The 240502-nt window shown below is 43.3% G+C and overlaps 7 protein-coding genes across 24 annotated transcripts; 4 read left to right on the forward strand and 3 right to left on the reverse strand.

Moving 5' to 3' along the window:
• Positions 1–24500: 24500 nt before the first annotated feature.
• alx1 (ALX homeobox 1) lies at positions 24501–28859 on the reverse strand. The gene is made up of 4 exons (XM_010897850.3): positions 28491–28859; positions 27333–27637; positions 26687–26815; positions 24501–25039 (listed from the first exon to the last, which is right to left on the reverse strand). The coding sequence occupies exons 1-4, from the start codon at positions 28711–28713 to the stop codon at positions 24710–24712; spliced, it is 987 nt and encodes a 328-aa protein (XP_010896152.1). The 5' UTR covers positions 28714–28859; the 3' UTR covers positions 24501–24709.
• Positions 28860–35814: 6955 nt separating this feature from the next.
• Positions 35815–72575, reverse strand: lrriq1 (leucine-rich repeats and IQ motif containing 1). The gene is made up of 24 exons (XM_034288175.1): positions 72488–72575; positions 72101–72297; positions 71929–72006; positions 71296–71685; positions 69952–70536; positions 69591–69743; positions 68791–68941; positions 68065–68258; positions 66880–67007; positions 66049–66122; positions 65139–65232; positions 59432–59608; positions 56281–56781; positions 55684–55822; positions 54816–54944; positions 54207–54311; positions 52932–53065; positions 51943–52014; positions 51646–51734; positions 50554–50655; positions 43431–43905; positions 41839–41899; positions 41148–41268; positions 35815–36069 (listed from the first exon to the last, which is right to left on the reverse strand). The coding sequence occupies exons 1-24, from the start codon at positions 72573–72575 to the stop codon at positions 35936–35938; spliced, it is 4371 nt and encodes a 1456-aa protein (XP_034144066.1). The 3' UTR covers positions 35815–35935.
• A 15995-nt stretch (positions 72576–88570) lies between these two features.
• slc6a15 (solute carrier family 6 member 15) lies at positions 88571–111251 on the forward strand. Of its 3 annotated transcripts, none has more exons than XM_010897852.3 (12): positions 88571–88872; positions 95376–95873; positions 100146–100303; positions 100854–100980; positions 101301–101482; positions 103917–104027; positions 105329–105570; positions 106400–106592; positions 107540–107732; positions 108057–108216; positions 109643–109805; positions 110288–111251. In XM_010897852.3, the coding sequence occupies exons 2-12, from the start codon at positions 95561–95563 to the stop codon at positions 110660–110662; spliced, it is 2217 nt and encodes a 738-aa protein (XP_010896154.1). In that variant the 5' UTR covers positions 88571–88872; positions 95376–95560; the 3' UTR covers positions 110663–111251. The 3 variants fall into 3 exon arrangements, with proteins under 3 accessions (XP_010896154.1, XP_010896153.1, XP_010896155.1); XM_010897851.3 differs by lacking the exon at positions 88571–88872 and adding an exon at positions 93371–93521; XM_010897853.3 differs by lacking the exon at positions 88571–88872 and adding an exon at positions 93371–93521 and having other exon boundaries at positions 95438–95873.
• A 1172-nt stretch (positions 111252–112423) lies between these two features.
• Positions 112424–140775, reverse strand: lrrk2 (leucine-rich repeat kinase 2). Of its 6 annotated transcripts, none has more exons than XM_020040365.2 (50): positions 140320–140775; positions 139841–139923; positions 138762–138871; positions 138442–138530; positions 136322–136456; positions 135938–136072; positions 135498–135629; positions 135203–135322; positions 134644–134804; positions 134407–134489; positions 134110–134216; positions 133839–133968; positions 132345–132469; positions 131985–132118; positions 131645–131789; positions 131331–131470; positions 131104–131232; positions 130803–130973; positions 130338–130602; positions 129982–130170; positions 129516–129631; positions 128857–128920; positions 128559–128770; positions 125684–125934; positions 125326–125474; positions 124989–125082; positions 124647–124833; positions 124331–124512; positions 123499–123722; positions 123195–123322; positions 122819–123037; positions 122404–122605; positions 121810–121898; positions 121370–121557; positions 121109–121263; positions 120651–120797; positions 120017–120208; positions 119631–119777; positions 119325–119437; positions 118904–119094; positions 118555–118715; positions 118268–118438; positions 117729–117829; positions 116869–117072; positions 116442–116635; positions 116070–116333; positions 115644–115796; positions 115319–115542; positions 114848–114916; positions 112424–113442 (listed from the first exon to the last, which is right to left on the reverse strand). In XM_020040365.2, exons 1-50 carry the CDS (start codon positions 140456–140458, stop codon positions 113321–113323), a joined length of 7635 nt encoding a protein of 2544 aa, XP_019895924.2. In that variant the 5' UTR covers positions 140459–140775; the 3' UTR covers positions 112424–113320. The 6 variants fall into 6 exon arrangements, with proteins under 6 accessions (XP_019895924.2, XP_019895920.2, XP_012994291.2 ...); XM_020040361.2 differs by having other exon boundaries at positions 121100–121263; XM_013138837.3 differs by having other exon boundaries at positions 139841–139926.
• slc2a13b (solute carrier family 2 member 13b) lies at positions 140340–152007 on the forward strand. Of its 5 annotated transcripts, XM_034288213.1 has the most exons (14): positions 141504–141523; positions 141765–141788; positions 143193–143695; positions 143802–143961; positions 147011–147216; positions 147823–147931; positions 148138–148301; positions 148424–148544; positions 149157–149282; positions 149594–149703; positions 150456–150608; positions 150792–150964; positions 151388–151456; positions 151574–152007. In XM_034288213.1, exons 1-14 carry the CDS (start codon positions 141516–141518, stop codon positions 151580–151582), a joined length of 1935 nt encoding a protein of 644 aa, XP_034144104.1. In that variant the 5' UTR covers positions 141504–141515; the 3' UTR covers positions 151583–152007. The 5 variants fall into 5 exon arrangements, 4 of the variants coding, with proteins under 4 accessions (XP_010896160.1, XP_010896157.1, XP_034144104.1 ...); XM_010897858.4 differs by lacking the exons at positions 141504–141523; positions 141765–141788 and adding an exon at positions 140340–140371; XM_010897855.3 differs by lacking the exons at positions 141504–141523; positions 141765–141788 and adding an exon at positions 140833–140918.
• Positions 152008–157874: 5867 nt separating this feature from the next.
• kif21a (kinesin family member 21A) lies at positions 157875–197728 on the forward strand. 7 transcript variants are annotated; one of them, XM_010897860.5, is made up of 35 exons: positions 157875–158306; positions 171205–171427; positions 172457–172639; positions 175690–175839; positions 176027–176158; positions 176745–176918; positions 177189–177304; positions 177487–177682; positions 178455–178644; positions 178748–178811; positions 178938–179135; positions 179383–179448; positions 179877–179964; positions 180067–180172; positions 180675–180863; positions 182317–182516; positions 182621–182728; positions 182833–182901; positions 183552–183700; positions 183848–183992; positions 184144–184338; positions 184506–184607; positions 185000–185165; positions 185702–185722; positions 187570–187627; positions 187711–187771; positions 187962–188170; positions 189261–189383; positions 191710–191846; positions 192092–192266; positions 192594–192758; positions 193820–193937; positions 195406–195576; positions 195754–195953; positions 196032–197728. In XM_010897860.5, exons 1-35 carry the CDS (start codon positions 158263–158265, stop codon positions 196123–196125), a joined length of 4785 nt encoding a protein of 1594 aa, XP_010896162.4. In that variant the 5' UTR covers positions 157875–158262; the 3' UTR covers positions 196126–197728. The 7 variants fall into 7 exon arrangements, with proteins under 7 accessions (XP_010896162.4, XP_019896075.3, XP_019896074.3 ...); XM_020040516.3 differs by lacking the exon at positions 179383–179448 and adding an exon at positions 190166–190294; XM_020040515.3 differs by lacking the exon at positions 189261–189383.
• Positions 197729–200223: 2495 nt separating this feature from the next.
• On the forward strand, positions 200224–235344 carry LOC105026415 (copine-8). Its single transcript, XM_010897865.3, has 20 exons — positions 200224–200544; positions 206767–206807; positions 210133–210179; positions 210702–210805; positions 215120–215159; positions 218757–218833; positions 221114–221177; positions 224488–224591; positions 225277–225381; positions 226067–226108; positions 226541–226616; positions 226919–226975; positions 227262–227323; positions 227822–227868; positions 228068–228249; positions 229362–229489; positions 231008–231110; positions 232301–232358; positions 233703–233776; positions 234165–235344. Exons 1-20 carry the CDS (start codon positions 200450–200452, stop codon positions 234381–234383), a joined length of 1725 nt encoding a protein of 574 aa, XP_010896167.1. The 5' UTR covers positions 200224–200449; the 3' UTR covers positions 234384–235344.
• Positions 235345–240502: the final 5158 nt, after the last annotated feature.

A 240502-nucleotide genomic window follows, 5' to 3' on the forward strand; every position in this document is an offset into this window, starting at 1 on the left:
CTGGATTATCCCAAGAATAGCTTTTAGCTGTGGTATATTGGCCATACACCACAGGCCTATATGTCTCATTGCAATTAGAATATTTGTTTTTATGAACATAATTCTTATTATTATCGGGGTGGCAGGTCGCCAACTGGTTTGACTGGCTCACTAACACAAAGGTACTTGTTCAGTTCAGTTGCCATATTAGTAAAGAGTTCCTTGATCAGTGTATTTCAATTAAAAAAATACTCTTCATTTCTCTGCACTCAAACCAGTTAGCTCTATTGTTTGAAATAGAGTGGGCTATACAGTCTTATGATTATGAGTCCATGAATAATATGAATGAAATAAGGAGATGAATGTCTATATTTTCATTCGTTCATGTATTTGTCAGCTGCAAACAACACACAACTCTGCATTGCTAATGACCATTTAAGTATTGACGTTATTGGACAAGCTGCCAGGTTCAGGGATTATAGGGCTGTTAGCGAATCCTGATTAGTTGATTTCTGAAGTGATAGACCCAGATAAAAGGAGTTCCTCAGAGACTGGGCTCTCCACCTGCCACTCTGCAATATGGGCTGCATCCTAGTGCTCCAGTATTCCTCAAAGACAATAAGAACACAGGCTCAAACCGTGAGTAGGCAACTAGAACAGGCCTGCCCTCAGACAACATGCTCATAATGCCTCTTACAACACACTCATTCTAAAACGTCTTGCTTTCCTGGCTCTTAAGTGGGTGGATCTGTTACCTCTGTTTTATTCCTCCTTATCCTTAAGTCAAACCTCTGAACCAAATCACGTCTGGGAAAATAAGGTCATTTAATACGCTCTGACTGTCTCACTCTGGTACCTGCGACATGGTCAACTAACAAGGTGGAGCTAACATGGTTTTCCAGAGCACCAGTCTTAAGACATACATAGAGTAATCTCAGTCACCAATCTTAGGACATACAGACACACACACACACACACACACAAATGCACACACGCACACCGCCCCTTTCACAATATTTTATACAATATACAGTGGGGGGAACAAGTATTTGATACACTGCTGATTTTGCAGGTTTTCCTACTTACAAAGCATGTAGAGGTCTGTAATTTTTATCATAGGTACACTTCAACTGTGAGAGAATCTAAAAAAGATATCCAGAAAATCACATTGTATGATTTTTAAATAATTAATTTGCATTTTATTGCATGACATAAGTATTTGATCACCTACCAACCAGTAAGAATTCCTGCACTCACAGACCTGTTAGTTTTTCTTTAAGAAGCCCTCCTGCTCTCCACTCATTACCTGTATTTACTGCACCTGTTTGAACTCGTTACCTGTATAAAAGACACCTGTCCACACACTCAATCAAACAGACTCCAACTTCTCCACAATGGCCAAGACCAGCGAGCTGTGTAAGGACATCAGGAATAAAATTGTAGACCTGCACAAGGCTGGGATGGGCTACAGGACAATAGGCAAGCAGCTTGGTGAGAAGTCAACAACTGTGGGCGCAATTATTAGAAAATGGAAGAAGTTCAAGATGACGGTCAATCTCCCTCGGTCTGGGGCTCCATGCAAGATCTCACCTCGTGGGGCGTTAATGATCATGAGGAAGGTGAGGGATCAGCCCAGAACTACACGGCAGGACCTGGTCAATGACCTGAAGAGAGCTGGGACCATAGTCTCAAAGAAAACCAATAGTAACACACTACGCCGTCATGGATTAAAATCCTGCAGCGCATGCAAGGTCCCTCTGCTCAAGCCAGTGCATGTCCAGGCCCGTCTGATATTTGCCAATGATCATCTGGATGATCCAGAGGAGGAATGGGAGAAGAAAAAATAATAATAATGAAACAAACTCCACTCGCCGTGTTTGAAGGAAGAAGAAGGATGAGTACAACCCCAAGAACACCATCCCAACTGTGAAGAATGGAGGTGGAAACATCATTCTTTGGGGATGCTTTTCTGCAAAAGGGACAGGACGACTGCACCATATTGAGGGGAGGATGGATGGGGCCATGTATCGCAAGATCTTGGCCAACAACTTCCTTCCCTCAGTAAGAGCATTGAAGATGGGTCGTGGCTGGGTCTTCCAGCATGACAACGACCCGAAACACACAGCCAGGGCAACTAAGGAGTGGCTCCATAAGAAGCATCTCATGGTCCTGGAGTGGCCTAACCAGTCTCCAGACCTGAACCCAATAGAAAATTTTTGGAGAGAGCTGAAAATCCGTATTGCCCAGCGACAGCCCGGAAACACTGAAGGATCTGGAGAAGGTCTTTATGGAGGAGTGGGCCAAAATCCCTGCTGCAGTGTGTGCAAACCTGGTCAAGAACTACAGGAAACGTATGATCTCTGTAATTGCAAACAAAGGTTTCTGTACCAAATATTAAGTTCTGCTTTTCTGATGTATCAAATACTTATGTCATGCAATAAAATGCTAATTAATTACTTAAAAATCAAACAATGTGATTTTCGGGATTTTTGTTTTAGATTCCGTCAGTCACAGTTGAAGAGTACCTATGATAAAAATTACACACTTCTACATGCTTTGTAAGTGGGAAAACCTGCAAAATCGCCAGTGTATCAAATAATTGTCCTCAACCAATCGTGATGCACCCTAAGTGGGCAATCATGGAAAAAACTGTTCAAAAAGTGTTTTAGAAACCATGATTATATTACCTGAGAGGAGTAAGTTCAGGTTGTGCTTCAATAAAAAAAAAGACCACATGTCAAAGTGGGTAAACTTCCCATTTAGAAGCAATATGTCCTTTTGCTTTCCTTTCACTGGAATCGCAAATGTCTTCCTTCCCACCGGCAGGGTCTCTGTAGGGTTAGATGACAGGCCAAATGTCAGAGAGTGCCACCATGCACACCGAAGGGCTTTTGCTGAGCAATCAAATAGGAGGTAAAAACATTTCTAGAAAACATGTTTGCTGTTGTACTGAAATTGTCGAATGGCGCTGGAGAAATCTCAGCACAGACCTGTGACCTGTTACAACTCATGGACACAGTTACACCTTTCTGTTATATGTTATACTATCCCGTGGGAGGGTTTCAGAAAGAAGTGAACCACCCGTCTCACTTTCTGTATAAATTTTTTATGTTTTTTAGTCTACCTTTTAAATATTCAATCGAACACATGGGATAACACATTGGGTGTAGATGACAATACATTTGGATTTCTCTTCATATTACAATAATTATGATCAATGCATCACTTACATTCTTTAAATCTCAACATTGCCTTTTTTTTTACTGTTCCAATAAGATCATGTTTTGATAGTGTATTCACTGTTAAAAGCTTTTACTTCCTGTGCACTCAGTCGCACCCAAATTGTACGCCCAACGTGTTCATTTACGCTGAATATGCATTCCTCGGATGAACACTGCTCATCCAAGGAAGAAAATTATAACAGTGACTCATCGTCACTAGATTTAGTACATTTACAGTTAGCAATTATAGCTTCATAGTTTTAACCCAAGCAGAATTCCCACCCCTGCCCCAGCATCAATAACTCAGACAAACAAACAAGACAGCGAGCTATGATTCACTTCAAATTTGACTTATTGTGTGGAAACTCAAACCAATGCAAGATGATTCATCATCTGGACATAAGGTAAATATTATTTCCCAGATATTTGATTCCATTCCGTTCTCACCATTGCAGTACCATCATTCTGAGCCCATCATCCATGAGCCGTGTACTTTAAGTTCTTGAAGGTTAAGAGCTTTGATAGTGGTAAACGTATCGAAGTGCATGTTAAAGGATGGATTCACTACCACAACAACGGCTAAATGTGGAGTAATACGACTCAAGAAACCAATAGGGAATGGATAATGTAAGACATTGAAAAGCATTACCCCTTCACAGAGGAAATAGAAGGGTCTCATCCTTGAAGGCCACATGCCAGGTAACCACAGAAGCATGTGCACACACACACACACACACACACACCTTTCCCACAGGGATGTACAATTCTGCTGAGTACGTTTTTAAATGTATTTTGAAAGGTCTGCAAAAAAGAAAATCCCAAGTGTCTCAGCTTCAATTCTCACATCTCAATCAACATCCATCACCACAGGGAGCTGTCCTCTAGACATCTTATTAAAGATACCCTCAGTCTGCTCTGCTACAAAAACTTATTACGTTTTGTTATTGTGGCTGTTTACCAAAACATATTCAAGTTACAGTTAAATAAGCAATATGGGCTTAAAGTTCAGACTCTCAGATTTAATTTGAGGGCATTCACATCCAAATTGGAGGAAGTGCTTAGGAATTACAGCTCTTTAATATGTAGCCCCCTCTTTTTCAAGGGACCAAAAGTAATTGGACAATTGACTCAAAAGCTGTTTCATGGACAGTTGTGCTTTTCCTTTGTTATTTCTTCATCAATTAAGCAGGTAAACGTTCTGGATTTGATTCCAGGTGTGGCATTCGCATTTGCTTTTGCAGTGAACCCAAAACATTCGGTTAAAGGAGCTCTCAATGCAAGCGAAACAGGCCATCCTTAGGCTGCAAAGAAAATTCCATCAATAGTGATAGCAGGAACATTAGGTGTGGCAAAATAAACAATTTGGTTCATTCTGAGAAAAAAAGAACCCACTGGTGAGCTCTGCAACACAAAAAGGCCTGGACATCCACAGAAGACAACAGTGGTGGATCCTTTCCATGGTAAAGAAAAACCCCTTCACAACATCTAGCCGAGTGAAGAACACTCTCCAGGAGGTAGGCATATCATTATCCAAGACTTCCCGAGAGCAAATACAGAGGGTTCACCACAAGGTGCAAACCATTTATAAGCCTCAAGAATAGAAAGGCCAGATTAGACTTTGCCAAAACAACATGTAAAAAAGCCAGCCCAGTTCTGGAACAGCAATCTTTGGACAGATGAAACTAAGATCAACCTGTACCAGAATGATGGGAAGAAAAAGTATGGAGAAGGTTTGGAATGGCTCATGATCCGAAGCATACCACATCATTGGTAAAACAAGGTGGAGGCAGTGTGATGGCATGGGCCTGCATGGCTTCCAATGGCACTGGGTCACTAGTGTTTATTGATGATGTGACAGGAGACAGAAGCAACCAAATAAATTCTGAAGTGTATAGGGATATATTGTCTGCTCAGATTCAGCCAAATTTAGTGAAATTGATTGGACGACGCTTCACTCTAAACATGGACAATTACCCAAAACATACTGCGAAAGCAACCAAAGTTTTTTAAGGCAAAAAAGTGCAATATCCTGCAATGAGTCAATCGCCTGATCTCAACCCAATCGAGCATGTATTTTACTTGCACTACAAACAACAAAAAACCAACAATTGAAGACAGTTGCAGTAAAGAATCACAAAGGAGGAAACCCAATGCTTAGTGATGTCCATGCGTTCCAGACTTCAAGCAGTCATTGTCTGCAAAGGATTCTCGACAAAGTATTAAAAACGTTATTCATGATTATGTTAATTTGTCCAATTACATTTGCCCCTGAATCAAAGGGACTGTGTGTGTAAATGGTTGCAATTCCTAAACGTTTCATACAATATTTTCGTTCAACCCCTTGAATTAAAACTGAAAGTCTGCACTTCAATTACATCTCGGTTATTTCATTTGAAATCCATTGTGGTGGCATACAGAGCTAGAAATATGAAAAAATGTTCAGTGTCCAAATATTTCCAGACCTAACTTTATTACCACTGCTATCTACTACCACTGCTATCTACTAACACTACTACATCTACTACCACTATAAAGGCAGATAAAAAAAAAAATAATAATATTAAAACATTAAAAATGTCATATTGTCGAATCAAAGATAAAAAACAAGCAACATGAATAAGATAGTGCTTATTTATTTGATGTCTGCTGCTATTGAAATCCATTAAAACAGCAACAGTGTTCATTAAAACAGAAACAGTGTTCCAGTGAACGCAGGTTGTTCTTTTCATGTTTGTGTTTTTGAACCTGTCACCCAAAGACTCAGAACGCCACTTCTTTTGTTGAACACTTTTTTTAATTTGGGTCCTCATTAGTTGACACTAATGCACGCGGGCACACACGCACACACACTTCCCATGGGCATACATTGTTCAGTTGAGTACATTTTTAAATGTATTTTAAGGGTCCATGAAAAAGGAAAAATCCCAACTGTCTCAGCATCAATTCACACATTTCAATCAATTTCCATCTCCACAGGGAGCTGTCCTCTAGACATGTTATTAAAGATGCCCTCGGTCTGGTCTACTATCTAGAACCACCGTTATCCACTACCACTACTATCTACTACCACCGCTATTTACTACCACCACTATCTACTACCACTACTATCTACTACCACTACTATCTACTACCACTACTATCTACTACCACTACTATCTACTACCACTACTATCTAGAATCACCGCTATCCACTACCACTACTATCTAGAACCACCGCTATCCACTACCACTACTATCTAGAACCACCGCTATCCACTACCACTACTATCTACTACCACCGCTATCTACTACCACTACTATCTACTACCACTACTATCTACTACCACTACTATCTACTACCACTACTGTCTACTACCACCACTATCTACTACCACTACTATCTACTACCACTACTATCTACTACCACTACTATCTACTACCACTACTGTCTACTACCACCACTATCTACTACCACTACTATCTACTACCACTACTATCTACTACCACTACTATCTACTACCACCACTGTCTACTACCACCACTATCTACTACCACCACTATCTACTACCACTACTGTCTACTACCACAACTATCTACTACCACTACTATCTACTACCACCGCTATCTACTACCACCACTATCCACTACCACCACTACACACTACCACTACTGTCTACAATCACTGCTTTCTACTACCACAACTATCTACTACCACCACTATCTACTACCACAACTATCTACTACCACTACTATCTACTACCACTACTATCTACTACCACCACTATCTACTACCACCACTATCTACTATCTCTACTATCTACTACCTCTGCTATTTACAACCTCTACTAACTGCTGCTGTCTACCACTACTATCTACTACCACCGCTATCTGTTACCACCGCTATTTACTACCACCACTATATACCACCACCACCATCTACCACCACGCTATCTACTACAACTGGTTTCAACTACCACTGCTATCAACTACCTCAACTGTCTATTATCACTATTATATACCATTGCTATCTACAACCACTACATACTACCTCAACTATTAACTACCTCTACTATCTACTGCTCTTACTATCTACCACTGCTATCTGCTACCTCTACTATCAACTACCTCTACTGTCTACTACCTCTGCTACCTACCATTTCCATCTCCTCAGAGCTGTCATCTAGAGATCTTATTAAATGTGACAACTTGTCTTCCAGTGGTCTAACACCAATAACACCACAGGTAAAAACAATTTTTACAGACTAAACAAATGCAAAAATGTATTTAAACACAACATATGAGAAGTAACAAAATGTATGGGACTGCATTTAGTGTGTTTGAAGTGGTAGTTTTACATGGTGTTGTTTTATCATAATTTCGTATGGTGAACCTATCTTCTGTGGTGGGAGATGGTGATCATGTGTATCCTTGCCTCTGTTCTAGGCTACAGGACAGTCAAGAGACCCCTGGTGGCATGTGTAGTGTATGGATGTATTGGTGTCCGACCAGTCTATGTCTGTAGAACATTTAGAATTTTTGTTATAATTTGTTATAAAAGATATACACCTCCCAGTTTTAATCAGGGTGACATGACCATGATTACGTGTCAGTTTGGCTTCCTCAACCCGATAAATGCAATCATCCTTTATGCACAACTCTATTTGTGTTTCAGTTCTTAGATGCTTCAAATGAAAAACAATACCTTCACTTTTGAATTAAATCAAGACAATCTTTATTGTTAATCACTCATTCGGATACTGACTGAAGAATATCTGTGAGCTCTCTGGTTCTGGTTGATGACATTCAGCGTCTTGCTACTTTACATAAATACATGAATACTTCTGTCTGTCACAGACTGACAATTGAAAGAATGATGGATCACACTTCAGCAGAACAGTACCATTCTGTGCTTTTTCCATATCCAGGATTTTATTAAACATCAAGGTTAGTGTATATCCGGAGAGACAGATCGTATTGAGACTTCCTGAGGTAACTTATTATTCTCAGGTTTGAATAAGGTGCTTTGGTACTGAGCTTCACAGCAGTCTGCCTAATGACAGTGACCGGTGTTGCACGGCTACAAACTTCTCGCCTCATTTCGTCTTCTGCCCGTTAGCCTCTGGGTTGATAGAGCGAGTAGTCCTCACCCCAGCAGCCTTAGTCAGAGGTGACGCGGTGTGACATAGGCAGCCGTCCACCTGAGTCCAGTCACTGCCCTTGCACTGGAAAAGCTCTGGCTTTGTGAAGGAGAGAACAGGGAGCCGATCATGAAGTCCGGTAGAGAAGGCCTTGTCCTCATCTCAGATGGAGTATAGACAGAATGTTGTCCTTTGTAGCTGAGTGGGTGGAGCATAGTGTTTCAGAGGCCAGGGGTAGTGGGCTTGATTCCTTCATGGAGAACGGTTGGATAAAAGCTTGTGTTTGATGGCTTCTTGTAGGTAACTTGACAGGACTGACATATTCCTGTACAGCAGGGTGGCAATAGCCTTAATTCACAGTTTCAGAGTATTTGGGAAAGTTTTTCCACAATTATTTGTAAATTCTTTCACCAGCCCATGTCTATATGATCTGCAGTAATATTTTCATAATAAGTTTACGCTACTGCAGTGCAGTGAGATCTTGCCACTCTTTCTGTCACTTTAAAATTCTATCATGAGTTGGGTTTTTTTTGCACAGGGAATGTACAGTCATTGCAGTCAAAAATGTGTTTGTTTGTATTGTGGGTATAGTAATTCAAAGTATGTGTGTTTGTGTGTGTGTGGGTGTGTGTGTGTGTGTGTGTGTGTGTGCCATGCATCTAATAAAGTGAACATCCTGTAGCCTCCTGCCACTTAAACAGTTTGAATGAATGTATGAACTCTGAGCCGAAGGCATAGGGTGCCATCTGGTGGAGACAGTTTGAAATCACTAATTCAACTAACCCCAAAGGTGTTCCTATATTAAATGACCTGCCTCCTCCACTTAGATGTTCTACATGTCAGGATTCCAAAATAAATGTGTGAAAACAACTTCATTTATTCGCAAGACATCATTCTGTTGATAAAACCATACACGTGTATGATTTTCTATTAGACAAAACCAAAGCTGATTCAATGGAAGTGTGTGAAATGTATATACTCTGCAACAGTAAGACACACAAATGGTTGTTTGATGATGTAATGAACGCATAGTCAAAACTGCCCATAGAAATGTATTTAGTTTTTCTTCATTTTAGCCTTTATTTATACAGAGAATTACATTGAAACCTGGGTCTCTTTTACAGCTGAGCCGAACATTTACCAAAAAACTACTTACAATAAAAAAATAATTCATTGGACGTTTACATTGTCTTATACTGTCAGCACATTCTTAAGCGTTTTTACCTGACTTAGATTGCTTCGACTAGAGTTTAATAACTGCTGATATTCCGACATATTTTTCAGGTAAGATACAGTTATGCTCAATAGTTTGCATACCCTTGGAGAATTGGTAATATATGTGAGCAGTCAAAACACGTCTTTTATTTCTTATGGGATTCACATTCAACTGTATGTTATAACAAAATGGCACATTCATAAAACAAAACATAGCAACAAGAAAACCATTAATTAACCCCTGTTCAAAAGTCTGCATACCCTTAGTTCTTAATACTGTGTATTTCCCCCTTTAGTATCAATGACAGCGTGCAGTCTTTTGTAATAGTTGTCTATGAGGCCCTGAATTCTTGCAGGTGGTATAGCTGCCCATTCGTCTTGGCAAAATGCCTCCAGGTCATGCAAAGTCTTTGGTCGTCTTGCACGAACCGCACGTTTGAGATCTTCCCAGAGTGGCTAGATGATATTAAGGTCAGGAGACGGTGATCTCCTCTCCAGAACCTTCACCTTTTTCTGCTGTAACCACTTGGCCTTGTGCTTAGGGTCATTGTGGTGCTGGAATGTCCAAGAGCGTCCCATGCACAGCTTTCATGCAGAATAATGTAAATTGTCTTCCATTATTTTCTGATGACATGTTGCATCCATGTTGCCATACATTTTCACAAGATTCCCTGTGCCATGATTGTGACCATAAAGCTCTATTTTGGTCTCGTCACAATTACAGCTGTGAGGCGTGTCAAAGTGTTGTCAGGCATATTGTAACCAGGCTTTTTTGTGGGCAACTTCTTTCTGGCAACATTTTTGTTCAAGTATCGTCGTAATGTGCTCCTTGAAATAACCACACTGTCTTTTTCCAGAGCAGCCTGTAATTCTCCTGAGGTTACCTGTGGGTTATTCTTTGTATCCTAAACAATTCTTCTGACAGTTTTTTGCTGAAATCTTTCTTGGTCTACCTGACCTTGGGTTGGTATCCAGAGATCCCTGAATTTTTCTCTTCTTAATTGAACAGTACTGACTGGCATTTGTAAGGCTTTGGAGTTCTTTTTATATCCTATTCCTTCTCTATAAAGTTCCATTACCTTGTTAGACAGGTCTTTTGACAGTTGTTTTCTGCTCTCCCTGGCTCAGTATCTAGCCTGCTCAGTGCATCCATGTGAGAGCTACAGTAACAAACTCATTGAATATTCATACACAGACACTAATTGAAATTTAAAAAGCCACAGGTATGGGAGATTCATTTTAATTGCCATTTTCACCTGTGTGTGTCACCTTGTGTGTCTGTAACAAGGCAAAAAGGCATTCAAGGGTATAAAAACTTTTGGGTCATTTGGGTGATTTCTGTTGTCATTATGATTTAAAAAGGAGCCAAACAACTATGTGTAAATAAATGGCTTCATATGATCACAATCTTGAAATAAAAGATGATCATATTTTTTTGCTTGATCATATTTTCAAATGATGTGTGTGAAAATGTGCACCAGGGATGAAAAGCAATGCTGCCTGATACATGTTCTGTGACTTAGTGTAAGGCTTAATGTCGGCTTTGTAGTTACGTTTAGTTTTAGGGCATGTTGAAAATCTGATTTCAAGAAGAAAATGTTTTTAAACCTATAATGAAACCATATACCACCTCGTTTCCAAAACGTTGGACTCTGTGTAAAATAAAAAAAAGATGTGCCACTCATTTAAACCCTATATGCAATAGACAATTGTGCAAAGACAACATGTCAAATGTTGAAACTTTTATTTCTCAGTTTATACAATTTAATATTTGTTTATATATCTTCATCTCTTTTATGATTACATTTTTAAGCACTTTGAAAGGCACCCGGTATAAGAAATGAGCTGTGTAGAGTTTGATTTAGTCCCTTTTCCACACTGAACTAAGCCAAACTGTACCGATAGCTTGGCTGCCCATTAGTCAACAGTGGCTATAATGATGTAATTTATAGATTTACTATATTCTATATTAAAGAAAATAAACTCTGTAAGCACTTTATGAAGGTATATTTAAATCTTTCTTGCCTCTACAATGAGGTAAACTTTATCCTATTTTTCTACCATCCTCTGTCTCTACCTCTCTTGGGGGCTTTATGAAATACCTGGAGGTGTAAAACAAACAGAGCTGTGTCAGATATATGGTCTACAGAGAGGCTGTCTGGGAGCCCAGCTCCAGTTTGGCTTGGCTACTATACAGAAAGCCTCAGAGTGTAAACCATCCCCCCTGACTGCTTTCATGTGGTGGAGTCATGCACATACGCCTACACGTTCACACACAAGTACACATGCACGCAGTCAGTGACTGACTAGGACTTAAATAAAGACAGGGTTGTGGTTAAAGCTAGGTTTAGGTTTGAACCAGGTGTGAACATGAAGCTAGGTTTAGGTTTGAACCAGGTGTGAACATGAAGCTAGGTTTAGGTTTGAACCAGGTGTGAACATGAAGCTTGGGTTAGGTTTGAACCAGGTGTAAACATGAAACTAGGGTTTGGTTTGAACCAAGCGTGAACATGAAGCTAGTTTTGGGATTAATTAAAGCGTGAACATGAAGCTAGGTTTATGATTGAACCAGTTGTGAACACAAAGCATGGGTTAAGATACATGATATAAAAAATTTCATAAAAATTCCTCCACAATAACATTGGTATGACGCTGGTATTTAATGCAGTATGAATGGACATGGCCCGAAGACCAATTTGTCTGTACCAAAACAAGTGTCCCCGGCTAAAGCCAGGGTTAGTGTGATTGGCTATGCTAATAGCTAACTCTGGTAATTGCGGTCTTCTTCCCCAGGGACTCATTTAAGAAGGATCAGCAGACTAAATCTGCCTCCCACGCAGCACACCCCTCAGGGTTCCCCTCCATGAGGGGGAGATAAAGGCTGGGGAGGACAGTAAAAACATTGTCCCTTTGGCTCACTCATTATCAAACAAACTTAGGAATTGCAGGGGGGGGGGGGGGGCAACAAATCTGCGCATCCTCCCAGCACTAATAAGTGAGTTGTCGTGTCCATTATGCATTAAACTAATGTCTGTCACCCAAGAATTGAGGAGGGACACAGGGCCCTTTCAATCAACAGCTGATGATGATGATCGGCTCGCAGTTTCATACTTTGCACAGTTAACTGCTTTCAAGTGGAGCAGTGAGAAACTGACAGAGCCAAAGTTGTTGAAAAAACTGAAACGAGAAAGTATTCCTCAGTTCAGAAGAACTTTTCCAGTTTGACTAGGACGATAGCTCTGTGCCCTTTCGTCACGTTGCAGAAGTTTTGCTTGGTAGTATCTGGCCAGTGCAGCTGCCAAGCTGAGAGCCCAAATCACAAGAGAAGCTGTCCTGCTGTGAAGAGCCAGTGGGATACTGATTAAGAGCAGTGTGCAAATATTTGACATGCCAGGTGAAGGAACTTGTGTGTGTGTGTGTGTGTGTGTGATCCAGGTCTGTGAGTAACTAAAAAATCTGTCCCCACAAGGATTCTCTTAATGTCTCCACTAATATTTTTTTTAATTTCCAGCTTAGGGGTTAAGTTTTGGGAAGAATGTATTGTCAGTTGGGAATAGTGTTAGAATGAGTGTTTTACGTTAGTCTTTTATGTTTCGGTTTACCAGTTTGGTTTTAGGTCAGGGTTAAGCCTTATGGATAGGTTAAGTTTAGCCATAAAGGTTAGGTTATTTAGGCTAAGATTAGGGTTATGGTTAGGGTAAGATTCAGGGGTAGGTGATGGGGAACAGGGATTTATGGGTTTCTATTCCTAACAAGGAGGGAAAAGCAAAGGTGTGTGTGTGTGTGTGTGTGTGTGTCAGTATGTTGGTGTCTGAGTGAGAGAGAGTGATAGCCACATTTGGTTTTCCGAAAGTGACAGATATTGAATGGGTGAATGTTATTTCCCAGTTTGCTTCCGGAGTTTGCTGCCAATGCAAAGACGTCACAGTTGCGTGTGGTGAGTGATCTGTGCGTTTGTAAATAATTGGAGGTTGACTTCAGCATCTGCAAACATCGTTATCTCAGCAGGGGCCCGCATCATATGACTATTCATGAGTGACTTGCCTGTCGCGAATGCACGTCGATAAATAAATGACCCAAATTCTGTAGCTAAATGTAGCTTCTCAGGGCCTGGTCTCTCTGGTGTGACTGTGTCTGTTTCTATGGACCTAATCCTAAATGGGATGATCTTCACTGTTTACGTGGGTGTCTGCGAAGTACAAGGATGACAGCAATGCATGAAAATCCAACAATGGTTGTGACTGCCTTAGGTGACCCCAACTAAAATACTATCCAGCATATACACCGATCTGCCATAACATTAATCACCACTGACAGGTGAAGTGAATAACACTGATAATCTTGTTGTTATCAGGGCACCTGTCAGTGGGTGGGATATATTAGGCAGCAAGTGAACAGTGTCCTCAAAGTTGATGTGCTAGAAGCAGGAAAAATGAGCAAGCATAATTATCAGAGCGACTTTGACAAGGGCCATGCAATAAAATGCTAATTAATTATTAAAAAAAATAATATAATGTGATTTTCCGGATTTTTGATTTAGATTCCGTCTCTCACAGTTGAAGTGTACCTATGATAAAAATTATAGACCTCTACATGCTTTGTAAGTAGGAAAACCTGAAAAATCAGCAGTGTATCAAATACTTGTTCTTCCCACTGTATATACAGTGCATACCCTGGCAGAAATTGTGAAATTTTTGTATTGATTTTGAAAATATGACTGATCATGCAAAAAACTTTTATTGAAGGATAGTGAACATATGAAGCCATTTATTATGATATAGTTGTTTGGTTCATTTATAAATTATAATGAGAAATCACCCAAATGGCCCTGATCAGAAGTTTACATACCCTTGAATATTTGGCCTTGTAACAGACACACAAGGTGACACAATTAAAGGTGAATTTCCCACACCTGTGGCTTTTTAAATTGCAATTAATGTCTGTGTATAAATAGTCAATGGTTTGTTAGCTCTCATGTGGGTGCACTGAGCAGGTTAAATACTGAGCCATGGGGAGCAGAAAAGAACTGTCAAAAGACCTGTGTAACAAGGTAATGGAATTTGCCATACACAGTATTAAGAACTAAGGGTATGCAGAATTTCTTTGTTGCCATGTTTGTTTTATGATTGTGCCATTCTGTTATGACCTACATTTGAATGTGAATCCCATAAGATATAAAAGACATGTGTTTTGCCTTGTCACTCATGTTTTCTGTACATATATTACAATTCTTCAAGGGTATGCAAACTTTTGAGAACAACTGTACCAGCAGGCTCAGGAACAGTTTCTTCCCATCTATTGTAACCCTGTTTAACTCTGTGACCCATCACTAACCATAACCCACTGCCTCCCAGGGACCTTGTTGTACTACTCCTTTTGTATTACTCTTACAGGTATGTGTCTACCTCAGGAACCTCACTGCTGCTATCCCTGCATTTCAGTTGTACATGCACCTTACACATTCAGTTTGCCTATTTGCACATTTAGCACTGCCATCGTGCTTGCATTTTTAGAGTTGTTACATACACGTCTACCTCAGGGTCTTCATTGCTGCTATCTCTGTATCCCGGTTGCCCATGCATATTTACTCCTTCAATTTGCCTTGACTGCACATCTAGAATGCCATTTAGAATTGCCATTTGTACCCGCACAACTATTATCCCACTTATAATGTACACTATACTTAATACTCTTACTTTTTCGGCCCCCATCTATTTGCCTTAATTGCACATTTAGTATTGCCTTTTGTAATTGCACATTTAGTATTGCCACATCTATACATTCCACTCTGCCCTTTTCTATTTGCACTTCTGGTTAGATGCTAACTCCATTTCATTATACTGTACTTGTACTGTTCAATGAAAATAAAGTTGAATCTAATCTAAAATATATACAGCCATGTGAAGTTATTATATGTAGTTTTTTTAAATATATATTAGGACATATGAATGTGTAATCTTCACTTCAACACTACTTACAGATTCAGTTAACTGAATTTAACAAACTGAAGCTGAATAATTATACGTTTTTTGGAAAAATTGCAAGTACATCGGAAATGGAAGTACATCTCTAACTTCAATAGTTGGTATTGCCCTCTTGGCTGAAATAACTTAATCTGGCCATTTTTTGTAACTGTTTATCAGTCTCTTACCTTGAATGGGTGGAATGTCTGCCCACTGTTCTGTACAGTACTGATTAGACTGTGTAATGCTCAAGGGCTTAGACTTTATTGTAATCTGGGCCTAGACTTCTTAAAATGCCATTCCACAAACCCTCCATTTCTTCTTTTACTTCCATTATGTTTTAGCTTTGCTTGTGGGTTTTGGATCATTGTATTGTTGCAAGATTCATGTTCATTTTAGCTTCAGCTTTTTGACAGATGGCCATTCTCCTCAATAATTTTCTGGTACAATATAGATTTCCTAGTTGACATAATCATGGCAATTTGGCCAAGACCTGAGACAGCAAAGCAGCCCCAGACCATGATGCCATAACTTCTATGCTTCATGGTCATTACAATTTTCTTCTGTTCAAAGGTAGTATTTAGTTTTAAGCAACCATGATGTCTGGCATTGTGGCTAAACAACTCCACCTTTGACTCATCTGTCCAGAACAGATTGTTCCAGTAGTTCTGGTCTTTACCCAGGTGTTGTCTGGCAAAAATCAGTTATGTCTTGAAATTCTAATTTGAGAGAACCCATTTTTCTGACCTTCCGTGTCGGGTTAATTTGTGTAAGAGAGTCCTGTATATCCACTGATGTTAACCAGGGGTTCTGAGAGACTGTAAGCATATTTTGGTCAGCTTTTGGCCTGCTTTTGGGGGGACATTTGGTGGGACAATCTGTCCTATGTAGATTTGCCAGTGGTCTAAACTTTTTCCCCCTTTGTAGATGATCTGTCTGACAGTGGAATGATGTGCTTTGAATTGTCTTCTGAGGGCTTCAAATAGGTCTTTTAATTTGATGTGTTACCCCACATCCATATGGTTAAGGCAAAACCAGACCAAGTGTCTAATCTGTATGGAAGGCTGGACCCTCCCAAGTTACTCTCTAATGATTTTCTTATAATTTGCAACTTTCTCTGTGCACATGTGTCTGTTTTAACAATTTTATGTGATGCTGAAGGTAGGGGTGCACTTACTTTTTCCACATAAGGAAATTGCATTTGTGATTATTTTAGTCACATAAATGTCACGGTTTAGGAGGCAGGACACAGGCACAGAGTTTAAGGGAATCATCCTTTTAATGTTCTTTGTAAACTTGAACAGAAAACAACAAAAGGAGAGGCAGCCCATGAACTGAGGCACACAATGCAAACAATAATCCACAAATTAAGGAAACCAATGGCAACTTAAATAGGGTGTCTAATTAGAGGCAACACAGGGCAGCTGCCTCTAATTGGGGACAATTAAAACTGCAACGCAGAGATGCCTAGAGGCACTTCTGCGGTCATGCCCTGACTGTGGCCCCTAGGCACATAGAGATGCCTAGAGGCCCCCAGCCAGGACCTGACAATAAATTGTTTTTTTTTGTGTGATAAATGTAATATATGTAATAAATGTGTTGATTGCATCAGTTAATCCAAGATGTCCCTCACACACATTTCACTTGAGTGTTCAAGTGAGGTCATGAAAACCCTTTAATCCAGGCAGTAGTGAGTGATGCATTTCCATCTCCAGTGGGAATCCAACCCACAACAACGGCACTGCAGGTGTCATTTTCTACCAAATGGGCCTAATTCATCTTGTGAGCATTTTGATTACAGTGGCAGTATTTGTTACTGCAATACTAGAGTAAATGACCTGAAGACACCTGCAGGCAATGTTTGAAGTTAATATAACATTTCCAACTACCTGAGATATTTTCCATTGAAACTTTCTTGCCTGTCCACCTATCAGTTTAAATGTAATCTCCTCATTCTCGCTTTAAAAACTCACAGTACTACCCCAAATCCCCCACCCACAACATCCCGTTCATTTTCCATGTGGACTAGCTAATACTATTCTGATCTTGTTCCAGGAGGGAAGGGGAGGAGACAAGTTTTCTTTAAGGCAGGATCCTACATAGCGTCCCCTTATATTTAAAACTCGTTTTCTCACAATCCAAAAGACTCTCAGATGCCCTCAGATATTGTCTTTCTGACCCATTCACATTAATCAAAGAATTGTGGCTGGCTCTGTGCCTCAAATAGGCAATGGCTTGGGGATTTCTTTGTCAAGCTAAAAGAAAATATATTTCTAAATCAGACATAAAATAATTGAGTGTAAATCTGGCTTATGGTGTTGTGACTCGTGATAGAGGATTTTAAGATTAGACCACAAACTATAACTAAGATAACTGCAGGCTAAATCCCAGCACTAGGCATTCGTTTTTTTAGCCTATTCTAAACCATAACCCTTACCTTAATCAAAACAAAATGGCTCGTTGCAGTTCAGCCTAAAAAAAAAGTTAATCCAAACCTCAAATAGTATGTCCTTCTTCACTGGAGAGACTGTCTTTCTTCACTGGAAAGATATTTCTTTACTGGAGAGACAGACCTTCTTCACTGGAGAGTCAGTTCTAGGAAATGGACCACGAATCAAACAGCTGGGACACTGTAAACACACATACACATTAAAACAAATGATAACATACACACACACACACAAAGACTATGGCTTTCCTAGTGAACATCCATAACTGTCAGCAGCAAACGGGTGACTGCTGGCCTCTGACACCACAGGGGTTTGAAAAGCCCAGGGCCTCCAGGGCAGGCTGGAAGTTAACATGAGCGATGGGACCCGGCTGAAATGTCCATCAGTGAAACGTCAGACTGATAAAGAGAAAACAGAGAAAATGCAAGCTTGATGAGTGGGAGGGAGTGGGGTCTGTGTGTGCGCGTGTGCGTGTGTGTGTGCGCGTGCGTGTGTGTATATGATCTTGGTCTATTATGAGTACATGTAGGGACCAAAAGTCCCAGCAAAGATATTAACACCTGATGGATCGGTCCCCTCAAGGTTTTTTCACGGATCTTCACCAAGATAAATGCATTTTGCCGGCTTAGGGGTTAAAATGAGTTTTGTGGCATAGGCTGGACATTAGAGAGTTTGAAGAGAGCCGTGGATGAGCTAACTCACCGACCAATGTCCTTTCTCTTTAATAAGACAATGATCAGCAAGAGGAAATTAGATTTTCGCAAATCTAATGTGTCAATTTCCAAACAATATAAAATATATGCAATTCACCAAGGTTTCATTGCCAATTACCACAAAACCAATACTAAAAAGATGACCCATATTGAGCACTTTTATATCATGCTTTAAACTTTCAGCATGGCAATTAACTGAATATCTGTTAGTCTTGACAAACACGAAATACACCTAGGGCTTGTGACAACCTTTGTTTATCATGTCATGAATGCAATTTCAACTTTCCTAAACAAAGAAATTAGACATTCCAAATAGAAATACTGTCTTTGAAATACAGATATACAGATATATGCCAAATAGCCAGTCATGTTTGACAAATATTATTTTGGATAATTAACATCAATGTCTGAAGTCCTGGTGGTAAATGCTCAATGCACAGTCCATACATATCTGATGGTAGAAGAGACAAAACAGTGCCTGTTAAGTACCAGTAATCCGCTTCACAATTTGCCCACAGGTATTCAACATCAGTAACTACTTAACTATAAAAGCAACTGTTTGAAACCTGTTTGTTTCATCTCACTAAATGAGGAAGCTTATCTTGTTTTGAAATCTGCACATACAAATTAGAAATTTGGGAGCTACTTAAAAACACTTCCTTATGTGTCAATGAGCAGCATTGTTTTTCTATTGTTCTATTGATTTAATTGTTAATTCTGTTATTTCCAACACAGGAAAAATCCCAGTCATAGAGGAAACACATGGATGTTTTTCATGTGTTTTGAGGAGGGTGAATTACTAGTAGGACATTTATGTCATGAAAAAGCTTTTTTGTAGCCAGCATTTCTCAAAAGGCTCAAACCAGATACAGGACACTTGAATGGGTGCTTGGTGATGTCACTTCCTCCTCGTATACACCAGAGAGGTGATATGACTGGACGGCGGTACGAGTAAAACGTCCTCTGGTCACGGGGTATCGGACAAAATGTACCTGAGGAACCCAAAGCATAGCCCTGGTTACGTGCTTACACACACACACAAACTCAAACACACTCCCCCATCGTCCAACACGAAGCCCTGCCCTGCAGAAAACCTAACGCCCACCCATTTTCTCCAATGAGGAAAATGGCTGCTCCTACGACAGCCTGCCAGTATTCCCGCAATCCTTTCTTAATTCGATTTAACAGACATCCATACCCCTCGGCAGCGCGTTGATGTCAGCAGGCTTCGATCCACTTATGCTGGTCAACACTCCCCCCTGCACTGTGGACACGGGACCTGCTGAAAGCTTTTGGCCGTAGACACTGGCTAATTAGCTGACTCCTGAGCCATTAGAAAGGAAAGCATTAAGCTCGCTGAAGTCAGGGGACCTTGACATCGTTTACGTAAGAATGTCATATTGACAACGATCTGTTGTGTTATGACACACGATGACGGGAACACACAAATTTACAATTTGCATTGGCGTGTTTTGTCTCAGTTCAGACAGAGTTTCAGCAGAGGCTCAGTGTAGGAATTGGACATCTGGTTCGCAAGGAATGGCAATGTGGAATGTCTCACGACGTCAGCTAGGCATTAGGATATCACAGCTGGACGAGAATGAGGTAAAATCAGTAAAGATCAGTTTCTGGTTGTCTGTCATACACACACACACACACACAGACACACACACAGACACAAACATTAAGTTCTTAGAGTTCCCAGAGGAGTGAAGGAGATTAGGAGCCAGAGTTGTTTCTTCTCAGGTCACAGAGTCAGGGAAGTCTTAGGATCTATTAAATCTGTATAGCGGAAGTTCAGCATTACATGAGATTTAAATGTAAACGCAATTATTCCTTTTTCAACATCTGTCCATCCCTTTATGGGAAGTCTCATTTTACTATGCTGAAAACTAAGTGGGTCCAAGACAACACATCAACCAATGGATGGACAGGTTAGACATAGTGTTTTGGTAATTTCAGAGAGTGGGGTCACAGCCAATACATCAGACATTTTTGACATCGCCCCTGCAATTACGATTAGTTCCTCTACAGATGGCATTCGGTTATGGGCCCAACACACTAACAGCTAGGCTACCTGCCACCCCAAGTTCATAACACCTTGCATTCCCCGGCACCTCCCATCCAAGTATCCCACAAGATTTTGCGTGTACAGGTTGATATGGATGTATGCCTTTTCTTTGTTAATTAGTACCCCCTTACAGTAGTCTTTTTATTTAGTTAAGTTCTCGACAAGGAAAAAACATTTTTATTAAGGTGATAATGTGTTCTGTGGCAGAATGTTAAAATAAGTCAAATCAAACAATTTTCTTTCACATTATAACTAGCTTAAAAGGGCGCAAGATGGCATCACTAGAGGGAGCTGGAGAGAAAACTCTCTAACTGACCAGACATATATAAATCATGTCAGAATTACCATTGAGAAACAATTATGAGAATGAATAAGAATAAATAAAATGGCAATAGACATTTCTTTGGCGTTTTGCTGTTTTTGCACTGCATTCTATTCCTCGTACTTACACCCCAAAAAGAATTGCAGTTGTCAAAGAAACAAAAACACATCCTTATGGAAAATATGCAACCACCACATTCTCCACCATCTCTGTTTGTTGGAGCTGTGTCTTCCTGTCAAGTGAGCTTCACGACTCTCTCCCACCTTCCCCCGCAGTCCACTCCCTTCCTCCCCCGCATGGGAGATTGGGGGATAAAGGGACGCTCTTATTTATGGCTTAGGATAACCCGGCAGGGTCAAACTCATTGGGAGCTGGTGATGGATCTGGCCTCCAGGAGCAGGGAGCCGGCCATCGGATGAGCCGGGGACGACTCCTCTGCCCAACGCACACACAGACAGACGTATGCAGGGCGGCATCATCCATCTCCGGATTGCCGTGCCTCTGGAGCCTGTGGCTGTGATCGCCATGGAGAGAGCGATGGAGGAGGGATGAAGGCAGCCGGCAAAGGGTTTCCAAGAGAAGTAACTGATGGCCATTCAGATACAGCACACACACACACACAAACACATGGACACATACTCCTACACACATGCCTGCAAATGCACACACACAGTCAGACACGCAGACACACATCATCTGCATGGGGGAATTGATGGTGTTCCATTATTGACTGGCCCCTTCTTTGAAGGAAGCATCTTCACATGAGTTGTTGTTATGTGATATAAGGAGGGTCGAAAATAAAATGTAAACTACTTTAAAACATTTGCTGTCTGAAAGCCAAGGCCTCAAAGTATAAATTGATTGAAACATGCCTTTCATATGGACTGGTTTTCCAAGGAGACATGTTAACATTCAAAGACAAAACAGTGATCTCAGAGAGAGAGAACTAACCAATGATGTCACTGTTCTTCTGCTGAGGTCAAAGACAGAGAACATGCTTCTGTTTCCAAGCATGGGATTAAAGGGGCTGTTCACCCATTTATACGTGTGGATTTACTTTTACTCATTCTGTGATTGTGGTTGATCCAATCTAAACCTTTTGTGTGTATGCAGTACTAGTCAAAATGTTGGACACACCAACATTCTCATTCAAGGGTAACATATTTTCCACATTGTAGAATAATAAGTGAAGAACTAAAAACTAAGAAATAACACATATGAAATCATCTACCAAATGTCTTTTTTTCTTTTATTTCATATTGTACATTTTTCAAAGTATTGCATTGCACACTCTTCGAATTCTCTCATTCAGCTTCATGAGGTGGTCACCTGAAATGAATTAAGAAATACCCTTGAGGAAGTGGGTGTGTCCAAACTCTTGACTGGTGCTGTGTATATATGTAGATGAAAACACAGTGCATGAGCAAAATGAAATGTGTTGGAGCATATTATTAATATTAGACAAGAACACGAGAGGACGTGTGTTATAGGTTTCCCATGTGTGTCTGCCACAGCCATGATAAAAATATCATTACGCATGGACATGAGTGTATGATTGCTTTTATAGAACGGATGAGCAGCATTAAAGTAAACAAACATTGTTTTATCAGACATGACGTGTCTAACACTGGTTGTAATGTGTTGTTTCAGGTGTTCACTGGTCATTCGTTTTATTTAGACTGACTGCAGTCTAAACCAACAACAGCCGAGCGCCAGTTGATGATTCCAGAACTTTGGTTTCATGGGAGGGCGTCTGTCCATGGTTCTGAACAATGGCGAAGGCAAATCTAATGCCAGGTTGAAACATTTAATGCTTTTGCATTGACACTCTATCTATCGTTGAACATAACACTGATGTTGCATCTGTTTGCAAATATCAGAACGGTTTTTCTCGTCCTAACTTTTCTAGCAGGTGTTCGAAGTCTGAACAGATTAATTTGGGCTGGTACCAAAGAGATCCCTATGCAAAATTTAAATGTTACATTTTAGTTTTTTAGCAGTTGCATCTTGTGAAGAGCAACTTACTGTTTGTAAGTTAATATTAGGATGATTAAGTGGGACAACCATTCAATACAGTAACAGTGTGTACACCTTATTTAATCAAGATGCTATCAGCAACGTCTGTGTTAATCAGTAGTTTACAAAAGGCATTAGGGGGTTGCTTTCTATTAGATTGCCTCTAAAAACAAAGGGTTTCAGGTGTATTCACAAAATAAGCAGGGACTCTGCCATCCAATTTGGCTTTAAGGCAAAGCTGGTCCCACCTTTGGGGGACAGCGAATGAGAAATAATAATTAAATATGGGAGACACAGACAACAGGGTAAAAAACCACTTACTGCAAACCCAATGCAAGACAAGAAGCAAGAGGAAACTACGTCTCCATGCTTTGTTTTTCTAAAGTGGAGAGCAAGTTCATTAATAAGAAATAATAATATTATAATTTTTTTCTAGGTACTCAATGCGCTTCACAGAGTGAGCACTAAATGCCTTGCTAGTTAGTAGCATTAAAATAATTAGTGTTTTGGTACGTTGACATAAATAATGGAATTGTTTAAGAATGTGTACTTAATGTGTATTATTGTGTATGTTGTATATTATAAACTGGGCATTCATTTCCTGAAAGCTGATTTCATTGATTTATAAGTACAGATTTATAATCCATTGTAGTAATCTATTGCTGGGGTCTGGGAGATGTCAATCACAGAAAATATGTAAGAAAAAGTGAATTTAGCCTTTAAACACTAGTTGTATAGGAAGGAAACTATGATTGATATAGTTTCTAATGTTTATTATTTTTTCCATATAGATATACAACTTACTTGTAATTTAACTATCTGGCTGAACCCTCTTTCGTCTTCAATAAGTAAAACAACAAACATACTATAGTTTCAACAACAAAAAAAGGATGCCACAACATATTTTGATAATTTTAATGGAAATCATATATATTTTTTAAAACACTACGGCTTTCACTGTTTGTACCGAATAGCACACCACAGCTCATGGGGGGGGGGGGGGTACATAGCTTTGCTGCAAAGCACACTGCAGACATGTTAATATGTCACTCCATTTACTCCTGTTTCTCTGGACTGCCCTGGGCTTGGGCAATGACATTATGAAGCACAGAGAATGAGAATGCTCACACCGGACAATATGTACTATTGGTCCTAGGACCCTCCAGAGGGGGTGGGTGTAAAGGTCACAGAGGACTGCACTTTCAGCAACACATTTCACCACGTTATGGCGGAGGGGAGTGTTTTCAGTCTCCTGTCACAACGGGTTTCAACCTGAAAGTGCAATCTGCGTGGATTAAACCGACACGCACTCACGACAACACCTTGATGACGAGATCATTAATACGTTTTGAAGGAGTTCTTTACATCTGACGCTTGACCAACAAAGTGAAGATTTCTTGAACCCCACCCCCACCCCCACCCCCACCCAAGGGGCATCATGTTTCTTCAGTCCAGCTTATGACCAGTCAGTCATGAGCCCTAAATGTTTCCAACTTCCGAATGTCATCTTTGATCTGGCAATCAATCCGGCGCTACAGTGAGTTCACTGTTTAACAATTGGTGCAATCTTTTGAGCACAGTACTAATGCTAAAGTTATAGTGGCTGGGAATCTGGGGGTCGGGCGGGGAATCAAAGTCATAGTCACATGGCCCAGGATATATTGGCCGCATGTTCTTTTGCCTTCATCCGCAGCACGGCGATGCTGGAAGAGCGTCTCTCAAACTCTGGCTTGGTCTCAAATGGGTGTCCGTTGGTCGAGGGCGTGAGGAGGGAGTCGGCCGTGAAGAAGTTGTTGAGGGAGACGTGCCCGAACTGATTCTGCTGGTTGGGGAAACTCACATACCCGTGATCGGCTGCAGAGCGCGGGGAGTGGGAGTAGGAGGAGACGCAGGGGGGAGATCCACGGGGGAGCATGCAGGAGGAGACCACTGAGCCACTAGGAGCAGGGTTGGGCCACAGGTTGTTGGGGATCTGGGAACGTAAATGACAGATCATTATTTATCTGGTCTTTCATTTAAAATATCACGTCCTTCTACTGAGGCCCCTGTAAGTCCAAAGACAATGTTTTATTATTCTACTCTGTTCTTTTCTTTTAAGATTTTTTTTGACAATTTCTTTTTTTATATCATTATATGAATTTTAGATAAGGCCTTTGCTTCACATATAACATTTCATCCATATATAGATGACTGATAATTATAGATGATATAATTCTGGGATGTGACAGTAAAGAGGACAGTTACCAGTCTATAAAAATAAGTAGGCTACAGATGTTGGAAACGGTATTCCTTATTAACCAGGAAAAATGTCTTATTTGACATCTAAATCCGGGATCACCTGGCTGCAAATGTGAATGAAATGTGAAATGATGCAGACCTGTTATCTAAAATATATTCTAAAGTCTATTTAGAGATTCATTTAAATACTAGAAACATAAGAGTGTGGGGTGAAGTTTGATTTGGTGGTCATAATCAAGTATGTTTAGTGTTGCATGGGAATTTCAAATTCTCATTCAGATGTAAACCAAATTAATTCTATATACATATGACATATCAGAGAGCATATCAGTTATGATCTTAACTATTGGTAAAAAAAAAAAAAAAAAAATGGAAAAATATTGGCACGAATCATCATATTTTAAAACAAATCCAGATACTCCTCTTGAATGAATGTCCAACTAACAAAAATAAAGATGTATGTCCTAGGGCCAAGAGAAAAAAACGACTTTCAACTTAATTAAATTATAGCTGTATATCCAACAATAAGATATACATGAACAAGCTCCGTTTCCCCATTCAGCAGCAGTGCCCTCTATAGTGTAATCTGTATAAACGATATTAAAGGAGATGGGTTTATTCTAACGTTTATATGAGAAACATATGACATGGTTTAAAATATGCTGCACACAATTCAGACCTAGAGTTTGGGTCGGAGCATTGAGAGTCTGTAGCCGCACATGGATTTACTGTAGGCCTACATCTTTAAAGCTAATCAATCCCCTTCAGCAGTGAGGTATGTGAATGGCTCATCTACAGTACATGCACTCTTACCAAATGCATGCTGATGGAGTGACCACACTCGATCAAAGGATTTCGTCAGACAGACTAAAAAACGATTCGTAGTTTACGGCTTTTGGATTCATAGCTATTTTTTTGCGAGGACGGTTTCTGAAAGCGCCCTAAGGTTTGATGTTTACAACACTAGAATGCTCTAGGCCGATATTTAAGCCTACCTGCCTCGCAAAGTGTATAAATAATTTTCTGTTAAATTTGATATGCAGTTAGGCCTATATACAATCATACTGCTTTGCATAGATACTTTTTAATCAAATTCCAAAGATTAATCTAAAGACATAGTTCATAAAAAATCCGACCGCGGTCAAGAATAAATCAGGAGGTGGCTGCAGCACAGTCAATTACGAGAAACTTTGGTGGATATTTCAAAATTCTGTAAGCACGACGACCCACAACGCCTATGCTAAAGGTTTCAAAATACATAATTAAGTCTAAAACCAAAATCAATATGGTTAGTTATGAATAATATAATGTTAGAGTAGATGTGAAATAAACAAATGAATATTGGTAAATATAATATTCGCATTACAGTGCACAAACTTGCCTGCGAGTAACTGTCTGTCCTTGGCAACACTGAGATGTCGTAAGTTGCAGCGAAGTGGCTTTTTGCTTGTTGAATCTGTCCGTAGCGTTCTCTTTTCCTCCACTTCGCTCTTCTGTTTTGAAACCACACCTAAGAGAGATACAAGAAAATCAAACTTTGTCTTAAAATAACTTTGTCGGCATGAAGGCCAAACGTAATTTTGGTATTGCATTATCCAATATTATAGTCCATATAAAATCACACAATGTTGTAATTGGCCATAGCTATAAAATATGCTCATATAGGCATAAGCAGACGAAATAAAAAAGGCTTTAAAAAATATGTCTGTCTACATATTGTTTTACACTCCTAAAATGAGACTAAATGGATCTCAATTAATTGTCAATGTTCAATTTCTGTTCTTCAACAGTATTTAAAAAAACAACAACATCTGAATGAGAATATAGGTCTGCGTAGGGTTGTCTAAACTGACCAAAGAAATATAGGCCTAAACACCGCTTATTTCAAAAATGTGTCACCATAAAAACATTTTACGATTATCAGTAACCTTGACCTTAGCCTGACGTTTTCACCTATCTTTACATTAAGCATTTTTGGTTTGCAATGTTGAATGTTGCTTTGAAAGCTATTGTAAACCCTCCATTACCTGCACTCGTGCTTCTGTAAGTTCCGTCCTCATTGCCAGCTGTTCTCTCACATAAACATCTGGGTAATGAGTTTTCTGAAAAACCTTCTCCAGCTCCTCCAATTGTGCGCTCGTGAACGTCGTCCTGTGCCGCCTTTTCTTACTGCTCGAGACGTTACTGTCACACTTGTCACCCATTTCATCCAAATCCGTTTTCTCCTGACCTGGCGTCACCGGTGAAGCCCTGAGATTACAACAGTTCTCCATCGACCTACCAAGGTCTGCGTGCAAGGTCTCTTCTTCGGTTTTAGGGACACCATAATTTGCTATACGAAAGAAACAGAAATGTATTGTTAGTATTAAAAGAAAATACCCTAGATGTTCGCATACTGTTTTTATTATCAAGAAACACAAATAAATAGACATTATAAATAGACACAATATGCTACGCATATTCGTAAAGCAGTCTGTTTCATATTCATTAAATAGAAATAGAAAATTAGTCACAACAGTTTCTGACGAGTGCTATATTATCTACAGTATCCACAACAAGGTTATTTAATTTAAAAGATTTTGCATACATTTCATAGCCCTATATGTCCTAATACTTAGGCTGTATTGTATTTGCGGTGAATGCAACGGATTTTTGTACGGTAATATTAAATTCAGTTTTATATTAACATCATCGTTGAAGGAACGATAACATTATATTTTAAAATACACATTTCTGGGATAGTCATATCGCCAACATAATAACTATAAACACAGAGATGCCTTGAGAACTTTTAGATAGCATTACATCTGCCCATATATAGGCTACATATGCTTTTAACTTGGCAGTATAAAAAATAACTACACATTTCCTCAATCCAATATCTCTGTGGTGAATAAAAAGTTAGGAAGTTAGGAAATTAGGAGATTAAGACCAATATACGCATGAATATGCACAAGACCATCTCCATTTCAAAAGTGAAATACTGGAGGTTATGATAGCAAGTGTAAAATAACCATGGATTACATATTTAAATCAACGAGTTCAGCCTTCAAGTGTTAGCTTAATATAGTTATGCGCGTAACACCTCCTGAGACCTGTCAGTCAACAACACATCTAGCATGCACTCTTAAGCAGCATTTAAAACATATATTTTGTTTAGTTTTGCTCATCAGTCGTTAACTAACCGTTTTGATCTCCACACTGCGAGGATCGCTCCATTCGCGTGTGGTGCTCGCTGTTCTGTAGACCAAAGGCCTGTACACACTTGGGCGAGGTCTTGCTGAAATATTGTACACTGTCCAAACTCTCCATAACTTGGTCAAGCGCGCCACCCGAGTCTACGTAGTAGTCGCTGCCCTTAATCGCTTGATTTTTTAACGCGAATTTATCGTTCATGTATTCCATCATCTTCTTTCCCAGATTCCGTCTCTGACACAAACCTTGTCAACTGACCATAAAGACGTTCTAATGACGATGGACAAAATGGAGGAGTTATAAGGCTACTCCTGGAACAGGACAATTTGCCAAAGGCTGTTCATTTGTCCCGACGTGAAGGCGCTATGGTCTCTTTATAACGCGAAGGAGAGGGGGTCCTTAAAGAAGCCTCCCTACTTTTGAATATAGAGCAAGCTAGAACTCCTCCCACGCACACAATCCAAACCAAACACACGTTAAGTGATTCTAGACCCTATAAACGGTCTAAAAGGAAATAATCAAATTTACTTTAATTTACAACATGTTTAGAAACCCCAAATAAATAGGAGTAATGATTTATCTATCATACTGCAAGTTTAGAATGCAATTACAATTTTTTTGAGTGCATGGGGAATTCAAATGGACAATTTCTGGTCTCACTTGAAGGTGGTTGTAGTATTATGTATAATTATTAACCTATTACTTAATAACTTGACTTCATAAAACTATCAACGCAATATATCGGTGAATATTGAATTTCACAATATAATGTATTGGTATTAAAATAAATTATTTAATTACAAAGTGCTGAATTATTGGATTATAACAAATATCTGTTTTCTATATAAATAATAGCAATGAAAACAGAATTTAAGTGTGCTTTGAAATACAGTTCTCCACTCTTCTCTAGTCTGTGGTAATTTCTGTATTTAATTATTATTACATTTATAATTTAAAAAGTAAGAATATAATTCCATTATTTGGCTTTTTTAGTGTCACTTTTCCGTCAGTTCTTACTTTTACTCAGCAACAATATATTGTCAGAGCAAGTGTTGCTTTTCAACCATGACATTATATGAATTAATATGAAAATATATATTTTACACACGCTATTTCTAAATCTTTAAAACCTGAATCATTGTAGTTAAATAAAATGTATTTATCAAAACGGAACAGCCAGTTTGCCAAAAGCCTATTCAAAATTGGATCATAAAAACATGATAGGCTAATGCAGGACTCGTTATTGGATACGTATTTGTCAGTGCTCATGTTGGCTTAAACATCATAATATATTAGGACCAGATTAATGGGTAAATTGGTTTTTAAAATAGGGTAGGCTATCCATTTAAAAATGTGCGTGTAAGCCACAATAATGAGCAACAATAGTGCTTTCGGAAATGTCAGAACTATTGTCAGTAGTAAAGCAGACATTTTGTAAAAAAATAAAATAAACATAAAACATTTTTTATTTGGAAAACAGTTTTAACTTTAGCGAAACGAATAAAAAGGTTAATTCACCTATCATGTCAATTTACATGTCAAAGAATACTGGGTACTTTCTGAACTTTACGCAATTACTGCGTTGAGAATATATCGAACTTTACATTGGAGAAATTCACTGCAAATCTCAGAAACAATGTAGCCTGCATATTCTTGTACGGATATTCAATTATTGCAATACCTAGTCCACCTTTAGCAGAAGAAAACCTGAGACCACGAATGTATGGTCAGAGATTATATATTTGTCTCTTATGTTTTATATACTCATAAGACTACATTTGCAGTATTTTTTGATCAAATCAGTGAATTTAAAGGGCAGGAAAAACAATGTTGTGGCTTAAGATGTAGCCATCACATCACAACACTGTATAATTACCCCAAAGTGCGTAAAAGTGTGTGCGTGTTTCCTTTTTAGTAAACGATAGTTTTTTTCTACAAAGTCTGATCATTCGGGATAATATCGGATTAGTTCAAAATAAAGACAAATCATGAAGTTAACTTGTTTATGTCAAATTGAAGATATTCTACATCGAAGATAAAATATATTGAATAGGAATGCTGCAATAAACCAATTTGCAGTAAATACGACCACCATGGTTACATGATAACAGGAAGACAAGTAATGACTGAAATTATATTGCCACGAACCGAGCCCACAGCCTCCCCACTTCTCTTTCCAAACTGTGGGGCCTAGTTAAACCACCTGCCATGAAGACCATGCTTAGCTTTGGTTCGCTAACGGGTCAGTGATAATACCTGGGGTTGGATGGTGCCACTCGAGAAAAAATAAAAATAAATATGAGTGCTCTTAACTAGCAGGGGGGTGTCTTATTGGGCTTCTAAGGTGACCTCGCCATGCGGCCACCTGCTGAGGAGAAAATGCAAAAAGTTCGCCCAACGGTTAGTTCTGTTGGTAGGCCGTGGACTGGGAACTACTGCCAGGAGCGGCACGTTTTTGAAAGGGGACACGATGTTGTCCTTGCGGAAGGCTTGCAGTAAAGAAGGGATGGACATGGTGCCGATTAATGTATATTTATGATAAAATATATATGATAACCTACACATCACTTGGGATATTCAGGATACATGTAGGGTTGCTAGGTTGGCTATTGTTGCTCAGAAGAATATTTATTGCGAACAAAAAAAGAACAACCAAAGTTCATTATTATTCATTATTGTGCGTTGCTGGTTATGTGCAAGCACCGCACTCCGATTGGTTACAAAATGTCAGGTAAATAGGACACTTTGTGGTTCTTTATGTGAAGCGGGCTGACTTGGACCCGCTTATGCCTATGTTCTTAGTTTAGTTAAGACGTCCATGCATGATACAACCCTACCCTCACCATGCAGATGCCGGTATTTGGCTTCAATCTAGACACACGTTTAGAGAAAAACAACCACAGTTCACATCACAACGTAGGGACCCACATATCGCTCTTCTGTCCCTGTCGACCCCCCTAATGTCTGGCCAAAATGTTAATATGCAGCACGGCCAAAATGTTAATATGCAGCACAAATATTTCATCACAAACGTAAGCTCTGGCTGATGACTGATCATGTTTAAGGCAAAAACAACAGTTACAAGAGTTGTGCATTAACAGTGGACCGTTTTGGGAGTGAATTCCTCATTCAGATTTGAAAAGCCTGTCGAGAATAATAACGGGAGATGTGAAAATGTGTTCAGATTTTAAAATCCTGTCGAGAATAATAACGGGAGATGTGAAAATGTGTTCACTCATTGTAAGATGCGCTGGATAAGAGTACACAGTGGCGATTCTATGATTTTTGAAAGGGTGGGGCCGTATGGGGTTTTTAATTCGAGGGACTGGCATGAGCAAGATGGGGTCCAGTGGAAGATTTCTGGGGAAGGATATGGTGTTTCAAATATAGTCCTGAGTATCTGTCTAGCATAAAAGATATCAGTGAAAAAATATGGTCCTCTTAAAAACAAAAAAGATGTTGACACAAGAGTTTTGCTCAGACTATCAGATTATATTTCAAAGTAATACCCGGACACCATAGTTTTAAGAACTCTAATTGACTTTATTTTACATGCACATGGAGAAGCAACCAGTATGGAGTTACTCTTCTCTTTACATTAACAGAATGACAATAAGTGATGCCAATTCAATAGGCATAGAGACAGCAACACAAGGCCGAATGGCTGTCATTAACATGTTTCATCTTGGTATTTGGGGTAGGGTAATGACCACCATACAGATAAAAGATTCCCAGAAAAACACTTTTAGCTCTATTCAAATGAAAGTTATCACTTCTAGCATGCTCAAATGTAAACGTTTCTGAGATTTAAAACAGACCTGCATTGACCACTATTGTCTGTGGCTTCCTACAGGAAAACACAGGAGTGACTATAAGAATATGTTCAGAAACAATGTCCAGTAAAGTCCTATCCCAATTTTTACTCAGAAAAATGTGATTCCTGGCTTATGGGTTTAGGAAAAACATATAAGGCCTGGTTTTAGAATTGGGGCAAATTTAAGGGGTAGCCTAGGCATTAACGGTCAGGCATTAGGGCTTGTAACAAGAAATGTAGATTTTGATTATTGGGTAGTACTACAGTCAGTAAATGCCCTCCCCCTGTTCCCCTACAGTTTTCTTGGCAAGATCTTGAGATGAGGCTAGACCATCCCCTTCTGATTTGGAAATAGCTGAACCATGCCTTTCTGATTCTGACATGCAACAAGTATCTAAATCAGTCCTTGTTGACTGACACAACTCGTGTGCATGATGGATTCAAACACACCCACCCCAAAAATTGATCTATCCCTGACCTTCCCTGGCCTCAGTTATCTCAGTTGTAGAGTAATGATCAGAGCTCCTCTGGCCCTGAATGTTAATGAACATTACATCCGATAATTGGCGTTCATTAACCAGTGCCAAAAACATCTAAATATCCACAAGCTAGGGAAAAAGCAATAACATGACCCATCGTTTCACTGCAATCAAATGTTTCCTAGAATATGCACACAGAAGAAGCAAAATAGGAACTAGCTAGAAACAATGCAGCTAGCTACTTAAATAATTATCCTTCATCTCCAATACCATTTCCTCAATGAAGCTAAACTTAGCCATCTGCACTGAAGCATCAAGTCAACGTTAGCAATGTTATCTCCAATAATGAACATGGTCAATGTCTGGGTGTGATTTGGTGGTGGTGAAGTGGGTGATTTGTACAGGGTAAAATGTATCTTAATTTTCATTGAACAAGTACAGTACAACGAAATGCAGTTAGCATCTAACCAGAAGTGCAAATAGAAGAGGGCAGGAAATGTACACGTATTTACAAGTATCAAGTATATGTATATTACAAGTGGAATGTATAGATGTGCAATGAAGGCAAACAAGTACAAATGGCAATACAAAATGTGCAATTAAGGCAAGTAGATAACAGCAGAAAATGTACAAGTATAGTGTATGTTACAAGTTTGATTGGAGCCAATTTCCTCTGACAACAGGTAAATGACCCAAAGCACAACTCCAAACTATGCAACAACTATTTACAGAAGAAGCAGTCAGCTGGTATTCTGTCTATAATAGTGGCCAGCACAGTCACTGGATCTCAACCCTATTGAGCTGTAATGGGAGCAGCTTGATCGTATGGTAAGAAGTGCCCATCAAGCCAATCCAACTTGTGGGAGGTGCTACAGGAAGCATGAGGTGAAATCTCTTCAAATACCTGCATGGCTATAATTTCTGAAAATGGAGGATTGTTTGAGGAAAGCTAAGTTTGACACAATTCTTATTTTAATTAAAATCATTATAACCATGTCAATTACTATATCTAACCTTGGTAATGACTATATTTCCAATTCATGTTGCTGTATTTCCTATTCAAAGTCATTTCATGTATGTTTTGGAGGACATATGTTTTGGAGGACATTTGTAAGTGACCCCAAATGTTTGAATGGTAGTGTATATATCCAATGACACCAGAGGGACACTCAAGGGGCCAGTCAGATTTCAGGTGGGGCAAGTTGCCTGCCCCCCAGATCCACCAGTGAGTGCCTATAGCTAAATGATAATTGTTAATCAATTGGGACATATACATTGCACAGAAAGTCCTAGTTTACCCTCAATTGTGTGTAGCGTACTGCTACTTGTATCTACACATACATAACACATTTTCTGGACTCCTCCGGCATTCATTCACAGTAAGGTACTTGGACAACAACACAGATTAGTCAGTCACTGTCTACCCTAATTGGTTTTGGAAGATTGCATACATATATAGCTGGTAAAATATGAGGTAGAGGGTCCTTAACATGTTTAGACATGAAATCATTCAGGAATCGCCATTGAATACGTTACAGAAATTGATTAACCATGAAAAGAAAATAATGTCCATGTAAGAGCTCCAGGCTTCTCCCAAAGGGGACATGAGTTCAACGTCCCCCTAACAGAGAACAGTGTTCTTGGGTTTCTACCAAAACAGCATGAACGGGCTGGGCACCACCAGTACCACTGACACTCTATGGCACTGGACCTGTCTGTAGACCAAACCACTGATCAGATCCACCCAGTCAAAACAAGACCAGAGAACAGACAGAAATATGATAAAGAGAGGAGAAAAGAAATAAAAGGACCTGAATTTCCTGTTAGGGAGCCACTCTCATCATCCTCTGGTCTCCTATCATATCCTTTTCAGCTTCAGCTCATTTGTGTTCACATTCATTAACTTATAATTTTCACCCAACCGACAAGATCCAGTGTGAACCTTCAACCCCAGGCTTAGCTGCTCTATAAGGCAGTGTTTGTTGATTGACAGAATCTGTTATCCATATACAAAGAACAAAAACAATTGTAATCAGCGGCTGTAAATAAGGAAATCAATATTCAAATTCTAACACCAATGTTTGCTTTCGTTATTTCTGACACGCAGGCAATATCCTTTGCAATATAACTCTAGATTTAGGAGAAACCCTGTACGTGTGTGTGTGTGTCTCATAGTAAAATAAAGAAATTAACTTTACATTTTAAAGTATTTAATCTTTATTAATCTTTAAAATTAGCAGCATTAAATTGCCAATATGAACTAGGGTAAACAACAAATAGCAATAAAATAGAAACACTTTTGTTAGAAACAAAAAACATTAAGATAATGCTTCTCAACCATTTTTCTTAAACAAAAGTATACTATATTACAGCAGAGATTTGTCAGGATTACTTGTTAAAAAAATAAAGTAAATAGTAAGACATATTGTGATTTTATAATATATATATATATACACACACACACACACACACACACACACACACACACACACACACATACATATACATATATAATGTGAAATAATATATACACACAAACTCACCCACAACACCGTATGCTGACTCAAGCCCCGAACTAAACATTTATTTTTACAGGTTTAATTGCATTGGTAACTTATTGCTACACATGTGTATGATGTATGTATGTAGGTATGTATGTATGTATGTATGTATGTATGTATGTAAAAACAAAACAAACATCCCAACAGTTAGAACACAGGACTTCTGTTTTGTATTCCCGACTATCATCTGCATATTAACCGTGTCATTTGCTTAACGTTTTGGGACTATGGTCCCTGTGTTCCGGCGCTGGCTGTGGTCACATTTAGGCAGGGATATTCGAGCATAATGACCAGAATGAAAAGGCCTGGAGATATTTGGGCTCAGATTTTCCCATTGCTTTTAATTAATTTTCAGAAGACCGACAGAGGCCAAGTCTAATTTGAGACTGAAAAGGCAGCTGCAATATTAGTGTAGGAGACAAATAACTAATCAAAACTTGGGGGGGGGGGGGGGGGGGGGGGTAAAACAAAAATGTCACAATAAAATGCAAACACATGCATATACTGTCAGTGACACTTTGGGACAAATCAGTGCAGACGAACCGGTTTGTTGTCACGAGGAACCAATTCTGTAGTCGCTGTTACTTGTGAAGTTTGTCCCTTTTCTTTCCACCTCCCCAGCCACCACTCATCAGGACAGGGTTGTCCCGGAAAGACATGCGCTCCTTTTTAGACCCGGCAGGTCTCTGTGGAGAGGGTGGTTTGTCTTCTTTTTCTGAAGAAAGATCAAAACAATTATCAAAACAAAATGTCAAATTGTATTAGCATGTAGCATATCAACATCAAAATGAATTATGCATGCATTGATCGTCATTACCTGTAGATAAAGGTTTTGTAAGATACTATATTATACACAGTATAACTGCAATGCATGCACAGCTTCTCACCACTACAACGAACTAAACAATACTCATCATACAGTGGTCAAGGCAGTCCTCTCTGGAAGTAAACTGAACTTCTAATTCAGTACTAGAAATGACCATTTTCTAAACTGAAAAGGAGAAGTGTTTTACATCTACCAGTGTAACATTTTCTGATTTTATACTCAAATCAATTCCCGAATTGACTTGGCTGTCTGGGTGTTTTGTCGGCTGTCTCTCCTCTCCACAGGGTAACAGAGTCTGTTCCATGTCACCCGGGGATCAGCACCAGGCTCTCCAAACACCGGTACAAAGGGAGCGTGTCTGCGGGCATGATGTGTACCACATGTACCGGTCAGGCCACAGGGCCAGATCGAGAGCCAGGGAAGCCCCACACATGGAGATCAGCAGTGGGGAGGTGGTCACGAAACAGGTAGGACTACAGGGAGGAGGTCACCTAACAGGTAGGACTACAGGGAGGAGGTCACCTAACAGGTAGGACTACAGGGAGGAGGTCACCTAACAGGTAGGACTACAGGGAGGTACTCACATAGCAGGTAGGACTACAGGGAGGTACTCCCATAACAGGTAGGACTACAGGGAGGTGGTCACGTAACAGGTAGGACTACAGGGAGGTACTCCCATAACAGGTAGGACTACAGGGAGGTACTCCCATAACAGGTAGGACTACAGGGAGGTACTCCCATAACAGGTAGGACTACAGGGAGGTACTCCCATAACAGGTAGGACTACAGGGAGGTACTCCCATAACAGGTAGGACTACAGGGAGGTACTCCCATAACAGGTAGGACTACAGGGAGGTACTCCCATAACAGGTAGGACTACAGGGAGGTACTCACATAGCAGGTAGGACTACAGGGAGGTGGTCACATAACAGGTAGGTATACATGGAGGTACAGAGTTTCATGAATTAGGTTTAGGGAATCTGTGCAGTATGTCAATTTTATTCACTATTGACCAATTTGTGATTAACTGTAGAGAATATGTAGCTCTCTCACACTATTTAACCTCTGCTGATTTACTGTAAGAGTCAGCCTATTCATCATTAAACCATACGAAATATAGAGTACGTGAGGCAAATCTTATTTCTATGTCAATGGTTTGATCCATCGGAATGTCATTTAACGAACCATGGCAACACATCCAGAGGTCATTCCATGCATGTTTGGAGAAACTATTGAGAACTCATGTGTTGAAATTGTTGATAATAAAATATATATCTTTTTTTATGTATTTGTTTGTTCTGAAACAAAAACAGAGGCCAAAACAAATCTTTTTTTTTATTGATACACATGTTGGTAATTTAGCTGATATTTTGTTATGGTTATGCTATTAAAAAGTAGGGAAATAAATAAACAGACAGACATTCCCCCTTTTGCCGTGACCAAACAAATTGTTTTACTACCATTAGCTTTGAATAGGAACAAAATTGAAGCAGAAGATACGCAACTTAAGTGGTTTCCTCTGCACAAGTAATGAAAATATTTTGTGGGACGGAAAACGCACTTTATGGCACCTCCCCAGCAAGCGGTGGGTATCACGTTGCAACAGGTTATAGAGTATTTACATAGACCTCACTGCCGTGTCAAGCTAAGTGAACCCCTGGCTTTAAAACCTGACTTTGAAGTATCTACACTCCCTCAAAGGAAAGATTTCCATTTTGTTTTTTGATACATAAGAAATGTTTCTCCTTTAAAAAGACTCTCCCTGACACTCACACACACAGACTATCCCTGACACTCACACACACAGACTATCCCTGACACTCACACACACAGACTCTCCCTGACATTCACACACACAGACTATCCCTGACACTCACACACACAGACTCTCCCTGACACTCACACACACAGACTCTCCCTGACACTCACACACACAGACTATCCCTGACATTCACACACACAGACTATCCCTGACACTCACACACACAGACTATCCCTGACACTCACACACACAGACTCTCCCTGACATTCACACACACAGACTTTCCCTGACATTCACACACACAGACTATCCCTGACATTCACACACACAGACTATCCCTGACATTCACACACACACAGACTCTCCCAGACATTTTGAACACAGTTTTCCTTTCGAGGCGAGTCGCCGCAAATTGTTCACAAAATATATTCCTGCTTATGTGCAAAATAAATTCAGTCTTCCAGTTCATGAAATATCTAATTGGCTCTTGGCAAATTTGCCCACTTACAAATACATACATATATTTCAATTTAGCTTAGACAATTTGATAAGTGTCGTTTGATCACAGAGAAAGAGGTTCTTTCACCTCCCCAGCCCGATCCCAGTGCTACGGTGACGTTTCCTTGGCATTCAGACAGTCGAGGCCCTCGTGGATATCATTTAGAAATCTTCATCAGAATGTAATTCCACTTCATTAGGGCGGAACAGTATTAGCCTTATTTTTTTAGATTCCTGCAGCTTGTTTAAGTCGGTCATCCGCCTGAGTCCAGCGTGTCTCCTGTCAGTAGCATCATTGTCACTAAAACTCCTGAGTTGAAGCCTGCCTGACAGTAGGGCTAGTCATTCCCCCCTGAAAGGATTTTTTTTTGTGCCTGTTTCCTGTCAAGAAGCAATGCTCAGTGCTCTGTCCCCTTCTCGACCCTGACCCAGTTCTGAGCTCCTGATCGACCCAGGGCACTAAGCCGGACCGGTCTTCACGGCTTCATGCACACAAAAACACGCACACACACACACGCTCGGACGTACACCGAATTAACACACACACTCACTGACACAGATTCCTCCCTTATTATCATAACCTACTATTCATCAGATTTATTTTACAGTACCACTGGTTTGTTTGGGACCAGTGATGTGCAGGCCCGTTCAACTCATCCCAGATACAGGAACTGCACTAAGATAATGGAACAAGTGCAATCCTATTTTTATTAAGGCTTGAATCTGTGCAGATGAGTCCAATGATCATATGTGCCTATAGATGAGTCCAGTTAACATATGTGCCTATAGATGAGTCCACTGAACATATACACATCATTGGCAGGGCAGAACACATTGTAAAAAGGAATGTAAAATGGGACAGCTAACTAAAAAGCAAAAAATTGAATAAGCATTGGAAAGAAACATTTAAAACTTTCTTGTGAGGAGAAATATTTCTGTGAGGTAAGATAAAGTCCTACATCATAATATAAAAAATATAAAATGCACCTTTGAACATATGTATAGAAATGTATTTATGATTAAATTATTAAATGATCCTAATCAAAAACATTTATAAAGGGCCTCATTGCTGTATTAACTGCACCTGTTTGAACTCGTAACCTGTATAAAAGACACCTGTCCACACACTCAATCAAACAGACACCAACCTCTCCACAATGGCCAAGACCAGAGAGCTGTGTAAGGACATCAGGGATAAAATTGTAGACCTGCACAAGGCTGGGATGGGCTACAGGACAATAGGCAAGCAGCTTGGTGAGTAGGCAACAACTGTTGGCGCAATTATTCGAAAATGGAAGAAGTTCAAGATGACGGTCAATCTCCCTTGGTCTGGGGCTCCAGGCAAGATCTCACCTCCTGGGGCATCAATGATCATGAGGAAGGTGAGGGATCAGCCCAGAACTACACGGCAGGACCTGGTCAATGACCTGAAGTGAGCTGGGACCACAGTCTCAAAGAAAACCATTAGTAACACACTACGCCGTCATGGATTAAAATCCTGCAGCGCACGCAAGGTCCCCCTGCTCAAGCCAGCGCATGTCCAGGCCCGTCTGAAGTTTGCCAATGACCATCTGGATGATCCAGAGGAGGAATGGGAGAAGGTCATGTGGTCTGATGAGACAAAAATAGAGCTTTTTGGTCTAAACTCCACTCACCGTGTTTGGAGGAGGATGAGTACAACCCCAAGAACACCATACCAACCGTGAAGCATAGAGGTGGAAACATAATTCTTTGGGGATGCTTTTCTGCAAAGGGGACAGGACGACTTCACCGTATTGAGGGGAGGATGGATGGGGCCATGTATCGCGAGATCTTGGCCAACAACCACCTTCCCTCAGTAAAAGCATTGAAGATGGGTCGTGGCTGGGTCATCCAGCATGACAACGACCCGAAACACACAGCCAGGGCAACTAAGGAGTGGCTCCGTAAGAAGCATCTCAACGTCCTGGATTGGCCTAGCCAGTCTCCAGACCTGAACCCAATAGAAAATCTTTGAAGGGAGCTGAAAGTCTGTATTGCCCATCTGGAGAAGGTCTGTATGGAGGAGTGGGCCAAAATCCCTGCTGAAGTGTGGTTTAAACCTGGTCAAGAACTACAGGAAACGTATGATCTCTGTAATTGCAAACAAAGGTTTCTGTACCAAATATTAAGTTTTGCTTTTCTGATGTATCAAATACTTATGTCATGCAATAAAACGCTAATTAATTACTTAAAAATCATACAATGTGATTTTCTGGATATTTGTTTTAAATTCCGTCACTCACAGTTGAAGAGTACCTATGATAAAAATGACAGACATCTACATGCTTTGTAAGTGGGAAAACCTGCAAAATCGGCAGTGTATCAAATACTTGTTCTCCCCACTGTAGGCTACGTTTGTGACATAAGGAAAGTCTAGTAGTCAAGAGCATTGGTCCAGCAAACAGGAGGTCACTGGGTCTAATCCCTGAGATGACAAGTTAAACTACGTTGCTAGGATCCCGATCCGGGGCTATAGCCTAACAACGCCACTGTCGGTAACTGAGGAAGACAGTTAACACAAATAATCCCAGGTTGTTGCTGAAAATCACAATGGATTCTGTCATACGGACCTGGTAAAACAATTGCACATAAAAAAATAAATGCTAACAAATTAGGAATGTAATGATGGAAGCAGCCGCCCCCTGGCCAAACAGTAACATTGTGAAGCAAATACTTGAAAACGTACTTGGCAGCCCCATGGAGTGTCGCCAAGCTTGATTGTGTTCTTTGCGAGACGGGGAGGTTAAAGTGCTGCTGCCCTGTGACCTAGAGATCTGGTCTGGTCCTTCTCTGTATCCTGCTAAAGCCTGCGCAAAACACGTGCGCACGCGCACACACACACACACACACACACACACAATTTAAATAAGGTCAAACACGACTTTTCTCACGCAACTGGCCCCAACATATACAGAATATTCAACATGTGCTTAAGGAAGAAATGCCTTGTGAAGCTGAAGAAAAGGTGTCTGGGGAGAAGTTGTAATTTAAAGTGGCTCGTAATGGCACTGCGGGACCTGCTGTTCCCAAATTCAAAGAGCAGACAAGCATCAATATCATTCTGCGCTCGACACAAACCACACTGCACCGGCAGTGGAATCAAATGACAAAACTGCAGTGCGTCGATCAAATTGAAAGCCCTGTTACAATGGAAAAAATAAGACTTGGGATTCAGAATGGCCTTAAACTCCAAGGGAGAGTGGGACAAGAACCATAAAGTTAAACATCAATATGAATTCAAAATGGAAATAATACATACTTCCATGTACTTCCCACGCAACCGAGACCCAAAACGAGAAGAGTCAATTACTCAGTCAAATCTAATCAGTCGTAGGAGTCAAGTAAGAGTGAGTCAAAAATAAATGGGCTTAACTTACCACAAGCTGCACTCTGCCTCCGTTCAGAATGTCTGGGTCAATCTCTGGGAGGAAATGTTCACTGCAGACGAACAGAAGCATTTCAATGGTGTGCTATTAGTGGTCAGTCACCAGTAACAAGGTGGTTTTTTCCCCCTTCACTTCAACATGATTACCTTGGATCCATAATATCTTGAACATCAGATCAGTGGTGATGTTGGCTCGCGTGAAACTGTTAGTAATTGCCAACTTTTATTTAATATTTCATACACTGTGCCTCCACTGATTTTCTTAGGTTTCCTCTACCAGGATAAAAATGCTGGATATTTTACAATATACTGTAAAGTATGGGAAAACAACCCTGGTTCTGTATCACAGATGAATAACAGCTGTCTTAATTCTTGCTTTGGTATTAACATATATTTTTACTCAATGCTAAAAAATACTTTGACATTTTATTTACGTTTTGTGTAACATTAACTTCATAGAACTATTAAATTCTAGAATTTGTTTTTTATAACTGGCAGATCATTTTTATTTATTTTATTAACATGTAATATCAGTTAAATCTCCATCACTCCATCTACAAGAATATAATATTTCCTATTGTAGATAATTTTTCTACATGTTGAATATGCACTACCATTCAAATGTTTGGGGCCACTTAGAAATCTCCTTGTTGTCGACATTTTTGGTCCATTAAAATAGCATCAATTGATCAGTGTAGACATTGTTAATGTTGTAATTAACTATTGTAGCTGGAAATGACAGATTTTTTAAGGAATATCAGAGGCCCATTATCAGTAACCATCTGTCCTGTGTTCCAATGGCACGCTGTGTTTGCTAATCACAAGTTTGCCAAGATTAAAAGGCTATGTGATCATCAGAAAACCCTTTTGTAATTTTATTAGAACAGCTGAAAACTGTTGCGCTGATTAAAGAAGCACTAAAACTGGCCTTCTTTAGACTAATTGAGTATCTAATGCATCAGCAATTGTGGTGTTCAATTGCATGCTCAAAGTGGCCAGAAACAAAGGACTTTCTTCTGAAACTCATCAGTCTATTCTTGTTCTGACAAATGAAGGCTATTCCCATGTGAGAAATTGCCAAGAAACTGAAGATCTCGTACAGCGCTGTGTACTACTCCCTTCACAGAACAGCACAAACTGTCTCTAACCAGAATAGAATGAGAAGTGGGAGGCCCCGGTGCAGAACTAAGCAAGAGAATAAATATATTTGAGTTTAAGAAACAGACGCCTCACAGGTCCTCAACTGGCCGCTTCATTAAATAGTACCCGCAAAACACCAGTCTCAACTTGAACAGTGAAGAGGTGACTCCAGGATGCTGTTTTTTCCCCTATCTTCCTCTGTTCAGTGTCTGTGTTCTTTACCCCACCTTAATCTTTTCTTTTTATTGGGCTGACGGAGACATGGCTTTTTCTTTGCAACTTTGCCCAGAAGGCCAGCATCCCAGAGTCCCTTCTTTACTTAAATTGTGCTTTTCTTAAAAATACAAGGACATTTCTAAGTGACCCCAAACTTTTAAACTGTAGTGTATATATGTAAGTAATAGCCATACAACACAATGTACAGTTGGTATCAGAGAAGCCTACCTCTCCGGGCTTCTGCTGTTCACATGGACTGCCTGCGTGTGGAGCCACTGGTAAGTTCGTTCCTGGTTAAACCGTGTTTGGTCCCCTCTGGCTGGTTCTTCCTGGTTAAACCGTGTTTGGTCCTCTCTGGCTGGTTCTTCCTGGTTAAACTGTGTTTGGTCCCCTCTGGCTTGTGTTTCGTGGTTGAACCATGTTTGGTCCCCTCGGGCTGGAACTTCCTGGTTAAATCGTTTTTGGTCCCCTCTGGCTGGTGCTTCGTGGTTATTCCGTGTTTGGTTACCTCTGGCTGGTGCTTCGTGGTTGAACCATGTTTGGTCCCCTCTGGCTGGTGCTTCCTGGTTGAACAGTGTTTGGTCACCTCTGGCTGGAGCTTCCTGGTTAAATTGTTTTTGGTCCCCTCTGGCTGGTGCTTCCTGGCTGAACAGTGTTTTGTCCCCTCTGGCTGTTCCCTCCAGGCCAATTTCTGCCTGGCGAGCTGCAATTGACAGGAAATATCAAATAAATGTGAAGCAAGATTATTTTTGTTCTTTGAAACATCCCTGATGACAACAGTTAAATCCTGCTACAGCAAAGCCAATCCGTTTGTGGGGATCCAGACTTTTTGTATTGAGAGTGGGACCATGACAAGTAGGATACTGAGGCAGAAAACTTAGAAAACAGGAGAGAGCACCCCAGGCACTGTCCGTGTTGTCACAGAGACCATAACAACACAGTTACCAAGATGAGATGTCCAAAAAGACTATGGTGCCAACTGTTTAGATTCTGACCATTCTAGCACATGGCAGATTATATTTCATTAGGATAGATGTACTGTACATCCCAGCAAACATATACTGTAAATGAATAAAACTCATTTAGGGATGTGCTTTGAGGCACATTACTTCTACTGACTTTTAATGTGTGTATTTCGATAGAGACACAAATATCTCTTGATGTTATAGTAGGATACCCTACTGAAATAATAGTGTTAACAATGTCACTAATCATTAATATTTTGTACTTTTATTGAAGTTTAGGAATTAGGGTTAGGGACAGCTACATCTCAACAGATATGTAAATGGCTTTAGATTAAATGTAATTATTTATCATTTATCTAACTATTTCATGGTACACTTGAATTTGTCTTGAAGACATTTGGAGACCGGTTTTATTTTTTGGGGGGGCACAGCAATTTGCACCACTCCTGTAAAATCCGCTAGACAGGGAATAGTGCTCCATTTGGGACAGGCCTGTGTACAAATAAACAGAGGGCGGCTGGACTGTGACAATGTTTGACGAGGCGGCCACGAGGCCATGTACTCCTCCAGAGCTGTAAGAGAGACCGGCGCTTAGCTAAAGCTCAGAGCGTTTATGTTGGGGCTTAAGGTAGCCATTTGTTTGGAGGGCTCCCGGGGCATTACTATAATACGCTAAGTCGCTGAAGGACGGAGGAGATAGCTGAGGTTGGGCTTTCTTTGAAGGTTAGAGTGTTTTTGCGTGCGCGCGTGACTGTGTTCTTGTGGAAATAAATGAACTCGAACAATGTATGAACAGAGAAAGCAGACGGATTGGAAAGGCGGGTAGATGATTTATGAACAACACTGAAAATCCCATAATAAGAGGCATAATTGAAAGTAAATATTTACACCTCTTCTGCGGGCCACCGACCCAGCTGCCGACAGTGTTGCCTAAGACGGGTGTGAACTGATGATGGATTTAGACAGCCCGCTGCTTAAACTAATGATGCATTTATTTAACACATTTTCATGCTTTTGTCCAAGCAGTTAAAGGGCAAAAAGGGTTTATAATTTACAGTTGTCACAGTTTAATTGAGAACCCACTTAAAACGTCCAGTGATGGATGCTTCCCCCGAGGCCGGCAGGAAACAAGTTGTTCACACGTCCAAGAGGCAAATGTTTGCGTGGAATGCGAACGATGCAACACTACTGCAGACCATCACAGCCAGACATGAGGACCATGGTCACATGGAGACATGGAAGTTCACTGTTTAAACTTCAGTTCAGACCCATAGTCAGCTAGCCCTCCTTCCACCCCACATAGCCCCACATCCCTCCTTCCACCCCACATAGCCCCACACCCCTCCTTCCACCCCACATAGCCCCACAGCCCTCCTTCCACCCCACATAGCCCCACATCCCTCCTTCCACCCCACATAGCCCCACATCCCTCCTTCCACCCCACATAGCCCCACAGCCCTCCTTCCATACCAAATAGCCCCACATCCCTCCTTCCACCCCACATAGCCCCATAGCCCTCCTTCCACCCCACATAGCCCCACAGCCCTCCTTCCATACCAAATAGCCCCATAGCCCCCTTCCACCCCACATAGTCCCATAGTCCCATAGCCCACCTTCCACCCCACATAGTCCCATAGCCCCATAGCCCTCCTTCTCCACCACATAGCCCGCATAGTCCACCTTCCCCTCACCCCCCAGGCCCCTGTCCAGACATCCCTGCAGATTCTCTTCCACCCCCCCAGCCTGACGCCTGTGCAGTCCCCTGTCATTCCTACAGATGTAGCCCCACCCCCCTTTCCCCACTCCCTGTGCTGCTCCCCCTGCTCCTCCGGGACACCAGGAGGCCCGGGAGGAGTCACGCCTGTTAAGTGGGGCTCTTAAGCACATTATCCAACTCCAGGTCTTTCTGTATCGAAGTGGGGGGAGGGGGGCGAGGGGGGGGCAGGAGGGAAGCAGGGAGCCTTGGCTGTCACGATATCAGACAGAGAATCAACTCTTTCTGGGGTGGGGAGGGTGGGGGTCACTGCCTAAAGGAGAGGCACGTCGTAGGCACTCTAGAATAATTCAAAACACCCCCCACCCCATCCGCACCTCTTGCCACAAAAACATCAAGGTCATGTGCACGGTGTGTGTGCACGGTGTGTGTAGGGAATAACAACGTAGCTGGATGCCCGAGGAACGGCGCAAATAAGGAACTGTTTTGACGGGACGTTCTGTGCCGGGTACACATATACATCCCATGCAAAGCAACGGCTCCCAAGAACAAGAGCAGTCATGACTGGGAGCTGCTGTAAGACGAGAGCATCGGAAGTGTCCTGAGGAACCAATGGAAAATAAAACCAAATCTCAGGACATTCTTCAAGCACCTAAAGTCCCCTGTAGCTCACTTGGCAAGAGCATGGCCCAGGGTTCTGGGTTCAAAACCCAGATGGGTCCAGTACTAAAGTGTGTATGAAAATGTACGCACTCGCTACTGTAAGTCACCTTGGGTGAGAGCGTCTGCTCAATGACTTACTATATGTGCATGTAAATTGGACTCCAGGGTTGTGTATACATTTCACCAGAAGCTAATATGAGCTTCTCTTTCTCTCCCTGGCGTGGCCTCCCGCCCTGCCCAGTGGTAGGGATGACCCTGTGGGGATTGGCTGTTGTGAGTTCCCCCGCCAGACTTTTAAAGGAGGAGGAGGAGGAGGGGGAGGTCAGCTTTTATCATAGATGCCTGTCTTCTACTTTCCTTCGCCCAGGGGTCAAGCCTTCACCTCCAGAGAGCAAACCACACACGGTCACCCAGCGGTCAACAGGCAGGCGGTGCTGAACACACACACACACACACACACACAACAGACACACACACACTACAGATCCTCCAACAGCTACAGACACAAACCACTACACACACACACACACACACACACACACACAGCCACAGACACACCCTTCAACAGCCACAGACACACACACACACAAACCACTGACACACACACCACAGACACTCCAACAGCCCCAAACCACAGACACAAACACACTCACAACAGACACACCACAGACACAAACACACTCACACAGACACGCACACAGTCACAGACACACCAACAGACACAGACCCTATGATAACATCAGTTTTCTGAACCAACGGGAGGCTCCCGGCTGGCAGGTCTCTGACCGTACTCAATTCAGGCAAATTAAACGCTCTCTGACATGAGACATAGAAAAGTAATGGGATGATATAGTACTTTGTTTGATATGGACAGATTTAGTGCATGCTAATATTTATGCTATTAATTAAACAACACTAGATGTCAGTGGTTTACTGACTCACATTTAGATACATGGTTGCACTTCACAATTTTGAACTTTAAGCGTTTCATTACATTTAAAGTTTTCCCAAAATAACAAATTTCTATTTACCATTTTCAGTAAATAAACATTCCCACTTCCCATGAAACAAAAATCGGGATGTTATAAATCTGCACGTATGACAACAGCAGATCCCTCCTCATCCATACTGTTAGTAATGTAGTCAAGAATGTAGAAGCTGTTAGCTTAGCGTGTTTAAATGCTACTTGTATTTTGTGTAAAGATTCAGAGGAATGTGTTTGGTGAAAACACCTAATATTACTTAGGTCCCCATCATTCATCCATAAGCAACTAAATGAAATGTTGAGATGTGGATTTGAGAACTGAAATGGCTGCGGTAACAGTCAGATATAAGTTACGAACAGATATGACTGGAGGACACTTAAAACCCAACACACACTGAGCCAGCTGGCACTGAACGAACACCTTGAGTGAGCCCGTTCAAGCTCTGCCTTTTGCATTACAACCATGTTTCCACTATCTTTTCCAGTATCTTCACTCCTCCCTTTGTCCTCGTCGTTCAACACGCAGGGCCTTTTGTCTGTGACTGGAGTGTGTCTGAAGTGGCACCGCTCCGTATTCCCTATATACCGTAGTGCTGGTCAGGAGCAGGACACAATGTGGGACATAGGGCACCACGGGTCGTCTCCCCCCTCCTTATCCCTCTACCGTCCGTCCCCCCCTCATCGGGTTTCTGATCTGTTAAAAGCGTAACCCGAACCCACCGGTTCTGGACTGGAGCGCCCCACGCTGCCTTTTTACGGGGACCTGGGCATAGGTAGACGACGGGTGCAGCGTGCTCCTGGCCACGGTCTGGGGGGGGGGGGGGTTTGCTGGGTCTCTCTTCATCAGCAGGTTGGCCTGGGCCGGGCCTCCCCCGGTGCTGACCTGTGGAAGGCACCCCCTCAGATCCATCCCCAGCTAGCGCCCCGGGCCCAGTCGGCCAGCACAGCCAGCGCTCCCCGGCAGGGGCTAACGTTTCAGGCTTCGAGTCAAGCCCCTTCTGGAGGTGATTAGCCCCAAACCCATGACAGATTCTTTCCGAGATATCCGACGCGGTGTGTTTATTTTATCCGGGCTCTTTGTGTGGATGTGCTGGACATGAGTAACCTACTTGAAATGGGTATCGTCTTTCATACCCGGAGAGGGGGAGCTGGGCCCGAGACACAGCCTTTTCCTAAAAGGAGGAGAACATACTGCCCCTCTTCCTTTCTGGACCTATCTGTATTGTTGAAGTGTCTGCCTGGTCTCCCCCCTGACCAGCCACAAACACACACACACACACACACAACTACAAAACATACAAGGCAGACCACTACGACCTCTTATCTAACTCGCATTCTGCTGATATCAATGATTACGAAAAAGAGCCGACACTACGGAAATGTGAATTTAGGAACTAAATACATTCACCTATATGGCTTCCAGGACACTGACAGCTACACCAATCAAACCAGTGCTAGTAGTTTATAGGCTTTTCCCAGAACCATTCTCAACCTTCTCGACTACAGCTGGGACAATAAACCCAAAAGGTTTGACACCAGCCAGGCTTACCACTTGTTGCAGGCATTTTGCTGCTATCGTTTAATTACGATAAATAACCTAGTAAGAGTGAAACTGAGCTAACAAATATGGGCGATTATGGACACCTGGTAATGACAACAAAAGGTAAACGCTCAGTCATTTTTTTTTTTATGTCTAACTCTATAAAGCGTTATCACATTAATTTGACTTCCTTGCCAACCAAGTGACCCAAACTAAGAGACCAGGCCTGTCCCCCCACAACCCTAATCATGTCTAAGACAAGAGGCCTTCAGTTCATCTCTGTGGAACCCTTCAGCGGTGTACCTCCTCTGCACTTAACTCAATTTCACACTTCAAGTAATCTACAAAGCCCTGCTGAAACACAATCACCTTGTTTATCATCGGCCGTTCCAAACAACTTCATGGCCCCCTATTTACCACCGTTCATGTGCCTTCAATTTCTCAGCCAGCCCATCTCTCAGCCTTTCTATTTATTATGTGCAGCTCAGAGCAGAGGGACTTGATTCCTCCTGACAGTAAACGTTTCACGTTGAAAGCCCTACAACACATGCAAAAAGGAAATAATTGCTCTATCAGCTGCAGGCCACATTGGTGGGGGATTCGGATAGCTTAGATGGGTTGTTTCAAAACGTCAGTGCGATACAGGTTTCAGTTGGTCTCATGTATAATTAATCAGGTAACTGATTTAAAATAACTCTGTTTTTTTTAAATCTGCATGGTCATCTTAAGAACTTGGTTTGACTCAGCTGACAGTGATTAGGGCTGTCTTGTCTGTTCCTGTACCAGGGCTGTACAAAGACCGTTCCAGGGAAAAAATGGGTGGAGATTTCGGCTCACACGGACGGACTATGCGTTGCAGGGCATGACGCGCCTAACAAAGACAGAGGCCGCATGCCCGTTGGACTCGCAGAAAAGGACGGGGACGTGTCAACATGAAAGGGCCTATTCCTGTACTATAGGGCTATCTGGTCTATTCCTGTACTATAGGGCAATCTGGTCTATTCCTGTACTATGGGGCAATCTGGTCTACTCCTGTACTATAGGGCTATCTGGTCTACTCCTGTACTATAGGGCTATCTGGTCTACTCCTGTACTATAGGGCTATCTGGTCTACTCCTGTACTATAGGGCTATCTGGTCTACTCCTGTACTATAGGGCTATCTGGTCTACTCCTGTACTATGGGGCTATCTGGTCTACTCCTGTACTATAGGGCTATCTGGTCTACTCCTGTACTATAGGGCTATCTGTTCTACTCCTGTACTATAGGGCTATCTGTTCTATTACTGTACTATATGGCTATCTGGTCTACTCCTGTACTATAGTGCTGTCTGTTCTATTCCTGTACTATAGGGCTATCTTGAGTGTGTCTTGAGTACAGTGTGTCCTATTGTACAGTCTATTCCTGTACTATAGGTATTTCTGGTCTATTCCTGTACTAAAGGGCTCTCTGGTCCATTCCTGTACTGTCTGGTCTGAGTCATAACTTTGATGTATTCTCTCCTCTCTGCCAAGGGCTTCTTTACTGCTCCAACAGGGGCATGTTGGTTGCTATGGTTCCTGAACAGGGCCAGGCGTACTGATGGGTCTATGAGAGAAAGAGAGCGTGAAGAACTATAAGAGAGTGACAGAAAGATGGCATAAGAGGGAAAGGGAGGGATTGGGGGGGAGAAGTCGAAAACTGAACTCACGCCATCCAAAAGACCAAGAATCCATTTCTGAGTTGTGGTGAAACCCACAGCATAGAGACCACTGATCACATGCAGAGAGCCTGACCCTTTTCCATCATATACAGCTTCTTTAGAAAACTCTGGAACTACGCGTTGCCCTGCACTGTCTTGCCTTAGGCCATGTCGTCACTGCAAATGAGAACTGGTTCTCAATTGGCTCACCAGGTGAAATAAATGTTGACTAAATAAAACAAATGAATGTTGCATGGGGCCAGATGATGGTTAACACAGGCCCGGGTGGCAGGCAGGGGGGGGGTGGGTGGGTGCGCCTCGAGCTCGGGGACCGTACAGTCACGCTGTAACTATCCAGATCAAAGAGCAGCCTTGGCCCATCTAGTCTATAAGAGCATGGCACGACCAGCGACCAACCACTGTTCTGGACCGGGCCCCGGGGGTGGGGGGGGGGGGGGGTGAGGTCACACGTCGCTGCATTCGGGCCACCGTGTCCCACGCACGGTAATGAAAAGCGTACTCTGTGTAGAAGACAGCTGGGCGTGAGCGGCTGGTCGGCTGGACGGGAAGAGAGAGACGCCGGTTGGTTTAGTTAATGGCTGTTTCCTGTAAGCTCTCTGGGGCTGGGTATGATGATGGCTCGCAGGGCCAAGCTCTGCTACCTCTGCTGTCTGTTATGGCTGATTAACATACACTGGTAGGAAAGCCTTGATGCTGCTTGCGTGGCAGTGCACTTAAAATTTTTTTTTTTTAAATAAAAAGAGAGGGGAGATGGAAGGAAAGAGAGACAGAGAGGCAGCCACAGACCAAGTAGGTCCTGGAGCCTTTTCGGTTCAGCGTTAACTGTTAACCGTAACTGTGAGTACTCAAACCGATTTAAAGATAGGGCCGCTGACCCTGTCGTTTTCTCCGCTGCGGCTTCTTGGACGCCATCTTCCGCGCTCTCTTCAGCATCAGGAGGGCGGTGCTCCTGTCAGTGAACCCCCTGTGGGGAACAATCACACACTTGTCACACGCTTGTCAAAACCAACACAGCTACCCGGACTGCAACACTGGCAGAGACAAGTGATCTCTGACCCCTACAGAAGTGTACAGAAAGGGAAAGCAGGAATGAGCTGGGAGTTAAGTATTAATTAAGTTCATTCAGGAAATAACTTGAAATTCACAGATACAGTATCTAAACAGATATTTACCATTCCTCCAGAATCTTCTCCGATCTCTCAGAAAGACCACTGAGGACCGATGCAGAGCCAGGAGATTTAGTTCTGAAATCCATTTAAAGAACACTATCAGTCATAAATCTGGATTTATATTTTCCATTATTTGAAATCGATTGCGATCACATGAGGAAATAATAGACTTCTCTCTGCCTTCAAATAATCCTACTTGAGGGCGATGGAGGCAATCTAGCAGCAAGTATGATTTCTCACAGAAATTGCTTATGAATTTTACATTATACCTAGACTATAATAGCTTTTTTTATTTAGGTGTACATTTACCTCCACTCCCATTTATTGTTGTCCAATTCAAAATGTTGGTTTTCCTTGGATTTTAAGGACTGTATGAATGTAACGCATAATGTTTGTGCCACCATCTCAAATAAACTGCAATAATATTTTTTTTAAATTAAAAATACAAACGTTTTTGGCTAGCCATTAAAAACACTTTAGTAGCCAACAACGGAATCATTGAAAATAAGTATTTTGCAATGATCACACATTTTTGATTATTCGGGGAAAAATTTAAAACAACACTGAGAAGCCCAAACACATTGTTGTTACGTAGACATAATTACTATGAAGATGTGGGCTTAATGCAGATGTGACAGACTGCTCTTTCTGCTACAAGACCGAGGGACATCTGTGCCTGACATGAGTGGGTTATTTACTGAAAAAGGTTTATAAAACCACACTGACTGACTTAGTTAGAAATGAAGCAACTCCCTGAGACATCCTCGCTGGCTATCTTATGGCTCTTTTATTTTACTTACTGCAACAACCCGAGGGCGTGTTACGGGGAGAGGTGGAGCATTTACCGTTAACAGTCTTGCTCGGGGACAGAACGACATAGCTTTCGCCTTGCATTTGGGAGATTAGAAGCAGAGACCTTTCGGACAGTAGTCAGATGCCCTAACCACTAGGCCACATTGCCATCTGTGAAGTTGGGCTGCTCAGTTTCCTACTTGCTGCTGCTCTCAGGGGAAAGTGTTTTCTCAGAGGGCTCTGCTCTCTCCCCACCCATCCAGGCGGGCTTGGGCTTCCGCAGCATCAGATGTGGGCTGGTCTGCTGGGCCGTCTCTGGCAAGGTCAGAGGACACTGGAATAGAGACAGAAGGCTGTAATCATTGTAGCATAACAAATGAGAAATGTGTTCAGGTGTTCTTCGTGTTTCGTAATCAGAGAAACCCGGCAAGAAGGGTAATAAGACTATTGTAGTCCGTTGTACCTGGAGTACACTAGTTAGTTGAATGTGTAGGAAGGCACATTCAGAAAACTGAAAAGCAACACCATCCAGAACTACAGAACACAATAACTTACTGCACTTGGATATGAAACATGAAATCCTGAATATCCAGAAGACCTGTAAGTCACAGTGGAAGTCCCTTAAAGACAAAGTAACAGCCTCAACCTCACCCTGGTACAACAGTAACAGCCTCAACCTCACCCTGGTATAACAGTAACAACTTCAACCTCACCCAGGTACAACAGTAACAACCTCTACCTCACCCTGGTACAACAGTAACAACCTCTACCTCACCCAGGTACAACAGTAACAACCTCTACCTCACCCAGGTACAACAGTAACAACCTCTACCTCACCCAGGTACAACAGTAACAACCTCTACCTCACCCAGGTACAACAGTAACAACCTCTACCTCACCCAGGTACAACAGTAACAACCTCTACCTCGCCCGGGTACAACAGTAAAAACCTCTACCTCATCATGGTAGAACAGTAACAAATTCTACCTTGCCTTCATACAGCAGTACATTGTAATGAAAAAAAGGGTTATCATGAAATAAAAATACAATTACATTTATCTGTTAGGTAGTGTTAAAATATGACATTTTGCCTGGTCATGACGACAGCTGCAATGCATCAACGCTCAGAGTGGAACGGCTAGCTACCATGACGTTAAGCCCTGCCTGCTACGCTCGTCCAAAGTAAAGAGCGAGCCAGAGGTAATGACGGGAAAGACGAAGGCCCTGGCTGGGGTGAAAAATGACATCTGCTGATGCAAAGGAAGTCTGAGGCCTCCTAAAAGTAATTGTGTTTTTCAACGTGATACATTTGAGGATTAAACAGTGAGAGCTGTGGCGGGTACAGGAGGACTAGGGCTGCTTCCCAAACAGTAACCCAGCCCCTTCACCGACCCAGAGGTCCTGAACACAAAGTAGTGCCCTACACAGGGAACATGGGGCCATTTGGAAAGCAGCCCAGCGGTTCTGTGTGCTACCTTTGGACCCCGCTGCAGGCCCGGGAACGGAGGACAGTGAGGAAGGGTTTCGGGAGGCGAGTTGTCAGACAGAGGGATGGTCGTCCAGTCTGCCTCCAGGGTCGTCTGTTTCCAACCCAGAGGGGACGACATCAGGGTTCAGTGTGAAACACGTACAACACAGGCAGTGTTACTGGCCAGTCAGCGCTGGCGTACTGGGGGGAAACGCACTTTTAACACTTCATCCAGCTTTTTGGAAGAAAGGCATTGAAGGTACCGGCAGCCCAGCTAACCCACTATTTCTCATCCAACTATACCCCCCCGACAGACAGGAAATATCACATTTGTCCGTCTTGTTGGTGACTTGCCCTGTGAGCTAGAGAAAATGAAGACCACGTCAGGATGCCATTCGGGTTGTGTTTTGATACATGTATCACACACACTCGCTCACACACACAGTCTCAGTACAGTGGTCAGTGTAACCCACTCACACTTTCATATGGAGGCATTTACTGGGAGTCAGTCCCAGACAGAAAGGGAATGGGGCAGGTGTTCATTACTCCAGAGGGGAGAATCTGATTGACAGGGTCCAAGCAGTCCAAGACTCAGAAGGCTGTGCCCACTGCTTACCTCATCGAAGACAAATTCTTCCACATCCACCTCCTCAAAGGCCTCGTCTTGATCCCCATGTTGGAGGCACCGAGCCTGGGTTAGAGCAGCGGCCAGCCTCCTTCTCAGAGCAAATCCTCTCCAAACCGCCTAGAGGAACGACCGCACCGGCGGAAGAGCAGTGAATCATGGACAAAACAAAATATTGTGTGTTATCCCATTAGGCAGATAAAACATGTTAACCCCTGTTTAATTGCTGAGTGATCTGCTGTTTGAACTCTGCGTGACTTGGGCACTAAGAGACAAATGGAACGCCAGCGACAGTTCTAAATCCTCAGAATTCCCAAAGGAATGACTTCACAAAGTGAGCGGTACTGGAATCTGGAATCTTCAGCGCTCCCACTACTGCAAAGCTGGAACCTGATTAATCATTTCATCCCCCCACCTCCAAAGGCTCCTCAAGGGCCTGTCATGCTCATCAAGTACAAAGAGAGAAAGGCGAGCGAGAGATGGGAGAGGAGAGGAGGGGAGAAAGAGAGGACCGGGGAGCTTTGAGGAGAAGTGTCAGGTAGCATGTTAAATCTAATTAATTTACAGTTAGCTTCAATATTGCATAGGGCCTGGAGATGAACACAAGCATTAAATATGATTAGTGCAAGAAATACAAATAAATCTCAGAAAACAAGTTGCTGGACCTCAGACAAGCAAGAAAATACAGGGAAATCTAAATTCTATAAAACCAGACTAGATGAAAATACATATTTGTAAGCTTGATGAAAGCAAGGCAATTACTTTTGAAACACCTGTAAGCAACCCTACGTATCTAAAAGATCTCCAAACCAGTTCCGGGAAGTGACTCGCAACCAAGTTTCCTGTGACCCTGGTTTACCTGGATGATGGTCGCAGCATAACAGGGCTCCAAACAGCTCTGCCTTGACCCAGTATGGCTGGGCCCAGTGTCTATTCTTCCTCTCTCTTCCCCTCTTCCGCTGGTCTTCCCTGGAGGGGGACACACCACAGCAGTACCGCTGCACAGAGGAGTTACATAATGATGTCACAGCCTCAATCTCTCTGACAGCACGTGAGAATGACAATCTATCTCCTACATGGTGAGCTACCTTTGAGTGGACACCAATGTTTCCTGGTCAAAAGTAGTACGGTAAATAGGGAACATCATGCCACTCGGGACACATCCTGAAATGTACGGTCTCTGTCCAAACATCTGGCCCACAGAGATGCCAGAGGACTAACAAAGCATGTTCAAAACTAGCTCACGTCAGAGATAGGTAAAACACTGGCTGAGATATGCCCTGTTAATAATGATTGTGTGCTAGTGTGCTAATAATGACTAGTGTTCAACAACAACCAACTGGAGGAAACTCTAACGATGACAAATGCTCGTTGGCATAAACTTACGACGGTGAGAAAATGTGAACCCATTTGAGGTAGAACTATGAAGGTAGTCACAAGGGAATGAACACTTTACTTTTTAAGGTCCAGCTTTTTTTCAGGACAGGAAATGGCGCAGGTGATTTTTTCTTTTTCCTGATGGAAGGTAGAAGCGTTCAGACTGATAGTGACTGGTTTCTGATCTGCCTGACTGGACACAGTCCTCGTACGGGTCTTGTTGGACCCGGGAGATGAAAACTGAGCCTCACAATTCCTGTCCTCAGTGTTTTCATTGGCCGGGCCGCATCGGGCGAGAGGAACCACACACAGCCGCTCACTTGAGTCTCCACAGGACTTCCTGTCAGGTTGCACCCTGCCTGTGACACCCGCAACCTCATCACGCCTCTCCACAACCTCCACGTTAGCCTCCAGGACAGGGACAGCATTCGCCGTGTCCCTCGCGCAGCATTCGGCGTGTCGGTCGCAGACGCTGGTGTCTCCGTATTCGTGAGCGTATCTGTGCTCCACGGCCAGCTGTAGACTGTCATGCTGAAACTGGAGGGTGAGCCTCAGAGCATCCAGAGGAGAGACGGCATCGCTGAAAACACAAGCACACATTCACATATGAAGATCACGCAGGCACGCGTGCACGCAGAGCAGCCTTTATGATTATTGGGCCCTTAGGTAAAGATGAGCAAAAAATAGGCGACAAAAAATGTGCCCTTGCTGTTGGTCAGCTTGATTTTACAGTAGAGCAATATAAGAAATAGAACCTTTGATTCATGTAAAAGTGTTCAAAGAGGAAACTAATTATTAATTCATATTAATCAAATTCCAAACTATTGCTGACACCCCTGAATGTAGTACTTTGTGCACGGTTCCCTGTTTAAAAACAGTCTTCCTCTATAGTATCGAATTAGGTGGCAGAACACATAGCAAGGTGTTCTGTGACTCTGAGAGCATTCATCCATGAAGAATCTCAAATACTAGTGGAGGGCAGTGTAAACCACAACACTTGGTTAATGTCAGATCACCTCTAGTATCTCCAGTGGAAACACGCCGGGCATTCAGTCTGAAAGGAGCTAACAACCAGTGAAAACGCATTGGGCGTCCCGCTAACCTCCAGTGGAAACGCGCCAGGCGTTCATTCTGAAAGCAGCTAACCTCCAGTGAAAACGCATCGGGCGTTCAGTCTGAAAGCAGCTTACCTCCAGTGGAAACATGCCGGGCATTCCCCTAACCTCCAGTGGAAACGCGCCAGGCGTTCGTTCTGAAAGCAGCTAACCTCCAGTGAAAATGCATCGGGCGTTCGGTCTGAAAGCAGCTAACATCCAGTGGAAACGCTCCGGGCGTTCGGTCTGAAAGCAGCTAACCTCCAGTGGAAACACGCCGGGCGTTCAGTCTGAAAGCAGCTAACCTCCAGTGGAAACGCGCCGGGCATTTGTTCTGAAAGCAGCTAACCTCCAGTGGAAACGCGCTGGGCGTTCCGCTAACCTCCAGTGGAAATGCGCTGGGCGGTGCGCTAACCTCCAGTGGAAATGCGCTGGGCGTTGCGCTAACCTCCAGTGGAAACGCGCAGGGCGTTGCGCTAACCTCCAGTGGAAATGCGCTGGGCATTCGGTCTGAAAGCAGCTAACCTACAGTGGAAACGCGGCGGGCGTTTCGGCCTGAAAGCAGCTAACCTCCAGTGGAAACGCGCCGGGCGTTTCGGTCTGAAAGCAGCTAACCTCCAGTGGAAACGCGCCGGGTGTTTCGGTCTGAAAGCAGCTAACCTCCAGTGGAAACGCGCCGGGCATTCGGTCTGAAAGCAGCTAACCTCCATGGAGGTTGTGAGGAGGTCAGTCCTGTAATCCCATATAATGTCTCTTTCATACAGGGGATTAAGTTGGTACAAAGCCACCTAAATGGAAACTTAATGAGTCTATTAGCAACGCTCGGTTCCGCTTCCCCCTGCGACCTATCGGAGAGCCTGAGGGCTGTTCAGTATCAGCCTCTACACAGCCCATTCACCCACACCAGGCCTGAGGCACGGGTATTACAGGGCTGTGATCCAGCCCGCCATTCACAATGTCCCTGCTATTCAACCAGATAGAAGGGGAACCAGAAGTGGGGGACCACCGAAAGCTGGTGACCCCCTCAGTCTAACCCCCATCATACCTGCCAGGTCATGGCAGGGTCGAGGGGAGAGTGAGGCCTGTGAAGCAGGGAAAACGGCGGGCTTTTTGTCAGGGGGGGAAGACATGCAGGTTTAAAAAGTACCATTTAAGGCTGGAAAAATAGTGGGTTAACTCATTTAATTCTGTTATTAAACAATTAATTTCATATTGTCTTGGCAGAGTAGGACAGGACGTTTAGAGTACAGTTACATGAGGGATGACAGCTAGAGAGGTGCCAAGGTAAACACTTACTGCCCCGGGGCTACAACTACCTCAGTCCAGACACATGACCCAACCCAAACTAGACTTTTAAAGGAAAGCTGGAAACTAACTTCAGATTCATTCAAAAAGCCACTCCGACCCCATTTACTCTACATGAAGTGAGGACTGATATGTGACGTCGCCGAGACATCGGCAGTATTTATGTTTGGTAAACGTGTTGGTAGAAAACGTGCGGTGGCAGTGAGAACGTGTCAGCTGAAATACCTCTGGTTTCATACAGCAGGGTGAACCTGTGGTCGGTGCGACACCTTACCAACCCTCCCAGTAGAGGCAAGAGTCCCAGACAGACCTTTCACCCCCCCAGACCTGGTCCTGTCTGACCCGGGGTCGAGACGCCAGCCAGAGGTTAACTGGCTGCAGTAGTCCCTGCCCTGAAAGGCCCATTGTTCATGGCAAGGAGAACGGGTAAGAGTGGAGAGAGGGGAGAACTGTGACCCCGCCCCCTACCCCAACCCCGCCCCCCCTCCCCGAGCCATGGGAGTTCTTGGTTTGACCCATGCCAGTAGACACCACAGCGTTTCATCCTACATGTAACATCATTATGGTGAGGTCAGGGAGATAACGGTTGGGGGGGGGGGGGGGTGTGCTGGGGGGCAATTTCTACAAATCCATTGCTCTCGAATAACTTCAAAAATATGTGTGGAACACCCACCCTGTGTATCAGACAACAGCTCATCTTAACAATGTCCCCAGCCTGCCAGATCTGCCAGAGGTTTCAAAAAAGACAATGGCTAAAATCACGCTGTGGTGCCTGTCAGAACATCGGAACAGAATGGAAAGGTACCGACGTTGTACCCAGCAGCCACTGACCTGAGCTGCTTGGTGTGTCTGTGCTGCAGCGCCTGTAGCTGCAGGAGCTGGGCTTGACAGAAGGACAGGAAGCTGTCCTGAGGCAGATGAGACGGGGCCCTGACTGGACCAGGAGGGGGTGCTGGTGGCTGGCAGTCAATGTTCTGTAGACCTGGCACAGCCTCCCGTAGACTGGACCTGTAGGCATTTTGTTGGCCTTCATTCACACTGAGAAATCGACTTAGACCAAGGTCTCTGTTACAGCTGAGACCCAGACTACCATAATGAAGACACATACAAAACGCCAATGCATACATTAACTAACACACATTTCACAATAAAAATGCGATTCATGACACAGGTAAAATGTCCTCTAGGTACCAAACGTTTAAATTAAGTTCATATTAATGGCAAAACAGAGAGTAAGGCAAAACATTCAAAAGCAGTTTTGCCCAGTTCTGAATAGGACTTCAGTATCTCCAGCGTGAGCCAATCTTTACAGAGCATTTGGTAACTGCAATTCTTCAACTAATTTTTGTGGTTAGATAGTTAGGAGGTTTTTGCGTGACAGCCTTATACAAAAACATCAACCAGTGCCAAGCCCATCGAGGCCAGGGAGCCCCAGCCAACTCAAGTATATAAAAGACGATGACGTGAGCGAAGGTTTGCACCAGTGATTAAATGCAAGGCATTTGTGAACAACATACATGAATAATGGACTGCATCCACAGGATTCAGCACAGAAGCTGAGGCATGCATTTATAGCACATCACCATTATCTAGCAGGGTAATAAAGTTTTAGTTTCCAGCATTTCTTCTTGTGCTATCAAGGGCACCAACTCCATTTTAGGCTGTATGTGTTTTAGTGTTGTTATGCTGGGAGACCCACAATCTAACTTAAATAGACACCATTTTGGGACACTGGGTTAAACACAGCATTCGAAAACACCTTGATAATCTGCTGGTTTACTGATGTCTTGCGTTCTAGGACCCCAAAGCCAAAGACAGCAAAGTAACCCCATTGTATAACTGAACATCCGCTAACTCATTTTTGGCATGGTCTCATTTCTTTTGAAACGTTAATGGTAAACATAGGTAGAACCCATGGCTAGGACCCACCTTAAAAGTCAAAATGATGTCGGAAAAGTCCCTTGGAGCAAATAAATAAAATTAGAGCTCTTTGGCAATAACCATCAGTCCAGTGTTAATTGACAACTTATTTGTCAATTATTGGCATTCAATCAAACAAACACCATACCTACAGTCAAAGATGGGAGATATTTGAAGGATGTGGGTCTCCCCACAGGACAAAACAGACCCAGAACACATCAAAATCTACCCAGGAGCGGGTCTCCCTGCAGGACAACAGACCCAGAACACATTAAAATCTACCCAGGAGCGGGTCTCCCTGCAGGAAAACAGACCCAGAACACATTAAAATCTACCCAGGAGCGGGTCTCCCTGCAGGAAAACAGACCCAGAACACATTAAAATCTACCCAGGAGCGGGTCTCCCTGCAGGACAACCGACCCAGAACACATTAAAATCTACCCAGGAGCGGGTCTCCCTGCAGGACAACAGACCCAGAACACATTAAAATCTACCCAGGAGCGGGTCTCCCTGCAGGAAAACAGACCCAGAACACATTAAAATCTACCCAGGAGCGGGTCTCCCTTCAGGACAACAGACCCAGAACACATTTAAATCTACCCAGGAGCGGGTCTCCCTGCAGGACAACCGACCCAGAACACATTAAAATCTACCCAGGAGCGGGTCTCCCTGCAGGACAACAGACCCAGAACACATTAAAATCTACCCAGGAGCGGGTCTCCCTGCAGGACAACCGACCCAGAACACATTAAAATCTACCCAGGAGCGGGTCTCCCTGCAGGACAACCGACCCAGAACACATTAAAATCTACCCAGGAGCGGTTTTGAAAATATGAATAACAGTAGACAGTGTAGAGGGCAGATCTGAATCACATCTAATCTGATAAATATTATAAATGTACATTTACAAAATTTTGAATTGGTTCTCCAATGTTAAGTCTTTCTTAAATTGTTATTGTTCAAGAAATTTATTTTAATAGAAAAAAAGGAACTACTTAAGAAAAAGTGTTTGGACACTAACTATATTCAATTAAGGTCAATTCAAAAAGTTCATTATTTGATAGACTCCAACACAGCGTACCTCAGGCCACTAGATGCCAATCGTTTGTTGTTTTCTATATGCTTTAACTATAAGGATATATAAATCCTTAGTCTAACAAGAATAAAATCACAAAACATGTTTCACATTTCAGGCCCAGCAGAGTCAAAGCCATTTCCCTCCATGTGAAATGACAAGTTTGGTTAGAGAGAGTCTGATTTTCTCAGTGAACGCAGAAGAATGTGACGACATGTGGAGTTGAAGATCAAAGACCATGGGCCTCAGGGCCTGGCAACAGTTGCCCAGACAGCAGCCAAGCAGTATTTTTGTTTTTGTTATCATTTTGCTATTCCTTTTTTATCCTTTGGGTTTAACAATGAATGAGACCCAAAGCTTACTCCATGTATGCACGACATTTGTCAAGAGGCCTATGAGGTTAATGTCTCCTTAGAGGTGATAAAATGCCATTTGGATGGAAAGTCTTAAACTGAAGCTTCTGATGGTGGCCCGGCTGTGTTGGTAGAGGGACGGCTGGGAGGCCTGTGTTACTGTGTTGGTAGAGGGACGGCTGGGAGGCCTGTGTTACTGTGTTGGTAGAGGGACGGCTGGGAGGCCTGTGTTACTGTGTTGGTAGAGGGACGGCTGGGAGGCCTGTGTTACTGCATTGGTAGAGGGACGGCTGGGAGGCCTGTGTTACTGTGTTGGAAGAGGGACGGCTGGGAGGCCTGTGTTACTGTGTTGGTAGAGGGACGACTGGGAGGTCTATGTTACTGCATTGGTAGAGGGACGGCTGGGAGGCCTGTGTTACTGTGTTGGTAGAGGGATGACTGGGAGGCCTGTGTTACTGTGTTGGTAGAGGGATGACTGGGAGGCCTGTGTTACTGTGTTGGAAGAGGGATGACTGGGAGGCCTGTGTTACTGTGTTGGAAGAGGGATGGCTGGGAGGCCTGTGTTACTGTGTTGGAAGAGGGACGGCTGGGAGGCCTGTGTTACTGTGTTGGTAGAGGGACGACTGGGAGGTCTATGTTACTGCATTGGTAGAGGGACGGCTGGGAGGCCTGTGTTATTGTGTTGGTAGAGTGACCACTGGGAGGTCTGTGTTACTGTGTTGGTAGAGGGACGGCTGGGAGGCCTGTGTTACTGTGTTGGAAGAGGGACGACTGGGAGGTCTGTGTTACTGTGTTGGAAGAGGGATGGCTGGGAGGCCTGTGTTACTGTGTTGGTAGAGTGACCACTGGGAGGTCTGTGTTACTGCGTTGGTAGAGGGATGGCTGGGAGGCCTGTGTTACTGCGTTGGTAGAGGGATGGCTGGGAGGTCTGTGTTACTGCGTTGGTAGAGGGACGGCTGGGAGGCCTGTGTTATTGTGTTGGTAGAGGGACGGCTGGGAGGCCTGTTTTACTGTGGGTCCCTGTGTGAGAGAGGTAACAGAGGCCTGAGGCTAAGGATGTACAAGCCCAGGAATCCCAAAAATCTGCCAGCAGAGAAATTGCTCTAAAGGGGCCAAATATGGTCATATGCCAAGGAAAAAAGGAATCACTTCGAGAGTATAAAAGCAGAGAATAATGGTTTCCAAATGCAGTGGATTGATAAAGTGTGATTAGCCTGTGATTACCTAAACCATATTCTTTTTTTTCAAAATATAAGAAACTATAAGTTCATGTAAAATTGTGTTGCAAAATAACACACTCAAAAATCATTCTGGAGGTGAAAAGAGCCCTCTGAACCTGACCATGCAACAGCAACAATTCAGGCCCTAGTCGGTGGGCTGATCAGCGTATTGTCACAGTAATGGGGTTTTGATGAGCCCAACCTCACCCCGCTCACACAAACAAGGATTCCAGTCCAGACCTACAGGCTTGCTGTCAGGCCAAACGGACCCTCCTGTAACGAGGCAAAAACCATAATAAGCCTTTGATCTTCACAAGCTGATTGAGCTGGAAGGCATGATAATGAAAGACATAATGCCTTCCACAAATGACACTAGTTAAATGTTCTGGGGGGGAAAAAAACATGCTTTGTATTTAAGTGCCACTGGTTTATTTATCCATACCAGAGACATGAACAGTGTTCCTGCAGCTCCTTCAATGTTGCTGGGAAATGTTCTATCCTGGCCTCGGCAAGCTTCTCCAGCTGCGTCTGTCCCTCTCTCCAATCCATCTCTCTCCTCGCCAGGGAGTTCCCGCTTAAAACCTACCCCAACCAGCCTCTATATATTTTATTTAGTGAAGACTTCCTTAAAAATAGAGTCTTAAAGAGGTCTGATTAATAACCAGGGCGAGGGCTTTTTTCTTCTCCTAGATCAGTGCTGCTGAAAGGGTCATTCTAAAGAATCTCCTGATGGTGTTTTAGCTTAGCCAGTGTTATCGCTAGACTGGGATGAAAGGGCCAGGAGGAGATTGGGAAAATACAGAGGGATAATTCCACTCTTGGCATTGAAGGTTACATAAAGTTCATTGGGAATATTTAGACGCCACGGAGGCCCAGCAACGGGGATACCCAGATGAAAGCAACCCATGGGCCCATGGGAGTTGATTGCAAATTTGTACAGAGACATTATTTTGATGTCGTCCGCAGTACTAGTTGACTAGAGAAAAAGAAAAACTAGTTTGTAATGTAAGATTCAGGTGCCCAGAGGAGAGGACAGGCTGTGATAGTAATAGGTGTTTAAATCCTGGTTCGTACAAATGTATGCACACTGGCATGTTATATTACATGACAGTGGCAGGGAATGGGCAGCAGGCTACTGGTATTACATAAATAATGTGATTATTCTTCAGTCATCACCCCTATACTGACAATATGACTGGACAGACCTTTACTTTTTTTTTATTTTTATATATTTGCCATTTTGCACTAATGACTGCACATATTTAAGAAATTCAGCAAAGCTTCCTAATGCTTAATATGATGTGCTCAATCTATTGCACATTTTCAAATCAACTAATTTGGACTTAAACATAAGTGAATGAGCAAATTGACATTGAAAACGTAATTGAGTTTCACTTTGAATCAATATTTTTGAAATTACAGCCACTTAGCGCTACACAAGGCGCATGGCTGCACAGTGCGGATGTCAGTGGCAAGCTGAGTAATCCAATAGCATTCCCAGATTGCTAGGCTAATCCCGGGATGTGGACAGGAAGCTCTGGTGTTCCGATGGAATGCTTATTTTACCGTAGTCACCTCAGCCAACGTCCTCCTCCGCACTGGGCTCACGTTCTGCGACAGGAGAGAGGATTTGGAATGGCAGTGGCTTGGCTTTCACTTGGTATTTAGCTTCCCCATTAGCACAGGACGTCCTAAAGACGTCTTTCTGGTCATGGGACGTTGAAAAGGCGTCTTACAAATCACTTTCACACCGTTTTTGGAACTATTCACAACCCTTTTAAAAAAAACTAACCATTGCTGAGTTGATGACATGAGACGTATGTACAACAGCAGTTCAGCCTTTAAGATGATATCGGTTCAAATGTCTTTAGACTGGTGGACAGGTGCTTGGAAACACGCAGCCCAGGCCTTGGCGCTCAGAAGTATTCACATACCCCGTTTTTTAAACTAGTTTTTTGGGCTTGCCTTACCTCCAGCTGGGCTCTTGCTGAAGGGGATTCCCAGTGAGGTGGACCTCTCGAAGGAGTAGACATCCCGCTAGACCATCACACAGGTTCTGCAGCTCTACCAAAAAGAAAGACAGAGCAGCGACCCAGGCTTTAGGTTTCACTACACAGACAGAGCAGCGACCAGGGCTTTAGGTTTCACTACACAGACAGAGCAGCAACCCAGGCTTTAGGTTTCACTACACAGACAGAGCAGCGACCAGGGCTTTAGGTTTTACTACACAGACAGAGCAGCAACCCAGGCTTTAGGTTTCACTACACAGACAGAGCAGTGACCCAGGCTTTAGGTTTCACTACACAGACAGAGCAGCAACCAGGGCTTTAGGTTTCACTACACAGACAGAGCAGCAGCCCAGGCTTTAGGTTTCACTACACAGACAGAGCAGCGACCCAGGCTTTAGGTTTCACTACACAGACAGAGCAGCGACCCAGGCTTTAGGTTTCACTACACAGACAGAGCAGCAGCCTATGGTACTCACTTGGTTTTTACTGTCAAGATCTCACAGTGGCTCTTGTCTAACAGCGTTATAGCTACAGTAAACGCCTGGATACCCAGACATTTGCTGGATGGTGAATTTCTCAGATGTGTGTCATTATGTATTCCATAGACAGACACATTACCATAGATTCACATTTAAAAAGTTTCCCAGCCACTGACAGAGAAAGGCAAATAGCAGAATAACATAAATGAAATAAATGAATAATATACCATTATTATTATTATTCAACCCTTCCAGGCTGTGCGGTACACACATTTCCCATTTCTAAGTGAATATTTTCTTGTGCAAGCTGGAATAAAATTCTGGCTTAAACATGTGTGCCTACTGTTCTTTGGACACGTCTTCATTTTTCAACTTATAAAAAAGATCCTTACCTGAAAGGCAGTTGTGCCTGATATCGAGCCTCTCCAGTGACACAAAATCTGACAGCGGTGGCAGTTGGGTTATACTGTAAAACACACAGAGAAATTAGCAATAGTACCTGGGTTTTTACAGGACCGTCACTGAACCAATGGAAGTAGAAATCCCACCCAAAACCACACATTCCTACAATGTGCTGTGTATTATTACATTTAATGACAATACATGGTGTGATGTTTGTCTGCATTTCTTGGTTAGATTAAGTTACAAACAACATGTAACAATGAAGGAATCCATTGATACCACAAAACCCATTGCAATGTCCCCCAGAAAATGTATCTTCACGATAACAACAAAGTCAACATCATCCTGTGAAGTCATTTAGTTGCAAAATACAGCAATTCAAGCAATACAGCATTCAAAAAAAACAAACAACATATGTCCCATGCAGTGTCCCACTTTGTAAATATTGTGTTCGCTCAAATCTTTGTTCGTCAGAAAGCAGTGGAAACAGAAAAAATCTGCAAGTCGGGCCGGGTTGCCAGGTTCAGCTAAAACGTCCAGCTTAATAACCACTCAAAATCGACCCAAAAGGCCTGAAAAAGTAGCACTGAGGGAAATGCACAAAATGCTTTCCATTGACTCAGTCATGGTGAAATAGACAGAGGGATGTGTACTGGCTGATGAGTCTATCTGGATTTCAGGTAGTTAAAACAAAGGTTAGTGTGGTAGTGTGTTATCCCCATCTCCAGTTTTCAGAATAAATAACTATCACACATGACTGCACAATCTTCAAATTTCACAGAACATATACGTAAAACAAAGGACAAGCCATGTGATTTTACCTGTTTTGGGCCACACACAGGAGCTGCATTAGAGGAAGCCAGGAGTCAGTGAGGTCCTCAATAGAGGAAATGCTGTTGTCCTGCAGATGGAGCTCCTTCAGGAGGACCTGGTTTTTCAGACTGGGTGGCTGGGGGATAAAGAGAGAGATAAGAAAGGGAGAGAGGGGTAAGAGAGGGAGGTGAGAGAGGGAGGTGAGAGAGGGAGGTGAGAGAGGGAGGTGAGAGAGGGGTAAGAGAGGGAGGTGAGAGAGGGGTAAGAGAGGGAGGTGAGAGAGGGGTAAGAGAGGGAGGTGAGAGAGGGGTAAGAGAGGGAGGTGAGAGAGGGGTAAGAGAGGGAGGTGAGGGAGGGGTAAGAGAGGGAGGTGAGGGAGGGGTAAGAGAGGGGTAAGAGAGGGGGGTGAGAGAGGGGTAAGAGAGGGAGGTGAGAGAGGGGTAAGAGAGGGAGGTGAGAGAGGGGTAAGAGAGGGAGGTGAGAGAGGGGTAAGAGAGGGAGGTGAGAGAGGGAGAGAAATAGAGATAGAACATATTAGTGACAGATGATAAGTTTAACTAGTCATACTGGGTATTAGAACATGATGATGACAGATGATAAGTTTAACTAGTCATACTGGGTATTTGAACATGATGATGACAGATGATAAGTTTAACTAGTCATACTGGGTATATGAACATGATGATGACAGATGATAAGTTTAACTAGTCATACTGGGTATATGAACATGATGATGACAGATGATAAGTTTAACTAGTCATACTGGGTATTTGAACATGATGATGACAGATGATAAGTTTAACTAGTCATACTGGGTATTTGAACATGATGATGACAGATGATAAGTTTAACTAGTCATACTGGGTATTTGAACATGATGATGACAGATGATAAGTTTAACTAGACATACTGGGTATTTGAACATGATGACAGACACTGCTGGTGCTCAACAACTCAGGTGCCTCCAATTCATCAATGTCAGCTGTTTTAGTCCTGCTGTGCATTTCACCCTACCAGTGTGTGGGTGGCTCAGGAAGGACTGCCTGTTTGAAACAGTCCAACATGGCCATTCTCTACATGTCCAAAGACGCAGGAGTAATGTTAGTAAAACTTTGTCAAACACCCTGGTTAGTTAAATGTAGTAATTCACTATAATGTGGACCCACATTACCCTGATGATGACTCCATTTTACCTCAGTGAGATTGTTTCCTGTCAGGTCCAGAACACTGAGCAGAGCACAGTTCTCCAGGCCATCCACACTGGACAGGTGGTTGTGTGACAGATCCAGGTGGAGCAGAGTGTAAACCTCCGTCAGTCCTTTACTACTGATCAGCTGGTTGTGGTCCAGCAATAATGTCTGCAGCTTCGTCAACGGCTCCAGACCACCTTGGGAGTAGAAGACAGAGTAGAAGAGGGTGAAGAAGAAGTGCGTTTCATCTGCATACTCAAGCAGCAGAAGGACTAAAGGAGACGGTGTGGGGAAGGGGCTGGAGCCGGGCTATGATTCACACGAAGCGACGATCTAATTTCAGTGAGCCCAAACGCCAATAAAAAAACATGAATGGCCGTCTCAGGCAAGCAATATCTATTCATGACTTGAGGCCTGACTCCTGGTCTGTTTTTCACGCTAACTAAGTCACATTTCAATACATAGTGAGTAGCAGAGGTGAGGTCCGCGGGGGACTTCAAAAGAAGAGGTACACTGCTCTCTAGTGGACGACAGCGGTTACAACTACAGCCATGATGTACCCTGACACTGAGAAGAGGTGCCAGTCAAAGCACGCGCTTAGAAGGCCACAGTCCGTTGGTGGTCAGGACCTGAAAAGTTCAAACGAGTTTGCCATTCTCCCTGTTAGGCGGAACACTATCTCTGACGGCTGTTTTGACTCAGAGAAACACCCCTGGGTGCTCGGCTCACCAATTCGGGTGATGGAGTTATGGGATAACTCCAGAACGTCCAGGTTCACAGCACCAGCCAGGCCCCGGACGGACGTCAGACGGTTCCGGCCCAGACGAAGAACCCGGAGATTAACCAGATTCTCACAGTTCACAAACGTGATTGAGTTGTCCTAGGGACGACAAAAGAAAGCATGTTTGAGTCGGAAAAGTCTAAGGCTTTTATATTGTTGCATGTTTTATTTAAATATTATCTGTGAGGAAAAGGATGTACCCAATATAACAGTTTTATATAATAAAATATGTACTGTAACACCAAGTATTAAGTGTGATTGGTTGTACGTAGTGGTGAATTGGGATTGGAAGGTGAAGAGAACTCAAGCATGGCCCAGCTGTCCCCTATTATTTGATAAAAAATAATGCTTTATAACATCCTTCACAATATCGGTGGATAATCTCATTTGGTATTCATCATACATTCCTGTAGACGGAAATCCCAAAACCTAAGGTGCCAGGACACAGCCTTGTCTGGCTTGAGCTTCTCAACCCTGCTCCTGGACACACCTGACGTAGCTCATGAAGGACTTGATAATGAGCTGATCATTTGAGTCAAGTGTGACAGGGCAGGGAGAGATCTAAAACATGCAGGGTGGGGGGGGCGGGGGGCTTCCGGGAGCCCGGGTTGAGAAACACCGCCCCAAACCATTTTAACCCCTGGATACACAGCACAGTTTACTGCATGTATCAGGGTAGATGCACAACGGTTTTCAATGCCACGACGTGAAACTACACTTACCCAGCATGCCAGGGTGGTCTGTTTACCTGCACGTCGACGTAGCTGAGCTCTGTGCACTGACTGAGGCCGTCTAAAGCTACCAGACCGCAGCGTCCCATGGTGAGGGACTGTAGTCTGGGGCACTGCGACAAAGTGGAGAGGCTGCAGCCAGGGAGATCCTCCAAAACAAGTGTGGTAATCTGCATTGGAAGGCATAGCCAAGTCAGCTGAAACACGCTTTTGGTTCAGTTACGTTTCAGCTGGATATTTTAATGTGTCCGATTCTGTATAGTCTAGTAGGTCCTGTACACTAGATTGAGTCCAAAAAAAGGTGAACCCCACCCGCAGATTTTTTTTTACAGGAAGAACCATTATTAAATAAAGAAAATTGCATAACAAGCAGGTTACCTCCTGAAGGGAACGCCAGGCCCCAGACTGAAGCAGTGTGTCTGGGCACAGGGGGGGTGAAGCGCTGCCCTCATTGGCCCTCCTCAAGCCTCTCCTCCCTGTGGTCCTGCCCCCTTGTAGTTTCTGCTTCCTCTTGTTCAGCAGGGAGAGTTTGGACCAAGGGGTGCATTCCCTCATCCACGCCAGTCTCCTCAGCTCTGTCCGCTGTGTTAGAGAGACTCTCATTGGCCCAACGGCAGCCCCAGAGGCTGAGTCCGTGGGTTTAATGAAGACAAGGGAGGGAGATTCCTCTCTGGCTTTTTGCTCACTTAGCCTCTGGCACTCGGCATTCACTCTGCTGGTCTCCAGCAGCTTCTTTTGTTGCTTCTCATATGACTCCATCCCTGTCTTTTCCTGCCGGGTCCTTTCACTCTCCTCATCCTTCCTCTGTACTTTTTCCCTTATTTGCTGTTTGCACTTTCTCCTCTCCTGTTTCTGCAGCTCTTCCTCATCCTTTTTTTCCACCTCTTCATCCACCTTTCTCTTCTCCTCCTCCCTTTTTCTTCTCTCTTCCTCCTTTCTCTTATCCTCATCCTCTATCTTTCTCTTCTCCTCCCTTTTTCTTCTCTCTTCATCCTTTCTCCTTTCCTCATCCTCTATCTTTCTCTTCTCCTCTTGCCTTTTTCTTCCCTCTTCATCCTTTCTCTTTTCCTCATCCTCTATCTTTCTCTTCTCCTCCTCCCTTTTTCTTCTCTCTTCATCCTTTCTCCTTTCCTCATCCTCTATCTTTCTTTTCTCCTCTTCCCTTTTTCTTCTCTCTTCATCCTTTCTCTTTTCCTCATCCTCTATCTTTCTCTTCTCCTCCTCCCTTTTTCTTCTCTCTTCATCCTTTCTCTTTTCCTCATTCTCTATCCTTTTCTTCTCCTCCTCCCTTTTTCTTCTCTCTTCATCCTTTATCTTTTCCTCGTCCTCTATCTTTCTCTTCTCCTCCTCCCTTTTTCTTCTCTCTTCCTCATCCTCTATCTTTCTCTTCTCTTCCTCCCTTTTTCTTCTCTCTTCATCCTTTCTCTTTTCATCATCTTCTCTCTTTCTTTTCTCTTCCTCCCTTTTTCTTCTCTCTTCATCCTTTCTCCTTTCCTCATCCTCTCTTTTTTTCTCCTCCCTTTTTCTTCTCTCTTCATCCTTTCTCTTTTCATCATCTTCTCTCTTTCTTTTCTCTTCCTCCCTTTTTCTTCTCTCTTCATACTTTCTGTTTTCATCATCCTCTCTCTCCATTTTGTCCTCCTCGCTTTTTCTTCTTTCTTCATCCTTTTTCTTTTCCTCATCCTCTCGCTTTCTCTTCTCTTTCTTTCTCCTCTCGTCCACTTCCCGTTTCTTTTTCTCAACACGGACTCGCTCCTCCTCCTTGGTTCTCTCATACTCCGCCCTTCTACTCTCCAGCTCTTGCTTTTCCAACTCTCTCCTCCTCTCTTCTTCCTCCTGCATCAGCCGCTGCTGCTCCTTCTGTTCCCTCCGACACCTCTCCTCACTCTCCTTTTTCCTCCTTCTCTCCTCCTCACACCTCCTCCGTTCCTCTCCTCTGCGATGGAGCTCAGTCCTAGTCCACCGACGTACCAGGAGGCCTCTTAGGGCTGCCTGGATGGTGGTGGCTGCCTCGCAGTGAGCCCGGTGGGTCTTCAGGAGCTCCTTCTCCTGCTCCTTCTCCAAAGCCTTCCTCTCGTCCTCTATCTGTCTCTGGAGGCAGCTGATCACCTCCTGGTTAATAGGAGAAAATGGAGGCGTAAAGTTAAACCAATAAATAAGTAAAGATAAGCACAATTTTGTTCATCAGCTTGATGTTACACCAATACATCTAACCTTTTATTTAGTTAAATTGTTCCACACAAACAACATTACCATTTGTTATAAAACATGCATGAAATAATTGTTCATTGTTTATGTAGAAAGCCAACAATTCTGGAGGGCACTGTAGAGATAAAAGGACTAAATTATGCCCACCTGCTGTTTGAGAAACTCTTGTTTAAGCCTCTGTTCTGTCTCGGTTTCTCCTAACTTCTCTGCACCTGTAGGGTAATGCTACAGGCAAACAATGACATTCAGTTAGTCTAATTTCCTATTTTCACATAGATTCAAGAAATGGGAAAGGGGATGAAATGAACAATATTCTCACAATATTGAGGTCTTCTATACTTCTCAGCTCCTCTTCAAATGCCCTTTGCCTGCATTTCCTCTGAAGCACAATTTCTCTCTGCTCCTTTTCTTGCTCCACCACGTATTGCAGAATCTTCTTCTCTTCCTCTTGAAACTTACACTCCAAAGCTTTCAGTTCCAAACTAAGTTGTTTTTCAGACTCCAAATATAAATCACCTTTAATGTGCCAAAGAGAAAGACCTAGCTTCAGCTCCATTAGCTTGAAGAATGCACAGTCTTTAACTTCATAAGACTGGTTTTGAAAAGGCAAGGATGACATCTAGTGGGCATGCAAAAAACGAATTGAGATTTTACACTGAATATTGGACCAGGACAGATATAAGCACCCTGCATTGAATACACTTACCCCCATCGTTGTGAGGCATGCTGTCTGTAAAGTCACCAACAGATATTCTGCGGGGGCTGGTCTCCTTTGTTTGGACCTCCTCATTCATTATCTGAGACATTTCCTAAATCAATAAAAAGGATTAACACTACGTCCCAGCATAAATGACACATTCAACTATTAGGCCAGCCTATTTCAGCGCATAGGCCTTAGTAACTTAGTTTGATATTAGACTACACTCACTAGTTCTTTGAACTTCAACGGGTCTTTGTGTAGGCCTAAGGCAGAGGCCTGATCCAATAAATAGTCTTCTGAATTACTTGTATTTATGAAATACGCTTCAGCTGCTCCTGGTCCTGAAAAATAGATATTGTAGAAAGACACTGAACCAGATGCTACCCTGTCTCATTGATTTCATGTAGTGTAAATTACAAATAAATGAGTCATGCATTTTCTAGTATTTATGCAGACATCGCATTATCCACAGAGGTCCCTCCCACCATCATCTTCAATGTCCTCAAGGATGACCTTTTCAAAATGACTTGCTCTGTTTTTGAAGGCTTCAAAATATGTTATCATTGGTTCTGGGATTTTTTCCTGTGGGTATTGAAAAGATTAAGGTTTACATGCATTTTCAACAGGTATATTCATTGCTATTAATTATAAAAATCTGTTTTTGGTGAAATTACAATAAGTAACTCACTAAGACACTGGTTACCTAGCTACTAAACAGCACACAAACTACCAGTTGAGCTAATACAAAACTCTCACTTCGTCAGCATCAGCTTCATCAGTAGATGAGTAAATGTCATCAGAATGATCTAACTCAGTATCATAAAAGGCATTATTGATCCTTAGTTCGCTCTGGTCTTCTGGACTCAAATCCATGTTCTTGCTGTGTTGACAACAGCAGGCTATTCGTGTTTCAGTTCCAGAACCTACCCATAAACACGGTGAGGTGATAACGAAACAAGACCACGTTCAAGTTTTTCTATTTGCCTGGCACAATGTTAGTGCTTTGTCAAGCGGTTACCTGGCGCGTCAAATATTACCAACCATGTCAAATTCAATCGAAACTCGAACACTTTTGGAACTGCTGTTGTTATGGCAACCTAGAAAATCACTACGGAACAGCACTACGGACAAACGTAACCCTTTCTGTCTAACCCTCTAGTAGTTGTGTTACCATTATGGCAACGTACCATTTTACGGGACCTTCTTGGTACTGTTTCACTCACATTTTATATAATATAATGAGAATAATTATGGCAATTTGTCAAAAAAGGCTAACCTTTGTGTTTCTAAGAATTGTAACCTATTAATTATAATTAGGCAAATTGCATTACAATCATTGCTGTCCTCTTGTGGACATTAAAAGCACTGCAAGATAGGGCTAATATAGATACGTCTGGTTAGATGAGCCTTTACGGTGTATTCTTTTGCTCTGTGTTTCCCAATCCTGATCATGGGGACCCCAAGGGGTGCACGTTTTTGTTTTTTCAAATTGAAGACTTGATGATAGGCTAATTAGAACAATCATGTGTGTAAGTGGTAGGTATGGAGTTAGATATCTGCCAAAAGGTTAAGCATACGTATTGTTAGGATCGTAAGAAAATACTTTAGTAAATTGGTATGATCGTAAAAATCTTCAGACGTAAAACATGAAACGTAAGCGTGATATTAAATCTGTGAACGTACAAACACCCCTTTACGACATTTCACACATTAAATTCTACCTTTACGTCGCCATTTATTGGTTTACAAATCGTTTTTCTATGTACAAGCTTTTGTCAGTAATCTGGCATCCGCAAAGATAACACCCGCAGCTCTTCGAAACTGTAAAGCTAGATAGCAACAATAAATTGGACCGCTAGCCTAACGTTCAATCATAGCATTGCCATTCCAGACATCATGTTCAAAATAAAAGTCCATAGCAGGTTTTTAAGGCTGCTTAACAACATTACACAAGTAGGCTATCAAGCATTTAGGCGTTAGATAAAAATACTTGACAAGGAAATGACAAGGACACAGTGTACCCTTACGTAGAATATCCTTCTGAGCTGCAAAATATAATGAAGTGATAGGTCAAGATATTCTTTAAATATAAGTCTGGCATGTGCTATTAAATTGCTGTGTTCTGTCCATACTATTTATGATGGCTGTATGTGGCCTGGAACTTCTGTAGTAATTCAGTATTTTAACATATTCTCATTTTACAGCAACAACCCAGGGGGAAAAACGAAGATCCATAAAGCAACACTGTTTGAGTATTTGGGACCACAACAAGTGTGTAGGCCTACAAAATAATAACATTTCTATAAGCCAGCAATATGTTTAAAAAAAGACTGGAAAATGTGTCTAATGCTAAAAACAAACTGGTGGAATATCAAAACTAATTAGGTTAATTGGCAAAAGGTCAGTAAAAAGAGCAGGGTACAACAGAATAATGTTTCTCAACATAAAATTACTAAGAGTTTGGGGATCTCATCATCTACAATACCTAATATTAAAAAAAAAAGAATCAGAGAATACAGAGAAATCTCTGCACGCAATGGACAAGGCCTAAAACCAGTACTGGATGACAGTGATGCCATGCAAAGAAGAAACCAGATATAAACAAGATCCAGAAACTCAGCTGCCTTCTCTTGGCCTAAGCCCAAGATAGAATGAGGTGAATTGGAAAACTGTCCTGTGGTCTGACGAATCACAATTTGAAATCATGGACGCCGTGTCCTCCGGGCCAAAGAGGAGAGGGACCATCCAGCTTGTTATAGGCGCACAGTTCAAAAGCCAGCATCCGTGATGGTATGGGTGTGCATTAGTGCACATGTCATGAATGACTTGCACATCGGTGAAGGCACCATTAATGCAGATCAATATACACAGATTTTGGAGGAACATATGCTGCCATCCAGACATATTTTCAGGGAAGGCCTTGCTTATTAAGACAATGCCAAACCACATTCTGCATATATTACAAAAGCATGGCTCTGTAGTAAAAGAGCCTGGGTGCTAAACTGGCCTGCCACAGTTCAGACCTGTCCCCCATTGAAAACATTTGGCGCATTATGAAATGAAAAATAAAACAAAGATCCCAAACTTTTGAGCAGCTGAAATCCTATATCAAGCAAGAATGGGAAAACATATCACATTCAAAACTACAGTAATTTGTCTCCTCAGTTCTCAAATGCTTGCAGAGTATTGTTAGAAGAAGAGTCAATGTGATGTAACACATTGGTAAACATGCCCCTGTCCCAACTTTTTTGAAATGTTTTGCTGGCATCAAATTTAAAGTGGGCATGTATTATTAAAAAAACAATAACATTTCTCAGTTTCAACATTTGACATGTTGTCTTGGTACTATTTTCAGTTAAGTATAGGGATAAATGATTTGCACATCATTGCATTATGTTTTTATTTGCATTGTACACAGCATCCCAACATTTTTGGAAACGAGTTTATGGTTACAGTGCGGTTTATTCTGGAGAATTATTGGAAGCAGAGCTCTCCTTTAAAGATGCATTCCAGGATTTCTGGACACTGGCTAAAAGGGGTCTCCAGAATTTGTTTACAGTCATCTATGGGTCGATATTTATCAAAACCACCCACTTTCAAACATAATTTGTTTTGGCTAGCTTAGGCTCAATGGTAATTATACTTATACACACATATGAACAACGTTTTGTCAACACCCAGCCCAAAAGGTATTTACATTTTCAAGTTTGCTATTTGAAAACACGAAGAAATTGACAACATTAGCATGCATTGTGTGAAAAATAAGTTATACATATTTTCAAAGTTATGTGAAATGTTAAATTTTTAAGTTCTTTATAATATGGTTGTAGAATTGTGAAATAATCTACGTTCGAAAAAAAATAATCAGTTATTAACCTGTTCTTTATAATTTTGTTGTGGGACATTACGCACTATAAGGAATTTATCAACACACCTGGACTTTGTCCATGTGACTGCGTAACGACTACCTTACCGCACGGCAAAGTGAACATGATCGGTCGACATTCTCTTCATAAAATTTCAAGGAAAATAGGAAAAACTTGTACGAATTTACACATCAAGTGAAAAATACCAACGATGAATTAGCAATAATAAAAATTAACTAATCAACATTACCCTCAAACGTTTCAAAAGAATAAAGGCAATTCAGATTTTTATAATGAAAATGTCTGTATTGTCTGTATACAACCATTTTTGTCAGTAAAAGGTTTCTGATCACAAGGCCAAATGTGTAGGACAACCCACTCTCTCTCCCTCTCTTTATGTGACAGAGCGAATGTGGGTTGTAGGAGGTTCAAAATGAGCTACAATAAAGTGCTAACAGCACAGTACAGCAAACTGCTACACTTCTCAACAAAGTAACTCTTTCTTTATAAAAATTGGTTCAGAGGTTCTTCTCACATGCAGAAAGTGCAGCGTTTGTACTTCAGTTTCTGAAGAGATTCCAGCGGCCCACACGCATACACCCATTCCCAGGGCCTCCCAGGAACTTTAGGACCAAACCTCCGCCGGCTTGTTCAGTGTTTCAATGGAAAACATTGTGTCCGCACCTTTATGTGCTGGGATGTCATTGTGTCCTCCTCGTGACAGCCCAGAAAGCTAGAAAAAAAAAGACAAACAACACATTTTTGTAAAATCCCCTTAGAGAAACACAACACCATCCATACGTACACACAGAGTCCGAAAGGTCAACAGTGACATCGTCAAATGTGTCTGGATGTACACACGCTTCATGAAGGTCATTGCAGGTCACAGCCTTTTGGCGGGGAGGGTTTTCAGCGGAGTCGCTGTTGTTGAAGTCAAACCGACTGTCCCTCTGTTCCACCAGGTCCCCCCCTAAGAAGCATTGACCAAGTTCAATTGCTCAAAAAGGCCCCATCAGCAAGCCTTGTCCGCTCTGATTAGGCCCCGTCAGTGTGCGGCCCTTTGTCAGTGGGCAAGGTGTCCAGTGCTTTTGTCCGGGAGCACAGAACCCAGACAGCGAACAGACAGGCCCAAGCTGCAGATTTACACAGCAGATTACAGCAGTCAATGACAGCTCCGGCCCAGATGGAGCGCCGGTTCGGAGAGTTTGGTTAGCCACTGCGTGTTGACTCTGTCGAGGGTTTTCTGTCACCCGTCTGCAGCCGTTATCCGGGTCCCCGGGGTCGCAGGCTATCGTTTCCATCTCGTGTGATGGAGAGAGGGGGGGTTTACTGGGGAAAGTGAAAAAACATGACAACAGAGAATCCCCGTGTCTCGTGTCCTTGTCCTGCCGTAAATGAGATGTGTTGGCACATTCTGTATTGTCTTACAATGCCTGTTGAGAACTAATTATCTTTTTTTTGGGAAACCTGTCCAAAGGCATTCAAATCCAAGACAAGTCAGTACACAGAATAACACAAGTAATGTAAAAAACAACAACAATATGCATATTCAGAGAGTTTCCGTGTTTAAATCACCGACCAGGCAAAGGAATGGAAAAACCTCACTTGCAACTGGATGGCCTCTGGTGTTTGATCCTTTATCTGTGTGACTTCTAATGCAGGCAGACTGAGTAGGAGCAGAGGACGAGCGTAGTATCCTGAGAACCTTTATAATCTACAGTAGCTCTAGGGGGCACTGCTGCACACCCAAGCTGACGATAAGGACGATAAGAGGCTTTTAGGAGTTCACAAGGGTCTGAGTCATTTAAAGATATTCGACTCACGTGAGGGAATGTTTTAGAGATAATCCCAGACGAAAGCAAAATCACTTTTAGTTTCCCTCATTGATTCATGGTGAATACAATCAACTACTGGGTCACCTTCTTTCCGAGCTGTCAAATGAGACTGGCCAAATCGCCACAATCCACTTTCTGTATTGTATCATTAAAAGCTTGAGATCTGGGATGATCATTACTATCCATCCAAGTGATTCTAACAAAATAGTGAGACATTTCATAGAGAAAACAATATAACGCTCAGAACTGTGCATAGAAATACATACAGTAAGGAGAACAACCTCTGCCAATATGACAGTGCTATATGGCTATATGACACCTTTATGACATTGTGATGATGTAGTCAGCAGTTGAATTATTCGGTTCAGTTCATGTTCTTTATGGAAATGCATTGTTGCGTACAGTATAATTGAGTTTTTTGAAGACTGGGAACTGTAATGTACCTGTAGCTTTGATGCGTGAACGCGTCACCACTTGGAGAGGATCCTGCCCTCTCGTAGTCCCACATGTCTTTCGAGGGTAGTTAGATCATTATGGGGGCATCCAGGAGATGTGTTCCACAACATGCCACAGAAAAGCCTCAAAGATCCTAATGAATGGTCACCACCCAAACCGTAGGCTGTTCCCACCACTACCAGAGACGGTTCTGAGACAGAAATATTTAATCATCTAGCAAACTCTCTTATCCAAAGCCAAAGCTGAACCCACATAGTTACACACTTCTACCCCTGTTTTATCATCATACTCTACCTACAGAGTTAAACACTTCTACCCCTGTTTTATCATCATACTCTACCCACAGAGCAACACACTTCTACCCCTGTTTTATCATCATACTCTACCTACAGAGTTAAACACTTCTACCCCTGTTTTATCATCATACTCTACCCACAGAGCAACACACTTCTACACCTGTTTTATCATCATACTCTACCTACAGAGTTAAACACTTCTACCCCTGTTTTATCATCATACTCTACCCACAGAGCAACACACTTCTACCCCTGTTTTATCATCATACTCTACCCACAGAGCAACACACTTCTACCCCTGTTTTATCATCATACTCTACCTACAGAGTTAAACACTTCTACCCCTGTTTTATCATCATACTCTACCCACAGAGCAACACACTTCTACCCCTGTTTTATCATCATACTCTACCTACAGAGTTAAACACTTCTACCCCTGTTTTATCATCATACTCTACCCACAGAGCAACACACTTCTACACCTGTTTTATCATCATACTCTACCTACAGAGTTAAACACTTCTACCCCTGTTTTATCATCATACTCTACCCACAGAGCAACACACTTCTACCCCTGTTTTATCATCATACTCTACCCACAGAGCAACACACTTCTACCCCTGTTTTATCATCATACTCTACCTACAGAGTTAAACACTTCTACCCCTGTTTTATCATCATACTCTACCTACAGAGTTAAACACTTCTACCCCTGTTTTATCATCATACTCTACCCACAGAGCAACACACTTCTACCCCTGTTTTATCATCATACTCTACCCACAGAGCAACACACTTCTACACCTGTTTTATCATCATACTCTACCTACAGAGTTAAACACTTCTACCCCTGTTTTATCATCATACTCTACCCACAGAGCAACACACTTCTACCCCTGTTTTATCATCATACTCTACCCACAGAGCAACACACTTCTACCCGTTTTATCATCGTACTCTACCAACAGAGTTACACACTTCTACCCCTGTTTTATCATCATACTCTACCCACAGAGCAACACACTTCTTTGGAGGGACCAATTACATAAAATCTTCCCAAGAGTATTTTTTGAGGGACACACCAAAAATAATGCTGTAATACTGTTTTAGTTGCACAATCGGTTTGCTTGCTACTGTAGCTCTGCAAATTCAGCTATTGTGGGTGAACCCTAAAAACACAAAACAAATCTACTGGATTAGCCCACGTTAGCTATGTGCATCACATGCCTTTCAGATGGTAGACACGAATACTGTCACCTTGCCAGCTAAGGAACACTACATATACTGCACTGCAAGCTTCTCTCATTGACTCAAATTCAAACAGCTGCAAAAGCTGGTTGATGTTACTGTAGCTTGTTAGCAAACTTCAGCTAACCGCTAGCTAACATAACGAGTGACCTGTAATTCAGTACAGAGAAAATGATGGCTGGTGACAGTTAGAAATGTGTTTTGTTTTATTGTATTGAGTGGTAGAAGTAAAGAAATGTCTAAGATATCCTTTGTTTGAACTATTTACTGAAAGTCAGCCACCATTAGGGTTGTTACCTTCAATGTTGAAAAATAAGGGACACCTTGCCAGCGGCCCCAATTCCGAGGGACACAAATTAAGCGGGGGTCTGGGGGTCCCCCCCAATGAGAGTGTCAGATGCTTCATTTCCTGCATTCTGGTGAATTTTTATGCACCAATTTGTTCAATTATGCATCATTTTCAAAGTCCTCTGCTACTGTGAACATGAATGTAATAGAAATAGAGTAAATATAAGCTGTAAAGCACTTTTGACTGTAAAGCACTTTGGGTCAACTCCTGTTGTTTTTAAATGTGCTAAACAAATAACAGTGACTTGACTTTCCACCATATGGATTATTGGTGAAATTTGTCTCAAAAAAACACACACAGTTCGTGCGTGCGAATGGTCGTATCTTCTGCTTACAGAACTGTCAATTTATCTGGGGAAAACGCACTGCTGGTGTTAACATGCGTCTTAATCTCCGTAACCAGGGTGATGACGTTGAATGACAGACAACTCGCCTGTCATTCTGATTTAATACTTCTCCGCTATTTCATGAAACTCAGTGGCGTCGTTGGGCCTGGGCGTCCGGGATCTTTTATGAATAGCCCCGGATCTCAAATTGACCAAAAATAATAATAATAAAAATGATTCGGCCATGATCATCTATAATTCCGATCGCGCATAATGACAATGTACACGTAAATACCGCTAGCATGTATATCGAAATTCCGCGTATACATTCTAAACCCTGTACTTTCTGTCCCGGTCGGGGGCTAAGCCCCGAATGTACTGTGATCCTTTAGCCTCTGAAGAATCTTTTGTTTGTAAACTATTTTCAATGCGCATTTAAGTGTCATAATCAGCACAAGTGCTTTCATTGCGTCTTATTACTATTATTGAAATTACATAGAAAAGTTTACATTTATATATTGGGGGTACAAATCATAGTTTTCCCCAGGATGGGGGGGTGTATCCCACCTGCCGCAAGCTTCCTCAACGGTGTAAAATGGAATTAAAGTACAGCAAGTAGGCATCAGACAAAGACTAAATGTAGATACATAAAAATACCTTATTGACAAAAAAAATGATGTTGAAAATAAAACGAAGCATGTCCTACAGGTTCATCTAAAAACTGTGGCCCATCATCCATTCTTCCCCTCCCCTACTCCTTCGAAAGGTAGCTGATCTGTGCATCACTCTGTCTCCGGGAGCTGTCTTAATCCACCCATGGGTCCCAGGCTGTTCTGTACCCCAGATCCCACTCTCTAAAAAGAGAAGTTTATTGGAGGATCATTTAGGGGATCGTTGAAACTGTGGGGGAACCCCTATAAGTTCTTCCAATAATAATTTCAAAGAGTTCTACAAAGAACTGCATTGTAATAGTTCCTCAAAGAAGCTTTTGAAGAACCTTTGCGGGTAGCTTTTTGTGCGGATAGGTTGTTCATATGGTTCTTTGAGTAAGAAGTATGAATAGATCTTTACAATTCTAATATTTGACATTTTTCATTGAAGAGCTTAAAGGAGCACCTTGCTTAAAAGTGAAGGATAATCCATAAGGATACTCCGGGAACCTTTTCTTTCTACAGTGCATGACTTGGCTGGGCCCCATCAGGCAGGACAGTTGTCAGTTTAAGGAGGCTTTAAGTCCAATACGGTAATTAATCCTCTTTTCTTCATAGCAGAATTCTTCTAAAAGAACCTGAGAGGTGACGCACTAGTCCATTCTTAAATCCCCTACATTAGTCCCATTATCTTTTTCTAAATCATTTGATTAGGAAGAGTTGGAAAAACATCCAGTATGTGGCAGTCCTGTGGGCGAAAATGCCTTGTTGATGCTAGAGGTCAGAGGAGGATGGGCCGACTGATTCAAGCCGATAGAAGAGCAACTTTGATTGAAATAACCACTCGTTACAACCGAGGTATGCAGCAAAGCATTTGTGAAGCCACAACACGCACAACCTTGAGGCGGATGGGCTACAACAGCAGAAGACCCCACCGGGTACCACTCATCTCCACGACAAATAGGAAAAAGAGGCTACAATTTGCACGAGCTCACCAAAATTGGACAGTTGAAGACTGGAAGAATGTTGCCTGGTCTAATGAGTCTCGATTTCTGTTGAGACATTCAGATGGTAGAGTCAGAATTTGGCTTAAACAGAATGAGAACATGGATCCATCATGCCTTGTTACCACTGTGCAGGCTGGTGGTGGTGGTGTAATGGTGTGGGGGATGTTTTCTTGGCACACTTTAGGCCCCTTAGTGCCAATTGGGCATCGTTTAAATGCCACGGCCTACCTGAGCATTGTTTCTGACCAAGTCCATCCCTTTATGACCACCATGTACCCATCCTCTGATGGCTACTTCCAGCAGGATAATGCACCATGTCACAAAGCTGGAATCATTTCAAATTGGTGTCTTGAACATGACAATGAGTTCACTGTACTGAAATGGCCCCCACAGTCACCAGATCTCAACCCAATAGAGCATCTTTGGGATGTGGTGGAACGGGAGCTTCGTGCCCTGGATGTGCATCCCACAAATCTCCATCAACTGTAAGATGCTATCCTGTCAATATGGGTCAACATTTCTAAAGAACTATTTCAGCGCCTTGTTGAATCAATGCCACATAGAATTAATGCAGTTCTGAAGGCGAAAGGGGATCAAACACAGTATTAGTATGGTGTTCCTAATAATCCTTTAGGTGAGTGTATACAGTTGTGCTCCTAAGTTTGCATACCCTGGCAGAAATTTAGAAATTTTGGGATTGATTTTGAAAATATGACTGATCATGCAAAAAAACTTTTATTCAAGGATAGTGATCATATGACACTGTTTATTATCACATAGTTGTTTGGCTCCTTTTTAAATCAAGATGATAACAGAAATCACTCAAATGGCCCTGATTAAAAGTTTATATACCCTTGAATGTTTGGCCTTGTTACAGACACACAAGATGGCACACACAGGTAAAAATGGCAATTAAAGGTGAATTTCCCACACCTGTGGCTTTTTAAATTGCAATTAGTGTCTGTATATAAATTGTCAGTGAGTTTGTTAGCTCTCACTTGGATGCACTGAGCAGGCTAGATACTGAGCCATGGGGAACAGAAAACAACTGTCAAAAGACCTGTCTAACAAGGTAATGGAACTTTATAGAGAAGGAAAAGGATATAAAAAGATATCCAACACCTTGCAAATGCCAGTCAGTACTGTTCAATCACTTATTAAGAAGTGGTAAATTCGGGGATCTCTTGATACCAAGCCAAGGTCAGGTAGACCAAGAAAGATTTCAGACAAAATTGCCAGAAGAATTGTTCAAGATACAAAGAAAAACCCACAGGTAACCTCAGAAGAAATACCGGCTGTTCTGGAAAAAGACGGTGTGGTTGTTTCAAGGAGCACAATACGATGATATTTGAACAAAATGAGCTGCATGGTTGAGTTGCCAGGAAGAAGCCTTTACTGCGCCAATGCCACAAAAAAGTCCAGTTACAATATGCCCAACCAACACCTTGACACGCCTCACAGCTTCTGGCACACGGTAATTTGGAGTGACAAGACCAAAAGAGAGCTTTATGGTCACAACCATAAGCGCTGTTTGGAGAAGGGTCAACAAGGTCTATAGTGAACAGAATACCATCCCCACTGTGAAGCATGGTGGTGGCTCACTGATGATTTGGGGGTGTGTGAGCTCTAAAGGCACGGGGAACCTTATGAAAATTGATGGCAAGATGAATGCTTGTTATCAGAAAATACTGGCAGATAATTTGAATTCTTCTGTACGCAAATTATCTGCCAGCTGCGCATGGGACGCTCTTGGACTTTCCAGCACGACAATGACTCTAAGCACAAGGCCAAGTTGACCCTCCAATGGTTACAGCAGAAAAAGGTAAAGGTTATGGAATGGCCATCACAGTCTCATGACCTTAATATCATCAAGCTAATCTGGGGAGATTTCAAACGTACGTTTCATGCAATACAACCAAAGACTTTGCATGACCTGGAGGCATTTTGCCAAGATGAATGGGCAGCTATACCACCTGCAAGAATTCGGGGCCTCATAGACAACTATTACAAAAGACAGCATGCTGTCACTGATGCTAAGGGAGGCAAAACACAGTATTAAGTATTTATGATTGTAATATACAGGATAAAGGTAGAAGAAACGCCCACCTTTGTCGACGAGGTGCTGGCTAAAGGGTACGAAATGGAAATAAAATGAATGAAAAAGCTAAAGTTTCGACAGACACGCTGTCTTCATCAGGGTATCATCATTGTACCCTGACGTTGGTCTTATTAAAAAAATTGGTATATTCATTTGAGTTTAGGATGTGCAGCTTTTTCATTCATTTTGTTTTATGATTGTGCCATTCTGTTATGACCTACTGTTGAATGTGAATCCCATAAGAAATAAAAAACGTGTTTTGACTGCTCACTCATGTTTTCTTTACAAATGGTACATGTATTACCAATTCTCCAAGGGTATGCAAACTTTTGAGCTCAACTGTATACAGTTAGGTCCAGAAATATTTGGATTTTTTCTTTTCTTATTTTTGGCTCTGTATGCCACCACAATGAATTTGAAATGAAACAACGAAGATCCATTTGAAGTGCAGACTTTAAGCTTGAATTCAAGTGGTTGAACAAAAATATTGTTTGAAATGTTTAGGAATTGAAACCATTTTCATACACCTTATGTCAGAGGCTCAAATGTAATACAATCATAAATAACATTTTCATTTTTAATACTTTGTTGAGAATTCTTTGCCGGCAATGACTGCTTGAAATTTGGAATGCATGGAAATCAACAAACGCTGGGTTTCCTCCTTTGTGATGCTTTGTCAGGCTTTTACTGCTGTCTTCTGTTGTTGTTGGTTTGTGGTTCTTTCTGCCTTAAGTTTTGTCTTGAGAAAGGGAAATGCATGCTCGATCGGGTTGAGTTCAGGTGATTGATTCGGCCATTGCAGAATATTCCACTTCTGTCTTCTGTCACATCATCAATAAACACTAGTGACCCAGTGCCATTGGAAGTCATGCAGGCCCACGCCATCACACTGCCTCCTCTGTGTTATACAGATGATGTGGTATGCTTTGGATCATGAGCCGGTCCAAGCCTTCTCCATACTTTTTCTTCCCAGCATTCTGGTACAGGCTTGTTTTAGTTTCATCTGTCCAAAAAATGCTGTTTCAGAACTGGGCTTTTTTTTGTTTTTTGTCAAAGTCTATTCTGGCCTTTCTATTCATGAGGCTTATGAATGGTTTGCACCTTGTGGTGAATCCTCTGTATTTGCTCTCATGAAGTCTTCTCTTTATAGTTGGCATGGATAATGATATGCTTACCTCCTGGAGAGTGTTCTTCACTTGGCTGAATGTTGTGAAGAGGGGTTTCTTTCCCATTAAAAAGATCCTACGATCATATCATCAACTACTGTTGTCTTCCGTGGATGTCCAGGCCTTTTTGTGTTACAGAGCTCACCAGTCCATTCTTTTTTTCTCAGAAGGTACCAAACTATTGATTTGGCCACTCCTAATGTTCCTGCTATCTCTATGACAATTCTTGGTTTTTGCAGCCTAAGGATGGCCTGTTTCCCTTGCATTCAGAACTCCTTTGATCGCATGTTGTGGGTTCACAGCAAGAGTTTCAAAATGTGAATGAAATCAACTCCACACCTTTTACCTGCTTAATTGATGAAGAAATAACAAAGGAATAGCCCACAACTGTCCATGAAACAGCTTTTGAGTCAATTGTCTAATTACTTTTGGTCCCTTGAAAAAGAGGGGGCTACATATTAAAGAGCTGTAATTCCTAAGCACCTCCTCCAATTTGAATGAGAATACCCTCAAATTAAAACTGAGAGACTGTATTTCAAGCCCATATTCATTATTTAACTGTAATAGAATTTATTTTGGTAAACAGACAAAATAACAAAACTTGTGTCAGTGTCCAATTATTTCCGGACCTAACTATGTGTGTGTGTGTGTATATTAACTAATTGTTCGGTGTGCCAGTGGGTGTGTGGGATGCAGTCACAAGAGTAGGATGCACGTGGGAACATCATGCTTCACTGTAGAGATGGGGACTGATGATAGCTCTGTGGATATCAGATCAGGACCAGAGGGGACGTTACTACACAACCCGATAAAATCTCTAATATTAGGGACCTGTGGCTTAGCGGTATTGTTAATCCGTACAAGTTCCACACTGTCAGATCAAATCGACCAATCACTTTACTGAAACATAATGTACTTAACACGACCAGGTGGGTAGAGCCACAGGTGTTTCCCCATGGTCGCACCCATTGCCTACCATGGACAATATAAGAGCATCTGAGGGCAGAAGCACCCGATTTCTTGGTTGGGTGTCGTTATCTCCAGCAAAAACACTGTGACGGAGGAATAAGACACAACACGGTGATTGCAGACACACATAATCTACTGTTTCGGTCAACAATGACTCTTGAGCTCAACTATTTTTTTTGTCCTACACCCAAGGCTGGGCAGGCTAACATCATTCTATTTCACAGGTTTGAACTGCATGAGGCATATGGGGGCTTGGAGATGGGAATTTTGGATTATGTAGAGGCATGGCTGGGGTCATTTCCATTTAAATTCCAAACAATTAAAAAAGTGAACCAAGACGAAAAAGCATTGAATATAATAAAAAGTTTTGCGTACTTCCTAAACTGAGAAAGATCCAGTGTGTTAGGCCTTTTCAATGGAGTTTCTGATTAGATTGGTCACTGAACGCAAAGGATCATGGATGTTCTCACCGGTCATACACAGTCAGAGGAAACTGTGCAGAACAATAATAACTACATTTCAGAAGACCTCAGAGAACGCCTTAATCCCTTTTAGTTTTCCTAATGAGAATGTTACGCTAGTAAACAACAGAAGCATGTGGCTCACAACAATGACATGAAATGCAATACCTCTACTTTCCAACGGTCTTCTCCCCATTCACACCAGTGACGGCCTCCCAGTGTCAGGTTACTGTGTCAGAGAGGTTTATACCATGAACAATTCAAAAGGTAGGCTCAAGGCATTTGATGTGTGATGGAAACCACAGGGCTAGTCACAAGATCTCAACAGCATCATGAGGTCAACAAATCTGACTTGTCGTAAACCTTTATGACGTCTTCATAATTCATGAGTATCATCTATTTGAAAAAATAAAAATACTTCTTATCTGCAGATTTTTTAAACAAACAAAAGACGAAGTTGTACTGAAATAAAAGAACATGAAGAATTTTATATACAGTTTATGGATGGAATGAAAGAATCAAATTGGGGGGTGGGGGTGGCATAATAATTACAAAAAGCTTGTGGCAAGCACACCTAGTGTAAGTAATATTAAATATTAAATTCACTGAACACAAGGTGCAAGGTCCTAGTTTTCCATTACATTGTACCTCAGCTAGTACACTGTAGTCATTTTATTATTAGCAAGATGACATCAAAGGGTAGGGAGTCAGCATCCTGTTGAAAGAACAAAAGATCATTATTGCAGTCAATAGCCTAAAGCACACACACACACACACACAAACACACAGTTATACAATTGCATGGGAACACACACAAACAAACAAACACTAACATTCCCTACTTCTAAGAATGGCACGCACAACTCACGTCTTTCCATGTGGATGTGTGGGTATCAAATAGTATGTTATGAAAATATGACCCTCACAAAGGAATGTAAAAAAAAAAAAAACAAATAGACATCCAAGAGACATTCCACCCGAAAGACACACGGCAACCGCCTAAATTACCCCTGTTTTAAACTCACTAAATAGAGTGCAATTTATGGTCAAATATTGCTCAAAATAAGCAATACGCTTCCATTTGGCTGTTTGCAGACCTTAAACACTAATAGAGTAAAGCAGATGGAGTAACATGGATCGAGTTGGTGAATAAGGAGATTAATTTAAACGTAATGACCTGGCACATTTCCAAATTCATAAACTTCCTGAATATTATAAAATGTACCTTATCCATGACAACAACTCAGGGTCTTTGCAACAACTCATGACATTAAACAGGGACGTGACATTAAACAGGGTCAACCTCTACCCTGAGTTGGTCTCCTTTCAGAGCAAACTGCACATGGATACTGATGGGGTCTGAGAAAGGTCACAGGTCACCACAGGAGTGATGCTGGACCATATTAGGATGCACACATTTCATCTTTCATTGTAGGTGCACGTAAACAGCCAGGTATGTGAAACTCCTTGAATGTCCGACTGGAGGAGTGGCTTTCTGTCTGGAGTCAGCTGCATGGAGTGGTAATGGGGGAAACATGGTCCGAATCTAAGCAGATGTGGAAGCTCAATATCTCCTACGTCATTGTGAAGGATCAGCAATTAGATCAACTAAATGTTTCCAATGAATCTGTGACAAGACGGACAAGTCATTGTTACCCAGAAAAGGTAAGCAAAGTGCCTGAGGTAAAGGTATCACTCTAAAAAACGAAAAGGTTCTTGGAGGGTCCTTTAAAGTTGTTCATATTGAAAAACCCCTAATAGACTGCTCCTCAAAGATTCATTTGAGGAACCTTTTGGGGTAGATTTTTTATAGGGTATGGTTGTTTGAGCAAGTATAAAAAGTATAAAAAGCTCTTCAAAATAACCTTCAAAATGTTTCCTTTTAGAACATATACAGGTTCCACCAGAGTTTTAAAGTAGGGGTTACTCCAATAACCTTTTCTTTTAAAAGTGAAGATCCTAAAATGGGAAATCTAAAATCTTGCACTTGATCAGTGATTTTCTGGCCTTTTATATACATTAACAATATGAAGACTAATCATTGTAAGGCCAAATCTGATGTAAATTAGAGATAACATTTTATCTAAGACCTATAATTCCTTTTGAATACTGTTGATCTGTTGACTGTTGATCACTGGCTTGTTGTTGCTTCTGACCTGGATTAGGTTTTAAACACTCTGGACACATCCCAAATGCATTTACAAACTACTGCAACTTGTACTTTTAAAATGTAAAATGTACTCGGAAGCCTGGTTCCTCTCTTCCTATATTTTAGCCCCTCTTAGGATTTTTTTCCTAAACACTGTGCTTCAACATTGGTGTTGCTTGCTCCTTGGGGTTTCAGGCTGGGTATTTTGTAAATGCACTGTGACAACTGCTCATGTAAAAAGGGCTTCATAAATACATTTGATTGATTGATTTGATTGATTGCTTTAGTCAAGGTTATTCCTCAGGTTTCCATATTTGTGAATTTAAGTCCTCTTGACTATTACTACATCAATTGATGGAAACCGTCTCCAGATCCTCTCCATTCTGAGAGTTTCTGTCCCAACAGGAACATATAAATCAGTGAATGCTGTGAAAAGGTCTGATGCCCTACATACCCCACAAACTCTATTAGAAATAACAATCAATAACACTGTCTGCTTAGGCTCCAATCACTGGGCTCCAGTGGAGAGGTGGGGTGACCGTGAGTGTGCACGTTTGTGTGTGTGTGAGTGTGTGTGTGTGTGTGTGTGTGTGTATACTGCTTGTTCATTTCTTTAGACAGGCAAGTAATGCTGTAGCTTGAGGGAGCAGAGGCACAATGCTCTGTGAGGCTGAGTTGAACGCTGTCCCCCAAACTGAGGAATAGGAATGACTACTGTACAGTATATCTTTAGAGATGCACAATGTTGAAATGAAAACACATTCAAGAAATAAGCACAAACATATTCTCTAATACACTATACGTCCATTACAAATACAATGTTTACCTAGTTCAATATCTCGCCGCTCCGTAGCTTTCATTCCTCTCTCTTCCTCCTATCTCTTCCTCCTCTCTCTTTCTCCTATCTCTTCCTCCTATCTCTTCCTCCTCTCTCTTCCCTCTATCTCTTCCCTCTATCTCTTCCTCCTATCTCTTCATCCTCTCTCTTCCCTCTATCTCTTCCTCCTATCTCTTCCTCCTATCTCTTCCTCCTATCTCTTCCCCCTCTCTCTTCCTCCTATCTCTTCCTCCTCTCTCTTCCCTCTATCTCTTCCTCCTATCTCTGCCATTCTGAATCAATTTAATTTAAATGGCTTTATTGGCACAGGAAATATTTGTTTCCATTAGCAAAGCAAGAAAAAAATGTATCTAACAATAAATAACAACAGTAAAAAAAAAGACATCCTAAGTAAAAATTGCACCAAAGGCATTTTAGTTTTCTTTTTTGTGTAGTAAAAAGGTGCAAATAGTTATGTGTAAGACTGACAAGGGAAAAAAGATACATGGATGATACTGGTTTGGTTTACAATGTTGATGTTCTACAAGTTGTCCTTTTCTCATGGCATGAGGTCACAAATCTTGCTGCTGTGATTGCACATTGCAGTATTTTGTCTAACAGATACAGGAGTTTATTGACATTTGAGATTGTTTCAAATTCTTGGTGAACCTGTATGATTTGAGGGAAATGTCTCTAATGTTTTCATGCACTCTAAAAACAAAAGGTTCCAGGAGTATACTTCAGCGGTTTTCAGATTGAAACTGTGGGAGAGCCCCTGTAAGCTCTTATAAGAGCCCTTTAAACGGGTTCTTCAAGGAATTTATTTTAAAGGTTCTTCAAAGACCATTTGAATAACCTTTTTCAGGTAGATTATTCTTATCATTCTTTGGGTAACAATTATACAGCTCTTTACAACACTCTTTCACATTTGTCCTTAAAGAACTTATAGGTATTCCCCCCACAGTTTAAAAGTAAGGAACACTCCAAGAACCTTTTCTTTTTAGAGTGTAGATCCACAAATGATCCCTAGCTCGCCCCTTTCTCCCACAGAAGACATGCACAGTGTCCATGTCTGTTTGAGAGGTCACATGACAGCAACTGTGAGAGAGCCATTGCATGTCCTTGAGGCACCTGACAACATAGTCATCAGAGCAGGTGCTCAAACTGGGAGGGCAGGAAAGAAGGAAAGGAGGCACAGAGGCCGGAACACTAATGTCATTATGATTCCTGCATTTCTTACCAGGCTCCAGCACACAAATATATCACCATGGCTCAGTAATTTTGGAAAGTTTCCTTTAGCAAAAAAAAACAAACCCACAAAAATTAAAACAGAGGTTTCTGTAGGTAAGGGGAATGGAATAGAATTGCAGCAGATAATTCAGTCCATAAATATATTCAGCGTCAGACAATGTAACTGTCAGTACATTAGAATAGGTATCACAATACAATACAAATGTAATCAGACCGCGTAGGTTATAGATTATAGTTTTTCACAATTGCTAAGACACGTTTCTTGAAACCTTTACACATTTTCTCAAAACTTTAAACACAGATCCAAATCTTCAAACTACGTTCACCACTGACTCTTCTGTCAAAATCAAACACTTGCCTCAAAACCATTTAATTTGTGCTCAAAATCAAACAATGCTTTCAGATCATCCACACAGCCAGTCAATATAAAAACACTACAGAGCGTTCATTAGATACTAAATAAAAAACTGAACACAGCACCCAGGGCATGTAGTTATGAATTTATTTTAAATTGTAAATAGTAAACCCATTTTGCAATAACAAGTATAATAATCACAACTTCAGTGAATATATTGAATACTGTAAGTGCTGCAAGTAGTACAGTATTGAATGTCTGTATATTCCGCAGTGGCATAAAAATACTGTAGTCCACTGCAATTGCCCAACGATCAAAGAAAATTCTTAATGAAAGGTCAGTGAGAGATTCAATCTGCCTCAGCATCATGTCTTTGTGCTGAGTCCTACCAGAGGAGTGTGCTGAGTCCTCCTCCACCACCTCTGACACATACTCTTCCTCCTCGTCCACCAACTCTGACACATAATCTTCCTCCTCCACCACCTCTGACATGTACTCTTCTCCTCTACCTCAGACCTGTGTCACCTGTGTACTCTGAACTGAGGTATACTCTGAACAATTGGCTTGATCACATCATTAGAAACAAGCCTGAACTATTTTGAGTTATTGTGTGTAAACGATGACAACTGTGTTGTAGTTGTGTTTAACTTTTGCTGCCTGTGTTTATCATTTTGTAACAAAAGCGCATCACAGCGCGAGATGTGATTTAGTGAGTGAGAATGTGTTAGAGTTTTGCAAACAGAGTGAATGCTGTTTGCAAATGGTGTATACTACCTGAAGGTTTTGCCAAGAGTGACTGATTCGACAAATGGGGTTAGGTCACTGAGAATTTGGTTCAGAGAATGGGGTTTTGTGTTTTAGCAGTTCTGAAAAACTTTAATGACACGACTGTCATGGATCTTGTCACAACTGGAATTATTGAAACATTTTGCCAATTGCCTTCCAAAAATAATCACGTTCGTCAGAAGATTTACTGTATTTAGGCCTGATACATGGGCCTATTGCAATAGGCTGTAACACACAGGAATTAGGGAACTGATATAGAACACTACGGTTATTACATGGTTGCATGTTTTGCCAAGCACGAATGGACACGCTTGCCAAATTGTCCTTGATGGTGTGCCACTATGCCCTGCATGCATATTTGGCCACAATTACGACAAACAAAACACAACGTTAAAACGTGTACGTTAGGTTCAGAAGTTAGTCCTGTTAAAGAGACTAGATACAACCGTAGACAAGTGCAGATTTACCCACACATACCAACCAACCACCCACCCACCAACCACCGGTGTTTTAGTGAAGGCGCTTATAAGGGTCGTAGTAGAGCGTACCAAGTGCGAATAGGGGGCTGGGAAAATTGTAAAATAAATATATAATAATTTTTTTTCACATATTCATGGAGTTCTTAAACATAAGTATATACACAATATATGTATACCTAATACACAAAGAGATACATTGAGTGAATGAATAGAAATAGCGGTTTAGATCAAACATTGACGAAGAGAGAGACCAAGCACCCCTTATTAACGCGCTGATTGTAGCCTATTGCTAAAAACCAAGAGGCGACGCACTTGTGTCTGTTTCATAGAACACAACACAAACGAAAGAGGAGCAGGGACCCAATACAAGTGATGATGTCTGCCCCGTGCATGTGCTTCTGTCACAATTTCATTCCTTGAGACTAATTAACCAGAACAGGAACAAAATCCACACCAGAAGAAGAATTTATACTGAAGGTAATTCTAAATAAGGATTCATTTATATTTGGCTGAATACAACGGGGTGGCAGTGCGCAGGATGTAGGCATTGAGTGTATGATGAAATACCGCACATGGATGGAGATGGGCTGGGCGGCGAGGGAGGAATTAATGTAGCCTATGTTCATTTCTAGAAGAAATAACCGTGAACACAATAGCCGGCATAGCGCCAGCTATTCGTCTGACACGTTGCTTTATCAACATGTCTATATTTAATCCGGAATTATTCATTATTGGCTATTTGTGTGTACACACACTTGTGTAGCCATAGCCTCCACTGATAATTTATGTACCAAGTGTCCTTTACTCAAAAGGAAAATGGAACGATTTCCATATAAATGGAAATGCACGTCGATTAACCAAATGTCATTATCAATACAATATAAATAGATTTTCTATTTCTGTATAGGCTACAGCCTAGACAATTCCGCTGGCACCCTAAATATAAATATTTTTATGTCGGACTATACCATTTCCACGTCTTATATTTGCTGTTGTTAAGACGCCCATGCTTTACAAACGATGTTAATCTGAAAATCTATTAATCACTTAAGCCACCGGTCGGTGAAAGGCGATAGACTGCAACATTATGCACCATCGCCACATTCTAATATTTTTGTCTTACTTTTGTCTTACACGCGCAATGTGGATTTTTATCGGACGAAGCGTGACAACATAAAACCTATAATAATACATTTATGCCTGGGTTACATTTTCTATATTGGATTTAACATGTTTGGTGTTCTCGGCACTTACGCTGTGATGTAAGGACAAGGAGTGTTTGGATTCGTATGCAAATTGCCTCGTGCTCTGTGTCGCGGTTCAATTATTTAGGCGCGTGGATACCTGCGCGGTAAAAACCAAACTCTACACGTCCATGACCAGACGGTAAATGTTTAACAGAAATCATATTCTTAAATATGCAAAAAAGCGTTATCTTCGTTAACACATGCCATATAATGTCAGATTGTATATGATAGTACTTCTTTCTATACCGCTTCTAAGCATGAGAACAGGCCCATGTAAATATTATAATACAGATTTTTTTTTACCTTCCTTCATCCTGTTTTCAGTGCATTTACTTAACAAAAAAAAGTGTGAGGTGCTTCCTTTCGTAATCCAAACACGGTTAGTTGAAGGTGGATTTTACATTGATTTATTTATATATTTGTCGTGCACATTGACGGATTAACTTTAACTAAACAGTGATAAATCTCGGAATTTTTTTCTTAAAGTATCCGCTTGATCCATAGATTTTAGTCACATTTGTGATTTTCTTGTAATTAATACAGACTTTTACATGCAATAGATATTGTCCTGAACAATTTTATAAATTAAATGCTGGAACTCAAATAATACCACGAAATCATGCTTTTATCCTCATCCACAATTATTGCCCAAAGCAAGTTTTCTAGCACGAGGTTGAACACCATCTAGAGATGATTAGGTTTCTGAGTAATGAAGTCAATGAATGGTGATTCTGTTCAAATGAACTGTGATCACAGAGTATATGTAGCGAAGTATTATGAATAGATAAAATATTTTTCTTCTAAGACAGCACAAAAACTTCTGGGGACATTTAGACAGACCCAGACAACCACAAAAACCACAGTACAGCCTGTCTACATAAAAGGATGTGTGAATGCATGTGTGCCGGTTTCCGTCTGCGTCTCTGTCTGACGCAATTATCACTTATGCTTGCATTGTTGTTATGTCATCCGCCCAAAAAAATCTGCCTTGATGTTGATGTCGTTTTTTTTTTTAGTCCAGGACTAGTCTGTGTTTGTTTAACCAGGCCCTAAATAATTTTCATTTTGATGTCCTTCCTCTTAGGCATTCAGTGATAATGAAGAAATAAACAACTCTTTTGCAACCCTCCATCCCGCATCTCCAAGGCAGACTACACATCCAACCCGCAACGGTCCACCTCCAGGCCTTGTGCAGACACTGATCTCCCCATACCCATCCCGCCACCAGCCCAAAGACATTCCGCGCCACGCCCTGGTCTGCCTGATCAAATGCCCAAAAACAACAAGGCCGTCAAGAGAGAGCTTGACGATGATGTCACTGAGTCCGTCAGAGACCTGCTATCCAACGAGGACACGTGCGATGACTCCTTCAAGAAGAGCTCGCTGATGGTGGGAGGTGAAGGGGATGGGAAGGAGCTGAGCCAGGACACGGATGTGGAGGACGGGGGCTCAGACGCAGAGGACGACGCGTCAAGGCCAGCCTGGAACAGCAAGCTGCAGTACATCCTGGCCCAGGTGGGCTTTTCTGTAGGCCTGGGCAATGTCTGGAGGTTCCCCTACCTGTGTCAGAAGAATGGCGGGGGTGAGTGTCTGAAAACGGGGCACGTACAAACTTTGGGTTCATAGAAGTCGTCTGCCTTTGGGTGGAGGTCCGGGGTTAGGTTAGCTTCCTCGGGTGGGGGTCGCAGTTGTTGTTCTGGATTAATCACCTGTTGTGTTGTGGTGCTTGACCATAGACTGTATATATAATGGACGATGCCCTTTCGCTCTTTTCCATTGGTGAAAAATGAAGCCACCAGTGTCCTGATACGACGCTGACATCTTGGACTTGCGTCTGCGCAGATAGCGATCTTGGGACCAGTTCTGCGCAGTAGTTATGCGCAGTAGCGAGAAGGAAGTAAAGCCGTAAAGCCGCGAAATCAACGGCCCCACCCCTGTGCCCCGCCCTCAATCTCCCTCGCAGAATGCGCATACCGTAATCAATCGCAAGTCCAAGTACAGTACAACCTTTGCTTGTTAAACCTAGACGATATGTTATAGCCTAACTTACATCATGTTTAACCTTAATTTAGAATAGGCCTAATACAAAAATAATTGGTAACTTCTAGCTAACGATCACCTGCTAGCTATTAACATGGCTATTAACGAGGCTTGTTGTCTTTTAGCTAACGTTAGCTAGCCCATTACATTTATTTACTAATTAAATAGCTTATAAATTTAACTTACCGAAAAAAATTCAAAGATCGATTGGAAATGCCAGATCGGTTAGCACAATGTACTGCAGAACAACCCATTATGTCCGTGTGAAATTATATTAATTATAATTTTGAGATTAAATTTAAGTTCCAATCTCCTCAGTCCTCCGAAGATTCAGTGGCTCCTCGGCTCAGATAGCTGTCAATCACAGCTGTGAATCACGACGTCACACCACCGTTTTTAGAGCATTAAATAACTAACTAAAAACAAACTTATTTTAAAAACAAACTCTTGAATTTACATTAGCGTGATACAAACTACAGTAAATGACAGAAACCAGCTTCGGAAAAAATATATTTGAAGGGTAATTTAATTGTTTAGTTGGTCTCGCGTCCCATTGAATAACATGGGGAGGGCGGGGTTTATGACCTATACTGGGACCACTCACCAGGGGGCGATCGAGACGTTTTGGCTTCACTTTTCAGGGCTTGTGCGGCACGCTTGTGCTTGACTGCCAAAACCACACTTTGTTCCATGACCTTGGGGTTAAGTTTGGGTTAGGGATCGGAGCACTTAAGGTCAACAAGGCTGTGGACTATCAGAGCTCATCTCTGTCTTCAATAACTGATAATGGCTTACCTTGTGATGTTAATAATCACACTACAAAAAAACCAACAATAACACCGTAGAATAACAGTAGACCAAATCACAATTATTTTGAAATAACATCCAACTTAACATCCATTACTGAACAGATACATAAACAATACGGTATCAACCAACATTACATCCATTACTGAACAGATACATAAACAATACGTTATCAACCAACATTACATCCATTACTAAACAGATACATAAACAATACGTTATCAACCAACATTACATCCATTACTGAAAATATACATAAACAATACGTTATCAATCAACATTACATCCATTACTGAACAGATACATAAACAATACGGTATCAACCAACATTAAATCCATTACTGAAAAGATACATAAACAATACATTATCAACCAACATTACATCCATTACTGAACAGATACATAAACAATACGGTATCAACCAACATTACATCCATTACTGAACAGATACATAAACAATACGTTATCAACCAACATTACATCCATTACTGAACAGATACATAAACAATACGGTATCAACCAACATTACATCCATTACTGAACAGATACATAAACAGTACGGTATCAACCAACATTACATCCATTACTGAACAGATACATAAACAGTACGATATCAACCAACATTACATCCATAACTGAGGGTTGAGTGGGTTCAGTCGTCTCCAAATCCAAATACAAGACATGTTTTTTTGAGTAAGCCCTGTCTCACTAGCATTGCCTTAAATCCCACCAGATTCACTCACTTAACCCAACAACCACCACCCCTTAATTTGCATTATGTCACAGAGACACACCCTGGCACAGGCCAGCCGACAGGATGACTCAGGAGTTTTTTAAGGAGTGGGATGGATAAGAGCACCTAGGCCTCAGTACTGATTTATCTCTCAATAGGGCCATGAGTTTTTTTACATGGTCAGGTACAGTAGATGTGGTTTAATAACCACATCTACTGTATTAAATTATACTGTATTAATAATGAATGCACGGTTGACACCGTATTCTGTGCATGACTTGGTTTTTATTGAAAGTCTTTACAGTATTATAAATGTTATACAATTATTCAGTGGGGCTGGAAAACATGTTGAGTCTGGCCAGCAAACCATGGTTTAAAGAGGCTGAACAGAGAGTCATGATTATAACACAGTACTTCTGTTTTCCCTGAAAACAACCAGCTTTGCTTTAAAACTAAAGTTTTTTGCCAGGTAGGATATCCTTTTTTTTATTCACTCAAGGAATTTTGTAGTTGGCAGAATATTGTTTGGAAGCTGAATCGCTCAAGGCATGTATGTTTCATTCAAGTCTTGTGCTGGCTGTGTTATTAAATATGTATTAATTGCATTTTAATCCTTTTTTGTGAATCTAATTGTAAAGATGACATTCTGACCACCATTTCATATGAACAAAGGTTGTTGTATTCTCCTTATTACCATGTGTCTCCAGCCGCAGACGTATGTCTCCTGAGCCTGTTCTAAAGCCCAGGGAGTATCTTCACACACACACACACACACACACACACACATACACACGCACACAAACACAGAGCCTGTTTTACAGGGCTGTTCTATTATGGGATGTCATTCTCCCTAGAGCTGTCTCTAAAGAAAATAATGAATGTAATTTTTTGAGGACTAAAGGAACCACAGAGTGGCTTTCGGTATTTTAATCTGAGTATTTTGCTAGATTGAGATGTTGTTTGTTGTGTGGAACCACACACCACGACTAGAGAAAGGGAAGTGAGGTACGCAAAGATACATAGAAAGGAACTGGTGTGGTTTGCACTCACTGAAAGCTGTGTGTGTTTGTGTGTGTGCACAAATTTGTGTAGTGGTTTTTGTTTTACAATACTTGTGAGGACCATAAATCCCCCAAAAGGTAGTAAAACAAGGAGAATGAAACCTTTTGTAGACACTTAACCATTCCTCACAGGGAAACCGATTAGGTTTTAAGGGTTAAGAGTTACTGTTAGGAGGTAGGGTTAGGTTAAGGAAAATAGGAATTTGAAAGTTCCCAGAAGGATAGTAAAACTATTACTTGTGAAGCACAAGAATTCCTAAAATATCCTCAATAAATATTCTCCCAGTACAGTAAACCATCCTACTGTCCGGTCCTCACTTCTAGAAAGGACATTTATTGCTGATGACTTAGGTGCAGGTTTAGAGTTTGATTTGAGGTAAGAGCAAGTTAGGATGAAGTTTTGATTTAGGGGATCACTCCGGCCAACCACTGTTCCATAGGGCCAGTCAGGCAGCACAGGTCAATCATGATGCAGCAGCTGGGCCACCTTACCCTGTTCGTATCACATCAAGACACCTCCAGATTGTTAGCTTTAAACTAAATAGCTGTACTAACTGGATGTATTTACCAAAACCGTAAATCTGTAAATGTGTTTGTATAAGATATACGCACTGTTTATTAAATACCATTATCTTATGCTCACCTCATGTTATAAATAACTGTACATAAATGTAGTATACAGTAGATGGTATGTTCTGTCTGTATTGCGTTTACCACAAGCCGCACAACAATTCTGGGCATGTGGGAATGTGCTGAGTAAATAAAGGTGCTATATTTCTTTATTTTTTGGGATTTCACCTGGTAAGTTGACTGAGACCCATTCTCTCATGAAACAATAACCTGGGAACAACAGGTGTTTCACCTTGCCGGCTCTGTAATTCAATCTAGAAGACTCTGTTACGGTTGAGATGCTCTAACCCAGGGATGTTTTGCTCGAGGGCCACACTGGGATTTTGAAATCCAACGTTGAACATTGACGCCTTTGTTTTGTAATAGACAGTTTCTTCCTATAAAATCGACCTGCAGGCCAGAAAAGAGTTTACAAGTCCATGATAATAAGTGCTTTTTTCCCACTCTCAAGCCTAGCACATTGAACGGACCTGCAGGGTGGATTCGGCCCGGCAGGCCTTAGTTTGCCCACACTCCTGCTCAAACCGACCTGCTACCTTGAGTTTCTGACCCTGTGTGTGTGTGTTTGTGTGTGTCTGCTCAGGGGCATATCTAGTCCCCTACCTGATCCTGCTGATCGTGATCGGCATCCCGCTGTTCTTCCTGGAGCTGTCGGTGGGACAGAGGATCCGCAGGGGGAGCATCGGGGTTTGGAACTACATCAGCCCTCGCCTGGGGGGCATCGGCTTTGCCAGCTGTGTGGTGAGTGATGTCAGGCTTCAAACGTGCTTTGAGAAAAAGGGGATGGCGGGCATGAGAAGCGCGGTTGCTTAATGCGCGTGCAGGCTCGCACGCCAACACGTGAACGATTCCTCACCGACCTCGGTCCTAAACCGTGCTCTCCATGGTGTCAGAGCCCAGGGGACTTACATGTCATCTCAGCGAGTGTAAACTCATTTCGTGAGTCACTGTTTTCTGGTCTCTCCTTTTAATAGCAGTGATGCAGTGGAGAACATTGATTAGTGAAGGTAAAGGAGAGGGAATTCTGGGTACTGAATGGGTCATGGGTATGACAATACGTGTGGTATATTGATGGTTTAGATGTAGGTCAGTGACTAGCACTGCCCTGGACTGATCCTGTCAACCAGTATATCACTCCGGCTTGGCTCTTTTCGCATTGATGGAAAACACATTAAGACAAATGCACTTTATTGATACTGTAGGGTCACTCATCTCATGGGTGGTTGATGTCTGTGAGGTGGTGGTGATTTGGGCTGTGTGTTTTGAACGTGGAGTTGTCTCCGTCCCACAGGTGTGTTTCTTCGTGGCTCTCTACTACAACGTCATCATCGGTTGGAGTCTCTTCTACTTCTCCCAGTCTTTCCAGCAGCCTCTGCCTTGGCATGAGTGTCCCCTGGTCAAGAACCAAACCAATACATGTAAGACACACACACACACTCTCATCAAACACAGACACACACACACTCATTATACACACAATCATGACCTACAAGTGTCCCTTCCAGACTTATCTCCGTCACCCAGCACATGCTACACACATACACGAGGCAAAAGGCAAGAACTAACCGCTTGGCTGTTCGTCACCAGCATATGAGTTCATGCAAAGCACGTAATGAAGTCAGTGTGCTTGGGCGCTTGCAACCCCCTTGCATACCGTACACAGAACGGCAGGCTCACGCGCGCACGCGCACACGCTTCGTCAGCGTCACCGTCCTGTTTCCCACCCCCCCCCACGCAGATGTGGTGGATGAATGTGATAAGAGCTCGGCCACCACCTACTATTGGTACCGCCAGGCCTTGGACATCTCCGACTCCATCGCCGAGGGCGGAGGCCTCAACTGGAGGATGACGGTCTGCCTGCTGGCCGCCTGGTCCATGGTCTGCCTTGCCATGATCAAGGGCATCCAGTCCTCCGGGAAGGTAAGAGGGAGAGATCGGGAGGTGTAAAGTTGGGGCGTGGGATTGGTGGAGAGAAGGAGAGGTCATGAAACGGTTGGCGTAGTAAGTGTCAGACGCTAATGAATAGAGCGAGGTGAAGAACTTGAAATAAGGGAGGGTTTTGTGCGAGGGAGAGGTTGCTGGTTATTGTGGCTAGCATCTCCCAATTAATGTTTAATGGTTGACATAAATCTGAGCCCGATACTCTAATTTAAAAGGTCATGTTTTGATCCAGGTTTGCCTCAGTCATATGACTCAGTTGGCTCTCCATTCAAGCTGGAGCCAGGTCAAAAGAAACTGTCAGGCCTTTCTTAACTCACTGCAAATTGGAGAAACCCTGTTAGGTTCTTCTAACGCTGTGTGTTTCATAGCGCCTTTTTGAGTTTTGTTCCTAGAGCATTTTTGCAAAAACGTTTTCCACTCACTTAAAGACTTTTTAGTGAATCGTGTGTGTAGTATTTCATCCAGCCATTTTCCCTGATCCCAACGGCTGTCCGGTGTTTCAAACCTCTGTTGCCACTGTGCGGTCTACACCAGCCACACAGACAAAACAAGTTGGGTTCCCCGGCCTCCTTAACGGACAGAGGTGCTTCTGTGTCAGTCCTGCAGGGCATGCCACTTCCTGTTGCCTAGTGTGAGGTCTAACCGATTACTGTGATCATCACAATTATCTTGATGATTGTAATTATCTCACGATTACTACACAGTTCAATTATGTGGGAGAACTTCATCCAACACACTACCAAACTTGCTTCCTTGTGCTTCTGACAAGCTCCCACATCACACTGAAGCAATGGGGACAGGTCTCGCAACTCAGCTACGTAAATGCCCTCAAGATTTGGTCTGTAGTGTTATGGGTTGAAGCTACGTTCTACGTATAAAGGAACGTTTATAGTCGGTTGACTGTAGGATATTCTGATTAATGTAGAACTCGGCTGTGCACCAGCTCCTTATTAGTTAACACTGTATATGTTAGAGGGACCCCTTGAGCCTCACAGCAGCCTGGATGGGCTTTTCAGGAGAGAGAGTGGAAATGGCAAGGAGCTTTCCTTTTCCATCCCGGCTGAGGGACCATGGAGAGTGACTCTTTGAGGCTTAATCAGGGCTTTGACACACAAAAGAATATTAATGTCCCTTTTTCTCCCCACGTTGAAAAAGCCTGTTCCTAGGAATATCCTGACTGTGATCTACATTTTCTTTTTTTTTTCTTTTTTTCTGTATGTGGGTGTGAAGGCGCAAGAGTGACTGAAGGGATGGGGGGGCGGTTGCCATGGTTATACACAGTCCTTTATTTCACTGATTTTGTTAGGGGTGTACTCACAAAAAGGAGAAAAAACACATTAGGTGATTAGAGTATGTGGTGTGGAGGGAGTGGAGCTCAACTTTAATCCTGGGTATTAAATGGATTATTAAATTTCCTTTCAAAATGTATTTTTGCTGAGAACAGGGATCAACAGTAGGTCCGTGCTGTTTCAAAAGAACCCCTACAGTGTCTCATAATTAAGTAAAACATGTCATGACCTGATAAAGTGTCATTGTGAAAAGTTGCATAGCAACAACTTGATGATATGACCCTATTGATGGATGTCTTCCACTAGTGTCTCTGACTCAGATGTCCTGTCTTGTTCCCTGAAATGCTATCCAACTGAAGCTAAAGATAAAGAATATTGTATTTCCAAAAAGAGAGGGTTTTGGTACATTTAAGTGTGGCTACTAAATGGAGTTTTCGTTTGAGACAGTTTAGATAGTTAATAACAGGCTGTAGCTTAGGAGTCAATTACAGGCTGTAGCATGATGAAACCGTTTGGGAAGTGGAGCTTTCATCCACACACTAGCTGATGATGTCATTTAAACAGGTGGTGTGAGCATGGTCATTCGTAACTGAGTCAACAATGCACATTAGGCCGATGCCCTTTCAGAGGACCGCTTTGATTCCCTCTTTAGGCCGTTGTGGACCACCGGGCAGTCAGAGTCCCACTCCTGAATCATTCTTGGGGAAAAAAACACCCTCTCCTCTCCAAGGCTCCTACTGCCCGTCCCAAGATAACACAGTATATCACCGAGCCCAAACCAAGGAAGCCCCTCACTCTGTCAGCTTAGTGAAACAATGGGACAAAAGCTCTTGTGTGGGCCCCGGCCCAGATGGCGGCCGCCATGCCTGGCCTTTATATCACCTACTGTATGGCCGTTCTTTCTCAGCAGTTCCCCTGGGATGGGGCCTCCTTTTGCATCATTCACAATCAGTCACTGGATTCCTCCCCTGTATTTCTCCACTTACAGTGTGGAGTGGCTTTTCTCTGAGCATCACTGCCACCCACAGTTCAGACGGGAAACAACAGCCAGAGCCAAAGCTTGGCTGTGTCTTCTTGACACTCCTGAGGGCTGATTTTGTGTTATTGCTGTGGTGGTTTTACAGGTAATGTACTTCAGCTCGTTGTTCCCCTACGTGGTGCTGATCTGCTTCCTGGTCCGGGCTCTACTCCTGAAAGGCTCTTGGGACGGGATCCGACACATGTTCACACCCAAGGTACAGTACCTTAACTCTTAACCTGAACACTAATACAGTCCCTTCGGAATGAATTCAGACCGCTTACATTTGTGCACATATTGTTGTGTTATAGACTTCATTGATAATTCATTACATTATCGATCTACACACTATATCCCATAAATTGTACATGAATGCTAATAAGACCCCAACACAGTTTACATGAAATAAATGCATTTAAAATAGTTCCAAATAAGTACATTTTGAGTACATTTTATTAGGATGTTTTCACTAGGGAATACATTCGTTTGATCCAGTCGTGGATCAAGCTTATATTGTTCACTTTCCTAAAACAGGAAGGAAAATCTGTTGACTGAAAATGTGCCAGAAATTTAAAAATAGATGAATACTGTAGGTCAGCTATTCAACAGCGGCATATCATTGGTCCTGAGCATTGTTTATTTTATATAAATGTTCAGTGAAAATGTGCCAGAAATATAAAATAATATACACTAGTCTTCAACCAATGGCACCTCAGGCTAAATAAATACTGTAAATTAATTTGGGCTCTGCTCCGATGGCAGACATTTCTCCATGGCAACAGGAGTCGCTCAGCGCCCTCTGCTTCATGTAACATTCACAGTGATGTATACCGTTCATTTCACAACCGCGTCTGCCGCCTCTCAGACGCCGGACGTCTTCCTACTTTGCCGACTGTTCTGGATACAGGGATGGAGAAATCAAAAGCAGAGCTCATTGTGTGCTATGTACTGCTTTTTGTTTTGGTGGTGGGGAGGGTTTAGCAGCTGGGTTAAGCCCTTTCACCACATATATACTGTTGGTAGGCTATTTGAGGGCAGTGGTGTGATCTTAGTATGCTGTGTCCTTGTTTTATCAACAGTGTTGACAAATAGAGTTCACTTCACCACGACTCACATGACCACTGCTCCAGTAGTTGAAACAAACCACATGGCAGACTAGTTGAAACAACAAACAAAAACAAATCGGTGAAGACATTAAATCAACCAAGAAAATGGGTTGGATTTGCAAAAAGTCTTCATCATATGGGATAATAATGACCTGGTATCATTATTTGTTGATTACATGTCAAATTTAAGTCAACAGAAAACATTACCAAATGCAAATCTGTGACGTCTTTGCCCAGTGGAAATTATTTGTACATTACTAGGGAACCTAACAAAGACCTCTGTGCAATAAATTACTTACTGTATTCCTAAGATTCAAATCTTGATCAAATTACAAACACACAGCATGGATGGATGATGCTGCGACTCTGCTGCATCCTCCTGTATGTACGTTGCTTATACCTGTCTTTTCAGTTGGAGATCATGCTAGAAGCCAAGGTGTGGCGTGAGGCAGCCACTCAGGTCTTCTTCGCCCTGGGCCTGGGCTTTGGAGGGGTCATAGCCTTCTCCAGTTACAACAAGCGGGACAACAACTGCCACTTCGACGCGGTTCTGGTCTCTTTCATCAACTTCTTCACTTCTGTGCTGGCCACCCTGGTGGTGTTCGCCGTGCTTGGCTTCAAAGCCAACATCATGAACGCCAAGTGTATCATTAAGTAAGTGTGGATAACAAACCAATTCAAAATGTATTCCAAGTGTGTTTCACAGAACATGGGAACACACTTTAAAGGGCAACTGAACTCCTTGTGTTCTTCTCCAGCATGATATCATCATGTTCTGTTATAAATACCTATGTGTGTGTTTGTAGTAGAGACTTCCTGTTTACTTACCGAGTCCGTCTGGCTCCTCTAAATCTGCCAGTATAAGGCCTTCATGTATTACATTGTGTAGGGCTAGTGGAATGCTGTATTTGATCTGAGTGAAAGGTTGCATAAAATAATAATCAGAACGTCTGTTGTTCCCCGAACCTTTGAACTACACATGCATGTTCCATATTCCACAGAGTACAGAGTCTAGTAAACGCTGTCGTCTTTGTGGTTTTGGGCCAGAGTTACATAGACATTTGTCCAGGGTCGCCAACGTCTTTTGCTTCAAACGTTGGCACCTGCCAATTGGACTTACATACATTGGTTAGACTTGGTAGAGTTTCTGGAGCAGGTGAATGTATGAGTTTTTCTGTACCATGCACTTTATCTATCTAAAGGCAAGCTAAGTACCATCGCTGTGAAAAGGGCTAACCATGCATGTTGTTTAATGAAAATGGGAAGTAGGGAAAACATTGGGCCTGAAATGTCAACTGCCTTTGGTGCTTGTCGTAGGCCAGTGAGCTTATTTGAAGCTGACATTCAAGTTTGAGTCACACTGACCCATTGAGCCATTTAATAAGACCCATAAGAAATCAGCAATAAATCCTGTAAGATACAGTATCAACATGGTCTTCTAGGATGTACATTTAGATCTGATATTTTGTTATCTATTACTCAGGAACACAGGGAAGATAGTGCATTTGCTGGGGAACGGGGTTAGCCGCGACCTGATTCCCCACCACATTAACTTAAGCTCTACTGTGAGTGCCGAGGACTACCAAGAGATGACAGAGATCATCAGAAATGTGACAGCGCATGATTATCCACGGCTAGGCCTGGACTCCTGCAGCATTGAGGAAGAGCTTAACAAGGTGAGGGGCCATTTTGTTCTGTCAACTTAGTCATGACTGGACTTTCAGTCACTTTGCTAAATCTCACTGACCTAGAGATCTTAGAAATATGACACAAACCCAGGGTTTCCCAGGGTGAAGTGCCCCGTTTAATAATTTCCCCAACACAAACCCAGGGTTTCCCAGGGTGAAGTGCCCCGTTTAATAATTTCCCCAACACAAACCCAGGGTTTCCCAGGGTGAAGTGCCCCGTTTAATAATTTCCCCAACACAAACCCAGGGTTTCCCAGGGTGAAGTGCCCCGTTTAATAATTTCCCCAACACACTGTGGTAGATGTATCTCAGAATGTTTCCCAGGAACTTAAATTCGTCTTTCCAGGAAAACACTTGCCCTTACTTTCAATACAGTTTGTAGTTTTGTGTTGAATGAAATGTTGATAATGTGTTGTCTTACAGGGCTAATCCATCCCAGAAACAGAAAAATATGAAAAATAGAAACATTTCCACAAATATATTGTTAAAATATCGTTGCATGATTTAACAATGCATATCATAGAAATGTGTGGTTATGGGTGGATTACTCTTAACAGAAAAATACAGCAACAGACACAAGGTTGGGCTGGAAGTAGCACAGCCCAGCTGTTCCCAACCTTTTACATACACTCAGAGGACCACCAAGTAACTGTCAAAAACTCCAGAGATGAAGTAAATCACTGCCAAAAGCTGCCAAGAACTACTAAATCACTGTCAAAAGCCCTAGAAGAAAAAAAATAAGAAAAGCTTTCAAGAACCTCCATTTGCAGAGATCCAGAACGCTTTAACATTAAATATCTTGCAGCTCACAATAAGTAGATTTTATCATTGAATGTAAAAGATTATTCTGATTACTATTAATATAATCAGTAGGGCAGATTACTGACTTGTGTAAACATCACCATAATCTTCCCCCTCATCTTCGTCCTCCTCAGGCTGTGCAGGGTACTGGCCTGGCCTTCATCGCCTTCACCGAGGCCATGACCCACTTCCCGGCTTCACCGTTCTGGTCTGTGATGTTCTTCCTGATGCTGGTCAACCTGGGTCTTGGCAGCATGTTTGGGACTATCGAGGGGATCATCACACCCCTGGTGGACACCTTCAAAGTCCGCAAGGAGATCCTCACAGGTGAGTCAGAGACAAGGAGATCCTCACAGGTGAGTCAGAGACAAGGAGATCCTCACAGGTGAGTCAGAGACAGGAGACGCAGGAATTCGTGGCTCAATGTGTCTTCATTCACATTTCTGCATTTCCTCTCGTCCCATCTCGTCTCTCTACTCCGCTTTATGTCACAATAATGATTTCAGAAGAACAGATGTAATGCACTGCAGATGTGCGAAACAAAATAGAATATTTCATAATGTTGCCGGCACATGTTGATTCATTTTGTGAATTTGTTCCGTTTATGAGGATTGACCCTTTTTTGCTGATGTCTATGTGGTCTCCTTCCAGTGGCCGTGTGTCTGCTGGCCTTCTTCATTGGCCTACTGTTTGTCCAGCGCTCCGGGAACTACTGGGTGGCCATGTTTGACGACTACTCAGCAACACTGCCCCTGCTCATTGTGGTGATCCTGGAGAACGTGGCCGTTGCTTGGGTCTATGGGACGGACAAGTATGTTTTCTCCCCCCGTAATCTAAAACGTAAAGTTGTCCGTCCCAGTAGAAATGTTGCTTGTCGTGCAAGCGTAAAAAAAGATAATGAAATACACAGATCAGCCATAACATTATGACCACTGACAGGTGAAGTGAATAACACTGATAATCTCGTTATCATGGCACGTGTCTGTGGGTGGGATATATTAGGCAGCAAGTGAACATTCTGTTCTCAAAGTTGATGTGTTAGAAGCAGGAAAATTTGTCAAACGTAAAGATCTGAGTGACTTTGACAAGGGCCAAACTGGGATGGCTAGACTACTGGGTCAGAGTATCTCCAAAACTGCAGCCCTTGTGGGGTGTTCCTGGTCTGCAGTGGTCAGTACCTATCAAAAGTGGTCCAGGGAAGGAAAAGCGGTGAACCGGCGACAGGGTCATGGACGACCAAGGCTCACTGATGCACGTGGGGAGTGAAGGCTGGCCTGTGTGGTCGGTTCCAACAGATGAGCTACTGTAGCGCAAATTGCTGAAACAGTTAATGCTGGTACTGATAGAAAGGTTTCAGAACACACAGTGCATCCCAGTTTGTTGCGTATGGGGCTGCATAGCCGAAGACCTGTCAGTGTGCTGATCCGTCACCGCCAAAAGCGCCTACAATGGGAACGTGAGCATCAGAACTGGACCACAGAGCAGTGGAAGAATGTGGCCTGGTCTGATGAATCACATTTCCTTTTACATCACATGGATGGCCGGGTGCGCGTGCGTTGCTTACCTAGAGGACACATGGGACCAGGTTGCACCATGGGAAGGAGGCAAGCCGGTGGAGACTGTGTGATGATTTGGGCAATATTCTGCTGGGAAACCTTGGGTTCTGCCATTCATGTGGATGTTACTTTGAAATGTACCACCTACCTGAGCATTGTTGCAGACAATGTGCACCCTTCCATGGTAATGGTATTCCCTGATGGCATTGGCCTCTTTCAGCAGGATAATGCGCCCTGCCACAAAGCAAAAATGGTTCAGGTTCAAGGTGTTGACTTGGCCTCCAAATTCCCCAAATCTCAAGCCAATCGTGTATCTGTGGGATGTGCTGGACAAACAAGTCCGATCCATGGAGGCCCCACCTTGCAACTTACAGGACTTAAAGCATCTGCTGCTAACGTCTTGGTGCCAGATACCACAGCACACCTTCAGAGGTCTAGTGGAGTCCATGCATCGATGGGTCAGGGATGTTTTGGTGGCAAAAAGGGGGACCTACACAATATTAGGCAGGTGGTCATAATGTTATGGCTGATCAGTTGTAAGTGTAAGCTGTGTACTACTATCTGCTATCACCTTGTGCGATTCAGTGCAGTCACTGATATTTCGATGCTAACGGCCAAAGACAACAGTTTACACGGTGTATCGTTATGTACTGACCTCCTGCTGTGTGTTCCTCCGCCCAGGTTCTTTGAGGACCTGAAGGACATGCTGGGCTTCACTCCGTTCCGGTTCTACTACTACATGTGGAAGTACGTGACTCCCCTGCTGTTAATCCTGCTGCTGGGCTCCAGTGTGATCCAAATGGGAATGACCCCACCCAGCTACAGTGCCTGGATCCAGGAACTTGTGAGTCGCCTCTCGCCTGTCTGCACTCTCTCTGCAGTGCAACTGGAACAGTAGACAATACCGTGTTTCGGGTTTACGGGTATTGTCTTTCTTCTTCAGGGGTTTGTGCAGGATTTGATTTAACTCATGGTCGGTATCCTTTTGTTGCATAATTTCCTTTATCTTTTGCCAGTGCCAGTCTTAGACACAATCGGACAGCAGATGGAGGAATTCAATTAAAAACATAGGATTTGGCACCTCAAATCGCTTTATAACGCACCAAGTTAGAGTTATCACACGAGTCCCCCTGGCATGGTCGTAGATTGGGTATCAGTATGAATGTCAGCGGACGTGTTTACGTCATTTGTGAGGCAATACTCTTTGTGTGGTTCACTCAGTCGGCAGTCACCTGCACTGTCAGGTAAAATGTGTTTACCTCTCTGGTGTCCACGGTGACAGCTGCTGTGGTCCCCTTGACAACATCTGTTCCTCGGTCCCTCCAGGCGGTTGAGAGGTCCCTGAGGTACCCTGCTTGGGGCCTGGCCGTATGCATCTCCCTGGTGGTGGCAGCCGTCATGCCTGTGCCCGTGGTCTTCCTCCTGCGCTACTTCAACGTGATCGACGAGAACGCTGGCGTGGCGTCCACCATCTCCTACAAGAAGGGCCGCATCATCAAGGAGAGCGCCCTGCCCGAGGACGACGACGACTTAAGCCTCATACGCGCCAAGTCGCCGGGCAGCGAGGCGCCCTCACCCATGCCTGGTAACAGCATCTACCGTAAACAGAGCGGTGGGGTCCCTGATGTCGCGCCAAATGGCCGCTACGGCATTGGCTACCTGATGGCCGACATGCCGGACATGCCTGAGTCGGACTTATAGGGCAACTTTACAGGGAGTGGTCTTCGGCCCTCCCACGCTCCTGGCTGGCCAACCTCATCCCTGTTCTGCGTGCATTTAGTTGAGGGAATCATCTGCATATTTTGTTTGTACTGTATCTGTATTGTTCTTTTCTTAGATATGTCTTAGCTGTCGTTCTCGTCCCCTTTTGCTGTAAAACCAATAAAAGAGTGTGTGTACAATGTACACTTTACGTACTCACGATCTCGTTCCCCTTCCTTGGCGTAGTCCCAAACCAACATCTCTAGTTTCCTGTCCTGGACACCTGGTTGACCGTACCCTACCAGACAGGATGGTGGTGGTTTCAGCAATAAGGTCAAGACAAAGGTCTTCACAAAGCATAAAGAGGAAGGCAGGAGAATACCATCTCAATTCAGTCACTTGGAGAAGTAAACAGAAAGGAAAAGGCTCCTTAACCCTAGAAAGGCCATTTTTGTCAAGTTATGTTTTGTAAGAGTTCAAGAGTCCTCCCAGGTCCTGCTGTAGAATGCCTATGTACATTATGAACTCACTGCAGGCCAACAGAGCTGAGATTAGTAGCAGTGTAGCTGCATTGGATGGTGTATGTGTTGACAAGAAAATATTGGCAAAAGGATGGCATTGAAACGGAAACCACCCAAACCAAACCCCTCCAATGATTGTTAAAAGAAACATTGTGCCTAAATAACTTATGGTATTTGTTTATAGAATACATGGTGGACGTTGTATATTTAAGGTATTCTGTAAATATAATATATAAATATTATAAATATATTTATCTGAATAGTTTGGATATCAGAACACCATGTTTTTTGGTAAGTGCTTCAAATCCTTAACACTTGTCTCCTTGTTTCTTGTTTACTGATGTACCGTCGATCTATGTTAAGGGGCTCCACTCCTCTAACTTGTAAATACATTTTTCCATAAAATTGCTTAAAAACGCAATGTCGTTTTATCCCTGTTGAAATTAAAGATCAAAATTGGTCCATACTGGGCACAGATGTCTGTGTAGTTATTTGTGTTGTCCTCATCTCATAATTGTTCCATGAGGGGAAATGATAATTGTGACTTAGATCAAACAAAGAATACGGACATAACTTGTGTAATAAAACACAAGGCTATATCAATATGGCAGTAGAGTATTGCCTGTGAGACAGTGACTTATATACTGTTATGATGGTTTTTTTAGCGTACAGATGCCAATTTATGCCATCTGACACTTTTGAATCCAACAATTTAATCCTACCCAGTGGCCAAAAGATATTATTTTAACTCAGGCCCGAGAAAGTTATATGCAGGGATAGGACACGTGCAAAAGTATAAAAATTCTATAATTCATACAAATTTACTGAGATGCAACATCAGACATTACAAGTACAAAAGTCACCATTAATTACAATGCCACAACATTTGTATGTTGACAAAAGACATGGTGTCCATCCATTGTGCAGGAGTCAATGGGTATATTTGGTAAACAAACATACATATGTATACTGATTAACTGAATAAATAATCACACATGAGCCTTAAGAGGCAATCATTCTAATATTATGGCTTACTTTCCAGTCACCTTAAAGGATAATTTTTCTTGTTTGTTTTTATTTTTCTTTAGCTTGAATGTAGTCTGGGCAAGAACAACTTTAATCCTTGCTTTTTCCCCCTTTAAACAGACAATAAAAAAACTTCAGAAACTGCCAGTAAAACAAACTCAATGGAAGTAATCATTGTGTGAGCATGTTACATTTTTTATGACCAAATCACCAATATGTTTTAGATTTATTTTAATGGTCACATGCTTTGATGACTTCTACAGATGTTTTTATCTACTGGTTGTGGAGGTTTACAGTGACTGATAATAGAAAGTGTAATCCATGATTCAGTTTTGTCCTGGCCCATAGACAACTTCAGGAAGAGGAACCATCTGACATCAAGTAGAAAAAAGTGTAATTGTCCTTTTACTTTTGTGGTCATATAATGGTTATATTGCAGATAAATGACACAAAACAAACAACACGAAGCGTCTTTAAAAAAAATACAAAATTACTGAGTCCTCAGTCATATAAACAAAATAATTAGTCATATTTAGTCATATAAACAATTTCATAATTACATTCACAGGAGTGTTTTAATGAAACCCAAGTCAGTGCTTTCAACAGCTTGGGATGATGGTCAAAGTATGCACCTAAATACAGCATGCAGAACTATAACGTACAGCATTGTAGAGGAGACAACAGAAATGAATAACAGTGCAAATAAACAACCTGATCTTGTCAACTGTATTTGCAATGTCATGACTTCTGACCGGACCAGAAGTGTAATGGGAATGGGCTGTCAGACAACATCATTTATAGAGATGTTGTTTGTCTATGGGCACAGGAAATGAAAAAATCTAATTTTGTTCTGTTACTAGAGCCGTGAAAGAGACAAACATCACTCCACGAGTCTTCAAAGAAATCCCTTTTCTAATCGCATTCTGTGCACAAACAAAAAGTTAATAGAGCAGTAATTGGTAACTACAAATTCTCGTCACGGTTTTTTCTATGGGTATGGGTAGTGTTGTACAGGATTTATGGTTGGATTATTGACATGACCGGTAATGTCGGACGGGGGTGCAGTATAAAGAACAGACTCCCTACTCAGCTGAGGCCGTTTGTCGAACAGTCAGTCATTTTCCTGCTCTCTCATCTTGGCGGTGATCTCCCCTCTCATCTCACTGTGTTTCTTCAAGTCCTTGACCTCCAAAGGCAGAGAGCTGTTCCACACCATCAGCACAGACTCCTCGTCTAAGGGCAAACACACATGCACACACCCGCGCACATGCACACCCGCGCACATGCACACCCGCGCACACATTATTACACTTCAATAATCCTAACCCTACAGTAAGCTTAAACATAACATAAACTCATAAGCCTAAACCTGAATAAAACCCTAACAATAATCCTAACCCTACAGTATGCTTAAACATAACATAAACTCATAAGCCTAAACCTGAATAAAATCCTAACAATAATTCTAACCCTACAGTAAGCTCAAACATAACATAAACTCATAAGCCTAAACCTGAATAAAACCCTAACAATAATCCTAACCCTACAGTAAGCTCAAACATAACAAACTCATAAGCCTAAACCTGAATAAAACCCTAACAATAATCCTAACCCTACAGTAAGCTCAAACATAACATAAACTCATAAGCCTAAACCTGAATAAAACCCTAACAATAATCCTAACCCCTACAGTATGCTCAAACATAACATAAACTCATAAGCCTAAACCTGAATAAAACCCTAACAATAATCCTAACCCTACAGTAAGCTCAAACATAACATAAACTCATAAGCCTAAACCTGAATAAAACCCTAACAATAATCCTAACCCCTACAGTATGCTCAAACATAACATAAACTCATAAGCCTAAACCTGAATAAAACCCTAACAATAATCCTAACCCTACAGTATGCTCAAACATAACATAAACTCATAAGCCTAAACCTGAATAAAACCCTAACAATAATCCTAACCCCTACAGTATGCTCAAACATAACATAAACTCATAAGCCTAAACCTGAATATAACCCTAACAATAATCCTAACCCTACAGTATGCTCAAACATAACAAACTCATAAGCCTAAACCTAAATAAAACACTAACAATAATCCTAACCCTACAGTAAGCTCAAACATAACATAAACTCATAAGCCTAAACCTGAATAAAACCCTAACAATAATCCTAACCCCTACAGTATGCTCAAACATAACATAAACTCATAAGCCTAAACCTGAATAAAACCCTAACAATAATCCTAACCCTACAGTATGCTCAAACATAACATAAACTCATAAGCCTAAACCTGAATAAAACCCTAACAATAATCCTAACCCCTACAGTATGCTCAAACATAACATAAACTCATAAGCCTAAACCTGAATAAAACCCTAACAATAATCCTAACCCTACAGTATGCTCAAACATAACAAACTCATAAGCCTAAACCTAAATAAAACACTAACAATAATCAGAAACATTAACTTAGCTTTTCATAGGAAACATTTCCTAACTTGGACAGATGTCATGTCCTTATAATACCAGTAAAGTTATACATTTACAGTAAACACACATCTTATTTAGTTCACTTGCTATATAGGCCATGTGTAGGTATACAGTGTTTCACATTCTTTCTTACCACATTGATTTCTGTCTTGGGACAGTCTTCTTCCCAAAACCAGGACCACATCTTTACGATTTAGTGTTTCTACAATATTAAAATAACACATATGAGCTTGTCAACTTGTCATTACTATGCAAACATGGAGAAAGATGCATCTGTCATCAATTAAGATGACAGGTCACAGTGAGATACAGCTTCAGACAGACAACACAGATCAAAGAAAACATTAGACAAAAAATGTAAATTCATTATATATAGAAGTACATGCAAATAGACAGACAACCGACTGATAGACAGACAGGCCAACAGGCACACGGGCCGACAGACAGATGGACAGACAGACACACGGCTGAAAAACACACGGGATGACAGACAGAAGGTTTGATAGACAGACAGACAGGCAGACAGACAGGCAGACAGACAGGCAGACAGACAGACACAAGGTTGGTAGACAGAAGGTTTGATAGACAGACAGGCAGGTGTTACCTATAAATACAGAGACTATGCTCCGTACGGACTGGCAGCGTGGGCTGAAGACCTGCAGCAGCTGGCGGTTGGACAGCTCCACCAGGAGCAGGAGGCCTCCACGGGTGCCGATCCACAGCGTGCCGGTGGCAGGCTGCAGGTGGAGAGACTTGACGCTGGCCCGGGTCGGAGTCTCCACTCCAAAGTCCGACTCTGAGCCAGCCTTCCTGGGTCGCCGGCCCTGTCTGTGGACCAAGAACACGGAGTGGGCTTTCAAACACGTTTATGTAGGATTGCCCTCATGTCTGTGCGTTTGTGTGTGTGTGTGGTCGCACATTTAGCTGACCTGAGAAGGTGGACACAGTCAATGCAGTCGATCATCCTGTCATTCTTCTTGTCCCACACCTCCACGCTCTGCCCTCCAGCCTTGCTGAGGTACACATATTTTTCCACCACCATACGGGACACACATGCCTCGCTGCTCACTGCCCCCTGCTGTCTGGAGAGGACAACAGCAGCTCACTACACACACTCAGATAACAGATCAAAAGTACTGCAGGCAGACAAACTGTGGGAATAAACCAATGAAGTTGAACATCACTGGTAATGGTAGTGGTTTAAGGTTTAGGGTTTAGTGTGTAGTGTACACTCACTGTTAGAGGTGGTTGGGTTTAGGGTTTAGTGTACATTCAGTGTTAGAGGTGGTTTGGTTTAGGTTTCGTGTACACTCACTGTTAGAGGGGGTTGGGTTTAGGGTTTAGTGTACACTCACTGGCAGAGGTGCTGTGGATTAGTGTCAATGGTCTTCCAGACATCGTAGTTGGCAGTAAAGGAGAGGATTCTGGTCCCACAGCCTGCCCACACAGTGGTCCTGTCCAGGGAGTGACCTGATTGGCCCAGACACATCAATGGTGTGTTAACGTTCCCAATGGCCAGAGTCTTGACTGGCTGGCCGCCCTTCACCTGGAGAGCCGAGTCCTCGTATACCGTCAGAACACCATCCGCCGTCCCAACTAACAGGTAGTTCTTTCTTTGACTGAAAGTAAATCGCTACTGTAAATACACACTACAGCCTGTATTGTCATTTTACATAAAAAAATTATTCATATTCCAGAAATGACCGGTAATGCAAGTCAACGTTTACCTGCGTTTAGAGTGTGTGTGGAAGAACAGTGACGTCACGGCATCGGTGACATTCTGCAGGTGGTGCCAGGTGGACGGGTCCTCTGTACTGATGACTACCAGAGCCCCCGACTGGGTCCCAGCCACCAGCCAATCACACACCGCGTCCGGGAACTGGACAGTCACCAGGCATAAGACAGGACTCGTGTCAACCTGCTGGAGGGGGAATGAAGCGTTTAGCGATTTTTTTGGGATCTGTGTGGTTGGGTCCGTGTTTCACGAGGCCGTCGGCCAAGAAAATCTACGGTGTATTTGTCAGAAAATATAACGTCACCAGGACTTGTGCCTGTGTGAATACTTGACCCCCACGTATCTACATGAGTCACTGTAACGCAAACACTATTTGACATCAGGAATACCTGCACGGCAAGAACCGGTGCTCTGAATACCTGTGTTGTGACCATCTCCGTGTCCAAGTCGACTGACGCAACACAGCCCAGTCTCTGAGTGCTGCTGCCCCCTCCCACCCAGGCCCTGGGGGTGGAGCCGGGACCGCTGCAGCCAACCGTGAAGCACTGGGCATTGGGAGCCCGGCTGACCACCACCTCCTTAATCAGACACAGCATCTCCCCAGAGTTCAGCCTGTCAAACATCTACACACACACACACGTATGCACACGCACCAACACACACACACACACACACACACCCGGTCACAGTAAGGAAACAGCGTGAAGACTGAAAAACATCGGTACGACACCTGCAAACAGTTTGTTAATCACCTACACTTCACACAATACTCGGCTGTTTTAACAAAGAAACATCTTTGTTTCTATTGAAGTCAGACAGAATTATGACATTGTGTTGAGTTATATCCATTGGATTCAGGCATTACAGTACATTACAATGCAGAAGTGGGTGCACATATCCAGATCTGTGAAGTGAACAAACTTCAGTCATGAAGGTGAGAAAGATGTGTCTTCCCAAAATAATAACAGACTATACAGATTTATCCTTTTTTGTCAGGTACAGCCCTGGTTTCAATGCGGTCCTCCATAAACTTATATTGTCTGATAGGGTCAAGTGATTTCAACAGCACCCATGCCATGCCAGTCCACCAGGTCCCACACCCCCCTCGGCTGTAATCCACCGCTTCCATGCACCATGGGGACGTAAGGGTTTACTAGTCTTCTATCAACGGCTTTCACTGCATACTTCAAACGTATTCTCGGGTAGCGAACATAGGCTAACATGCCTCCAAGAGTACCAAAGTTAGGGCTTCTAGCAGTAAATACAGCAGTGCAGTAACCTGGGTGGAGGTGGGTCTGTCCTGGGGCCTCTCCATCATGCAGTCCTTCATGAGGCCCTGGAAGCCCGGCCAGGCAGAACAGCCATAGTGATTCACCGGGTCTGTGGAGACACACAACCAATGATCCATCTCGTGCGCTGCTTTGTTTAGGTTTTCATCTATACCCACTCTCAGATAGCCGTAGGCACATACAGGAGGTTATACTTTATTTGGATAGTTAAAATGACCATCTGTTGATGCACTACAGACATCCGTGTTATTAACAAACTATTAAAAACAAAGTTAATGCTTGCCAAGGTTAAGATTAGGGTTAGGTTTAGAATAAGTGAAGGAGAGTTAGGAAAAGGGTTGAAGGTTTGAAATAAGATGAGGTTTAAAGTTAGGGTTAGTAGATAGTTAATTTAAATGTAATTGATAGTCTGTAGATTATCTGTAAAGCATCTTCAGATTGATTACCCAAGTAAAGTGCTACCAGCATACTGCAGCCCTGCTTGGATTTTCTTAAAAGGCAAATTCGCAGAACGCCCGGTTAATGTTACCTGGCAGCTTGCCCTGAACCGCGACCTCGTCAAACTCGCTGGGAAACTTCATGCCGTCCGAGATGCGCTCGCCACAGGTCATCAGGTCATAAAGCAGCAGGCCGAACGAGAACACGTCCGCCTGCTGGTTGTAGATCACGTTGCCACGGGCAACCTCCGGCGCTCGGAAACCTGGGGAATGGGGAGGTTTCAGAGGAATGTGGGAGGAGAAGCCGAGAGACTTGAGAGCTGGAAGGAGGTGAAGGAAGGGAATGTGAAGCGTGACAGGTCGAGGTATGGGCTGGTACCTGGGGTCCCCTCGGAGCTCCTGACTCCCATGCTGCAGCAGTACTGAGAGATGCCATAGTCAGTGATCTTAGCGATGATCTCCGAGTCAGCCTTCAGGTTGAACAGCAGCACGTTGTGAGGCTTCAGGTCCCGGTAGATGATCATGGATGAGTGGAGATACCTGGACGCATGGATGGGAATTCCGAACAACAGTGACGTACAAGCTGTCTAAACAGGGAGACTTCCAAAGTGGATGAAAAAATCTAAACATGTTCATCTACGTGGACATCATTTGAAATTGAACATCGCTGAACAGTGTGTGTGAGTGTGCGTAACCGTGAGGTCGTTTCTGTTGGCTGATGAACATACCTGAGCCCGTCAGAGACCTGCAGGGCAATGCGGTGCTGGAGCTTCCGGTTGAGGCTGCCTTTCTCGTGCTCAAACAAAGAGTCCAAGGAACCCCGCGGGGCGAGCTCCATCACCAGGAGATGAGGACTGGTCCCGGCCGCCAGCAGACCCACCAGGCTGGGGTGGTGGAGACGACCCAACACCACCAGCTCCTGGAGAGGGACAGACGTAGAGGGAAGAGGCAGCAAGCAAATTACGTTCCAGATGTTCGGTTTGTGTGAAACCAGTCCAGGGAGGAATCTCAACTTCATGTTGAAACCAGTGCCCTCTGCTATGGGACCTTCCCTGTCGAAGTCTCCAGGATCAGCAAATGTTAGCAAACCACCCACATTATGCAGCTATTCCTGCGTGGCACTGACGCAGCTGTTTCGGGTTAGGTTACCTGTCGGAGTAGTCGGTGGATATACAGCTCAGAGGCGTGCTTGTTGAATATCTTCACGGCCACGTCTTCCTTTTTGTAGATGCCTCGATAGACAGACCCAAAACCACCATCTCCTAGATTCAGAAGACGACCATATCTGTTAATAGCAGACTGTGTCTATGAAAAAGTATCTGCTGAGATACGTTATTGTCCCAGTAATGTCTTTTTGTTTTTTTAAATCTTGGCAATAGTTTTTGTGCTTTTTTATTTATTTGTAATTTTATTATGAGAGAAGGTTCTATAATAATAAAATGCATTATTATTCACCCAGTAGGTTGTCTTTGGTACATTCCATCTCCAACTCCTTACAGTCTAGAATGATCCCAGCTGGCTGGTCACTGAGGATGAGGTCCGGGGAGATCTGAGAGATGGGCACTGTGCAGTGAGGGTCCTCTGGGTTAACCAACAAACAGTCTATGGGGACAGATGGACAGTAGATAGTGTTGTTACAGTCACTGTTGAAGTGGCTCTTTGTGTATCTATGTGGGAATCCCTGCCAAGAAACAGGGACATGCCCAGTACTGTTGTGTTCTGTCTAGGGTGGCTGAGAACAGGCACCTTAAAGCTGTGTTATCTGTTGTGATGTCTTCTTCCAATGGAATTTCCCCAAAACATGACTAGCACAGGTATAAACCGTGGGTTAACAGACTTACCTTCATCTATGCGAGTGAACAGGTCCTCCAGCAGTATCTGGCTCCACTCCTGTCCGTCCCCAAAGCTGTATAGCGCCCACTTCTTCAGGAGGGCCTCCCCGTTGCCATGGATATCCGTGCTGAGGAGACCTGGAAACCACTCCTCCAGGAGAGAATCAACATGGTCCACCACCTGACCCAGCAACACACGACCTGGTGGTGATGTCGTCATAATATCAATCATCTAAGTCTGTACACGTCCATTTTGTACATCTATATATCCATGTACAGTGGGGAGAACAAGTATTTGATACACTGCCAATTTTGCAGGTTTTCCAATGCAAATTAATTACTTAAAAATCATACAATGTGATTTTCTGGATTTTTGTTTTAGATTCCGTCACTCACAGTTGAAGAGTACCTATGATAAAAATTACAGACTTCTACATGCTTTGTAGGTGGGAAAACCTGCAAAATCAGCAGTGTATCAAATACTCCCCACAGTACATGTATACGTCTATTTTGTACAAGTAGACTGTTAAAACTAAAGACAAAAATTCCAAAAGAGCAAACATTAACTTGGGTCCTGGTTTAAGAAATAATACATTTAATCCATACTAAAACTAATCTCTAGGCTTCTGGGCAGTTCCAGTACCTTTGCAGGAGCATGGCACAGTGATCTTGACGAAACTGGCAGGGTTGTCTCCTACATTGGCAGCCTCCACCAGGCAGTAGGCCTCGGGAGACCAGCTCAGGTAGATGCCTCTCCTCCAGTAGATACGGTTGGGACGTGGCACTTTCTCTGCATTAACGCCAACACAAACCCTTAGCCACAACAGCATGAAGCTGTTCTCTAATTTATAGCTGACTTAAAAACAGAACTGTCAACTTCATTTATTTATCAGTACACTGACTGAATTATTCCTCCTTCTCCTTAAAAAAACCTCATGTATGCATGTATATACTTATGAATATTAATTTATATATATTTACAGTCATTAATAACGTCAATTGTTTATTCATTTACTGAGCGACTCATTCCTCACTTTCCTTAAAACCTCATACATGTCACCATCTGTCCTACAGTCTCAACAGAACCAGTACCTCTGGTACCTCTGCCATGGAGCATGAAGGAGGAGACTTCCAGCAGGCGGTTGATCTGTCGGGACCAGTAGCCCATGGGGAAGTAGGGCATCTCATACAGACGCACGATCACCTCAGAATTCTCACAGTGGGGCAACTCGATCACAGGGCGGTGTTCAGACAGACTGGGGGGGGGGGGGGGCATGGAGGTTAGACTCGGCATGGAGGTTTTTGAGACAGTTTCAATTTCCAAACTATACTAAGATCAGGCAAATCTGGTTTCGCTCTCACCTGCTAGGGACTAGAAGCTGGTCCTCTCCAAAGGGCAAAGCAATCTGGAACTTCTCCAGCAGTTTAAAATACTGGGTCAGGTGGCTCCTCGGGAAACACTTGCTGTCAAACAGATGTCGCTCCACCACTGAGCGCTGGACTACTCCATTGGGGGGCTCCCAAAACCCTGAGCTCTTCAGAGTCAGCTTCTACTCAGAAATAGGGAGGAAAGCCGTGGCTGGAGGATGTGTAGGTGACCCAAAATTGATGCAAAGACAGCAAAGCAAGAAAGGGTTGATCTTGTTGGGATCTTTAGCCAATTCCAGCAAGGTAAAAAATATTTTTTTTCAGCTTGTGTGTGATGTTTAGGGAAAAAGTTGCAACTGGGATAAATGTTAAGGTTAGATTAGTATATAAATGGGAGTATTTGTCCGCACCAGGATAATGATTCCCCAGTCTACCTGTGAGATGATGTTGCACAGCCACTGGGGATCAATAAAGTAGAGATCTCTGAGCTGAAGCGCAGGGTCATCAAAATGCAGAAGGACTCCTACAAACAAATAGATCCACATCCACTAAAGGTCACTTAATATACTTTTCACAATCAGGACCAGGTCTTAATGTCATGTATGTTTTTGAAGGTATATCTTAGTGCTATCTTAGTGCTTCTTAGCATGCTTTATTGCAATGCTAAAAGTAAATTATACTTTTAGCATTGCAATAAAGCATGCTACAAAGGTATCTTGCTTTAACACAAAGTAAATCTTTAATTTGTGCTTGGTAACGGAGTGCAATCCAAATTAACACCCACATTTAATGCTGATTTAGGTATAATTTGATGCAATATATTCATGTCTGTGGGTACATGATGTTTTGACCAGGGGGTGCTTTTGAACGGATATCAAACACACGGAAGACGCACGTCTAACTCCGATAATAACGTGTGTCTCGCCGACACACCAACAGACTACTGAAGCCTCATCAGGGGGTGCCGAGGCTACGACCAAGGCTATCAACACATCAACGTAGATTAACTTCTAGCCAAAACAACGCACCGGCCTCGCTGAGGAAGTGTACGGCGTGGGTCAACTCAGCCTCCTCCAACTGCAGTTGACTGTCCTGGATGAGCTGCAGCAGGGTGTGGTGCCTGAGAACGGGGAACTCCCGCGGCACCCTGGCCCTCTCCAGCAGGACCCTCTTCTCCAGCTCCACGTAGCTTTCCGGGACCAGCTGCCCCATCACTGGCTGCCCCTGGATCTGGGGGATAGCGGGAGCGAGATGGTTGGATCACTTAGGGGGGCTTCTGTAGTTGCCTCAGTGATATCCATGGAACAAAAACAATTACTGGTGATATGTGTAAAACAAACAAGAATTGCAGGCAAGCTGTAAGAGTTTAGAAAAGAGTCAGTGACACTTGAATTGAGGATGAGTGAAAACAGGGTGAAAATGAACGTTAACAAACCAAGCTACCTTGAAGCTGGTGACCTCCCTGGCGATGGCCTTGCGCAGTCTGCTGATGGTGTCCGAGTCCTCACTTACAGTCACCATGTGGTAGTCTCGGATGGCAGGAAAACCCTGGTGGTTAAGGAGCTCCTGCCGGGTCTTATCTAGGCATGCCTGAAGCTGGATGTCATCGCTTTTGTCTGTATGTGTCCCTACCAGAATGACTGGAGACAAGGGGGCCACCGCCTACACACTCACACACACACACACACACACACACACAAAGAACACACACACACACACAAACAAACACACAGATATTGAGAAACTGAGTTGATCACAAGCCAAAAGGAGTTCACAAGGTTGTGACTGCCTGTGCAGGTTTGGAAGGGTTGTGAATCACCTTGATGTTGAACAGCCAGGGTTTAAGGGCATCCATCTGGACGGCACCTTTACTGAGGTCATACACCACCAGGTAGAGGGCACGGGGCGTCAGGAAGTGGGGGTGAGACCCACTGAACTCCTCTCCACCTGGGTAGTGAGCACAAACTCTTCAATCTACACTAAGACCAAGCCCATCCACTCCCAGACCCATCATGGACCATTTAAGGCCCGGATCAAGACCAGAACATTTAATCATGACACATACGTAACTACTCGAAAGATCTTGAAATCCACAACAAGACCAGAACGGAGAGGTGACCCACCAGAGAAGTCCCACACGTTTAGTACCATGTTCTTCTTGTCCCGATCACGGATGGTCCAGTCCCTGACGTCAATCCCCGCAGTGGGAAGCTCAGACTGCCACTGGGAACGCTTCAGCTTCATCAGCTGTCGGATCAGAGCAGTCTTCCCACTGCCGGCATTACCTACCACAATCAGCTTCATTCGGAAATACGGTACAGCTTTCTTCAAACGCTGCTGGAGAAACCTGGGTTACAGAACAGACAGGGGACTCAATGAACTGTTTTGGCAGGATTAGCCTTTTGGTTGGAAGGGAAATTCGGTTGCAAGTTGAATTAAAGTGGTGATACCGAGTTGTTTTAAACAAATCTCACTTTTTGGTGTTGGGTGAACACATTTTTGACATGTATTAGTTTGACCATTGAAAATGCACAACAATACTCAGACGTTAGGTCTAGAGTAGACGTTAGGACTATACATTAAGTTCTTCTCATCTGGGGTAATTTACGGCCATCACACAATCATGTATACAATACTATTAATAACGATTTCAGCACCATAATATCATAAATGGCAAAACCCACAGGCAATGAGCAACCTACACTGTACCGATCGCCCTCGTTAAAAGAACATAGAAATAGACAGGTGGAGAGAGGGATGGTGGGTGTGTTTGTACTCACATTTCCCTTCCAACCAAAAGCCTCATCCAGCCAAAACAACAAACTTAGTCCAAAACATCTGGACTAAGTTTGTCCATATAATTTGACACTGTGTACATATAATTTGATGAACCTAGACTGAACCCTCTTCAACAGCCTCTAAAGCTGGTATGTACAAACCGACGCAGACATTCACCTGACAATGTCCTTGGTCTTGCTGCCGATGTGTTTGAGGTCCAGGCTGAGCTGCAGTCCATCCAGAGGCAGGTCCCAGAGGCGGCCCAGTTTGCCCATTTCGTCAGGGAAGGAAACCAGGCCACCATTACGACTCACGTCCAGAGAGGTCAGTTCCTCCAGCAGTCCAATCTGAGGGGGGATCTTAAACAGACAGGGTTCAAAGGTCAGAAGCACTACCAATTAACCAATCTATATCCATATACCTTGCAGATTAGCATCAAGGTGTGAGATGAGTTTGGTTACTAAATATAAATGAATAAAGTATAAGAATATACCTCTATTAGCTTATTTTCACTCAGGTGCAGTTTCTCTAGCCGGGCCCATTTGTAGACAGGTCCACTCAGATCCAGGGTTTTGATGTGATTCTGACCAAATATCAGCTCACGAAGGCTGACTGACGCCCAAGCGGATGGCCTCGGTAGAACTGATATGTCATTGGCCCGCATGTCTACTGACCTTAAACTATGGGCCAAACAGGAAGCTGGGATTTACCAGTGCCGATTTCTTTAAACTAATAAACACAGTTTTAACTGAACTACTCAACAAAGTCAATACACCAAATATTCAGCAATATACGGTATATGTCTTCGTCAAAAACGTGAAAACATCCTACTTACTTTGGAAGACCAAGAATGGCCTCAGGAATGGAAGTGAATTGGTTGTGTGATAGCTTCAATGTTGTTATTTTGGAAGGTAGATCAGATAGGGAACCTATAGAAGTGGAACAACCAGGGATGATCACTAAAATCAATGTCCTTATCTGAAAAAATATATTGCATATTATGCAAATTAGCGTTAATTGGTCCATAAAAATGCTGAATATCCGTGAATGTGTTTGCAGTAGAATCCCATGTTTGGAAGTTTTGAATAAATCTCTTAGAGCTGAATGACTGTGACGGATGATAAAAAAAACAACTACAAATCCATTGATACCATGGTTTACCATGTACTCACTGAGCTGGTTGGTACAGGCACTGAAGGTCTCTAGCTTGGGGCAGCCAGAAAGGAAGTCACTGGAGATGCTCTCCAGACTGTTCTTACTAACGTCTAGGAGCTTCATCTCCGGCAGAATCAGAGGAGAGCACAGCTCGCTCATTCTGTTCCTGAAGGAGAGGGAAAAGGTGAACAAGGGTACGGTCAGTCAGAACTCTCATAGAAAATGTAAGATCTACAGGACATCGAAGACATACTTAAAATGACAACGATTAATTTGACCGGGGTACCACATGGATCTGCCCCTTTGGGAGTATTCCACCAATCCCGTAAAAATAACATTAGTTTTTATACTGAATAACAAGATGTTCCATCCTACCCATCCAGACACAGTTCCTCCAGCCGCTCCATGACCCTGCCCAACTGCTGGGGAAAGGTGCTGATGTGGTTGAAGGACAGGTTTAGTTGCTTCAGCGAAGGGCAGGTGACAGCGGCGTCAAGGGTCAGGTGCGGGCCAACCCAGTTGCGTGACACATTGAGCATGCTCAGAGAGGGCAGGGCCAGAAGCTCTGCCGGCAACGACTGCAGCTGGTTGCCTTGGAGATCTAGACGAGTGAGACTCCTCAGGCTCTGATAAGTGGAGTAAGTATTTTATGTATTAAATTAAGCAATGCAAATACAGTATCTCACAAAAGTGAGTACACCCCCCATATTTTTGGAAATATTTGAGTATATCTTTTCATGTGACAATACTAAAGAAATGACACTTTGCTACAATGTAAAGTAGTGAGTGTACAGCTTGTATAACAGTGTAAATTTGCTGTCCCCTCAAAATAACTCAACACACAGACATTAATGTCTAAACCGCTGGCAACAAAAGTGAGTACACCCCTAAGTGAAAATGACCAAATTGGGCCCAATTAGCCATTTTCCCTCCCTGGTGTCATGTGACTCGTTAGTGTTACAAGGTCTCAGGTGTGAATGGGGAGCAGGTGTGTTAAATTTAGTGTTATCGCTCTCACGCTCCCTCATACTGGTCACTGGAAGTTCTCATGGCAAAGAGCTCTCTGAGGATCTAAAAAAAAGAATTGTTGCTCTACATAAAGTTGGCATAGGCTATAAGAAGATTGCCAAGACCCTGAAACTGAGCTGCCAAGACCATACAGCGGTTTAACAGGACAGGTTCCACTCAGAACAGGCCTCGCCATGGTCGACCAAAGAAGTTGAGTGCATATGCTCAGCGTCATATCCAGAGGTTGTCTTTGGGAAATAGATGTATGAGTGCTGCCAGCATTGCTGCGGAGGTTGAAGGGGTGGGGGGTCAGCCTGTCAGTGCTCAGACCATACGCCGCACACCTCATCAAATTGGTCTGCATGGCTGTCATCCCAGAAGGAAGACTCTTCTAAAGAGGATGCACAAGAAAGCCTGAGGGCTCCATGAGGGTTAAGGCAGTGCTGGAACATGATGGTGGCCACACAAAATATTGACATTTGGGCCCAATTTGGACATTTTCACTTAGGGGTGTACTCACTTTTGTGGCCAATGGTTTAGACATGAAAAGCTGTGTCATTTTGAGGGGACAGCAAATTTACAATGTTATATAAGCTGTACACTCACTGTAAATTACTACAAAGTGTCATTTCTTTAGTGTTTTCACATGAAAAGATATACTCAAATATTTACAAATATGTGAGCAGTGTACTAACTTTTGTGAGATACTGTATATGTTTGGCTTACACTCACCTAAAGGATTATTAGGAACACCATACTAATACTGTGTTTGACCCCCTTTCGCCTTCAGAACTGCATTAATTCTACGTGGCATTGATTCAACAAGGTGCTGAAAGCATTCTTTAGAAATGTTGGCCCATATTGATAGGATAGCATCTTGCAGTTGATGGAGATTTGTGGGATGCACATCCAGGGCACGAAGCTCCTGTTCCACCACATCCCAAAGATGCTCTATTAGGTTGAGATCTGGTGACTGTGGGGGCCATTTCAGTACAGTGAACTCATTGTCATGTTCAAGAAACCAATTTGAAATGATTCGAGCTTTGTGACATGGTGCATTTCCCTGCTGGAAGTAGCCATCAGAGGATGGGTACATGGTGGTCATAAAGGGATGGACATGGTCAGAAACAATGCTCAGGTAGGCCGTGGCATTTAAATAATGCCCAATTGGCACTAAGGGGCCTAAAGTGTGCCAAGAAAACATCCCCCACACCATTACACCACCACCAGCCTGCACAGTGGTAACAAAACATGATGGATCCATGTCCTCATTCTGTTTACGCCAAATTCTGACTCTACCATCTGAATGTCTCAACAGAAATCGAGACTCATCAGACCAGGCAACATTCTTCCAGTCTTCAACTGTCCAATTTTGGTGAGCTCATGCAAATTGTAGCCTCTTTTTCCTATTTGTCGTGGAAATGAGTGGTACCCGGTGGGGTCTTCTGCTGTTGTAGCCCATCCGCCTCAAGGTTGTGCATGTTGTGGCTTCACAAATGCTTTGCTGCATACCTCGGTTGTAACGAGTGGTTATTTCAGTCAAAGTTGCTCTTCTATCAGCTTGAATCAGTCGGCCTATTCTCCTCTGACCTCTAGCATCAACAAGGCATTTTCGCCCACAGGACTGCCGCATACTGGATGTTTTTCCCTTTTCACACCATTCTTTGTAAACCTTAGAAATGGTTGTGCGTGAAAATCCCAGTAACTGAGCAGATTGTGAAATACTCGTCTGGCACCAACAACCATGCCACGCTCAAAATTGCTTAAATCACCTTTTTTTCCCCATTCTGACATTCAGTTTGGAGTTCAGGAGATTGTCTTGACCAGGACCACACCCCTAAATGCATTGAAGCAACTGCCATGTGATTGGTTGATTTGATAATTGCATTAATGAGAAATTGAACAGGTGTTCCTAATAATCCTTTAGGTGAGTGTATGTCTATAACATCTGCTCTGGGAGGGACAGAATGAGAAACAACAAAATGGGTTTGCCTCTGGAGGAGAGCGGTCTCAGTTCAGAAGCGCTCTAAGTTGACAAACCCATCTTGAATCCTGACTGGTCTCTCAAACCCATTTAGTGTCATACTGTGTAACAAACCAAAAGGAAACTGCAATATTCTGTAGGCTAACCAAACACTAGGATGACACAATCTTGCCCAACGCAGAACATTGACTGCACCATATTGTTTGGCATTTTGCAGCATCAATTTATCATCTGAAGCCTTCTGAACAGATCCCATACCTTACAGAGCACAGAGGGGAACTCAGAAAGGTTGTTCTGGCTCAAGTCCAGTCGATACAGGCACTGCAGCTGCTGTTGGACAGAACCGGGACCCATCAAACATGACAGACAGTCCAGCTCATTGCCTGATAGGTCCAGCAGGCGGATCCGCTCTCTGTCCCCACCCAAAGGGGAGGAGTTATCCCTTGAGCCCAGCACTGGCGAGTAAATACCTGGAGTGGAAATATAAATAGGGCATTACCACTGATATAATTTCATTGATAATTTGAACAATTACAACGGAATCCAATGTTTGTACCTTTCTGGTTGGATGCTGCCTTTCCGTACCGCCTTTGAAGAGGCTCCATCTCACCTCTGACTCCCTGTGGATGGATTAATGCTTGTTTGATTGCTTTGTAAATTACATTTTTAATTGATTGGTTTATTGCATAAACAATTAATTGTTTCAATGAGAAAATAAGAGAGGAGAACATTTTCTCTTTTAAAGAGTAACTAAGAAAATAAAATCTATTTAGATACAGTGGAGCTTCAATTACACACAGTCCATTTTCATAGCCAATTTTTCATTCTAGCTGTTTACACCTGTTCACATTTAAGAAAATAGATGTGTGACACACGGAAGCACCTCCGTAAAAGGCAGTGGTGGTTTTCAGGGATTAAAGCAAGCTCAATATAAAGGATGATCAACAAGGTTTCCGTGAACCTTCCACAGATTATTTCTTAAGAGAACACTTAAAGCCCAGAGTTGAGTATCTTTTTTTACACTATAATTGCCACACAAACTGCATGTATTTTCCATTGGAAATGTGTCAACGTTTAGTATGGTTTGGACGGTCTAGTGTTCTAAGTTACTACCACTGGAACACAAGTAGCAGTTTCAGCGCGGCACACCCTTGCCCCTGCCCAGCATTCAGGGATGAACATTCCGGTTTTATGAGAACATGTATGGTCGCTCACCTCCGAGCTACAGTGCCTGCGGCGCTCGCTATTCCTCTTTGGAGACCCGGCCTTCCAATCTTCTGATGCATCACTGGGGGATCTGTGGGTCAGCACCATCGAATGGGAGTCACTTCCTGAGAAGAGGACATTGTGGAATTAATGGGACAAGGCCTGCAGCCATTTACACTCATCAACATTGCCTACCGACATACCTTACCCTTACTACCTTTTGCCGTCAGATATAGGATAGACTCTTACTTGTCAACTTTAGTAGATTTTGTTTGCTCTGTCCCAGTATGTTTGCAGGGACATAACAGACAATGTTGCTGCTAGTCAACCGCTAGCAGCAATATAATCTCAACAGACTTGTGTTATGTGAGTGCTTGTGTATATTAGTGTGGAGAATAAAGGTGATTCTGATTGGACAGTAGATGCCAGAAGCCAGTTAGTATGAGGGCATCATCTCCTGAGACACTTAGCTCACCGTCACTCTCCAGGTCAAAGGTGAACACCAGACCATCTCCCAGACACGGGAAGCTGGAGTCATCACTCTCGTCTGACAGGTACCCTGACGTCAGGCAGGGGTCAGCTGAGGACCTGGGGGACAGGGGGTCAGGGGTCGTCTTGCTCTTCTGCAGGGAACGCACATAGCAGGCTAAACACATACCTTTACCTGTAAACACAAACAGTCAATTTTAAGTACACATATTAGAAAAGGTTGAAATCCCTCCAAGGTTGGGAATACACCAGTAATACATTAGTTTAATCTTTCCTATAAACACAGCTGGATAGAGGTGCCCCATATTTCTCATAGAGGGTCTATTGGGAAATCAGACTTACTTGTGCAGGGGGGCAGATTGTTGGTGCTGGTGATCTCAGCGAGTAGGGTGCTAAGCCACGCAGCGTCCACACGACCCAGCCTGAACCCCCCCAGGCAGAGGGCGTTGTTGTTCAGGTCCAGCCCCAGGCGCCCCAGTAGCTGGATTACCACTGGGCCGTCGCCACGACGCAAGCTGGCCCCCAGGGCCCCGCGCAGATGCTGCTCGTGGACCCCACACCTGAGGAGCAGCTCCACAAGCTCCAGGGGCCCACCCTGCTCACAAACCTGGAAGGAGGGCGGGGAGAAGCTGAGCCGGAGAGAAACTGAAGGGAAAGTTCGAGGACCAAGTCTCCTTAGGACATTTTTGACCCAGAATTCAGAAGAACCTGAGCTGAACTCGACTGCATGAGGGGGCTGGTACCGCAGACACACACACAGACCACATAACAACATTACAACAGAGACTTCTGCTCTACTGTCCCCACCTGATAAATGAGGGACTCTGTCCTTGTCTTCCGGTTGATGTCGGCTCCTAGCTGGATGAGGCAGTCAGCCATGGTCACATCCCTGGCCTGACAGGCCTTCTCCAACATGACATACCTCAGCTCGGCGTCGCTGCACATCTTAGACAGCGCCAGACACGCGGCCATATGCACCTGGGAGACGGGAACAGGAGAAAAGAAGGGGGGGGAAACATAGCGACGGACGGGAAATTGAATGGAAAAACACGAAGGTAAGTAGATAGCAAAAGACACCCGGGATTTTGGAGGAGAATGACGCACGCACCGGGTTGCGGCGTCGGTCAGGCGAATCGTCTCGGAGCTGGTGGAAGACCTCCCTGTCAAAGCCTTCCCTCTGCAGCTCGCCTGCAGCCCCAGAGCAGACATCCAGCATCCGACAGGCCACCTGGAACCCCTGTTCAGAAAAGAAAAGGGTGTGTTTCATTAAAAACGACCGCAGACTGTGGACTGGCACGGAGCGCTCTTTGACTAAACCAGTGGACGCTAATTCACCTTCAACAGCACTTCGGTGTCCTCCCTGAACTGAAGGAGGGAGGTGACGAGAACCGATGAGAGGACTGGGATTATCATTCTGGAGAGTTTCTTCTTAGATATCAGGGAGCAGAGGAGGTTGAGACTCCAGTAGTGTATTTCTGTTAAAGGGGTACAATTAGGGGTCAGGGACAGTTAGGGGTCAGGGACAAAAGAACATCACATTCCTCCTTGAATCCTAATAAGTGCACGTCAGAAGTCTTGTCGCACTGTTTTATTCTCTCTCTTCAGGAACATTACATTCTACAATCCAGATTGGTTCTACGACCTCTCACCTCGTTCCCTGGGGAACATTTGTAGTGTATGCAGGATTGTGTCCACCGCCCCCTGTTGGCAGAGCAGGTCCACAGCACCGGAGCAGTCCGCCAAGGCAGACAGAACCCGCAAGCCACACTCCTGGATGGCAGAGCTGCTGATGAACTAAAACACACACAAAAAAAGGTTTACTTGCATAGATCCGTGCACGTGGACGGGCACAACTAGGGTTGCAAACATCCCCCATAACATTTCCAGAACCACTACGTGTTACAGAAATCACTGTGGGAAAATTACTAGTATCAGGAACGGGGGGGTGGTAAGGTGCCTTGAATTGATGGTACGGGGTCATGGTGTTACCCTGTTCAGTGCCTCTAGGTAGACCGTATGAGCCCCCTCCAACACACACTGATTCTTCAGCACCTTCAGAGACACGTCCACTGTGTCCGGATCCGACACGGACACACCGTGTTCACACACACGCAAGCTCCTATCTGCTCTCACACACACACACACACACACACACACACAAACCACACAGGAAGAGCATATGGCAGCTGAACATTATTGTCTAATAGAAACCCTGGGGTCAATTTAAGAACTTCTACGACCCATCACATCCACTTCTAATGGATTCCAGAGAGCAGGAAGCAGCAGCAGGCTTCAAGCCATTCAACGCTTCAGCCCTTTAAAACACGACCACAGTTAACGGTCTCGTACCGGGGCAAAGGAGGACCAGGCTGGCTCTCAGGGCCTCCAGTTGGACTTCAGGTATGAAGCTATGCTCCTTCATCACCTTGAGGGTCTGGCTCATTGCCAAGTTCAGCTCATCCAGACTGGCCACCCTAGGATGACAGGAAGTGAGAGGAGATCAACGGCATGCTGGGTCTCAACATTAAGGCCCTTATTTTTGTAGCAGTACTTTTTTTTTTAACCTGTTAATATATAATCAGGTGTTAATACATGAATGGGTGACAAATTAAAGGAAGAACCAACATGTTTCTCAGTAACACGCTAGACCACCACGAGCTGCCAGAGCAGCTTCCATGCACCTTGGCATTGATCCTACGAGTCTCTGGAACGCTACTGGAGGGAGGGAACACCGTTCTTCCAAAAGATATTCCCTCATTTGGTGTTTTGAGAGCATTGTCCACTTAGAGCCTTTCCTCTTGCCATGTCGATCCAAAAATGGAGGTCGACTGGGCCTGCTTTTTAAACAAGCCACAGAGCATTATAGGATGTTAATTGCTATATTGTATCATGCAGTACACCTGTATTGGAAGCATCTGCATTCATTATGTGCCTTCAGTCATTTACTCTGGTTTTTCCTTTAATTGGTCACCTGTCTGTATATATAATATACAGTGCTTTGCAAAAGTATTTGTTTTTTAAATGCTACTGAATTATGATGGTACATTCAGATTTAGTTCTGTATTTTAAAAGCCTGACACTGAAAATAAGTACCATCTGAAAGAATGACAGTAACCTACATGTGATGTGAGAAAATGATTTGTATTCAGATGAGCAAGATTAAGCTTTTTGGCCAAAACTCAAAGGACTATGTGTGGCGCAAAGGTGCCACTACCCTTACGTCAATACACGCAACCCTTACAGTGAAGTACGGTGGTGGGAGCATCATGCTGTTGGGATGATTCCCAACAGCAGGGAGTGGGGATCTTGTAAAATTGAAGGAAGAATGCAAGGAGCAAAATACATGGAAATACTGCAAAAGAAACTGTCTCAATCTGCTTAAAAAATTTTCCCTTTCAGCAGGACAAAGATCCAAACACAAATGTGCCTAGAAGAATGGGCCAAAGTCACTCTGACATTGTGTTCAAAGTGGTAGATACATACCAAAAGACTGTTGTTGCAGCAAAAAGATTCTCTACTGAACACTATTGTGTAAGGTTTGAATGTTTATGCAATTTACTTTTTTTTCCCCATTTCCCAACATGAAACCCATGTCACATTACAATAATTAATTTGAGTTGCCAGTGTGAGAAACCAAACAGAATGAGATTTCAAAGTACTATTTGTAATTCAGTCAAATTTGAGAATTGGGGTCTGCAAACTTTAAATTCTCACTGAGTGGAAATCTGTTTTGTAAGAGAATAAAGTAAGTAACAGTTCAAAAGTTTAAAAGAGGAAATTCACTATGCAATCAAACATAGCCCAGAACTGGACAGCAGTTAAAATGAATCCTATTGCAGGTACCTTCCCTTGAAGAGAAGGTGGAGCAGCCTACAGCCCCCCGAGGAGACCTCTGGAGAGGACAGATGTCTCTTCATCATCTCCACCACATTCACATGAAGGCCGCTGGACAACAGCAGAGATCGCATTTTATCTGCAATCACACGCACAGCCACGCACGCACAACCACGCACGCACTGAGGTCAGTTGCTTAACCTGTGAAGTAATCCCTGACAGTAAATGAGTAAAAACATTGTCCAACAACAGCAGGAGCTGGGGGGAGGGGGTGACTCACTGTTGTAGGTGATGAGCGTGCCCAGGGCAGTGGCAGCAGCCTGGAACACACCGGGGCAGGAGGAGTGAAGCAGCATGGCAACCATGATCTGCCGGTGCACCGGAGTCCTTGGGGGGGGTTGGGGGGGGGGGGGGGCACGGCCACCGTCAGGCTCAATGGCACAAGGCACCGCGGGGGAATGCTAATGCTCAGTTTTGCGTCATGGGGAAATCTAATGCTTACGATCAATCGCAACGGTGTGGCTAGAGCTAAAGATCAATCAAAATAGCACGAGGAAAGCTAACGCTAGGGGGTTACCTTCCATCTTGCTCTTCTGTGGAATGGTCCCATGACTCGCCGCCATGCAATAGTAGGCTGTGGATGGCCCAACATCCAGCCTCCTGGGGGGACACACACACTAAAATGTGATCTAAAGCCACAATAGATTTAACAAGTATGTAATCGTTGGTTAAGTAGATAACAATGAACAAATGCTAAGCTATGACACAATGATCTAGTGTGGTTACTCCGTATAGCTCAGAGTGGCGTACCTACCTGCACTGCTGAATCAGCAGCATGGATCTCCAAAGCAGTACAGCAGGCCTCTAACCAACACAACCCCACATCTTCCACCTCCTCCCGGCCTCGGTTCTCCTCCGCTTCTCCTTCCTCCATCCTCTCCCTTGCCACAGCTCTGCTCTGCACTATAGTTTCAGCTATGTGAAGGGAACATTTGCATGTCTGTCTGAGAGTGGGTTTTATGGGGACAAAAATGTCTGCAAACTGATTAAATCCGAACACGTTTTATAATCTGGATATTTTTTCCTGTCCCCATATGAAAATTACACGTGTTATGGCTTACATGTTAGGTTAAGATCAATTTAGATTGGGTTCAGAATTAGGGTTATGCATTACCAGTTGGGTTTAGGGTCAGGGTTAGGCATTAGGGCTACGTTATCTTTAAGCATAAACGTTAGGTTGTTTGAGACGTAACTTAGTTCAAGGCTACGGTGACATCAAGGTCTAGGGTTAGGATTAGCGAAAGTGGGCTTTTGAAATCGACCTTGTTGTACTCCATTAAGACAGCTAAGTGAACATGCGTGTGTCCACTCACTGAGGTCAGACAGGCAGTGCAGAGCGGCCGCTTGCAGAGTGGCGTTCTCAGGGTAGGCCAGACAGGCTCGTACAATGGCCCTGTGCACCCCGTTCAGGACCAGAATGCTGCAGTATCTTTCTACATGGGGAAAAAACAAACCGATTAGGGAGGAATGTGTGTGCCGGGGGTTTTCCCAACCTCATCCCTCAAATTCACAGCAAATTCAGGCACCGTCTTTCGGCTGAAAATCACGAAGTATTGAGGCCTCAGATCCTAGTGACCAGTGACCATGAAACTGGACTTTGGAACTAACCTGATGTAAACTTCCTGAATAGACAGCAGCCGACCTCCTGCAGTGTCTCCATCTTGGGGAATGACTCCATGGCTCCGGCCACCACACTATAACACTTCACTCCTCCCGACATAAGGATCTCCACATTACTGGCTGTTAATGATTGAATAATTGGGAGATTCATTTTTAATTGATCTCGACTATCCCAAACCATTGTTAAGAGTGAAACAAGCATCCACCTCAAAAGACACAAATATTTATTTGAAATGAAACACAAAAACAACTCAAATCGAATTAAAATGTTTATGCTAAGTTTAGCAGCCAAAACAGAAAAACCCCACTACTTCTAAGAATAAAGAAAATTATATTCTCAGAAGTCATGATAATTTCAGTTCTATTTACAGACCCAATACAGACAGGGTAAACAGTTGACGATTCTGTTATTTTTCAGGGGGACTTACCAGGACCTGCTAGAGGAATCAGAACTTTCAGAGCCTGCAAAACCAGGTCTTCATTGTCACTGAACTGGTGCAGTGCAGCCAGAACTACAGTGTGGTCTTGGTTCTCAAGAAACTCTACCAGGTCATCATCAGACACTGCCAAAAGTGAAACACACACACACATACACAACATCAGTAGAGAATTAAAGGACATGTCTGGTAATCAAGAATTCCAGGGAGTGTGGAATATTCCCAAAACATGATTAACCCTTTTCTGTGGCTGAATTCAATGGCAAGCTAAATTAACCACTCTTTTGTTCCCTCACTGAAGTCAGGAAATGACTCGTAGGGCCAATTAGTTTGACACCGTACATAAAGAAGGTTTAATCAGTCAGTGTAACTGACCTCTGTCCAGTAGAAGTTGCAGGGCTCTGCAGCCATGAAGCTGAACTTCCTCACTGGAGGGGAACATCTTCATCCCATCAACGATCAAAGTGAACACATCATCCTCTTCATCCCGGATCAACAACACAATGGTATCTAGACACGAGTAATCAACAACAGAACACTATCTAGGCAGGAGTAATCAACAACACAACGCTATCCCATCTCGACAGGAATAATACATACGTTTAAGGTATTTTAAAGAATAAAGCCTTTTTTACATCAGTAATTGTTATGTTGAGTGCTTTGAGTAACAGCATGATCAAAAAACAGCAAGCAAGAGTTGAAGCATAGTGACTATTTTTAGTAATTAAGAAAAACTGTATATGGAGAGATTTGAAAATCATAGTGAAACAACATGAAGCCTCACGCATGCTTGTGGAGCTTCATACATGCTTGTGGAGCTTCATACATGCTTGTGCTAGTGTTGTAACCGGCTTTTAGCAAAGTCACTGTGCTTCTGGTTTTTGCTCGCCTTTTGTGGTCTTGGTAGGGTTACTGTAAAAAAATAACGGCTGAAGAGTCACAGTAATGTCACCATTTAAGGGGTTCAATCATTTAACAACAATATGACCCATTGACCGTGGAGCAGCTAAAAGCACAGTCGTTTTAATTTCTACCTAGTAAAAGCCTCTCCCTCAAGGACAGTCCCGGGAAGAAAAGTGCTGCCTGTGCAGATTTTCTGCCTCTCATAACTATCCCTTAGTTGGCTTTAACTGACACTGCTCTGTAACTGTTTATTGATTAACAAAAGATTTGGAGTGGGGGGGAGCGTCTGCTGTGTGACATAATTAAATCTGCTGCATTCTTGGAAACCATAAGAATGACTTCATATCCCTTACAAATCCTCCTAATAACTGTAAGAAATGTACTCAGTGTGGAACTCGACAGTCAGAGTGACTCTGAGTGTTAGATTAAGTGGCTTGGAAACAGATCTAAAGAGGACAGTGTTGCCATTAAAGGCTGGTTGTGGAGCCCCGCTACAGTTTCCGGGAACTTTAACAAAAAATGCCATGATTTCCTATAATTCCTGGTGACAGTATTCCAGATATCCTCTTAATTCACTCCTGTTTATGTATCCTCCAACCAAGAATTTCAAAGTATTAAAACAAGTGGTACAGCATACTGTCACTGTTGTTTCTACTGAGCCCCGACAAACCTCAATGACACCAGAATGACACCAGAATGCTCAGAATGCTCTGTCACAACTGAATTGAATTAATCAGACGCTGTCACGTCTAATTTCTCTGTCAAAGTCAATTTCAGTGCTGTGCTGCAACAAAACCAAGATGCTAGGGACCTCAGGGGGTTGAGTCCATGGTCCCATGAATGCCCTCAGGATCTCCTCAATGGTCTCTGAAGGGACATGGCTTCAACATGTTGTCATGTGTTTGGCACGTTCACAGTCTCTGGGTGCATCAACATGGATGAAATAACTGAACGTTATTTGGTATGTTTATTATTCATCACTGAATATTGACGTTCCTCCCTCTGACTGGTTCAACACCAGCTGCATGTCTCACTGCATCTCACTGCCGGCTTGCCTGGAAAGCTAAGCAGGCTCGGTCCTGGTCGGTCTCTGGGTGGGTGACCAGACGCTGCCGGGGTTTACTCCACCAGATGCGCCGGTGCATCTGGTGTGCCGAGTCAGGTGAGGTGAGTGCCACCGTTGCAAGAGAAGTAGCCTCCCACAAATCTCACAGGTATATAATCATGATATAAAAATAAATATGTACAAGTGGTCAAATCCAGAGCATTTGAACCAAAATGTATATAAATTAAACAGGGTGCAGAGACGCAATATCCTAATAAGAGCCTGTTGATGGGCCTACAAATACAGCAGGGAAATAACCGCGCTGAAACAGGGAAAGTTAATTGTTATGGGGATTACAGCCACAGTAGTCCATGGAAATTAGCTTGAGGTGTTAATTAATTTGTTCTTGTTCTGAATATCAAGTATGACATGGCTAACAATGAAAAATCCTTTAAAGCCAATATACATTTCCTGCCATTCAGGTAGATTCCTGCAACAACAAGATTAAATTGTCAGGCATGAACAGGTAGATGACACAGGCTGTTACCCGATCTGAGGAGCAGGGCCAGAGCCCTGAGGCCGACCATGATCACTCTGCAGTCTCCGCTGTGCAGGTTCAGCACCTTCAGGATCTGACTGGAAACAAACACAGTTACGCACTGACTGGAGACGAGCACAAACACAGTTACGCACAGCTTTCCGTTCAGTTCTCCAGCAGCATTAATAAACAGTGCCTTTAACTCCCTCGTGATTACCTGTCTGCCCCGTGGACTCTCTTACTTGTGGTCCCTGTACAGATAGCACTAAACATCAAACAAACACAACGACTCTTCCTACCCACGGAGAGCCAGGGTTTTCACTACTTACTGGTGGACTCCCAGTATTTCCCAGTCGTTCCCTAGATCTGGGGGCTGGACCAGTGAGTCCAAGGTGGAAGGACATATCTCCATCAGCCGGCACAGCAGCGACCACCCCACCTACATGGAAAAAAGGTTATACTGCAAACATGCACAGTTTCTAGTGACCCTTTATAATGAAATAGGTGGCCGTTCAAGTACAGTTTCATATAATAGTTGTTACACAACTATAAACAAAAACTATAAACATGGTGCTAGTATTTAACCAGGCAAGTTTACTAAGAACCAATCATTATTTTCAGCTTGACCTTGGGGAAATTAGGGTGATCTGTCTTACTAAGGGACAGAGGGACACAGCTCTGGGGTATGTGGGGGGGGGGGGGGGGGGGGGGTTAGAACCAGGGAACATTTGGACACGTCAGACTCTAGGCCACCTTGCCACACACAAATAAGCACTATTGTAAGAAAATGACACTGGCAGGTGTCAGCCGTGCGGGCCAAGCAGGTGTTTCATTTCACTTTTGATTAGTAACTGAACTTTCGGTTTTCTCTTTAACCAGGGACTGAGACTGTTTAAGTTCCGTGTTGTAGGACAGTAGTGGCTTTTTGTACGCCACAGCATAACTCTATACGTGTAAGGAACCAGACGTGCTGGGGTTTCACAGGCGCTGTTGTGGTCTAAAGTGCTCTTTTGCCAGCGCCGAGCTGGACACCACAGTGTAGGTTCAAGCCTTGACCGGCCCACAAACCCAAGGGGTTCCCAAACTTTTTTGGCCGACAACACAATTTCAATATCTAAAAGTTATTGCAACCCCAACCATGTGAAGAAAGATTATATAATCGTTATTTATTTGAGGCTATGAGAGTCAATTGTAAAACATTCTCCCTCGACCCCATTTACACATCATGCGTCCCCACATGGAGTCGCGACCCCTAGTTTAGGAACCTCTGCGCTAACCCATGGGCCTCGGGGTGATTGCAAACCCAATGCGATGGGAGTTGCTGCAGTGAGTCCCCATCGTTCATTTTTTTTTTTTAATCAGAAACACTTCCAGGCTGGCAGACGATCCGTGGGTAATTATGTCTTACCTGCTGCACCACCCGGCTCTCGCTGTAAGACGATAACACCACCATGAGAGGTCCGTGGACATCTCGGTCCTCAAACAGCTCTGCTGCTGACAGGCAACATGAGAAGAAGAGAGGAACGGAGAGACAGGGGATAGGAGAGGAAAAAGAGATGAAGATGTGAGAGGAGGACAACAGATGTGAAACAGAAGAGGGATCCGAAGAGAGAATGACATGTCCTTTCTGTTCAATAATGTGCTAAATATAGACTAAACAGTCCTCACTCTATTTTTAACACTGACAATTGCCTGGGTTAGACAAACGCCAATAATATAAATATGACATGGATCTATTGTACAGTTGCAAGCACATGTCCTCCTATACAGTACAAAGAGATTAAACATAAATGTAGTGAGAAATGCATCCAGTACTTAGGGAAATATGCAAGCCAACTTAATTGCAAAAATGAAGTATATAGCTAAAAACGTTTACATGTTTCTTACCACAGTCATCAGTGTGCGCCAGGAAAAGAAGGTCTTGTATGATCTGAACAAGGTTAGTCAGCTGCTTTCCCTCTTGTAAATTCTTCAACCTCACTAACAGTTTTTTCAATCTTTCTTCTAGTTCCTCTTTGTTAACCATGGTCTTTGGTATGTTGTCTACGTAATAAAAAAGTTAAATGCATTTAGCAACAACTACAATTTTTCAAAAGAGAAATGTGTGAATAGAAAAGCAACAACGTGACTGTAGCACGGAACGTGGGATATACTGTAACTTGTCTTGTGGACAGTGAAAACATTGCAATTTGAAACATGCAATCCACAGCAACGCGTAGCATAAACAGTGAAAAAAATACTGTAGGCTATGAAAAAATGCCATGCGACGAGTTCCTCTTTTTAAATACAGGCTATCCCATGAAGATTGTTTCGGCTTAGGAAATAAACGATATCCCCGAGCATACAGGCGTGACTTCTTCCTTCGCGGATATCCAGAGGAATCATATGACTTCAGTAAAACTTCCCGTTAATAGCAGCATCGGTGAAGTCAGCTGTTTGCTGCCACAGCCCAGACAACTTGCGCCATAAGAATATCGTCAGTAAAGGTAATATTTTGTAATGAGCTATGATGCTTGTGTGTTATGTTACTTTGCAATGTATTTTGCATGCCTTCTTCCTGGTAAATCTAGCTCCGGATAGCGTGTTGAAGATTTTCAACTCTGCCCTTACGGTTCTTTATTACACTGGCATGTAGAAGACTAGGATAGTACTGCAAGCAGAAGCCCTCAGGTCTTTGAGTTCCTCATGTTCTAAGAATCGGCGCGCTATTCAACGACTCACTTTACGGCATACATAGCCTACCATCAGACAGAATGTGTCAGCTGGCTGGGAAAAACAATGGTTGATAACAATAAACAATCCGTACTAACCATAACAGTAGCTGAGTATAACACATACCAGCATAGACGAAACATTGTCCGTTTATGTTTTTGTGTTAAGGCATGTGTCATTTTTAAAATGACATCGATTTCTGGATATACAATAGGCAACACATGGCAGACCACTGGCAAACAAGTGTTCGGTTGCTTGGTGGTCTAATAGCTTACTTCAAACTCGCGTTTACTTTCTGATTCTGATACATTTCTGTTCCTCTGTTAACCGCGCTACTGTAAAGACGGTCGTAGCGGGCATGCCACAAAAATATGCATATTGTTGTGTAGGAAAGGATTTGCATATAATTCGTAGTCTGTTTTACGTTATGTACTGGTGTAACGATATAGTAATGGCTCGTTCGCAAACGCATTGGTGAAAATTAGCTGTTTATTTGGCACCTTGATTGCCCTAAATTAAAGCTCATACAAGGATTATTTGCAGATAATGTGCACATTTATCCGCAAAAGATTGTATATCCGCAAGAATCAATAAATATAGGCCTAATAGGGAAAGCATATCTGTACAGGCGACCTAATTGTTAGGTAATCTATTTGAACACGAATTTCACACTCAAATTGGTTACTGGGGCCAACATACGAAGAGCCTTCTGTATAGCCGAATGAGCCGGATGTTTTAGTGAGCAGAGCCGGCTCACCAAAAAGACTCGGAATGCTCACCCCTATTACGATCCTGTTGGTTTGTCAGGATGATGGTTAACATTTCTACATTTATGGCTAGAGACTATTGTCTAGGTTTGCGTTGGGTATCATGGTTGTTGACACGTTTTATAATGTCAGCCAACACCTACTTTATTAACATGTTCATTTTCCTAACCTGCTATGCAAACAAATCAATCCTGAGTAAATAGTCAATACTATTGCACGTGAAAGGGGGCTGCAGGGTTGTTATAAATATCTGAATGTATCTAGTTCTTAGCTTAGCTGTGGCAGCTTTGCGGCTTAATTATAAGTATTTTGCTGATAGCCTACTTATATAAGCCTACTTCATTTCATTTGGAGTATGTCTCGTATAACGCTGTCATAAACAGTTTCGATTTATTTCGTGTGTAATCAGAGCTGATTTACCCTAGCGTCATACGTAGATACACACCTCTGAGTCCGTGCCTGTGAGCTGTGAACAACATTAAGTGAGCAACAAAAGTTCAATCAGCCTTTCGCCTTCAGAATAAAGCTCCTTAATAGAACTGAATCAAATAAAATTGGCCATAATGGATTAGATAATGTTGAACAATATGGAAATGTAGTTACATTATTTGATTAACTGTAATTTAAAAAAATTCAGACATTGCCCTGGGTAGAGTGTCATCTGTTGGCTGGGATGTTAAGCAGGTTTCATTAATAGTCACCAAAGTAGTCTCATGGCACTTATTGCAAGAGTAGGGTGTTAACCCTGATGTCCTGGTTAAATTTCCAACCTGGCCTTCATGTCACCATGGCCATCTAATAATCCCCAGCTTCCATTTCCCTTCTCCTCTTCCTTGTGTATATAAAAAACTTTGAAATTACTAGAAGAACTTAATGTAAGCAATCAATAATGAATGTAAGTTGCTCAGGATAAGATTATCAGCTAAATTATTAAAATGCTGGCTAAAGGCTTCATGTTGCTCACAGTCAAAGATTTGTAATAGGACCCAGGACGCTAATAGTATTGTATAGTCCAGATATTTCATTATTCTATTTTTGTGTTACGTTTTGATGTGTAAATATGTGACATTTATTTTGAAGACGAACCGCTCATTTAATTCACTTTGCTCATCTTAATGTTGTTCACGTCACACCGAACCCTAGTAGCCTATCATCCCTGAAAGCAAGTGACACGCAGTTACCTGAGTGAAAGGAGTTGTCTGAATAGTCTACCAAGATATATATTTTTCTCTGTTCCGATTTAACTTCTGTGAAGTAATTTCATTTCATGTCTCGCAACAGAAATGACAATGAATACAACCTGCGTAGTATGAGAAACCCAATGGGCGACAGGAGAAAGAGCGACGATGGAGAGCGGAGTCTCATTCCGACGCCCTCCGAGTCGAGCGTCAACTGTCCCAGTGTCACTGCCACCTCTGCAGCGGGACAACCGGAGGTTGCCACGGACCAGGATGTTACACCGGTGTTTGTGTACACTCTTGCGTTTTTCTCCGCCCTGGGAGGCTTTCTTTTTGGATATGACACCGGGGTAGTCTCCGGGGCTATGCTTCTCCTGAAAAAAGAAATGCAATTAACCTCTTTATGGCAGGAGTTATTGGTCTCTAGTACTGTGGGCGCGGCAGCGATCTCTTCTCTTGCCGGCGGGGTTCTGAACGGGGTCTTTGGGCGCAGGATTTGCGTCTTGATAGCCAGCTTCATATTCACTGCCGGAGGAGTTGTGTTAGGGGTAGCGCCAAACAAGAACGTTCTTCTTCTTGGAAGAATTACAGTTGGTTTGGGAATAGGTAGGTTTTGCTTAAATAGTTCAAACATTTACCGATTGCCAATTTCGTTCAAACATTTCCTGCATGGTAGCCTAACAACCAATCGTAACGTTTTACTCTCCTTTAGGCATTGCCTCCATGACTGTTCCTGTCTACATTGCGGAGGTCTCCCCATCCCACCTGAGGGGACAGCTGGTGACCATTTATACCTTGTTCATTACGGGCGGCCAGTTTATTGCCAGTGTTATGGATGGGGCCTTTACTTACCTGCAACACGATGGCTGGAGGTATGACTCATCGGAGAAAGACTTACTAAGCTAATCACTAAGCTACAAATAATGTGTAACTACTGCAGTTACTAAAAGCTTTCAAACTTGATTGACAGCTATGTAGTTTCTCAGAAACCCATGCGTACTTAAATTATTTGCTTTCGGTCCCTCTTGCTGAAGTTGCTATTCTGTATTGGTAAGTAGGAAAAACATGCCCGCCAAGGCAAGTCGGATGCCCATCCAACACGTTTGTTCGAGCACTGGGCATTGCCATCTCCCCTGTTAGTACTAAAAAGATATTAAGAAAGCAATATGGACCACATTAAAGTGTTTTTTTGTTTACTTCAACAATAAATTTAAGCACAGTGGCCAGGATAAACAGTGGCTAGGGTTAAAGCCTAGGAAGAAACCTAGAGTGGAGCCAGACAAAATGGTGGCCACTCCTCTTCTGGCTATGTTAGGTGGAGTACATTAACTTTTAAGGCCACATTTCTGAATATACAGTGCTTACACATTCAGATGACCTGACGGTCAATGAAATGCAGAAATGGGTAAACTGAAGGAACACCGGCAAAGGTGCATTCTCCCTCTCTTACATCAGAGTCAGAAAAGCACACAGTTATCTCTCCCAATACAATCAATGCTAGAGGGGCGCATAAGAAATCCCTTGTTTAAATACTGGTTGCTAATATTCGACACAGTTCAATCCATTTCTGTTTAATTGAGAAAACAAGTAGGTGCCGAACAGTGTGGGGAATCATTGTGCCATATGAATTGCTTTTTTATGTTTGAAAATATCGAAAACTATTTAACAGCTTTGCATGGTTGGAATAAAAGGGGAAAGCAATTTGCTGTTGCTGTATGTCAACTAATGTCCACTAGGTGGGAGCAAATGTGAGTTATCAGCAAATGTTATCAGTATTACAGTTTTTCCCAATCGTTTTGGCTCATTTCCGAAATCCCTAAACAATTAGTTTCTTGCTCACACCAGAATTTCCCATTCATTTAAGCAAATTGCACGTGTTTTGGTGTAATTGTGTGCAAAAGTGTAAGTACAATTTTCTGCAATAGGCATAATACCTACATGCACATGGCTTGCTGATCAAAAAAGTTGATTCTCAGTGATATTGTCAAACTCTTCACAACTTATATACTTTCTTTCATTGTTTGAGCCATCACATGCAGAATGATCCATTCAATTTTCAAAAACTGTCAGAAATGCAGTGAGAGAAAAAGTATTGGATCCCCTGCTGATTTTGTACGTTTGTCCACTGACAAAGAAATGATCAGTCTGTAATTTTAATGATAGGTTTATTTGAAAAGTGAGAGACAGAATAGCAACAAAAAAATCCAGAAAAATGCAATGTCAAAAATTTCATATATTGATTTGCATTTTAATGAGTGAAATAATTATTCGACCCCTCTGAAAAACATTACTTAGTCCTTGTTGGCAATCACAGAGGTCAGACGTTTCTTGTAGTTGGCCACCTGGTTTGCACACATCTCAAGAGGGATTTTGTCCCACTCCTCTTTGCCGATCTTCTCCAAGTCATTAAGGTTTCGAGGCTGACGTTTGGCAACTCGACCCTTGAACTCCCCCCATAGATGTTCTATGGGATGAAGGTCTGGAGACTGGCTAGGCCACTCCAGGACCTTAAGGTGCATCTTCTTGAGCCACTTCTTTGTTCCCTTGGCCGTGTGTTTTGGGTCACTGTCATGCTGGAATACCCATTCACAACCCATTTTCAATGCCCTGGCTGAGGGAAGGAGTTCTTTTGTGTTTCTTCCATTTGTGAATAATTGCACCAACTGTTGTCACCTTCTAACCAAGCTGCTTGGCAATGGTCTTGTAGCCCATTCCAGCCTTTTGTAGGTCTACAATCCTGACATCCTTGGACAGCTCTTTGGTCTTGGCCATGGTGGAGAGTTTGGAATCTGATTGATTGCTTCTGTGGACAGTTGTCTTTTATACAGGTAACAAACTAAGATTAGGATCACTCCCTTGAAGAGTGTGCTCCTAATGTCACATTGTTACCTGTATAAAAGACACCTGGGAGCCAGAAATCTTTCTGATTGAGAGGGGATCAAATACTTATTTCACTCATTAAAATGCAAATAAATGTATAACATTTTTGACATGCGTTTTTCTGGATGTTTTTGTTGTTATTCTGTCTCTAACTGTTCAATAAACCTACCATTAAATTTATAGACTGATAATTTCTTTGCCAGTAGGCAAACTTACAAAAGCAGCAGGGGATCAAAAAAAAATTTCCCCTCACTGTATGACATGAAATGTTTGTGATATCTGCTATGTTTGCAAATGACCTGCCAGGTGACATAGTAATAAAATAGGAATTGCCAGGAGATTATATGTAAGAAATATGTAAATATTGACATGCATAAGGGAATTTTGCATGTCAATATAATTTTACCACTGTTGAAACTGGTATTTAAAAAGCTCAGTGTGATACACACCAGCATTCAGCTAGACAAAACAATAGAACAAAACTGACATTTATATATAACAAACATTTCCAGGATTGACTGCCATGGTGAAAAAACATCTACACATTTTGACCAGTACAGATCACACGATTAGAAACAAACTTCTTCATTTTGGTGGCACTGGCCAACTTACTGACATAATATCTAGGTTTTGAAGCATTAATTAAATGCTTTGGGTGAGTTATTACAGTTTGCAGACATGCCATAGAGTTGTGATGTCCCATGAAACAGAGTACTTACAGTTTAGAGAACACTTAGAAAAATTAGCCAATGCGATTGAGAAAAACTGTATTAAACACAGGCTTCCTGCATAGGTAAATATCAGGGGCTCCGCCCTGTTTTATTGTAACAGACTCTTCTGTTGATTTTGCTGTGTCCTCTGATGTTCATGCTGCATATAAGTGGCATTTGAGGTACTGTCAAAAAGTGTAACACTAATTTCATGAGGATGACAAGGTGTTAGTGTAGGAGCCTGCAGGTGTGTGAACATTTTCTTTTCCAATAACAGATTGTTGAGAATTTCAGCATGTTTATGTGGAGTTTTTCCATTCCATCTCTTTAGGTACATGTTAGGCCTGGGTGCCGTCCCTGCAGCTCTCCAATTCCTCGGGTTCCTGTTCCTCCCTGAGAGCCCCCGCTGGCTGCTGCAGAAGGGCCGTACCCAGGAGGCTCGGCGGGCCCTCAGCAGGATCCGTGGGGGCCGGAACATTGAAGAGGAGTACGAAAGCATCAGGAGCAACATTGAGGATGAGCAGGAGGCGTCAGGAGGTGTCACATTCATACAGTATTAACAGATGCAACACACGCTGGCTCTGTGTAGTTTGATTTGTTCCTCACTTTTGTTGGAATTGTTGTAAAATGCAAAGTCTCTGTTCAAAAAACATTTCTGAAATGGATAGTATCACTGAATATTGAATCTTAGTGATCCAATGGGGCATTTTGTGGTGACTATTCCATATTCTGACCGAAAGGCTATTGAACATGTTTTGGTCACTATGTCAGTTTTGTGAATGAGCCACACCAGGCTCACATCTCCTATCAGCCATGTGTGTTTGGTGATGTCTCTTTGTGTGTGTAATCTCTGCTGACATGTGGATCTGAGAACAAAGTTGCCTACCAAGATTTTAGTTAAGGTTCAAAGTGTGTGTTCTAGGTGCTTTGTCTGACTTTCTGTTTTGTCGTTGTTGTTTCTTGATGCTTGTGAAATCACCTTTCTGCACATGACAAATGTCTCTGAAATAGGTCTCGCCAACTAGACCTTTTTTCAACTTGCAGATTGAATGATCATATAATGCTGTACAATTGGAAACTTAAACGGTTCCTTTTTCTAGACTCAGTATTGCTGACATGTGTGTCTGTCATCCTCTGGGCCAGGAGGAACTGTGCTGTGGCGTATCTTGTCTCACCCCCCTACGCGCAGAGCTTTGACTGTAGGCTGCGGCCTGCAGATGTTCCAGCAGCTCTCGGGGATCAACACTGTCATGTATGTTGTGGCCATTAGCTGTATGTTACCTACTATAATCCCATCGTAACCCAAGTGTCTTCCTCTTCTCATCATTCTTAATTTCCTTACTTTAATTTCTGTCTCTATCAAAACCCAGCCCTGTTGTTCCATTAGTCCGTCTCTCCTCCCCTTTTGGACGCATGAAGTCCTACTCACAGTCTTATCCGGTTCTCCATTTCTGCCAGGTACTACAGCGCCACCATCCTGCAGATGTCGGGGGTTGGGGATGATAAGACAGCCATCTGGTTGGCTTCCGCTACAGCTGCCACCAACTTCCTGTTCACACTGGTGGGGGTGTGGCTTGTGGAGAGAGTCGGACGCAGGAACCTGACCATGGGCAGTTTAATGGGTGTGTGTGTGTGTGTGTATATGCAGGTGTTTGTGTGGATATTCAGAGGTGTCAGTCAGATGTAGTTTTTGACTGTAAATGTCCTTTAACAGAAAGCTTTCTCAGTAGTCACTGTATTTCAGGTACTGGTTTGAGCTTGATCGTCTTGGCTGTAGGGTTTCTCCTATCAGCCCAGCACTCTCCTCCTGTCACTCTCCACCCCTCTGGCCCCTCCCTTAACTCCACCTCCTGCACACTGTATGGGTGAGACTGTTGTTTCTCCTGTAATCCACATTTTATCAGAATAATTTTTTTTACTGTAATCCTTATCTCACTGTAATTTGAATCTCCTTCCCAGACACCCAAATATGCGGTAGGTCTGGTGGAACAGTGCATCAAACTGCAGTTACAGGCATTGTCTTAAACAGTGTTATCTGATACCAGGTTATCTCTCATTACAACTTTAACCACATGTATTCTCAAGCACTAATCACTACGTTGCATTGAGCTTTCTCAGTACTTCACTGATTTGGGGCAGAAAAAAGGCAATTACTTGCTCAATATATTACTTGTTCCTTGCTAGCTGTAGTTAAAAAAATGGATCACAAGGAGCAAGTTGTAATGAGCTGGCTAGCTAACTAAGTAATTGAGGGCACTTTGCTTTTAGTGTTGTAGTTTACATCATCAAACGTCACAATGACCACTAGTTAGAGGCACACCTCAACAAAGAGCTCAGTATGGCCACTCCCATAGAAAGATGCTGTCTCTCTGGTTAGCTACTAGCCTCAGGAATAGGTTGGTATAATTTTCATAATATAATGTTTTTTTCCCACCACAATAGAGAGTGAGAGGTGTAACGGTCTTTCCTGTTCTCAGGTCCTGTGAGCCCTGCATGTTGGATCCTGGCTGTGGCTTCTGTTACCGTGAGAACGGAACTACCATATATGAGTCCTCCTGTCTACCTGTCAATCAGTCGTCTACTGAGGCCTCCGCCTGGGGCAGGTTTGTGCATGTAGTTTGTCTCTGTGCATGTCTCAGTTATGTCATGTTTGCCTGTCTGTGTCTGTCTCTGAAAATAAGGATGGTTTTATATCTGCTTTTTAAGACTTTTGATATTGACTAAGTGTTAGGCCAAGTGTTTTGACTTTGTGTTTTGGCTATATGTTTAGAGTGTGTTTTGACCATGTTTGGCTAGGTGTTTTGAGTTTATGTTTTGGCTATATGTTTAGAGTGTGTTTTGACTGTTTGGCTAGGTGTTTTGAGTTTATGTTTTGGCTATATGTTTAGAGTGTGTTTTGACTATGTTTGGCTAGGTGTTCAGATGCCAGTGATGTGTCTCTCTGGGCCTATAATTACTGTCCCACCCCCTATTCCTGGATAGTGCTGCTGGGCCTCATCCTCTACTTGGCCTTTTTTGCTCCAGGTAAGAACATTATCCCACCCCCCTCAAAAATGCAAAAAAAAGTGTTGTCTCACCCTCTGTAAGGTATCAACACTGTGTCAAGTCTGTTTCTTACTTCGTTTTCTATTCTCTTTATTGTCTCTGTGTCTATCTGTCTTTGTCCGTGTGTCATTCTGTGTTCTTGTGTCTCTGTCTGTGTTTATCCGTCTCTGTCTGTGTCATTCTGTGTTCATGTGTCTTTCTGTGTTCATGTGTCTCTGTCTGTGTTTATCTGTCTCTGTCTGTGTGTCATTCTGTGTTCATGTGTCTCTGTCTGTGTTTATCTGTCTCTGTCCGTGTGTCATTCTGTGTTCTCGTGTCTCTGTCTGTGTTTATCTGTCTCTGTCTGTGTGTCATTCTGTGTTCTCGTGTCTCTGTCTGTGTTTATCTGTCTCTGTCCGTGTGTCATTCTGTGTTCATGTGTCTTTCTGTGTTCATTTGTCTCTGTCTGTGTTTATCTGTCTCTGTCTGTGTGTCATTCTGTGTTCATGTGTCTCTGTCTGTGTTTATCTGTCTCTGTCTGTGTCATTCTGTGTTCATGTGTCATTCTGTGTTCATGTGTCTCTGTCTGTGTTTATCTGTCTCTGTCTGTGTGTCATTCTGTGTTCATGTGTCTCTGTCTGTGTTTATCTGTCTCTGTCCGTGTGTCATTCTGTGTTCTCGTGTCTCTGTCTGTGTTTATCTGTCTCCGTCCGTGTGCCATTCTGTGTCCATGTGTCTTTCCATGTCTACAGGAATGGGCCCCATGCCATGGACGGTGAACAGTGAGATCTATCCCCTGTGGGCCAGGAGCACAGGGAACGCCTGCTCAGCTGGAGTTAACTGGATTTGCAATGTCCTGGTGTCACTCACCTTCCTCCACGTTGCGGAGTATCTAACGTACTATGGTATAGCCCATTCATCTCTGACTACCAGGCCGTTTGCATAAGTGATGCACTCACTCAGTACTAGACTTCATAGCTGATGAACCGTGTAATCGGCAAACTGGCTGACTGTATAACGCATGAAGTTACAGGCTGTTTCACCGATGAACTGTCTGACTACTTCCACTGTGTGGTTCCTGCCTCCAGGTGCGTTCTTCCTCTACTCCGGCCTTGCTCTTCTGGGGTTGCTGTTTGTCTTTGGCTGTTTGCCAGAGACACAGGGTCGCAGGCTAGAGGAGATTGAGGACCTGTTCTCTGGAAGGCTCTGTTTCTGCGGCGCCAATGACAAAGAAACCTCCAGAAACATCCCCTACATCAGGGTAAAGGGAAACGACTACCATGTCTTGGAGAACGATGCCTCAGACCTGGACTAGACCGGGAGCGTCTGTTAGTCTGGGAACCTGTTTCCGTCTCTCTGTTTCTGCCTCTGTGTCTGAACTGGCTCACAGGCTGTGGTGCGAAATTCACTTGATTTCTGGGCCTTTTGGGTGTAGCAGCTCTGCTAACAGCTCTGCTAAGTGAATGGATAAGACTTCTGCCATAAAGTAGAATGAAGGACTGAATTAACTCTTTCTCTCTCCTCGCAACATAGCAGATAGTGATTTGTTGTAGCTGTGGTTGTCTGAGGTGGAGGTGGTCCTGGAAACACTGGTCCTTGAAGTAATATCTTTTTTTTATATTGGTCACAAGCTACTTGATGCACAGGCCAAATAGCTAGTATGAATGGTTTTTCGTTGTTCTAGTCCTTTACAGATTTCAGCAAAGTGCACTATGGAACTACGGAGGCAGCTGGGGGCATAGCATATATAACAGTGAGTATTTTATTGCACCAGTAATGGTTGGAAAATCACTACAACAATGTTCAATTGAATGCTGATGGAGTCCTAAAAATGTTTACCAATATCACCTTATTTTGGTCATTTCTGTAGTTGGATTGATGGCAGCTTGACGCCCTTTGGAGCTGGTTGACTACGGGACCAATATGTTTCTCCTCGAGGACAGATGTTTCGTTTAAATCGTTTTATTACATCACTAAGAATGTTACAACCGTTGCTTCTGATTGCACATTGTTGAATGAGCCTAATTCAGTTTTCGTTCCTGTTTTGCCTGTGTTCAAATCAAAGCTCACGTGATTCAGTTGTACTCTGTTAAACGTTAAATGTTAGTCGGTGTATTATGCAGTCTGGTGTTTTTATGTACTTACTGGACTTTGTCACGTTCCTGGTGACACTTTACTGTTGAATATGGGACACTTTTATAAGTGTCTTTCTGAGAACCATGTTTTATACACAAAACACTTGAGTTAAATGGGGATTTGTATGATTTGTAATTAAAACAGAGGTGAAGGTGATGGACATTTGAATCAGGTCTGTAACTCAATCAAATTAGTCAATCAATAACATTTATTTTAAGAAGCCCTTTTTATGTCAGCAGTTGTCACAAAGTGCTTTTCCAAACACCCAGCCTGAAACCCCAAGGAGCAAACAACACGTGTTGATGCACGGTGGCTAGGAAAAACTCCCTAATAGAGTCAAAACTTAGGAAGAAACCTAGAGAGAAACCAGGCTCGGAGGGATGGCCAGTCCTCTTTTGGCTGTGCTGGGGGGATATTTTTTTTAAGGGTACAAATTGTAATAATAAATGCATGTGGGCTGTGTCCAGAGTCTGTAAAACAATCCAAGTCAGATGTATGACCAGATGGGCAAGGAAAGGGACAATTGGAGGGGTCAGCAGAGTGGCAGCCAAAATCGTCAGGTATCTCCTGGAGGTGTTACTTGATCTGCAGCACCTCCAGGAGGACTGTGGACAGGGAGAGATATGAGTCTTTCGGGCCTGGTAGTCCTGAGGTATGGTCTGAGGGCTTATATGCTCCTATGTTTAAACGGAACAGTCACAATTAAGAGCGCATTCCTTAGATTTTATGTAGGATTTTCAAAAGAGAAGGAGAAACTTTGCCAAGTATCAATCAAAGGGACATAAACTGCAAAATAACTTTTCCACCTTTAAAGAAGATAATGCTTTATAGGTTAACAATAAAACTTTTAAATCAGCCCTAGCCTTAGCAGGCAGCCAGTGTAGAGAGAATAATATCAGGGTAATGTGTCCAACTCTTTTTGTTCTAGTTAAGATCTGTAACGGTTGATGAGGCATGGGCACAAGCGCAGGGAGAACAGGACATGTAATAAAATAACTTTTATTATTTACAAAAGAAACACACAACAGGACAACCCGAAGCAGAAGGCATATCCCAAGATACATTGGGAAAGGAGGAACTTAAAATAGGAACAGTGACTACGGAAACAGGTGAGGGCGATAAACAACAAAACGTGTCTGTGATCCAAACTGGGGAGAGAAGGCATTGGATCTCCATGACCAGATGGTGACAAGATCCTAGAAACTGTGATCAGCACTTATTTAAGTTTATTTATTGATTTATCAGGGTAACAGTGGAGAAGAGCATTGCAGTAATATAATCTTGAAGTAACAAAAGCATGGATTAGCTTTTCTGCATAATCTTTCAATGAAAAGTTTCAGATTTTTTTGCAATGTTTTCGAAAATGGAAAAATAGCCAAATAGAAGTATATTTTATTTGTTGATCAAAGGAAAGATCAGGGTTGAGGTCTCTCTGTGTTTTAGGATACAATCACACAACCATTGAGGTTCACTGTGAGATACCTTTTGTTTCTTGGGTCCTAAAATGAACATTTCATTTTTTTTCTGATTTTAGAAGCAAAAGATTTTTATCCACATCCTTATATCTGAAACACATGCTTCCAGGGTAGCTAATTTGGGGGCTTCTCATGAAACATCAAAATCATCTAAATGTTTCGACATTGTGGTTTCAGATGACATCACCCAGAAGCAGCACTTATAGTGAAAATATACACTCACCTAAAGGATTATTAGGAACACCTGTTCAATGTCTCATTAATGCAATTATCTAATCAACCAATCACATGGCAGTTGCTTCAATGCATTTAGGGGTGTGGTCCTGGTCAAGACAATCTCCTGAACTCCAAACTGAATGTCAGAATGGGAAAGAAGGGTGATTTAAGCAATTTTGAGCGTGGCATGGTTGTTGGTGCCAGACGGGCCGGTCTGAGTATTTCACAATCTGCTCAGTTACTGGGATTTTCACGCACAACCATTTCTAGGGTTTTCAAAGAATGGTGTGAAAAGGGAAAAACATCCAGTATGCGGCAGTCCTGTGGGCGAAAATGCCTTGTTGATGCTAGAGGTCAGAGGAGAATGGGCCGACTGATTCAAGCTGATAGAAGACCAACTTTGACTGAAATAACCACTCGTTACAACCGAGGTATGCAGCAAAGCATTTGTGAAGCCACAACACGCACAACCTTGAGGCGCATGGGCTACAACAGCAGAGGACCCCACCGGGTACCACTCATCTCCACTACAAATAGGAAAAAGAGGCTACAATTTGCACGAGCTCACCAAAATTGGACAGTTGAAGACTGGAAGAATGTTGCCTGGTCTGATGAGTCTGGATTTCTGTTGAGACATTCAGATGGTAGAGTCAGAATTTGGCGGAAACAGAATGAGAACATGGATCCATCATGCCTTATTACCACTGTGCAGGCTGCTGGTGGTGGTGTAATGGTGTGGGGGATGTTTTCTTGGCACACTTTAGGCCCCTTAGTGCCTAAATGCCACGGCCTACTTGAGCATTGTTTCTGACCATGTCCATCCCTTTATGACCGCCATGTACCCATCCTGTGATTGCTACTTCCAGCAGGATAATGCACCATGTCACAAAGCTCGAATCATTTCAAATTGGTTTCTTGAACATGACAATGAGTTCACTGTACTGAAATGGCTCCCACAGTCACCAGATCTCAACCCAATAGAGCATCTTTGGGATGTGGTTTAACTGGAGCTTCGTGCCCTGGATGTGCATCCCACAAATCTCCATCAACTGCAAGATGCTATCCTATCAATATAGGCCAACATTTCTAAAGAATGCATTCAGCACCTTGTTGAATCAATGCCACGTAGAATTAAGGCAGTTCTGAAGGCGAAAGGGGGTCAAACACAGTATTAGTATGGTGTTCCTAATAATCCTTTAGGTGAATGTATAGTGGTCCCAAAGCCCAGCCTTGAGAAACACCAAAAAATACCTTTGATTTCTCAGAGGAAAGGCCATCCATACAAATGAACTTTCTGATAAATACATTTTACATTTTAGTCAAGTAGCAGAGGCTTTTATCCAGAGAGACTTACAGTAAGTGCATTCTTCTTAAGGTATCTTAGAAAACCAACATCTGACAATCATGAAAAGTACACTTTCCTTAAAGCCATTAGTTGGCAAAGTCAGTACTGGGTTGGGGGGTACACAATTTAATTAAGATACCAAAGAAGTAGGTTTTCTGAGAAGTTTGTTCCACCATTGTGGGGCCAAGACAGCGAAGAGTTTTGCCTTGGCTGTGTGGGAGCTGCCCACCCGTGAGGGTTGTGTGGCCAAAAGACATGAAGTGGCAGATTGGAGTGGACGGGTAGGGTTGTTGGGTTCAAGCACAGCCTGCAGGCAGGGAGGTGCAGTTGGCTTTGCAGCACCATGGTCCTGTAGTGGATGCCAGCTTCTACTGGAGGCCAACAGAGCTTACGGAGGAGAGGGGTGACAAGGGTGAATTTGGGAAGGTTGACCTGACCACAAGACAGGCTGGAGCATTCTATTTGAGCTGCAGGGGCTGGATGGCGCAAGCGGGGAGCCCAGCCAACAGTCCGTTGTAATAGTCCAGACGGGAGATGACAAGTGACTGGATGAGAACCTGAGCCGTTTCCTGTGTAAGGTAAGGTCGTATTTTGCGGATGTTGTACAGCATGAATCTACGAGAGCGAGTCACTGATTTGCTGTTTGCAGAGAATGACAGGTTGTTTAAAATGTGTCACACCAAGGTTCTTTGCGCTCTGTGAGAGGACCACCGTGGAGTTGTCACCCATGATGGACAGATCTTGGAGCGGGCAGGCCTTCCCCAAGAGCAAGAGTAGCTGCACCTTATCAAGGTTAAGCTTGAGGTGGTGAACTGACATCCAAGCTGAGATATCTGCCATGCATGCAGATATGCATGTTACAACCTGGGAATCAGAAGGGGGAAATGAGAAGAATAGTTGAATGTCATTGGCCTATCAAGGATGGGACAGGCCATGTGTGGATATAACAATGCCAAGTGACCTTGTGTAGAGGGAAAAGAGTAGTGGGCCAAGGACTGATCCCTGGGGTATACCAGTAGTAAGAGCGTGTGGCGCAGACACAGACCCACTCCATGCAACCTGTTAGGAGCGGCCTGCTAGGTAAGATGCAAACAATGATTGGGCAGAACCTGAGAAGCTCCCCAAGCTCTGAGAGTGTGGAAAGGAGGATCTGGTGGTTCACAGAGCCAAAGGTAGTGGAAAGATCAAGGAGGATAAGAACAGAGGAAAGATATTTTGCTTTGGCAGTGCTAAAGGAATCCATTTCACTTTCAAAACTACAGCAAGTGGTGTCCTCAGTTTGCAAACGCTTACAGAGTATTGTTAAGAGATGATGCAACACACTGGTTAACATGCCTCGGTCCCAAGTTTTTTGAAACGTGTTGCTGGCATCAAATAAAAAATGGGTATGTTTTTTTCCAAAAACAATAAAACGTCTCATTTTCAACATTTAATATGTTGTCTTTGTACAATTTTCAATTAAATACAGGGTGAAATGATTTGCACATCATTGCGTTATTTTTGTATTTGCATTTTAAACAGCGTCGCCCAACTTTTTTGGAAACAGGGTTGTTACACAATATAATGTAATTTGGTATTTTGTCTGTGATTAAAAGAAAGATGAATAAGTATTGTTTTTACTCATATTTCACGTTGTGTGCTCTGTTCAAATTGAGTATATGTTTGAGCTAACTGTTGGTGCGTCCTCTGTGATAGTCACAGCTTTAATTAGTTGACATACTGTAGCTCCCAGACAGGGTTGTGTTGAAAATCTGAAGCCAGACACTGCTTCTTCTGAATGAATCTAGCTGTGAGAACTGGGGCGTGGGTTGAGGGGTGAGGTCAGTATGGTGTGGGAAATAAACTAGGTAGTATCAAATAAACTAGGTAGTATGGGATTGATGTGTTCATTGCTTAATTTAAGTGAGCACAACAACAAATTACTCTCAAAGCCTAACAGTTACACCTGTCAGAAGCAACATATAGATTCACTGGTATCTTTTTATCAGTGACAGTGCTGGAAGGTTTCTGAATGTAAGGTTGTGACATGTGGCAGTAACTCCAGATCACCAGATGGGGGCACTGGTTTGCCTGAAAGGTAACAGAAAAAGATCAGACGGAAGGGTTTTTCATTCTGCCACTAGAACTTTTAATATGTTGAAGAAACTAAAACGATTTGTTTTGAGGAATGAATGCATCATCCAGTCAATGTAGGAAATAATCTAAAAGGACAATGCCTCCGAATAATTTTTAATTTGTGATGGAACTGATCAGACACGTTGGTCAGGTGTGTTGTTCTCCAGTACCTGCAACACTGTTGGGAACACAATTCATTATTTATTCCATTTGGTAGATGTCTATCACCTGTCTTAATTAACTATCTCTTCCATTTGGTATAGCTCATGATCTGCCCATCACTTTTCTTGGTTAATGTGTGCCTGCGTGAAACTGCACAGTTTCTGAAACAGTATATGTTCATGGGGTTTTCACTACCATACACTTATTTAAAAACGTTAATTGTAACCTACTGTTGCAATCCAGAACTGGGATGGACATTCATCAACTGCCTAAGACAAAAAAAACATAACCCTAACTCAATGACAGTAGATTAGAACCTGGTTTTCAAGGCACATGGCCTACTTACAACTGCTGTGTGTATGTGAGTGTGGATGTATGTTTATAAGTGTGTATGTTGAGTGTGTGTTTATGAGCAGTTGGGCTAGGTGTGGTTATCAATTTGTGTGTTGGGTCTGAATGTATGAGTACCAGTGTGTGTATGCATGTGTGTTGAGTGTATATGAGATGTGAGTTTGTGTGTGTGTGCTGGGGAAACGCGATTTTTATTCATAAAAGGCCTGCCAATTTGTCATGATGCTATTTAAATAACACGTGACATGAAGTCAATCACTTTGTATATATTATTTTCCGAATAGTGATTGATCTCCCTGCGCATTGTGATGTCAACTCTCAACCTTCACAGAGTGCATGGCAAAGAAGGCGTGGTTTGGTGACGCATTGCGGTTCGAGCTCGAGCAGGATGGGTGAGCGCTGGAGTGGATTGTTCCTCGCCACACACCTAAGAGCTTGCACGCACGCGAGGGGCAAACTGGGCTGGACTGCACACAGCCTTGCTGATCCAAACACAATGACGCCAAGGAATGCATTCTAGCTGGAAATGCAAGTGTTCTCCGACCAGGCACAATAGGCTGTTTTATCAAAAATTATCTCTTATGCTCTTAATAATCTGAAATATGGCTGAAGTAAGGTGAGTTGGTCTGTTGCTCAGACAACTTGCTGTCGGGATCTGCGCACTTCACTCTACCCCCAGCTAGCCTGTCGGATGAAAAAAACCGGATAGATCCGTTGTTTCTTTCTTCTATCAATCGATAATCACTGTACTGTGGAATCATGTCGATGGGACAGGACGAGAGCTCAGTCCGGGTGGCTTTGAGGTAAGTCTTCAAATACAACATTTTAATTGCCTTTGCATATGCGACGATAGACATAAATGGGCTTCATGTTTGGGAGGTACCTGTCACCACCAGCCCACCAGGGCGCATGTTCCGATAAACCCCACGTAAGATGTATGTTCATCATCTGTCTACGCTTTCGCCACCACAGGCACTTCACGAGAGAAAAATTGCTATACATTTGTAGCCTTACATTTGAATGTACTGTACCATCTGTTGCTATATGATGATATTTGAGGACAGAAGCTGGTTAGCCTACTTTAAACCACTGATTATATTTTCATGTTGTGCATAGGCCTAAGAGTATATACATTTAGTAATTTGCAGGTTGGCTAGTAGTTTACATAAACCTCTTTCCTGCTGTTGCGTGTAACCGAAGTAGACGTGATACGCTGTATCCAAGCATGACGCAGCATCACGCCGAAGAACTGCAAGGTGCATAAATGTCAGAAGCCATATCGCAGGAAATATTCCTCTCCCACCAGCCTGGGAATGCATTGTGTTGTCTTGGTTTTGTATTGGCTAAACCGTTGGAAAGACAAATCTGGCCTTTATAGCTCTTTGGCCATGTGCCTAAGTCTTGGGCATAGTTTCAAAGAAGACTGTTGAGCGACAGTTGATCAATGAAAGGAGCGCTTCACTGACAGTCTTCAAGGAAGACAGCCATCTGTTTAGACTAGAGAGCTGTAACTAACTGTTCCTGTGAAATGGAATCTTTGTTTACAGGTTAGAAAAGGTTGAAATGGCATCTTGATCTATAGTAAGCCTACTGAAAGTGAAAAACAAAATAATTCCCCAATAATACCCCAATTATACCCCAATCATGCTTCTGTCTTATTCATTATGATTCTAAGTCCTTTGTTGGTTCCTTTAGCACGTGGAGGTAGTTGCTCACAAATAGATGGTTTAATTAATGTGCCATCACAACTGTGTGTTTGCTGAATAAGGAGTGGTCCCTAATATAGGACATGCTGAGGTGGCAGTGACAGATCACTAGTGTCACAATGGGACAAATGCAGAACCAGTCAAGCCACTCGTTTGCTATGTGTCTCTGTGTCTTGTACACACACAGACACACACAGTATTCGGTGGGAATATTATGTTGTGTGTTACTCCTGAATAATAATGTCTGACAAGCAGCTGGCTCTCCTACTGTCAGCTCTGTGGTACTTCACGACCACGGTCCCCATAGTAACCAGCCTACGAGAATCTTCAAGAGATTCTTGACACAGTCTCTAATATCCGACTCCTCGTCATCTTTTTGTATGTGTCCTGGTTGCTCCTTCTCTCTTTGTAATTTCAAAGTTGTATTATTGAACACAATAATAAACAGTAGGGGAACAAAAGGTTGGTTGTAGGCTGAATAAACCCATACCCACACTAAACCACGTCTATCCTGGATTTATTAAGACACTGCCCTCCCATTGGCCCTGGCCAGGGGTCAGAACTTCAGTGTTCTTTCCTGATTAACCAATGCAGGGTGTGTGTGCTTCCTTCGCCTCCAGTCCAACATCAGTCTGATCCTATAGCAGGCTGCTTGCATGCGGCTCACATACTCCTTTACTTGTTGGTGGTGACGCCGTACTGGGTTTGTGTAAGGGAACGTTTTTTTAGTGCACAGTTCTCCATGGAACACATGGATTTTTTGTGCCGGGAGGCTGTTATTAATGACAGTGAACACCGGGTTATAATGTGGAGTGTGGTGGGAGTACTCCATGAACCAGCCGCATTACTTCCGTGCAAAGTAGGTGAACGGCACATAACGGTCAAGGTGTTGACAGACGTGTGCATGTATCCTGCGTATGTGAACACATTTACAGTAAAGCCAGAAGTCCCCACAAAGGTGTTCAAACCCGACAGTGGCTTTCCCCACAAGGTTGTTTAGCAGGTCACCACCAAGAAGAAGGCTGTTGGTGACTTAGGGGTTAGTTTTAGTGGTTAGTGTTAGACTTGTGTCAGTTTTAAGCCTTATGGTGTAGGTTTAGGGCTTGGTTAGGTTTAGGCCTAACCTCAGTTATTTGGGTTATTGAGGTTAAGGTTGGGTTAGGGTTGAGTTTATGGATAAGAGATAGGGAAAATATGGAAGGTGTGTATGCTGCGCACTTGTGTGTGTGTGTGTGTGTGTGTGCCCAAGTATATTTATACTGTGCATGTGAGCGTGCTTGTGTGTGTGCTCGAGTGTGTGTGTGTGTGTGTGTGTGTGTGTGAGAATGCACATGTGCAAGAATTTTACTCATCAGCAGGATTCTTGTTGGCAAGAAAAGATTATAGTCACCCAACAGTAGATGAGAATGACTCCTGAACACCACCACATGATGACAGAGATACAGTCTGCTATGCTGTACTGAACACTTCTCTGTCTCATGGAAATCAGCTGCCTAATCAAGACAAGAAGAAAAGGGTGATTTTGCCAGTTTGGCTACATGGCTGAATACCAAACACAAAATCCAGGCAACTCGAAGAATATCAGGACAACTCACTTGTCTTCCAGAGAAGGGGTATTCAGCACTAACCCTTAAAGTGCTGGGGTCTCCTGGTTTTCTGTCCTACCTCCTCATTTTTTGCATGAGCCAAGCTACAGTGCCAGGAGACAGCCTGGGCTACCTCAGGCTGTGTCTGAGGGTGTCTGCATTCACATGTACATTTTAGTGCCACTTACTGGAGGAATTATTCATGCTAAGTGCCTTGCTCCGGGGCACTACAAAATATATTTCCCCTGTATTCAAACCATCGATCTTACAGCTACTGGCCCAGTGATCTAATCACTATGGGATGAGCATTCAAATGTCCTGCCCACCGTGTCCTGGTATCTACAGCTAGAACAGGGCCCTTGTTTGACTGTTGCTGTGATCCATATTTAGTTTGTAAGGTATTGAGGGATGCTTCCTTGTATTAGCATGTAGCATTAGCAGTGTGGTGGGTTTGTGGTTCCCATGACATAGTCCAGTCCTATCATTTCTAAATGTGATGGCACATCCTAATTTTACCATGGTCCTTCTCCATAGTTCAGATTTCCTGTAATTCCTGCAAGAAACGCCGACCTTGTTTCTCGACTGAGGGCCAGGCCTTTCCAAGGCAACACTAAGCATAGCCTACACTTATATTGAACTTGCCCGAAATAGACTTCTGCCACCACTGCATTGCTGGAAGACCTCGGTTATCTATAACATGACCTCTGAGGAGTCAGCGCATTCTGCCTGTCCCAGACGCGTCCTCCCCTGTAGGGAAACCCTGTGACTCGGAAGCCGTCCGGCACGCATGCAGTTTCGGCGCGGAGTGGCGAGCCCCTCCCACTGTTGACACGCTGTGCTTGGAAAGCGACGTGCTCTATGATGCACAAACAAATTGAGGCTAATTATACAGTAGTTGGCGTGCGTGCACCACACCCATGCTAACATGTGGCTTACTTTCTCCCCGTTTCTCTGCCTGTTAGTCTCTCGCACTCTTTCTCTCTCTCTCTTCCTTCTTTCTGTCATTTTCTGTTCTGTCTCACTATCTCACTCCCTCTTTCTTTCTCTGTATCTGTGCCCCTTTCTTATTTTCTCTGCTCTCTCTGGAATAAAGTGTCAAAGCTTAAATTAGCTCTGGATATGTAGCACAGATAACATTTATGTTGCCTGCTATTAGCGTCTCTTGGCTGAGGTGGCCAGCCTAAAATGAGTTTCTGTCTGTGAATAGTGCTCCAGTCTTGATTTACCACACGGTCTTTCACTCTGTTACCTCTTTAGTTTCAGGACTCACATCTCTGCTGCTTCCTTAGTCATTAATAATGTGTGCGTCGTATAGTCATCGCACCGTAATTATCTCATGTAGCTCAACACAATGTCATTTTTTTTTTTAGCTATTGTGTCGTTTGGTTTCAGCCTTGCACACCCCTCTATTGCTCATGTTGTCACACCTACACAGTCTGACACCTACCTTGACTTATTTTACAATTGCTTTTGCATAAAAACATGTCAGTGTGCTGGAGGCACCTCATTCAAATGAGTGCTTCCCACCTTTCCTGTTCCTTCTACACACACACACACACGCATGCACGCGCACACACACACACACACACACACACGTGCCCTATTTACACACACATTGTTAAAATCTGCACATGCGTGTGTTGTTCCTGGATGTGGATGTCTGTCATGTTAAAAGACCATTTCTGTGTGTGCCAGGCACTGAAAAGATGATAGAGTAAAGCAAGTATTTTCTAATCTCCAACCCCGGGCTATTTTTATTAAACTTCAATGTTTAGTGTCTCATCTGTTGTCTAGTCTGAGTTTTGTGTTGCTTAGACAGCAGCTTCAAACGGTGGCAGATTTCTTTTGAATCTCATCCCTGTCTACGTTTCCTGGGGATATCTTTTGTGTCTTTCCCTTGTTCATCGGCCTGCTGTTGACACAGAGAAGGGAACCTTCTTAGCACCACATGGTTGAAGGCCAGTGGAATCCCAGCATGGTGTGCTACAAGGCCTGCACTGAATAAATGCGCAAGTCACTTAAACCTTTTGGGCTTTGTCGTTCTTTTTCTGACGTTGTTTCAATCAGATTGTGATGGATCGTTTGGATAGTCGTTGCTGCTAGACATCCCTGAGTTTGTTACTGGTGTTGCTTCAAATGAGGCCCAGCTCATAGAGCCTTCAAAAAGCCTTTACGATGCTTTGATAAGGACAATGCGAATGTGTGTTACAATGAATGTGTTACAATCGTAAATCTGGAGAATAGCGTTTAAAACCACATTCATTTATTGACTTGATTCTCATCTGAACATGCAAAAACAGTTCATGTTACTCTTATAATCTTCACCCAGCACAGCCAGAAGAGGACTGGCCTCAACTCAGAGTCTTGTTCCTCTCTTGGTTTCTTCCTAAATGTTGACCCTACTCAGGAGTTTTTCCTGCCCACTGTGCATCAAATCTGTTGTTGCTTGCAATTTGGGGTTTCAGTCTGATGTAAAAAGGGGTTTTATGAAATACATTTGATTGAATGAAAAGCATTTTATTTCTTTAAATGCTTACTTTGTGGTGGTAGAAGAGATTCTCAAGAGGTTTTTTGATGTTTCTGCCATAGGGGTTTATATCCTAGAAATTGAATTTATATCCTAGAAGAGTAATTTAACATACTCTAATATAGTCCACTTTGCAGACGGATTATAACCTGTTCATGCGTTACTGTGGGTGGTCCTGGGAATCGAACACACTATGCCAGCGTTATGTAATGCCCTACCAAGATACATTACAATACATAACGGGGTCACAAATGCTTTGTGCATCAGCCTCAGTTATATTTGATAGTAGGCCATAGGTCATTGTGTGCAGGAGTAAATATCATCAACCCTCTCAAGTCCTGCTTGACTGACACCAGTCCTGATGTTAATCTGATCCCTGATATATGCTGCAAAGTAATCCGTGTTACATGCAAAGGACAGGTCACAGATGTGTGCGGCATGGCATCTGTGTTGTAGAAGCGCTCTCTCAGGTTATTCCTGTTATCATTGGTCAAATTAGAAAGATGAGCGCGACATCCAGCTATAGGAAAGTAGCACAGTGACTCAGCCATTTTGACGTTCTCCTCTTCTGCCTGGCCTTTCTGCCATTTCTCTTCAGTTGATTTTGTTTCCTCACTTGTCTACACAGCTCATGTTATGAGCTACTTTACTGGAGCTGCTGCTTCAATGGTGGCCCTTAATCTGCTCCTGAAGCTCGGAACTAAAATGTCACAAGAGGAAGGTGCATGTGTATGAATACTTTGTAACACAGTTCGTGTTTGTGAAAGGATTATGCAGACATATGCAGACACAGAACGTCTTTAAAGCTCTGTTTACTTGTTTATTACTTGTTTAAGTTTATAGCACTGTCTTTTCTAACATTTTCTAATGTTTTTTACCATGTACATTATAACTTAGTTATTATACTGTTAGAACACTGTCCATTATACAGGTATAACATTTCCTCCTGGGGTGCCCAGCGGTCTAAGGCACTCATCCGTGACGAAAAGCTGACCACCATAGTCTTGGTCTAACTTTCCCCACTGGATTTGTATGTGCGTGCATGCTTGTTTTTCCCCCCTTGTTGACAGCTAGGAAACAGCCTCTCTGATAGCCCCATACCAGGCCCGCATGCAGCGCAAGGGCAGGCAGCACTTGAACGCCGTTTTACTGCTTCTTATAGGTCAAGGGTCACAGAACAGGCCCCCCTGGCCTGTCAGTATTAGGATGAGACGAGAGGAGGGAAAGGCAGGACACGTCTTTAGCTCTTCTCTTGTTGACAGTAGAGGGAGAAATACAGCCCAAGTTGTTTGTATTGGCAAATTATCATCCTCAAATGGTGATTTTCAAGTTCGAGCTCACTTGAAGCCATAATTCTCTATTTGTTTTTCAGCATACATTTTGTTGTTTAATCGTAATATTTGAATCCAGGATTCACTCTGTCTCAAATATTGGGGGAAAAATTTGGGAAATATATAAAATTAATGGGATTCTTTAATTTCATAATTTGGTGAACCTGAAGTTTAAAATCCATTCACACACAGACACAGTGACTCCAGTGTAATGTGTTCTTGGAGAAAGTTATCGGTAAGAGACATTATAAATATGAATTATTCTATTTTGTGCTATATTTACAATAACCAGAGCAGACAAAAGATGTGGAAGCAAGCAGACAAGACTGACATTTGGGGGAGATTTCTAGTCATTTTGTTATATTCTCAAATCCTACTTCCTGTTGGTACCTAGTTTTGCATCATCATGTGCTTTCAAATAATTGGTTACTGGAATCATTTGTAACAAGTTTCGAATCCTAGTTTTGAGTTTCAAGCTGAAATGTAGAGTTTCAGCAGCTACACACACTATATTTATGGCTAAACATATTTGATGAACCGATCAACTGAACCGTAATGTCAATGTTTTTGACACTGAACCGTAATGTCAATGAGAACACAGAATAAGGCTCTTTAATCAACGTGAGGGTGTGCTGCTCTTTTGAAGGGACTCTGGTCTCCTACCAAGACTAGTTATTCACACTCAGTGATAAGTCAGAGAAAGTCCCTGTCCATTTAAGCTCATGAAACAGTTTAAAGGCATAGTTCCGAGTAGAAATACTGGACACATCCACATGCGCAGTGTTGCGCAGAACATTGTCATCTATGTACTGATATTCCTACTTCACCATTACCCAACCTCTCTGACTCAGCCTTTATTGCATTTAAAGACAGCAGGAGCCCTGGAACTCTCCTGACGCCCAGCACCTCCAATGAATGACATCTGCCACAAACAAAACCAACAGCACAAATGGACACAGCCCTTTATTTTCACAAGTGCTCTGTCCCCTATTCCAGACTAAACTACTCCAGTGTTCTCATTATCCTACACTCTCCTCTCTAAATACCACTTAGAGAGGAGAGTGTATAGCCTATATAGTGCTATATAGGCTATACACTCTCCTATATAGTGCTATATAGGCTATACACTCTCCTATATAGTGCTATATAGGCTATACACTCTCCTATATAGTGCACTGCGTATAAACAGGTCAAATAGTCAAACGTAGAGCACTAGTGTATGTAGGGTTCCAATTTCTGACTCTTTGGTAGAATCATGATGTCCTGCTGGGATCGGATTATTGCTTAGAATTATCGCTTCCGTTACCAGTCACCATAGCAACCCCTCCCCTTCTTTAAATTTGCCCACCACAACACAAAGAACAATACAGCAGCCCGGCATTTCTCAAATGCAGGTCCGTGGATCGGCGTTGGTCCGTGGAGGAAGGAACACCAGGGCATATCACTCATGATATGAAAAGGCTTTGCAATGGGTTTGTCTCAATCCACTGCTTAGTTCATTGAACGGTGGTAATGCTGGTTACCTCAGATGTTGGCTGTTTAGTAGTTAGTGTCCACAAAGCACATTCTGTTTATTCAAAACAGTTTGGTTCTACTTTCCTAACGCTTCCATCTGAAGTTCCTATGCCATGCAGGACAGGTGTAAATGTTCTACACACGTACCCTTCAGGAATAAAGGTTCTAAACACGCACCCTTCAGGTATAAAGGTTCTAAACACGCACCCTTCAGGTATAAAGGTTCTACACACGCACACTTTAGGTATAAAGGTTCTAAACATGCACACTTCAGGTATAAAGGTTCTACACACGCACCCTTCAGGAATAAAGGTTCTACACACGCACCCTTCAGGAATAAAGGTTCTACACACGCACACTTCAGGTATAAAGGTTCTATACACGCACACCTCAGGTATAAAGGTTCTACACACACACTTCAGGTACAAAGGTTCTACACCCAAGCACACACAGGTATGTGTTAATGACTCCTATATATATTTATATATATATATATCAGTACCACATACTATATGTCAATACCTCCTCTATTGATCAGAATCTCTATATATCAATACCATACATAACAGCCTCTAAAATATCAATAGATCCTCTTCATATCAATACCTACTCTATTTATCAATACATCCTTTATATCGAGTGCAGTTCATAGTTATTTTGACAGTGACACAGGTTTTTTTTGTTTTGGCTCTGTACTCCAGCAGATTGAATCTGATATGAAACAATGACTAAGAGGTTAAGTTTCAGACTGTCATCTGTTTCAGTTTATGAGGATTTACATCTATAAACCGTGAAACATAGAGGAATTACAGCAATTTTTATACGTCACCCCGCTTTTAGAGGACCAAATGTTTAGGACTAAATAACATGGTCTTGTGATATTCAATACTTGGTTGCACATCCTTGGTATTCAGTGACTGGCTAGAGTCTTTGACCGGTAAACATCACCAGATGCTGGATAACTTCCCTGGTGATGCTCTGCCAGGCCTGTACTGTAGCCATATTCAGTTCCTGTTTGCTTTGGGGGTGTTTTGCCTTCAGTCTCCTCTTCAGCTAGTGAAATGCATGCTACATTGGTTTCAGGTCGGTGATTGTCTCGGCCAGTGAAGAACATTCCACTATTAGGAACCTGAAAAACACAGTGGTTGCTGTAGCAGTGTGTATCAGGGTCATTTTCCTCCTGTAACATCAAATGTGTATGGAGGGATTTGGTTGGATCTCAGCAGACAAGATGTTTCTTTACACTTCACAATTCATCATACTGCTGCTGTCATTAGCTGCATTGTCAGTGAAGACAAGTAAGCCAGTTTCATTAACAGCAATACATGCCCAAAATGTACCCCCATCCAAGCTAGCAGCAGCTAACTAGCAACTAGCAGCAAGCTGTTCTTTGGAAGAGCCTTATCGCCAGTCTTTTGCAAAAAACGAGGGCAGAAGAAACTTGATGTATTTGTCTGTGTAAACAGTATTCTCCATCTGTGCTGTCAGTCTCATTGGACAGGTATTTCTGAAGGATACTGTTGTATTAACTCTTATCTGAGTATGGGTAAGAGGTAGCTGCTGAGAAGACACATGAGAGACGCAAATTGACTAGCCTCGTCTGCAGGATTTTCCGGATCGCATTGTGCTGTGGCAACTCATTCACCCGTGCGATTTCAAGGTTGGAGGAGCAGCGTGGAGGGTTGGACGCTGAAGTGGATACCTAAGAGGAAAGCTTGCTGTGATGGTCTGCTCTGCCCTTTTGCAGCACTGATGCTGAGTGTTTCTTCTGCCTTGGTTCCGTCCAATGAAACAGCATCTAGCTCGCTCTGTAGAGACGCCGCTCGCCACTAGCTCTTCCCCTCCATCTTCTCCCTTGACGCGCGCGTTAATGATTTATGGAGGGAGTGACGTTAAACTGCTGGATCAGCGCATCATTTCCAGAAACAACAGGAGCCTGGACAATATCTGCAGCCTCTACAACAGGAGGCCTCTACAACAGAAGGCTTCTAAAACAGGAGCCTGTACAGCTTTTACAACAGGAGGCCTCTACAGCAGAAGGCCTCTACAGGCTCTACAACAGTAGGCCTCTACAACAGTAGGCCTCTACAGCCTCTACAACAGTAGGCCTCTACAACAGGAGGCCTCTACAGCCTCTACAACAGTAGGCCTCTACAACAGTAGGCCTCTACAACAGAAGCCTGTACAGCTTTTACAACATAAGCCCTCTACCGCCTCTACAACAGGAGCACTCTACAGCCTCTACAACAGGAGGTCTCTACAGCCTCTACAACAGGAGGCCTCTACAACAGAAGCCTGTACAGCTTTTACAACATGAGCCCTCTACCGCCTCTACAACAGGAGGCCTCTACAGCCTCTACAATCAATCAAATCAAAATTTATTTATAAAGCGCTTTTTACAACCGCAGTTGTCACAAAGTGCTTTACAGAGACACCCGGCCTTAAACCCCAAGGAGCAAACAACAGTAGTGTTGAATTTCAGTGGCTAGGAAAAACTCCCTAAGAAGGTCGAATTTTAGGAAGAAACCTAGAGAGGACCCAGGCTCAGAGGGGTGACCAGTCCTCTTCTGGCTGTGCCGGGTGAGATATTAAGAGTCCAATTGGAATAATAAATACATTTCTCTGGGCTAAATCCAGAGTATATTTGATTTTAGACTAGGTCAGAAGTATGACCAGGTGGACAAGGACAGGAACAGCAACGGTCCCCCCAAACCAGGTAATCCGCAGGTGTGGACCAGGACCTCATCTCCTTCTAAAATTTTAAATTGGAGGAAACTGAGAAAAGTTAGTAGTACATCCCTCATGTCCCCCAGCACAATAATATAGCAGCGTAACACCTTGGAAACTGAGACGGGGGGGTCCGGTGACACTGTGGCCCTACCCGGGGGAGGCCCCGGACAGGGCCCAACAGGCAGGAAATCAATCCAACCACATTGCCAGGCATCAACCAAAGGGACACCCACCAACCGCAACCCCCCTGAATGAGGGCCGAGTATTGCTAGCAGCGTACAGCCCAACTGCACAAGTGCGCAATAGAGAGTCAACAACAAGCCAGTGACTCTTCCCCCGAAGGGCATTGGAGGGAGGGCATCCCAGTGGCGACGAGAGCCCACCTGGCAAGACAGCAAGGGTGGACAGTATCAAGCCTACTGGTCACCTTCACGCCCCCGGGCCAGGCTACACCTAATTATAAACCGTGCTGTAGAGATGAGTTTTTAGTAGACACTTGAAAGTTTGCACTGAGTTTGCATTTCTAACCTTAATTGGCAGATCATTCCACAGGAGTGGAGCTCTATGAGAAAAGGCCCTGCCGCCAACTGTTTGTTTAGAAATTCTAGGTACAATTAAAAGGCCTGCATCTTGCGATCTACAACAGGAGGCCTCTACAGCCTCTACAACAGGAGGCCTCTACAGCCTCTACAACAGGAGGCCTCTACAGCCTCTACAACCGGAGGCCTCTACAGCCTCTACAACCGGAGGCCTCTACAGCCTCTACAACAGGAGGCTTCGACAGCTTTTACAACATGAGTTCTCAACAAAAGAAGGCTTCTACAGCTCCTACAACAGGAGCCTGTACAGCTACTACAACGAGAGGCCTCTAGTGCCTCTGTACAGTAGAGCTGTTCACAAATCTTGGCCCCCCCAACCAAATGGGATAGAGAGGTCACAGCAGATTTGGGAGAGGCCATGTTCCCCTGGTAGAGGGGTGGAAAACGATGTGTTGAAACCGTTGGATTACATGCTCAATTAGTGTGATAAACTGCCCGAATTAAAGACACCCCTTTTCATACTAGGATTAGCTGTAGTGTACGGGAAATGTTCATTCTGGGGCTGTTTTGAGGTTGACTGGCCGGCAGATTGATTCGGAGAGTGACACCTTTGTGTTTAGTGTATGATCAACATGACAGCGTTTAGAACACAGAGGCCTGGATATAGTAACACAACCTAAATCCTCACTTCCCCAACCCAATCAGAAACGGACTGGATTAAAAATATTTGTATTTTGTGTTACGTCATGCAAACTGATTTGGTGAGATTTTAAAAGGTCACGATGCTGCCGCTGCCGCCACAGGATTTCATCTCTGTATCATCTTGTAAGATGTGCCTGATTCCATGGAATACTGAGGCTTTTTCAAAATAGGGAAATCATTTATCCTGTGACCTCCAACCAGGGCATATTTTTCCTCCCATCCCTCCCTCCCTCTCTTCATCGCGCTCTCTCTCTCTCTCTCTCCGTCCAGCGGGCTGTGTAATCCCGTCGCCTCGGGGTTGATCGTCGGTGGCAGCGGTGGGATCCAGTGTCACACAGACACAATGAGTGCACTGTGCTCCGACCACAGCTTTGTCCTCTGGCTGGCGGGGGACAATGCAGTCCTTATGAACACAGGACGGGCAGGCTGTCAGGTGCCGTTGTCAGCCGTTAGCAGACCATGTCCCTTCCCCTGTCCGCTGTCCTTCTATCACAGGGGTAGTGCGCAGTAAGAATAATGACGTGAAGACGCGGTACGTTTAGATCTGTTCAAGGCCTGGTGGGACAGGCACTGTTGTGGGGGGGGGGGGGGGGGGGGTCTCACTGGCATCGCATGCAGCCTTGCAACAGGACGCATTTCTCCTGTATCTGTTTTGTGTTTGCCAGTCACTGTGCTTTGCCCTCTGGCACTGTCAGTCTGGCTCCGTACAGTAGCGGCCAGTTTCTCCCTCACGTCCACGCCAGGGTTGTTAATCCAGGGCCAGCTCCAGTTGGCCAGCTATCAGGAGGGCATTACGGGCATTCAGCGTTGGAGCTTAGCTCCCCCTTGTACTCCCTCCTGCCCACAAATACAGTAACACACACACACACACACACACACACAGTGTGACACACAAAGACACACAATGACACCTTTCACATGGATGTTTAATAGGGCAACAACGTCTCCGATGATGGTTATCGTGACTTTACGCACAGAACATCGAAGTTGAGACTGTTACATGATCTTCTCTCTCTCTTTCTTCCTCACTCTGTGCCTCTCCCTACACCTCTCCATCTCTGCCAGGATTCGTCCTCAGCTGGCCCGGGAGAAAATCGAGGGATGCCACATCTGCACGTTTGTGACCCCAGGGGAGCCGCAGGTGATGCTGGGTAAAGACAAGGCGTTTACGTACGACTACGTGTTCGACATGGACTCCAGTCAGGAGAGAATCTATGCTGACTGCACTGAGAAGCTGATCGAGGGCTGCTTCGAAGGATACAACGCCACCATCTTTGCTTACGGCCAGGCAAGTCTCTACACAGCCCCAGCTCAGCCAGCACCTCAGTGGCTCGGACTTCCCCGTTCGGCCCTAGATGTGTATGTGGCGGCCTGTTGCGTTAGTCCCATTCTCCAGCAGTTTGCACTGTGCCTGACATTGTGAGGACGATTATACTTTTTTTCGGGTTATTTGTGTAATGTATAAGCTTACGTTGGATCACAAGTCAAATACTGAACTGGAATGATAATCCTGCGAGTATAAGCTCCTATAGACTAACTGACCCCTCCAATGCTCTCCAGTTATATGAGTGTTGTTTTTCTGAAAGGGTTCCTGAGGGTACTGGGGTGTTTCCGTCATTGGCAGGCGGGTCCAAGTTCTTCCAGTCTACATAGTAACACCCCCCTCCACCCCTCTCTTCACTACCAATTCAACAGTTCTTGCTCCTCTCTCTCTCTCGTTCTTTAAGAGGATTTTCTTTTCTCCTGTCAGTCTGGAAATGACATGCACGTTTGGGCTCTTCTCCCCTACACCCTTGGTTGCCTTAGCGATTGAGCCTGCTTCTCTCACAGACGGGGCTTTCTAGAAGTCTTGTCTGTTAAATGGCAGTGGGGGATATAAGTGGGGTGGGGGGGTCTTAAATGATGGCTTAAAGCTATCCATACAATTTTAATTTGCACTCCTCTTTCTGTCCTCCCCAACCCAGTCCACGCTGCTGCTTTGGTGACTGGTGACCTATTTCTCTTCCTTACTGCACACAACCTGGTTCAGCCCAGCTCAGTGGTTTTACTCATGGTTGAGGAGAATCTGGTTGAGGAGAATCTGGTAGTGGATGTGTGCGTCGAGTCAGAGCTGTGCTGGGTCGGACTAATCCAGCTTCATCATGTCCCTACAGACTGACCCCGTTAGAAGAAGCCCAGACGTTCCCCTATTTGGATACAGTCTCACCGGATTTAAATGGAACTTCAATAAATGAACAATTTAACGGAAATAAATTTATCTTGCGCCTCCTCTCCTCCCTCCCTCCCTCCCTCCCTCCCTCCCTCCCTCCTCCTCCAGACTGGGTCAGGCAAGACCTACACCATGGGAACGGGTTTTGACGTGAACATCAGCGACGAGGAGCTGGGCATCATCCCGCGGGCCGTCAGCCACCTGTTCCGGGGCATCGAGGACCGCCAGCAGGTTGCCAGGGAACAGGGTCGACCAGCGCCGGAGTTCAAAATCAACGCGCAGTTCCTGGAGGTACGAACCGCCGGAGTCACCCCCAGAGGCAGGGGATGTATGTGACATCCTACTGGGAGATGTCTTCTGCCGTAAAACCTCTTAGGAGACCAGGATGGGAACACGAACATTCCCCGTAACTCAAATAATACACCATAACCCCCTTCGACCCGCGTCTGTCTTACCTGACCCCGTGTGTCTGACGCTTGGTCATTTATCTAGCTCCCATCTGTAGTCCGTTACGCCGAGGTACTCAGACGGTCGACTGCGGACATCTGTCAAAGGGCACGAGCGGTGTTGTAGGGGTCACAGGTCAGGGCGGCTGGGGGTTAATGGATGCTGACAGTTGGGCGGGTCTGTCAGCCTGACAGACAGAGACTCCGTGTGGACATGCCGAGTACTTTATGTCATAGACGTTAGTAGCAGGAATATGGAGGCACAATCCCCAGATTTCGTTTTATTGTGTCCAATAATGCCTCGTAATCAGAACACAGTTCTGCTGTCCCAGAACATTGAATTTGAATGTCCGTCTTACTCATACTAATTGTATGGCTTTAGTATTCAGCTCCGGGGGAAAAAATGAAGAGACCACTTGCTCCTTTTTCTTTCCGTTCCAAAAAAGTCGAAAAGGAAGGTTTTGAGTGAGGAACAGAAGGGTTAAAATTAAGAGACCACTGCAAATTGAACGCTTGTGCTCCTCACTCAAAACTTTCCTTTTCAACTTTTTTGGAATGGAAAGAAAAAGGTGCGGTGGTCTCTTCATTGTTTCCGGAGCTGAATGATCAGCACAAACAAAGGGCTCTCACTGTTGCATGTGTTAAGACATTGTTACTATATTAGGAATTAACATCTTTAAAAAGTATATTTAAAACTGCTTATGCTACAGTAATGCATAACCAAACAGTTTGGCCTCTTGTGAATCATAGGGTTTACAATACTGTTCTAGACCTTATATTTAGATATCCTGTTCTAGGCCTTGTATTTAAATATGCTGTTCTAGACGTTACATTTCGATATCCTGTCCTAGGCCTTGTATTTAAATATGCTGTTCTAGAGCTTATTTAAATATACTGGTCTATACCTTGTATTTAAATATAATGTTCTAGACATTGTATTTAAATATACTGCTCTGGACATTGTATTTAAATATACTGTTCTAGACACTGTATTTAAACAAACTGGTAGTTATACTGTTGTAGACCATGTGTCATTTTATGCCTATGAACCAAGCGTAATTTATTTCCAGTCGCTCTCTCAAACCTATTTTCAAATCAGGCGACCTCACTTGGGACCCCCAGTTATACCAGGCTGCCTGCCACCCTACACCACAGAGAAACATAGTGGATCCAAGCCCATTCTACTATCTGTAAAACATCTCTGCTATAGGTGTTAGGAGATGTGTGTTGATATAGAGGCCATATCAGAGTGCTAATGAAGCCTTAATGTGTCCCACTCATGTTGTCCTGTCTCTACTTCTGTCACTGTGACGTTATCAGTTGGAATGTATCACTTTTGGGACCTCAAGCGGTCTCTTAGGCAGATTTTAGTCAGGCTTTCCAACCTCACCACAGTACTGAAACGGCCCTAATTAAAGTTTTAAATGATATACGGCTGAATACTGATTCTGATAAAATAACAGTTCTGGTTCTATTAGATCTCAGTGTAGCATTTTAAACTGTAGATCATAGAACACTTATAGATAGGCTGGACAATTGGGTAGGACTCTCCGGGACAGTCCTTGATTAGTTCAGATCTTATCTAGATGGCTGGAGTTACTTTGTCACAATTGGTAATCATGAATCTGATATGTTGGCTATGACATGCGGAGTTCCACAGGGATCAGTTCTCTGACCGCTTCTGTTCAATCTCTATATGCTACCTCTGGGCCAAATTCTACAAAACAACAACATTAACTACCACAGCTATGCTGATGATACTCAAATATATATGGCTCTCGAACCATATGACAACAGCTCAATAGACTCTCTGTGTCACTGTATAAAGCACATAAATACCTGGAGGAACCAACATTTTCTACAATTAAACCAAGATAACACAGAGATTATGCAACAATATATGTTTGGCAACAAAAATAAAAGAACAAGTATTAGTAAAGAGCAGGATTCTCAGGCCCTTAAAACCAGGGATCAAGTACGTAATCTTGGTGTTCTGATAGACTCAGACCTCACATTTAACAGACATATCAATGCGGTCACCAAAACAGCATTCTATCATCTTAAAAATATAGCCAGAATCAAAGGCTCTGTGTCCCAAAAAGACCAAGAGAAGCTCATCCATTCTTTTATCTCTAATTGGGTTGACTACTGTAATGGGGTCTTAACAGGACTCCCCAAAAATACTGTAAAACAGCTGCATCTCATTCAGAATGCTGCTGCTAGAATGTTAACCAGAACCAAGAGAACAGAGCACATCACTCCGATTCGTAAATCTTTGCACTGGCTTCCAGTCAGTTACAGAATAGATTTTAAATTGCTGCTTTTAGTTTATAAATCTCTGAATGGTTTAGGACCCGAATACATTTCTGATATGTTTGAAGAATATAAACCGAGCAGGACTCTTAGATCCATGAACACAGGTCAGCTAGTAGAGCCCAGAGTCCAAACTAAACATGGAGAAGCTGCGTTTAGTAGTTATGCTGCACACAACTGGAATAAATTACTAGAAGATCTTAGATGTGCCCCAAACATATACATTTTAAAATCCAGGTTAAAAACACTTATTTATGTCTATTAATGAGCACTTAAACATAACAGCACTGTTTAGCCTTACAGCTTTTATAGCTTCCTATGTTTTTATCCTGTTTTAATTTTTTTAATAGTTTTTATTATGATGTTGTTTTGATGTTTTCATTTGAGTATTTTTTATGCTATTGTATTGTTAAATTTTTTCTTTGTAAGGCACATTGAATTGCTTCTGTGTATGAATTGTGCTATATAAATATAAACTTGCTTGCTACTTGTGATGTTTCAGAAGAACCTGTGATATGGTGATATTTCACTGTGTTCCGTTCATCACGGTCAGTGAATAAGTAACATTTTGTCCCGGTTTAGCTTTACAATGAGGAGATTTTGGACCTGTTTGATGCTTCTCGGGACCTGGAGGCGCGGAAGCAGAAATCCCACATCAAGATCCACGAAGACGCAAACGGAGGAATCTACACCGTGGGGGTGACGACACGGACCGTGACCTCGGAGGCAGAGGTGTGTGTGTGTTGTATAAACTGTAAACTGTGTGTTATGGGAGGTGTGAACCATGGGGTCTAAGGGAACAGTCAGTGGCTGTGTGTGTGTTGTATATGATGGGAGGTGTGAACCATGGGGTCTAAGGGAACAGTCAGTGGCTGTGTGTGGAGTTCCACAGTAAAATGAGCCACCTGTCCCATGTCAGATGATGCAGTGTCTGAAGCTGGGCGCACTGTGTCGGACCACAGCCAGCACCCAGATGAACGTCCAGAGCTCCCGGTCGCACGCCATCTTCACCATCCACCTGTGCCAAGTCAGGGTCTGTGCACCGGACAATGTACGTAGCTCCGCCTGACCTCCGGGCCGTTCATAACCTGTTGCCCAGCGTTTTCCCCTTGTTACTCTGTTGTCCAGCTTCTTCCCTTTGTTACTCTGTTGTCCAGCTTCTTCCCTTTGTTACTCTGTTGTCCAGCTTCTTCCCTTTGTTACTCTGTTGTCCAACTTCTTCCCTTTGTTACTCTGTTGTCCAACTTCTTCCCTTTGTTACTCTGTTGTCCAACTTCTTCCCTTTGTTACTCTGTTGTCCAACTTCTTCCCTTTGTTACTCTGTTGTCCAACTTCTTCCCTTTGTTACTTAGTTGTCCAGCTTCTTCCCTTTGTTATTGGGATGTGTCCACTGGCACTGTTGCTTTTTGACACTTCATGGCATTCATGACATGACATGACCTGTTATGACAGTGACCGGAGTCCCACCTCTTCTGCCACTCATCTTCTGTCATGTCACATCGTGACATGAGTTGTAACATGAATGACAGTTGCTGTGGCATGTGCACTAACTACCATGTAATGTTACATGAGTGGCACAGACCTTTATACTTGGTACTGACTAAGTGGCATCCATCTTGGTGTTATTTACCTCACAGCAAGACGGTAACGAGACAGACAACAGGATCACTAATGGCAACACTGAGATGCAAGAGTACGAGACGCTGACAGCCAAGTTTCACTTTGTGGATCTGGCCGGGTCCGAGAGGCTGAAGAGGACCGGGGCCACAGGAGACAGGGCCAAGGAAGGAATCTCCATCAACTGTGGACTGGTGAGACTTTAGCCGTATCTGGAATGGGCTCTTTCCCTACAGCAGTACAGTACTGGCGACCCACCCGATTCCCTGGTACATGGTTGGGATCTGGTCAAAGTGATTACGCCAAGCTACACCAATGCTTTCTTAACGTAAGAGTGCCATCTAGTGGGTCATTGCAAATAATGTGTGAAGTCACAAAAATCAGGTACTGGACAAGTGTTCTCCTTTAAAAAAAGCGAAAATAAGCATTAGGTGTGTTTTTCTGTGATCTCCACCAAACTGCAGCTTGCTCTGGGGAATGTAATCAGTGCTTTAGGGGACCGAAGCAAGCGATCCACACATGTGCCTTACAGAGACTCCAAACTCACCCGGCTTCTACAGGATTCCCTAGGCGGGAACAGGTATGTTTCTGATTGGTCAGGAGTCTTTGTGTGACTGCCTTTTTCAACTGATGCAATAATCAATACATGTCTAGAACACAGCTGCCTCCAATCAAACCGGATCGATATCTGACACACTCTGTGCTTCTTTTGTCGACCGGAAATAATGATTGTCCCTCCCTCCCTCTCGCTTTTTCTCTCAGCCAAACGATGATGATAGCGTGCATCAGTCCATCTGACCGGGACTTCATGGAGACCCTGAATGCGTTGAATTATGCGAACAGGGCCAGGAACATAAAGAACAAGGTGACGGTGAATCAGGACAAGGCCAGCCAGCAGATCTCTGCTCTCAGGACGGAGATAGCCCGGTTGCAGATGGAGCTCATGGAGTACCGGACGGTAGGAGAGGGCTGGATTTCGGCTGGAGGGTTTTTAAGTTGTTAGAGGTACATTCTTTGTCACATGATCACCCCACTGAAATTGCCAGTTTGCTCGAAAAACACTGTTTTTAAAAAGTGACGTCATCCCGTCTGAGACCTCGGTGTGTCTGAAGGTGAACTCACCCTGTCTCAGACACAGAATCTCCAATCACAACTAAAATGAGGTGTTATGAAAGTCTGTTTTAACCGTCTGGAATTGGGTGTGACTTTTTTCCCTTCTAAAAAGGTATTTGTTTGTATGATTGGTCTTTTCAGCTGTGAATAGATTTCAGATGGTTGGTCATGATGATCGAGTATCTGGTTGTCAAGGGAGAGAGTAATTCAATTATTCAGTGCAGCATTTGATAGTCCATTGTTCATGATGTTACAAACTCGATCTTACAAACTCAATCTCATCTCAAAGAAACTTCCGTTCATCCTCTACTTTATAGACATCACTGTCCAGAATACACAACACAGACCTGTAAGCCCATTGGCAAATTACTGTTGCTGCTTTGACTGAACGTGACTTCCTGTGTACTTTTAAACTGATGTTCTTTTGTTGTCTAAACATAACAAACATGCATTCATACACTTCTACACTGGAGAGATGAATTGAGAAAGTCAATAAGTTGACAAGATCTGAATCAAATGAAATCAACTTGAAGCCTATGAGAAAGAGGCACGGTCTTCAGAAAACCAGTGACACACATTGAACTGCAACTGTGTTTAAGCCTCCTCTTCTCGGTCAGGGTAAACGTATGATTGGACAGGACGGCATGGAGAGTGTGAACGACATGTTCCACGAGAACAGCATGCTGCAGACGGAAAACAGCAACCTCAGAGTCCGAGTGAAAGCCATGCAGGAGACCATTGATGCCCAGAGGGCCAGACTCACACAGTATCTCAGTGACCAGGCCAACCAGGTCCTGGCCAGAGCCGGTGGGTTGGGCTTCGTCGTGTGTTTGTGTGAATGTGTGGGATTATACCCTCACCGTATGTCCATTTTACTTGGCTCAGAGTTCCCTGTTTCAAACCTCCCCAGGTGATGGAAACGAAGAGATTGGAAACATGATCAAGAGCTACATCAAGGAAATCGAGGATCTCAGGTATACTGTTCTGTCTGTGTACATACATACTGACATCAGAACATCTGCCCAGTATAGCTCATGGATATAGAGCTGTAGGAATATGTGTGAAAGGTAAATGTCACTGTTCCCCCACCCTGCCCACAGGGCCAAACTCCTGGAGAGTGAGTCTGTGAGTGAGAACCTTCGTAAGAACCTGTCCCGCGCCTCCTCACGCCAGTCCTTCTACCCCGGATCCTTCTCCCCAGCCCTCCTGGCCCCGGAGAAGGAGGCCTCAGACATCATCGAGCTGGCCAAGAAAGACCTGGAGAAACTCAAAAAGAAGGAGAGGAAGAAGAAGAAGAGGTGAACATAGAATAACTGAGAATATTGTCTTTGAAAGCCGAACTGCTTGTATATCCTTAGTGTCGCCACGGTGACACACGTTGTCTCCCTATGACGTGTTGCTTCCTTTTCTCTGTTCTTCCTGGTTTCCCGACTTCCTACTTCCTTCTTCCTTTTTTCTTTCCCTCCTTACTTCCTTCCGTCGTCCTTCCTTCCTTGTCTCCTGTCCACTGTGACGTTTGACCCTGACCCACTACCTGAACTAAAGGCTCCGGCAGCTGCTGGAAGAGAGAGAACGGGAAGAGGAGTTAGTAGTGGCGAAGGAAGATGGAAGGTTTGTCATCGGTTCCCCCTCCCTTCACCCCCCTGTCATTGCCATTCCAATCCCTGGCTTCTTCTAAACGGCTGTTTTGTTTTGCTTGACAGGCAGTGTCCACGCCAGAAGAGAGTCATTCGTTCACTTTGTTCACTACTTCTTCTGTTCAGCTGTTTTCTTTCAGTTTGCTCACCCCGACTGGCTGATATGATGGAAACCAACATGGGTTCTGTTTCATACAGCACCACCGGTTTATCAGGAGATTATTAGTAGATTTATTAACACCTTTTTTTATGATATAGAAAGTGTATCCATGTACAGAAAATGTTTGTACTGTACTTTTTTTCTGCTGCTTTGCTTATTCTGTCATGCTACTTTGCTTTTGCTCCCTGTAGAAAATGATTTGTCTGCGGTTTTCTCACCTTGTCGCTTTTGTCCCCTTTTAGTGTTGTCAAGGAGGAGGTCCCTAACAATGACCAGGACAAGGCCACAGAAAAAGAGCTGACCGAGCGTTCCAATGAGGAGCCTGATCTGGTAGGATGAACAACCTTATTGACACGATAACAGTGAGTTTTTCACACCAGTATCACCCGACACTGGATGGTTTTATGTGATGAAACGTTTTCGTTGGAGCAGGAGGGAAGTGACCATGAGGAAGTGGAGGAAGAAGAAGAAGAGGAAGAGGAGGAGATGGATGTAGAGGAGAGCTCTGATGAGTCAGACTCTGACTCTGATGAGAAAGGTATAAAAAAAAAAAAAAAAAAAAGGTTAAATTAATGTTTTTGGAATACAGCTCTGGAAAGGATTAAGAGACCACTGCACCTTTTTCGTTCCTTTCCAAAAAAGTTGAAAAGGAAGGTTTTGAGTGAAGAATAAAGGGGTTAAAATGAAGAGACCACTGCCAATTGAACGCTTCTGTTACTCACTCCAAACCTTCCCTTTCAACTGTTTTGGAAAGGAAAGAAAAAGGTGCAGTGGTCTCTTTCCGGAGCTGTATGAACGGTAGAAGGGAAATAACCCCTCAGAAAACTCCCCTGAATTAATTTAGAAAAAATACATTCTTTAATTTCTACTAAGAGTACCTGAACGGAGGCAGTTCCTCATCATCTGTTTTAATGAGGTTATGATTACAAGTGTCGGTCAACCCCATGACATAGGAGAGACTAAACAACCAACCTCAAAAACACCCCAAACCTGCCATCTGCTGTGTTTTGCAACCCGTTCAAGTCCATGTGCTCTTCCAGAGAACTTCCAGGCGGACCTGGCCAACATCACGTGTGAGATCGCCATCAAGCAGAAGCTGATCGACGAGCTGGAGAACAGCCAGCGGCGTCTGCACACGCTCAAACAGCAGTACGAGCAGAAGCTGATGATGCTGCAGAGCAAGATCAGAGACACTCAGCTGGAGAGGGACAGAGTGCTGCAGAACATGGGTACCACTAGATTATTATAGATTTGGCCAAATGTGGCGTTGAGATACAGTATCATAGTTCAGTGTGCGTTTTGCATCGCAGCTATCGAAACATTGTCTGTGAAGGAGTTATTTAGCTGCGTCGTTTTACGTCACAATGCTCATGTTTCTTCTGTCAGTGATTTCCTACAAACCAGTGGTTCCCAACCAGGGGGACTAGGACCCCTGTGGGTTCTTGGTCTGTCCACGGGGGTATCCACAAAAGACTCATGGGTTTATTGCACATGCAGGGGTACGTTAGGGGTATTTAGTACAAGGCCAAGTTAAGCTGGAGGTACAAAACCTGAAAAGGGTTGGAAATCAGTACTATAAACCAACATGCTCCAGCTGATCCCACCACTGGCCCAAACGTCCTCATTCTGTGACATTTCTAGCTATTTTTGAGAAACTTTGCTAACGTTAGCTAATGACAATATTGCCATCTAAAGTAAATTTGGTGATGTTGGCAATGTGGTTTCATACAACCTAATATATACCAAATGCAGCAATGTCATAATATATCCAAGCCTCCAGTGCAATGAAACTAAGCTGTCTATAGACAGTGGATGAAGTGATATGGACGATGTCCACAACCACTGGCCCTCTGGCTAGATTTAGTTATTGGAAAGCAGTTCTACAGGTCCAGGTGGCTAATTTAGTTTATACCAGTTATATTTAGGAATTTAGTAGAATGTAAAAAACGTTACTATCCTAAAGACATGAAAGTGTGGACATACATTACTCACATACAGAATTTCACTGATGACAGCAAACAGTGATGTCTCCACTGAAATCAAACATAGTGTTGTCATCAAATTATTCAGTAGGAACTGCACAGTGCTTGTCATATAGGAGCAAACTTGGGACTCCATGCATCCTGGCACTCTGGTATTGGTCTGGGGAAGTCTTTGTCTTGTTGCTACCCCTCGACAACACTAGTGGTACGTTCAATTGACCAGTGTTGTGGGAAAGAGCTTGTCATGCCGGCCATTTTCACTGGCTTATCCCCAGGACAGTAAGGTTATGCAATGTGGCGTCCAGTTGGTTCAATATGCAGTACAAGCTATTTGTCCCTCGCCCGTTGCTGTAAACAGGAATTTTACTTTACAGTAGTTAAGGCCTTGGTGCTTATTGTGGTCCACAAGCTACAAGTGGCTGTATCTCTCGTGAATCCCAATCCTTTGCCCCACTTTGGGACACACTTTGACTTTGAAAAATGAAATTTTGTTCCACTTTGACGTAATTCGTTGAATTAAAATGTACAAATAGAAAGGTGGGAGGTATTTCATATTTTAAATGTGTCTCTAAATCAGCCATAAACAAATGTATCAAATCATTACACACCGATCCATCCTTTTTTGGGGAAAACACCACTTGTCAGAATAATAGAAGCATTATTGTGTTTGTACCAAATCTGTCTTTGTCAACCCCTTCAGGCTCAGTGGAGACCTGCAACGATGATAAGGCCAAGAAGATCAAGCAGGAATACGAGAAGAAGCTGAGCGTGATGAATAAAGAGCTACAGAAACTACAGTCGGCCCAGAAAGAACACGCGCGCCTCCTCAAGAACCAGTCCAAGTATGAGACTCAGCTCAAAAAACTCCAACAGGACGTCATGGAAATGAAGAAGACCAAGGTAGCGGACAGGAAAAAGTGTCGCCGTATGTAGCGTTGGCATTTATCCAATGTGCGTATGTGAGCGTTGATGCTGATCTGCATGTGAACGTGATGTGCTGTCAGGTCCGTCTCATGAAGCAGATGAAGGAGCAACAGGAGAAGAACAGGCTGACAGAGTCCAGGAGGACCAGGGAGATCGCCACCCTCAAGAAGGACCAGCGCAAACAGGAGGTGAGCCCCAGGCCTTTTCGTTTGTAACTTGTGGGCAAAAAACTTGTACTACTTGTTCTTCGTTGTTGACTAATGTCGATGGTAATGTCTGTTATTTTCCATAGCATCAACTGAAACTGTTGGAGGCCCAGAAGAGACAACAGGAACTCATTCTGCGGCGGAAGACTGAGGAGGTGAGTAACACCAACCAACCCAGTCAACATAAGCGCTGTGCATACTATAATGCAACGACACAAGATGAAAAAAGGTCGCAGATATCCTGCAACAAATCACTTGCTCTCAACCTGAAGTGATTTAATTGGATCTAATTATCTTTAAGTTCACGAAACAGCTTATTCTGAGAACAGAAAATAAATTACAATTTGACCTTTGGTATCTGGGATAGGATATTGGCTTAGAAACGGAGCTTGTAGAAACCTTTAGCTGGGGCCAAGGAGCAGCAGAACAGAGAGAGTAAGTGAACTTCCTGTACAGTAAAGTGAATAAAAGAGGAAGTAGAAAATGCACTCCTGGTTGCAAAAACTGGACCAGTCGAGCCAAAACGCTCCCCAAAAATTTTGTACTCCATCATGTATGTATGTACGTTTGTGCCCCATGTCATAAAAACCACTCCCTTTCAAACTTGAATTTTCCTGGCTAAGTGGGTCTAGTCATAGACTATGGACATATAAACAGCATATTACACAGACCAAAATGGGAGGTCTAAGAACATAGTTTGTTCTTTTAAAGTCCTAGTCTGCATCTTTAAACTCATGCTATACTACTGAGAGTAACAAACCTCAGTGCCAGGCGGTGGCCCCTGACTGTTGGTGTGTGTTTCCAGGTAACTGCCTTACGGAGGCAGGCCAGGCCTGTGTCTGGTAAGGTGACCGGCAGAAAGGTCAATCTAGCAGAGACCCTCCAGGACTCATCTCATCGACCCTCCCCAGGACGCCTGCATCCCTCTGGATCCACCGCTCCCAACGGAACCAGGTTAGATACGGACTGTGTGTGTGTGTGTGTGTCAATCATTGAGGTTGATGACGTCGTTATGTTCTTCTGGGACAGCATGACACTTCCATGGCCATACTGCACAGACCCCATGCCTCAACTGTGTGTGTGTGTGTGTGTGTGTGTCAGGTCCTACTACAGACGCTCAACTGGCATATACTCCACCAGAGTAGCTAGGGTCAAGTGGCAGTCTCTGGAGCGCCGCATCTCTGATGTCATCATGCAGAGGATGACCATTTCCAACATGGAGGCCGATATGAACCGCTTGCTTAAGGTAGACATGCAGTGCCGTTGACAAGCGTGTAATGCACACCTCTACTGTGTTATGTTATGGAAGTACTGTTCATTAAGTATCTTTGTTCATGTCAACTTATTTGGCAAACCTCACACCAACACCACCTCCATCACTCCCTTCCCGTCCTCAGCAACGCGAGGAGCTGACCAAGCGCAGGGACAAGGTGACGAGGAGGAGGGACAGGCTTGCGGGGGAGGGGCCAGAGGTCGAGAAGGCGGTGCTCAGCCTCAGTGAGGATGTCGACGCGCTGGTGGCCAACATAGACTACATCAACGACAGCATCGCCGACTGCCAAGCCAACATCATGCAAATGGAGGAGGCCAAGGTCAGTGAGTCGCTCAGTCGGTTGAAATCACCCCGGAAACCCTGAGGGTCATACTAACATGGCCACATTTCAAGCGTTATAATTCTTGCCAAGGAAATGGAGCACTTTTCCTGGATGGATTTAGTTATTGTCACGTTTTTCCTCACCTTGTTATTGTCCGTCTGCAGGAGGAGGTGGACACGGTGGATGTTTCCGCGGTGATCAGTTCCTGTACACTAACAGAGGCCCGTTTTCTACTGGACCACTTCATGTCCATGGCCATAAACAAGGCATGTGCCTCCCCCGCAGGGATGTGGTCCTGGCACCGAACCGAACCAACGGGTTTCTGATGCTCTCCTGCCCACTCATTCCTTACATTTCTTCCGTTCCGCTCCTGAATAACGAACCGCATCTGTCCTGAGTAATTTTACACGCGACTCATAGTCGAGCTACTTCCCTGCTTTACACCGGTTTAACCCCTTCACACGCCTCAACCAACGGCCATCTTTGGGGACCTACCCTGTGTCAACACGTTCTTCATCTCACACTCGCATCGCGCATCTCCGTCTACAGACCCTTTTATTTTGTCATGTTGTTTGTGTGTGGTGTACAGTATTACCCACGTGCACAGCTGATCTTGGATGACTCTCCTCTTATCTAACTCTTTGACCTTTAACCCCAGGGTCTGCAGGCTGCTCAGAAGGAGTCCCAGGTGAAGGTGATGGAGGGTCGGCTGAAGCAGACTGAGATCACCAGCGCCACCCAGAACCAGCTGCTGTTCCACATGCTGAAGGAGAAGGCGGAGTTCAACCCCGAGCTGGACGCCTTACTGGGGAACGCTCTGCAAGGTAACCGCCCCAAACGCGCGCTACGCGGGATGCCCAGTGTCTCCGGCCCTCTCAGCCCTTACACCCGGAGGGCCGTAAGTCAAGCACACAACGCTACCACGTCTCGCTCGCCCCGTTCGTCATGTCGGGTTAAAGAAATAGCCCGGCCAAACATGAATGTATCGTCTCTTCAGTTGTTGGCAGGGCCTCCTGAACCTGGGCTGGGCGGCTGGGGTTTAGTGCATGAGGATTCCGGCGTGTTGAGTTGCTCTTGCTTGTCGCCTCCTGAATAGATTCCCACCTTTTAAAACTCACCAAACAATTTGAAGCGGGTCCGCAGAGGTTCCATTTGACCTTAGTTTATTCACTGGGATCTGTTGAGGAGGATGACCCGACTGTTGAAGCAGTACCACTCGGGTTCTAGTTACTTACCTGGATGTTCATCTGGAATTGGGTTTTTGGTTACGGGACAGTGAGTGAATGAAGGTGTTTTTCATTGGTGTGTTGCCTTTTCTTTCCTGTCCCCCCCCCCCCCCACGGTGCCTTAATGTACACAGAGCTGGGTAACCTCCCAGTGGGTGAGTAGCTGACACCAGACATTACCTCTATGTTGCGAATGCATGGGTCCCCCCCCTGGTGGAAACTAACCCGACATAACATGAGCAGGTGCATGAGGTGTAACGCCGCTGTCTTCCAGAACTCCATCTGTCAGCTCCTCCCACTCCTCCTTGTCCAATGAAAGGGGCCCCTCTCCCACCAGGCATTATATCCCCCGCAAATCTAACTAGTTTCCCCGTGTCTGTAGGGGCCCCCTCCTTCACAGGTGGAACAAGGACGTTCGTCTCAAACCACTCCGTTGGGAGCGACAGTCTTACTAACGGTTCCTACCTTCTTGACCTCTCGTCTTCAGTTCCCCCCTCCTTCTCCCTCCTGTTCATAACCCCTCACCTCTTTACTCGGTGACCGCTCACCCTTTCAAGCCCTGGGCTCCTGTTAACTCTTCCCTCTCAGTGACTGAACGGGGACCTTGTCTTTTGGGGCAGTTTGATATGAACAGCATGGCGCTGCGCTGACATCTTGTTCATCTGCTTTTCCTTGTCCGTTATTTCAACATCTACTGTGTTTAATAACATAAAAACACCATGTTGTTAACATTTGTTTTCAACCAACCCAGTTGTAGTTTAACCTTGGTACAATGGGGAGAACAAGTATTTGATACACTGCCGATTTTGCAGGCTTTCCCACTTACAAAGCATGTAGAAGTCTGTCATTTTTATCATAGGTACTCTTCAACTGTGAGTGACGGAATCTATATATATTTGGTAGAGAAACCTTTGTTTGCAATTATAGAGATCATACGTTTCCTGTAGTTCTTGACCAGGTTTGCACACACTGCAGCAGGGATTTTGGCCCACTCCTGCATACAGACCTCCAGATCCTTCAGGTTTCGGGGCTGTCGCTGGGTAATACAGACTTTCAGCTCCCTCCAAAGATTTTCTATTGGGTTCAGGTCTGGAGACATGCCAGGCCACTCCAGGACCTTGAGATGCTTCTTACGGAGCCACTCCTTAGTTGCCCTGGCTGTGTGTTTCGGGTCGTTGTCATGCTGGACGACCCATCTTCAATGCTCTTACTGAGGGAAGATCTCGCGCTACATGGCCCCATCCATCCTCCCCTCAATACGGTGCATTTGCCTTATCCCCTTTGCAGAAAAACATCCCCAAAGAATTATGTTTCCACCTCCGTGCTTTACGGTTGGGATGGTGTTCTTGGAGTTGTACTCATCCTTCTTCCTCCAAACACGGCGTGTGGAGGTTTAGACCGGTCCTGTAGCTCATCCCAGTCTTGTGCAGGTCTATAATTGTATCCCTGATGTCCTTACACAGCACTCTGGTCTTGGCCATTGTGGAGAGGTTGGAGTCTTTGATTGAGTGTGTGGACAGGTGTTTTTTATACAGGTAACAAGTTCAAACAGGTACAGTTAATACAGGTAATGAGTGGAGAACAGGAGGGCTTCTTAAAGAAAAACTAACAGGTCTGTGAGAGCCGGAATTCTTACTGGTTGATAGATGATCAAATTCTTATGTCATGCAATAAAATGCAAATTAATTATTTAAAAATCATACAATGTGATTTTCCGGATTTTCTGTCTCTCACAGTTGAAGTGTACCTATGCTAAAAATTACAGAGCTCTTCATGCTTTGTAAGTAGGAAAACCTGCGAAATCGGCAGTGTATCAAATACTTGTTCTCCCCACTGTTCAAGTTTTTAAACCATGTTCAGTTTGATAATGTGCAGGTATTTGCCAACTACACAATTTTTTTATCAGACCCAACTTTGTTACAGACAACAGAAAAGCATTTTCAAGGGATGTTTGCTTCCGACGTGCAGTTTAACTGATGTTTTGGGGCCTTTGATTCCACAGAGAATGGGGACGATAGCAGCAGTGACGAATCTGCCCAGAGTCCTGCAACAGAGGGACAGTAAGTATTAAACATGCTCAAAGTGACTAAGATTTGAAAAAACTGTAACCAATTTCTGGTGACTGTTGTTTTTCAACTCGCAGTTCCAGCTCACTGGCATCTGACCTGATGAAACTCTGTGGAGAGACCAAAACAAGGAGCAAGGTACCATTGTCAGTCTTTTTGTGTGTGTGTGTGTGTTTTATATATGTGTTTATATTTCTTACTATCCATGTGCACATATCAGTGTGTTGGTGTGAGAATGTTTCAGTTGTGTTTGTGGTGACCTGTGTTTTTGCATGCGGGTCTGTGCATGTTTGTGTAAAGTCTTCCTTCTACACATTTCTCCACCCAGGCTCGTAGGAGAACCACCACTCAGATGGAGCTTCTATATGCCAATAGTGACTCCGCTCTTGACACAACGTCTGGAGATTTCTCCTCCCCCTGTGTCCCATTGGCTGAAACACCAGAAGAGGGCGGGGACAGGGAGACTGTTCCTCCCCCAGCCCGGGACAGGGACTATGTGGCTCATTCCCCAGGCCTGTCCTCTAAACTGGGCAGCATGTAAGTCCAGGCCAGCACATGCTAGCTAGCTAACCCACTGCTTCCTGCATGTTTATTTAGCTGCCGCTTATTCTATTTTCACTTTGCCTGACTTGCTGTGCCTGACATGACTGAAACCCCCCTATTCAACTTATAGCCTCCTATCCAAAAGAAACCAGAATGTACCAATTGTAGTATATTCCTTCATTTGCACTAAGAAGTTATCTGTCAAGTGTATGACGCTTAACTCCTTGCCACTGTCACAAACACAGTGTGGGCCTGGCTGGTCACTGGGTGGGAGGCCAAATGCTGCTGGGAGTAGTGTTGAAGCCCAGTAGAGGGCACTTCCCTCTGGTATTAATATAAAGTGCCCAGTGCCCCAGGGCAGTGAAGGAGACATGGCCATGTGGATAGGACATTAACTGGATGTCCTGACACTGTGGTTAGTAAACACTCATGAACCTAGTGTCATGGCTACATTTCCAATCTGGCCATATCAACATGGCCACCTAATCATCTGAAACTTCCAGTTACCTCATTCATCCACTGTACCTAAAAAATACACTGCATACATTTAAAAGTGCATCAGCTAAATTCCTGGATATTGAAATTTGAATGTAACACGTACGCTGAGGCATGCGCACTGGGGTCGAACAGATGTCATTTTCTCTCATTAGGATGTATTAGCTGACTCTTCACAATTACTGTACATGAGTACAGTGCCTTCAACAGACAGTAATTCTGTCCTAACCAGTTCATGCACAGCATTTTGGGAAACCAGTTCTTCTTACGGACTGTGCGGACCGCTGAGAACCAACTTTACCGTGACTTAGGGTGACGGCGTCGACCAAAAGCTTGTAAAACAATAGTGTTCTCATAAAAGAAACCCTCACAAAATGATCCCCTACAAAACACAAGTTCTTGGTGGCGGAGGCGCTCCATATTGGGCCTGGATGTCAGGTAACAGTGTGATGTGTGTGTTCACTGCATGGTCGCCGCTCCATATTGCTTCATTTATTATTTTCCTCACTTTGTTGTCCTTTTCCCACATGTTTTGTCTTGTGTCCTCGTTGTGTTATGTGTCGCTAATGACAACCAAACTGAATGTTAGCTCCGGCTCCAGACTGGGCTCCCCGCAAGGGGTGGAAAAGAGAATTCCAGAACCCTCGCCGCTCTCTCGCAGGAAGACCTATGACAAGTCGCAAGCGCCGTCTAAGGTCAAGGAGATCAAACAGTAAGAGACTAGCCATGCTCGGGTGGCCCAGGCCAAAAGCACTTCTGTTTCCAAAATGGCCATGGCATTTCCCCTTTCTGATTCCCGTCTCAGGAAGCATGTGGCATTATCTTAATCAGCAATGGCCTTTGCCTGGTGTGATATCTTACCTTGCCAAGTTCTACACTGAATAAAGCAAAATTTTCCTAAATCCCTCTTGAATGAGACTTTCTTAAAGTGATTCCTCAGTCTCTGTTTTATTTCAGAGGGGGATCAGTGCTCAACTTGGCCTTTTTAACATCTTTAAACCCTTTGATGCAAATTTGGCTTCGATATATAAACCCCTAGATATTGCTATTGCTGCGCTAACCAACTGTTTCTCGCGGACCCTTTGACTGATTGTAACATGAGAAGTTAATCATGGGGAGGGCGCTGAAAGCTATTTTTCTCATTAATTCAATCCCCGCGTAAAGAAACGTCCTTTCCCCACTAGTTCCCACGACCTGTGATGGACATGCACAGTGTTCTTGGATGAAATGTGAAAAGGCCGGTGCTGAATCTCAGAAAGCAGTGCAGGGCCTTGTTCCCCAGGGAGCGTCGGCTGACAGAACATGGGCGGAGCGTTTCAAACCCTGAACGCTGTTCATTTTTCTTTAGCTGGTCTGTATTTCAGACACGGCCGTTGGGGTGCATGAATGCACTTTCTGCTGTTGTCAGTACGGCAGCGACTGACCTGTCCTCTCTACATATGTACGTGAACCCAGCCAGACAGCCAGATTGAGCGGCCCTGTCCACTGTTCCAGCTGTGACACCAGGAGGTCAGACAGCTCCTTGCCTCCAACCTCCTCTCCCTACACCCGTCTTCGTAGCCAAGGCAACGTGTTTGTACGCCTGACAGGGTGTCTGGAGATAGGGGACAAACGTCAGGATAAGTAAGACGAAAACATTAGTATAGTAAATATTTTTAATAAGCATATTGTTTATTCATTAGCAGCAGGTGTAAGTAATGAGCATAACTTATATAATAAAGTTATGGTTACAGTATATCAATCAATCAAATGTATTTATATGTATCAGCTGTTGTCACAAAGTGCTTTTACAAAACACCCAGCCTGAATTTTACAAAACACCCAATATATCTGTATGCTTAATCATTTGAGAAAGGTGACCCTGGAAGGAAATGATGATTACTTGTGTTCTGGGCATGCCACAGATATTGGGAGGGCTCTTGTGATAGGATTCTGTCTCACCAGTTCAAATCAGGAGTTTGGTCGCTCTCACATCGTCTCTAGTAAGATTCCAAATTACAATATTGCCCACAAAATTCCCCTATCCTATCCTTGGTATCATTGTTCTTCAACCACAAACACGTGAGAAATTAAAAAGCACCCTTTAATATTACGACTATTCATTTTTTGCTTTTTTGGTTTCAAGTATATTATTTTTAACTTTGTTAAGAAAGTCTCTGTAGAACATCTCTTGGATCTGTCTCGACATCTGCTCCTTCTTCTGAGGCAGAGCATCACACTGACCCAGAACATCCTAAATGTGTGGCTCCTCCTCCAGGTTTTAAAGGACCCCTCTCTCTGTGCCTTTGTTCGGTCCCTTTCAGTTTTCACTTCAGTTCTACTCAGCCTGTCCATGTAGCTGTGGGCACCCGTTCTGTCTGTGTTTTCCAGGCAGTAACATGTTTCTAACTGGCCGTGGGCTCGTGAGTTGTGTATGCATGTCTACCTACTGTCTTGTGCTTTTGGTTGGTGCCAGTGCTGTGGGTAGGGGTCGCTATCTTATCGCAGCCCAGTATATGATTTGCAAAAAAAAGCATGAATAGGTGGGATCCTGTTACCATTTTCTCTGACTCGGCTGTTGACATGTCAGTGTGTGTGTGGGTGTGTGTGTGTGTTTTAGGTCTAACTATACTCATGGGGACCAAATGTCCCCATGAGTATAGTAAAACCAGAAAGAATTGGACTCATTGGGACCTTTTGCCGGTCCCCATGAGGCTAAAGTAGATTTCCTGCTCAGGGTTTAGGGTCAAACAATTAATTTTAGAGTTAGAATTGGGGTTTCTTTAAGGTCCAGGCATTGTTGTTTAAGTTTAGGGTTAGAATTGGGGTTTCTTTAAGGTCCAGGCGTTGTTGTTTTAGTTTAGGGTTAAGGTTAGGCATTATATCTAGGTAAAGTTTAGGTATAAATGTTACTTTATTGAGGTTAAGGTTAGGGTTAGGTGAGGGTTAGGGCAAGGGAGCATGCAATTTCTATTTTCTGGTCCCCATGAGGATGGCCATACAAACGTGTGTGTGTGTGTGTGTGTGTGTGTGTGTGTGTGTGGTTTCCTTGTCTCCAGAGGGGTGATCAACCCAGTGCCTTCCTCTAAGGGCAGTCGGTCAGCCACACTGCAGTGTGTCCACGTGGCTGAGGGTCACACTAAAGCCGTGCTGTGTGTCGACTCGACCGATGACCTCCTCTTCACTGGCTCCAAAGGTCAGACTCTTTCGTCTTCCTCTCTAACTCGCTCATATCGGTCATCCGAGTCCGAGGTAATCGCTTGTTATTTGATATCGGGGCACATCACTGGTGAAGCACCCCAGTTGTTGTGGGCTTGTCACGCAGTGCTGTGACAGTGTGTTGACGTCATGTGACACAGGAAGTAATTGCGCTGAATGGGACACTGAGACAGAAGTGAGGGGATTTGAGTGGTTTGGTGAGTGTCCTCCTGTCGCCTCCAGACCGCACGTGTAAGGTGTGGAACCTGGTGACGGGCCAGGAGATCATGTCCCTGGCAGGCCACCCCAACAATGTGGTGTCGGTGCGCTACAGCTCCAGCCTGGTCTTCACCGTCTCTACCTCCTATATCAAGGTCTGGGACATCCGAGACTCCGCCAAGTGCATTCGCACCCTCACGTGAGTGCCGACGCCGCAACCGTGGTAACGCGGAAGCAGTTGTTTTGGGGAGGGGGGGGGGGGGGTTGACTACACAACATGACATGTCTTATGTCACCATTATATGCTTAAAGGGGCCATAATGTGGAATGTTTGCATTGTACAACTACTACATTTAATAGGACTGTTACTTATGTACAATAATCTAATATTTTTGCAGTAATGGTGGAATATGCAGTGTAGCCCAACATTTCCTTACCAGAATTATTTTGGAGGCTGTTATTCAGCTAACTTCCACATGGTCGCCGTAAATTTGAATGGAATAACCAAATCGCATGTCTTCTCCAGGTCTTCTGGTCAGGTGACCCCAGGCGACGCGTGTGTGTCCAGCACCAACCGGACCGTCACCATCCCGGCAGGAGAGAACCAGATCAACCAGATCGCCCTCAACCCCAGCGGCTCTGTCCTGTATGCTGCGGCTGGCAACTCGGTCAGAGTCTGGGACCTCAGAAGGTGTGCATTTTCATGGCTGATCGGTTATAGAGGTTGTCTGTTTCTTGCCTGATCTATTAAAGAGCTTGTCTATTTCCTGGTTGATCTGTTACTGAGTTTCTCTGTTGTCTGGCTAAGCTATGCATAAAAGGGTGTGGTTTATGTATTCCAGACTCTTTTACATATATATACCACACCTTTTATATATACTGTATATACCGCACCCTTTTATATGTACCGTATATACCACACCCTTTTAAATATGCTATATATATCGTACCCTTTTATATATACCGTATATACCGCACCCTTTTATATGTACTGAATATACAGTACCCTTTTATATATACCGTATCCTTTTATATATACTGTATATACCAAACCCTTATTATATATACTGTATATACCGCACCCTTTTGTATATACTGTATATACCGCACCCTTTTACATGTACAGAATATACTGCACCCTTTTATATATACCGTATATACCGCACCCTTTCATATGTACCGAATATACCACACCCTTATATATACCGTATATACTGCACCCTTTTATATATACCGCACCCTTTTATATATACCGCACCCTTTTATATGCACCGTATATACCGCACCCTTTTATATATGCTATATATACCACACCCTTTTATATATACCGTATATACTGCACCCATTTATATGTACTGAATATACCGCACCCTTTTATATATACCGTATCCTTTTATGTATACTGTATATACCGCACCCTTTTATATATACCGTATATACCGCACCCTTTTATATATACCGTATATACCGCACCCTTTTATATGTACCGTATATACCGCACCCTTTTATATGTACCGTATATACCGCACCCTTTTATATGTACCGTATATACCGCACCCTTTTATATATACCGTATATACCGCACCCTTTTATATGTACCGAAGATACCGCACCCTTTTATATGTACCGTATATACCGCACCCTTTTATATACACTATATATACCACACCATTTCATGCAGTATTGCTGAATTCCTTGGGAAAACAATAAAACCTTTTCTTTCTTCTTCTCTTTCCTCTGTCTCTCCTTCAGGTTTGTGTCCACAGGGAAGCTGACTGGTCACCTGGGTCCAGTGATGTGTCTGACCGTGGACCAGAGTGGGAACGGTCAGGATCTGGTCATCAGTGGATCCAAGGACCATTACATCAAGGTGTGTGTTGTTTATTTATGGTGTTAACGTTTCGTTCTGAGACGTTTCTTCTACATGCCGTCTCATGTCTGCATATCCAGTTGTGCTCAAAAGTTTGCATACCATTTGAGAATTGTTAATATATGTACCATTTGTAATGAAAACATGAGTGAGCAGGCAAAACAAATGTATTGTATTTTTTATGAGATTCACAATCAACGGTTGGTCATAACAGAATGTTACAATCATAAAACAAAACATGGCAACAAAGAAAAATATTAACTGACCCCTGTTCAAAAGTCTGCATACCCTTAGTTCTTAATACTGTGTATTGCCCCCTTTAGCGTCAATGACAGTGTGTGGTCTTTTATAATAGTTGTCTATGAGGCCCTGAATTCTTGCAGGTGGTATAGCTGCCCATTCGTCTTGGCAAAATGCCTCCAGGTCATGCAAATTATTTGGTTGTCTTGCATGAAACATATATGTTTGAGATCTCCCCAGAGTGGTTTGATGATATTAAGGTCAGGAGACTGTGATGGCCACTCCAGAACCTCCACCTTTTTCTGCTGTAACCACTGGAGGGTCAACTTGACCTTGTGCTTAGGGTCATTGTCGTGCTGGAGTCCAAGAGTCCAAGAGTGTCCCATGCGCCGCTTTTGTGCTGAAGAATGCAAATTGTCTGCCAGTATTTTCTGAACATGCTTGTGCAATTATCACAAGATTCCCCATGCCTTTAGGGCTCACACATCCCTGAATTTTCCACTTCTTAATAAGGGACTGGCATTTGCAAGGCTTTGGATATCTTTTTATATCCTTTTTACTTACCTTGTTACGCAGGTCTTTTGACAGTTCTTTTCTGCTCCCCATGGCTCAGTATCTAGCCTTCTCAGTGCATCCACTAAGAGCTAACAAACTCATTGACTATTTATATACAGACATTAATTGCAATTTAAAAAGCCACAGGTGTGGGAAATTCACCTTTAATTGAAATTTTCACCTGTGTGTGTCACCTTGTGTGTCTGTAACAAGGCCAAACATTCAAGGGTATGTCAACTTTTGATCAGGGCTATTTGGGTTATTTCTGTTATCATTATGATTTAAAAAGGAACCAAACAACTATGTGATAATAAATGGCTTCATATGATCACTATCCTTAAATAAAAGACACGATCTGTCATATTTTCAAAACCAATGCCAAAATGTAACTACTTCTGCCAGGGTATGCAAATTTATGAGCACAACTGTAAATCAGGCCAGTTTTTGCATTAGTCTCCTGTGCAATGGTAATTAACTGCACTGGAGCTGATGCTCAGCCGTGAATTAGCCTAGCTGATGCTCTGCCGTGAATTAGCCTAGCTGATACTCAGCCGTGAATTAGCCTAGCTGTTGCTCAGCCGTGATTTAGCCTAGCTGATACTCTGCCATGAATTAGCCTAGCTGATGCTCAGCCGTGCGTTAACTAGTATTGTCAATGGGCTGTCTGTCCCAGATGTTTGACGTGACAGAGGGGGCCCTTGGTGCTATCGGCCCCACACACAACTTCGAGCCTCCCCACTACGATGGCATTGAGTCCCTGGTGGTGCAGGGAGACGTCCTCTTCAGCGGCTCCAGGGACAACGGCATTAAGAAGTGGGACCTGGCCCGCAAAGACCTGCTGCAGGTAACAAGACGGGGGAGACAACTGTCACTGACCATTTCATCCAATCAGGCTTTAGGGGAGGTGCTACTGGAAGTGGGAGGGGCACTTAGTTTTTTTTATTTTTTTTATTCTTATAAACCTTTGAATGAGATTGGCTGGAAAAAAAGAGGCTATGCATTGTGTTGTGTGTCCCATCAGCAAGTGCCCAATGCCCACCGCGACTGGGTGTGTGCCCTGGGGGTGGTTCCTGGCTCCCCGGCCCTGCTGAGTGGCTGCAGAGGAGGGGTGCTCAAGCTGTGGCGCACCGACACCCTGGGGGCCCTGGGTGAGCTCAAGGGTCACGAGAGCCCCATCAACGGCATCTCCACCAACAGCAGCCACCTGTTCACAGCATCTGAGTGAGTACCACACACACACACAAAGTAGCCTGGATACAGCCATCGCAGTAACACGTTTTTTTGTCTCCACGATGATAGTGACCGGACAGTGAAGATCTGGCGTGCGCGTGGTGGACTGGACAGCACCTTGGATCCGATGGCGGACGCAGCAGATGAGGCAACCAGTACCTGAACGTGGTTGGGACTCTAACATGGACAATGCCGACTAGCACTTTGACCCCACCCCTAACCTTAGGATCTATGGAAACCACTACCCCAACCTTGCCCCCCACAAACTGTCATTAAGACAGCTGAGCTAGCTCACAATAATGGAACCTGATCTCAGCAGAACTAGCTTTAGTCTTTCTCCAGAGTGAGGGAGATAATATTCTTTGAAAATGCCTCCTTTGGGAAATATATCTACAGTCCAACCTACGTGGCTGTAGCACTTTCTTGTGCAGAATCAACACTATTTTTGCTTGGTAGACATCTTTATGTGTCCGCTAATATTAGTTATATAAGTATTGAGTGAACCCACAAGTCTTATTAACACACACACACACACACATGCACAGTATCAGATGTTACCTGTTAGTCCGGCCTAGGGCTGTTATTGATGAAGAGTGGTCTGGTTATGAGAGGAAGGTACAGATACTGGGGTGGGTTCCTGGGCTCTGTAGCGGGCTACACGACCCGGAACTGGTTCTACCGTGGCACGGCAGACCTTCAGGATTGTGAGCAGAACCACGGTCCCTAACCTCACATCAGTGTGGCTTAACGTGAACTTAGATATCACCGCGCCCCCTTAATGAGTCACTTGCATTTTATGTTCTATTGTTTCTAATTCAGCGCCTGCTTTCCGTCTGCGACCAAATTGTCTAGTACTTTCCCTGTGAACTGGAGGAACAAAGCAGCCATACTCTTGTAACCGCCTCTCTGCTGTTTCCGTTTTTACAATAACTCTGTCAGTACTTGTCATTTCAGTGTATGTAGCCATATAGGACTGTCCTCTTACTCTCTTTGATAAGTTATGAAGTAGCCTTTTGCCCCTGCTGCTAAACGGCTTGCTAACCTTTGATCCATAGAGGGCTTTTGTTTTGGATTCCAGGTGAGGTCCGCCTGGTGACCATAGTTACTTACTGTATATAATAGTGTAAAGTGTGTGGAGAGCAGCCTTTTTCCCTGTGCCTGTACTGTAAGCCTGTCCCAGATCTTGGAAGACTTGGTGTGTAGTGTTCCCACCCGTGTGAAAGTCTCCCTGTACATTTCCACGACCGAACTTGCGATTGTTGTGAGCTGAACTAACTGTCAATTGCTTCATGGGATCTGCTGTCTCCTGGGACTATTGAATGTTTATGCTTGGCAGGACACGTACATGTATGTGCAATTGTAAACAATATTGTGTAAAGAATCAACTGAATATTAGTTTTGTCCATCACCAACATTCACAGGTGAAGTAAGGACCAGGCACTGGTGTAACAGCACTCAATGATTTCAGAGTCTCTTCTCCCGGAACATGCTATGTTTCCATCTGGAATGACACCAGTCGTCAATATAGTGCTCTATGGACCGGGGTCAAAAGGTCGGGCACTATATAGGGAATATGGTGTAATTTCAGAGACAGCCCTGGGATGATTACCTTGTTCTGCTGAAAGGAATTGTACGTACGCAAACCTGTCTTGGATCATCCTCTGAAGTTTGTCTGTCGACGGCAGTCCTGTAAATGGCTGATTCTGTACTGTACCAGTTCTAATCTCAGATGCCTTGTGAAATAAATGTCATCTGTCAAAAACCTACCGCTGCCTCGTGTGTGTGTGGTCACCTGGGTCTGTTCCGGTTGAAGAGGGGGGGTGCTTTGAAGAACCCGAGGTTATTGCGTGTCAGGGAACAGCCCTGAGTGATGAGCCTACTATAGTACAGCTATAATCACCTGACCAGATAGGGAAAAGCAAGGTTTTTGTCCTTGGAGTGTTCACCCACATTAACAGTTGCGCTCACTCAATAGCAAACGGGAAGTTGGGCAAATAGGCATGTTCTAAAAAGTTACCAAGTCCGTCCACTGGATGGCAGTGGTGTAATCCGTTATTAAATAAGGCTTGTGAATGGATAGCTGAATACTGGGTCACAACACATGGTAGTACAAGAGGCAAGACCGCCTTGAGGATATGTCCCAAACGACATCCTATCCACAATAAAGGGCACTACATCTGAAAAGGGCCCTGTGGAAATGATTGTACTAGGGAATAGTGTGAAATTTGGTTTCCACAATAGATGTCTCTCTAGGCACCCTTGGTGACATAATCTGATGGCCCCTTCTAATGACCTTGTTGCTTACAATACGTTATTGGAAAACAGACAGGTGTATCCCATCTCTTATAACTAATCTTGGTACTCCTAACTAAATATAAGACTGTTTTCTAAATATTGATGTAATAATTGAAAACCTAAACTAGGTTAGAATAAAAATTTGGCATAAAAATAACTGAATGAAGAAATCTTTTTGCACAGAGGTATACGTCTAGGAAATCCATCCCAAATTTTTTGGGAAATGTTTGTAGCAAACAGAATTTATGATATGAAACTTGGGTCGCTGAATTGACATTACCGTGTCTTCGTTTTTAGCCCTTTGCAATAGAACACATGAAATTGTATTGTAAATTATTTAATAGCTGTGGGGATTCTCGTGATGATTTCATGTTTCATTTAATTTTTTTCTGTAGATGGTCCTATCAAATAGAACACATTGGTAGGCTACTATGCGTTGTTGACCATTTAACCTCTTTAAAAAAAAATATTCAATGTAATTATATACTTTAATATATTTTCTTTTAAATGTAGGATTATTTGTATCAATATGCAATGTTTTACTAATTGTTACAAATGTTTTTTTCGTAATGATCTGTTTAAAGTAACTATATGCTTGTAAAAAAAAACTGATTTCTTAGCGTAGCTAAGCACTATGGTAGGAATTCACTTTGCTAAATGCAGATAAGAATGCAAAACAGTGCAAGTATCACAATCTTGTCAGACGGCGCCGAGGCTCCAGCAACGGGCGGCAAGAATCGGGAAATCGCACCACAGTGAAGGAAAAAGACGAATAACGGGCGACAGACACCGGATCCGTGGAAAATAGGTGCCGGAACAAACTGAGCAAAATCTGAGCGGTGCCGGATCCTGTTCCAAATGTAACACTGCAACAGGGACTCCATCTACTCCATATGTCCTATTTGATCAAATCGGGCATTTACATTAAAAAAAAGTTCAATACAGGTGTACTGAAGTCACAGTCTTGAGTTAGCTTTTCTGTCCAAAGGCAGTCTTGCAGTTTGAATGTGGATGCACCTGATCGCTGTCCACTGTTATGTGGTGCTGAATTGGGAGGTTTTTAGCCTTTTATTGTCTGCTATTGCGCTGCGGTTGTGCTGCATTCGTGTTGATTGCTCCATTTACTGATTGAAGCTGCCGGAGCAACATACATGCTCAACCCCCCCTCCAACTGCCCCATCGCTCAGCCAGTCCCGGTACCTCTATTCCCACCAGATCCTTCTCTCGCGCGCGCTCCAATGAGTACCCGGACCTCCAGATATACAAACGAAGCACTACCCTGTTTCTTAGTCCCTGTACCCGGTAGGTTTTAAACGAGGCCTGTTAGGCCTATAACACGTTTTGGCAATCAGCTTTTAGACACATTGACTAAAACGAACATTCTGGCAAAAACTATTAAGTCATTTCACGCAGGTGTTCTTATTTTAGCTCACTGGGCTAGAAATCAATCAGTCACTTCATAACTGAGTGATTTGCTCAGGTGGTATTTTCTCACATGGTTTTGGTGCGGCTGTCTGCATCACTTTCATCGCTGTCAAACCCCAAGAGCAGATAACTGTTTGCATGCTGTAACGCAATAGGATAAATTCAACCTCACAAAGCCTATTTTGAGACGAATCGAGGTTGACAAAGGACACCCTAATGTCTAACAGGATATCGTATTTTGTTTTATATGTCTCTTATATGTCCTAACTGCATGTGGCAGTGAAAACCAGCTGGCTTATGATGCTCCTGTTTTATCATTGAAATGTGTTTCGCCGCTTTTTTATTTGGGTTGTCTTATCTTACAGAAAATATATCCAAAGCAGATACATCAGGCTACAATGATTGGACAACAAATCCACTAATTTGTTTAGACTTGCTAAGGTGGCCATTTGCACAGAATTTACCTAGGATATTTGCGTTATCTTATTTAATTGTGTATTTTACTGAGATCTGCAAGCCTAGGGCTTCACTCCTCGCTGGTTTCCTGACCCATGCACTTCAACGGTTATGGTAGGCTTCTACCTCACACTTGGCTCTGCATACTAGCAGGAGGTTAATCTTTCAACTGTCACACTGACGCTGGGCTATTGTGAGGCGCGACGCTCCTCTTATAGTCTCATACAACCGCGACCCTAAACACCGTTTTTAACGGTTAGTTCTTTCATTTACGCCACCGAAGAAGAACCGTTTAATTGGAGATTTGGACGATGAGTAGTTTTATGAATATGGCATGTATTGGAGACTTCGACCCGTTCACAGCTAGCATTCCCGCCACCAAAGTTGAGCTCACGGTTTCTTGCAGGTGAGTAGACTGGGTGTTTCATCCTTCCTTTGTGTTGTTGTCAAGTGTGTAACGGAATGCTAGCGATTAAAGATTGTGGAACCCGTGTTTATGTTTGATGAAGTGCAAAATGTGAATTATTGAAGCATTCTAGCGCTAGAAAGCAATCAGTTTATACAGTCATATAGCATGTGATACTGCTTTTAAAGCGCTACAAATTATGTATTTATATTTAATGAAAAACCACCATTATCTTGGTCAAATTCATTTTTGGCTTATCAGTTAAATTTTAGGGATGGTTCAATTAAGTTTATGCTGTGTGACAACAGTGCGTGCGTGATTGATTTTAGATAACAGCTCTTGCATGTCTCGTAGGTGCCCAATTAATTAAACAAGCCGCTGTCAGGAAAATATTTGCTTCTAACTAAAAGATAGTTTATGGATGCTTTAAATGCATCTCCCCGGAGAAATGTGACTTCCAGACAAATGCAACTCGCGAGCCGCAGCTGGCTGGCTCCGGCTTAGTGTTTCGAAAGTGCCACGCGCCTTTGTCAGCCTGGGGTCTTTGCAGAGTTACTATTACCAGAGAGAGGTGAACCTCCAAAGCTGGTCGGTCACACACGCGCGTGCGTGCACACACGCACTTATGCGAGAGAGGAAGAGAATCTCCCAGTGGGAATATCTACGGGTTTCACACTGACATAGATAGAACAGCTTAGAGATTCGATGTCCACTGTCTTATAGCCTACTTAACTTAAAAAATAATCCTATTCCATCACGGTACTGTAGCTTCAGTGTGTCATTACTTGTTTCAATAGCTGCAAAACCCCTAGATCTCCCCTTTCAGTGTGTCTGTTTAAACAAAACAAATCCTTTAACTTGTCTCTATCTGTTATGAGGTCAGCTATATGTTGTGAGGTCAGCTGTATAGAAAGGATAGATGGTTAGGGGGTTGTTTCAGATGTAAAAATAAAATAAAGGGACGGAGATGTTCTATGTGTGACAGTGGGGCTTGTGACTTGGTCCGTTATCCTATGAGAAATCATTTGGGGGTTTCCTTACTCGAGGTCCTTCAAGAAAACCCTTTAGTCACTAAGCCCCAATTAATCTGGATGCCGTGCTAGTTTATGTGGAGCAGCACTGATCTGACACATTGATTAACTCAGACCCAATATTTTACCCAATGTCAGTGGGGAACATCTCTTCACATGCCAGTGACTCAGTGACAATGTTGTCTGTCCCAAATGGCGCCCTTGCTTTGATGAGAAGTGATGCACTGGATACGGACAGGGTTCCATTTTATAAGCTTTCTCATAGTTGATTGATGATGGACTATCACTCTTTAACAGTTGCCAGTACGTTCAGTGATCCGCTGTCTTGATATGTGCTCTGGAGGCGTTGTGTTTTAATGGTCTTTTAGATGGACAGATTGGTCTTTTTAGATGGACAAGTTTTCTTAAGTGTCACAGGCCCCCTCAGGTCTATCCACTTTCAAAACGATTTTTTTTTTTTCGAAGATAAGAAACTGTTTCCTTTATACACTATTAATATGAAAGATGTTGAGTTTGTCTGGCAGTGGCCCCTTCAAAACAATTAGTCCACTAAGTCTCCGAGAGGGAATTTGAAAGAGTCCATTGGAAGTATGGGTTAGGCGGGACAGAGAATCTGTCATCTTCCCGGTCCTCACGGCAGGAGGGAGACGGACATTATAAGGAGACCTTTGGACACATATGAGGCAGAGAGGATATGAAAGGGTGTCCTATTGAAGAGTTGATGTGTTGTCATGTGTCTATATTGAGCTGTGACAGCAACCTGCTGGGACTTGACTTTAGAGGAGTGGAGCCGGGTCGAAGTGTCACTGTGGGTAGGTGTCAATGAATAGAGTCACTGTCTCCTATTAAACTATGTGTGTCGATTGAACTCTTCACATATTTAGGCTGCAGATCGGAAAACTCTGTTTTACAGTGGTCATTTATATACTTTCTTCAGGTTTAGGTTCAGGAAGGAACCAATCTTTGTGTAAATAGTTCTTCATTTGCTCAGCAAAAGCAGGCTGCCTCGGGGCCGGCTCTGAAAGCAGTGGTCTTGACAGTAGGTTTAATTGCTCAAAGTGGTGTGTTTCACCCTCTCTGCAGACCAATTTCCAATCATACATTGACTTTCGGAGGTGCCAGATGTGTCTTGGGGTGTTCCCAACAACCATTTATTTGACAGTAGTAGTGGGGCCTTCTTCTGGAAGGGCTGTGATTTGTCATGGGGTGCCAAGTCCCCTTGGTTCTGTTGTAATTCCAGACCTGTCTGTGATGTTGTCGAGCTGTAGTCAGCCATTAACAAGACTGCAGGGAGTAATGTGAAGGCCACAGGAGGTTAAATGGTCTGGGGTCCTGGCTTCTGCAGAGGCCTGAACGGTAACTAATCGTAGAAGACAAAAGCCACAGTAAGAGAGCATGAAGCATTCACGTCAGGTGGGCCACGCTGTTCCTTGCGGGACAGGTGATGGTGCCCAAGGCTCAGCCCCTCAGGGTGGGTGAAAGTGGTTTCCAGGGTAACGATGGAGGGGCAGGACTACGAGGTGGTGTGAGCTGTTCCATGCCAAGGCTTCACCCCTGGGGGACTGACTGACTAGCTACGTTAATGAGCTTTTGAAAAGAGCTGTTTAATTAAAGCTCCGCCGGCGCCACTGACTGTAACTAGTTAGTTGAGAAGGAGGACAGTTGGCAATTCCATGATTTTCACATATTGGTTGGCAGTTACGTCTCTCTGTTTCTGTCTGTCTTTGACTAGCTCTTGAATTTTCACTGCGCCAGTTTTTCTAAATTGCTTCCAGAATACCCCCTTGGGTTGTGTCCTATAATTCTTGTTTATGTTGATTATTAGAATGTGGAACCAGTTCTTAGACTTATTATTAGCTTGAAGTTCTAATTTCAAAAACAAATTCCCCATCTGTAAGGATTGGAGATAGTTCTGAGATTTCTCAGTTCCCCTCATCCTTTTCTTGCTTTCAATAAACCGTTGATCCATACGCCACCTTAAGTCTGTTTTAGACCCAGAAGATTCACCTCACTGATCACATCCCCAGAGACATGGTTTAGTGTTGCTTACATGAACCTGGTCTGGTGTTGTCAGGCGGTGTTGACATTATCTTGGTCTAGTTTTGTAAGTTTTTATTGATCTTTGTCTAGTGTTGTCAGTGTTTACGGTACATGATCTTGGTCTAGTGTTGTCAGGAAGTGTTGACAGGATCCTGGTTTAGTGTTGTGAGGCGGTGTTTATATGATTTTGGTTGAGTGTTTTCAGGCATTGTTGTCATGATCTCGGTCTAGTATTTTCAGGCATTGATAGCATGATCTTGGTCTAGTGTTTTCAGGCGTTGTTGGGATGATCTTGATCTAATGTTGTCAGGTGTTGTTTACATGATCTTGGTCTAGTGTTTTCAGGCAGTGTTGACATGGTCTTGGTCTGGTGTTGTCAGGCGGTGTTGACATGATCTTGGTCTGGTGTTTTCAGGCGGTGTTGACATGATCTTGGTCTGGTGTTGTCAGGCGGTGTTGACATGATCTTGGTCTGGTGTTGTCAGGCGGTGTTGACATGATCTTTGTCTGGTGTTGTCAGGCGGTGTTGACATGGTCTTGGTCTGGTGTTGTCAGGCGGTGTTGACATTATCTTGGTATGGTGTTGTCAGGCGCTGTTGACATGATCTTGGTCTGGTGTTGTCAGGCACTGTACTCAATACGCCAGAGTAGCCTGTTTTCTACAAGTAAGACAGAGACCCTGTGAAGACCATAAACATCTGGGCAGAAGCTTCAGGATCCTCCATCCTTACCACGGTTGATTAAACATACAGATTAAATATCCGAACCGCAGACTGCAATAATTCCGCTAGTGTACAATGGACTGCAAAAACATTGAATGGAAAATGAGTGTGCAGGCTACCTCTAAAGGAGAGGTTTTAAAGGACGAAAGGGGAGTTTTGCAGTTTAGCCGCTGTTGAAATTAAAGGTCTTACTCATTCTTCAGTGATTCTCAATGTTCATGTGCAGTTCATGTGCAGTCTCTGCCTCTGCCAGATTCTCTGAAAGTCTTATCAGACTTCAGCTTGTAATCTATAGCTTCTTCCAGTGAGGTTTTAATGGGTTTCTGAGTAAGGATTTGGCTTCTCTGGGAGGCAGATTGATATCATTAATAAAAAAAAAAGTAACATTAAATGATCGAACTATACACCTTTGTTCCAATTTCTTTATGTCCAATTTGTAATTTCTTTCAACAAAGGTTTGGGGATAGTCAACATGTGTCCTTTACACACAACCCGCCAATTAGCCATTCTGCCTATTTCTCTGAAAGCGACTCCCAAAGGTTTGGCAGAGTCAACGTGCGTCTTTGAATGTAGCCCGCCAATTAGATGTTCTGTTTCTTCCCACACATTTATGCCAAGACCAAAGCTAACTACAAAGTACTGCTGTAAAAGGCTGCTTCACTCGGGAGCCCCCTACCTTAGCCTCTCAAAGGAAGTCATCATATATGCTAAACGCATGATGTTTGGTGTCATCTAGATACTGATGCTGATGACAGTTCATTCGGATGTGGTTCTGGGATGTGCCAGTAACTGTTGAGATTATATGGGTGATGATTCCTTCCACTCACAATTTATTGATGTTTTATTCGATATGATGGCCTTGCCTTACTGCAACACTCCCCAGCAGGCTCAGGACAGAGGAAGATCGAGGTGTGTCCTCCAATACACACGCCATTCTGCTTCTTATCACACACATTTGAACTCTTGACCGCAAGGACCCAACTGTACTGCGAAAACATTGCTTAGAAACATTACGCCATTCGGCAGCCTGTCTGCTTGTAAATGTTTGATGACTGGCGAGGAGGATTTCTGTCCAGCACACCTGGAAGTCTTGGGCTGCCTGTGGTGGAAAGGACTGTTTCCCCTGAATGACCGGCCAGGTAGAGGCACGGAGCAGACACATTTGAATGTTTTTCCTGTGAAGCAGAACTGGTTTGGCATTTTAAACCTCTCAGAACTTCACACACACAGACACACACGTTCTCCCAGAGCTGTCCATTTGCTACAAGCGTTCGATGTGAACAGCTCATCATCCGTTCTGTATGGTTTAAGGCAACTAAGGGACTAGTGGTCGGAGACAGGCAGTGTGATGCATGCTGGGATACCATGCAGGGCATGCTGGGATCAGCACAACATGGCCAACTGATACAGATGCATCACTAACGATCAAACTCCACCAGGCTGCTTGTGTCAGACGCTGTTTTGTGCCTATAGCTGGCGGCGGCGCGAGAATCGAACGCCATCCCATTTTTCTGCTCCTCCGCCTCATTTTCACTCTCTTTGCTTTACTTAACCCTCTCTCTCTCTGTCTCACTCTTATTGCCTGTCTATGGTTCAGTATATAATTGCCTGATGGACAGACATTTTTCTAATAGCCTCTTTAAACTCAGTTTTTCACAGCTCTGAGCTTCACCAAAACAGGGCATGAAAGGTTGATGGGTTTTAATGTATGATCTGGCAGGAATTCAAGCGGTGAGGAAATGTAAAAAAACAAAAAACGATTTCCTGCGTTCAAATGTGGACTCATTCATCACAATTACAGACCAACCCTACTGCTGCTGCTAACATATCCCTTACGCCATATGCTTACACACTCTCACACTCACACACACACACACACGCGCGCACATACGCTGACACAGACACACTGCTAATGAGGCGTGCTGGGACACCCCACCCACTGACTCTGGTGTTTCTCTTAGCCTCGTAGATTTCTTCTCAGTCTCTGATGCAGTGTTGTGATTTTGTTGACCTGCTGGTGTGTTATTTTGTTGATTTGTCATGTAATTGTGGCGGTGGTGGTGTGACGAGGTGTTGTTCTGTTTGGATATGTTGTTGTTTCATCGTGTGGTTTCGTTGTTGTGGTGCGGTGCATATTTAATTCTACCCCATGCTTGTGAACAGTTGGGTATCTCACTGGAGCATGGTGTCTGTTGGTTGATGAGAGATCCTGGGCGTTATTCCTTGTCTTTCAGAACTGGTGTAATGTACATTTTATGACTTATTGAGTCTATTACAGAAGTGTCAGAAATGCTAATTAAGAAAATGTCTTTTTTGAAAAATGAACAAACGGGAGAAATGGCTGTAATGGTTGCACATAATAATGGGGGGGAAACGTCAATAATAACATCTTTAACAAATATTGTCGGTTTCTTTTCTTTCTTTTACAGAAATCTCCTGGACAGAGACACATTCTCCAAATCAGACCCAAGTAAGAGTATTTCCTATACACAAACACAGATGCACGTGTGCGCACACACAAGTGACACACACTGTTTTTTATATCCTTGTTTTGACTAGAATAATTACCCTAACCTTAACCTAACCCTAAACCTAACCTAACTGCACCTAATGAATAAACCTTAAAGTAACCCTAATTCGAACTCTGGCCAAATTCTACCCCAAACCTGACCCTGAGTATTTTTAGTCAGGACTAGTCAACAAAATCCTGTGGGTGCTGATTTATCAGAGATTACTATGTTTCTGAAAACATATAGTGCCTACAAGTAAACATAGCCCAGAATCGCTCACTGTCTCTCTCTCGCTGTCTCTCTCACACCCACTGTCTCTCTCTCTCTCTTAAACACACTCACTGTCTCTCTCTTTCTCTCTTTCTCTTCCCTGTGAATCAGTAGACATTTGCATATGTCAGAGGTCGTATTCATCATTGTGATCTCAGCTCTCTCTCTCTCTGCCTGACAGACTAGAAACAGACTGTCTTCATGTAAACCAGCCATTGCCCTGCTACTGGTCGCACAAACCTTACATGTTAGATACAGATTTCAGAAAGACGATGCAATTCTGACAGTGTTTTCGGGATGGTTGTGACCTTAACCGGCCTCTCACAGACCGGAAGCCTTCTGCACAATTCAGGTAGAGAGGCAGTTGGAGTTACACACGCACACACGCAAGAATGCAGGCCCGCCCACACACACACACACACACACACACACACACACACACACACACACTCTCCTCTGTTATCAGAAGAGAGTGCCCATAAAGCAGAAGCCACTTGGACCAGAGATGTTGCAGTAGAGGTGGTTGGTGCTGGTGAGGAGGAAGGCTGTCTGCAGGGCCTGCTGGTTGCTCTCTGTGTTTATCTGAGGAGGCACTTGTGCTGCGTCCATGTCTGTGCTATGCTGACGGTACTGGCTCAAGTCACAGTGCATTAGACCTCCTCAGTACAGCAGGCCAGGGGGGCCTACACACACACACGCACACACACACACCCTCGCACACTCACACACTCCCTCGCGCACACTTGCACACAGGTGTGTGTGTGTGTGTGTGTGTGCGTGCCCATGCCTATCAGAATACATGTGTGTAGCCTTTTACGATGCATGTTCCAACCTGATACATGAAGACCCCATGCAGAGCCAGCTTTGGTTAGCAGAAGACAGGCATTCTGTGCATTCGGACAACACTAACCTCTACACAACAGCTTTAAATACATGTTGCAACATGTGCACGTCAACAGCTAGCCCTCTCAGCAAACAAACAGACAGATATTTTTCCCTCTTGGTAATCTAGTCACCATGCAAAGCCAATGAGGTGATCCAAGAGCCAAATGGTCCTTTGCTCTAGCATGTGGCACAGCTACAAATTCCATCTCTTAGTCATTCAGCAGATGTTCTTTTCCAGAGCCTCGTACAGGACAAATTAGGGTCAAGTGCCTTGCTTAAGGGCACCTCAACAGAATATTTACCTTGTTGACTTGAAGATTTGAACCAACAAATTTTTTTCATCACGGTTCACAATGTCAGAAGATATGAGTAAATACAATGTATCTGGCAATGGACAGCCTGGAACCTCACTGTCATTCAATTGAAATGCACTGTAGTTTCAGTCTTTCAACAGTTTTGCAACACTGAAATAGTGCTTCGATACTGAAATGGTGTGCATCTATGTGTTTTGATACTGAAATAGTGTCTGACTGTGGCTGGTCCAACAATGACTTTTCAATGGGTGCGCCTGTGTGAATTGTCTGCCGTTGTTGCTTTCACATTGAGTGCTATATGAAATTGTAGACAGTAACAAATTGCAGACAAGTCACACAGGTGCACCTCTTGAAAACGTATTAAGCTCAAGTAGATGTTTGGTTGGATGTGCAGTGGAATGCATAAATATTTATTTTTCGTTGTGTAAAGCCTGGTATGGTAATGGAATTAGTGTTAATCTTTTGATTAGCACTACAGATACAATATTGTAGGTTAAAATATTTTCATCATGTGAAACAAAAAAGGTAATTACACAAACTGAAATGTGCTGGAAATTATGTTTTCCAAGTCAATAATTTGGTAGGACCACCTTTGGCAGCAATCACAGCTGCATGTTTTTTGGGTTAATCTTTTTCCATTTGTTCTAGCAAGTTTTGCTGATTTATTCTTGGTGAAAGTGTTTACATTTATGGATAGGCACTGTATGTTAATAGCAACCTTTAAGTCTTGCCGTAGATTCTCAATTGGATTGAGGTCTGAGCTTAGAGTAAGCCACTCGAGGACCCTCAGTTTCTAGTTTACAAACCGCTCCACTGTGACCAGGGCTGCTTGCTTTTTTATTTTTTATTTTTTACGTTGTTTTGTTGTAAGGTTAACCTCCTCCACTGTCCAAGTTCTCAGTCTAAGGAGGTTTTCTTTGTAGCGTTGTTCCTTTACTTGGTTAATTTGATCTTAACCTCAGTCCTAATAAGCCCCCTGTCCCTGCCAGTGAAAAGCATCCCCTTAACATAATGCTGCCAACAACATGCTTTTTATGGTGTTCAGAAATGAGTTGGCAACCTTTTCCCAAATTCTTTAGAATAAAAAAAAAAGATTTCAGTGCGCTGTGATGAATGTTTGAAGATGAATGTTTAATATTTTTTATAACCCAACTCTGACTGGCGCCCTTTTGTATTAATGGTGTGGCTGTTTGGATGTGTTTTCTGCCATGCTCTGAGGCATTCCAGAAAGAGGTGGATTTAATCTGAGATCATGTGACACTTAGCTCATAGCCAAAGGGGTAAATAATTATGCAATCAAGATTTCTCCATTTTATTTAAAGTTAATTTGAAAAATAATAAATACTTTCTTCAACTAATTATTTAAATTATGTAACAATATGTAAGTCAGTGACAGAAAATCCCAATTAAATCAATTTCAAATCCAATTTTAGTTTACAAATTGTAATGCTTCAAAATGTACAAAATGTCCTTGGGGAGTGAATACTTGCAGTCCAGTGTAAATGTGACGTATCTGTAGAGCTGGTTCCCCTCAGCCCTGTAGCACACATCTGTGTTCTAAGGACCTCTGGGGGGGCAATGGTGTCCCCAGGGCATGGATTGGGAAAAACTGCCTTACCATTCTAGCATTTTCAAAAATGTTTGTTGTTGTTTTCTCTGAGAAATATCTAAATTGCTGCCTGCAAGGCAAAGTTACAGTGACATTTAATTAGAGGCTCGTGATGTCTTAGCCTAGGAGAGATGTTCTCTTATGTCATGTTTTAACTACCGTTTGAAACTCACTGTCATTTTTCTTTTCTTCCTGTCTTTTCCAAAGTATGTGTGCTGTACACTCAAGGAATCGCCAACAGGGAGTGGAGAGAGGTGAGTTGAGGTGAGGGAGGGAGAATGTCCAAGTGTCTCTCGTAAGTCTTTAGTATTAGCTTAGTAGCAAACCATTCTCCATTTCCCCTAAACTATTAACACCTGTTTTACTTATAAAAAGGCACTTCTCAACACATGTGGAGAGACATGTTTCCCCTTTTTGTTCTTTAATAGAAGTGACATCACTTGTTTTACTCCAGTATTTCTAAACAGAGTTGAATATAGACATTCAACAGTGGACAGGAGTGGTCGAACAGTCTAACCTGCCACCTGTGATACATATGTAGAGCTGAGCAATGGTTTGAGTCCAACTTCTGTTCAGCAGAAAAACTCTCCTCTGCCTTTCACCACTGATTTTGAGAACTTAAAAATGGCCAAAACATATCATATCTTTGACTAAAGTGTCAAAACATGGTTTAAACTGTAATGTTGATATCATGTTCTTGAATCCATAGTTCTGGTGAAATGTGGGTTTTTAAAATCTGTAAGCAGCTAATGTCCTTTTCACCCGTTCCACTGCAGTTTGGTCGGACAGAGGTGATAGACAACACACTGAATCCAGACTTTGTCCGTAAATTCGTCGTGGACTACTTCTTCGAAGAGAGGCAGAATCTCCGCTTTGACCTGTGAGTTAAAAGCACACTTAACGTATGTGGTTGTATGTTTGGTGGGAATGGTGTGGGGGGTTGGGGGGGCTCTGTGTGGGTTGAGTAAGGAATTAAATATTTAACAAGAGCAGGAAGAAAGATGTAAGATGTAAGTGCAGGAATAAAAGGTAAGGTTTTCCTAAGACTTTGGGATAACGTTTCTTTTTGAATTTCCCTTGTTAATGGGATGTTTGGGAGCGTATGGTCATTGGCCAGACATGAGTAAGGTTATTATTGAAATGTTGATCAGACATTTCAGATTTCATAATTGAATGTAAATCAGAGGGCGCTTTAACGTCAGAGCTCATAGTACGGTTTGGCATGACAGCAGTACTAATTATTCATCTGCAGACATCAGGTGATTACATATCAGCTGTGTGTTTAAAACCTCAACAGTAAATAGGTGCATGTCGCCCTGTACTCCGTGTGAAAAGGCCTGTCAGGAAGTTGCGCAAGGATGACTGAGTGTTGAAGTGTGAGAGACACTACCAAGAATGGGTGAGGTTGTGTGTTTGTGTGCTTGACATCAAGAGGGTGTGTGTTTAGTTGAAAGAGAGAAAGAGCATGGGGGTGTTTTCTGGTTAGTGAGACAGGAAGAGCTTGAGGATGTTTGTGTTTGGGTTAGTGAAACAGGTAAGGTGTGAGGTGTTTCAGTTAGTGAGACAGGAAGAGTGTGAGTTTTTTTGGTTAGTGAGACAGGAAGAGTGTGAGGGTTTGTTTGGGTTAGTGTGATAGGAAGAGCATGAGGGTGTGTGTATTTAGATTAGTGAGTCAGGGAGAAGGTGTGTGTGTGAGTTAGTGAGACAGGAAGAGTGTGAGTGTGTGTGTGTTTTGATTAGTGAGACAGGAAGAGCGTGAGGGTGTGTGTGTTTTGGTTAGTGAGACAGGAAGCATGAGGGTGTGTGTGTTTTGGTTAGTGAGACAGGAAGCATGAGGGTGTGTGTGTGTGAGTTAGTGAGACAAGAAGAGCAGGAGGGTGTGTGTGTTTGTTAGTGAGACAGGAAGAACGTGAGGGTGTGTGTGTTTAGATTAGTGAGACAGGTACAACGTGAGGGTATGTGTGTGTGGGTTAGTGAGACAGGAAGAGTGTGAGGGTGTGTGTGTTTGTTAGAGAGACAAGAAGAGGGTGTGTGTGTGAGTTAGTGAGACAGGAAGAGCATGAGGGTGTGTGTGTTTAGATTAGTGAGACAGGAAGAATGTGAGGGTTTGTGTGTTTAGATTAGTGAGACAGGAAGCACATGAGGGTGTGTTTGTTGGTTAGTAAGAGAGGAAGAGTCTGAGGGTGTGTGTATTTAGATTAGTGAGACAGGAAGAGCGTGAGGGTGTGTGTGTCGGATAGTGACACAAGAAGAGTGTGTGTGTTTAGAGAGACAGTAAGGGTGTGAGGGTGTGTGTGTTTAGATTAGTGAGACAGGAAGGGTGTGTGTGTGTGAGTTAGTGAGACAGGAAGGGTGCGTGTGTGTGTGTGTGTGAGAGTTAGTGAGGGAATGATGTAGTTTCGGAGACTCCCCAAAGGCTCTGTTGAGTGGGCGAGCATCAGGCTGTATTACAATCTACACTGATGGCTCTCCAACGGCTCTCAGCAAACAGCCCACTGCTGAGGCACTCTCTCTCTCACACAGACACACCGTAGGTCCCACACACAGCCAGGGATGGGCTGTTTAGAGAGACCCCTAAATGCCCAGTAAAAGGCAGCTGGCCCTGGGTACACATGAAGCAGCTGGGGTAAATTAGTGGTTGAGTACTGTAGCTCCTCAAGACTCAGTAGTACTCCTTTAAGGGCTTGTGGTGAAATCAGGTCAGCCAGGCAGAAGATTCCTCTGACCTGAGGCCTTTTACTGAAGCAATTCTTACTGTAGGTGATCTCACTGTACTCTCACTGTCTAAACCATCCACTACAGTGGCTCGTTACCCCCCTCAACCACTGGCCTACCATCACCTCACTCTGGAATGGTGTCTTCAGGACACCAAGCCTTGTCTGCTGAACTAATAAACTCAATTTAGCTGCTTTATAATGCACCTGCAGTGTGTATCTCACTAGACTTGTCTGTGTTAACATCTATGACATCTATCTACCTGTTATTAATCCAATATCTTCCTCTGTCGTGATTATTACAGTAATCTGTTGCTGTTATGTTGTTCAGAAAAACCTCAGGCAGTCGGCTTGTCTGAGGAAAGGGACAGCTTATTTACAGGTCCCTTTTTTAGCTAATTAAACCTGTGCACTGTTAAATATCGAACACTAGTGAGTGGTCACTCTTTAAAGCTACACTTCCTTCGGCAATTGAATGCCTTTGGCCAGGAAAAATTTGAATTGGTTCTCTACAGACTTACCCTTTAGTATTTTAATGATTTAAAAAAGAAAACTGTTGGACCCTGCCTGACCCTATCTGACCTTGGTCAGTGATGTCAAACAATACACACGCAGCACGAGGGGCATCCTCTCTGACCAACACTCTCAGGTGTGAGTGTTTGAGACAGAGCGCGTGTGTGCGTGTTTGCTTTTTTGAATCATGAATATGCATTTGACTGGCGAGTAGGACATTAGACACGCCTGTGCATTCTCCCACGGAGTCCTGGCAGGTGTGGTTGCGTAAGCGTTCCTCCCTGGTCTCATGGAATTGCATTGCCGTAACATGGAACTGAATTATCCTTCTTCTTTGAGCTGTGAGCTGGGTGTCTGTGTGTGAGCTTTTGGCATTTTGTTTGTCGTAAGAAACACACACACATTTCCACTGTACTGTCCTTCTGGGGATCCCAATTTCTTTTCCTACTGCAGCGATTGTAGACTTTGCTGTCACTTGGCCCAACAAGATGTTAGCAATCATACATATGTTTCTTAAAAACAAGATCTCCTGAACACAATGTAGTGAACGAGCAAGTTCGAATTTGATAGTAGAAATTCTAACTAATTCTAATTACAAGCGAACGCTGAAAAGTGCTCTACCAACCAACCCAACCCTGTGTAACTATAATAGATCTCTCTGGTAAACATTTACTGCTAAAGAATAGGCTTCATATTTTACTGTAGAATGCCAGGCACATATTTCAATAGTTACATTCTTACAACATAGCCAAAATAAGCAGTACATTCCCGCACTGCATTTTTAAAAAGAAGCAAGGCACAAATGAACAGAATTATCATATTTGCTACTTTGGTCCTGTTAAACTTGTCCAAATCCAATTAGTAAATACAGTCTTCAGTCCTGCATTTCAATGTGTTTCACCAGGCGAGAGAATCCCAATGTATCCAGCTACCGCTGAGTTTCAAATCTGTTCTGCGGTAGTCCGCTCCGGTACGAGCATGGATGGTTCAACATCACTGTGTTGAATCACACCAAACCATGATGACACACCATTGTGTAGTTTATTTGTCAAGTTAGCTTAATGGTTAATATTTAGTACCCGGTCTACCGCAGATTGTTTCAAAGAGCTACAGCAGAGCTGGAATGTCCTCAGAGTGGAGGAGAACTGTTGACACTGTGTGCGTCTATCACTATGTCTGCTGATAGGAACATGGCTGAAAGACATCCAGTGGTACCATTCGTCAAGGACAACTGCAGTTACATATGAAATTGGCTTTTACCAGTACAACATAGCGAAATGAGGGTGAAATGACGGCAGGTATTTTCAGGTAACAGGCTGTACCTCGGAATCCTTAATAAGGGTTACATGTTTCAAAAACACTAACTTGTTTTTTTTAATCACTCAGCACATTATGAGGCTATGATTTCTATCATTTTATTGTAGAAGTAAGGTAATCTATGCCCTTTATACCCAAATGTTTGAAAATCCCAATTATTGTAATTGCAAAATCTGGTAAAAATCACATTGTGATTCAGTATTTCTTGGAAATCGTGCAGCTGTAGGCTGAGGCTACCACATTCCCCAGCTTTACAAACATGATTGAGTTCTCATCGACCCAAACTACTTCAGAAACTAGGGCACTATGATGCTGTTTATCTTAGACCACTTTACCACGGCAAGGCCCATTATTGGCTTGAACATAATTTCATTGTCCTGGCAACAAAGGCATTAACCTGCACATTTTAGCAACTCATGCTAGTTGTTTCGTATTTACATTACAGCTCTCTTTGAAAGGTTTCAAAGAGACCTTACTTCATTCATAGTTATAGATTTCAGCGCGATTTCATCTCTAGTTTCATGAAGAATGTACATTCCTGCAATGTCAGTTTTTATAACAGTGACGTTCAAGACTTTCTGTAAAAGAGTATGATTATTTAACCCCAAAAAAGGGTTTTTGTGTAACTTCCTTTTTTTTTTTTTTTTTAGGTACGACCTCGACTCAAAAAGTGACAACCTGTCTAAACATGTGAGTTGCCTTTTTCCTCTCTTGTCTAATTCCATCTGTTCAGTAGTGCTCTCTTGAGTTAGATTCAGATCGTTTCTAGAACTTCCAGTCCCAAACCATACCACAGAGCAGATGCCAGCTGATCCCAGTGTCAAAAAGTATTTTATCTACTGTCCCTGGTAACGTGTTATCCATAATCATAAAACCACAGTATTTTATCTACCTGTTAACATGTTATACAGGACCCCATAAAACCAGAGTATACTTTGTACTTGTTTTTTGCTCTATTAGGGGCTCTTCCTTCCCCATGGTTATTGCAGTACTCTGATGTCATAAGTCCGTTCAGAAAATCCTCACATCCTCTGCATCTCAGTGCACAGGTCCAGGCTACCACTGCAGTTATGTGGTGACATTGACTTCCTCTACGAGCTCCTCCCTCCGTCTGTGTCTCCTCCAGCAGATTACTGTAGCTTCAGCTCCTCAGCCTCACTGCCAACCCCACCCCCCCCCCCACCCCCCCCACCCCCCCCCCCCCCGGCCCCCAGGCTAACACGGAGACTCACTCTCAGTATGATGGCTGAGGACGCTTGGATGCGCCCTGTCGCCATCACGGATGTGGGGGATTGAAGACGTGGCATGTAGTGTTAGCGTGTTTTCCTATTGTCTATCCGTGCCTCCATGTTCTCGTTAGCCGCGTGCCCCCACTAAAAGTAAGGTGAACTGGAAACGTGTGCATGTACAGTATCTCTCACGGCAGCGTCTGCCAAGTTGGAGACCAGAACCGGAAAGAGGCACATCACAGCAGATGTTTTTCTGGCCATGTGGTTTACAGGCTTCGAACTGACAGGGCTGGGGAGCGCTGACCCAGAAAACAATAATGTCTTGACTAGTCCTTAGCATTTTGTACGTGTAAGGTGATGTTAGATCATATTCCTCAGACCATATGTTCCCTTATGGATGAACATGTACATCATCCACTGGTGCCCAACTTGGATCCCTGAGGATCCCCATCAGCGCATCTTTGTGTTGTAGGCCCGGGCAAACACACCCAATTCAACTCTTATTGTTCGTAAGGGGTTTTGGGCTGTAGGCATACTTCTCAGATGTTCGCTGTGATCAGAAAGGGAAGGAAGGAAGCCAACCACCAGCCCTAACCTATCCCTCATAATACTGATAACGTAAGGCCAACTCAGTCCCAGGAGAGTTCTACGTACAGATAAAGATGAGTGGCAATTTTTGGCCTCCCTTCGCTTGTCTTTTTTTCTTTCTTACAGCTACAAGAAAAATTGCCTTTTTGTTCTTTTTTTTTTGCGAGGGCCCTAGCAGCTCCTGCAGACAAGGAGGGTACGAGTGATAGTCAGTGAGCTGCAGAATGGATCTTGGGAGCAGCTTTCTGCCCGCTGGACCAAATGCAGCTCATCTGTCAAGTGCATTTATTACAGAGCAGAGCGAGGCTGGGCCCGGTAGCAAAGTACAAGGATTCAGTCCTCTGAGTCTCAACGCACTTTTATTTCCTGGTCCCTGCCCAAAGGGCCAGAGTGTACAAAACCATGAACACATAACCCTACTACCTTTTCTCCTGTTGTGAGCCTGATGATGTTGAGTCTTGCTTAGGGACCCAAAAATCTATGGCCGATCCTGGTCAAACCCCTCAAATATTTTGCCTTTGTTTTGCTTTGTTTTTGAAAAGGCTGGCGATATGATAAGATGTCCAGGTCAGTTGCTATTACAATGAACTCATAGTAAGATAGAGTCAGTAAACATCTGAACGTTGCAAGCGTTGAAATGTTAAAAACGATTTAGTTTTCACACCTTCCTCTAAATCAAGACAAACTTCAAATATATCATACTGAGAAACGCTTATATTCAAGGTCTTGAAGCATCGAGTTTCCAACCCGGTTGAAGCCTGTACACACTCCTGGTGTATTAACAGGGAACTGTACAGTATACACCAATCAGCCATAACATTATGACCACCTGCCTAATATTGTGTAGGTCCCCCTTTTGCCACCAAAACAGCCCTGACCCATCGAGGCATGTACTCCACTAGACCTCTGAAGGGGTGCTGTGGTATCTGGAACCAAGACGTTAGCAGCAGATCCTTTAAGTCCTGTAAGTTGCGAGGTGGGGCCTCCATGGATCTGACTTGTTTGTCAAGCACATTCCACAGATGCTCGATGGGATTGAGATCTGGGGAATTTGGAGGCCAAATCAACACCAAAAAAACTTGTTGTTTTGTTCATCAAACCATTCCTGAATGATTTTTGCTTTGCGGCAGGGCGCATTATCTTGCTGAAAGAGGCCAATGCCATCAGGGAATACCATTGCCATGAAAGGGCGCACATGGTCAGCAACAATGCTTAGATAAGTGGTACATGTCAAAGTAATCCACATGAATGGCAGGACCCAGGGTTTCCCAGCAGAACATTGCCCAAAGCATCACACTGCCTCCACCGGCTTGCCTCCTTCCCATAATGCATCTTGGTGCCATGTGTTCTCCAGGAAAGTGACACACACGCACCCGGGCCATCCATCTGATGTAAAAGGAAACATGATTCATCAGACCAGGCCACTTTCTTCCATTGCTCCGTGGTCCAGTTCTGACGCTCACGTGCCCATTGTAGGTGCTTTCAGCAGTGGACAGGGGTCAGCATGGGCACCCTGACTGATCTGCAGCTACGCAGCCCCATATGCAACAAACTACGATGCACTGTGTGTTCTGACACCTTTCAATCAGTACCAGCATTAACTTATTCAGCAATTTGAGCTGCAGTAGCTCGTCTGTTGGATCGGACCACACTGGCCAGCTTTCACTCCTCACGTGCATCAATGAGCCTTGGCAACCCAATGACTCTATCACCAGTTCACCACTTTTCCTACCTTGGACCACTTTTGATAGGTACTGACCACTGCAGACTGGGAACACCCCACAAGGGCTGCAGTTTTAGACATGCTCTGACCCTGTCGTCCAGCCATCACAATTTGGCTTTTGGCCCATTTTTCCTGCTTCTAACACATCAACTTTGAGGACAGAATGTTCACTTGTTGCCTAATATATCCCACCCACTGACAGGTGCCATGATGACCAGATTATCAGTGTTATTCACTTCACCTGTCAGTGGTCATAATGTTGTGGCTGATCGGTGTATATAGAGTAGGCCTTAACATTAACTGTCATTGAGGATTCCTATCCTAAATGACCCTCCTGTATATATGTTCAGGTTATTATGTTTGTACACGGTGTGTCTGATTGCATTAACTTGACTTCAGTCTGTGCCGCCGTGTCTTCATCCAATAACGAGTCGAACAGTGAAGCCTGAGAAAAGCGCAGGAAATGGAAAGTGGAGAAAAGCACAGGAGATCTTGTGTTTTGGCCTGGTGGGGGCCAAGCCAGGCTCTTGAGACTTTAGGAGCTCACTGGGAAGCATAGTCGGTGTTACCTTTCCAACAGACCTCCTTCTATGGGTTTTCGGGTTTATTGCGTTCAGAAAATCGTACAGCAAATTAGAGTTCTCTGTTTTCTGATGCTACTTTTTCCGTTGCTCTCTTCTTTTTCTGTCGTCTGTCTTGGGCTTGTGCCTGTCTTTCTATTTGTGTGTGTGTGTGTGTGTGTTATAGGACTTCCTGGGCCAGGCGTTCTGTACCCTGGGGGAGGTGGTGGGCTCCATGGGAAGCCGCATGGAGAAGCCTCTCATGTAAGTAATACACACACACATTCCCCCCCACACATACACACAAACATACACACACATACACACGCACAAACACACACACACACAGCCCTTCACCCCGTTGTTGCTATTTCCATTCTATTTTCCTAATTGTGAAGAATCAAGCCCAAGGGACAACATGCAGTAAATTAGATGGTTTAAAAGTGTGTCTTAAAGGGCTGGTATTTCACTGATGTACTGTATACTCCACATTGGGGTCAATATCGTTGCAATGCCATTCCATTAAGATGCCATTCCATTCTACACATAGCACTACCTTGAGAGCTCTTTGCTGTGGCAAGGGTAAGAAAAGTACTATTCAACATGAAAAAAATGTTGTTTGTTGCTATTCAGTTATAATATGTGTTGGCAGTGAACAAGAGCATAAAAACAGTCACACAGAGGAAACATTTTCATGGGTCTTTTTCAGTGGGCTCCTCTTGCAGGATGTGTCAGTGTGTTAAAAGACGAAACAAAATGGGTGATTACAAATCCTCTATTGACTACTACCAAGTTAAAAATACACATACATCCATACAGGAAATGTTGTGTTAATCTGTGTATTATCAAGGTTTTTATGAAGGAGCCTGGAGTCAAAACTGCACATCACATTAATATTAATCTCCAACCACGGTACTTTTCCATTCACTGGGAAACTGGAATGGTGATTAGTGTTCATTTTAAAGCAGGAATCCAGCTGCTCTGGAACACAAGAGTCCGTAGGCCTGTGGAGAGCCTAGAGTACAGTAAAAAGGGGTGACGTTGCTATACTGTGGCCTGGGGTTTTTCTAAAGCAGTCCTTTTTTTGTGTTGAATCTAACCCATTGTTCCCCTGGTGGCCACCTACGGTATTGCCCCCCATTGATCAATGCTGTGTATGAAATAGTGTTTGGAGCCCCTCAGTCACCTCTACTAATGCTTTCACATGGGTTTGAATGGCGAAGAGGAAAAGTCTGAGTTCCAAATGGCACACTATTTCCTTTCTAGTGCACTCCGGTGAATAGAGACCCTACGTGAGGCACTGAGTCATGTTGATCATGTGGGAACCTTGAGGGGGCGACCCTAACCCCCCGTCGTGGTTTTTTTGTGTGCGTGCTTGTGTGTGTGTGTGTTTGTGTATGTGTGCGTGTGTGTGCTTGTGTGTGTGCTTGTGTGTTTGCGTGTGTGTGTATGTGCTTGTGTGTGTGCGTGTGTGTGTGTGTTTGTGTGTGCTTATGTGTTTGTGTGTGCTTGTGTGTGTGTGTGGCAAATTAAGTTTGTGTGAATCAGTGTGTTCCTACAGCTGAATGGGTCTGCGGAAGAATGACACACAAGGCGATGATGTAAGAATGTGCCTCTGTCGTCCAGTTGCGTAATCATCTCATGCTACACTCATTCCGTGCATGTGTGTGTGTGTGTGTGTGTGCGTGGGTGTGTGTGTGCATGAAATGCGAGGGCGCAAGAGTGCATGTGCGTTTGTGTGTGTGTTTGTGAGTGTGTGCGTGCGTGTAGCCACACCACAGTATCTAATGGTAACAGTGGCATGCCACCTTGAGTTCAGGGGCTGGAAGGGAGGTTTTACAGGTCGAGTGGAGCAGAGAATGAGCCCTACTGAGTCTAAAACACACTGCTACATGCAGACCGGGTATCTGAGACGACACAGCACAAACACGCATGGAGATGCACGTAGATCAATCACCCCGACGACAGCGATGACCTCCACGGACCAATCGCACGGCAGCGATTTGACTGTTAGACTCTGTGAAGAGGGCTGGGTGGTTTGGGTGCATCCAGCTGCCAGGTCTCATGCTGTTGTCTTGTCTCCGTTTCCTCGTCAGGAAACCAAGTTGTGCGCTCACTGCTCACCCGGTCATTTCATTTCAGTGAGTGCTTTTTCTCTGTGCCTCCGAGACCCCCTTAAGTCTCAGACGCCCGCCCTATTTGGTTCTCACTTGAATTTAACCATTGATTTTTCCCCGCGTGCATGTTATTGCATAATTCTGGCTACATTACGCAAATCTACTCAGTCAAATTGAAACAATGTTGCTCTCTCCCTTTCAGGTTTAAACCATGCCTTGGGGTTGTGGCATTCATTTGTCTATTTTTAGGATTTGGTCAAGTTATTTTTGAGTGTTGGAGTTCTGTACAAACAGCTAGGCTTTGTCTATGTCGGGGAAGGTATTGACCATGCGTGCATAATGTGCTGAATGGATGAAGGGAGCTAGAAACAACATGTACATTTGCAGCAACATAGACATTTACTTACAAATTGTTGTGTTGTAACAGTGGGATTCCAGGGAGAAAGTGTGGAACCATCATTGTGAGAGCAGAGGAGTTGAGCAATTGCAGGGTGAGTGTTTTTTTTTGTAGGGGGGGGGGTTGTTTAACTCACCTACATTATGCAGCTGTTGTCTGTTTTCCCCCTTTAATGGACAGTTATTGTCAAAATATAAATGCTTTCGTTTTTTCTAAATACACAACATCAAAGAGGAAATAGAGGTTGTGTACCCGGGAACACAACATTGACTTGCTTGTTTTCTTACAAATAGTGTCATGTGCACGTATAATTGTTCAATCATTTCCTAGGAATTCTTATGGACCAAATGAAATAGAAGTCTTCCCATTGGTAAATGGCATACTTTTCCCCAAGTTCTTAAATGGTAAACCTTTTGTCCCATTTAATTTGTGAATTTTCTAACCTTAACAACTTTCTGTTTCCCTGGGGTATAAATAGACGGTGACACGCACTTAAGTCCCATATTCATCTATCAACATGGGTAAGGTTAGAAAATTCACAAATGAAATGGGACAAAAGGTTATCTCATTTATGTATTTGTCTATGTAAAAGCTAGCTATCCATTTCCACTATTAGGTAAATAATTACAAACTTGAAATCAACTGAAACTGTGATAAACCTACCCAAGTGTATTATATTCCCCCATGCACCAAAAGAAGGATGGTTTGAGTGTTTAAAAAATGATATAGGATTATAAATTATAAAAGGATCATTGAGGATGGAAGGTATCTAGCAGAAGATGGTTGTATATTGGGATCTCCGAAACTAAAATTAGACATCACCTCCATGCTAATTAGCTGGATGTCTTTTCAAGACGAAAGCCTCTAGTCTCATCCAGACATACAGTTGAGCTCAAAGGTTTGCGTACCATTTGTAAAGAAAACATGAGTGAGCAGGCAAAACAAATTGTATTTTATGTCTTATTGGATTCACATTCAACTGTAGGTCATAACAGAATGGCACAATCATAAAACAAAACATGGCAACAAAGAAAATAATATACTGACCCCTGTTCAAAAGTCTGCATACCCTTAGTTCTTAATACTATATATTGCCCCCTTTAGCTTCAATGACAGTGTGCAGTCTTTTGTAATATTTCTCTATGAGGCCCCGAATTCTTGCAGGTGGTAAACACTCACCTAAAGGATTATTGGGAACACCTGTTGAATTTCTCATTAATGCAATTATCTAATCAACCAATCACATGGCAGTTGCTTCAATGCATTTAGGGGTGTGGTCCTGTTCAAGACAATCTCCTGAACTCCAAACTGAATGTCAGAATGGGAAAGAAAGGTGATTTAAGCAATTTTGAGCGTGGCATGGTTGTTGGTGCCAGACGGGCCGGTCTGAGGATTTCACAATCTGCTCAGTAACTGGGATTTTCACGCACAACCATTTCTAGGGTTTACAAAGAATGGTGTGAAAAGGGAAAAACATCCAGTGTGCGGCAGTCCTGTGGGCGAAAATGCCTTGTTGATGCTAGAGGTCAGAGGAGAATGGGCCGACTGATTCAAGCTGATAGAAGACCAACTTTAACTGAAATAACCACTTGTTACAACCGAGGTATGCAGCAAAGCATTTGTGAAGCCACAACACGCACAACCTTGAGGCGGATGGGCTACAACAGCAGAAGACCACTACAAATAGGAAAAAGAGGCTACAATTTGCACGAGCTCACCAAAATTGGACAGTTGAAGACTGGAAGAATGTTGCCTGGTCTGATGAGTCTGGATTTCTGTTGAGACATTCAGATGGTAGAGTCAGAATTTGGCGGAAACAGAATGAGAACATGGATCCATCATGCCTTATTACCACTGTGCAGGCTGCTGGTGGTGGTGTAATGGTGTGGGGGATGTTTTCTTGGCACACTTTAGGCCCCTTAGTGCCAATTGGGCATTGTTTAAATGCCACGGCCTACCTGAGCATTGTTTCTGACCATGTCCATCCCTTTATGACCACCATGTACCCATCCTCTGATGGCTACTTCCAGCAGGATAATGCACCATGTCACAAAGTTTGAATCATTTCAAATTGGATTCTTGAACATGACAATGAGTTCACTGTACTGAAATGGCCCCCACAGTCACAAGATCTCAACCCAATAGAGCATCTTTGGGATGTGGTGGAACGGGAGCTTCGTGCCCTGGATGTGCATCCCACAAATCTCCATCAACTGCAAGATGCTATCCTATCAATATGGGCCAACATTTCTAAAGAAGAACATTTCAACCTTGTTGAATCAATGCCACGTAGAATTAAGGCAGTTCTGAAGGCGAAAGGGGGCCAAACACAGTATTAGTATGGTGTTCCTAATAATCCTTTAGGTGAGTGTAGCTGCCCATTCATCTTGGAAAAATGCCTCCAGGTCATGCAAAGTATTTGGTCATCTTGCATGAACCGCACGTTTAGGTCTCCCCAGAGTGGCTGGATGATATTAAGGTCAGGAGACTGTGATGGCCACACCAGGAACCTTCACCTTTTTCTGCTGTAACCACTGGAGGGTCAACCTGGCCTTGTCAGAAATAGTTTCTTTTTGCAACAAACACCGGAGGTCCATTTGGAGCTGTGGTCCAATGGCAATACACCCAGCGGCATCCACATGCGCCCATGTCCCCCCTTCACCCATGTCCCCCCTCCACGTCCCCCTTCACGTCCATGTCCCGTCTTCAGCTGTCAATTACAGCTGTGAAACAGACAATTAAAAATTAAGAAAATGCTCGTGCAAAAACACTCCCCTCATTCAAGTATGGTGGTTGGATATGTGATATTGTGGGGCTGGTTTGGTTTCAAAGACCCTGGGAACCTTGCTAAGATATATGGCACCATGGACTGGAATATGAGGAGATTTAGACATTTCTGTCAGAAGGGTCGTCGTTTGATCCTGCAGAGCAATGATCCAGAGTGTGCCTCCACATGCACACAACAATGGCTGACTGACCACAGAATCAAGCTTTTAAAATGTCAACTGTCCTCTAACCTAAAGCCCATGGAGAACCTGTTGGGTGACCTGCAGAGAGTCCACAAGGGAGAAATCTGAGGGTTCTAGAGGGATGCTGCGTGGATGAATGGTCTCAGATCCCTGAAGGGAGTGTGCTAAGTACTAAATGCAGGGGTGCTTATAATCGTGATAACAAAATGTTCTTGATTAAAAACGATTTTTTTTGTTTGACCTCTTTGACCTCAATTACAGTTTGATTTTCTGCAATATATTAAGTGTAAGTTCAAGTTGATAAACAGCACTGACAGTTTCTCATAGCATATTCTGCTCATCTTTACGAAGGTCACCAATAATTCTGGAGAGCATTCTTTCTCAGTGTGTGATGTTGACCGTCTGTTCCCCTAACCTGGAACTTGCTCATCCTAGGAGTCAGTGATGCTACAGTTCTGTGGGAACAAGTTGGACAAGAAAGACTTTTTTGGGAAATCTGATCCTTTTCTGGTCTTCTATCGAAGTAACGAGGACGGATCGTAAGTTATCGTGACCCCTTACAAAATTAAACCAGAAATTGTTACAAACCGTTATTCATATCATGTTTGTTTTAAAATAGACCAAGAGACTGTTCAATACCACATCAGCCGAGCACATAGTGGAAGATAGGTCCTGACACTGAGGGTAACTGGACACGCTCCAAATAGCAATTATTTACTGTATGACTACGGTGTGCAGGACTGTCCTTAAGACTCAATGTATGCACTCTATACATCCCTGCCAAACACACACAGAGACTGTAGTTGGAGCTGGACTGCACGTGTAGGACAGGACGGGAGGCAATATGAAAGAGGCAAATAAATGGTGGTTTAGAAGGATTTAAGAGCTCTTATGCCAGCCAGTGCTTTTCTGCAGGCTTACTCCCATGCCTTGCACTTGACTCACTTGGCTTTTCTGCAGCTGGGTATTATTTAGTGATGCAGTTCAGCTGGCTCGCTTTGGGAGCTCAACTGGCTCGCTTTTGGGAGCTTATTTGGCTAGTTTTGGGGTACCACAACAACATGCTGGCCCTGACCACAGGCTCACGCTGCTTCATGTATGAGCAGGATTTTGCTGTTGCTATTTTTCTTTAAAGACTTCCTAAACACAAATAAGAAGAGTTGGGAAGCCATCAAGTCTGTGCTGTATTGAAAGGGCCCTAACAGCCATTTTGCTTTTTGCTAGGTTCACCATCTGCCATAAGACAGAGGTAGTGAAGAATACCCTGGACCCCGTGTGGCAGGCCTTCAAGATTCCTGTCAAGGCCCTGTGCAATGGAGACTATGACCGGTAACTGATACAAAATATGCATGTGCATAACTAACGGATGCAAAGACGCAGCCCTTGGAAAAGAGAATGGTGGAGTCACTTTATAATGCGCGGTATGACTTCCTCCCTTTACAGTAGACCACTGTATACTTCAGTTAAAGTGGTTTGACATGAGAAGCAAAATAGAGGCATATAAATCAAATCAATGCTATAATAAATGCAATCTTCACTATGTGAGAAACCAGAGCTCGCTAGTCCACTTGGGTGTGACGTCTGTCTACATCACTTAGCAGCGGAAAGCACTTAAGAAGGCACACAACACATGAATAACCGTACATCAGTATTCTTGTCTACTTTTTGGTTTACCCCCCATTTCTAGACCCTCTTGAGCATTCAGGTACACTGTAGCCGCTATTGCAATTATTCATTTGGCGACCCATGACTCCTGCAGTCTTTAGCACACTGAATTCCAACTGCAGACCTTTCTGAGAGCCGACCTTCCTACTGCCAAAACGTCCTCTTACACAGATGAGTGCCTCTCTTAAACTGCACAGTTTCTCAATCAGACACTAATTGTTTTCTCTAATGGAGTTTTTTTCTCTCGCTGTCTTTTCTCTGCTCCATTCCTCTCCCTGTTTTCTCTCTCCTCTCTTTCTCCTTTTCTATCTGTCCGTCTCTTTCACCCTGTCCCATCTTTATCCTTTAGGAACATAAAGGTGGAGGTGTACGATTGGGACAGAGATGGAGGGTTTGTATTGTCTCGGACACAAAACACACAAATGCAAGCAAACACTTGAATTAACCGTGTCAGTAGAGTCTGCGCTCAGGAATGTCCACTGCTGTATGTTTTCATGCACTAATTCATTAGTTATGGTTAGTTATTGTTAGATCATTATTATTAAATCTACTATTTAATTAGTTATTGTTAAATAATTCTTATTTCATGTGCAGTCTAGTTGCAGTTATATATAGATAATTGCAAACCTTGCCTTTTCTTTTCCAAATGTGAGTTTGTCAGCATAAAAAAAGTGCCAGTGTCGCTTCAAAGGTAGTTTTAAAAGTAACTATTAAACCAGTGGATCTGTTCCTAAAGAGTGGACCCATCTTGAAAGAAACCCCAGCAGTTGTGTGTGTTTGTGATGTGTGTGTGTATGTGTGACGTATGTGTTTGTTTCTCCAGCCATGACTTCATTGGGCAGTTCAGCACTAGCTACAGGGAGATGTCAAGATGCCAGTCACAGTTTCACAGCTATGAGGTGAGACCTTGTAGCAGGTTGTAGAACAGACACACTAACACACACACCAACGCTGACACACACACACGCTAGCACACACATGCTTACACACACAGACACGCTATCACACATACACTAGCACAGACACGCTAACACACACATGCCCACACACACACACAGACACACTAACACACACACTAACACACACACAAACGCTAATACATGTCCCCACATGGTTAAGAAAAAAAACACATTCAAATTGCGCCACAAGGATAAAATATTAAAAAGAAAAAATATATATATATCTCCTCTGGTCTCTGCAGGTGGTGAATCCTAAGAAGAAAGTCAAGAAGAAGAAAAAATACCTCAACTCAGGAACAGTAAGTAAAATACATCTTACATCAATATGCACTTGTTTTGTCCTGTTTAGCCCAGAATAGTCACTGTTTAAATAGTAGCCTGGACCATGTTCTATAGCCTTGTATTCAACTGTAGCTGTGTTATGTTAAAATAGTGCTTACATTTCTGATAATATTGTAGTTCCACTGAAAACCCAATGTGTTTTAAAGGGATAGTTCACTTTTATAAAGTTTTAGGCTTATTATAGAGTCGACAATAAGCTAAAACTTCAAAAAGTATCCCTTTAACCTCCAAACGTGTTACCAGGTAACCCTTCTTTCCTGCTTGGTGGACATGGAGCTCACCTTCCTGGACTACATCAAAGGAGGGTATGTTGCAGTGTCCTACTGTTTAATACACAACAACAGTGAGATGTATCCCACTGTCACTTCTAAACATACATCTGTCATTTCCAATGCTTGCCCCTAGATAAGCTTTACTTGTAATTGGTATTATCATTTAATTTTGTAGTGTGCGGTATTGGTTGTCCCGTCAAATTTGCTGTCTCTTTCCAAGCAGCAACAATGAAGCACATAGTGGATTATTGTTATGCTAATTTGACTGAAGCAATATCCACAGTTACCTCTGTCTAGCACGAGGCTCACTCACTTCACTAATGTGTTAATGGTAGGCAGAAACAAATGCAGTGCTGCGTGTATTACCAATTAAGCCCAACGGCCTGTATTCATGTTGCTGGGAACAATAGCTACGCGTAAGTTGTAACTGCCATGAGTTAAGTTGTTTTTGAATCACAGTGTGATCTAATCTTTTAATGATTGGTATTTTGATATCTTCCTTGTTTGAATTATAATTTTTTTATCTTGTAGGACTCAGATTAATTTCACGGTGGCAATTGATTTCACAGCATCAAATGGTAAGTAGCTTAGAGCTCATCAGCTCTTGAGAAACCTTCTTGAGATCAACTTTGTACCGACAACTCTCTAGTTATTAGGCCTTTTACAAATGTCAGTTTTACGAAGCTAATTCCCACCTTCTTGTTTTCCAGTGTAGCACCTGGACGGTAGGTCCAGCCGCACAAACTTGTCGTGTTGTGTTTTTTTGCTGTTTTCCAGGCAACCCATCCCAGCCCACCTCTCTCCACTACATGAGTCCGTACCAGCTGAATGCCTACGCCATGGCCCTCAGAGCTGTGGGGGAGATCATCCAGGACTACGACAGTGACAAGATGTTCCCGGCGCTGGGCTTTGGCGCCAAGCTGCCACCCGACGGACGCGTCTCACACGAGTTTGCGCTGGTGAGGAGACGACCCTCTCCGTCCGTCCTGACATCTCAGCTTGTTACTTGCCCCTCTCCTGGCCGTCCCTGTTCTGAGACACGGGAATCTGCAGGCGGGAGAATTCAGCCAACAGGCTCGTTGTAATGGTTGGCATCCTAAACCGTTCCAGACATTCCAATGAGCCCATCGGGCCAATTTAAAGTATGCAGAGTGATGTTATGGAAGGGCCGTCTCACAGCAGGTGGCCCAAATGATAAGCTCGTGTCAAACATAGTGCACAATACATGGAATAGGATGCCATCCACAGTCCTTTAAGTCTCTCGCCGGGTGTGGTACCCATTAAGCCCCGAGCTGCAGCGGCCATTCCAGCTGCTCAGTTGGGTAGCCTTATCCTCAGAGGGGCCCAGCCTGAGACAATGACACACCACGTATGCATTTTTCCAAGCATCAAGCCTGAGTCAGGCTTTTAACAAGGGGAGAGGGATTAAGCATGCAGACAGACAGACAGACTGAGGGACTGGTGGGATGCAGGGGGAGGGAGGAGAGGTGGAAACGGAAGGAGGGAGGTGGGTGATGGAAGAGGAGACTGGAGCAGGGGGAGGTGGAAGAAGAGATGGTTGTAGGGAGAGGGATGTGGGAGAGGAGCCAGGAGAAGGGGGAGGTGGGAGAGGAGCCGGGACTGGGAGGGGAGGTGGAGTTGGGAGGAGAGGGGGTTGGGAAGATTGCCTTGAAGACTTCTGTAAACAAAATTGACTGTCTCTATTTGCAAAGCAAAGAGAAGTTGTCACGTCCTCCATGTTGCTCACCAGAGGACAAGCAGCTAATCAAGATGGCTCCCCTTCACTTTACTTGGGAGTGGTTCATAATATAGCTACATTACATACTCTACTGTGCATTGTACATAATGGAAATTAAGGTTAATCTTGCTATAATGGCGTGCTCCCGAAATGTTGATACTGCAGAGTTTAAAAAAGTTTACAGTAAAGTGTAATTTTCTGGCATGTTTTTCTCACAGAAGATAAAATATTTACTTACATCATCCTCTGTTCAAACGTTAAATTGAACAGAATGAGGAAATTGAGCTTGACGTTCTGTGTTTCCACGTTGTTTTCCTCTGTGCGTGTGGGCAGAACGGGAACCCCCAGAACCCGTACTGTAGTGGGATAGAAGGAGTAATGGAGGCCTATTACCAGAGCCTCAAGTCTGTTCGTCTTTATGGACCCACACACTTCTCCCCTGTCATCAACCATGTGGCCAGGTAGGTCTCAAACAAACACACACACACACACACTGACACACACACCAATACAAAGTCATCATGCTCATAACACACAAGCAAGCACATGAACACACACATGCACGGTTTGGTTCCATTCAACTAAGCGGCTCCTGCTGACGTAAAATAACCTGCGCTGGTTAATAGGACCTCATTTGGTTCCATTTAACTACGTGGCTCCTGTAGATTTGTTCTGTAGATTTCCAGTGCCCTGTGACCCCCTTGGGAAAGCCCAGATTAAAACAAATGTTCTAATGGCTCCGCAGTTTCCCTAGAATCAATGCTAACCACTGCGGTCACACAGCGTAACATGGAAGAAAACACAGTTCCCACTCGGTTACGCAACATAATGTGGAAGAAAACGCTGTTCCCACCTGGTCACGCAGCATAATAACATGGAAGAAAACACTGTTCCCACCCAGTCACGCAGTGTAACATGGAAGAAAATGCTGTTCCCACCCAGTCACACAGCGTAACATGGAAGAAAACACAGTTCCCACTCGGTTACGCAACATAATGTGGAAGGTAAACGCTGTTCCCACCTGGTCACGCAGCATAATAACATGGAAGAAAACGCTGTTTCCACCCAGTCATGCAATGTAACATGAAAGAAAACGCTGTTCTTACCCGGTCATGCAGTGTAACATGGAAGAAAATGCTGTTCCCACCCGGTCACACAGCGTAACATGGAAGAAAACGCTGTTCCCACCAGGTCACACAGTGTAACATGGAAGAAAACGCTGTTCTTACCCGGTCATTCAGTGTAACATGTAAGAAAATGCTGTTCCCACCCAGTCATGCAGTGTAACATGGAAGAAAATGCTGTTCCCACCCGGTCACACAGTGTAACATAGAAGCGGCAGCCTAAATGTCACAACTCGACAGCGTCAGACAAACAGATTGAGAAGGGTTGCTAGTCATTAAAATCCAAATGTGTGCAGTATTGACCAGTGGCCTGGCACTGGGGGAGGTGTGGCCTCGTTCACCGGTCATTAGTGGTCATTGGTTGAGAGGAGAGCCTGACTCTCTGGTGTACTTGGTGCTCTCTGCCCGGTGATCTACAAACTCACACACACACCCAAGATGGACTGTAACAAGCTTTCTCTTCCATCTAAGGCCCCTAAATCTATTTGTTGTGTGTTCAGACCACCCACGTGGCCTAAGAATAGCATTGCCATTCATAGCTTGTTTATTCTCAGTATGACCAAAACACACTGGCGGGGGTACCATTTTCACACAAATAACCTGTTGTCAAAGGAAACAGATGTTTCCAACACGTGTAGTTGTGTAAATTATATTGTGTGTGTGTTTGTGTGTGTGTGTGTGTGTGTGTTGCCTGCGAGGGCCCAATACTCGATGACATCAAATTGGTTATTCTAGTTACCTGGGCTTCAATCATTAGCCAAAACAATCAAATAGTGCGCCACTTAATAAATGGTCATAAAATGTCATACAGTTTGTTTATTTCATTTTCTTTGTCTTTTTATCAACCCCTCCCAGATATGCACAGTCAGTAAAAGACGGATCCCAGTACTTCATTCTCCTCATCATCTCGGATGGAGTTATCACAGACATGGCCCAGACCAAGGAGTCCATCGTAAATGTATGGAAGTATTGCAGTTCTACTCATTTATGCCCCTGGACCAGACCGTTACGGGACTCTTGGACTTGCATTGGGTTTTAAACAGGTCCTGTGTAAACATGGGACCTGGCAGGTCCAGACTACCATATTTGGGGCCCTGGGGCACCAACATCCTCCATTTCTACTTTACTGGCCATTGCCTGGAGAGACTAAAATGCAATCCTATTTTCTCCTGAAGCTAATCGATGTGTTGCAGTTATCTAGTGAATTTCCTACAATTCTACAACTTTTGCCGAAAGTAAAAGTTGTTGTTTTTTAGATGTTTCATCTTCTAATGCTCTAGTGTTCTTTACCTTTTGGGAAAACATTTAGGAGTTATGAACACAATTCCCCAAGAATTATGGGTACTGTTATAATTTTTCATCCCGGCCCCGTATCATGAGGCTTTTATTGACGTAGCAGGTTGGACCCGATGTTGGCAGTGTAACTTCATGTTACTGTCGGTCTTCTTGGCAGGTAATGCTGTTTTGGTAAGACTTCTGTAATACAGACACAGAATGGCTCCTGTGTGTCACGATGTGATTGTGCAGTGAAATATGACGACAGAAAGTACCAAGAAACTCCAGGAACAGAGGTTGCTCATACATTTGCCAATTTAATGCCCACCTATAATGGCAATACAAAAAGTGATGAAACTCGGGGGCTCTATCATCTTCATCTAGCCTTTGGCAAGTGGCAAGCCGTTCAACTGAGATTTGATAAACAAAATTGCAATGCAATAGGCAACTGCTGGGGCGGAGAGGATGGAAATAAGGTTCATTTATAAGCTGTCAGGCTGGCTGGGGTTTAGACACAAGTCGTACATGCATGAAATTAGATAGGTGCTAATTCAAAACTGAGTCCTTATAAAAGCTTGGCAAATTGTGAGGACCAAACTAAGAGCAGAATTGGAAAACAATGTTCACTTTAGTACAAGCAATTCCAAAAACAATTCTCTAAGGAGACAGGCTATTAATGCATTTACATTATCGTCATTGATTTTGTGTGTTTCTCTGCAGGGTGTTTTAGGAAAATCTGGTTGTTGATGTTGAAAAGGAACATGTTTTCTCAGGCTTGGTTTGTCCTATGACATTTTTCTGTCTCCCTCTCTCATGTTCTTTATGCTCTCTCTCTCTTTCCCTCACTCTCTCTCTCTCTCTCTGTCTCCAAAGGCGGCTACTCTGCCCATGTCAATTATAATTGTCGGGGTTGGATCAGCGGAATTCAATGGTAAGGCAGGAATGATGAAGTGTGTGTGTGTGTGTTGGTTTGTTTTCATGTGTATCCTCTAATACCTTCCCTACTTTAAATCCATTAGCGCCCCTGACCCATTTCTCCCCACCTTCCTCCTCTCAGTTCTTCTCTCCTTGGCTTTTCCCTCCCGCCCTGTCTTGTCTCTCTCACATCCCATCCTCCCTATCTCTCTCGCCAGGCTATTCCTCTGTCCTTTTCATTTTTGTCTTACACTTTTCATCCTCCGTCTCCCCGGTTTCTTCCCCCACATCGCTAATCTCTCCAAATGTTGACGCTCTTTGTTGACATTGTTCTACAGTAATCTGACATGACTTCCATTCACCTCTGCAGGAACAGGCCGGCTCCTCGCCTCCTGTCTCTTAACACAGCAGAGATGTTTGTGATTCATGAAAACACCACGGCACACTAATAAACACATCCATTCCTTATGCACAATTAGCCTCTAAAGTCAGCAGCCCTTAAAGATCATTACGCTTCTGAAGTCAATGTGCAGGCTACCATGACGTCCTCACTGTGACTCTCTACTTGGCCGCTTCCCCTCACACGTCTCCCAGCACATACAGTACTCACCATGCACTTGGCCGCTTCCCCTCACACGTCTCCCAGCACATACAGTACTCACCATGCACTTGGCCGCTTCCCCTCACACGTCTCCCAGCACATACAGTACTCACCATGCACTTTGCCGCTTCCCCTCACACGTCTCCCAGCACATACAGTACTCACCATGCACTTTGCCGCTTCCCCTCACACGTCTCCCAGCACATACAGTACTCACCATGCACTTTGCCGCTTCCCCTCACACGTCTCCCAGCACATACAGGACTCACCATGCACTTGGCCGCTTCCCCTCACACGTCTCCCACCACATACAGTACTCACCATGCACTTGCCCAGCAGGCTCCAAAGTTAACATACAAGAAAGGAGTGCACTGTGCCACGCACACATCTTGTGTATGGGAAGCGGCGTCATCTGGTCTCTTCGTTGTAATGGTGTGTGTGTGTGTGTGTGTGTGTAACCAACGATGCGTCATGCTCCGTGGCGCTGATGTAGACACGTCGATGTGGGTTTGCTCTGACATGGTATGGCGGATGGTCTGTCTCTCAATTCAGTTTAGTAGGTGCTTTATTGTCATGAATGGATGGTTGCCGCTGTTGTCAAAGCAAACATGTTTAGGCAGCCATAATAATACACTATATTAAAAAACAACGCACCTGAATGTTGAACACAACAAAGAAAACAAATGATCGACTAATCAGAGATTTACAGGGCCAATGCCTCTCATGTTCTTGTCTGTTGTCTCTGTCCCTGCTTTTCAGAAATGATCGAGCTTGATGGCGATGAAGAGAGGGTCTCATCTCAGGGGAGGTTTGCTGAGAGAGATATTGTTCAGGTATTTAATCGAAATATATTAAAGCAGAGTTTAGATGAGAATATTCTGTCTAGAACCTAAAGTCGTTCTTCAACCAAGCATTATTTTCAGCCGTCATCATCAATAAACATTTGTGTATGTCCCCATAGGAGAACCCTTTAAATAACTGCTTTTGGTTCCATTTACACAATGTCCATATGGTACCACAAGTCTTTGTTTAGGAGAGTACATTTGAATGGCCTTCTCGCTCACTGAATATCCATCTCTCCTCTATTCCCTCTCTTCCCTGTCTTCCTGTTCTACTCCCATTCACCTCATCTGTTCCTCTACACCTCCCATCTATCCGCTGTTCTCCTCAAAAAAAAATGACTCCTGTCTGCCTCCGCTGCTCCCTGTCTACCTCCATCAGTTTGTTCCGTTCCGTGACTACGTTGACCGCAGGGGTAACCACATCCTAAGCATGGCCCGACTGGCGAAGGAGGTTCTGGCTGAGATTCCTGACCAGTTCCTCTCCTACATGAGGACCAGGGGCATCAAACCAGGCCCATGCCCTCCCGCCTACACCCCCACTCCCACCTCTACCCCTGCCGTGCACCCCCTCCTAACTCGACGGGTCAGTCGAATCTGAAGGTCCCCAACCCCCGCGGCCGCCGCCCCTCGGGCCTCTTCCTCTCTCGCGTTTTCTTCCTCGCTGGAATTCGATGAGGGGCCGATAGAAGAAACGAATGGTTGTTTTCACTCTCGTGTTGCACTTTTGTGACCTCTGGGATTCCATCATGGCGGTTTGGGTTCCATCATGGGTTTCAGTGGGGAGGAAAGCAAAGCATTTTGCTTCCAGTTGAAGTGACCTCAGGAATGACTTTTCCTGTGAGGTCAGATGTGAAAGGCTAAAAATTATTTTCACTGGTCTGACCCAGCAAATAAGTGAGTGACTAAACAGGAGCGGCACATAACCTGTGGAGGGCCATTCCAAAGGATTTTGCTATATATTTTTGTGTCCTACTCTTCGTCTTAACAGTTTTCTTTCGCCACTGGTCTCTTTCTAAATGTTTACAAAAGCTACGGTGAACAGGACAATTTGTACTTGTGGGTATATTTGTATTTGTCTTTGTCATTCAGCTGCTCTTAAGCTCTCTACCACCAGAGGTGGTAGCGAAGTTGATGATGATGATGATGATGAAAATGGTGGTCGTGGTGGCGGCATCGATAGTGATGGTGGTGCAGGAGAAGCTGCTTATTGTATTGATGAGTGTTGTACAGAATTCAGAGGTGTGATGTGTTTAATATCCTGAGCATGTTCTAGTCCCAGTACCGTAGCGTGCATGCAGTGCAGGTCCAGCAGTCAGGGCCTTCTTGTCGTGGCTTCCCGGCTTTACACCTTTCAGACGTCACCACCTATAATCTACCCACTCTGACTGACGCTCTGCTGTCCGCCTGCCTTCACTCAAAGAAGACTCCCTTCTTCAGAGTTTGCTCTTATCGAATATAGCAGGGATTGAACCAGCCTTACACTCCCCCCTCTCTCTCTGTGTCTCTCTCTCTGTGTCTCTGTGTCTCTCTCTGTGTCTCTGTCTCTCTGTGTCTCTGTGTCTCTGTCTCTCACTCTCTGTGTTTCTGTCTCTCTGTCTCTCTCTCTCTGTGTCTCTGTGTCTCTGTCTCTCTATGTCTCTCTCTGTGTCTCTCTCTCTCTCTGTGTTTCTGTCTCTCTATCCCTCTCTTTCTCTCTCTCTCTCTGTGTTTCTGTCTCTCTCTTTCTCTCTCTCTCTGTGTTTCTGTCTCTCTCTCTTTCTCTCTCTCTCTGTTTCTGTCTCTCTGTCTCTCTCTCTCTGTGTCTCTGTGTCTCTGTCTCTCTCTGTCTCTCTCTCTCTGTGTCTCTCTCTCTGTGTTTCTGTCTCTCTGTCTCTCTCTTTCTCTTTCTCTATGTGTTTCTGTCTCTCTGTCTCTCTCTTTCTCTCTCTCTCTTTGTGTTTCTGTCCAAAAAAAAATATACAATTAAAATAGAACAGTGAAGAACAACGTTCACAGTTACAGGTAAGTAGGGGAAAGGATACAGGTAGTACTATAGATTAATAATCCTAATTCATTATTTTATTAGTTTGTTTTTCCTTTGGGGTGTGGCAGGAAGCTACATATTTTGCCGCTAATATAGCACAACTAATATAGCACAATATAGCACAACTTTTTCTCCTAGAATTTTCTCAGTTTCAGTTGTCCTCTCAAAGTATTCAATTTGGGTTTAACATTTTGGAAAATCTCTGTCTCTCTCTCTCTGTCTCTCTTTGTCTGTCTGTCTCTGTCTGTCTCTGTCTCTCTATCTCTCTCTGTCTCTCTCTGTCTCTCTTTGTCTGTCTGTCTCTGTCTGTCTCTGTCTGTCTCTGTCTCTCTGTCTCTCTCTCTCTCTCTCTCTTTCTGTGTGTGTGTGTCTCTGTCTCTCTCTCTCTCTCTGTGTCTCTGTCTTGGCGTCACATTCGGCCCTACTCCCGCTGTCCAGGGGCACGTCCCCCAGGGGGAAGCCTTCTGCCTCTTGCCAGGGTGTCGTAATGTTCTGACTTCACTGGTTTAATGAAGCTGTGCAGGACCGAGATTGAAGTGTTACCCTATGAGGTCTGGAGCCTGCCAGTGTCCTAGGTCTAGATTAGATATTAGCTGTATATCTGTAGGATATACAGCTGACCAGGAAGAGTACAACCTCCAGTCATGACCAGTGGTCACATACTTACTACAGTAACACCCACTCACGTTTGTCCTCTGATTGGTTGTTGTCTTCTGGGAGTTTGTTGGGAAAACATTTTTTTTGGGGGGTGTATTTTCAGAAGCTTTTGTTTCTACCTCTCACTTTGCATCATGCCGCTAATGCCTGAGTGTGCTTGTAGGTGGTGGAAAGGCAGGACGTTCCAATGGAATATGTTGAACTGTTTGTCTACCTTACAACATCCCCTTAGTCCCTCACTGAGTGAAATCACATTCACAATGTTATTAAATACAGCTCCTAACTGCCATTCAGTTTGCAGGTTATTTCCAGTTACAGTACCTTAATGTTCCTTCGATAACCTAACAGTGTCACAGCTTGCATAAAAACAGTATAAAATCAACAGTTTGTAGCGGACCATGGTTTTTAGACACAACTGCAAACTTCAGGAAGTGGCCATATCAAGGGTAGGTCTAATGATGCCCTCTGATGTCATCAACCTCCCTCATGTTACGAGGACCAATATAAAGTACACTTCAAGTGCTTCTTTAAAAAAACCATTCAACATAGGAAGAACACTTTGTTACACATGTGAAAAATTATTTTCAAAGCGATTTGCTCACTTATTGGGATTAAATTACTAAAACTTAACTAGATAATTTCACTCTTGCTTTCCAAACTGTTTCTAGGGAATAGCAAGTGACGCAACCCATTTTAACCCAGTTCTACATGACTGTAATTCATCAAAGCACAAAGACATTCAGTTACATCGAGACACTCACAGAGACCTTACAGTTCATTGATTATTGACTGCCTTGTGTAATAGTGTGACAGTATGCATATGAAGCTACTTTAGAGATACATAGTGTGTAAATGTTTTTCTACTGACCTGTATAACCAACATTGTTAAACCTGGTTAAATGAGTTTCAGGGATAACTCAAAAGCCAATTTGTCTTGAACTGTGAAGGGTAGCTTTATTCAACAAATGAGTGATAATCGTGTTTCCTACTGAACCCATTATAGTTATTTATTCCATATTCCCTCTCACTGTATAGGCCGTTATTTTTGGCTAGAAATAAATATATATTTGCATTATTTCTGATTTATAGATTGTTTTAATGTGTCAGTAATCCACTGGATGTTATATGCTCTACTGTCCTTGATATTGCACCATGACAGCGGGTTGTTAGCTTGCAACTTTAAGCAGTATCACTGGTATTATAACCCTGTTTCCAAAAAAGTTGGGACGCTGTGTAAAATGCTAATAAAAACAGAATTCAATTATGTGCAAATAATTTATCCCTGTATTTAACTGAAAATAGTACAAAGACAACATATCCAGTGTTGAAACTGAGAAATGTCATTGTTTTTGGAAAAATACATGACAATTTTCAATTAAATGCCAACAACACGTTTCAAAATGTTTGGGACAGGGGCATGTTTACCAATGTGTTGCATCACCTCTTCTTTTAACAATACTCTATAAACATTTGGGAACTGAGGAGACTAATTGCTGTAGTTTTGAAAGTGAAATGTTTTCGCATTTATGTTGATATAGGATTTCAGCGGCTCAACAGTTTGGGGTTTCCTTTGCTGTATTTGTCGTTTCATAATGCACCAGATGTTTTCAATGGGTGACAGGTCTGGACTGCAGGCAGGACAGTTTAGCACCCAGACACTTTTACTACAGAGCCATGCTGTTGTAATACGTGCGGAATGTGGGTTGGCATTGTGTTGCTGAAATAAGCAAGGCCTTCGCTGAAAAAGAGCTTGTCTGGATGGCAGTATATGTATCTCCAAAACCTGTGTATATTGTTCAGCATTTATGGTTCCTTCACAGAAATGCAAGTCACCCATACCATGTGCACTAATGCACCGCCATATCATCCCCTTACCAAACCAGATGGCCCCTTGCCTCTTTAGGCGTCCAAAAATACTCAAAAATTTTGATTTGTCAGACCACAGGACAGTTTTCCACTTTGCCTCAGTCCTTCTAAACTGTTTTTTCTGGATTTTGTTTATATGGTTTCTTTGCATGATAGAGTTTTAATTTGCGTTTGTGGATACTGTGTTCACAGACAATGGTTTTCGGAAGTGTTCCTGAGCCCATGCAGTGATTTCCACTACAGAATCGTGTCTGTTTCTAATGCAGTGTGGGCCCGAAGATCACGGCCATCCAGTATTGGTTTTCGCCCTTGTCCCTTGCATAGAGACATTACTCCAGATTCTCTGAATCTTTTATGATATTATGTGTTGTAGATGATGAGATCCCCAAACTCTGCAATTTTACGTTGTGATTATTCACACTGTGGTGTTCTTGATTTGTGGCTCTATTTGCCGGTGCAGTCTTTCACAGAGTGGTGAACCCCTCCTCATCCTCACTTGTGACAGACCCATACTATCTGGAATGATCTTTGAATACCTGATCATGTTACTGACCTGTTGCTAGTTGAACTAATTAGTTGTGTGATATTCCAACAGGTTTAGTATTTTAGCATTACACAATGTCTTTTGGGGACTCCGTCACAGCATTTTTGAAACATGTTGCTGGCATCAAATTCAAAGAGACCCTGTATTTTCCAAGAAACCATAGCATTTCTCAGTTTCAACATTAGATATGTTGTCTTGGTACTTTTCTATTGAATATAGGGTTTGCATTATTTGTGCATCATTGCATTCTGTTTTTCTTTACATTTTACACAGCGCCCCAACATTTTTGCAAAGGGATTGTGCAAAGAACCAGTTCTAATCTACATTGATTGGAACCATAAAATTACATTCACAATAATATATTTTTAGATTTGATCATAACAGACAAGAACTTACCATCTATTTTACTTAACTTCACACTGGAAAGTTGAACAGCATCTTCCTTGGACGGGAAGTGTCTTGATCCAAAACAAGAGGCTAGGGCATTTAATGTATTCATCGTAACAATATGTAAACTTACTCTCTTAACCAAACACTCATTATACATACAAATGTCTATGTTTTTATGTATAAAACATACATGAAAAACAGTTATAACATGGGGGGCAGATTGAACAGTCAATGGAATATTCTAGAACAACCTTAACAGCCATTCTTCAGTTTCTTTTGCAAAATAATAATTTTCACTATAATGTGGTATTCATGATTTATTTATAAAATAAGGGTATTAAAGCTCATTTCTGGATCATTTTCATGTGTTTTTCCTCAGGAAAGGAAAATGAAATCTAATCTCAGAGTACAGTTGACAATCGGGTAAGGAATTTGAGTGAATAATTGCAGGATTTCAAAGTGATGGTGACGGACAGCTTGTCACGTTTTGTAATTCGTACACTGCTATACGTGTATGTGTAAAAACAGTGTCTTTCAGTATATGAGCATGTAGGAGTATAACAATTATATAGAGCATTTATTGGGATTGAGCACTGTTTACAGCTTTAATGAAGAATACGTGTCACTGCCTCCTCCCATAGACAATGATGCAATGTGCGTCAATGTCACTTTACGACAGACCATAAGGTGAACGTGATTGGGCCACTCTAGACCGCCCTGAAAAATCTTCTGTAAATGTTCTGCTTGAATTCCGCAACATACAGCAAACCAAAATGTGTTAGCTGACCATCTGAACGCCCATTTCTTCTTATACACACACGACATAGCTATTGTTTACTTACAATATTCTAATATGATTTACTTATGAATGCTTGCGATAATAATGATATTAACAATATTACAAATAATGATATCTTACTGTTTTTATATAATGGCATGCATGATGTTTTGCATGGATAATTTTTATATAACGGAAATGCACCGATATGTTGTACAATATTATGAAATCATTGTGTTATCATTGTTGAAAACTTTGCCTTAAGATCTCACTGAACTCTTGGAATTGTGCAATGCCTTCAGATGATGTGTATATAACGGCTGATTCTCAATATATCAGTGCTCAGCAGTTGTTGTTTTGTATATTAATGCACAGCCACTCCTACGTCAGTCTTCTTTTGTTAAGACCTGAACAGTCAAATGTGTGGCTACGTTCTATGCCCTTGTGCACTTCTTTGGA

Source organism: Esox lucius, chromosome 19 (genome assembly GCF_011004845.1).
Source record: "Esox lucius isolate fEsoLuc1 chromosome 19, fEsoLuc1.pri, whole genome shotgun sequence".
Taxonomy (NCBI): Eukaryota; Metazoa; Chordata; class Actinopteri; order Esociformes; family Esocidae; genus Esox; species Esox lucius.

Excerpts from the sequence above, each read along its gene's own strand:
- LOC105026415 (XM_010897865.3), top strand. The coding sequence starts at position 200,450 with ATGAGTAGTTTTATGAATATGGCATGTATTGGAGACTTCGACCCGTTC. Across the intron at positions 221,178-224,487 it reads AGGAGTTGAGCAATTGCAGG|GAGTCAGTGATGCTACAGTT; the intron begins GTGAGTGTTTTT and ends TGCTCATCCTAG. Across the intron at positions 233,777-234,164 it reads CTGAGAGAGATATTGTTCAG|TTTGTTCCGTTCCGTGACTA; the intron begins GTATTTAATCGA and ends TACCTCCATCAG.
- slc2a13b (XM_034288213.1), top strand. Across the intron at positions 147,932-148,137 it reads TCGGGGATCAACACTGTCAT|GTACTACAGCGCCACCATCC; the intron begins GTATGTTGTGGC and ends CATTTCTGCCAG. Across the intron at positions 148,545-149,156 it reads ACCTCCTGCACACTGTATGG|GTCCTGTGAGCCCTGCATGT; the intron begins GTGAGACTGTTG and ends TCCTGTTCTCAG.
- lrrk2 (XM_010897871.3), bottom strand. The coding sequence starts at position 140,458 with ATGGTTAACAAAGAGGAACTAGAAGAAAGATTGAAAAAACTGTTAGTG. Across the intron at positions 138,872-139,840 it reads AGAGCCGGGTGGTGCAGCAG|GTGGGGTGGTCGCTGCTGTG; the intron begins GTAAGACATAAT and ends TTTTCCATGTAG. Across the intron at positions 117,830-118,267 it reads GGTTCAGGGCAAGCTGCCAG|ACCCGGTGAATCACTATGGC; the intron begins GTAACATTAACC and ends GTGTCTCCACAG.
- lrriq1 (XM_034288175.1), bottom strand. The coding sequence starts at position 72,575 with ATGAATGAGGAGGTCCAAACAAAGGAGACCAGCCCCCGCAGAATATCT. Across the intron at positions 68,942-69,590 it reads TCAGCTACGTCGACGTGCAG|GACAACTCAATCACGTTTGT; the intron begins GTAAACAGACCA and ends TGTCGTCCCTAG. Across the intron at positions 54,945-55,683 it reads ATGCTGCGACCATCATCCAG|GCGGTTTGGAGAGGATTTGC; the intron begins GTAAACCAGGGT and ends TCGTTCCTCTAG.
- kif21a (XM_020040516.3), top strand. The coding sequence starts at position 158,263 with ATGTCGATGGGACAGGACGAGAGCTCAGTCCGGGTGGCTTTGAG. Across the intron at positions 182,517-182,620 it reads TGGAAATGAAGAAGACCAAG|GTCCGTCTCATGAAGCAGAT; the intron begins GTAGCGGACAGG and ends ATGTGCTGTCAG. Across the intron at positions 191,847-192,091 it reads CCTCTTCACTGGCTCCAAAG|ACCGCACGTGTAAGGTGTGG; the intron begins GTCAGACTCTTT and ends TGTCGCCTCCAG.
- slc6a15 (XM_010897852.3), top strand. The coding sequence starts at position 95,561 with ATGCCCAAAAACAACAAGGCCGTCAAGAGAGAGCTTGACGATGATGTC. Across the intron at positions 101,483-103,916 it reads GCATCCAGTCCTCCGGGAAG|GTAATGTACTTCAGCTCGTT; the intron begins GTAAGAGGGAGA and ends GTGGTTTTACAG. Across the intron at positions 107,733-108,056 it reads CCGCAAGGAGATCCTCACAG|TGGCCGTGTGTCTGCTGGCC; the intron begins GTGAGTCAGAGA and ends GTCTCCTTCCAG.
- alx1 (XM_010897850.3), bottom strand. The coding sequence starts at position 28,713 with ATGATGGAATACATGAACGATAAATTCGCGTTAAAAAATCAAGCGATT. Across the intron at positions 26,816-27,332 it reads TTACAGAAGCACGAGTGCAG|GTGTGGTTTCAAAACAGAAG; the intron begins GTAATGGAGGGT and ends TATCTCTCTTAG. Across the intron at positions 25,040-26,686 it reads GGACAGACAGTTACTCGCAG|ATCCCCAACAACCTGTGGCC; the intron begins GCAAGTTTGTGC and ends TTACGTTCCCAG.